The following is a 288358-nucleotide window of genomic DNA, read 5'->3' on the forward strand; positions in this document are numbered from 1 at the left end:
CTCCACAGCCAGTTCAGCATCATCATCCAGTCATCCCCCGTTTCCCAGCATGCACAGAGCTCCGGCTACAAGCTAGAAGAATCGACCATGAACTTCTCCTTCCCAGTAGAGGACCTGTCACTTCCAAGTCCTGAGTCTTTTGAAGAAGTTGGAGGGTGAGCGGTAAACAACCACCAATGGGCTTCTGGTTCCCAAATGATACAATAAGCCGTTGATATGAGGAGAGCAAGAGAGAGCTTGGTTTGCTTGCTCTAGTAATAAAAGAGTAAGGCTGATTTAAAAACCCAGATCTTGGAGATACCACATAGCAAATAGAAAAGGAGTACTTGTGGCACCTTAGAGACTGACCAATTTATTTGCTGCGGGAAGCAGTGTGGGCCGAGGGACGTACTGGCCACCCATTCCACAGCCCCCATTGGCCTGGAACGGTGAACTGCGGCCAGTGGGAGCCACGATCGGCCGAACCTGCAGACGCGGAAGGTAAACAAACCGGCCTGGCGCGCCAGGGGCTTTCCCTCAACAAGCGGTGGACCACAGTTGAGAACCACTGCACTAGGAGATATATGCACTTCTGAAAAGAAGGATTTGAATGTATATCAGTAAAGAAAGCTTTGAATTATATCCCCAGCGGCACTTCATATTAATGTGACTGCTTAATGCTGTCTCCTATTTTAGATTGACTGTCCTGCATTATATTATTTTTATATGGCACTAAAGCATGCTTGAGTAACTGTGTATGACTGCTGTCCCCTTTTCACAAAAATGAGACATGCATCTTAAGCGACAATCCCAAATGGTCAAAAAAATTTAATAAAATAAATTTCCTTTCTTCTCCTCTGAGTTAATGAGACAAGATAATGGATAAGTAAAATGTTGTTTCCATGCTATAAAATCTCACTTTTACTTGCTTTTAAAATTCTCTCTCCTCTATAAAAAGAAAAGGAGTACTTGTGGCACCTTAGAGACTAACCAATTTATTTGAGCATAAGCTTTCGTGAGCTACAGCTCACTTCATCGGATGCATACTGTGGAAAGTGTAGAAGATCTTTTATACACACAAAGCATGAAAAAATACCTCCCCCCACCCCACTCTCCTGCTGGCAATAGCTTATCTAAAGTGACCACTCTCCTTACAATGTGTATGATAATCAAGGTGGGACATTTCCAGCACAAATCCAGGGTTTAACAAGAACGTCGGAAGGGGGGGGTAGGAAAAAACAAGGGGAAATAGGTTACCTTGCATAATGTCTTAGCCACTCCCAGTCTCTATTCAAGCCTAAGTTAATTGTATCCAATTTGCAAATGAATTCCAATTCAACAGTTTCTCGCTGGAGTCTGGATTTGAAGTTTTTTTGTTGAAGAATTGCAACTTTCATGTCTGTAATCGCGTGACCAGAGAGATTGAAGTGTTCTCCGACTGGTTTATGAATGTTATAATTCTTGACATCTGATTTGTGTCCATTTATTCTTTTACGTAGAGACTGTCCAGTTTGACCAATGTACATGGCAGAGGGGCATTGCTGGCACATGATGGCATATATCACATTGGTGGATGTGCAGGTGAACGAGCCTCTGATAGTGTGGCTGATGTTATTAGGCCCTGTGATGGTGTCTCCTGAATAGATACGTGGGCACAGTTGGCAACGGGCTTTGTTGCCAGGATAGGTTCCTGGGTTAGTGGTTCTGTTGTGTGGTATGTGGTTGCTGGTGAGTATTTGCTTCAGGCTGGGGGGCTGTCTGTAGGCAAGGACTGGCCTGTCTCCCAGGATTTGTGAGAGTGTTGGGTCATCCTTCAGGATAGGTTGTAGATCCTTAATAATGCGTTGGAGGGGTTTTAGTTGGGGGCTGAAGGTGACGGCTAGTGGCGCTCTGTTATTTTCTTTGTTAGGCCTGTCCTGTAGTAGGTGACTTCTGGGAACTCTTCTGGTTCTATTAATCTGTTTCTTCACTTCCGCAGGTGGGTATTGTAGTTGTAAGAATGCTTGATAGAGATCTTGTAGGTGTTTGTCTCTGTCTGAGGGGTTGGAGCAAATGCGGTTGTATCGCAGAGCTTGGCTGTAGACGATGGATCATGTGGTGTGGTCAGGGTGAAAGCTGGAGGCATGTAGGTAGGAATAGCGGTCAGTAGGTTTCCGGTATAGGGTGGTGTTTATGTGACCATCGTTTATTAGCACTGTAGTGTCCAGGAAGTGGATCTCTTGTATGGACTGGACCAGGCTGAGGTTGATGGTGGGATGGAAATTGTTGAAATCATGGTGGAATTCCTCAAGGGCTTCTTTTCCATGGGTCCAGATGATGAAGACGTCATCAATATAGCGCAATTAGAGTAGGGGCTTTAGGCGACAAGAGCTGAGGAAGCATTGTTCTAAGTCAGCCATAAAAATGTTGGCATACTGTGGGGCCATTCGGGTACTCATAGCAGTGCCGCTGATCTGAAGGTATACATTGTCCCCAAATGTAAAATAGTTATGGGTAAGGGCAAAGTCACAAAGTTCAGGCACCAGGTTAGCCGTGACATTATCGGGGATAGTGTTCTTGACGGCTTGTAGTCCATCTTTGTGTTGAATGTTGGTGTAGAGGGCTTCTACATCCATAGTGGCCAGGATAGTGTTATCAGGAAGATCACCGATGGGCTGTAGTTTCCACAGGAAGTCAGTGGTGTCTCGAAGGTAGCTGGGAGTGCTGGTAGCGTAGGGCCTGAGGAGGGAATCTACATAGCCAGACAATCCTGTTGCAGGGTGCCAATGCCTGAGATGATGGGGCGCCCAGGATTTCCAGGTTTATGGATCTTGGGTAGTAGATAGAATATCCCAGGTCAGGGTTCCAGGGGTCTGTGCGGATTTGATCTTGTGCTTTTTCAGGGAGTTTCTTGAGCAAATGCTGTAGTTCCTTTTGGTAACTCTCAGTGGGATCAGAGGGTAATGGCTTGTAGAAAGTGGTGTTGGAGAGCTGCCGAGCAGCCTCTTGTTCATATTCCGACCTATTCATGATGACAACAGCACCTCCTTTGTCAGCCTTTTTGATTATGATGTCAGAGTTGTTTCTGAGGCTGTGGATGGTATTGTGTTCCACACGGCTGAGGTTATGGGGCAAGTGATGCTGCTTTTCCACAATTTCAGCCCGTGCACGTCGGCGGAAGCACTCTATGTAGAAGTCCAGTCTGCTGTTTCGACCTTCAGGAGGAGTCCACCTAGAATCCTTCTTTTTGTAGTCTTGGTAGGGAGGTCTCTGTGGATTAGTATGTTGTTCAGAGGTATGTTGGAAATATTCCTTGAGTCGGAGACGTCAAAAATAGGATTCTAGGTCACCACAGAACTATATCATGTTCTTGGGGGTGGAGGGGCAGAAGGAGAGGCCCCGAGATAGGACAGCTGCTTCTGCTGGGCTGAGGGTATAGTTGGATAGGTTAACAATATTGCTGGGTGGGTTGAGGGAACCATTGCTGTGCCCCTTGTGGCATTATAGTAGTTTAGAAAGTTTAGTGTCCTTTTTCTTTTGTAGAGAAGCAAAGTGTGTGTTGTAAATGGCTTGTCTAGTTTTAGTAAAAACCAACTTTCCACACAAACTTCCTCGTGGCTGGACTTTACTAAGTACTAAGAGTGTGGAATCCTGAGCTCTGCTACACCAACTGGCGTCCATCTCCACAATCCCTGGGCTGCTCAGGACTCCAGTGCTGGGGCAGCCTGGCTGCAGTTATGTGGGGTGTGGTTGTAGGCAATGTTGGTTTGCTTGCTTGCAGCAGCAAACAGGAAGTGATCAGACCTCAGCCATGTATGTGTTTTCCCTAGCCCCAACCCTTCACCACCTGTTTGGCCCAGAGATAATCAAGTGGCCTGTGGTCAAGCCCCTATTGCCTTTGGCCAGGGCTCAGTTCCCACTCTGGAATAATTCCATGTGTCAATGAGATGGAGTATGTGAATGGTGGGATTTCCTCTTTTATATAACTGGGGATCTGGGTCCAGCTCCCCTCTCTGCCAGCCCCTTAATTAATCAGAACTCCTGAGGGTAGGGCTTTCCCTTTCACACTACTGCTGCTCTGTGGAGTGACAGCTCAACAGAAGGAGTGAGCAGTGTGATATCATGTAGAATCTCCCATCAAATTCATGAGCTGCCTTGAGAAACCCCTTGGACATCCTGTTAAATGGGAAAGGGACACAGACTGGGGAGAGGGCAGCAGCAAAAAGTGTGAAAAGAAGGAATTAGGAAGAGGAGGTACAAGTAAAGCCAGGAGCAAGTGTGGGCCGAACACACAGACACATACACCTACTTCTTAATTGATGGCAATTTGCCTTATCAAGGAAGCCCAGCAGACTGTCTGCTACCTTGTTCCAGCACTGGGGTGCTCCTTCAGGAATTGACAAGACAGCCGCTGACCTTTTTCAAGGAGTTTGGCACCAGATAGGAAGCCCGGTGACACCATCTGCTAGCAGATCCAGTCCACCTAAATCCTCCAAGGAGTATTGTTCTGGGATGTTAAGCAGATTGTCTGCTCCCTACTATTCTGAAATGGTGCCAGGAAAACAGCCATATCCTATTGGCTCATTGATTTGATGAGATGTCTTAGTGTGCAATGGACTAGTCTGAAGTGCACTGTCCCAATAAGTGTAGCTTTCTTTGCAAGGAAATGAGAGAAAATTACCCATGAATGGAAACCTTTCGTTAGTGTGTTTTAAAAGGTAGTTCATCTGGTACACTTGCAAACATAAAACTTCAGTAAAAATGGGTTAAGGTTGAAAGTGTGTTTCAGGGGAGTTCATCCTATACCCATGCATTTAAAATAATCCAGTGATAATTTTTTCCCCAAGCTTCCTAGAAAAGTTTTACCTCTGGGTAGATATGAAAAGTGTAATTTCAAGGGAATTGGTTTTGTTTTGTGTAAACTTGGGTGGGTGAATTAAAAATAAATCAGAAGCTAGGCTCAACCATACTGTTAGGAAGCTACTGTTGCTTCATAATGTCCTCATATCATATAACTACAATATATGCTCATAAAGTACTTGTGTACAGACCGATGCAAGAAGGAAAGCTTTGTGATTTTAAAGAGTTGAATCCTATAAACAACCTAATCCATTGACATGAGACATTCATATTTTAATAGCATACAGAAGTTCACAGCAAATGTGAAAGAATAAAATAGTAGAGACTTATAATTGAAGAATGATAGTGGCAGACTAAAAAACACAAATTGTTCGTTTACACCCTAATTAACTACAATTTAGAGTACTGCAGTCTCCTGTCCAGGCTTCATGTACACCAAATAATCACCTCCAGACTGCTCACAATGCTGCCACCATGATCATCTTCCTTGTCACTCATTCAGAGTATATCTTGCACACCTGATCCTTTTGAATCTCTGCAGACTCCTTTGGTCAAGTGTGCCAGTGTCATACTTTTGGGACCTGATTTTCCATATTTGCACATGAGCAGAGTGTAAAGTGGGCATAATAAGCCAGCATTCCAAGTTGGTAACATTTTACACTCTGCACAGGTGTAAATAATAAGGTATTTTAGCAGTAGTGAACCAGACTCTTTTCTGGTATTGCAGTGTCTACAAACCACCCTATATTGTAGACTTGTATACAGCTTCATATTGCTCTATTAGCTGAGGTCCACAATTCAGTGAAGTTGGCAATAACAAGGCTGGAATAATTTCCTTTCATGATCTCACCTCCATTCCTTTTTATATGCAGCCTTTCACCGTGCATTGGCATCTTCCTACATTCCCCATTCCATCATGCTCTTATCAATCAAATCCCTCCTAAACCCTCATTCTGTGTCCCTCCTAAACTCTCATTCTGTGTCATATAATTTGTAATTTAAGACATTTGTTATGACACAGAATGAGGGTTTAGGAGGGATTTGATTGATAAGAGCATGATGGAATGGGTAACGTAGGAAGATGCCAATGCACGGTGAAAGGCACATATATATATACTGGGATGTGATGAGCAATGAGACTGGGATTGGAAGCTGGTGGGGGAGCATGATGTTCTTTTAATGTACATCTTTGTGCATAATATATATATGTCTTAAATTACAAATTATATAGCCATGTGACTCACCATAATCATTACCTTTTCTCAACACATCCTCCTTTGTTATTTATTAGTTTTACTTATTGTGTTATGTCTAAATTATACTGTAAATTCCTGGGGGGATGGGAGCACATTTTACTATCTCTTTTAATGTGCTTAACACATTATGGCAGAATAACATAGCTGGTTGGAAATTGTTCCCTCCCCACATATCCCCCTGCCTTGCAAGATTTCAATTAAAACTTTTCAATTAAAACTTTTCAATATAATATTTTAACGTTTTGGCAAAAAATCTATAAAACCCCAAATATTTTGGCTGAAAATCAGAATATTTGGGTGCAAATCCAAATTATTTTATTTGGAAATTCTACCATGATTCCTCATGGGAGTTCCAGTTTGAGTGCCTCATGTTTCCATTCTTGTCTAATGCCTGGGCTCCTGGTCCAGAATACATCTCCCATAATACACCACACCATTTGTCCTCTTGCTTAGCTGCTCATAGGAGTCTCACGAATCACCTGAACTACAACTCCTATGAGGCACCACCGCCTCTTTTATTAATCAAAATATTTCAGGTTTTGGTCAAAATATATTTGTTTTTCAACAACAAGTAAAATCTGTAGTTAGCAGGCAATTTTCCAGGGGAAAAATAATTTTGTCCAAATCCAATTTTCCATTGAAAAACAGTTTTAATGGAAAAATTTCAACCAACCCTTCATCGTAATAAATAATTTGCTATCAAAGTATCACTATTTTTGAGAACAACAGTCCTTTTATTCCTTCAAGGGAACAGGGTCTATACAACAACATATCCTCTTAGTGTCCTTCCTCATAGGTCAAAAATGTTCTGATTATGTACAAGTTGCTTGCTTGCTTTCTCTTAGGAAAGACTTGCAGAGAGGATTAGATAAGTCTGTATGAGGCTTGTCAATTGTTTTAAGAAGTTGTGATCAAACATTTGTACTGAGACATACATAATATGATTCCTTTCATCATGCAAATGACTGGGTAGCAAAAGAAAATAAGTTTGACCATTTTCAAAAAAAGTGACCTAAATCATTTTGACAGCACTACATGTGCTGAAAACATTTTCAGGGAAAATATCACCATAGGCTATTTCATCATTCTGCAACTGCTTGCCAACAAGCACAGCAAGACAAAAAGTTAATACACTAAGATGATAAGAAACTGAAAATTTAAGCTGAAATTAAGGTCTATGTAAAATGATATGCTTTTGTTGTGTAAGGTATTAGATATCTGTAGGATCCCCTACAAGTTATTAAAAGTAAGAGCCTTTCAATATTATATGAAGAAAGTGTTTTGAATACTTCCTGATGTGATTTATGCTGAAAATAATCTTTTTACTTTGAGGTTAATATAACGGAACATAGGGACAACAATATAAATACACTGTTATGCCCGGTAAGCAGGTGATTTGCTATTTCCCCAAAGAATAGGACAACAAACCATTCTGATTTCAATACACTATATATGATATTTTTATTTTTGTTCTATGGGAGAAATAACCAGAACTAGTATAATCTAAAAATATTGAAGTTCTTATTTTATAGGAATTCAAAAATAAATCATTTACTTAACAATAAGTCTTATTTGTTACATGTCAGCGTCATGTATTCATACACAACCAATGTTCTGCCAGTCAAGAAGCTAATAGATTTCTACACTGCTTCCAGGGATCTGCTTAGGTCAGCAAGATTACAGTTAATGAAATGTAGTTGAGTGTTTCATTAGTTTCTTATCCACTACAAAAGGTAAAATATAACTTTCCTCATTTTATAGCATTGATTTTTTTGTTGTTTCTGAATGCTGCCAGTCTATTTTATCAATGAAAAGTAGATGTATTTTCATGTTATATTCAGAGCCGAAAAGATGAATAGGCATAAACTCTAATGATACTGCAGGTAAATTCATTCAAATAAAGTTCCATCTGATAGACTTGCCAGTACCAATCCTTTCTACTCACAAGGATATTTTTGTGTCTAAGCGTCTATATTTTTAATTACCTATAGCATATATTGATATATTGCATTTCCCTGCCTTTAGAATGGAAGGTTTATTTTTTGCATAACATATTATTTACAAAATCCCATTGTTATAAGAAAAATATTCTCTTTGTTTTTTTATATACAATACTGAATTAAACATATTATTAGTCTCAATTCTGGTCATTTTATGCTGTTTAGATAATAAAATTAAAAGGTCAGAGTCTTATATCACTATGAAGGAAAGAAGATGATCCAATATATTTTTTAAAAATATATTGTATAACAGTAAAAACATATGGCCATGCTGGTTTTGTTAGGCCTTCTAGCTTGAATCAAAGTACGTGCCCTTGAATGCTTAGGACATCATACTAGTCTTTTCATCCTGACTCACCAAATATTTTTAATAGATAGAGATTCATCAGTTTAAATAAGTAATTGTAATCTATACTGAAATATATACAGAAATGACATGTTACTTTTATAGCTATCATGGTCTTAAAATATGGTACTATTAATATGCTGATATCTCAGCACAGGTGCATGAAATCATAATGTTTCGTATTAAACAGTATCTCACAGTAACACAACCCATTCAGAGATTGAATGGGAAATCACTCAAGTTTCCATGCAGTTATATCATAGAAAGGTAGGACTGGAAGGAACCTTGACAGGTCATCTAGTTCAGTCCCCTGACCTGACGCAGGACTAAGTATTACTGAGATCACCCCTGACAGGTGTTTGTCTAATCTGTTCTTAAAAACTTCCATTGATGGGGATTCCACAACCTCCCTCGGTAATGTCTTTCAGTGTTAACTGCCCTGATATTTAGGAAGTTTTTCCCCGCTAATGTCTAACCTAAATCTCCCTGGCTGCAATTTAAGCCCTTTACTTCTTGCCCTGTCTTTGTAGTTAAGAACAATTTATCAGCTTCCTCTTTATAACAACATTCTATATACCTGAGACTGTCATCATGCCCCCCACCCCTTAGTCTTCTCTTCTCCAGACTAAACAAACCCTTTTTTTTCAGTCTTTTCTTATAAGTTACATTTTCTAGACCTTTACTCATTTTAGTTGCTGTCTTCTGGATTCTCCGCAATGTGTCCGCATTTTTCCCAAAGCGTGTCAAAGTGTGGTACTCTGAACTGGATACACTACTGCAGTTGAGGCCTGATCAAGCTGAGTAAAATGAAAGAGTTACGTCTCATGTCTTGATTACAACTGCCCTTGTCAAGGCTGATTCCCCACTCTGGCACTTCTAGTGCAGAAGGTGGGGGCCCACAAGTGTTCTAAAAATTAATACTGGCCATTCCAGGCTTGTATTAAACTCCCAAGGTTACAGCTTCTTTTGGGCAGTGGATGGGTAGATGCTGCCATCACCCAAATGCAAAACCCCTTGGAACCCAGGAAGGCGCACTTGGGAATTCCTTCATGTGGGGTATCCTCAAGCCCTTTCACACACCCCCTCTTGGGAAGAGCTGAGAAAGAAAACAAAGGAAATTATCTGTTGCCCCAGCTAATTAAACAACATATGCACAAACCTCTTAGGACACAAAAAAATCAAATCCTGTTCTTAAAAAAAGGTGAATTTTATTAAAAATGAAAAGAAAGAAAATACATCTGGAAGTTAGGCTTTTGCTAGATTTTAAAAACTTAAAACAAAACAAAAATTAAACATCAAGTATAACCTTCTTGAGGCCCAGCTTAAAGGTTACAAGTAAAACAAAAAAACATTTGGGGTTATTGCAGAGGAGTCCACAAGCCAATAAGAAATAAAGAGAAATAAACCTAATCGCGTCTTTCTAGACATTTTCTAGCTTATGAGTAGGTTTTAGGTATGATCTGATGATTTCCATACCTGACAAAAAGCTTTCTGCAGATAGTGCTCTGTCCCCTCTCTCCGGAGAGCAACAACAGAACAGAAAAAGGAAAGTTTTTCCGAATTTTAAAAAGTTCTAGCCTTCCCATTGGCTCTTTTGGTCAGGTGCCCACTCCTTTCCTTTCACCTGTGGACTTTTTAACCCTTTACAGGTAAAGCAAGTAGAGAACAGCTACTAAAATGGATTTTATAGCTAACTGGCTGGCTGGGTGTCCATAAAAGGGAGCTCCCCCTCCCTTCATTTATTACAGCCCTGTTAATACATGCCTGAATGATTGCTGTTGTTTTTTGCAACATTATTTTATTTTGCCTCATATCTAATTTGTGATCCACTGTAACCCCAGATCCTTTGCTGCTGTACTCCTTCCTAGGCATCATTTCCATTTTTGTATTTGTGTAATGGATTATTCCTTCCAAGTGTAGTACTTTGCATTTTCCCTTATTGAATTTCATCCTATATATTTCAGACCATTTCTACAGTTTGTCAAGATCATTTTGAATTCTCATCCTATTCTCCAAAACTCTTGCAATCCCTCTCAGACGGATATTATCTACAAACTTTATCAGTGTATTCTCTGTGCCATTATCCAAATAATTTATGAAGATATTGAATAGAACCAGACCCAGGACAGATCGCTATGAAATCCCACTCGTTATCCCCTTACAGCTTGACTGTGAGCCATTGATAATTACGCTCTAGGTATCCTTTTCCAAACAGTTGTGTACCCACCTTTTGATATGTTTGTCTAGCTATATTTCTCTAGTTTGTTGATGAGAAGATCATGTGAGACAGTATAAAAAACTTTACTAAAGTTGAGATATATCATATCTACTGCTTCCCCTATCCACAAGGCTTGTTACCCTGTCAAAGAAGGGTATTAAGTTGGTTTGATATGTTTTTTTCTTGACAAATCCATGTTGACTGTTAATTACCACCTTATTTTCTTCAAGATGATTAAAATTTGTTTATTTGCTTCATTAACCTGCTGGGTAAAGAATTTAAGATGAAGGTCTATCATCCTGTCTTGTCCTTATTCCCCTTTTGTCAAAGATAATCACTAATGGTTCAGAGCTCTTTTCAGTGAGTTCCTTAAATATTCTAGGATATCTGTCATCAGGCCCTGATGTTCAAACTGAAACAAAACAGTATTTAACACTTTGGTCATTATTGCTTTTTCTGTTATTGTCTTTCCCTTCTCACTGAGTAATGGGCCTACCCTGTCCTCCATCTTAGCCTTGCTTCTCATGTATTTGCAAAATGTTTGCTTCTTATCCTTTATTTCCCTAGCTAGTGTAATCTCATTTTTTTCCTTGGCTTTTCTACTTTTGTCCCTCTATGTATTCATCCTTTGTAGTGTGACCTAATTTCCAAATTTTGTATGACGCTTTTTTGAATTTCAGATTGTTGAAGATCTCCTGGTTAAGCCAGACTGATCTCTTACCATACTTACTATCTTCCCTATACATTGGGATAGTTTGCTCTTGTACTCCTAATAATGTCTGTTTAAAAAACTGCCAACTCTCCTTAACTCTTTTTTCCCTCAGACTTGTTTCCCGTGGGATCTTGCCTACCAATTCTCTGAGTTTGCTAATGTCTCTGTTCTTGAATTTCTTTGTCCTTATTCTGAAGTTTTCCCTCCTACCGTGCCTTAGAATCATGAACTCTATCATTTCACTATCACTTTCACCCAAGCTTCCTTCCACCTTAAATTTGTCAACCAGATCCTACCTATTTGTCAGAATGAAATCTAGGATATCTTTTCCCCTAGTTGCTTTCTCCGCCTTCTGTCATAAAAAGTCATCTCCAATGAATTCCAAGAACTTGTTGGATAATCTGTCCCTACTGTATTATTTTCCCCACACATGTCTGGGTAGCAGAAGTGCCCCATCACCACCAAGTACTGTGTTTGGGATGATTTTGTTAGTTGTTTAAAAAAAACCTCATCCAGCTACCATGACATCATTCTTGTTCCTTACCTATTTTATCCTTACCCTGAGACTTTCAATAGGTCTGCCTCTCACTTCTATTTCAACCTCAGAGCAAGTGTATATATCTTCGATATGTGAGGCAACATATCCTCTCTGTTTTTCCTTACCTGTCCTTCCCGAACAAGCTGTACCCTTCTATTGTCGGTGATCCCTCATGGGTCGAGCATGATATCTCTCACAGGTTTTATTTTTCATGGGTCCTTTGGTAACTGAGGACCGATCCTTGAGCCACAGGCTCATTGGCATACATTAGAGGTAGTGATGGAAGACACAGTTGGGCCACGATTGCCGCGTGACAGTTGTCTTTCCTTTCTTTTCTGGCAGTTTTCTGTGACCAGGGCAAGGCCATTTTCCTCAAAAGTGGACGTTCCCTCTCTGACAAGTCTTCACCAATTATCCCTGGCCTGGGATACTGTCTCCCAGTGTGTGGTGTCAATGCCACATCTCTTTATGTTTATCTTCAGAGTGTCTTTAAAGCATGTCACTTGGCATCCCAGTTTACTTTCTCCTTTAGTGAGTTGGGCATTCAGCTCTTCTTTTGGTAAACGTACATCAGGAATGTTCACACCATGCCTGCTCCACCTCAGCTGGTGTTTGGTAATCAGGGCCTCAACACTGAAGATGTTAGACTCTGTGAGGACACTGACATTAGTGTGATGATCCTCCCACTTCATGTTGGGGATCCCCCAAAGAAAGTGCTGGTGCTGGCATTCCAGGTTTTTCAGGTGCTTTCATAGAATCATAGCACTGGAAAGGACCTTGAGAGGTCATCTTGTCCAGTCCCCTGCAATCAAGTCAGGACTAATTATCTAGAACATCCCTGACAGGTGTTTGTCCAACCTGCTCTTAAAAATCCCCAATGATGGCGATTCCACAACCTTCCTAGGCAATTTATTCCAGTGCTTAACCACTCTGACAGTTAGGATGTTTTTCCTAATGTCCAACCTCAACCTCCCTTGCTACAATTTAAGCCCATTGCTTCTTGTCCTAGACTCAGAAGTTAAGAAGAACATTTTTTCTCCCTCCTCCTTGTAACAACCTTTTATGTACTTGAAAACTGTTATCATGTCCCCTCTCAGTCTTCTCTTCTCCAGACTAAACAAACCCAATTTTTTCAATCTTCCCTCCTAGGTCATGTTTTCTAGACGTAGCATCATTTTTGTTGCTCTTCTCTGGACTTTCTCCAATTTGTCCACATCTTCCCTAAAATGTGGTTTCCAGAACTTGACACAATACTCCAGTTGAGGCCTAATCAGTGCAAAGTAGAGCAGAAGAATTACTTCTCGTGTCTTGCTTACAATACTCATGCTAATACATCCCAGAATGATGTTTGCTTTTTTTGCAACAGCGTTACACTGTTGACTCATATTTAGCTTGTGATTCATTATGACCCCCAGATCCCTTTCCGCAGTACTCCTTCCTAGGCAGTCATTTCCCATTTTGTATGTGTGCAACCGATTGTTCCTTCCTAAGTGGAGTACTTTGCATTTGTCCTTATTGAATTTCATCCTCTTTACTTCAGACTATTTCTCCAGTTTGTCCAGATCATTTTGAATTTTAATCCTATCCTCCAAAGCACTTGCAACCCCTCCCAGGTTGGTATGGTCCACAAACTTTAAATGTGTACTCTCTGTGCCATTATCTAAATCGTTCTATAGGTCACCCAAGCCTCACAGCCATAGAGGAGAGCTGGGATTACCACCACTTTATAAATTAAAAGTCCAGTATGTGTTCTGATGTTGTGATTCTTGAACACCCGATGAGACAGTCTGCCAAAGGCAAGTCTGGCACAGCAAATTCTGTGCTGAATCTCGACATCTATGTTTGACCTCTGTGAGAGATGGCTGTCAAGATAGGCAAAGTATTCTACATTTTTCAGTTCTTCTTTGTTGATGTAGATCTTCCTTGCTGGGTCTGATGATTTACCGGGGACTGGTTGGTGGAAGACTTTTGTTTTGCTGATATTCAGAGTTAACCCTACGTTTTTGTAAGCTTCAGAGAAGCAATTAAGGGCTGTTTGTAGATCCTCCTTTGAGTGTGCAACTACAGCACAATCATCTGTGTACTGGATTTTGGTTATTGCTGCTGATATTACTTTAGTTCTGGCACAGAGATGGGGAAAGTTTGAAGATGTTGCCGTCAATCTGATATTGGGTGCCAATGACCTGTGGTATATGTTCTTGGGTTAATGTTTTCATAGCTGCTAAGAAAATGGAGAAAGGGGTGGGTGCCAGTACACAACCTTGTTTTACACCAGTTCGGATGACAAATGGCTCAGAGGTAGAGCCACTGCACAGGATGGAGGCAGTCATCTGGTTATAGAGGAGTCTTACAGTGGTGATACATTTGCTTGGGCAGCCAAACTTTGACATGATTTTCCACAGAGCCTCACGGTTGACAGAGTTGAAGGCTCTGGTCAGATTGATAAAGGCCATATGCAGCTCCTGGTGGTGTTCTTCACATTTTTTCTGGTTCTGCTTGGCTGCAAACACCATGACAGTTGTGCCTCGTGATGGTCTGAACCCTCAATGGGACTCTAGAAGTACTTATTCTGCAAGAGGGGGCAGGTGGTTCAATAACATTCAAGCAAGAATTTCTCCAGCAATGGATTGGAGGGCAATGCCTCAATAGTTGCCACAGCTGGACCTGTCCCCCTTTTTGAAAATGGTGACAATGTTAACATTACATAATTCAGCAGGGATGTTTTCGGTGCACCAGACTTTGAGGAACAGCAAGTGAAGCTTGTTAGTCAGTGTTTCTCCCTGCACTCTCTGTACTTCAGCTGGTTTGCCATCAGGACCTGGTGCTTTATTTATCTTCATTTGTTTAATGGCTTTGCAGACCTCCTCAGGTATTGCTGGGTTGCCAAGAGTTTCCCAGATTGGGTGCTGATGGATAGAGTCAATGGCATCATCAGTCACAATCAGTTCTCGATTTAGAATCTTTTGGTGGTGTTCCTTCCAGCATTCTTTGATGGATTTGATATCTTTAAGAAGGGTGCTACCATCTTCAGATCTCAGAGGTGTGAGGCCACATGAGCTTGGTCCATACAGGGTCTTTGTCTCACAAAAAAAGCTCCGCATATCATGTCTGTCAGTGAATGTTTGGATTTATTTTGCTTTGTCCTCCCACCATTTGCTTTTGATTTCTCGGATCCTCCTTTGAACTTCAGTTTTGAGCTAATGGAAAGACTTCTGCTTTTGACTAGATAGTGGTTGGTTTGGCCAGTCGCAGAAAGCTTTTCTCTGCTGGTCCAAAAGGACTGTAATCTCAATGTTGTTGTTGTCAAACCAGTCCTGATGGCAGCGAGTAGCAAGGCAGATGAATTCCTTGCATACCTCATGGATGGTCTTATTTAGGACTTCCTAGACTTCTTTGACACTTGTGTTGTCATTTCCAGGTGTGCAGAAGCGTAGGCTTCTTTCACAGGAAGAACTTTTTCACCACCACTACCCATAAAAGTCCTGCAGCAATGGGTGAGTGGCGACAGGGATCAGTTAAGTGATCACCAGGAGTCACAGACTCACACGCAAGCGGTGACCGCAAGATGGTCGTCATGTGCTCCTGCACTGGGATTGGGGGGCATTTTCGGCAGCAGTGGTCATGACTGAGCAGGCCTTTTTAGGAACCCTTCTGCTCATCCCATATGGGGAAGGGACTAGAAAAGGTGCCCCAAACATAGGCTATCCCACCATACCTGGCTGGATAACCGTGTCAAGAGGGATCACTCCCAATGTGGTTGAAAAACAAAAATGTTTCTTGCAACTTGGAATGTCTGTACCTTACTAGTCGAATCAAAAAGTGAGAGACCCAAATTCAGAGCAGCAGTTGTTGCCTGAGAACTCTTGAGGTACAATATCAACATCGCTGCTTTCAGTGAAACAAGACATGCAGATGAAAGCCACTTGAGAGATGGGGGTAGCGGTTACGCTTTCTTCTGGAAAGGAAAACCAGAAAGCGACAAGTGAATACATGGTGTCAGCTTTGCAATCAAAAACCTTCTAGTCAACTGCCTGACTGAGCTCCCCATTGGCATCAATGAGCACCTTATGACCCTCCACATCCAACTGGTCAATAAGTCATTTGCCACTGTCACCAGTGCATATACACCAACTTTTGACACTGAAGAAGAACAGAAAGAATCCTTCTATACTGACCTTGATAAAATTTTCTCATCCATTGCAAAAACCGATAAGATAATCCTCTTAGGGGACTTTAATGCAAGAGTTGGCCGAGATTTTGACGTATGGAGTAGCACCATTGGGAAGGAAGGAATGGGCAAGACTAATTCCAGTGGCATCCTTCTACTCAGCAAATATGCAGACCATGACCTTGTGATCACAAACACAATCTTCAGACAAAGCAACAAGTACAAAACAACTTGGCAATACCCCTGTTCAAAACAGTGGCGCCTCCTAGACTATGTCATTGTAAGAACATAGGATCTAAGAGATGTCCAAATCACCCGTGTCATGAGAGGAGCTGATGGTTGCTGGACTGACCATTCCCTGGTGAGATCAGTCATGTCCATCAGGATTGCACAGAAACATAGAAAGCAATCCAAATCACAGAGAGAGCAACAGAATATCCAAAGACTTCAATCCTCAGTGCACCAAGAGAACTTCCAACTCCTAAATGTACCCTTTTATACGAATATTCCAGCCATGGGAATTATCCCAAGTTTCTGTGAAGTCAATTATGTTGTAATTGTGATTCTTCATTAGTATTTTTAGTTATTCCTGTTTACTCACTATCCTTTTTACATTAGTATACAGATATCTAAGATGTTCATTAGATTTCCCCTCTATATTCCCTCATCTCTCTTTTGTAGGTGTTGTAATTGCCCATGTCCCTCCCCAGATTCTGACCCTTCACCCAGGTCCCCAGGTTCTGGACTTACCTTCCCTCATCAAACCTAGTTTAAAGCCCACCTCACTAGGTTAGCCAGTCTGTATCCAAAGATACTCATCTCCTTCCTTTTAGGTGGACCCCATCTCTGCTTAGCAGTCTTTCTTGGAACAGTATCACATTGTAGAGTAAGATGAAGCCATTCTATGCAGCCATGTATTCACCACTAGGTTTTGTCTGTCTCTTCTGGCCCTTTTGCCTTGAGCAGAAGGATTGATGAGAACGCCACCTGTGCCGACAACTCTTTCACCCTCAGTTCCAGAACAGTGCAGTCACTTCTAATCTCCTCAGGGTCATAACTTGCAGAACCGTTAGTGCCCACATGGATGAGAAGCATAGGGTAGTAGTCAGAGGGCAAGATTACCCTTGGCAATCCTTCGGTAATGTCTTGGAAATGGGCCCTTGGCAGGCAGCACACCTCCTGGGATGCCACTGCAGGCTGGCAGATTGTTGCCTGTATCCCCCTTAGAAGAAAGTCACCAACCATCACCAACATCTGTTTCCTCTTTGGAGTGGTGGCCATGATCCTCCCAGTCTTTGGGGTACATGGCTTCTCCTCCTCCCCCTGTGTGGGAGGTTTTTCATCCCTTGTTGCCAGAGCAGCATACTGTTTTTTATCTCTATGGACAGTGGATTGGGAGCAGGGCAGGAGCATTGCCTGCTGCCAGAAGTAACCAGCAGCCAGCTTCCTCCCTGTGAAGGCTATATTTCCTTCTGTCATGGTGGTGTTACTGCACCATGTGTGTCATCATCACAAAATGTAATTCATTATGCTCACATTATACCACCACTGCTTTCACATTTACATATTTTCTCCTGTTTGCAGAATGCACACACGTAAAAAGTTGGCTGTGTACTTGATTGTTCAGTGGAGAACTATAAAGTTCAAAACTCACCACAAAATCTTTGTTTTTCTACATGAGTTTTTCTTCAATCTTTACATGGCTCCTACTGTGTTACTACTCCTACAATGTTACTAAATTGAGAGGCCCCTGATCCTCTGCTCAGGGTGAACTCCATGTGGTGCGTGACATTTGCACTCCCTTGATCCCCAGGGTAGCTGGGATCTGGTTCATACCCCAGCATAAGTTAGACCTATCTCAGGACTGCTCTAACTTACATTAGGTTGTTAAAGCCCTCAAGGAGCTACTATATCATCAGGTAATTGCCTAAGTACAGTGTACTCTGACCATGCCCCTTTCCCCTGAAATGCTCCACTAGCACGTTCAAAGTTTGTCTTTTCCTCCAGAGCAGCAAGGGTAACTTAAGGCTTAGTGCTACAATCTGTCAGTGTAGGTAAATGAATGTAAAATCAATCTAGGTTCATGTAGTCAAACAGAGCTTGCAAAGAACAGAGCAAGTTATGGATGGCTGTAATCTTCATGTGACATTAATGGAAATGTATGCAATGAAAATAAATAAGATAATAGCCCCGTTGTCTCTTGAACTACTTCATTTTGTTCCGGGTCATCTAGAGTGAAGTCCAAAATTTGAGTTCTGTCCTTCATTTTACCAGACTGTGCATTTTTTAAGGAAAAAAAAATCATTGAAAAGATTTAAGCTGGCTAAATTTTCCCTCACATATTTAATGTGAGGATTTAAATTAAAATTTGCTGTTTGCTTATGCAGTTTAGCCCAAAGATTTACAGTTCCTGTCGTGTTTAATGTAATATAGGACTAGTATGTGCTGCCAGTGCTTAGTGTATTTAACATTCTTAGTCTGCTATTGATTTACCTCTAAGGTGAAAATTAGATTTGGTGATATTCACAAGTAGGTAACGTCAATATGCATTCTGTTTTACAGCTCCCTAAAAGATTAATACAAAATGAGAACTGTTTCTAGGTCTGTGGGATATAACTTCCTAAACCTTTCCCATTAGATTAGTAATATGTGAAAAAGGGATTGCAAATATGGACAGACCATTTGTTTTATGATTTAGATTAAATGATGGTAGCAAAAACAAACAAACAAACCAGAACATTCAGTAGAATTTTATTAGAGACAGAGAGGTTGTTAATCTCTATTGGTTGCTTTTAAAAAGAAAGGTCTTCAGCTGCTCAAATATGTATTAAAATTTAAGAAATGACCTATGCAATGGGTGTATCTCATTGGCTTAGTCCATCTAGTCATCTCAGTAGATATAGCCAAAATTTATGTAATAAATAATAATTAAAAATTAAAAACCTGAAAAGCTCAATAGAATCACATTTTCTTTTAAATGTGCAAATACTAATTAGAATTTTCATTTCTCTGGCAGAAGTTAAACCTGGAGAATAGTATCATATAACAGGACTGACTCATTTTCTGATGCAATATTTATTTCAAATCTCAATGCAAAACATAACTTCACAGTATTTTAGTTGAATAGCATTTCTTTATTTAAGAATCCTCTTTCTATCACAATTATGTACATCCTACACAATGTCTTCTATACACATATCTTTAACATTAATTCAAATATCCCCTCCACACCCACTCCATCATCTGCTTGCCTACCTAGCCTTCTTCAGAGTTACTAGGACACAGTCATACACTTCAGATCTCTTCTGGCAAAAACAGTCTTATTTTCTCTCCCACATAATCAGATATGTACAACCAAACACTAGACTGTTCACACAATTGTGTAATACTATGGAGATATCACCTGTTCACCCCAGGGAAAGAGGAGCCATGAAGTTTATATTAGGTATAAGCCAGGATGTTTTTTTACTTGTTAGATGTATTCCTGGCCCAAGTTGGTAGAAATCCCACTGGGGCCAGGCTTTCACCCACTGTGTTCATGAGTCTAGCGTGTATATACAGAAAAGTGAATATTACATTGTAAGAAATTAATGTTATATACAGTACATTTCAGAAAGCTAAATTTCAGTTGATCAAAACTACTTTAAATGTTATTTTCAGGTCAACAGCTATACAATTCTTTTGTAAGTTCTTATTTAATTTGAATGAGATGATATTCAGTGCTATGTACTCTACATACTGATGTCAGATAATTCCTTTTTCAAATTTGTGTCATATAATTTTTGTTACTAAACTATCATTAAAAATATTGTCACTATCTTTATAGGCTATTTTGCAAAAAACAACAACAACAACAACAACAAAACAAGAAGTTTTCATTAAAAAAAATCAACTAGTTGTATGCACTGCTGTGTGGTCAAAAGAGGGAAAATATGAATGTGTAAAAGTTCATATGATACATTATACCCAGAAAGCAGGTAGACAGGGTAGATACCTGCTGGTCCTTAAAAGTAAAAATACTTTCCCTTTGCTCAGTGATAAGTTTCTTGGTAGCAGCTTCTCTTTTTCTCAAATGAAGTTTATTTTGCAAATCACGACAACTGCAAAATAAATTTCCCCAGAAACAGCACTAATCCTCTTATCTTTCAATAGTAGCACTTAAGCTTCCTGTCTGCTTTGTCACCATAAACATGTTTTCCTCCCAAACACCGGGAGGTTTTTGCTTTAATTTTAAAGGAGGATTCTGTATGAATTTGTTATGGGGAAGTGGGAGTGAGAGAGAGGGAGAATATGGAGTTAAACATTCTACCAGACATGCCAAACCTGCAAAAAAAACCCACAGAAATCGGGCTTGTTTTTGGCTTAATTGGCTTGTGAGTTGCTTGTTGACTAGTTTTTGGCTTGTCGCTTGTCGCTTGTTTGGCTTGTAGCTTGTTGCAGCTTTTTGCCTCTTTTTTATGATCGGCTTCCTGCAATCAGGGGCCAGGTGGGGAGAGAGTCAGGGGGGCACAGCGGGCCCACCACAGTCACAGACTGCACACCAGGGGGATCTAGTCACATGGAATGTTGGGGCTCTTAGGGACTGGCTTGTTTGGGCCTTGTTTTGAAATGGGATTAGCTTGATTTTTGGCTTATTGTGAAAGTCGGGGTGCTTATTTACCACGTGACAGCTGGCAACTGTGCATTCTACACAACAGTTTATTCTTTATAAAGTGATTATTCCTGCTTTGAGAAGGTAGAAAATGATTCTTTCATATTGTAGCTAAAAAGCCACATGAGCTATTGAAAAAATCCAGCATATGCCACATGTAAATATATCTGACTTCTAAAGGCTAGTCTCTTTCCTCTGGGTAAACTACCTGACCACAGTTCTCTGAAGATGGTACAAAGTAGACCAAAGAGGAATATTAGAACGACAAGGTGTGTGAGATAATATCTTGTATTGGACCAACTTCTGTTGGTGAGAGAGACAAGCTTTCAAGCTTTCACAGGGCTCCTCTTCAGGTCTGTCCCAGACCTGCAGAAGAACTCTATGGAAGCTCAAAAGTTTGTCTCTCTCACCAACAGAAGTTGGTCCAATACAAGATATTATCTCACACACCTTGTCTTTCTAATATCCTGGGAAAAACATGGCTACAACAACATTGCACACAATAGTGGAATGTAAGTGTCGCTTATGTTCCTGTTGGGTTGGAGAAACTATTTGTCCAATTCAGAATAGTTTTTAACTCAGAAATGTGCCAGGTACCGTCCAGTTCAAGTAAAGACAGGCTTCCAGTCCTGAAGACTGTAAATTGAACACAACAAGAGAGGGTTATAAACAGAAAGCAGGTGCACAGAGGTCAGAAGAAGAAGAAGGATAACAACAAAACACTGATACTCAGCGAGGTACGTACCCATTCTGATGGTTCATTTTAGCTTGTCTAAAGACACAGAGTTTTAACTTCCATACAGTCTCCCTTCACTAAACCCCCTGGAGTTTCCTTTTGCACAGGGAATGAGCAGTCTGCAACATTCCTTTAAGAGGTGCAGCACAGCCCCCTCTCCTGCCCCAAATAGAGCTGAATAGGAAAACTGAATAATGCTAATAAGTTGGCTTGTCTGCCTACCTTATCTTTTGTTTTTCTTGTCATGCATGCATACTGATTGTACCCCTTACTGAGCAGCTGCCCTAGAGAGACTAAGGGAGATCTTGCTATGTACATGTACATCACCTGTGCAGCCCTTAGGTAACTCAATGACAGGAGCTGTAAAAAGCTCTAAGAGAGGACAGATGTTTATATTTTAACAAACATAGAAGCTATAAGAAGAAACCTGGAAAGCTGGAGGGGGTGATAGGCTGAAGCCAAAAAGGCACATAAAGCTGGTCTCTAGAGCCTAGACAAGGTAGTTAAGACCAGGATTCAGTAGTCACATTCTTTGGCAAATTGCACTCCCATGGAAGCAGGTGTTTATTCATTTTAATGAAGGTCTGAACACATTGTACGTGGACAGGCAAACATGCCAGTTGATAACTATAATATTTGTCATACTATAAAGCCACTTGGAATAAACATTTGAGAGGGGGCCAGCATAGATGTAGTACAGCTAAACAAAACGGAGCCAGCCACAGCTCTTGAATTCACTGTATAGCAAAATTCAGTACTATCAGACACAAAAATGGTATCCTGTAGGTATCCACTGACAATCTGTGCAGCTGTAGTTTCAATGAAGCTGAATCCTCCTGCTGCCTGGAGAAAATGCTGGTGAGCCAAAATTCCTCGCTTTGTCTCACAAGGACATTCCCCACTCCACAGGTTTGAACTGCTGCTCTGATATGATAATGCCTTGCATTTGGATCACAGCCGTTTGCAATGCACTCAGCCACACTGTCAGTTAGGCCTAGATCCACAAAGGGAATTAAGTGCCTAAATCTCAGTTTTAGATGCTGCCTGGCTGCTGCCTAATCTGCAAGTGCCTAAACTCACTCGGTGCCTAAATTGTCTCTGTAAAAGTTCCCTAGGTACATAAGTTTCTGCCTCTGATTATGAGCATTGCTGCCTCACTGGCATCTGAACCTCTACTGCTTAAGCTCAATGTGATCCACAACCTTGGGGAAGATAGGTTTTTCTCCACCATCTTGCCTGCAAGGCCTGATCTGGTAGGCATGCTTAGAGCATGCCTAACTCCACACAGAATGGCTGGGGGTGGGGAGAGAAAGGAGGAGGAGGCCTCTCTTATAATCTTTAGCTTAGGGTACTCTATCAGGATGTGGTGGATTCTGATTCAATTCCCATGTCCCACCACCTTAGGAGGAGAAAGAATCTGAACGGAGATTCCCCACCTCTCAGATGAGTGATCCTTTATGGATCTGGGCTTTTCTTCTGCTTCCAGTGGTTTCTGTGTCTCTCTCTGTCAGGAAGGAACTTAAAATATTTTTATCTCTGGTCTCCTGTATGGTGCCGGAACATTATAGTGTTGTGCATATATTTCATTGAAGTGTCAGCTCCCAGTCAGTGACAGACAAATATCATTCTCAGCTTCCTTTTTGTACTGCTTAGAACTTACTGGTAATTATTTGGGATCCCTCTTCCCCAAAAGGCAAAGTGGTATCACAAGCAATGTCAACACAGCCACTACTGCTCATCTGACCTCCCTTCTCCCTCCTAACAAGAATAGACGTACGGAGAGTTTGGGAGGATACTATAAGATGTTCTCCTATCTGTGTCAGCTTTTAACTCCAGCTGCTGCTCCTTGAAATCTTAGCTAGCTCTATGGATTTTACGCTGGCTGCAAACTTTGTAAACAGTTGGGGGCTAGATTTGTAAAGATTTGTAAATATTTTGGTCTCAGTTTTGCTGTTGCTCTGCTCAGCATTGCAAGGCCTAAGTGACTTAGTTGACTAAATCCCAATTTCAAAAGTGACATAGGACTTAAGCATGTAAGTCTCATTGAAAGTCAATGAGACTTTGAATCCTAAGTCATTTCTGAAAATGGGACTGAGCCGTCTAAGTCACTTAGGCCTAGCAATGCTGAGCGGAGCAATGGCTAAATACCTTTGAAGAATCCATCCTTAGCTCTCTGATCTCTAGTTACTGCTCTTTGATCTTTTGCTGCTATATTTTAACACTTTCCTGTGAGCAGAATATAAGGGCATATTTAGGATTTGATTTATTTGGTATGAATAGCAGTTTATTGAACATTTATCAATTATAAGTTCCTTGCTTTTAAATTCAATTAACACCTGTATTGAAAGGGGCTATTTTTTAAAACCTGTATTTACATTTGTTCTGCTTTCCTCCACTGAAATACTATCAATGGGATATTTGTGAAAATTCATATATTAAAAGTTCCTTATAGAACCACGCTAGTAATTAGTTCAACCTGTCAACTATGTGCATGTTTACAATAAGTTATGTTATATACAAAGACTTCTTAGGACCAAAATAGTAAAATATCAGCAGTAAAGCTAGTGCTCAGTAATCCAGGACAGGCTCTGATGGATCTTGTCTTGCCCACCAGCAGGCTGGTGCTAAAGAGAAATTCCTCTAACATAGTACCTTTTGTAGAAGCCCATGACTTAAACGGTATTTCCAGTCAATACTTGGTAATAGAAATTTAGGAATCAAATGTTCAGATACAGAATTAATGAAGACTCAAATATTATTGTATTTGATCCTGTTGCCTTAGAACAGTGGTGGGCAATCTGAGGCTCACGGGCCACATGCGGCCTATCAGGGTAATCTGCTGGCAGGCCGTGAGACAGTTTGTTTACACTGACCATCCTCAGGCCCGGTTGCCTGCAGCTTCCAGTGGCTGCAGTTTACTGTTCCTGGCTAATGGCAGCTGCGGGAAGCTGCAGCCAGCACGTCCCTGCAGCCCACACCGCTTCCCATAGCTCCCATTGGCCAGGAATGGTGAACCATGGCCACTGGAAGATGGTGAAACTGAAGAGCAGAAAGCTGAAGTGATTTAAGTAAATAAAGGAAATTGATACTGAAATCAATTTGCTGTATCTTTACTAGTATCAAATATAAATAAAACATTTTACAGTCTTACAATGCAGGTATGGAGGTTACTAATAAAACTAACCTGTATTTGTCTTTGACTTTTTATCTAGTGAAAAGATGCTATTCTTAATGGAGATTCTAATATCCAACTGTGTATCTACATAATAAAATTTCAGGATTGTTTCACTCTGAAGCCTGCAATGTGTGTTGAGTCAGTGTGTAGCAATGGTTTAGAGCTCCAAGCATAGTTTAGAGCTCATTTTGTTCAGAATATCACCATATTCAATCATCACTAGGATTCATGGTGTGTTACTATCCAGTTTTTCAGTTCTCAGCCATTCTGACTCTATGAATCACACCTCTGTGGTGTACATTACAGTCAGGCATGAATCTATATCACTGTGATATCAGAGGTAACTCAGCCAGTCACTACTCTTACTCCACAACTAATTTGCGTGCAAGAATTTTATTTGTTTTATGAGGGCTACTGCACACAAACGGTGGATTATTTGGTCCAACTGACACACGTGTGACAACACAGGTTTTCAGAGAATCAGAGAATCATAGAATAGCACGGTTGGAAGTAACCTCAGGAGATGATCTAGTCCAACCCCCTGTTCAAAGCAGGACCAATCCCCAACTAACTCATCCCAGCCAGGGCTTTGTCAAGCCTGACCTTCAGCTACTTGTTGCCTAATATAAAACTTACTTTTGTTTATTTGCTTTTATATTTAACATGATGACATTCTTGACTAGATATTAATGTGATATTAATTAATTCTTTGATATTGCTTGAGAAGTTGACAAGAACAGTCCTATCCTTCCTAATGGCTATCTATGTGGAAACTTGGATAACTATATAATCATAGGTTTCAGAGTGGTAGCTGTGTTAGTCTGTATCAACAAAAACAAGGCCCCTTAGAGACTAACAAATTTAGTGGAATCGTGGAAGTCAATGAATGGCTACGCAGGTGGTGTCGGAGAGAAGGCTTTGGATTCTTTGACCATGCGATTGTGTTCCAAGAAGGAGTCCAGAGATGGGCTCCACCTAATGAAGAGAGGGAAGAGCATCTTCGCAAGCAGGCTGGCTAACCTAGTGAGGAGGGCTTTAAACTAGGTTCACCGGGGGGAAGGAGACCAAAGCCCTGAGGTAAGTGGGGAAGTGGGATACCGGGAGAAGGTACGAGCAGGAGCGCGTGAGAGGGGAGGGCTCCTGCCTCCTACTGAGAAAGAGGGTCGATCAGCAGGTTACCTCAAGTGCCTATATACAAATGCACGAAGCCTGGGAAACAAGTGGGGAGAACTGGAAGTCCTGGCACAGTCAAGGAATTATGTGATTGGAATAACAGAGACTTGGTGGGATAACTCACATGACTGGAGTACTGTCATGGATGGATATAAGCTGTTCAGGAAGGGCAGAAAAGGTGGGGGAGTTGCACTGTATGTAAGGGAGCAGTATGACTGCTCAGAGCTCAAGTATGAAACTGCAGGAAAACCTGAGAGTCTCTGGATTAAGTTTAGAAGTGTGAGCAACAAGGGTGATGTCGTGGTGGGAGTCTACTATAGACCACCAGACGAGGGGGATGAGGTGGACGTGGCTTCCTTCCGGCAACTCGCAGAAGTTACTAGATGGCAGGCCCTGGTTCTCATGGGAGACTTCCATCACCCTGATATCTGCTGAGGGAGCAATACAGCGGTGCACAGGCAATCCAGGAAGTTTTTGGAAAATGTAGGGGACAATTTCCTGGTGCAAGTGCTGGAGGAACCAACTAGGGGCAGAGCTCTTCTTGACCTGCTGCTCACAAACCGGGAAGAATTAGTAGGGGAAGCAAAAGTGGATGGGAATCTGGGAGGCAGTGACCATGAAATGGTCGAGTTCAGGATCCTAACACAGGGAAGAAAGGAGAGCAGCAGAATACAGACCCTGGACTTCAGAAAAGCAGACTTTGACTCCCTCAGGGAACTGATGGGCAAGAGCCCCTGGGAGAATAACATGAGGGGGAAAGGAGTCCAGGAGAGCTGGCTGTATTTTAAAGAATCCTTATTGAGGTTACAGGGACAAACCATCCCGATGTGTAGAAAAAATAGTAAATATGGCAGGCAACCAGCTTGGCTTAACAGTGAAATCCTTGCTGATCTTAAACACAAAAAAGAAGCTTACAAGAAGTGGAAGATTGGACAAATGACCAGGAAAGAGTATAAAAATATTGCTCGGGCATGCAGGAGTGAAATCAGGAAGGCCAAATCACACCTGGAGTTGCACCTAGCAAGGGATATGAAGGGTAACAAGAAGGGTTTCTTCAGGTATGTTAGCAACAAGAAGAAAGTCAAGGAAAGTGTGGGCCCCTTACTGAATGAGGGAGGCAACCTAGTGACAGAGGATGTGGAAAAAGATAATGTACTCAATGCTTTTTTTGCCTCTGTCTTCACGAACGAGGTCAACTCCCAGAATACTGCACTGGGCAGCAAAGCATGGGGAGAAGGTGACCAGCCCTCTGTGGAGAAAGAAGTGGTTTGGGACTATTTAGAAAAGCTGGACGAGCACAAGTCCATGGGGCCGGATGCGTTGCATCCGAGAGTGCTAAAGGAGTTGGCGGATGTGATTGCAGAGCCATTATTGGCCATTACCTTTGAAAACTCATGGTGATCGGGGAAGGTCCCAGATGACTGGAAAAAGGCTAATGTAGTGCCCATCTTTAAAAAAGGGAAGAAGGAGGATCCTGGGAACTACAGGCCAGTCAGCCTCACCTCAGTCCCTGGAAAAATCATGGAGCAGGTCCTCAAGGAATCAATTCTGAAGCACTTAGAGGAGAGGAAAGTGATCAGGAACAGTCAGCATGGATTCACCAAGAGCAAGTCATGCCTGACTAATCTAATTGCCTTCTATGACGAGATAACTGGCTCTGTGGATGAAGGGAAAGCAGTGGACATGTTGTTCCTTGACTTTAGCAAAGCTTTTGACACTGTCTCCCACAGGATTCTTGCCAACAAGTTAAAGAAGTATGGGCTGGATGAATGGACTATAAGGTGGATAGAAAGCTGGCTAGATTGTCGGGCTCAACGGGTAGTGATCAATGGCTCCATGTCTAGTTGGCAGCTGGTATCAAGCGAAGTGCCCCAAGGGTCGGTCCTGGGGCTGGTTTTGTTCAATATCTTCATAAATGATCTGGAGGATGGTGTGGATTGCACCCTCAGGAAGTTTGCAGATGACACTAAACTGGGAGGAGTGGTAGATACGCTGGAGGATAGGGATAGGATACAGAGGGACCTAGACAAATTGGAGGATTGGGCCAAAAGAAGTCTGATGAGGTTCAACAAGGACAAGTGCAGAGTCCTGCACTTAGGACGGAAGAATCCCATGCACTGCTACAGACTAGGGACCGAATGGCTCGGCAACAGTTCTGCAGAAAAGGACCTAGGGGTTACAGTGGACGAGAAGTTGGATATGAGTCAACAGTGCGCCCTTGTTGCCAAGAAGGCCAATGGCATTTTGGGATGTATAAGTAGGGGCATTGCCAGCAGATCGAGGGATGTGATCCTTTCCTTCTATTCGACACTGGTGAGGCCTCATCTGGAGTACTGTGTCCAGTTTTGGGCCCCACACTACAAGAAGGATGTGGAAAAATTGGAAAGAGTCCAGTGGAGGGCAACAAAAATGATTAGGGGACTGGAACACATGAGTTATGAGGAGAGGCTGAGGGAACTGGGGATGTTTAGTCTACGGAAGAGAAGAATGAGGGGGGATTTGATAGCTGCTTTCAACTACCTGAAAGGGAGTTCCACAGAGGATGGCTCTAGACTGTTCTCAGTGGTAGCAGATGACAGAACAAGGAGTAATGGTCTCAAGTTGCAGTCGGGGAGATTTAGGTTGGATATTAGGAAAAACTTTTTCACTAGGAGGGTGGTGAAACACTGGAATGCGTTACCTAGGGAGGTGGTGGAATCTCCTTCCCTAGAAGTTTTTAAGGTCAGGCTTGACAAAGCCCTGGCTGGGATGATTAACTCGGGGATCGGTCCTGCTTTGAGCAGGGGGTTGGACTAGATGACCTTCTGAGGTCCCTTCCAACCCTGATATTTTATGATTCTATGAAATTTATTTGGGCATAAGCTTTTGTGAGCCAAAACCCACTTCATCAGATGCATGGAGTGGAACATACAGTAGGGAGGTATAAATACACAGCATATGAAAAGATGGGAGTTGCCTTACCAAGTGGGAGGTCAGTGCTAACGAGCCAATTCAATTAAGGTAGAAGTGGGCTATTCTCAACAGTTGACAAGAAGGGGTGGAAATCGCTTTTGTAGAGCTAATGAGGCCAATGTAAACAAGGTAACCCATTTCAAACAGTTGACAAGAAGGTGTGAGTATCAGCAGGGGGAAATTAGTTTTTGTAGTGACCCATCCAATCCCAGTCTTTATTCAGGTCTAATTTGATGGTGTCCAGTTTGCAAATTAATTCCAGTTCTGCAGTTTCTCTTTGGAGTCTGTTTTTGAAGTTTTTTTGTTGAAGAATTGCCACTTTTAAGTCTGTTATTGAGTGTCCAGGGAGACTGAAATGTTCTCCTCCTGCTCTTTGAATGTCATCCAGACCACATCACACAATCTATGCTTCTGATGAAGTGGGTTTTATCCCATGACAGCTTATTCCCAAATAGATTTGTTAGTCTCTAAGGTGCCACAAGGACTCCTCATTGTTTTATATAATCATAAAGGTGATTTGGTACATTAATATCTCTTTCTTAAATATGAGGACTTTTTATTATTTAGCGTGTGTGTGACTCTTTAGTTAGGGCTTGTGTTTCAGAACCTTGCTAATTCTGAGCCTATATATGGATATCCCGTGCAGAAATACAAGCAGGTTGTCTGCAACAGAAGCCACCCTGTTGTTGTTCTTTCCACCATGGAGAGTGTAAACTTAGCCACAGAGGGTATGTCCACAAGGGCATTAAAAAAAAAACAAACAAACCAAAAAACCCATGACTGGCCCAGGTCAGCTGACTCAGGCTGGCGATGTTCAGGCTCCAAGGCTGAAAAATTGCTGTGTAGCTGTTCAGGCTCGGCTGGAGCATCTACACAGAAACTTTTAGCCTTCGGGTCTGAGCCTTGCGAGCTCATGTAAGCTGACCAGGTCCATCCTTAGCCATGCCACAAGGTTTTTATCCCTGTCTAGGTGTACTAAAGATATTGGAGCCTTTGTGTTTGAACACAGATCTCCCAAGATCTGTCCCATCCTGTGTTCTGTAAAGTGTCTCTGTAATATATTATCAGGTATTTTAGAGGTATACAGTAGATTTAAACCTGATCACTTATATTTTGAATATTACATATAGTGTGAATTGCATTAGTAAAAAAAGCAAAATGAGAGACTGTTTGGAGATGGGGAGTAAAAAGTACAATTGACAGCTGAGGCGAGAACATAAAAGTGCTAGGAACATTATAAAAAGAAATGTTTGCTGCTTATGTATTATTCAACTGAATTCTGATCAATCCTCTCTCTCTCACATACACACAAAGTAAATGTAAGTAATTTCACTTTCTAATTATTTAAAACCAGATGGAATCATTTTCATTTCAAATCACAGCCATTCCAATCTATTGTGTAAATACATAATAAAAGTGTATACTGTGCAGATTAAGAATGTGTTAAAATACCTTATGGAAAGTAATTATTTTGTCTGTAATCCACTGCCTTACACAGTGCCATCCCCAAGCCAACTATATCCAAGAGAAATCACTGAAACACTTAGGGCCAGATTCTCAGCTAATTTAAATCAGCATAGTTTCACTGAAGTCATAGGTATGCCAGTTTATGTACTTCAGTAGAACTACATTGATTTATACCAGCTGAGCATCTGGTCATTAACAGTTTGCCTACATTGGGACACTCAGAAAAGTTAAGACCATTTGTCATAAATATAAAGGAAAGGGTAACCATCTTTTTGTATACAGTGCTATAAAATCCCTCCTGGCCAGAGGCAAAACCATTTCACCTGTAAAGGGTTAAGAAGCTAAGATAACCTCGCTGCACCTGACCAAAATGACCAATGAGGAGACAAGATACTTTCAAATTGGGGGGGGGGGGGAACAAAGGGTCCTCTCTGTGTGATGCTTTTGCCAGGACCAGAGTAGGAATGCAGGCCAGAACTCCTGTAAAAAGTCAGTAAGCAATCTAGTTAGATACGCGTTAGATTCTGTTTTGTTTAAATGGCTGATAAAATAAGTTGTGCTGAGTGGAAAGTATATTTTTGTTTTTGTGTCTTTTTGTAACTTAAGGTTTTGCCTAGAGGGATTCTCTATGTTTTTAATCTCATTACCCTGTAAGGTATTTACCATCCTGATTTTACAGAGGTGATTCTTTTACTTTTTCTTTAATTAAAATTCTTCTTTTAAGAACCTGATCGCTTTTTCATTGTTCTTAAGATCCAAGGGTTTGGGTCTGTGTTCACCTATGCAAATTGGAGAGGATTTTTATCAAGCCTTCCCCAGGAAAGGGGGTGTAGGGCTTGGGGAGATATTTTGGGGGAAGATGTCTCCAAGTGGGCTCTTTCTCTGTTCTTTGTTTAAATCGCTTGGTGGTGGCAACATACTGTTCAAGGTCAAGGCAAAGTTTGTTCCTTGGGGAAGTTTTTAACCTCAGCTGGTAAGAATAAGCTTAGGGTGTCTTTCATGCAGGTCCCCACACCTGTACCCTAGAGTTCAGAGTTGGGAAGGAACCTTGACATCATTTAACTAAGGTGTTACGTTAAAGTGCATTAAACCCCTAAGTGGATGCTCTCATTCAGAAGTAAAGTGGGCATAGTTTACTTTAGCTTCAGCATCCTTGAAGAAGACAAATCCTAGATTGTAAATCTGGACAATTCAGGATTTATTCCCAGTCCCAGCAGACAGCTTTACTCACTTGGGAGGAGTTCACTGAACAAAACATGTTGTTATCATCAGCACAAGTTTTCTCAGTCTCCCACACATTGCAGAAATAGAGCTGACTCCAAGGCACAAAGTAAAGGAAGTGCTTCATATCAGTCACTGCAATGGACTCCTTTATTTTCAACCGGATGTCATAATATTTAAATGCTGCCTACTTTTGTTGCTGGGAAGCAGGGAGAAATGCCTAGATTTGTACTTTGCATGCAGAAGCTGCTCCTTGTGAGGTATGTTTTGCTCCCTTTTTACAGGTAGTAGCAAGACAACTGCACCCAGCTGAACTGAGTTTCTTATGTATTGCATGACTTTCCAGGAGTGAAGAAGAGCTCCCCAAGGCAAATAGCATGAAGAGTATAGCAGACCAAATCCAGGAGTTGCAAGGAACACATCAGATATGCTCCTTTCCCCTGTCAGTGAAGGCTCAAGTTTGTCTCAGCTTTATTAAGAACTACCATTTGACTAATACTGAGAACGAATCTAAAGTACAGTTATAGCTACAAAACTTTCTTTTAATACAATGTTGAAATTAAATGAATGAATGGAGCTCTTTACCTTCAATGTTAATTTTAACCTCTCCATATATGCTTCCTTTACTCAGGCAATAAAAGAGAACATATTTAAAATGTCTTTGTGTGGTGATATTTTGGCAGAGCTATTGCAGACATTGAGCCACCATGAGCTAATTAAAAATAAACCCTTTTCCTAGAAATATACTGGCTGTGAAATACATCTACAAAAGGGGAGTGGCTTAAAAAGGAGGGAAAGGGAGGAACTCAGCCTGTTAGAATTCTTTCAGCTGGGCAAGTAGGAGCTGCCCGTCCCTCTTCTCCTTTAGTGGGTGTAAGCAGGGTCTGGAATGAGCACTCCCTTGATATCTAGTGATGAGCTGGTGGAAAAGACTTCAGGAGCAGACCGTCTTTGCGTAGACATGCCTATTCTGTCTAAGCACACAGCTTGAGCTGCTTTGTCAAAATGGTCAATTTTGGCTGGTTTTAGGTTACAAATCACTCTATTATTTGAATACAGGGGTAAGGAATGTTGTTCTCCTTATTATACGAGTAAAGCAGAACTATGCTTAGCGTACTTTGATTGAGGGGGTCACCCTAACCTGAACCTCACTTGCTAAGCAGGGGGTAGGGATGCAAAATGAGGGAGAAGGAAGTGAATGAAGATAGTGGTTTGTGATGTGGGTACAGTCTAAAGAGTTGTAAGCACTATTTGATCTACCTGTTTTTAGCATCTAATGACAGAGTTGATTAGGCTCAGTTGAGAGTTCTTGTTTCCAATTCATGATTCCTAGAGTTGATATCACAGCTGAGCAGGTCTAAGAGCTGAGCCTTTGTGTAGGGACATAGAAAGACAGCACAGAGACTGCACTGGCTGTTAGGTTTCCTACTATGTGCTGAAATCGCTAAGAGGCGGGTTAAGTTGTGGAACCTCAGAATGTAAAATCATAGGAGCTGCAAGCAGCAGAAGTGTTAGAGAAACAGTGACCTCTGTGAGCCATTTGCAGGGGCAGCAGCAGAGGTATTCTCAGTGATACTCCTCCGCCCAGCAGGGTTTGAGATGAGCCCAGTGAATCATAGAATTATAGAAGATTAGGGTTGGAAGAGACCTCAGGAGGTCATTGAGTCCAACCCCCTGCTCAAAGCAGGACCAACACCAACTAAATCATCCCAGCCAGGGCTTTGTCCAAGTCGGGTCTTAAAATCCTCTAGGGATGGATATTCCACCACCTCCCTAGGTAACCCATTCCAGTGCTTCACCGCCCTCATAGTGAAATAGTGTTTCCTCATATCCAACCTAGACCTCTCCCGCTGCAACTTCAGACCATTGCTCCTTGTTCTGTCATCTGCCACCACTGAGAACAGCTGAGCTCCATCCTCTTTGGAACCCCCCTTCAGGTAGTTGAAGGCTACTATCAAATCTCCCATCACTCTTTTCTTCTGCAGACTAAACAAGCCCAGTTCTCTCAGCCTCTCCTTGTAAGTCATGTGCCCCAGCCCCCTGACCAATTTGTCCACATCCTTTCTGTAGTGGGGGACACAAAACTGGATGCAATACTCCAGATGTGGCCTCATCAGTACTTAATAGAGGGGAATAATCACTTCCCTTGATCTGCTGGCAATGCTCCTACTAATGCAGCCCACTATGCCGTTAGCCTTCTTGTCAAAAAGGGCACACTTCTGATTCATATCCAGCTTCTCATCCACTGTAATTCCCAGGTCCTTTTCTGCAGAACTGCTGCTAAGCCAGTCGGTCCCCAGCCTGTAGCGGTGCACGGGATTCTTCCTTCCTAAGTGTGAGACTCTGCACTTGTCCTTGTTGAACCTCATCAGATTTATTTTGGCCCAATGCTCCAATTTGTCTAGGTCACTGTGGACCCTATCTCTACTCTCCAGTGTATCTACCTCTCCCCACAGCTTAGTGTCATCTGTGAACTTGCTGAGGGTGCAACCCATCCCTTCATCCAGATCATTAATAAAGATGTTGAACAAAACTGGCCCCAGGACTGACCCCTGAGGCACTCCACTTGACACAAGCTGCCAACTAGACATCAAGCCATTGATCACTATCTGTTGAGGCCAACAATCTCGCCAGCTTTCTATCTACTTTGTAGTCCATTCTTCCAATCCATACTTTTTTAACTTGCTGGAAGGAATACTGTGGGAGACGGTATCAAAAGCTTTGCTAAAGTCAAGATATATCACGTCCACTGCTTTCCCCATATCCACAGAGCCAGTTATCTCATTCTAGAAGGCAATCAGGTTGGTCAGGCATGACGTGCCCTTGGTGAATCCATGTTGACTGCTCCTGATCATCTTCCTCACCTCCAAGTGCTTCAAAATGGTTTCCTTGAGGACCTGCTCCATGATTTTTCCAGGGACTGAGGTGAGGCTGACTGGTCTGTAGTTCCCCAGGTTCTTCTTCTTCCTCTTTCAAAGATGGGCACTATATTTGCCTTTTTCCAATCATCTGGGACCTCCCCTGACTGCCATGAGTTTTCAAAGATAATAGCCAATGGCTCTGCAATCACATCAGCCAATTCCCTCAGCACCCTCGGATGAAATAGATCTGGACCCATGGACTTGTGCATGTCCAGCTTTTCTAAATAGTCCTTAACTTGTTCTTTCACCACTGAGGGCTGCTCACCTCCTCTCCATACTGTGTTGTCCAGGACAGCAGTGTGGGAGCTGATCTTGTTTGTGAAGTCCGAAATAAAAAAAGCATTGAGTACTTCAGCTTTTTCCACATCATCTGTCACTAGGTTGCCTCCCCCTTTCATTAATAGTCCCACACTTTCCCTGACCTTTTTCTTATTGCAAACATACCTGTAGAAACTCTTCTTGTTACCCTTCACATCCCTTGCTAGCTGCAACTGCAGGTGTGTTTTGGCCTTCCTGATTACACCTCTGCATGCTCAAGCAATATTTTTATACTCTCCCTAGTCATCTGTCCAAGTTTCCACTTCTTATAAGCTTCTTTTTTTGTGTTTAAGCTCACCAAAGATTTCACTGTTAAGCCAACCTGCAATATTTGCTATTCTTTCTGCATATCAAGATGTTTTGTTCCTGCGCCCTCAATAAGGCTTCTTAAAATACAGTCAGCTCAACTGGACTCCTTTCATAGAATCATAGAATATCAGGGTTGGAAGGGACCTCAGGAGGTCATCTAGTCGAACCCCCTGCTCAAAGCAGGACCGACCTCATATTAGCCTCCCGGGGATCCTGCCCATCAGTTCCATAAGGGAGTCAAAGTCTGCTTTTCTGAAGTCCAGGGTCAGTATTTTGCTACTCTCCTTTCTTCCTTTTTTGAGGATCCTGAACTCAACCATCTCATGGTCACTTCTGCCCAGATTACTACCCACTTCTACTTCCCCTACCAATTCTTCCCTGTTCCCTGGAGCTCTGTGTCTGAGTGACATTCCAGATGGGATGAGTGACAGCAGAGGCAAAGGTGGGACTGTCACTCCTGATGAGCACACTTAGCAGGTATAGAAGTATATGGCAGTAGGAACATGATGGTATGAAAAAAATTAACTTGAGGAGAATGAACCATCCTAAAATACTCATGGCTGTATCGTGGGAATAATGAATTAGAAAAGGTCATCCTATTAAATGAAACTACTTCCAATATCCTGTTGCTCAACATCAGGCTGGACCTGAACTTTACAGTTATTTTATGCAGGCTTCAAACCTTCCACACACTTGTGAGTAATGTGACCATCATAAAGACAATAAACCCTTTTCACCACATACTTACGTTTTTCCCATATATCAAAGCTGGCTGAATAATGAAAACAATTATTCCCCAAAAAATTATTCAATAGATAAATAATTTACAACAACAACTTCAGCAAGTTCTAACAGAGTAGAGAATGTCTTTAGATTTTTAAAAAAATCATAATTCTGTAAGGACCATTGAAATCACCGGGTATCTTTCCCTTGACTTTAATCAGAGTTTGATTGTCGACACATTGCAAAGATTATCTCATGTTCAGATGTTCTGGATTTTTGCATTGGATCCTTCAGCCCATCCCAAATGTGCTTTGCACTTGTTACAGTACAAATCATTCAGCTTTCCCCCCCTGCTTTACCAAAGCTCTTTTTCACTTGTCTAATTTAAACATTTACTATAAATGTTTGAGTGTCCAAGGCAGCAGAGTGAAAGAAACTCTATGCAGTGATAATTCTGTGATTACCACTTTGCATGGAAAGACTTTGTATGTGTTGGTTCTGTCTTTGAGGAATGCAAACCAAATTTGCCTTTTTAGTTTATTGAGCCAAAAGAATAATGTGTGCCATGCTAATTTACAAGGTTTCATGACTATTGCAGCTAATTTTGGAATGAGTAACTTTTCCCCTTTATTGAGCACATGTCTCTATTTGTGAACAATATAGAACATCTGCATAGGAGGTGATTTATTTATAAGATGGATTTTAAAATGAGAAAATGGGAAATCTGAACCATGTTTGAAATTTAATTTTGTTTAAAAGAAAGCAAATATTTGATATTTCATGTGTTTATTGCCCATAAATAATATGACAATCTTGAAGTCTGAAATATTTGTCTATAATATATGGTGTTATATCCCACTAATGAATAATATGACACTTATATCACTTTATCGTATAACTCCTTAATGTTAATTTAACGGTGGTTATTCAATATTAATGATGCTCAAAATAATGAAAGCAATTTTTAGTGTTTTTTTTTTTTAAATTCTGCTTTTGTTGAAAAAACTCAGTGCTGCAATGCAGTCATCCTTGATTGCTAGTCTAGCCTAAATGCTTGAATGATAGCCATAGTCCCTATACCCCACTTACATGGGGATTAGAACATACATACTAGGATTAGTATTAAAATCAGCATACATATGAATCCTCTAATTTCTCCCCTGGCCTTCTATCCTTATCCCTCCATATATTCCAGATTATACAGAGGAAGACCTCTGAAGAATGAAGGTGTAGATGCCACTCTGTATAGCAAGTCCACTGATGGCTTCTCACCCATTTCTCTCCCACACCCTGCATATCCCTTCAGTTTTTAAATGGCACAGAGAATATTCCCTAGGGCTTCCACACGAAGGTGAATTTATGCATAGTATATGAACAAGGTTCCATATGATTACTGCATATTCTGTTCCTTTTCATTTTTAAGTGTCTTATTAGTTTTGATATGGATTTTTTGACAAGCATATTTTAAAGGGTAGTGACTCAGTATGGTTTCGCTATATTTGTTCTCAGACTTAACTAAATGACCTCAATGGCCTGGGACCAGAATATTTGCTTGGATCTCTATCTTCCACTATTCTTTTTTCTTAAATATGTTTCAAATTTAATTTTTACTAACTGCTATTCAGCAACAGAAAACAACAATAACAACATTCATATGCAGCCACAGTTGCTAAACGTTCTTCTATTCTGTCAGTGTTTTTGTGAAACCTATCACAAATTTATGCTATCTACAGTGCTAGCTATGCAACAATAATCAATTTCAAACACATTGGAAAATAACACCTCAGTGATTTTTAAAATTATGTAAGGTCCTGAAATAATTTTGCTAGCCTCTTTAAACTGTTTGTAGTTGCTTGATTTGACATTTCAGTGTTCCTTCAAAGGTATTTGTGAAGGAGTCTGTGCTCACTCTTCCCTTTTTAAAACATCTGCATATTCTTTGAAGTGTATTTGCTGAATCTACAAACCTGTCATTGCTGGAGAATATGTGAACCTCATACTTGATGAGTAAGATCAGCTTTCCCTTTTGCCAATCTGGTATAGCGATTATATGGCTTCAGATCAGGTCTGCTCAGCTACTTCTGTCATTCCAGTAATGTGTGATATGGTGTGGAAACATAGCAACTGTTAACATAGCTATAATTAACGCTAATTGAAAGAAGTCTCTACTGGGGGAAATAGTCACTCATCTTATATGCATAGCTTGTTCAAGACTATGTATACATTTTAGGGTTACAATACATCCTTGTTCCATATCAAGGTAAAAATAAAAACAGTTATACAAAACAAGTGTTAATCAGACATATCCCACTGTCCTCAAGACTGAGGTGATAGTGCTTGGAAGAGGAAAAGCACAATTAACAGGCTTCTTCACAAGAACAAACTATCCACTGCGGAAGTATGGCAAGAGACCACCCTAGCTTAACCAGGAGATCTTCAATGATCCAAAACTCAAAAAAGAGTCCTACAAAAAGTGGAAACTCAGTCAAATTAAAAAGGATGAATATAAACAAATAACACAAGTATGTAGGGACAAAATTAGAAAAGCCAAGGCACAAAATGAGATCAAACTAGCTAGGGACATAAAAGGAAACAAGAAAACATTTTCCAAATACATTAGAAAAAAGAGGAAGACCAAGGACAGGGTAGGCCCATTACTCAATAAGGGGGGAAAGACGATAACAGAAAATGTGGAAATGGCAGAGGTGCTTAATGACTTCTTTGTTTCAGTTTTCACCAAGAAGGTTGGTGGCGATTGGGCATCTAACATAGTGAATGCCAGTGAAAATGAGGTAGGATCAGAGTCTAAAATAGGGAAAGAACAAGTCAAAAATTATTTAGACAAGTTAGATATCTTCAAATCACCAGGGCCTGATGAAATGCATCCTAGAATACTGAAAGAGCTGACTGAGGAGATATCTGAGCCATTAGCAATTATCTTTGAAAAGTCATGGAAGATGGGAGACATTCCAGAAGACTGGAAAGGGGCAAATGCCCATCTATAAAAAGGGACATAAGGAAACTCGGGGAATTACAGACCAGTCAGCTTAACTTCTGTACACGGAAAGATAATGGAGCAAATAATTAAGCAATCAATTTGCAAACACCTAGCAGATAATAACTTGATAAATAACAGTCAGCATGGATTTGTCAAGAACAAATTGTGTCAAGACAACCTGATAGCTTCCTTTGACAGAGTAACAACCCTTGTGGATAGGGGAGAAGGGTAGATGTGGTATATCTTGACTTTAGTAATGCTTTTGATACTGTCTCACATGACCTCCTCATAAACAGACTAGGGAAATATAATCTAGATGGAGCTACTATAAGATGGCTGCATAACTGGTTGGAAAATTGTTCCGAGAGAGTAGTTATCAGTGGTTCAGAGTCATGCTGGAAGGGCATAATGAGTGGGGTCCCAAAGGGATCGATTCTGGGTCCAGTTCTGTTCAATATCTTTGTCAATGATTTAGATAATGGCATAGAGAGTACGCTTATAAAGTATATGGATGATACCAAGCTGGGAGAGGTTGCAAGTACTTTAGAGGATAGGATTAAAATTCAAAATGATCTGGACAAACTGGAGAAATGGTCTGAAATAAAGAGGATGAAATTCAGTAAGGACAAATGCAAAGTACTCAACTTAGGAAGGAACAATCAGTTGCACACATACAAAATGGGAAATGACTATCTCAGAAGGAGTACTGCTGAAAGGGATCTGGGGGTCATAGTGGATCACAAACTAAATATGAGTCAACAGTGTAACACTGTTGCAAAAAAAGCAAACATCATTCTGGGATGTATTAGCAGGAGTTTTGTAAGCAAGATATGAGAAGTAATTCTTCTGTTCTACTCCGTGCTGATTATGCCTCAGCTGGAGTATTGTGTCCAGTTCTGGGCTCCACATTTCAGGAAGATGTGGATAAATTGTAGAAAGTCCAGACAATAGCAACAAAAAATGATTAAAGGTCTAGAAAACATGACCTATGAAGGAAAGTTGAAAAAATTGGGTTTGTTTAGTTTGTTTAGTTAGAGAAGAGAAGACTCAGAGGGAACATCATAACAGTTTTCAAGTACATAAAAGTTTGTTACAAGGAGGAGGGAGAAAAATTGTTCTTCTTAACCTCTGAGGATAATGGGCTTAAATTGCAGCAAGGGCAGTTTAGGTTGGACATTAGGAAAAACTTCCTGTCAGACTTGCTAAGCACTGGAATAAATTGCTTAGGGAGGTTGTGGAATCTCCATCATGGGGATTTTTAAGAGCAGGTTGGACAAACACCTGTCAGGGATGGTCTCGATAATATTTAGAGTATATTTATGCTTGTATCTGTAATTTTCACTCCATGCATCTGAAGAAGTGGAATTTTTTACCCATGAAAGCTTATGCCCAAATAAATCTGTTAGTCCTTACGGTGCCACTGGACTCCTCATTCTTTTTATGGATACAGACTAATATGGCTACCCCTCTGATACTTGGTCTAGATAATATTTAATCCTGCCTTGAGTACAGAGGACTGGACTAGACGACCTCTTGAGATCCCTTCAAGTTCTGTGATTCGAAAACATTTGCCATTAGCAAGAGCATCAAACCTTCACATTAAGTCAGAGTATAGGCTTTACAATGGAATGGAAGCCCAAATAAGCCATGACAGCAAACAAATGTCCACTTTTATCTGTGACAGGGCAGAAAATTGTACACTACTTTATCAGCTACCCCCATCCTTGCTGATCCACGTATCTGTAATGTATACATTTGATTATTGCATCTTAGGATATCTGTGTATGAAACCGCTTACCTAAACAAAGCTCCAACTGGTACAGAACACAGCAGCCTATTTGTTTAGCAATACATGTGAGTGTGAACACATTGTCCCAGTACCCTACTCTGGCTCCCCATTGAATCCAGATTTCAGATCAAGGCCTCTATTCTAATTTTCAAATCTGTAAGGGACTGCGGAAGACTTTGTTACGGCCTAGCTAGGGAACTTCTGCTTTCTCAGAGCCGACAGGTCACTGTAGGACATAGAAATCCGGCTACGACCAGCTTTAGGCCGGTTTTGTCTGCCCTGCATGGCCCTTTGCCAGGTAGCGGAAAACCCCTTTTGGAAAGTACCTAATTATATATTCGTGAGCTGTTTCTGTGTACTGCTTATTATGGCTCTCTGTTTGCCCCTTCGTCGGACTCCGTCCCAGGCAGAGCTCCGGTGCGCTGGGTTCCCCGCCTCCGTGACAGCAACGCTTGGAGTCCCCGTTGCGGGTGTGTCACTTACCTTCATTAAAGCCAATAACTCACTGCTTCGCTGCGTGTAGGCCTCGTTCTTTCGGAGCACTCCTGATAGGCCTGCGGCCTAGCACAGAACAAAATCTATCCATCAGACTGGTTTTACGTTCCTGAGGGATCAACTCACTTTCTGCAACTATACATTTCCATGATAACTAGACTCTCATGAAACTGCTCATCAGCATGGGAAGGCTTGTGAGTACAAGCGACCCAGAACTTTCACAGGACCTCGCCCAGATCTAGACAATGGAACTCATTCCTGCAACCCCACCATTTAGAGAACTAAATGGAATAATTTGTGTATCTAGCATGTCTTTCCCTCAATTTATTCACACCCACAACTCCATAAGCAAAAAGCCTCTGAACAAACAAAGCTAATGAACATATTTCTATTAGCATCTGTGGGAATGCCAGAGGTAGAAAAATTCTGTTTCTTCTGTAGTACTTAGGGGTCATCCAGTACATTAAAGAGAGCATAACAGTACCGTGATGTACAGATCCTTTAGCCATTCTTTTATGTTTACAGTATTTTTGTAACTATATTAAAAGAACATCTGGAGAGAGAACATTTTGGTAAACTGTCCTACAAAAATGTTATTCTAGTTTGCAAAATAGAGAATCATTGTTTGTGTTCACATGTGAGTTACTTCGTATATTTGAGGCAAATTGGTTTCATATTTGATTATACCTTTTAAACTGGGCTTATGCTTATGCCAATGTATGACCAATCTGAACTTTCTTTGTAAGTTCATATAATACACATAATAATTCTTCATTTCTGCAAGAGAGCTGTCTGATGAATAATACAGACAGCAATGGGAAGCCACATGCTTCCAGGTGGGAGGGTGGTTGAGACCAACTCCTGCACTGCAGCAGGAGGCAATACCACATAAGGAAGGGATGGGGGTGTAATGCCTGCCAGGGAGAGAACTATCCAGTTTGTTAGCTGCCAGCAGGTTGCAGCTGAACCAGAGACAAACCCGGCTCTGGGGAGCATAGCGAAACGTGTCCCAGAGAAGAGCCCAGAGAAGGGGCAGGAGGTGGGTGAGGATTCCTGTAACTCTGTCACACAGGGAAGCAGTGTGCTTCCAAGTATGGGAGTGTCTGAGACTTACTCCTTTCCAGCAGAAGGCAACATGCCCTCAGACACAGGAGCAGGAGAGGTGTTGTCAGTGGTTAAGGAAACTGTCCCAGTAGTTAGCTGGCAGAGTTTTGCAGAAGAACAAGGGACATAACCCTTCATAGGGAGCACAGGGAAATGTGTCTTAGCAGGGGGCTCAGAGGAGGAAACCAGGGAAGGAATAGTGGGGGTACAGGAATGTCTCCTCACTAGTCACTTGGGGCAAGATGCCCAGGATACAAGGGGGATGGCTGAGTCAGCATCTGTGCACCCAGGCACTTGGCCTGTGACCCAGGTTTTGAGAAGGAACTGTGTAACTGACCTCCTGGAGGGGAGCAGTCAGACAGGTGACTTCTCGGGGACAGAAAAAAGGTTGGCAGAGGGTACCCCAATCCAGGTCCCAGTCTTTCAGGATGCTATTTCTGATAAGTTTTTGGAAAGTAACTGTGTCTCTTTTCATCAAGATGCAACTCCAACGCCTGTGACAGCAGAGGAGTTAAGAGCAGGAAATTGTCAGGTGGTAGTTTGTGAGAACACAAATGACCCATTTGACAGAGAAGGGGGTGTTTTCCACAAAAGCTGGTGAGACACAGAGAGCAGTTATCGGAAAGCTGCTGGGACAAGATGAATCTAATTGAAGGGTAAACAAACCTAGTCAAGAAGGCACAAGTCACAGCCCTCTATGGGGCAGGGAAAGACTCACTGCTGGGAGGGGGAAACACAAGATAACCCCAAAGGGGAGCTGGATTTTCTATATACATACAGTCCCGCGGTTGTGAGACTGCACCCCAAAGGGCCAGTCGATGTGCAGGATCTCCCTGAACACCTACCTTGCCAGAACCTGAGGCACCAAAATTCCAGAAACATGATTAAATTAAGAGCCCACGCAGAGAGGAACACTGAAGGGAAAGAATAGCCAGTAACTGATTACATGGGAGAGAGTCAAAGGACACCATGGGTAATGAACAAACTAACCTCAAACTAGAATATCTGAACAGAGGGCATAGTATCATAAAGATACTTGTAAATGTTTGTATTAATATTAAGTTTGGGGGATAAGAATTTTGACACGGATGTTAAACCTTATGATAATGCTACTTTTCAATTAATACCTGTAAACAGGTTTAAAGCTTATCACAGCAGAGAAACCATAAAAACCTGGTTTGCTGTTTGTGAATGGGGAAACTGAGGCACGCTGCCTCATAGCCTTAATGTCTGGATGCCAAGAGAACTACAACACAAACTGCCTTTGAGATAGTGAGTGACTAACCCTTTTGCAGTAAACTAAGCGGGGAGGTGTGACTTTCTGTACCTTGGGGGAACACCCTGCACCCCCATATTCATCCTTATAATATGATTGTGTGATATCCAATGCAAAGTTTGTCATGCCAGGTGTCTTCGGAAAGCTCATAATGCACTGAGCATTGTTATTATAGTAATGTTATAGTAATTGTTGTTACAGTAATGTTATAGTAATGTTATAGGTTGAAATTTCATGTATATAATTATGAGGCTGAAAATGTATCCTCATGGCTTAAAACAAAATCAGGCAAAAACTCTCCAAGAGCAGAGGGGCAGTACACACCTCATCAGGGCATGTATGGGACAAACCCAGCCCAGCCTCACAGAAACAAAGGACACTGCCCTAGGCAGCAACAAAAGGATCTGTTGGACTCTCAAGTGAGTCACCCTCCTTCCCTTGATCAGTTAGGGACTACAATGAGGTAATGCTCACCTGACCCTGAAGCGGGAGTGGAGGGGGAGGGGGAAGAGCCAAGAGGGAAGGAAAAACATGATAAAAGGGAGAGACATTTGCCATGCTCTTCCTCTCTCTTCCACTCCATCTATAGACATCACCAACAAGTGACTGAAGCGCTGATCAAAGGGGCGAGGCTGGCTGAAGAGCAACCAGCCAGCCTGTGGTGAGAAGCATCTAAGTTTGTAAGGGCATTGAAAGTGTTAAAATCAGCTTAGAATGCATTTCTCTTTTATTTCATTTGACTAAATCTGACTTCTTGTGCTTTGACTTATAATCACTTAAAACCTATCTTTGTAGTTAATAAATCTGTTTGTTTATTCTCCCTGAAGCAGTGTGTTTGGTTTGAAGCATGTCAGAGACTCCCCTTGGGATAACAAGCTTGGTACATATCAATTTCTTTGTTAAACTGACTAACTCATATAAGCTTGCAGCATCCAGCTGGCATAACTGGACACTGCAAGATAGAGGTTCCTAGGGTTGTGTCTGGGACCGGAGATATTGGCTAGTGTCATTTGGTTGCACAATCCAAGGAGCAGCTTATATGCTAGAGGCTGTACGTGAACAGCCCAGGAGTGAGGGTTCTCACAGCAGAGCAGGGTAAGATCTGGAGTGACCTAGCAGATCACCGGTCCGGATAACACCAGAGGAGAACATCACAGGGAGAGACTTGGACTAGTTGGGCAAGTTGAATGAGACTGTGAGTTGGTGAAAGACATCGGGGAAGGATTCAGAGCCAGTTGGAGCAGTAACAGGTTTTCATTCTGTATCAGTTATTATGTTAGCTCAAGTGACAGGGACTGAGTGGTGCACCTAAGGATTCCAAGTCTGTTCATGAATCATGTGGGTGTCAGTATGATGCCTCATGATGGAATTTCTGTTTTGTTTTGTTTTAATTTTCTTTTTTATAAACCTAGGAAACTACTCATAAAACTATGTTAAAATAACATTACTAAGTTTGCAAGCACTTAATAGTTAGGAAATGGCAGACTTTCGCTTACTTGTGCAACCTTAATTCAGCCCGTTTTTGTATATATATTAAGATGATAGTATGTGATCATTTATTAAAGACTATTTTTTCTAGAGTTTGCCTGCCTCATTCAGTGCATTTAATGAGTGCCTATTAAATATTTTGTATTTTCATTGTTCAATGTGTGGCATATATGGCACTCATCATTCTAGTATCTGAGATATTCACAAAACCCCTGTGAGATGAGTGAGTGATATTATCCCCAATTTACAGATGGGAAGCTAGGGCACAAAGTAAATTCAAAAGCATTCACTAATTTTGGATGTCCAGTTTGATATGACTATGACCTGATTTTTCTGCTTTTGTATGTTCAAAGCACATCTCCTATTGACTGAGATTGCAGCTCTTCAGCACTTCTGCAAATCAGACCCCAAGGTAGCAACTAGGGCACCCAGAAAATGAGGAACACACAATTAGTGACCACCTATGAAGAGTTTGATTCAAATGACTTGCCTAGAATCATACAGCAACTCTGTGGCAGAGGCAAGGCTAGATTCTCCAGGGCAGCATTCAGTTACCTTAAACATGAGATCATCCTTTTTTCCCTGAGCTATCCTTCCTTGTTAACTACACACATTCCAACTTCTGCAACAAATAATCCGGGATCCTACAGACAACAGCCACCTTTACTACACAACCTTGTTTCATTACCAGAGCAGGTCCATCCTGTGCACCGAGTGAGGCAGAGGTCCTACAGAAAAAATAGCATGTGATCATGTTATTAAAGACTTTATCCTCATAATACATATACTCAGGCTGGCCAAATTAAGGTTGACAGGAAACCTTAATTCTGGCATTTCCTAATTTTTGTGTGCTTGACTTTGCAACTTTAATAAGGTTCTTTTTAATTTAATGTTGTGTGTATAATAAGATATAGATCTACATTGTAGACTAGAAGAGGATGCCTTTACCTTAAATAATGGTCTAAGAGTATTTGGAGGGAATTGTGAGGAATAAATAGGTGTAATTAAATTAATTGTGTCAAGAAAAATGGAGACACTGAAAAGATTCTTTAACTCTAAGATCAGTTACATGAGTGTTATACTAAATTAGGCTAAAACATGTTTGAGACTGTAAAGAACAATAGCACACACAGCAGAATAATGGAGTGAACAACATATTAGGTCTTTTTCATCGTTTATAAACTATGGGCCTGAGCAACCCCACCTGCAGATAACTCATAGATGGGGGATTAACAGGAGGACATCTCTGACATTCTCCTCAGAGAGGATTTTTCTCAGTTGTTTCAATCAACAGCCTATGTGGATCTTCTAGGATCCATGTGAATCCAGGGCCCCCCAGGCAGTGCCCCATGACCTCCATGATGTCTTTGCAGCTTCTCTTGCCCTCTAGCAGCACAGCACCAATGAAGTTGTGCTGACAGGGTTTCCGTAGCTAGCGGATGCTCCTGAGACCCTCCAAAAAGAGGAATATCAGCTATGGCACTAAATCTAATCACTACTACTAAACATCAGATCTGGGTTATACTGTGTGTGTGAGCATTTATTTGAATAGAAAATGTGGTATTTGGTGACATTTTCAACCCCTTTTATTTTCTTCTATAGACATTTGTATAAGCAAATTTTTGTTTGCATGGAAAGAAAAAGTTTCACAATTGCTTGCACAAATACAAATGTGCATTATTTATTTAGCACCAAAGGTATCCATACAGCAATCCAGAAAGCTCTTCATAGTTTGAGAGTCACCACAGAAGAAGCGGAAACAACACTATGGATAAAATATGGCACCCTTTCACTGTGTAGCAACTTACTTGACCACTGAATTTAACAGGACTACTTGAAGGGTGAGGGACTAAGCATGAGAATGGCAGATCTGGCCATGTGTGATTTAGATGAAGAGCCACATATCAAAAGTAGCAAATTACAAACAGGAAATGCTCAAAGCTAAATAGTTAAGAACAATTCATAGGATTACATGTTTCTGTTTATCAATCATCAGATAATTTTGAATAATGCTTACAAAGTCTGTTAGTAGTGGATTCACAAAGAGAAGAGGAGGATAAATCTGTCACATTTTTTTTTTTTAATATTCGGCCCAACTCTGCAAAACATTTAGGTCCTGATTCTGATTTATGTAAAGGCTCTGTCAACTAAATGAGTAATGGAAGCCTCCTTTTAAAGTATTGTTTAATAGGCATAGACAATTTTTAAAAATTGCATAAGAACATAAGAATGGCCATACTGAGTCAGACCAAAGGTCCATCTAGCCCAGTATCCTGTCGTCTGATAGTGGCCAATGCCAGGTGCCCCAGAGGGCATGAACAGAACAGGTAATCATTAAGTGATCCATCCCCTGTCGCCCATTCCCAGCTTCTGGCAAACAGAGGCTAGGGACACCATCCCTACCCATCCTGGCTAATAGCCTTGATTGACCTATCCTCCTTGAACTTATCTAGTTCTTTCTGAACTCTGTTATAGTCTTTGCCTTCACAACATACTCTGGCAAACAGTTCCACATCTTGACTGGGTGTTGTGTGAAGAAATATTTCATTGTGTTTGTTTTAAACCTGCTGCCTATTAATTTCATTTGGTGACACCTAGTTTTCTATTATGATAAGTAGTAAATAACACTTCTTTATTTACTTTCTCAACACCAGTCATGATTTTATATCTATCATACCCCCCTTGGTCGTCTCTTTTCCAAGCTGAAAAGTCTCAATTTTATTAATCTCGCCTCAAAATTGCATTTGTAAATAATCTGGATTTGATGAATATAAGAGAATTTGTTAACTTTTGAGGAAGCTTTTACTTGAGGAAGAAGTGTATATGCTGGGAAGAATTCATTGAGAAGACAGGAAGTTGTAGAAAGAGCAGCAAAAGTTCTTCAGAATTACTGTGTATGTATGTTTCATTCCTGTCACGTAGACATTGCATTCACTATGCAAACAACCTGTGATAAGTAGATATTTCATTCACCACGATGACAACTTGTATTCAACATCCATCCATTCACACAGTGCACTTGTAACTATGGTTTATTTGTGGCCCAGTGGCCATCCTGGTGCCAGCCATACTAGGAGAAGGCAGCTTCTGGCCAGAAGGTACTGTTCTCTCACTCTCCTCCACCTTCACTCACTTTCACCAGGCTGGGACTAGGAGCTGGGATGCAGGAGTGGGTAAGGGCTCCAGCTAGGCATGTGGGCTCTGGGGTGGGACCAGAAATGAGGGGTTCAGGGTGCACAAGAGAGTTCCGGGCTAGGGCAGGGGGTTGGGGTATGGTGGGGTGAGGGCTCCAGCTGGGGGTGTGGGCTCTGGGGTGAGGCCAGGGATGAGGGGTTTGGGGTGCAGGAAGAGGCTCTGGGCTGGGACCAAGGTGTTCAGAGTGGGGGCTCTCTGGTGGGGCTGGGGATGAGGGGTTCGGGGTGCAGGAGGGGGTCAGGACTGGGGAAGGGCATTCGGGTGTGGGGGAGTGTGGGTGCAAGAGAGAGCTGGGTTGTGGGAGGCAGTACAGGGTCCTGGCAGTACTTACCGCTACTCTCAGGAAGCAGCCACCAGGTCCCTGCAGCCCCTAGGTACATGGGTGGCCAGGGAGGCTCCGCGAGCCTTCGCCGCAGCTCCCATTGGTTGCGGTTCCAAGCCAATGGGAGCTGCGAAGCCGGCACTCTGGGTGGGGGAAGCCGGCAGAACCTTCTGTGGCCACCCCTATGCCTAGTGACTGCAAGAACCTGGAGGCCATTTCCGGGAGCTGTGTGGAGCCAGGGCAGGTAGGGAAACTGCCTTCGCTCCGGGCCCCTGCTGGATCACCGACCGGACTTTTAACTGCCTGGTTGGCTGTGCCAACTAGAGCCACCAGGTTCCCTTTTGGATGAGCATGCTGGTCGAAAACCAGACGCCTGGCAACCCTGGGTAAAGGGAAAGAACAAGGAGACCAAACTGAAGGAGATGGAGGTGCTGCAAGACACCAGATCCTTTCCAGAGATATGAAAAATAGGAGTCTGAGGGCTATTCCAGAAAGGACACAATGGACTCCCCTAAGAGACTAATATTTGTCTAATTCAAGCCTCCAAATGGTTTACACATTTGTGTTATCACTGCCCTGGTGGTTAACTGAAGCTGAACTATGACTTTTGCTGGACTAATGAACTTCATCTCAAGTGTTATGTTTACAGTCTGTGTTTTAAGGTATATCTCTGAAACCCTCTCATTGAAGAGTCATGACTCTTATTTTTTTTCATAATTCCATTTCAATACTATTTCCACTCTATCAGATATGAATTATTGACAGATGAAAGATGATCCTTCAAACCACATATTGTAATATTTCAGTAACAATGATATAGTTATAAGCCTGTTGTTAGGATATAGATATTCAGGCCTGTCTGTAAAGGCCTGTACTTTAAGAATTTAGGGGTATTCTTATTACTTGGCTAGTTAGAGGTATAAAAGAATCAAAATCACTGTCTGCTGGTGTAAGGGCCTTCTCTTACTGTGACAGTTTGAGGCCCTGTTCTTAGGCTAAGGCCTTTGGCTAAGCAGCAGAGGCAGCCATAAGCCAGGAAGCGAACAGTCACATCCTCACATTCCAAACTAGCCACATTGAAAGAAGGTGCTATTGGGCTGTTAGGAATACAATCCTGTCCTGAATACAATCCTGTCCTGATAATTCCTATCACCTCCAAAGAAAGGGAAGTGCCTAGAAAATGTAAAAGGAAACTTAGTTTGATAGCATCCTGTCTGGCAAGAACTCACTTATCAATAGCTGGGATGTGAAATCCTCACTTCTGTATTGTTTTCCCACTTTGCTATTGTTTGTCTGTATAATCTCTGTCTGGTTCTGTGATTGTTCCTGTCTGCTGTATAATTAATTTTGCTGGGTGTAATCTAATTAAGGTGGTGGGATATAATTGGTTAGCTAATCATGTTACAATATGTTAGGATTGGTTAGTTAAATTTCAGTAGAATGATTGGTTAAGGTATAGCTAAGAATATTACTATATAAATTAGGGGCAAACAGGAAGTAAGTTGGGATTCGAAAATAAGGAAAAAGGAACTTGTATTTAAGCTTGCTGGAAGTTCACCCCAATAAACATCGAATTGTTTGCACCTTCGGACTTCGGGTATTGTTGCTCTCTGTTCATGCGAGAAGGACCAGGGAAGTGGGAGAGTGAAGGAATAAGCTCTCTAACATCTTGGTGCCGGGACTTGGATACATCGCATTGGATAGGTGAGTGGCAGCCTGTAAGTCCCCCTCCCCAACAGTCCGCGCAGCTGCTTGGAGGGGGTATGGCGAACTCTCGTGATGGTAGTTGCGGGTTCTGGCAAGCTGGGGTAACGGATTTTTTGAACAAATGGATAAGGAAGAATCAGGGCCCATACCAGGTGCAGGGGTTCACCTGGGATGAGATTGAGAAGGAGATGGGAGAGGTTTTGGGAGACCCCAAGGGAAAGGAGTGTAGGAAAAAGGGAATGGTATTACAAGGTTTGTGTGCTGGGATGGCATACTGGGTAAAAAGGGAAGCTGATCTCCTCCAACACATTAAGGATTTGGAGGGGATTGTGGATCAGCAACGGATTTTAACAGAAAAATCTGTGTTAGCAGTAGAGGTAGCAGATTTGAAGGCACGGGATGCTGCACGGACAGAGGAGTCTTGTGAGGCAATCCGAAGAGAGAGGGACGAACTGCTGGGGAGAGTAGGAGACTTAGAGGAGGAATTGTATCATTGTAAACATGGGGGCAATGGACTTGGGGACCCCAAACCATCCGCCCCACTAATGGAACTGAAGGAGACACCTCCACCACCCTACCCTGAAAAAACACTGTACCCACCACTGCCGGTGGATGTTGTAAGCCGGCGATCCACAGTTACAGCCCCTGCGAGAGAGGCTACCCGGGAGGAACTGCAGGAGGCAGGAATAGTGGCCCCGGTTGCGGGGTGGGGGGACCAGGCCCCACAAGTAGTAGAACAGGCAGAAATCCGCCCCTTGTCCCTGAAGGGCCGGGAGGCAGTACTGGGTCGTTTGGGAAAGGTACCCCGGAATGACTGGGATCAGTTTGTGCTGTGGCTAGTGGAGGTGGACAGGGAGATGGAGGGTCTAACTCGTGAGGACCAGGTGATCTTATGGCGTAGTCTTTTGGGACGAGGTACCTTGGGAATCGATGTGGCAGGAGTGGCACACCCATTTCTAATCCCCGGACAGGTGGCAAAACACTTGTTTGGGGTGTACTCTCGTACTGCGGGGATGAATAAGATGAAGCGAATCCCTGGGGAAACAGGGCGGGATACACTTAATCGCATACAGGCATGGGCACGGTGCTGGGTGAATCCCCTGGATGGTCCATGGGTGTTGCCACAGGCAGGGGCACCGGGACCTGGTGGGGGTGTGGAGCAGGGTAGGGGTGTGGAATTGCTGGAGAAATGGTTGGAGCTGAGCAATCCGCAGTTCGTGGGGCATTTAAGGTTGCAGCACCCTGAACTTGCTCCCAATCAGCTACCCCAGTTTCTGGAACAGGCAGATGTGTGGAGGCAGATGCATCAGGGGGAAGAGCCAGTCCATGCTATTACTGCGGGGGATCAATACAAGGTGGAAAGGAGTGGGTCAGCCTGGAGAGGAGGAGGTAGAGGGAGAGTTCGTGGCTTTGGGAGGGTAGTCAGGGACGAGCGGGCAGCTATAGAGCAACAGATCCAGAGACTGCAGGCTAAACTGACTACCCATGATCTTACCAGATCAGGGGGAAAGTGGTCCCGGAGACCAAGGGACTGGGACTGCCTGAAATGCCAGACACACAATTTTGCATGGAGACAGGAATGTGTTCGGTGCCAGGACCCCCGGTCCACCCATGAACCAGTGGGAGGGACAGAGGTGGGTGCTGCAACTTAGGGGTGCCCTGGGAGGCGTCCTGTCCATGTTCTCAGTTTAGGACGGGATGCATCTGGTCGCCCCACGCTCCAGGGGGCAATCGAAGGGAGTCCCATGAGGGATTTTTTGATAGACACTGGAGCAGCCATCAGTTTAACCACATGGGGGCAGGGGAGACCCTCAGAAGGGACTGTGACAATTGTAGGGGCAACAGGAGGGGAGACACAGTTAACCCTGAGGCGGGGACAAATCAAAGGAATCTGGGGGGAAGGGGAGATTATGTGGGGTTGTAATGATATGCTTAATCTGTTGGGGGCAGGAGATTTACACAAACTGGGACTTGTACTGGATTTAGCCAATTGGGTGTGTTTACTGGGGCAAACGCAGGACGGTCAGGGCTATACCATTCCCATGGGGATAGCCACTATGACCATTAAAGCGGCACATGCCCTCCCACCACCCCCGGCTGGGTGGGAACACATCCCTGTGTGGGCGAAGGATAACCTGGATTGTGGTAGGGGCAGCATGGAGGTACTGATGGAGGGAGGGGACCCTCCCCCACAGAAACAGTATCCTATTCCTCGGGAGGCATTGGCAGAGGTGGGGGCAACTATTGGGGAATTGGAACAGAGGGGACTGATTCGGGCAGTTGCATCCAATTGTAATGCTGCTGTGTGGCCCGTGAGGAAGCCAAATGGTACCTGGCGCCTCACTGTGGACTACAGGGCACTAAATGCTCTGGCCAATTCGCCAGCCTCAGTGGTGGCAGCGTACCCTGAAATGTTGGCCCGTATTGGACCCCAATTCCGAATTTTCACTGTTTTGGACATAGCTAATGGGTTTTGGTCTCTGCCACTAGCTACCTCATGTCAGTATAAAACTGCATTCACATGGGAGGGCAGACAATTCTGCTGGACAGTCCTACCCCAGGGATATAGGGACTCCCCTGCAATTTTTCACAGATACATGAAACAGGCTCTGGAGGGGGTGGATTCAGCAAGGTGCATACAATATGTAGACGACCTGTTGCTAATGTCAGGGACAGAGGAAGAAGACAGGGAACTAACTGAGCAGGTCCTGCAAGCTTTGGCAAGAGCAGGATTGAAGGTCAATGGGAAAAAGGCTCAGATGGGACAGACAAGAGTGACCTACTTAGGAGTGGAAGTGTCTCAGATGGGAAGGGAAATCGATAAGGGACGGGTGCAACTGATTCAGTCCCTGCCACTGCCTACGGATGTTAAAAGCTTGCAAAGTTTTCTGGGTCTAACTGGATTTTGCAGGGATTTTGTGGCCAATTATGCAGAAATAGCCCAGCCTCTATTTGACCTAACCCGAGCCTCAACTTGGGAATGGTCAGAAGAGTGTACTGAGGCAGTGAGAGTGCTAAAGGAAAACCTGGCCAGTGCTCCAGTGCTGGCCTCCCCGGATGGGGAGAAATTCTTTTATCTGTACCCTTTGGTATCAGACACTACCATTGGTTGTGCATTAACACAGGAGTATGGAGCAAAGGACCGACCTGTGGCCTTTGCCTCTCGACTTTTGAGTGCTGTGGAATTGAAGTACGGATGGTGTGAAAAGGTGCTGTTGTGCACCTACTGGGGGGTAGGGAAATTTAAATACCTTACGGGAATGCAGAAAGTAATAGTCCGATCTCATCATGACCCCCTGCGGCTGTTAAACATGCACACTATCTTACAGGGACAAGTGAGTGGGCAGCGTATTGCTAAATGGTTGCTGGCTCTACAGGCAGAAAACATTACAGCAGAGGTGTTAAAGGAACCCACAGTCTGGGTAGCTGGATTACATCTGGCTGGCACCCCACACCAATGTGAAGCCAGCCCAGGTAAAACCCAACATCAGGTGTTTCGGGCGGCTAACCCCAATCAGGTAAAAGAGGGGACACTGGTATGGTTTTTGGATGGAAGTTGTAGGTATCAAGGGGGACGGAAAACTGCAGGCTTAGCTGTTGTGGGAATCAGAGGCAATGAGACAGTCAGCACGATTGGTTTCTCACTAGAAGCAAAGTCAGCTCAGGAGGCAGAACTGGCAGCCTTGCTAACAGCTTTAAATGAAGTGGATCCCAAATTGGAGCCAGAATGTTGGGTGGTGGTAGATTCAGATTATGTATTTCGTGGTGCCACATTAATGCTGAGATGGTGGGCAGATAATCATTTCAGGGCAACAGACGGCTCCACAATCAAGCATGCTACCTGGTGGAAGCGAGTGGAGGAGCTGAGTCACTGTTTTACACGGATCAATGTGGTAAAGGTAAAGGCACACAAGAAAACAGGACCCCTAAGCAAAGGAAATAATCTGGCTGACGTAGAGGCCAGGCGGGCTGCAACAGAGGCACCCCCATGGCCCTGGGAGCCAGAAGAGAGAGTGCCTGTAGCAGTGATAACAAGAAGCGGGGTGGATACAGATCGGGGAGGGCGAATTCGAGAGTTGCAGGAATCCGACCCAGGACTGGAAGGCATCATGAAACTTGGGGACAGGCATGTGCCAAAGGTGGAACTAATGGAAGGGATTTGGTGTGTCTTAACAATTGAGGGACCGGTAATGTTGTGCCCTCAGGGAAGTCGGACGGCTTTCTTAAGCTGGGTGCATGGAAGCTTGGCAGGGGGACACCCTGGGTTTGAGGAGGCACTGGGAACTTTAAAAAGGTTGTGCTGGTGGCCAGGAATGGCAGCTGATTTAAAATCACATCTGGAACGTTGTTTGGACTGTGCCAGGCACAGCCCACCTCACAAGGTGCTAAGGGGAGAATTAATGAGACAAACCCCAAGGGGACCATGGGAAAGAATACAGATTGATTACACAGGACCCTTACCACCAGATCACAGGAAAAACCGATTCATGTTGGTGGTAGTGGATGCTTTCAGCCGGTGGGTGGAAGCTTTCCCCACAAAGTATCAAACTGCCCGGGTAACTGCTGCAATACTGGTAAATGAGGTATTCACTCGCTGCGGGGTCCCAAAGGTGATTGACTCAGACCAAGGAGCTGCTTTTCGGTCAGATCTGTTAGGGGAGCTAGCAGCCCTCACTGGAATCACACAGTTGTTCCATATTGCTTATCACCCCCAGGCTGCAGGGCAGGTGGAACGCATGAACCGCACCATTAAAAGTGAGCTAAGAAAGGGAGTGGAAATCGGAGGAAAAAACTGGTCACAGTTACTGCCCTTTGTCTTAATGAGAATAAGGGCCCGAGAATCAAAGGGCACAGGATTTTCTCCATATGAAGCTCTCATGGGAAGGCCTATGGAACGGTGGGAAAATCTACTTACCCCAGTACCTGGGGAAGTCACTACACATGGCTTAACACAAGAATGGATTTTAACTTTAATCGAACATGTAAAACAAGTACAGCAGGCGGTGGCCTGGCGAGACGAGCAAGGAGCAGCAAGAGTCAAAGCATGGTATGACCTGCCTGGGGAGCGTAATCTACCCATGGTGGGAGATCTAGTGATGTACAAGATTCCAGGTCAACACCATCCATTCCCAGCTCCTAAATGGAAGGGCCCCTATCTTGTCCTTGACCAATTAGGGCCCAGTCTGCTATTACTGGGTACAGAGAATGGAGGACGGGAGTGGGTTCACTGCACGCAAATAAAAAGGTACAAACAGGGGATTGGGAAAGGGGACGTGTAAATTTTGTTATGTGTGTATTACAGGTTAATTCAAAAAGGAGAAAAGGATGAAAATTCCCTGGCCCTGGATGGAACAATTACTAGTGCTAATCACAATTGTCACATTTACAAATTCTATTCAGATCCCACGATGTGAAGTGTCAAAAGGAGGAAACACATGGACGGCTACACATGCAACCTGTGGTAATAAAGCTAATGAAGACTATGAGAATCTCCCCATAGAAAGATGTACCACTAATACTCCAACAGGAATTTGGCAGTGTCGGTATATGGTTTATGGATTAGATGGGGGAATCCCAACCAAGTGGAGAATATCAAATTTATCAGGAAATATCGCATGGTACTCCCTGGGTGCTGCCATGATTAACGATAGTGGAAAACACAGTTACCCAGCTATGTGGTTTGTTACAGAGGGTCCAAAGAATATAACCCTCTGGTCCCCTGGAGCAAATGAACCCTCTTGGGAAAATAGGGCCCCACATTTAGGGTGTGATGTTACCATATGTAACCACAATGGTACTTCCATGGAAGATAATCCCCGAGGGTGTGATTGTTATGTACATATTACATTAGGTGTAAAATCCCCTTTGGGACGCTGGGTGTACGATGAGTTAACCATTTTACAGAATGTAACCCTACAGGTGATATGGATGCCAAGTTGGAAGAATCCAAATTTAAAGTGGCCACAGCCTGGAGCCAAGAATATTCCCCGACGAGCAAATGTCTGGGAGCCATTGTGGGAGCAGGTGCAGCCAGCACTTTTTAACGTGTCCTTTCACTCTATTACATGGGTGGTACGCCCCAAGGAATGGTGGGTGGACCAAATCCATCCTAACTGTAGTATGTACATAAGAGGATTGAAAGAACAATTCAATGCATGGGTGAAGGGACACACCTGGAATCGTCGTCGGAAAAGGGGATTGTGGGCAGCTGGGAACACTATGCTGGGTACATGGAATCTGGGGGACGAGTGGGTAACCAAACAATTAGTAAGCCAAAATGTGAAATTTCAACAACAAATTAATGAATTAATGGCACAGCATCTATCAGCAGTTGCCACAGGGTGGAGGACAGCAGTAGAGGTAAACCTGCAGTTAACTCATTGGGCAGGGGACCTGGTGACATGGGTAGAGGATGGCTTCAGAAGACTAACATGGGGAGAAGTGTGCGTAGGTATTCAAAATGCTCAGTTAATAATGTTAATGGATATTATGAGAGATGCTTGGTCAGAACAATGGCCTTCAGTATTAAATCGGGAGGCTAGCCCATATCTATCCACAATTGCAAAAACATACCCCTCTACCTGGAAAATAACATCCCCGACCTGTGGGGAGAGTTCTTGTGTAATTGTTACTATGATACCATGGGAAGGAAATGCAAATAAGGTGGTTCCCTTGACCCCTATGGGAGTAAGTAGGGAAGGGGGAGCACGTTGGGAGCCACTAGGGAATAGGTGGGGGGGATGGAATGGGGTAAACTGGACTGTCATCACATTAAGCAGTTGTATATCCAGAGGAGGAATATGGATGTGCCCCTCTCCTATGACTATGGAGGAGCAGGATCAATGGCCTATTGCAAAGGGGGGGCATTTAGGGGTAATGTATATGGGGTACGGTGTATTCTGTTGGGAATGTATCCAATCCTGCAATATAACACTAGGAGGCAAAATCCTTCCAGTGTATGACAAAATTATGAGCTTCTATACACTGCCACCTGGACTATGGTGCACCAATGGATCAGTGGACTTAATCGTTGTAAACAATCAAACCAGCACCTACTACCCCATACCGTACCAAGTAGTTGAATTGGTTTGGACAATACCAAATTTCACTGTGGATATTCAATGGACACACAATATGGACAAAAGTACACAAAGATTACAAGAGCAACTTGCTGCAAGCGCCAACAGTTGGACACACTTACAATACACACTACAGGATGGCGCTGACAAAATTTTAACCTTATCAAAGGAGGAGAAGCAGTGTTTTTGGTGGTGGCCAGGATGTTGGACCATACTGCAGTGGTCAGGACTCTCGGTGTTGCTGTGGATTATCATAGCAGCTGTTGTATTGTTAATTATATGTGTGTTACATTGCATATGGAAACGATCAAGGGGGGCACAACCCCCTAGAGAACAGCCACTAATTATAACCTATAAGTAATGTAGTAAGCCCCCCCCAAGTGTACTAGACAACCCGGACCCAACCTTCTCGGGCCCACTATACTGGGAAGTCTGGAACACTAATTGGAATAGGTGTAGTATGCCCGTACGAGAGAAGGTGCAGGGCATGGTACTACACAAGGGGCAGTGGGACAGATGGAGCATCGACACCTTCCACCTTGATGCCTGGCCCTATCAGGAAATGTGTCGCCATATGTCCTATGCTTTTCCAGGGATACCTGGGCAGGAGGATCCCAAAAGAAAAAAGAAAAAAAAAGGGGTGGAGTGTTAGGATATAGATATTCAGGCCTGTCTGTAAAGGCCTGTACTTTAAGAATTTAGGGGTATTCTTATTACTTGGCTAGTTAGAGGTATAAAAGAATCAAAATCACTGTCTGCTGGTGTAAGGGCCTTCTCTTACTGTGACAGTTTGAGGCCCTGTTCTTAGGCTAAGGCCTTTGGCTAAGCAGCAGAGGCAGCCATAAGCCAGGAAGCGAACAGTCACATCCTCACATTCCAAACTAGCCACATTGAAAGAAGGTGCTATTGCGCTGTTAGGAATACAATCCTGTCCTGAATACAATCCTGTCCTGATAATTCCTATCACCTCCAAAGAAAGGGAAGTGCCTAGAAAATGTAAAAGGAAACTTAGTTTGATAGCATCCTGTCTGGCAAGAACTCACTTATCAATAGCTGGGATGTGAAATCCTCACTTCTGTATTGTTTTCCCACTTTGCTATTGTTTGTCTGTATAATCTCTGTCTGGTTCTGTGATTGTTCCTGTCTGCTGTATAATTAATTTTGCTGGGTGTAATCTAATTAAGGTGGTGGGATATAATTGGTTAGCTAATCATGTTACAATATGTTAGGATTGGTTAGTTAAATTTCAGTAGAATGATTGGTTAAGGTATAGCTAAGAATATTACTATATAAATTAGGGGCAAACAGGAAGTAAGTTGGGATTCGAAAATAAGGAAAAAGGAACTTGTATTTAAGCTTGCTGGAAGTTCACCCCATAATTCCATTTCAATACTATTTCCACTCTATCAGATATGAATTATTGACAGATGAAAGATGATCCTTCAAACCACATATTGTAATATTTCAGTAACAATGATATAGTTATAAGCCTGTTGTTAGGATATAGATATTCAGGCCTGTCTGTAAAGGCCTGTACTTTAAGAATTTAGGGGTATTCTTATTACTTGGCTAGTTAGAGGTATAAAAGAATCAAAATCACTGTCTGCTGGTGTAAGGGCCTTCTCTCACTGTGACAGTTTGAGGCCCTGTTCTTAGGCTAAGGCCTTTGGCTAAGCAGCAGAGGCAGCCATAAGCCAGGAAGCGAACAGTCACATCCTCACATTCCAAACTAGCCACATTGAAAGAAGGTGCTATTGGGCTGTTAGGAATACAATCCTGTCCTGAATACAATCCTGTCCTGATAATTCCTATCACCTCCAAAGAAAGGGAAGTGCCTAGAAAATGTAAAAGGAAACTTAGTTTGATAGCATCCTGTCTGGCAAGAACTCACTTATCAATAGCTGGGATGTGAAATCCTCACTTCTGTATTGTTTTCCCACTTTGCTATTGTTTGTCTGTATAATCTCTGTCTGGTTCTGTGATTGTTTCTGTCTGCTGTATAATTAATTTTGCTGGGTGTAATCTAATTAAGGTGGTGGGATATAATTGGTTAGCTAATCATGTTACAATATGTTAGGATTGGTTAGTTAAATTTCAGTAGAATGATTGGTTAAGGTATAGCTAAGAATATTACTATATAAATTAGGGGCAAACAGGAAGTAAGTTGGGATTCGAAAATAAGGAAAAAGGAACTTGTATTTAAGCTTGCTGGAAGTTCACCCCAATAAACATCGAATTGTTTGCACCTTCGGACTTCGGGTATTGTTGCTCTCTGTTCATGCGAGAAGGACCAGGGAAGTGGGAGAGTGAAGGAATAAGCTCTCTAACATCTTGGTGCCGGGACTTGGATACATCGCATTGGATAGGTGAGTGGCAGCCTGTAAGTCCCCCTCCCCAACAGTCCGCGCAGCTGCTTGGAGGGGGTATGGCGAACTCTCGTGATGGTAGTTGCGGGTTCTGGCAAGCTGGGGTAACGGATTTTTTGAACAAATGGATAAGGAAGAATCAGGGCCCATACCAGGTGCAGGGGTTCACCTGGGATGAGATTGAGAAGGAGATGGAGAGGTTTTGGGAGACCCCAAGGGAAAGGAGTGTAGGAAAAAGGAATGGTATTACAAGGTTTGTGTGCTGGGATGGCATACTGGGTAAAAAGGGAAGCTGATCTCCTCCAACACATTAAGGATTTGGAGGGGATTGTGGATCAGCAACGGATTTTAAACAGAAAAATCTGTGTTAGCAGTAGAGGTAGCAGATTTGAAGGCACGGGATGCTGCACGGACAGAGGAGTCTTGTGAGGCAATCCGAAGAGAGAGGGACGAACTGCTGGGGAGAGTAGGAGACTTAGAGGAGGAATTGTATCATTGTAAACATGGGGGCAATGGACTTGGGGACCCCAAACCATCCGCCCCACTAATGGAACTGAAGGAGACACCTCCACCACCCTACCCTGAAAAAACACTGTACCCACCACTGCCGGTGGATGTTGTAAGCCGGCGATCCACAGTTACAGCCCCTGCGAGAGAGGCTACCCGGGAGGAACTGCAGGAGGCAGGAATAGTGGCCCCGGTTGCGGGGTGGGGGGACCAGGCCCCACAAGTAGTAGAACAGGCAGAAATCCGCCCCTTGTCCCTGAAGGGCCGGGAGGCAGTACTGGGTCGTTTGGGAAAGGTACCCCGGAATGACTGGGATCAGTTTGTGCTGTGGCTAGTGGAGGTGGACAGGGAGATGGAGGGTCTAACTCGTGAGGACCAGGTGATCTTATGGCGTAGTCTTTTGGGACGAGGTACCTTGGGAATCGATGTGGCAGGAGTGGCACACCCATTTCTAATCCCCGGACAGGTGGCAAAACACTTGTTTGGGGTGTACTCTCGTACTGCGGGGATGAATAAGATGAAGCGAATCCCTGGGGAAACAGGGCGGGATACACTTAATCGCATACAGGCATGGGCACGGTGCTGGGTGAATCCCCTGGATGGTCCATGGGTGTTGCCACAGGCAGGGGCACCGGGACCTGGTGGGGGTGTGGAGCAGGGTAGGGGTGTGGAATTGCTGGAGAAATGGTTGGAGCTGAGCAATCCGCAGTTCGTGGGGCATTTAAGGTTGCAGCACCCTGAACTTGCTCCCAATCAGCTACCCCAGTTTTCTGGAACAGGCAGATGTGTGGAGGCAGATGCATCAGGGGGAAGAGCCAGTCCATGCTATTACTGCGGGGGATCAATACAAGGTGGAAAGGAGTGGGTCAGCCTGGAGAGGAGGAGGTAGAGGGAGAGTTCGTGGCTTTGGGAGGGTAGTCAGGGACGAGCGGGCAGCTATAGAGCAACAGATCCAGAGACTGCAGGCTAAACTGACTACCCATGATCTTACCAGATCAGGGGGAAAGTGGTCCCGGAGACCAAGGGACTGGGACTGCCTGAAATGCCAGACACACAATTTTGCATGGAGACAGGAATGTGTTCGGTGCCAGGACCCCCGGTCCACCCATGAACCAGTGGGAGGGACAGAGGTGGGTGCTGCAACTTAGGGGTGCCCTGGGAGGCGTCCTGTCCATGTTCTCAGTTTAGGACGGGATGCATCTGGTCGCCCCACGCTCCAGGGGGCAATCGAAGGGAGTCCCATGAGGGATTTTTTGATAGACACTGGAGCAGCCATCAGTTTAACCACATGGGGGCAGGGGAGACCCTCAGAAGGGACTGTGACAATTGTAGGGGCAACAGGAGGGGAGACACAGTTAACCCTGAGGCGGGGACAAATCAAAGGAATCTGGGGGGAAGGGGAGATTATGTGGGGTTGTAATGATATGCTTAATCTGTTGGGGGCAGGAGATTTACACAAACTGGGACTTGTACTGGATTTAGCCAATTGGGTGTGTTTACTGGGGCAAACGCAGGACGGTCAGGGCTATACCATTCCCATGGGGATAGCCACTATGACCATTAAAGCGGCACATGCCCTCCCACCACCCCCGGCTGGGTGGGAACACATCCCTGTGTGGGCGAAGGATAACCTGGATTGTGGTAGGGGCAGCATGGAGGTACTGATGGAGGGAGGGGACCCTCCCCCACAGAAACAGTATCCTATTCCTCGGGAGGCATTGGCAGAGGTGGGGGCAACTATTGGGGAATTGGAACAGAGGGGACTGATTCGGGCAGTTGCATCCAATTGTAATGCTGCTGTGTGGCCCGTGAGGAAGCCAAATGGTACCTGGCGCCTCACTGTGGACTACAGGGCACTAAATGCTCTGGCCAATTCGCCAGCCTCAGTGGTGGCAGCGTACCCTGAAATGTTGGCCCGTATTGGACCCCAATTCCGAATTTTCACTGTTTTGGACATAGCTAATGGGTTTTGGTCTCTGCCACTAGCTACCTCATGTCAGTATAAAACTGCATTCACATGGGAGGGCAGACAATTCTGCTGGACAGTCCTACCCCAGGGATATAGGGACTCCCCTGCAATTTTTCACAGATACATGAAACAGGCTCTGGAGGGGGTGGATTCAGCAAGGTGCATACAATATGTAGACGACCTGTTGCTAATGTCAGGGACAGAGGAAGAAGACAGGGAACTAACTGAGCAGGTCCTGCAAGCTTTGGCAAGAGCAGGATTGAAGGTCAATGGGAAAAAGGCTCAGATGGGACAGACAAGAGTGACCTACTTAGGAGTGGAAGTGTCTCAGATGGGAAGGGAAATCGATAAGGGACGGGTGCAACTGATTCAGTCCCTGCCACTGCCTACGGATGTTAAAAGCTTGCAAAGTTTTCTGGGTCTAACTGGATTTTGCAGGGATTTTGTGGCCAATTATGCAGAAATAGCCCAGCCTCTATTTGACCTAACCCGAGCCTCAACTTGGGAATGGTCAGAAGAGTGTACTGAGGCAGTGAGAGTGCTAAAGGAAAACCTGGCCAGTGCTCCAGTGCTGGCCTCCCCGGATGGGGAGAAATTCTTTTATCTGTACCCTTTGGTATCAGACACTACCATTGGTTGTGCATTAACACAGGAGTATGGAGCAAAGGACCGACCTGTGGCCTTTGCCTCTCGACTTTTGAGTGCTGTGGAATTGAAGTACGGATGGTGTGAAAAGGTGCTGTTGTGCACCTACTGGGGGGTAGGGAAATTTAAATACCTTACGGGAATGCAGAAAGTAATAGTCCGATCTCATCATGACCCCCTGCGGCTGTTAAACATGCACACTATCTTACAGGGACAAGTGAGTGGGCAGCGTATTGCTAAATGGTTGCTGGCTCTACAGGCAGAAAACATTACAGCAGAGGTGTTAAAGGAACCCACAGTCTGGGTAGCTGGATTACATCTGGCTGGCACCCCACACCAATGTGAAGCCAGCCCAGGTAAAACCCAACATCAGGTGTTTCGGGCGGCTAACCCCAATCAGGTAAAAGAGGGGACACTGGTATGGTTTTTGGATGGAAGTTGTAGGTATCAAGGGGGACGGAAAACTGCAGGCTTAGCTGTTGTGGGAATCAGAGGCAATGAGACAGTCAGCACGATTGGTTTCTCACTAGAAGCAAAGTCAGCTCAGGAGGCAGAACTGGCAGCCTTGCTAACAGCTTTAAATGAAGTGGATCCCAAATTGGAGCCAGAATGTTGGGTGGTGGTAGATTCAGATTATGTATTTCGTGGTGCCACATTAATGCTGAGATGGTGGGCAGATAATCATTTCAGGGCAACAGACGGCTCCACAATCAAGCATGCTACCTGGTGGAAGCGAGTGGAGGAGCTGAGTCACTGTTTTACACGGATCAATGTGGTAAAGGTAAAGGCACACAAGAAAACAGGACCCCTAAGCAAAGGAAATAATCTGGCTGACGTAGAGGCCAGGCGGGCTGCAACAGAGGCACCCCCATGGCCCTGGGAGCCAGAAGAGAGAGTGCCTGTAGCAGTGATAACAAGAAGCGGGGTGGATACAGATCGGGGAGGGCGAATTCGAGAGTTGCAGGAATCCGACCCAGGACTGGAAGGCATCATGAAACTTGGGGACAGGCATGTGCCAAAGGTGGAACTAATGGAAGGGATTTGGTGTGTCTTAACAATTGAGGGACCGGTAATGTTGTGCCCTCAGGGAAGTCGGACGGCTTTCTTAAGCTGGGTGCATGGAAGCTTGGCAGGGGGACACCCTGGGTTTGAGGAGGCACTGGGAACTTTAAAAAGGTTGTGCTGGTGGCCAGGAATGGCAGCTGATTTAAAATCACATCTGGAACGTTGTTTGGACTGTGCCAGGCACAGCCCACCTCACAAGGTGCTAAGGGGAGAATTAATGAGACAAACCCCAAGGGGACCATGGGAAAGAATACAGATTGATTACACAGGACCCTTACCACCAGATCACAGGAAAAACCGATTCATGTTGGTGGTAGTGGATGCTTTCAGCCGGTGGGTGGAAGCTTTCCCCACAAAGTATCAAACTGCCCGGGTAACTGCTGCAATACTGGTAAATGAGGTATTCACTCGCTGCGGGGTCCCAAAGGTGATTGACTCAGACCAAGGAGCTGCTTTTCGGTCAGATCTGTTAGGGGAGCTAGCAGCCCTCACTGGAATCACACAGTTGTTCCATATTGCTTATCACCCCCAGGCTGCAGGGCAGGTGGAACGCATGAACCGCACCATTAAAAGTGAGCTAAGAAAGGGAGTGGAAATCGGAGGAAAAAACTGGTCACAGTTACTGCCCTTTGTCTTAATGAGAATAAGGGCCCGAGAATCAAAGGGCACAGGATTTTCTCCATATGAAGCTCTCATGGGAAGGCCTATGGAACGGTGGGAAAATCTACTTACCCCAGTACCTGGGGAAGTCACTACACATGGCTTAACACAAGAATGGATTTTAACTTTAATCGAACATGTAAAACAAGTACAGCAGGCGGTGGCCTGGCGAGACGAGCAAGGAGCAGCAAGAGTCAAAGCATGGTATGACCTGCCTGGGGAGCGTAATCTACCCATGGTGGGAGATCTAGTGATGTACAAGATTCCAGGTCAACACCATCCATTCCCAGCTCCTAAATGGAAGGGCCCCTATCTTGTCCTTGACCAATTAGGGCCCAGTCTGCTATTACTGGGTACAGAGAATGGAGGACGGGAGTGGGTTCACTGCACGCAAATAAAAAGGTACAAACAGGGGATTGGGAAAGGGGACGTGTAAATTTTGTTATGTGTGTATTACAGGTTAATTCAAAAAGGAGAAAAGGATGAAAATTCCCTGGCCCTGGATGGAACAATTACTAGTGCTAATCACAATTGTCACATTTACAAATTCTATTCAGATCCCACGATGTGAAGTGTCAAAAGGAGGAAACACATGGACGGCTACACATGCAACCTGTGGTAATAAAGCTAATGAAGACTATGAGAATCTCCCCATAGAAAGATGTACCACTAATACTCCAACAGGAATTTGGCAGTGTCGGTATATGGTTTATGGATTAGATGGGGGAATCCCAACCAAGTGGAGAATATCAAATTTATCAGGAAATATCGCATGGTACTCCCTGGGTGCTGCCATGATTAACGATAGTGGAAAACACAGTTACCCAGCTATGTGGTTTGTTACAGAGGGTCCAAAGAATATAACCCTCTGGTCCCCTGGAGCAAATGAACCCTCTTGGGAAAATAGGGCCCCACATTTAGGGTGTGATGTTACCATATGTAACCACAATGGTACTTCCATGGAAGATAATCCCCGAGGGTGTGATTGTTATGTACATATTACATTAGGTGTAAAATCCCCTTTGGGACGCTGGGTGTACGATGAGTTAACCATTTTACAGAATGTAACCCTACAGGTGATATGGATGCCAAGTTGGAAGAATCCAAATTTAAAGTGGCCACAGCCTGGAGCCAAGAATATTCCCCGACGAGCAAATGTCTGGGAGCCATTGTGGGAGCAGGTGCAGCCAGCACTTTTTAACGTGTCCTTTCACTCTATTACATGGGTGGTACGCCCCAAGGAATGGTGGGTGGACCAAATCCATCCTAACTGTAGTATGTACATAAGAGGATTGAAAGAACAATTCAATGCATGGGTGAAGGGACACACCTGGAATCGTCGTCGGAAAAGGGGATTGTGGGCAGCTGGGAACACTATGCTGGGTACATGGAATCTGGGGGACGAGTGGGTAACCAAACAATTAGTAAGCCAAAATGTGAAATTTCAACAACAAATTAATGAATTAATGGCACAGCATCTATCAGCAGTTGCCACAGGGTGGAGGACAGCAGTAGAGGTAAACCTGCAGTTAACTCATTGGGCAGGGGACCTGGTGACATGGGTAGAGGATGGCTTCAGAAGACTAACATGGGGAGAAGTGTGCGTAGGTATTCAAAATGCTCAGTTAATAATGTTAATGGATATTATGAGAGATGCTTGGTCAGAACAATGGCCTTCAGTATTAAATCGGGAGGCTAGCCCATATCTATCCACAATTGCAAAAACATACCCCTCTACCTGGAAAATAACATCCCCGACCTGTGGGGAGAGTTCTTGTGTAATTGTTACTATGATACCATGGGAAGGAAATGCAAATAAGGTGGTTCCCTTGACCCCTATGGGAGTAAGTAGGGAAGGGGGAGCACGTTGGGAGCCACTAGGGAATAGGTGGGGGGGATGGAATGGGGTAAACTGGACTGTCATCACATTAAGCAGTTGTATATCCAGAGGAGGAATATGGATGTGCCCCTCTCCTATGACTATGGAGGAGCAGGATCAATGGCCTATTGCAAAGGGGGGGCATTTAGGGGTAATGTATATGGGGTACGGTGTATTCTGTTGGGAATGTATCCAATCCTGCAATATAACACTAGGAGGCAAAATCCTTCCAGTGTATGACAAAATTATGAGCTTCTATACACTGCCACCTGGACTATGGTGCACCAATGGATCAGTGGACTTAATCGTTGTAAACAATCAAACCAGCACCTACTACCCCATACCGTACCAAGTAGTTGAATTGGTTTGGACAATACCAAATTTCACTGTGGATATTCAATGGACACACAATATGGACAAAAGTACACAAAGATTACAAGAGCAACTTGCTGCAAGCGCCAACAGTTGGACACACTTACAATACACACTACAGGATGGCGCTGACAAAATTTTAACCTTATCAAAGGAGGAGAAGCAGTGTTTTTGGTGGTGGCCAGGATGTTGGACCATACTGCAGTGGTCAGGACTCTCGGTGTTGCTGTGGATTATCATAGCAGCTGTTGTATTGTTAATTATATGTGTGTTACATTGCATATGGAAACGATCAAGGGGGGCACAACCCCCTAGAGAACAGCCACTAATTATAACCTATAAGTAATGTAGTAAGCCCCCCCCAAGTGTACTAGACAACCCGGACCCAACCTTCTCGGGCCCACTATACTGGGAAGTCTGGAACACTAATTGGAATAGGTGTAGTATGCCCGTACGAGAGAAGGTGCAGGGCATGGTACTACACAAGGGGCAGTGGGACAGATGGAGCATCGACACCTTCCACCTTGATGCCTGGCCCTATCAGGAAATGTGTCGCCATATGTCCTATGCTTTTCCAGGGATACCTGGGCAGGAGGATCCCAAAAGAAAAAAGAAAAAAAAAGGGGTGGAGTGTTAGGATATAGATATTCAGGCCTGTCTGTAAAGGCCTGTACTTTAAGAATTTAGGGGTATTCTTATTACTTGGCTAGTTAGAGGTATAAAAGAATCAAAATCACTGTCTGCTGGTGTAAGGGCCTTCTCTTACTGTGACAGTTTGAGGCCCTGTTCTTAGGCTAAGGCCTTTGGCTAAGCAGCAGAGGCAGCCATAAGCCAGGAAGCGAACAGTCACATCCTCACATTCCAAACTAGCCACATTGAAAGAAGGTGCTATTGGGCTGTTAGGAATACAATCCTGTCCTGAATACAATCCTGTCCTGATAATTCCTATCACCTCCAAAGAAAGGGAAGTGCCTAGAAAATGTAAAAGGAAACTTAGTTTGATAGCATCCTGTCTGGCAAGAACTCACTTATCAATAGCTGGGATGTGAAATCCTCACTTCTGTATTGTTTTCCCACTTTGCTATTGTTTGTCTGTATAATCTCTGTCTGGTTCTGTGATTGTTCCTGTCTGCTGTATAATTAATTTTGCTGGGTGTAATCTAATTAAGGTGGTGGGATATAATTGGTTAGCTAATCATGTTACAATATGTTAGGATTGGTTAGTTAAATTTCAGTAGAATGATTGGTTAAGGTATAGCTAAGAATATTACTATATAAATTAGGGGCAAACAGGAAGTAAGTTGGGATTCGAAAATAAGGAAAAAGGAACTTGTATTTAAGCTTGCTGGAAGTTCACCCCAATAAACATCGAATTGTTTGCACCTTCGGACTTCGGGTATTGTTGCTCTCTGTTCATGCGAGAAGGACCAGGGAAGTGGGAGAGTGAAGGAATAAGCTCTCTAACACCTGTTAGCAGATATGTGTAATATTACAATTTTTGGACCATTGCAATGTGGTATTAATAAAGATATGGACTTAATACGTAAAATGTCTCTAAGATAGAACAAACTTAGCAGCAGTTCAGTTTACACAGTAACTAGTTTTCCCTTCTATTAAAAGATTGCATCTTTTGATCAAGTTATAGCACTTTATGTTCCCAATGCTGCCTCTAAAAAAAAAAAAAAACCCTTATCATTGGATTTCTAAATTGCCTAAGAACCTTTCAGGCAATATTTCAGCATAGCAGTCAATATTTGGAAATAAATGTAGGTATCTCCCTCTCTCAGCAACTATTCTGGGTGAGGGTATGGAGAATATAAAACAAATTCAGCAGCTACTCTTCAAATTATTTTGCTTCACTCTTTGTAGATTTTAATGATTCTGGGAATCTATGTACAATTTATGAATTCTGTGTGATGTTATGAACTCTTTGTATACATTTATGTCAAAGTAGAAACTCCATTTTGATTGTAAGGCTTTTCTCCTTTTTTAAAAAAAATTAATCTTGAACGGAAATTTGAATGACACAAGGCCAACAATGGAGGTTGTTAAACCTTTAAACCAGTGATGGGCAAACTGCAGCCCACGGGCTGCACACGGCCCGTCAGGGTAATCCGCTGGCAGGCCACAATACAGGGTGTTTACATTGACCATCAGCAGGAAGGGCCACCCGCAGCTCCCAGTGGCTGTGGTTCACTGTTCCCAGCCAATGGGAGTTGCGGGAAGCAGCACAGGCCACAGGAACGTGTGGCCGCCTCTTCCTGCAGCTCCCATTGGCCAGAAACGGCAAACTGTGGCCATGGGGAGCTGCAGGCGGCTGTGCCTGCAGACGGTCAATGTAAACACACTGTATCGCGACCCTCCAGTGGATTACCCTCACGGACCGCATGCCACAGGTTGCTGACCACTGCCTTAAACCTTGATGAATCTTTATTCAAATGAAGGCACCCTAGGTCAGTGAAGCTGGCTACCATCCAGAAGAACCAGTAAACCCAGGTGGGCTGGTAACTGGGCAGCTGATCATCTGAGAGGGGAAAGAGGGTGAACAGGAGTGATCTGAAAAAGGACACTTTAAGTTATAAACAGACCAGGTCTGCTCCGAGCAGCCCCCTCTCACTGACCAAAACAGGAAAAGAAGTATGTTCTGTAGGAGCGAAGTTCAGGAGAGTAGATGCTGACCAAATCCTAAAGAATGTTTAAGTTAGGAAACTTATGCAGAGACTTGCATACAGTTGTTTCTTATTTGCATAGATCTGTATATCTCTTGTGCTGTCTTGGCTAAACAGTAATTGTTGTTAGAAGTGCTCTACAAAGTCTGTGTCTAGTTGCACTATCACAGGTGCCTCAAGGGGAAAACTATATACCAGTGTGCCCTGTGAGGTTATCTGATTAGAATATGACCACGCAAATCATTATTGCTACCATTGTTATATAATTGCAAAGAATCTAATACAAAGTGGTTCAAATAAGGTGTCAATAGAAAGGGTTAAGCAGCTCACTGGCTAAATGACCAAAAGTCAGTCTTTAGAGATATGTTAGAAAAGTATGTAAATGGTAATTAGGGTCATTCCCTGTCTAGAACAGTGGTTCCCAAACTTGTTCTGCCGCTTGTGCAGGGAAAGCCCCTGGCGGGCCGGCTGGTTTGTTTACCTGCCGTGTCCGCAGATTCGTCCGATCACGGCTCCCGGTGGCCGCGGTTCGCTGCTCCAGGCCAATGGGAGCTGCTGGAAGTGGCGGCCAGTACGTCCCTCAGCCTGCGCCTCTTCAGGCAGCTCCCATTGGCCTGGAGCAGCAAACCGCGGCCACTGGGAGCCGCAATCAGCCAAACCTGTGGACGCAGCAGGTAAACAAATCGGCCCAGCCTGCCAGGGGACCGGTCGTTTCCCAGTTTATGGCTGCCTCTGTTGCTTAGCCAAAGGCCTTAGCCTAAGAACAGGGCCTCAGTAAGAGAAGGACCTTACCCTGGCAGAAAGTGATTTTGATTCTTTCTTTTATACCTCTATAACTAGCCAAGTGATAAGAATACACCTAAATTCTTAGAGTATAGGCCTTTACAGACAGGCCTGAATATCTATATCCTAACAAACAATTTCATCAAAACCAATAGAAGGGTGAGTGCACTTGATTCTGAGTAAAGCAGGGTGTCCCGTATCCTAGGTGAGTGCTGCAACCAGTGGGTATAGAGTCACTTTCTCTATGAAGTGCAATCTGTTAACTAAGTGACACGTTGTCCCTTATTTTGTGTTTTGGGAGACATTCAGAGCTTTCAAGTTAGCCACATGAACACTTCATCTATGAATACAAATTTGTACAAGTATCCATGTCTTTTTATGTGAACATTTTTATCAAACACTTGCCATTTAAATGTTCACAGCCAGCCAGTAAAATAGTTATGAATGTCATAAATGCAAATGTCATGTTTTTATTCAAAGAAATGTTTTGTTGTTGTTGTTGTTTGGCAGTATTCCATCAGTTCTACTATTGAGTTACACAATGACCGACTGTTATTTTCACTCAGAATCAAAATCCGAGACTACCTTTCTATCTGTATTCATCTGGAGCCCTCACTAAAGTGAAGCCAGCCTAATGGAACAAGCTTTTTATATTTGAGGCAGGTATTTGACCTAGCTTCATTAAATAAATGTGACACATAAGAAATTCACAAACAACATATCAAAAGAAAAGCTCCACAGGAAATAAGCCCCCTCTAAATTCTGTCCTTAAACTATGGCAGGCAAATTAGCAATTACTGACAAACTAGCAATTATTGAGTCCAAAATGTAAAGGTCACTACCCTTTATCTTTAAATCCTTGTCTTACTATTTTGGTTATCAGATAAATGTATAGAAAGAAGCACAAACCCACGGTGCACTAAATACAGCCCATTCTATGCCTCAGCATTTAATTGATTCTGTAACCATTCAATATCACAGCGGGCTATAGAAATGGTTTATGTCTATACACAACATGCCTAACATTGGATTAGTGACTGTGATCACTAAAAGTTCTGTTTTTGGGAGCAGCATAGATTGGCACATGGTAGTTTTCTTGTCACCATGTTTTTGGCTGTGTAGTCAGTATCCCCCGACGGTACCAGTACAACCCCACTGACTGTAACAGTGTAACCAACTTGTCTCGTTCTGCTTATCTATCACCTTATATTAATGTTCTCCAGGCATTCTATCTCCTTTTGAGATGATATGGAAGAGCTAGCTGTACTTTCTTAGAATACACAACTATAAACATACCTAGGCAGTGTGGCAGGTGTGGTGGAACAAACTCAGCTGACAAGAGATACCTTGTGTTGTCAGATCTCTTGTATTGTGATTTTAAAAAAAAACTGTTTTGTGGTTACAACAACCTTGTTCACTGAAACTGGGTTATCTGAAAGGGTTAAACATGTCTTTCAGATATATGGCTTTATGTGTATTGTCAACAGGCCCTAATACCTCTTTACAAATCATGCCCTGCCTTTGGGAGTCATAGGATCTAAAATGAGAAAAGTAAGCAAGCTCCTGCTCAATCTACCACAGAAGATCCATTCTCAGAGACTCAGCAAGAAACAATTCTTTAATACCTTCAGTGATCAGTATTTACTGTGAGGGCCTCAGTCCTTTTTAACTTCCTTCCTTTCCAGGACTGTAATACCTTGAGTTTGTTAGCCTACAGGACCCACCCTTTCTCCATTCTCCATGAGGAGATGGGTGTTGTATATGCATGGATGGTGATGATATGGGACTCCAGAGGGGACTGTTATCTATGAACAACTGAACTGTTGATGGGTTATTTGATTTGATCTAGAGCAGGAGTCGGTAACCTTCGGCACATGGCCCATCAGGGTAATCTGCTGGTGGGCCGCAAGACATTTTCTTTACTTTGACAGTCCGCAGGCACGGCCCCTCGCAGCTCCCACTGGCTGTGGTTCACCATTCCCGGCCAATGGGAGCTGCGGGAAGTAGCACAGGGACGTTCTGACCACCTCTTTCCGAATCTCCCATTGGCCGGGAATGGCAAACTGGGAATTGGCCGGGAATGGCCACTAATAGCTGCGGGGGGGGGGGGGGGGGGGGCATGCCTGTGGACGGTCTATATAAGCAAAATGTGCTGCAGCCCAGCAGTGGATTACTCTGATGGGCTGCGTGCCAAAGGTTGCTGACCCCTAATCTAGCGTAACTGATGGGTCTATTTTATTACTGTATTTTTAAAAGACAGTCAGTGGTGCCAAGAGAACTGGATGCTGCTGTTTTATTGTAGTTTAATAATAATTAGTGTAGCTTAGTAACAAATCTAAATAAATTAATAAATAAAAATTAATGCATTATTACTCTGACAACAAATATCTGATACAACCCCCACTGAAATCAATGGGAACCTCTACATTTACTGTAGTAGGAGTTGGGTCAGGCCACAAGTAGATCTCCTCAAATATTAGCTACTCCCCTTCATCCTGCTTGGAGAATGAATGAGGAAGAGAGATGTATCCATTCACAATCTGAGCACACTAGAAAAAAAATCTTCTCAGTATCCATTTACTCTACTGTTACATTTATTTTGTGTTGCCATGAATGTAACAAACATTCTATCCTGAAAAAAGCTCTGAGAAAGCAAATGCCAATAACTTACAAAATTCCTTCATTAAATATTATATGCATTGTCAGTCAGAGAACAGTGGGTTGCTTGAATGCGCCAATGTGTCCTTATGGCATTTTCATTCATTCCATTTACCATAACTATTCTGCTATTATTGCTTTATTCTTGATATTTCTTATTCCATTTTTACAATATCTACTTTTCAAAATCATTACACTTATGGGCTACAAGTACTACATTATTTCTATGTGTATTTGAGAGGAGTTAGTTGTTCCTCAAATATGTGTTTTTGTTCATCAGTATGGGCATGACTGTGAGTGGGTTCAGAATTTCCTTCATCCCCCCGCATGATCTACTTGGCTGGAGGTATGAAGGAATAAGAGGTGCTATGTGTCTGCTTACTCTGCACCAGAGAAGGTGGGCAGCATGGAGCAGGGAATGAGCCAATGAGCTTATCTGGGCAAAGGAGCCATATGCAAACAAAAAATTACTTCCCATCTGGAGCAAGGGCAAGCAGGAAGGGAACTGTGAATTTCTTCCTTGCAATGGCTGTGTCCTTGGGACACAATCAAGCCCTTAATGATACAGAAGAAAAGTTTCAGATGTGTGTTCTCTACCAATGTCCTTGTATAAATTTTCCCTTCATATTGTCAGTTATTCTGAAAATGGTTTAGGTTATAATTTTATTTGTTGAATGATATTTTTTCTTGGCATTGTCCAAAATGGAACTTAAAAATAGAAAGCACTTTAATGGAATTCCATTAATCATGTACACAGCTATCCATCTGAACTCCCAAGCTAATTGACATGTCTTTTTCAGTTTGGTAGAGTTGAAACATAAAAAGGGGCCCAAAGAAAACAAGCAAGCAAAGAAGAGCTGCAAGTATAAGATATAAGTTTAATGAGTGAAGACCCCTCATTAAATGTCTAAAGTGGCAGTGGGTTCAGTTATCAAGGGATAAGAGCATTCAAACCCCTTGCAGTTCAAGTTGCAGTTTGGGTTAAAAGAAAATATGAACTTCTAAGGAAGAAACTACTCTCTCCTCCATTCTCCAGTCATCTCCTCCTTTTTGACCACATCTATCTTCAGACTCCAGAAATCCCTCTTTTTAATGCCTTCAGTAGGGTTCCAGTGGCAGACAGACATGTCTTCCCCATAATTCTACTCTTTCCCACTCTTCAGTATGTCCACTTTGGCTTTTCAGGGACCACCTGCTGTGAGCTACTGCCCCTTCAAAGGCTTAAATGGTCTTCCCATATGCAGCAAGTTATTCCTGACATGCTTCATGGATATTTGGATAAATACAAGTTATCAGTATAGTGACTTAAATATCTAGTCCTTGCCACACCTCAGAAATGCTGATATGAAATGGAAAGAAACACCTCCTTTTTGCCCTGACACCACTCCCCCCACCCCCACATCCTACATATAGCCTGCTAGAATTCACAAGTATTATTCCAGACTAAGGCAATTAAATGTCTTCTTATAGTCTTAGATGTCTTATAATGAAGATATTGAATAAAACCAGACCCAGGACTGACCCTTGGGGCACTCCGCTTGATACTGGCTGCCAGCTAGACATGGAGCCATTGATCACTACCTGTTGAGCCCAATGATCTAGCCAGCTTTCTATCCACCTAAAGTCCATTAATTCAGCCCATACTTCTTTAACTTGTTGGCAAGAATACTGTGGAAGACCGTATCAAAAGCTTTGCTAACATCCAGGAATAACATGTCCACTGCTTTCTCCTCATCCAGAGCCAGTTATCTTGTCATAGAAGGCAATTAGGTTAGTCAGGCATGAGTTGCCCTTGGTGAATCCATGCTGACTGTTCCTGATCACTTTCCTCTCCTCTAAGTGCTTCAGAATTGATTCCTTGAGGATCTGCTCCATGATTTTTCCAGAGACTGAGGTGAGGCTGACTGGCCTGTAGTTCCCAGGATCCTCCTTCTTCCCTTTTTAAAAGATGGACACTACATTAGCCTTTTTCCAGTCATCCGGGACCTCCCCCAATCACCATGAGTTTCAAAGATAATGGCCAATGGCTCTGTAATCACATCAGCAAACTCCTTTAGCACCCTCGGATGCAGCACATAACACATAACACATTATCTAATTGAAAACATTTGTCAAATACTAGGTGCCATTTCAAAAAGCTTCTTCCAAAACCATCTTCATACATTAAAATCACAGGGCTTTAAACTGTATATTCTTGAAAGAGATTTACATATTCTCAGGCTGGATGGTAATGGATAAGAAAAGCGCATGTTTGGAACACATTCCTTTTGATAAGATTTACTCCACCCAAAGATTTTTAAAAAGCAAGTGTTCATTTCCTATCGTTTTGAGCTGATGGTAATCACTAAGGGCTATATTGTACCATTAGGTTTTAAGCAGAACTCCCACTGATTTTAGAAATTGATGGCCTCCTCTGATCCTAGATTACTCAGAAGGAACTTGGTGGCTTTCTTCAGTCCATTGGTAAAAATAGGCAGTGTGTATTATCATTCTGCTATATTTCCTTTTTTGACATTTATATGCTAAATTTACCAACTAGGAATAAGAAAAGGAGTACTTGTGGCACCTTAGAGACTAACAAATTTATTTGAGCATAAGCTATCATGAGCTGCAGCTCACTTCATCGGATAAGTGCAGTGGAAAATACAGTGGGGAGATTTTATGTACACAGAGAACATGAAACAATGGGTGTTACCATACACACTGTAACAAGAGTGATCAGGTAAGCTGAGCTATTACCAGCAGGAGAGTGGGATGCGGGGGGACCTTTTGTAGTGATAATCAAGGTGGGCCATTTCCAGCAGTTGACAAGAACATGTGAGGAACAGTAGGGGGGGAAATAAACATGGGAAAATAGTTTTACTTTGTGTAATGACCCATCCACTCCCAGTCTTTATTCAAGCCTAAGTTAATTGTATCCAGTTTGCAAATTAATTCCAATTCAGCAGTCTCTCGTTGGAGTCTGTTTCTGAAGTTTTTTTTGTTGAAGAATTGCAACTTTTAGGTCTGTAATCGAGTGACCAAAGAGATTGAAGTGTTCTCCGACTGCTTTTTGAATGTTATAATTCTTGACATCTGATTTGTGTCCATTTATTCTTTTATGTAGAGACTGTCCAGTTTGGCCAATGTACGTGGCAGAGGGACATTGCTGGCAAATGATGGCATGTATCACATTGGTAGATGCTCAGGTGAACGAGCCTCTGATAGTGTGGCTGATGTTATTAGGCCCTATGATGGTGTCCCCTGAATAGATGTGTGGACACAGTTGGCACCGGGCTTTGTTGCAAGGATAGGTTCCTGGGTTAGTGTTTTTGTTGTGTGGTGTGTGGTTGTTGGTGAGTATTTGCTTCAGGTTGGGGAGCTGTCTGTAAGCAAGGACTGGCCTGTCTCCCAGGATCTGTGAGAATGATGGGTCGTCCTTCACGATAGGTTGTAGATCCTTGATTATGCGCTGGAGATGTTTTAGCTGGGGGCTGAAGGTGATGGCTAGTGGCGTTCTGTTATTTTCTTTGTTGGGCCTGTCCTGTAGTAGGTAACTTCTGGGTACTCTTCTGGCTCTGTCAATCTGTTTCTTCACTTCATGACAATAGCAATAGAAAGAAGAACAATCTGGTTTTGGACACTCAGAAGTATTAACAGCTTCCAGATTAGTGATAAATATCCCAAACTCGTGTTACATTGGAAAATAAAGGGTATTTCCCTCCACCCCCACTGAAAAACTGCAGCCAAACTATTGTTATTAACCAGGACTGTGACTGAAACATCAAAGATGAAATATCTCAAACCTGACCTAGTTTTCCAACAAATGAACAATACTGCTGTTTCCCCCTTTATTTCACCTCTACTTCTCCCCATCTCCCGCCCTGCTCCCAGCAGTGTTACATTTTTATGACTTATCTGTAAATGTTTTTTTTTTTTAAAGATTATTTTGATTGTTAAATATTGCAGGTTGTAGGGCACCAGCACATAACACTGAAGGAGAAAATAATTTTGTGGATGGTAGACAGCAGAGAAGCCTGGTAACAGAAGAGTACTCTACTTGTAAATTAGATCATGCTGAGAGTGGCATTTTGAGCAGGCTGTAAAATATGTTTAAGTGTATTCCATTTACCAAGTGCATAAGAAAATAGGTAATATATTTAGAGCACAGAAGAGGTTTTAACTGGGAGTAGAAGCAGCAAATTGCTCTGGCACTTTTTTTTAAATGATATTTGAATCTGATTTTATTTTCCCATTTTAAGAGCTACAGTGCAATGGCTCAGTGAGATGTACAGATACTTTTTATTAACAGTACCCGCACCTTGCCTGTGGATGATTGCAAAATACCTTTGCCATTTTACAAATGGTATTGCATCATTGTTATAGAGTGGCAGCGACCATTTCATAGATAGGGTTGAAGCCAGCTTCCCATTATAAGTCCAAAATTTAATACCTTCCCCATCTTAGAAGTCGTCTTGATACTTTGCATGCCACATCTCATTCTAGGAGAATACTTTTCGGGGAAGTTTGGTATTAGTAAATTCAGAAAAGGAATTACTAAGTTATGGAGCCTGATTCTCATTTACACTAAGACCTCTTTACATTGATCTGGCAGTGTAAAGGGGCCTTAGGTTGGGCAAAAAATAAGAGACTCAGGTCCATAGGTTCGGAGAAAAAGAAACTGTTGTTTTATTTTCCTTATATCTCTAAAATGGCTTGTTCTAGAATCTCCCAATGTATTTTGCTCTGTTGGCCCATGCAAATGAGTAGTAATATGTTGAGAAGGGGGGGATTAATTGAGTTTAAAGATAATAGTGTATGCAAAGTTTAAATATCTGTTTTAAACATATATAAATATTTACATTTATAAACTAACTTTCTACTGAACACAGGCTTTGCTGATGCAACTTCTGCAGTGTTGAGCCAGAAAAGGGGGGTGACAGGGACTGTGAGCTAGGAGACTCAGGAGAAATGCTTTTGGACAAGAGTTCAAGATGTAGTATGGGGAGATGTAGGGGAAGCATAACGAGGAGGGTAGGAGTCTGGAAGGACATGAATTGGAGGATCACATGGAGGGGTGGCATGATGCCATGCTCCCTGATCTTGGAATGGGGGGTTCTAGTGAGATAAAAGAAGACACTGTTGGAGCATGTAGCATGATAGGATATGCTGAGGACTTAAAAGCATAGATAACTGTATGGAACGGAAACTGGGGTGAGAGCACATGGGTGCATGGAAGTGGAGTACACATAAATGAGTGTGGAATGCAATGTGGAGGACTGTAGGAGTCTTGAATGGGACATGCAGGGGACCAGAAGCAGGCATGGAAGGGTGGGGGGAATGTACTTTGAAGCAACAGAGGGGTGCAAGGAAGTCAGTGAAGGATACTGGGGAGCAAAAAGGGAATGCAGATAATATAGACATGGGGGCAGGTGACCAGAAAACATCCCTAGGGGTCATGCACAAAGGATTGGGGGGAGACATGGAAGAGTGAAGGGAATCATGTGAGGGCATCCAAAATGGGACAAGGCAGTCTTTTGATCCATGCTTAAAACAATCTTTCCCTATCTACGGACTTGTGTTAAGTGGTATACCCAGCCAGATGGATTGAGACTCAAAATTCATACGTGAACAGGACCTTCAACAGATTTGTGGATATTAGAAAAAAAAAAGTTGTATGTATCTCTGACAAAAAGGTTGCAGGCACAAACAATATCCATGTTATTTGTGGAAGCAGGTAGGATTTCCACCTATCCAGGTTTTCCCAGGACCATCTTTTTTTTTTTTTTTTTTTTTGGGTGGGGTGCGGTAGTAGCTGTCCTGGGAAATCTGTAAAGGTTCTGAGTAAACACTGCCATGTGTCCAGTTTTTTGGTCTTAGAATCATCCCAGCTGTCCCAGTTTTTTGTACATCAGAGGTGGCAACCCTGGAAGTAGTTCAAATGCAAGTCAGGGTTGAGTTCAAATGCATTTAATGCTGGAGTTGAATGTTTTACACGTTTTTAATGACCATAACACTAAATTCAATCTTTTTTAGGTTTTGGTAGCACTCCAAAAAAAAAAATTCCTGAAAAATGTGTCATTTTTAACCACTCTTCAACAAACCCTGTAAGTGTCTGTATCCTCAGAGTGTCTGTATGCTTGGAGCACAAAAGCCTGGGAAAAGGCACACTGCTGGGCAAGACTCCAAGGAAAGACATCATGAAAGCAAGATGTGGAAGTCTGATAGCATTCTGCTTCTACCACTAGATAATGTCTCCAGTGCACTGAATAATGGGTTTTGTGAAATGCAATGTTAGTTTAGTCTCAGCAGCATTTTTAGTGACCAGAATTTGAGAGTATATCAGAATCTTTTTCCCAGCAGTTCCAGAACTTGAGGTTTCCAAGCAGGGTTTTCTGAGGGGGCAGATATGAATTCTCTGTTTCCCGATTTTATTTTACTTTATCTAGATTAGTATTTCTTGTCCAGAGTGCTGTAGTAAGCCCATGTGTGGCCATACTGAATACTCAAAGTAGTATTTGCTATGAACAGTTTGCAAATAACACTGTGTTCATAAAGTATTCGCTGAACAAATATAATGATGAAAAAAATCATTGTCTGACAATAAGCAAATTGCAAAACATACAATGAATAAATTGTTCATAAAAATAGTTCGACCAGTACTACAGGATTACAGGTAACAAAACTACACATACCATCATGCAGTAAACCCGACCCCCCCAGTAATAAAATCATATGTAAAAGTAGATGGTAAACCTGCTATGGAAATATACATTGCCCCTTATTCTGACACCAATGTCCAATGGCTGAGTGTCGCTACATTACTAAGATGTAGCAGATGTTGGGGCCTTGCAGGTCAGCTTCCAAGGAGAAATCAGTGATGTGGAATCTGGGTATATTCTCAGCATAGCTTGCTTTATTTACACATATACTCCACCCCTGGAAGAGAAGCAATAGCAAATAGCATGCAGGCAATCCCTTTTTCCAGAAATCTGAGCACACACACTACATGGCTCCTAGAAGCAAAGAGCACCTGCTATCTGCCACAGCTTCCGGAAAAGGACCATCAGATTTAAAAACAAAAAACCTCAAAAAACAACTACCTAACAAGAATACAATATTTCTTCAAAGACTCACTTTGTTCCCATATTAATAATCTGAATTTTTAAGACTATATTTAACAGTGCCATCTGATGACTCCAATCAGCCCAATATAAAACTAATGATATGGGAGCCAAGAAAAGATCTGCAGTTTGGTTTGCATCAGCATCACAAAGTCTGGAGTCTTCCCTTCCCCAATGGAGGCCCTACCTTTGCTTTTCCAACAACTCTATATCCTTGTAATGGTTTCTTGAGGAGGAAGACCAGGTGCCTGCTATTCCAGCTTGATGTCTTTGCTTTATAGCAGGCCCTCTCCCGCTTGTGGCATCTTTTGTGGGAATATCTCCTTCCTGACTTTCACACAAGCTGAGAAAACATTTCAAAATGGCTTTTGCTGACCATCCTGAGCATATGGAGTATGCACTGCAAATTCAGAAAAGAAAGTGTTGCATGTGACTTCAGCCATATGTTGAATTCCAAAGAATCCTGCACTGACTCTTTAATATTCTGATGAATATCTTTTACTCCTTTCTCGTGCTGTTACCTTAATTGTTAGTTATGCCCTTTGTTATGAGGGTCACCAGTAGATGGTGCTCAGTAATACGTAACATAGTTCTGAGAAATTGTCATAGTTGAGGCTTTTTTTTTTTATCATCATAAATGCAGTCCTGAATACATCTCTGGGAAGAGTAGATGGAGAAATTATTCAAGTTAGATATTAGCTTTGTTGTGTTATAATTCACTTGCTTTCCAAGGGGTTGTATAAGTGCAACTGATTTGGTCTCTAATGAGAAATTAACAAAAATTCTATTGATGATGCACAAAATAAAACAGAAGAGAACTCATTCTCCTTTAACTGTGTGGGTCTGTAAGTTTAAAAGGTGTAATAAAGTAGTAAAAACCTTTTTTTTTGGGGGGGGGGGAAGGGGCTAGAGGGATAGATGGAGCCTTTAGGTGTAACCCAGAGTAGGGGGCAGTGTATAGTTGCCCTGCCCCAGGGTTTGTGTAGAGAGAAATAAACTGTGATTCTTCACTGGCCCCTGGGGGAATAAGTTGATGTAATCTTTGTCAGAGCTCAGCATATTACTCCATCATACTCAGACAGTTCTCTTGTCTGGCGTGTTAAGAGGAGTAGTATCATGATTTTCTCACTCTCTTCCCATCCCTACCAATCTACTTGTAGTTTCTGGGGGTATATGGACATGGACCCTAGTTCTCCCCTTGGTCCCAGAGCAACTGGAACAAGGTGGTTATAGCCACTCAGAGGCTTACTCTCCTGTGCAAGCATGTAGAGCAGTGGTGGGCAACCTGCAGCCCGTGACCCATACGTGGCCTATCAGGTTAATCCGCTGGCAGGCCACAAGACAGTTTGTTTACATTGACCATCCGCAGGCATGGCCGCCCGCAGCTTCCAGTTCCTGGTCAATGGCAGTTCACCATTCCCAGTCAATGGGAGCTGCAGGAAATGGTGCAGGCTGCAGGGATGTGCTGGCCGCCACTTCCCACATCTCCCATTGGCCAGGAATGGTGAACCGTGGCCACTGGGAGCTGTGGAAGGCCATGCCTGCAAATGGTCAATGTAAATAAATTGTCTCGTGGCCTGCCAGCAGATTACCCTGACAGCCACATGCCAAAGGTTGCCCACCACTGACATAGTGCCACCATATAGCCCAGTATGAGGTTGGACGGTCCCATAGTTAGGCACTAGCCTGTGACAAGAAGATACAGTTTCAAAGCCTGCTCACCATTGACTTCCTCTGTGTCTCTGGGCAAATCACTTAGTCTGTCTGGGTCTCAGTTCCCCATCTATAGAATGGAGGTTGTGAGGATAAATACACTAAAAGAGTGTGATCCATTTGGATACTACAATACTGGGGCCATATAAGTATCTAAGATAGATATAGGGAGAAAAAGGTACCATTTTTATACAGTCATTTTTCAAACACAATGGTAGTTTAAGGCCTTGTAAAACTGTGCTTTCTTCAATAGATCAATCAGTTAAAGCAGCATCTTTGCACTAATTTTAATTGTTATATCTTTCTTTTGATGGAGCATACACAGTATGTTATGAATTAAATACAAACATATATTTCATATGAAGGGGGGAAATATTTTGCCATTTTGCCATTTCATTTTGCCAGTCATAGCCAGAGTGACTTGTGCCCATAGAAAGAAGCTTATGATTTTGAAAGCTTCAGTGGGTATTACTGCTTCAGTTTTATTTCTGGCTAAGCTCTGATTAATTGCTGAAGGGGAAAAAAGTTTTGTTCTGTGATTATAATGATGCTAGCCGTATTAATAGCACAGTCTGAAATAACATGAAGATAAAGAAGAGAGGAACTTATGTGATTCAGTTGATGATTTATTATCAAATTTTATTGTTCCTGATTCTGAATGAATATTAAATACATTTTAGCAGCTGCAGTAATATGCAATTAAATTTCTGTATTTAGTATGTTTTATATGCCAGAATGTGGCATTTAAGATGATTATGGAAAGTTGAATTTAATATTTGTTTGGCTTAAATAAGTTCTTGTCTCTTTTATTTACTTATTGTGAATATGTCTTTAGTGCGGGCCAATTGGAATTTTCTTGTCTTTTTTTGTTCATCTTGATATTAATGTTGAAATGATATTTTCCTCAAAAGCAAGACTTTTTAAGGCATCCAGGCATTTACAAAAACGCGCCCCCCCCCAAAAAAAAAGAACAAAAAAATGGTGTATATTGAATCTTTTGTAAATTGGCACCAACACTTTCCCAGAATATTTGACTGAGCCATAAATGTTATCATGTTTTGCAAACATTACTTTCAACCTTTAGATGGAATTCTGACATTTACACTTGTAGAAGTAAACCATCTTTTGCAATATAATAATGTTGAGTCAGTCAGAATTAATTACTGAGGGATAGATTCTGCTGCTCTTGCTCAGGCTGATAAACAAATTATATGCTGCATGTAATCCCATTAGGCTAGATTGTACCTTTAGGCACAACCCCTGGAATAGCCCTGGAAAACTGTGTGATTCAGATACTTTTGAGGCACAATTCCTTGCCTCTTATTTTGGAGGGTGAGGGAAAATTCGTAATTTGGTGTTGACACGTAGAAGCAGAAAATTACAATATCCAAATCAAGTTCAGCTGTATTGGCTACCATGTCGGAGGGAGCTGAGGCTCTGCTAGTTTTTCAGTGTTTCCCACTGGCCACTCACTTTCTCCAAAAAGTCCAGAAAGAGACCTACTGGACAGTTCCCATGCTGGCACATAGTCTAGCTCCCAGTCTATCCTTTGTTAAATAAATTTTAGAACAGCACATTTTTAATCCTTATTTCTCTAACTCTCTAGCCCTGCATCTCCAAGTGAAACATTCTCTCTAAATTAATTCTATTCCAAACCTTCAGAATGATTACATTCATTTCATCCATCAATTGCACTTTAATGAGAATTTGCCACTTACTTGTGAATTCTTACTGCTCTTCCTCTTTTATTCCTCTTCATGTCTACGATTATGCTCAGTATAGATTCACATTTTGGCTAGCCTCAATGATTTTATCTCTGTTCTCACCTGCTCACAGGGTATTCTCCTTAGTTCCTGGGGCATTACCTCTTTTTTATGTCACAAATTAATATTTTCAAGATAGTTGATGCTTTTCCCCATCCTCAGGTTCCCTGTAGGCACCACATACCAGCACTACATCAACATCCTGTTTCTTTGCTATGAGCATGACCCAAAGATCATTGACTTTAATCAGCTTTGGGAAAGGCTATAAGATTAGCTGTTTTCTCATTTGTCATGGAATCTTCAGGAAACTTTAGTTCCATTGTTCCTTCCCTCTTAGGGACCATCATCCATCATCAGAAATTCTCGCTCTCTCTTTTAGCACAAATAATTCTGTTTTATTTGAGATCAGTAAAGACAATGAGCTTGGTTCTGATTTCACTCACCCTGGTGTAAATCAGGGGTAACATTAAGGAGTTACATTGGTATGAAACAGTGTTTGAGCAGAAACAGATCCAGTACATTTCTCCTTTAATTATTTGCATACTCTTTTAAGAAGACATCAGCTAAAGGCTCTCTGACTTCACCCCAACAGTTACCCTATAAATAGAGCTAATGTGCTAATTTTGAACCAGACACAACAACCAAAGAATGCGACTCCTTTAATAACACTACCAGGAGGAAACAAACAAACAAAAAGTCAGCCTAGATTAGCCCACAGAGATCTGTGCATGTGATGGGGCCTTCCACATGCAGAGCCATCCCATTCTGTGTGGAATTGGGCGTCTCAGTTGCCCTTCTACTGTTTCTCCTTCAGGATTCATACGTAATATGGTAAGAGGAGACACAACCCAGCTTCACCAGGCCCTCCTAAGTATCCATAGGAAAGATCATGTAGGCTGAGAATCCTGACCCTGATCTCCCAGACATCCTTGGGAATCTGCCAGGTTTGGGAGCAGAGCTCATAATTCCATATAGAGGCAAATCCTATCCCCAGTGGACTTCCTTATGGTGATTACTATCCCCCAATCCCCCTCTTCCAGCTTTTACCATGGAAGTGGATGATCTCAGCCTTAGTTATGAACTGTTATGAATGAATATGTCAGAGGTCACTTGGCAGCGACTTCTGTAGCTAGGTTTACATTTCAATTTCCTGTTTTCACATTGTCATAAATATAAAGGGAAGGGTAACCACCTTTAAATCCCTCCTGGCCAGAGGCAAAACCCTTTCACCTGTAAAGGGTTAAGAAGCTAAGATAAACTTGCTGGCACCTTACCAAAATGACCAATGAGGAGACAAGATACTTTCCAAGCTGGAAGGGGGAGGAACAAAGGGTCTGTCTGTCTGTGTGATGCTTTTGCCAGGAACAGATCAGGAATGCAGCTCAGAACTCCTGTAAAAATTTAGTAAGTTATCCAGCTAGAAATGCGTTAGATTTCCTTTTGTTTAATGGTTGGTAAAATAGGCTGTGCTGAATGGAATGTATATTCCTGTTTTGTGTCTTTTTGTAACTTAAAGTTTTGCCTAGAGGGATTCTCTATGTTTTGAATCTGATTACCCTGTAAGGTATTTACCATCCTGATTTTACAGAGGTGATTCTTTTACCTTTTCTTTAATTAAAATTCTTCTTTTAAGAACCTGGTTGCTTTTTCATTGTTCTTAAGATCCAAGGGTTTGGATCTGTGTTCAAATTGTACACATTGTACAATTTGGTGAGGATTTTTATCAAGCCTTCCCCAGGAAAGGGGGTGGAGGGCTTGGGGGGAATATTTTCGGGGAAGACGTCTCCAAGTGGGCTCTTTCCCTGTTCTTTGTTTAACATGCTTGGTGGTGGCAGCATAGGGTTCAAGGACAAGGCAAAGTTTGTACCTTGAGGAAGTTTTTAACCTAAGCTGGTAAGAATAAGCTTAGGGGGTCTTTCATGCAGGTCCCCACATCTGTACCCTAGAATTTAGAGCGGGGAAGGAACCTTGACACACATGTTCAACATTTTTGAAAAGTTCTCCTTTGGGGCTGAAGTGTCCAATGCAGGCCACAGAGCAAAGGTTTTGTTTCCTTTTTGGTTAATTAGTAGGTTTAACAGTTTAACTTTGAAAAATCAAAAGTATCTATTAGTGAGAATTTCTTCAGTAGCTCCCTCTGTTGGAGCATCTTCTCTCTGACAGTGGCCCATGCCAGATACTTCAGAGGAAGGTGCAACAAGTCCCATAGTGGATGATTATGGAATAACTTGATCATAGTGGAAGTTTCTTTTTTTTTTCTCAACTCCCATCAGTTAGGGTTTTGCTTATGCCATGGAGCATGAGTATTTATGTCCCTTTTAATTTATTTTTTCATTCCATTTCTATCAGTAAGGAACCCCTCTCACAGGAGTTTCAAAACAAGTCACTATAAAATACTAAACGTATTTAACTATTGTCCATCTATACTGTTTTTAAAAAGGTTTGATTCTGCTAGGTGGGAGAGACTTGCAAACCAAAAGTATCTCAGATATTCCATGTAAGAAAAAAACATAATGATTTTAGCTAAGATCAAGGAGCCTAGGGTGTCTTCAAATTTCTCGCTAGTTAAGCTGGTCACCTTTCTGGCTCATTTTGCCTGCAACATATGTACCTATTTTCATTTGTGAGATACACAGAGATAACATTATCATATTATATAGTCATCTCTAAAATTAAAAAAAAAACAACCCTACATCTGATTTTTCTATCTCACCAATGTGAATCAAAATCTGCTGCAATCAACAGAATTAAACCTGTGCAAAACTTTATTTAGGGGGAAATCAGACCCCCTGTGCTTAATTATTTCTTTCTCTCTGGTCTCTCTTAAATCAATTTGGTATTTTAATCAGGCACAATTGACAAGTTCCACCATCTCGCTGAACTCAAAAAAAATAATGATTACTTAGTAAATCAGGAGGGTTACCCACAAGTTAACAAATCATAAACAATTACCATTAAAAAATAAACCGTACTATATTTGTTTGGAACCACCCAACAAATTCTGGAACCAGTATTTAAAAGGTTTTAAAACAAATGTGCTAGAAGACAATTAGATAATACATTCAGAAGAGAGAATAAAATTGATGGAACATCAACCAAGTAAAAGAAACATAGTGCAAACCAAAGGCAGGATGGTATTTTTTATGTCACAAATTATCTCCATCAAAAATCCACCCACTTTTAAGTTTTAAACTCCTGGTTTTGGTGTAGGTGCATTTATTACAGGGTTAAAATGCCTTTTGAACAAATACATATTAAAGGATTACTATTCTCTCTTTTCTGTGGTCATCTTTAATAGAATTTAATATCTTAAATATTTGGAGGAGCTTCCCTTCAATCCAGGCCATAAAATGGATCTTAAAAAAGAAGCAACTACCTGTTTCTCTGCCTACAATGTGCCACAGCAGCTAGAAAGTGAGGAGGGTCTCTAGTCTTTTAAAGGCGTGGAATTGAGTATTGCTGCCAGCAGACCTGTCTCCCAGTGGATTGGACTTTCTAAGCCTCAGGAAAAATCTTACCTGTAGCTAGTCGGTCTCCTAACATGAGTAAGACGCATCTGCCAGGTACAGATGCAGTTTTAACCTAAGAATAGTACAATTTTAGTACAAATATTCACTGACTGACTGCAGGCCCTGGAATCTTAGTGGAAGAAACTCTGCCACAGGCCACTTCTCTGCGTCGTAGAGGACAAAACCTGTGAGATACATCTCCACAGTGCCAGCCCAGGAAAGGGAACACCTGATTCAGCACCTGCCCTGACCTCCTTCCATGAGCAGAAGCCCTTTGCAGCTCAGAAAAGAGCATAAGGTTGGATTCTTCCAGTGGAATCTCAAAGAACATGGAGCACACCTAGGAATATGCTATGACAGCAATTGTACCTGGCTTCTGTATGGTGGTCTCAAAGGTAAAAAAGAAAAAAAAAGGTTTTTTTGCTTTGCTTTTCTACCTGCATACCCTAGCCATGTCCAGGCCTAATCTGACCCTTGGTATAAATTAAACAAATGGAATATTGGCCTGGAAGCAACACTCTGGACAGCACACCGTAAACACTTTGAAATCACTGGGTTAATTTTATTTTAATTCAGCACAAACTGTTACAAGAATCACGAATATTTCCCTTATTTATGTTTGATTTTTTTTAATCTCCATTGTATTTTTTGTCTAAGACATATGGGTCAAGGAAGAAAAGAACATATAAGTGTTTAGTAGGTGCTACAACAACATCCATCTTGTCATAACTGACTTATTAACAGAATTAGACCTATTCCCTCCCCCATTACAGTAGTCCTTTATTTAATCTCTAGCTCCATTTCACTATTTCTCTTACTCCCAATTCCATTTGTCTCATTTCCATTATTTACTTTTTTATATATATTTGCCTTGTGTCCAAGTGTAATTTTTGTATTTGTTATATGAGCTTCTCTTGTACATAAGACTCATAACCATAACATGCTTTCTCTCAATAAATCTAGTTGATGTTTGTAAAGCATATATAAGCCTAATTTGGATATTTTAAAAGTTAGCAGCAATCATTCAGTGCCAGATGAACAGCTGAATTCAAAGGGACTCTGAATTTCCATGAGCTCAACCGTCAAACAATGGTACTGGTAGAATTCAGAACTTGGATAGGAAATTCCAGAGATTTTGTTTCTTAATTGTCACTGAATTTGTCTTTTCTGCTGTGTCTGACATATGAGGCCGTCTCTCTTAAACTTATACAGTTTGGTATACATGTAGACAACAGCAACATTGATATGTAACAGAAGAGATTCTGAACATGTTATATAACAGCAATTCCAAATTCAGAAATGACCTAAAGTGTGTCCAGAAGGTAATGTAGGAATGGGTGATTTTTTTTTGTCCACCTCCAATGGTTGGTCCACATAAGAGGTTAACAGATATAGTTGGCAGCTAGAAAATTAGGGGAAAATTTACAAACGCACAAGTAGAAGTCAGGTGATTTGGGCACCTTCCCTTTGTGCCTTTGAAAATATTTCCCTTTGTTCTTCGGCTCAAGTGGTAAACAATTATGCTTTTAGTACTGAAGGACCAGAATTCAAATCCCAGAATTCAAATCAAAGTAGGAGTCAGTTAGATAAGTAGTGCGCAACATAAAACTTCAACTTGGATGCTTGGGATGGGCTTCTCCAAGTGGGGAACTATTTAATCCACACTAGAAAAATGTGAGTTTTGTTCTCCTCTTGTGGCTGATTTATGTATGAGAATGAGAGTCACATACTGGCACCAGCTGATAGAGAGAGTATTTTAGCTCCGCTGTTGGAGGCTCAAGCTTTTAGCACTAAGGGTCTGGAGTTACTCTACACATAATTTACACTCCCTAACTCTGAGGCTAGATTGTTCCCTTGTGTGGAAAAATATGGTGATGCCATATTGCCATATATGCACATGCCTGATATGAATTTTAACTATATTCAATGCAAAACACTTATGTTAAGGTAACATTTAAGTTGTATCATTCAAATCACACAAAAAAGTGGCAGGTTTCAGAGTAGCAGCCATGTTAGTCTGTATCCGCAAGAGAAAAGGAGGACTTGTGGTACGTTAGAGACTAGCAAATTTGTTTGAGCATAAGCTTTCATGAGCTACAGCTCACTTCATCAGATGCATGCAGTGGAAAATACATTAGGTGGATTTTATATACACAGAGAACATGAAGCAATGGGTGTTACCATACACACTGTAATGAGAGTGATCAGGTAAGGTGAGCTATTACAGCAGGAGAGAAAAAAAAAACCTTTTGTAGTGATAATCAAGGTGGGCCATTTCCAGCAGTTGACAAGAACATGTGAGGAACAGTGTGTGTGTGTGTGAGGGGGGGGGAATAAACATAGGGAAATAGGTTTACTTTGTGTAATGACACATCCACTCCCAGTCTTTATTCAAGCCTAAGTTAATTGTGTCCAGTTTACAAATTAATTCCAATTCAGCAGTCTCTCGTTGGAGTCTGTTTTTGAAGTTTTTTTGTTGTAATATATTCTGTTACATAGAGACTGTCCAGTTTGGCCAATGTACACGGCAGAGGGGCATTGCTGGCACATGATGGCATATATCACATTGGTAAATGTGCAGGTGAATGAGCCTCTGACAGTGTGGCTGATGTGATTAGGCCTAATGATGGTGTCCCCTGAATAGATACGTGGACACAGTTGGCAACGGGCTTTGTTGCAAGGATAAGTTCCTGGGTTAGTGTTTTTGTTGTGTGGTATGTGGTTGCTTGTGAGTATTTGCTTCAGGTTGGGGGGCTGTCTGTAAGCAAGGACTGGCCTGTCTCCAAAGATCTGTGAGAGTGATGGGTCGTCCTTCAGGATAGGTTATAGATCCTTGATGATGCGCTGGAAAGGTTTTAGTTTGGGGGCTGAAGGTGACTGCTAGTGGTGTTCTATTATCTTCTTTGTTAGGCCTGTCCTGTAGTAGGTGACTTCTGGGTACTCTTCTCGCTCTGTCAATCTGTTTCTTCACTTCAGCAGGTGGGTATTGTAGTTGTAAGAACGCTTGATAGAGATCTTGTAGGTGTTTGTCTCTGTCTGAGGGGTTGGAGCAAATGCGGTTGTATCATAGAGCTTGATGGTGGGATGGAAATTGAATGGAAACTGAAATGAAAATTTCCATTCCACCATCAACCTCAGCCTGGACCAGTCCACACAAGAGATCCAGTTCCTGGACACTACAGTGCTAATAAGCAATGGCCACATAAACACCACCCTATACCAGAAACCTACTGACCGCTATTCCTACCTACATGCCTCCAGCTTTCATGCAGACCACACCACAAGATCCATTGTCTACAGCCAAGATCTATGATACAACTGCATTTTCTCCAACCCCTCAGACAGAGACAAACACCTACAAGATCCCTATCAAGCGTTCTTACAACTACAATACCCACCTGCTGAAGTGAAGAAACAGATTGACAGAGGCTTGTTCACCTGCACATCTACCAATATGATATATGCCATCATGTGCCAGCAATGCCCCTCTGCCATGTACATTGGCCAAACTGGACAGTCTCTACATAAAAGAATAAATGGACACAAATCAGATGTCAAGAATTATAGCATTCAAAAAGCAGTCGGAGAACACTTCAAACTCTCTGGTCACTTGATTACAGACCTAAAAGTCGCAATATTACAACAAAAAAACTTCAGAAACAGACTCCAACGAGAGACTGCTGAATTGGAATTAATTTGCAAACAGGACACCATTAAATTAGGCTTGAATAAAGACTGAGAGTGGATGTGTCATTATACAAAGTAAAACTATTTCCCTATGTTTATTTTTCCCCCCTACTGTTCCTCACACGTTCTTGTCAACTGCTGGAAATGGCCCACCTTGATTATCACTACAAAAGGTTTTATTTTTCTCTCCTGCTAGTAATAGTTCACCTTACCTGATCACTCTTGTTACAGTGTGTATGGTAACATCCATTGCTTCATGTTCTCTGTGTATATAAAATCTATCTACTGTATTTTCCACTGCATGCATCTGACAAGCTTATGCTCAAATAAATTTGTTAGTCTCTAAGGTGCCACAAGTACTCCTTTTTTAAAAAAAGTGGAGTAATTTCAAATGTAAGGTTCCAACAGAAAATTTAACTCAGCCTCATTGCATATCTTACATTTTTTATAAACATGTTATGACATAAATAGTCATGATAGATTCACATAGAACTAGAGAAACAAGAGTGCAGGATACCTCATACGTTCAACACAGCTGTAGTAGATATGGCCACCATTTATCCTGAAACCCTTACTTCTACATTTTTCACTTTTTGCTATTGTTTTCACCTTAATGTTGCACTTAACATTTAATTACTATTGTACATGTAACTATATGAGCTTTGTGAGTTGTGTGTGAGTGTGTATATTTCTCCTTTAAATGCTTAGGAGTCCACCATCATCTGGAGGTGATGTCCATTTTGTATTTAACTCCTATACAGCCTAATACAGGGTGTGAACTTAATGTGATCTCTCCTATGGTTTGTTTAGACTAGTTAGAGTGTTTAAGAGTATGCTGAGATTAGCTAACATGTTTTAGCTTTCCTCAACCTGACCTTGGCCTCTTTTTACTTTGATTTATATCTCATCAGGGTCCACCTGAAGGTCCTTCCTAAAGTCAATCTTGACCATCGAATTTGAGGTAGAAGGTTCTAATCTGTATCTGAACTAAGAAAAGATCAAAGTTAGGTTAGGGTTAGCTAAAATGTGCTAACTCTGTTGTAATCTCATCCACTTTCCCTAGTCTAGACCACTCAACTGAGACCTTTGTATTTACAGTTCAGTTTTCCCTTAAAAAAAAGTCATTCAAAATGAAAGCATGTGGCTATCCTTTGCAACACACACAGATTAAATTACCCTTTAAAAGAAAACCCAAAGCAAAAAAACAACAACACATATTTAGTAAAGTTAGTCTTTAAATGATCACAATTTAAATTTAATCTCTACCGTTTTGGGGAGATTTGTTACTGTTGGAGTCCATTCTCTCCACTCTTTGAAGGAAGATAGTTTTGTGCAAGCCTGGATTAGCTTGGTTTAAATTATAGAAAAAGGGCTTGATCCTTGCTAACCCCTTGTATATGGAGCTTCTGCTGATATCAGTGAGATTTCCGCATGCATAGGGCTTGCTGTATTAGAGTCACAGACAACAACATAGTATATTTAGATTGAAATGTGCAGGTTATAGTATCAGACAGCCATAATAATACAGACCTTAAAATCAAGAATTCACAATATTACATTTGCCACAGTTTTCTTCTGTCCCTGATGTTAAGGCAATTTTGGGGAGAAATTTTGCTCCAATGAGACATTTACAATGTTCCTTTTAAAACCTGTCCCAGAGTACCTCTGGTGCATATCAAGCTGGGTATAAAGAATGAGAAATGCTTTCTCTAAGAAGGGCTGTGTTTCATAAATTTGTGAAAAATCTTAGCAGATTCTGCTGTGCATGTTCAGAAGTGATTTTTCAATCACCTATTACCATGTCCCCCAAAAGATACAACTTTCAAACTTCAGAATATTTTTTCTGTAGCCCAGTTCAAAAAAGATGATGTTAGATTGACAAAAGAACCAACATTTTACAAAGGGAAATTGTGTTTCCCCCCACTTTCCCATAAACTGAAAACATGAAAATAAAGCTATCTATGAGAACAGAACCAGTAGAGGAAGTTTAAGCTCACTGGGTGAATATTTTGGAAGCTAAATGCTTATGAAAACAGGAAGTAAATATAAAAACTATCTTGAAATCTTATTATTTCCTTTATTAAAATACAAACAGAAACTTCAACATTATCTAAATTAACATATACATTTTTAAAGTTAAACTTAAAAATGGAAAATTTGTAATTTTAAGTGCTCAGCTATTATCCTGAAATGTTACTGAAGATCTTGAAAAATACAATGAAGGCTAGGAGAAATCAATACCACATGTTGAAGTAGCCATATGGAGAAACATCAACTGGAATTAAGTTTCTGGCATCTGAAGTGAATCAGTTTGTTTACCTGCCAATGCATTAAGAATACACTGCCTCTAAGTGTGTTGCCATGATTATGCTCTTGGGGTATCAAAAGGAGTAGATGATAAGAAGAGGTTACTAGATGTCCAAATTATATCAGATAGCCAGAGAATATATGATGGTGTAGATTGCACATACTGTGTTAGAATATGAGATTTAATGTGCAATTAAAGAGAAATATTTATATGAATGTCTGGTGTTATATGTCCTCAGAAGAGTGAAAGTTGCATGAGGTATAGTCCTTTGTGCTCCCACTCATGACTGACTTTTTCCCACCATGAGTCTGGAGTCTGGGTTCTGCCAGCTTGCACTGGTGAAACTCACGGGGTGAATCAAGTCCCATCATTGGCAGAAAAGAGAGAGCAAGGAGAAATAACCTCATCGTATATGCTACCCTGCCACTGAATAAGAAAATCAACAGCAGTAGAAATGGACAGATATATAAAAGCCATTTAACCAGTTACCTGTATGAAACCTAATCTATACACAGATATTTGATTTAATAACTCTGGCAATGCTTAAATACCTTTGCATGCCAATAAAGTGATTGAAATTGGAGGAGAAAATGAAAACATGTCTTCACTCATGCAAGATGCTTTTAACTTTTCATTAAAATGTTTTAGTGTATTTCAGTCTAAAAAAAGTTACACTAGTCATCATTCTTTCTATTATGATATTTAGTAGAACATGTGTCAAATGATATGACATAGTATTTTACTGCTATATTATGAGCTAATCCACTATAATATGCAAACTGAAAAGAACACTTTTACTTTGATATAGGTTCAACCCACTACAGTTTCTGACATTCCTGCATTTTCTATGATTAAGCACAGAGATGACTCCAGCTTATCTAGCACCACCATTGTTTGCAAGCAATGAAGGTGGATTGCTAGTGAGCAGTTCATCACTTCTCTATTCCCATTTGGTTCTGTTTTCTTAGACTTCAGTTTTAAAACATGTTTTAAGGAAAATATGAGGTGATAATCCATCACTGAAATATTTTTAGCCAAACAAATGTATTTCAGTGTTTCAAAGCTCAAGGATATCTACCCTAGACATTATATAAAACATATAACAACTTTGTTTTAATATTTCTGCATAGTGCTATCCATCATAAAAATAACAGTATATGACATCTGATCAGAACTGAGAAAGGGATATTTCTTTTTTATTCCTTTAGAAAGAATATTGCTTTACTGGGGGCTCAGTAGTATCATTAGCATTCTATTAAAATACCTATAATGCGTGCAAAGTCAGAACTGGAGACCTACAGTACTGTACATCTGTAGGCAGTTATTTAACAAAATTTGGTCATTTCATTTTTCATGTTGACAGTCAAAGTACATTTATGTGTTTTGGACTAGAGGAATTATGTAGATACAGTTTAATAAAAAAACAGGAAAGAAATACTGGTCCTGGTCCACAACTCTAACAGTTGAGCAATTGGCATAACTCAGGAGGGGAATGTAAAAATGACTTTATGGCATCTTTACACTTAGTCAATCTTTGGGCTGCTCTGTGCTGGACAATTTCCCTGGTGCAAGATAAAACAGCCTGAAGCTAATTTGTGCTGTTTGGCCACAACCTCAGGCGTCAGTTGGTGAAAGTTTAATTAAGGAGATTTAATGAAAAATAATTGATTTTGAAGCTGTTAAAGCCATTTTTGCTAAAGAACAATATACATAACTTTCAGGCAATATCTAATGGATCTCTGACATCACATCAATCACAGTGGTTTTGAATAAGAGTTAAGAGTTGTCTATGATTACTTAAAAACATGCTGCCTTGTTATAAAACATTTCTTGTTGAAGAGCTCAGATTGCCAACCCATACAAATATAATTAAATACTGCTTTGCAGAGCGTAAGTGAACCTACTGTTTCTGTTCTATTCTCTTGAAATCTTATTTTGGGCTTATTTCAGTGTAAGGTTATGGAGAAAGAGGGAGCTTTGTGCAACTCTACGTGGTAACATTGATTGATATTTAAAAACTTTAATTACAAAAACCTGTCAACTCTTTGAAGATTACTTTAACATCAGCACAAAGAAAAGAACAGCAGGATGAGATCATTACAAGACTGTAATATAGATGGGGGATTTTGGATCCAAGGCTACTTATATATCTGGTTGTGCTTTATTTGCTCTGTACAGAATGGCTTATATGTAACCCTTAAGGACAATTAAATGATACTTTCACATAAGCAGAGGGAAATTTAAAGCTGGGGGAGGGCAAAAATCAGTCTGAATAAAGCTTTAATATCAATAAGTATGTGTTGAGGAAGTGGTGGGCTGAGGAAGCAATAGTCATTCCGTCAGAAAGGAAGTTATTCCTAAAAGTCCTTGCTTGACTTTGTCTTAGCATAATTTGTACATTGTGTCTCAAATGAGAGCTCACTCACACTTTGGTGCCTCCCGTGACAATGTTCTACTATATCATCCCATGTTTGATTTATCTTCAGTTTTGTTTTTATTGATTAAACATTTGATTAAACTCATTTAAATGTGCATGCCCCTGACTTTTATGAATCAATTACTTAGCACAGAATGAGCCATTTTGAATTCAGGAAAACTGTTTCTAGACTGTTAATTTGTTTTTATAGAGAGCGATTTCAAATAGGGTGCAACTATGTAAAATGATGACCTTTCCTTCTGATGGCTATAGAATGCTATTTACTATGTAGCATTACAGACACTGTAAGTCACATTGCAATGGTTTTCAGTAGAGCAAGTTGCTAATAAAATTCCTGCTGGGCAGTAATGTTATAGTTTAAGTACTGTAGGTCTTCTGATTTTCCAGTTCACTGGCTTAATGCTTATTGTCTGCCTCTCTGGTTAAATATATGAAAATATTGCTTATGCCTAGCCAACATAAAGGTGTAATGAATTATGACACTAATTACTTGTGTTCCATTGTGGAGGAATTTTAATTGCATATTGTAACTAGAAAGAGCATGGGATTCTTTTTGGGGGTGGCAGGTGATATGTTTCTGAAACATTAACTGGACCTGGACTCCTGAATTAGCTACTGTCTAATTTAAAATGTTTGTAAGCATTTGTAAATTATATTTCTCTGAGGGGAGTATATTTATTTTATGAACCAGAATCTAATGAACAATGGTCCCAAATTGTGTATAAGTGGGAAAGCAGAAAAACCCTTCACGAAAGTCTAGGCTGAAGATTAGGGCTGAATTCTAATTCCTTCACATCTGTAGGTAGAAATGTGCAGTCAGCTGGAGCCACTCATCCTTCCTTTCCTTCAAGCCCCAATGGCCCCTATTATCAGGATGCGCAAGTAGAGTCATGGGTCCTGTCTGGCACTTCCAAAAATGTAACAAAAGCTGCTCATAGAATCATTTCCATTCTAGTGAAAAGAAAGTGGAAACCACCAGAGAAATTAATATATTCCAAGGCCAAAAGGAACCACTGTGTTCATCTAGTTTGACTTCCTGTGGCCAAAGGACTTCCATTAATTGGTTCCTGCTTATGTTAACACCATATGTTTTATAAAAACAACCTATCTTGATTTAAAAATTGCAGAGTGATGAAGAATCCACCACAAACCTTGGCAAGTTGTTCCAACAGTTAATTACCCTCATTGCTAAAGGTGTACACCTTATTTTCAGTCTGAATTTGTGTTGCTTCAACTTTCAACCAGTGGCTCTTGTTACACTGTTTGCGAAATTGAAGAGCCCTCTTTGTCCTCTTCTGACTTGTGATCTCTCTCTGCTCAAGATTTATAGATTGTAAGTCTTTTCGGTAAAGATTTTAGGTCTGATTCTCTATTGCCTTTCACACATGGGTGTGCTAATTTCCACGAACTCTTTGCTAAGTAAGTTTAAGCCATTTGTTTCCATAGCACTGAAAACTTGCAATTTGGTTCTATTACGCTATATATTTTATGGAGTAGTAGACATTGAGACCCAGGCTCTCTGCCCTGGAGAGCTCACAATTTAATAATTGTTCAGGTACAAATGTACATCTATATGGTACCTTACATCAAATGATATATATTGATTTGAAAGACAATGGGAATGATTCTCCACTGCCTTGAACCTTCACCAACAGAAGTTGGTCCAATAAAGATATTAGGTCACCCACCTTGTATCTTGAGCCTTATATAGTCATTTCCCCCTATGCAAATGTAACCCAGTGGTGAGAGTGTGTTACTGGTCCCCCTGTCCATTCAACAGAGGATGTGAATCTTCTACAACCCCATGCAGAGCCCATGAGCTTAACCTATAGCAGCATGCTTTTAGTTCTGGAAGTACCCATTTCTATCACTGGTGTGTTGGCCAAGAAATGGGATGTCACAAAGTATGTGCAAGCTGCTACCAAGTTATAATTTTCCACTCATTTACATGGTTAGCAGTGTTTCATACACAACTATATATGACTACACAATGTGCAAGTCAGCTGAAAGTCAGGCCCAATGCTTTCTGTTAAATAGAGTGAGAGAATATGAATCAGGAATCCTAGGTTCTTTTCCCAGCTCTGATTTTGACTAAATGTAACTCTCAGCAGCTCATTTAACCTTTTCTGTGCCTCAGAATACTCATCTGTAAAGTGGGGCCTAATAATATTCACCTATTTAACAATACCTTTCTGAAACTTACACAATGTTTGTAAAATGCTTTGCCAAATTGTACTAGCTATTTAATATTACTTAGTGCAGAGTATTGTTTTTATGTTTCTTAGACCCTACTTTCATTTTGGAACAATCAGCTCCATGCCCTAGAGGCATTAATTCACCTGTTGTTTAAATAAGTCACATACGGTAATGAATTTACTTTAAATGAGAGTTTCAGTGAAGGGTGATGATAATATTCAAATAAAGCAGCAGGGCAGTTTCAGAAGACTCCCACAGTCAGGGAATTAAAAACAGAAGGCAGAAAAGCTCTGTGTGAGCCTTAATCTTTTGTATCTCTTTCTTCAAAACTGCTTAATTATGACCTTCAATCCTATTTCTACTAAAACAAATAAATCGGCATTCTGAGTCAAGAAATCAAATGAAAAACGGGAGTTTGGGAAGGTTTTCTTGTTCATATTCATTTATTACCAAATTCCAAAATTTTCCATACATGTTTTTAATGATTTAATTGAATCAGACACTGAAGTAAAGTGGCAACATGATCTTGTGGATAAAGGTCACTGTTTATTAAAGGCATTATTTACAAAAAACACTTTACAAAACACGAATAAGATACTATGTGCTATCTATCTCCCATTTTCTCCACTTCCTAAACAGAGATCATCACTTCACTATGTTGGGTCGCCCGCAAAGTTATATAAGTATGATAGAATTATAATTATGTAGTAGTAGAAATAAAGATAGACAAAAGAGTATATAGGTATTGTAAAAAGGTATGAACGTCAGTTCCATGCTGTTGAATTTAACTCTGTAACAAATGCAAGGTCAAAGTACTAATTATTTCAGGCCAGTACAGGACAAAGAGTCTGTGCTAGAAAGTGATAAGAACTTTGAGGAAACAATGCTGTTCTTTAAAACAACACCCTGATGCTCTTCCCCCATTGTCATGCCTATGTAAATCTTGGTACCCAAAGAGAGAAAAATAGATAGTGGGATAACACTAGTTAAATGAATCAAGAGTCATAGATTGTGTTGTTAAGTAAAAGAATGAATGATGAGTGCACGGAATTGAGAGCCTGAAGCAGGGAAATAATTGGTTAGTAAATGGTGCCAGCCTAATCCTAAGTATTTCAACCTTGATATCGATGGGCCGAAGAATATGCAAAGTGGAGATAACCAGATGACCCCTGGAGGGCGTCCAATCCGGAATCCACCCAAAAAGCATCAAGGAAGAACAAAAAGATAACACCTAGCCATCATGGAGCCGTCATGGATATACCACCTGCTGATTGAGCTGATTGATGGTCATCTCAATTGTAAATTCAGCATGATGAAGCAACTTCCATAGACTTGTATTGAACCAGAGACCTATAAAAATTGGGTCCAGGGACTGTGTTCTTTGAGTCTGGTTCTACGACCACCCTTCAGGAGCATCGGATGCGCATCTGACAACGACTCGGCTCCACTCTCGTGTCCAGGCCACCTGGCCAGTAACTTGGCATGAGCAACATCTAGACTGGTAAATATAACAAGCTTTATGTAGAACCTGTGTGTGAATGTCTGTGTGTGTGAATGGATCTATATAGAAATTGCATATAGGAATATTTTGATGTATTTACAATAAACGTGGCAATTTGCCTTGTCCCTCTTACAAGATCCTGTTGGTATCATTTTTATTAGTGTAACAACTGAACCTTACAAGAACATTAACCAAAGACGTGGCATAAATCTATGCCAGAGATGAGTTCCCCCTGCAGCAACTCAAGTAGCCCTTCCTTCTGACAGCCTTCCTGTTCTAAAGGAAAGGTCTGTCCATAAATCTTACTGGCCACATGACTGGTAACAACCCAGCATTAGGGATATACTGTCTCAGTGAGTGGAAACATGCCCACTGCTGGACCTCTTTAGTAGGTGTAGCATTATCCCAGCTGTGGGCCTAGCCAGCTCTGCTGACTAATGAATAAAGCAGCAGGACTATGGCCCAACCAACTCTGGTCCCATTAGGGTGCTCTGTAACCCAGGCAGTGCCTGGGCTGTTCCCTCTGTTTTAATAGGGATATGTGGATATTTGTCCCTTTCTAGTAGCTAGTTCTCATAGTAACGTTACTAATCTGCTGCTGCAGCTAGTTAAGGGAGTCAGGTCTTTAGCTCAAGCATTAGAGGCTTATGCTTTTAGCATTGCAGGTCCTGGGTTCAGACCTCAGTGCCAGCCCCAATGGAGTGTTGCATGTTCAAATTTAATAGCTATTTGACATTGTTGAATAACAGGCTCAAAAGGATTTAATCAACGATTATCAACCAGAGATTAATTCAACACTGTACAGAATACAGAAAGAATAGATACATTACCACCTTTATTATAATCAAAAGAGCTGGCCTCTGTGTCTCCTCTCTGTAACTGATGAGATGACAGCAATTTTCACTCCCCAACCTAGGTATCAAGCCCTTTGTCTTTTATAGGGTGTGAGACAAAGAAACCCCTTTTCTGGAGGGAAAATATTTTCCCATGATCAATTTCACCATATGCTATGTTTTAACATTTTTGTTTACCTCAGTATTTATGGATTTACTTTATGATATCTCTATGTTATATGATTGATAAGTAAAAAGGAATTTATAATCCAATCATTATTATTAATAGTTGTCAAAACTGACAGTTCTTAATGAGCTAAACACATCTTTTGATGAGTCATCCATTGCAGAAAATATCTGCCATAACAAGTATCCCTTATCAATCACCCAGTGTTGTTTATAATAGACATCAGTAGACATTTTTAGTAGTTTGGCTGGTGGGGGGTGATCTTTTCCCTGAACATCTTAATTTCCACAGACCTGCAGGTGCCAACCATGATGGATAATAGTCTAATTCTCAAACATATGAAATTCCTGAATATAGATCACTCCCAGGTTATGGACCAACACTCTGGCCTTACTATTCCAACACATTCTACAAATACATTAGAAGCAAGAGGAAGACCAAGGACAGGATAGGCCTGTTACTTAATGGGCAGGGGGGAGAGAATAATAAAAGAAAATGTAGAAATGGCAGAGGTGTTTAATGACTTCTTTGTTTTGGTTTTCACCAAGAGGTTGGTGGTGATTGGACATCTACCATAGTGAATGTCAGTGAAAATTAGATAGGATCAGAGGCTAAAATAGGAAAAGAACAAGTTAAAATGTAGTTAGACAAGTTAGAGGTCTTCAAATCACCAGGGCCTGATAAAATACATCCTAGAATACTCAAGGAGCTGACTGAGGAGATATCTGAGCCATTAGCGATTGTCTTTGAAAAGTCATGGAAGATGGGAGCGATTCCAGATGACTGGCCAGTCTATAAAAAGGGAAATAAGGACAACCTGGGGAATTACAGACCAGTCAGCTTAACTTCTGTACACAGAAAGATAATGGAGCAAATAATTAAGCAATCAATATGCAAACATCTAGAAGATAATAAGGTGATAAGTAACTGTCAGCATGGATTTGTCAAGAACAAATCATGTCAAATCAACCTGATAGCTTTCTTCTACAGGGTAACAAGCTTTTTGGATAGGGGGGAAACAGTACATGTGGTTTATCTTGACTTTAGTGAAGCTTCTGATACTGTCCCACATGACCTTCTCATAAACAAACTAGGGAAACGCAACCTAGATGGAGCTACCATAAGGTGGGTGCAAAACTGGTTGGAAAACCGTTCTCAGAGAGGTTATCAGTAGTTCACAGTCATGCTGGAAAGGCACAATGAGTGGGTCTGCAGGGATCACTTCTGGGTCCAGTTCTGTTCGATAGCTTCATAAATTATTTAGCTAATGGCATAGAGTGTACACTTATAAAGTTTGAGGACGATACAAAGCTGGGAGGGGTTGCAAATGCTTTGGAGGATGGGATTAAAATTCAAAATGATCTGGACACACTGAAATGGTCTGAAGTAAATAGGGTGGAATTCAATAAGGACAAATGCAACGTATTCCATTTAGGAAGGAACAATCAGTTGCACACGTACAAAATGGGAAATGATTGCCTAGGAAGGAGTACTGCATAAAGGGATCTGGAGGTCATAGTGGACCACAAGCTAAACATCAGTCATCAGTGTAACACCATCGGAAAAAAAAGCAAACATCATTCTGGAACGTATTAGCAGGAGTATTGTAAGTAAGACATGAGAAGTAATTCTTCCACTCTACTCTGCATTGATTAGGCCTCGACTGGAGTATTGTGTCTAGTTCTGAATGCCACATTTCAGGAAACATGTGGACAAATTGGAGAAAGTCCAGAGAAGAGCAACAAAAATTATTAAAGGTCTAGAAAACATGACCTATGAGGGAAGATTGAAAAAAAATTGGGTTTGTCAAACTCTTTAAACTTGCCTACAGTCAAGTTGCCTGTCCAGTACAAAGGCTGGTCAAGAATGTGGACTTTTGCAATCTATGATGATTATCCCATTCCCATGCTGCTGGGGGAAGACTTGTCCAACCATGTGAAGCTAGCTAAGAGGGTGAGAATGGTTACCTGCAGCCAGACAAAGCAAGCTGTCACGCCTAGCTCTGTTCCTGAGCGGTCCAACAGTGGCCCATCTGTGATACCAGAGACCCTGACAGAAGTGGTGGAACCCCATGCCAATGTCTGCAACAGCAGTAGTGGATCCAGTCACAGAGACCCAGCCAGAGCCAGTCCCAGAACTTGAACCGGTGGAGCAACCAGCACCAAAATCACTGCCAGCACTGAATCCAGCACTTGAAACCCCAACACCATAGGGCACCGCTGAGCCCACACTGGCAACAGCAGCTAAGCCTGCGCAAGAAGCTCAACCGGAACCTGAAACCCAACATAGTGCACCAGCGGAGAGCGGTTCACAGTCAACGGAAACAACCCCATCCCCAACATCGCTTCCAGAGGGACCAAGCCCGAGTCCACAATCCAATGAGAAACTGATGTCTCCAGTATCAAGGGAACAGTTCCAGGCTGAACAGGAAGCAGATGAAAGCCTCCAGAGAGCTTGTACGGCAGCACAGAGCAACCCACTGCCTCTCAGCTCTTCTAATCGATCCAGGTTTGTTGTAGAAAGAGGACTTTTATACAAGGAAACTCTTTCTGGTGGACAACAGGAAGACTGGCATCCTCAGAGACAGTTGGTAGTTCCACCACCGGGTAAATCTCTTGAGCTTAGCCCACGATCATCCTAGTGGCCATGCTGGGGTGAACAGGACCAAAGACCGTTTGGGGGGGTCATTCCACTGGGGGGAATGGGCAAGGATGTTTCTACCTATGTCCGGTCTTGTGAAGTATGCCAAAGAGTGGGAAAACCCCAAGACCATGTCAAAGCCCCTCTCCAGCCACTCCCCATCATTGAGGTTCCATTTCAGTAAGTAGCTTTGGATATTCTGGGTCTTTTTCCGAAAAAGACACCCAGAGGAAAGCAGTACATACTGACTTTCATGGATTTTGCCACCCGATGGCCGGAAGCAGTAGCTCTAAGCAACACCAGGACTAAAACTGTGTGCCAGGCATTAACAGATATTTTTGCCAAGGTAGTTTGGCCCTCCAACATCCTCACAGATTCGGGAACTAATTTCCTGGCAGGAACCATGGAAAGCCTTTGGGAAGCTCATGGGGTGAATCACTTGGTTGCAACCCTTTACCACCATCAAACAAATGGTCTGGTGGAGAAGTTTAATGGAACTTTGGGGGACATGATATGTAAATTCGTAAATGAGCACTCCAATGATTGGGACCTAGTGTTGCAGCAGTTGCTCTTTGCCTACAGAGCTGCACCTCTTCCCAGTTTAGGGTTTTCACCATTTGAACTTGTGTATGGCCGCGAGGTTAAGCGGCCATTACAGTTGGTGAAGCAGCAATGGGAGGGGTTTACGCCTTCTCCAGGAACTAACATTCTGGACTTTGTAACCAACCTACAAAAACACCCTCCGAACCTCTTTAGGCCTTGCTAGAGAAAACCTAAAGGATACTCAAAAAGAGCAAAAAGCCTGGTAAACAGAGTGACTCACCTTGGACACCAGGTGGGTCAAGGAACTATCAACCTCCTACAGGTCAAAGTGACTGCTATCCAAAAGTGGCCTGTCCCAAAGACAAACAAACATGTCCAATCCTTCTTATGTTTGGCCGGATATTACAGGTGATTTGTACCACACTACAGCCAAATTGCCACCCCTCTGACAGACCTAACTACAAAGAAGCAGCCAAAGAAGAAGACACAGTATTCTTGTCAGCAAGTTAAAGAAGTATGGGCTGGATGGATGCACTACAAGGTGGGTAGAAAGTTGCCTAGATTGTTGGGCTCAACGGGTAGTGATCAATGGCTCCATGTCTAGTTGGCAGCTGGTATCAAGTGGAGTGCCCCAAGGGTCAGTCCTGGGGCCGGGTTTGTTCAATATCTTCATTAATGATCTGGAGGATGGTGTGGATTGCACCCTCAGCAAGTTTGCGGATGACACTAAACTGGGAGGAGTGGTAGATACGCTGGAGGGTAGGGATAGGGTACAGAGGGACCTAGACAAATTAGAGGATGGAGTCAAAAGAAATCTGATGAGGTTCAACAAGGACAAGTGCAGAGTCCTGCACACAGGATGGAAGAATCCCATGCACTGCTACAGACTAGGGACCGAGGGGCTAGGCAGCAGTTCTGCAGAAAAAGACCTGGGGTTACAATGGACAAGAAGCTGGATATGAGTCAACAGTGTGCCCTTGTTGCCAAGAACGCTAACGGCATTTTGGGCTATATAAGTAGGAGCATTGCCAGCAGATGGAAGGACGTGATCATTCCCCTCTATTCGGCATTGGTGAGGCCTCATCTGGAGTACTATGTCCAGTTTTGGGCCCCACACTACAAGAAGGATGTGGAAAAATTGGAGAGAGTCCAGCGAAGGGCAACAAAAATGATTAGGGGTCTGGAATACATGACTTATGAGGAGAGGCTGAGGGAACTGGGATTATTTAGTCTACAGAAGAGAAGAATGAGGGGGGATTTGATAGCTGCTTTTAACTACCTGAAAGGTGGATCCAAAGAGGATGGATCTAGACTATTCTCAGTGATAGCAGATGACAGGACAAGGAGTAATGGTCTCAAGTTGCAGTGGGGGAGATTTAGGTTGGATATTAGGATAAAACTTTTTCACTAAGAGGGTGGTGAAACACTGGAATGCGTTACCTAGGGAGGTGGTGGAATCCCCTTCCTTAGAAGTTTTTAAGGTCAGGCTTAACAAAGCCCTGGCTGGGATGATTTAGTTGGGGATTTGTCCTGCTTTGAGCAGAGGGTTGGACTAGACCTCCAGAGGTCCCTTCCAACTCTGATATTCTATGATTCTATGATTCTATGAAATGCAGTTCAGTGGACTGAAGAGTGTCAGAAGGTCCTTAACCAGCTTAAAGCGACACTCATGTCTGACCCTGTGCTAAGGGCCCCAGACTTCGTCAAACCTTTCCTAGTAACCACAGATGCATCCAAGCATGGTGTGGGAGCAGTTTTAATGCAGGAAGGATCGGATCAAGAATTCCATCCTGTCGTGTTTCTCAGCAAAAAACTGTCTGAGAGGGAAAGCCACTGGTCAATCAGTGAAAAGGAATGTTATGCCATTGTATACACTCTGGAGAAGCTACACCCATACATTTGGGGATGGCATTTCCACCTACAAACTGACCATGCTGCGCTGAAATGGCTTCATACCGTCAAGGACAATAACAAAAAACTTCTTCGATGGAGTTTAGCTCTCCAAGATTTTGATTTTGAAATACAAAAATTTCAGGAGCTTCTAACAAAGTGGCTGATGCAGTTGCCCATGAAAGATTCCCAGAATCAACTGGTTAAAATCTTCCTTGAAATGTGGAAAATAGTGTTATTTTTTATGTTATCAGTAGTATATCTAGAGGTGTATGTGTCTTATTAATTCTGTTTTCTCCTAGAACTCCAGGAAGAAATCACAGCCAGTGTGGAACAGGTTGTCCAGCACTGTTGTCCAGCACTGTCTATGATTTTGGCGGGGGGGGGGGGGGAAGTGGGCGGTCATAAACATACAACTAAGGGTATCATAAAATCCCTTCTTACCTGTAAAGGGTTAAGAAGCTCAGGTAAACTGATTGGCACCTAACCAAAAGGCCCAATAAGGGGAGAAGATACTTTCAAATCTGTAGGGGAAGGTTTTTGCTTTGTTCTCTTTGTTGGTTCTCTCCGGGTCAGGGAGGAATCAGGACAGGAAAAATACATCTCCCAAAGCTCTACTTGAACTAAGCATCGAGATTACAAAAATTGTAAGTAAAGCAAGGAAATGCATTAGTTTATCTTTTGTTTTAGCTTGTGAATTTTCCCTGTGCTCGAGGGAGGTTTATCCCTGTTTTTTGTAACTTTTAAGTTTTGCCTACAGGGAAATCCTCTGTGTTTTGAATCTGATTGTCCTGTAAAATTACCTTCCATCCTGATTTTACAAAGGTGCTTCTTTTACTTTTTTCCCCCCCTTTATAATAAAGTTCTGTTTTTTAAGAATCTGACTGGGTTTTTAGTGTCCTGCAAACCCAAGGGTCTGGTTTGTGTTAACATTATTTATTTTTTCAAGCCTCCCCAGGAAAGGGGTTGTAGGCTTGGAGGGATATTTTTTGGGAATAGGAACTCCAAATGGTCCTTTCCCTAATGTTTTGTGTAAATCACTTGGTGGTGGCAGCATACCACAGTCCAAGGACAAATAGAGATTTGGGGAAGTTTTAACCTAACCTGGTAGAAATAAGCGTAGGGGATCTTTCATGCGGGTCCCCACATCTGTACCCTAGAGTTCTGAGTGGGGAGGGAACCCTGACAGAAGCCCCAGGGAAGAAGCACATGGAATAAAAGATCAAAGTCCTTTTCTCCAGGACCTATGGTCTGCTATCCCAAATAATGCCCAAAACATGATCTTTGTGCCTGGTCAAACTAACCTTCCAGACCTGGAGAGAGTTCACCACCTGTAGCAGACTATTCATCTTCACATATCATCCTCCTCCCCCAACCCACTCCCGTTTAAATAGGTCAAGAGTGGGGAAGAGGGAATCTTCTTAATTACATCTAGGCTGTTCTGTTTGTGAGTTCCAAGCTGACCCTTAGGGTGTCAGGTGTCTACACTGCAGTTAAAAACCTGTGTCTGGCCCATGCCAGCTACTTGGGCTTGTGGGACTTGGGCTGTGGAGCTGTTTAACTGCAATATAGACTTCTGGGTTCAGGCTCGAGCCCACGCTCTAGGTCTTTGTCAGGTGGAAGGGTCCCAACTTTGCCAGGTGGGAGCAGGTGGGAGCAGGTTGGAGGGTCCCACCCAGCACCCAGAAGTCTATACTACAATTAAACAGCTCTGCAGCCTGAGTTCCATGAGCCCAAATCAGATGGCAAGAGCGAACTGTGGGTGTTTAATTGCAATGTAAAGATACCCTTAGAGGGATAATAGACTCCACCATAGATAGGTAACACAGAAAGGAAAGAAAAGTAATGGTAAGGCCCAAGGTATTTCAGAAATATTTCAGGTGTCAGACATTTAGAAAGAAAGATGAATTCAGTACCGTTACTAGCACTCTTGAGCTCATTTAACTTTTTTGGTTTGGATTTTGCACCCTATCACATTTTGACACACAGCACTCAGCGATAGATAACTATGTTTATAGTGACAGCTAAAAGAGTCCTGTTGAGGAGGTGAAAATCTGAGATTCTGCCCACATGCAATGAGTTGTGAAGTGATGTATCCCCAAAGGTATGAATATAAAAAAATAAATGGCATTCCATAACAATCTGACAATTCCATAACAGTGGCATAAAGTCTGCATTTTTAAACTGCTTAATTGCTAAGTTTTTCCTCTCCCTTTGGCCATGTTTTTGGAGGTAACATACCAGTACCTGTATTTTGCTGAAGTTGCTTTGAAGAATTTTTTTCTGATGTACTTCTTTTATACAAAAAATATCTTAGCTTTTGTTTGTTAAAGTAACAAGTCAACATTGCCCTATATTTTTAGGAACTGGGATGTAGGCAATTAGTGGTTCAAGAAGGCATCAGCTCTAGTGGGCAGAGCAAGCATGCAGGTCAGGGAACAGAAGTGGGGGGTCAGGGTCACAGTCAACTTCCAAATACCAGAGTCAGGGGGTCAAGCCAGAGTCAGGACAAGGATTAGATGATTGGACCCAGGGTCAGATGCCAAGGGTTGAGCCAAAGTCAGAGCTAGGATTGGTAACCAATGGTCAGGAGCAAGGTGAAAGAGCAGGAACCAAATAGAGGCTAGGATCAAGCACAGAGCAACAGCAAGGTAGGAGCTAGGAGCAGGTATCAGGAACAGGGATGGACCAGAAATGCAGGAGGCAAGGAAAAGCCGAGTCCAGTGTGACCTGAATACAAAGTTTACTCAGATAGCCACCTTGACACACTTCCTGACTAAGTAGCAGTGTGAGCCAGTCAGGTGGTTGTGGGCCTTGGGTGCTCTAATGGAACTTTCTGTGGGGCCTGACCTCCCACATTTAGTGAGATGCTGCTTTGCCTAACTCTCTTGGTGACAGAAAGGAGAGTCAGGGATCCACAGCCCTGGGTTCTAGACCTGCACCCTTGGATCCACAAATAAACAGGTGTATTCAATTGCTTTTCCCCATAATATATTCTTGTCTTGCTGTATTGTTTATATGAACCTGAACCTGAACAAATTTTAAGAAGTCACACAAGTCCCCTTGTAAAACTTAATGCTGACCCAAGAAACTTTCAATTACGCAATTTGACCACATCCTGGAAAAGGGAGGAAGCATAAGTGTGATTGCAACAGCTGACAGTGGCAAAGTTCATTCAGGAGCCCTGCTAGAAGAGAGACTTGGACATGGAAGGAGGTGGATGCCATCAGAATCACACAGATGAGCCGGGACTTGACTGTGGATCTTTAGGCTCTGTTCCTTTAGGAGGACATGTCCCAGACACCTTTTATGGAGATAGCAACCCTCCCTTTTAAGGAGAATCACTCAGAATAGCCACAGTGTCAAAGCCAAAGGTATGTTTGGCTCCTATTTTTCTTGGCACTAGGATGGAACACTTAGACCTTCTCTAGGTTTGCAGCTGGGTGTAGGGTACATTTAGCCACAGTGATAGGCAGGCTGCATCCACACTCGCTGCGGTGTGTGGCTACACACAAAAGTAAAAGGCTCTGTCAGTGAGGAAGCAGCAAAAAAAGGTCCAGCAGCTCCCTGCTGCCTGCTTCTAGAGTCTTTCACTTCAACAATAAAACACTCTGGTAGGGGGAAGCTGTCAGAACCTTTCCCCACTGCAATGAAAGGCTCCACTAGCAAGGAGCTGCCAGAGCCTTTCCCTGCTGCCTCCCCCAGGCCAGAGTCTTTCCCCACTGCCAGAGTCTTTCACTGTGGTGGGAAAAGGTTCCAGTGGTGGGAAGGCAGCAGGATACTACACTGCTAAAAATAGTAGTATACACATGGGAAGCACTGTTTGGGCAAATAGAGGGACACGTAGGGTATATACCTAGGTTTCAGGCATGTAAGGCACTCTACTCTATTTTCCCAAGCAACGCTTCACTGTCTACAGTGCTATTTATACCTGTGCTAGCCGGGCATGTCTGTACTTTACACACTGCTGCATGTGTAGAGCTAGATGTAGTTTCTGTGTGTACATGATACATTTACAAACATTAAATTATCAATACACTAACTTTTTGCTGTGAAGCTCTGGTGTCCCTACACACATTAAAATACCTGATAGTTCACAAAAGCATGGGAACAAAAAGCTAAGCCATCTAACAGAATAGATCCTCTAGTTCTTCATCCGCATACATAGATTATCATTGCCGTAACTACTGTGCATCACAAACTAATCCTGGCAACCTTCAATGTATCCCCCCTTCAATACCTATCTGTCATCAGTGAATACCAACATTGCCAAGGAAATAATTCAGTCAGAACCCAGTTTCAAAGTCTTCCTCTTAAAATATATGAAAAGAAACCAAACAAAAATCAAAGGGAATAAAACCTAACATTGTGTAAAATTTCACACCAGTTGGCTCCTTACTAAGCGAAAATGTGGAGTTTATGCTCCATTTTAAGCCTACTTTACAATGTAATCCTAACTATGGAGTTGCAGCCAAGTCTCCATATTAGAGAGATGCTTGTCCTGTTTTCATGTATTTTATATAGCTTTAGATTTAAAAAAAAAAAACATAATCAAACCACTCCCCTATGACTATTTGGCTATAACTTTCCTCCTCTGTCCATTCACAGCCTCATAACAGTGGATGTGAAAGCATTCTATTCTGCAGTTCATCATATAAAACAGCCTTCCTGTATCTGTGCTCAACCCTTTATCTCATTTCAAGTACTTTTTTCCTCCCATGCCCACATCTCTTAAGGTCTCTGTTCCTCTGTTATTTAAACTTTGTGAAGTATTTTTGGATAGAGTTTCCCTGAAAGACACTATAAAGCTGTCCTGTCTTTTAAATTATTGTTTTTCAATTGTTCATGTCCTTTGTGGTTAAGTTCTGTTAACTGAATTGCAAGTTTAGAGATTTTGGTAAAAATGTGAGAGATGATTCACAAGACTGGCTGTGCCAGGCTTGTGTAATCTGGTCATACTAGTCTGGTACACAAAAGTCCAACGTATAATAGCTGTAAAACAGGAGGTAATTTTGTTCTGCACAGATTCAGTGCTTCAAAGTTCAAGGTTTGAGTAAAGTTTCTGTGTCTTGGAATGACCCCAAAGTGAATTGCTTCATGACCGATTATGTAACTGACTATTATTGAGGAGGTATAAAATAAATAAATAAATACAGGTTCTATGTTTGCAAGAGTGTCCTCTGGCTTAATACCAAACTGTCTCCCTTCACACCTGCATCAAACTCTCTATTAATTTGATAAGATATATAAATGCAGTATAGATGACAAAGTGCTTATAAAAAGGATTATGCAAGTTTATCAATTGGAAATTGATGACAATATTAACAAATGAAAACTGGATACACTTTACTTCAGGAAGATTAAAAGGGGAGAGGAAATTGCATCTGAATAATAGAATACAGTAGAACCTCAGAGTTACAAACACCTCAAGACTGGATGTTGCTTGTAACTCTGAAATGTTTGTAACTCCGGAATGTTTTGTAATTCTGAACAAAATATTTTTTTCAAAAATTTACAACTGAACATTGACTTAATTCAGCTTTGAAACTTTCGTATTCAGAAGAAAAATGCTGCTTTTAACCATCTTAATTTAAAAGAAACAAGCACAGAAACCGTTTCCTCATCTGGTCAAATCTTTTTTTTAATCTTTCTCTTTATTTTTTTGTAGTTTACATTTAACACAGTACTGTACTCTATTTGCCTTTTTTTTGTCTCTGCTGCTGCCTGATTGTGTACTTCCGGTTCCAAATGAGGTGTGTAGTTGACTGATCAGTTAGTAACTCTGGTGTTTGTAACTCTGAGGTTCTACTGTATATACTGCCAGTGAGGAAAATAACAAGCACTGAAAAATCGTAATGATCTCAGCTTAAGGGAAACTTCTAAACCTTCAGACACTAAGAACTGTGTGAACATTGGCAACTCACTTGGGCCTGGATACCCAAAGGTACTTAGACACCTACACCCCAGTTTGAGGCATCACTGTAATATACACGCACAAACCCTTTGATGCTTCCTCACCTTATAAGTGCCTAAACTCATACAGCACCTATATTTCCACTATCAAAGTTCCCTAGGCACCCAAGTTTCTACGTCTGGGCATGTGCATTGCTGCCACACTCTAGGCATCCAGATGCCTGTCTTCCACCTAAGCCCCAGTGTGAGCAACAAATCAGGGGAAGATAGCTGTGCCACTCTCTTACGCAGGGAGACCATTCTGGTAGGTCCACACAGAGACTGCCTACCAAATCAGGTCCCATTCAAAATCTGGCCACCAGAGGAAGGAGGCGAAGGAGAAACAACAGCTATAATTGTTTGCTCACTGGTTAGAGCACTCATGTGGGAGACCCAGGTTCAATTTCCCACCTCTGCTGGTGGGGAAACAGGATTTGAACTGGAGTCTCCCGCTTACAGTGATGTGTTAGCCGTTGAACGATGGGCTTCCTCAGTCTCTTCGGTTAAAGCTGTTCCACTGTGTATAAATACTGATGAGCCATTAGCACAGGGAGACTGGCTATTTAGTCACCCATCTCTAAAGAGGAGGGTGCCTAAATCACCAGACTACAGAGTCATTCTCATTCTCCGCTGTAATGACTCTAAGTATATAATCCAAATTTGTGATAGTTTCACATTAACTGCATTTGTATATGCAAATTCATTACATCTATGTGCTAATTAGTGAAACTAGTTGGAAAGTTGTTGGGTTTTTTTCCCACCCAGGTGGAAAAGATGGACTTTTCATGGAAAAACTGAACATTTTTAGCTTTCATTCAAAAACTGGAAACGTGTTTGTTTTTGATGAAAAGTTGAAAAATAAAATTCTGCAGAGGCAGATACTTTTTGTGGGGGGAAAATCATTTAGTTGAAAACTTAATTTTGATGGAGTGTACAAACCCACATACTCATCAGGAAAGCATTAACAAGCTGTTGTGAACTCAGTCAGCCCTGTTCCACTTCACCTGCAGTAGGTGTCCATCTTGAAGGAAGGGGTTAAAAGGATAGAACCCAACTCATTTTAGAGCTGGCTGTGAGGAAGCAGGCTTCTAGTTTGGTGAGAGAAGCTTGATGGAGGCCAGGACCTGACTAAAGAGTACTGCCTTCTAGAGTTTCTCTGAGGGAAGGTAGGCCTAGTTCAGGGCTGTTGTGCTGGATTTTCTATCAGTGACTAGAATTTGTTGTTGAGCTATAGACCATGCCCAGCATGAAGCGTAAAGAATGCTGGATGTAACCCTCTAGTCTTTTGCACCTGAATGAAGACCTAGCAGTAGTCTATCTCGAGTCCAGGGGTGACCTTCCATACTTATATTCTGTTAAACAGTTTCAACAGAAAATTGTTGACCCACTCTTCTAATTAGGCCACTAACTTTAATCAGTGCCTGCTTTTACTCCATCTGTGTGTACATTTTCATAAGTATATTATCTTGTGCCGCCATTCTTGAAAATTTGGCCTTAAGTATCTTAAGTGATAAGATTGTCAACATTTTACCTGTGAACATTATTTTATAGTCTAGTACATCACTGTAGTGAGATAGATATATGTAATTTTAGCCTCACAATGATTCCTGAATTCTCACTGTCTATATCTTCTGGAACTCCATTCTCTTCTTCAGTAAGGGGCTTGCTGATTCCTTCTGTCTAGAAAGGTGGCTTCCTTCATATTACACCCCTTCTTTTCCCACTGGAAATATGTTCATCCAAAAGATGTTTTTTATTGCTTTCTTACTAGAGAGGAGTCCTAGCTGAAACAACCCCCAAAATTATGGGACTCTGGATCAGACTATCACAGCTGGTTGCTGCTATTATGGGCTAACCAAAATCCTGTCTCTAAATAGCCTAACGTTTCAAAGAAGTTCTGATCTGGAGTTAAATATTGTAGCTCCTCTGCATAGGGAGAAAGTCACGCTCACTTTTAAACTAAGATTCAAACTAGGAAATATAATTAGCTTTCGGGACCTATTGCAAATTAAACCAGGATATGAATTTTAAAACGAAGTAGTAATTCTGTGTAGAGCTCTGTGAATAAGTGACTTTTGGTTCACTAGAAATTCTAAAAAAAAGTTTTGGCTTTGTTTTGGGTCATTTTTTGGCTTTTTTGGTATGTTTTTAAAGCAAAGAAAATGAAGGGCTTCATTCACAAAACCAGAAGATGTGGTGGTGATCACCCCTTATAACATCTACTCTAGAAGTTAAGACTCTCACCTGGGATGTGGGGGACCCAGGTTTCAATCCCTTCTCTGGAGGATGGACTGAAACCCAGCTTTCTCCCCTCCCATGTGAATACGCCATTGGATATTTTGTGATGGGAAAGTCTCCTGTTGAAACTATTCTACTCTGTACAAAGTATTTGAATAGTCATGTTGCCAGAGCAAGGATAATAACCTGGATCTCTTAATCCCAGGGGAGTGCCCTAACCAGTGGGCTACAGAGTAATTTCTCATTGTCTCCGGCCCAATGGCTATTCTGTAGTAGTCATTCTGAGCTATTTCCCACATATTCAAGTCTTCCGTGCCCCAAAAGTGCATATCCAAGACCACTATTTCCAAAAACAGAATTAGACCAGCCACATAATACCAAACGCCCTTCTGCCCAACACAAGAATTCTTTCAAAGGCCCAGCTTTGAAAAGAAATGAGTTCACTTATTCCTGTATGAAGTGTTGTTACCTCTCCCTCACCGCTCAACCCGCTCAGACTGTATTTTTATCCCTTAAGATCAAATATGGTGTTCTCAGGATAAGAGAGGGTAATATAATTTTCCATTGGGAGTGATTCACCATCATGTTAAGCTGCCTTTTTCAGCTGTGTCTAGATGAGCATTTGGTAGTGGTATGTATCAGTGTACACAGATGTAAATATCATCTATTAAAATACTTATTTTGTTTTTTAGACAAGTGAAGCTGAAGATTTAGATCTTGAGTCAATTTATCTGCCGATCAGGTCTGAGTTAAGAAATCCTATTTCTGTCTTACTGCACAGTAGCAAATTGTTACTTTTAAATTGGGAAAGATAATTTCTAATTTTATATGTCTTCTTTTTTTCTCTTCTGCTTTCATGATCTATTGTTATGTTCTATATGTGGTTGATTAGTTTATTGTGGGTTACTTTTTTCGCAACAGATTGCTCTTTCCCACCCCCTTCTGGGGCTGGTGTTAAAGTGGCCTGATCTAGACTACAAAACAAAGTTGTTGTTTTTTTGCAGCAACTAAATAGCTTACTTGAAACCTACCTGAAACACTGAACACTTCATATTGTAGATGGTACCTCTGGGTGTAAAATCCTTGTAACAAATTGCTTTGTACAAACATTTTCCCAGATTATGTTTATCTGGTGCAGATATTCATGAAGTTGTTCTTATTTCTCAATAAAAATAAATGGATACTATTTCTACTTAGAATTTTGTTGCCATCTGACATAAAGCTATCATGTATTGTCTGATACTGTTTGCTGGGCCCTGAGTTGCCTACTATGGGTTAAATACCTCTAAGAGGCAGAGGAGTAGGGATATCACCTAGCAGCTGTGCCTGGAGGCATTGTGATTTCTGAGGCTTTCCACATTTCTCTCTGTAGTCAGATCATTCTGCTATTAAACTTCAAAAATATAAGCTAGATTTGGAACCACCAGGAGAGGAAATGGAGGGCTTCTGTTGACTTATTGTTTCCCTGAAATATATTGGCCTACAGTACATAAAATATTCTCCCATAAAAATTTTGAAAATCACTGGTAAGCCCAAATTTAGGGCCTCATTCTCCTCCCACTTAACCAGTTTAGCTCCATTGAGTTTGCTAATGTTACTTCCCAATTCACACCAGTAATAAATCTGAGACTTCATTAAAAAAAAAAAAAAAAAAAAAGCTTTCCTCCTACAAAAGGCTCAGTGAAAGCAGATGGACCTCCACAGATTCACTAGACAGAAAGAGCTCAGTTTTGACTGGACTTTCTCTGCCCTCTGCTGATTGGCTCTTTTCTCCAACCCTTTCCTGCTCCCTGTCTCAGTCTCTTCATTTGAGTTTCACTCCACAACAACCCCTCATAGAATCATAGAAGATTAGGGTTGGAAGAGACCTCAGGAGGTAATCTAGTCCAACCCCCTGCTCAAAGCAAGACCAACACCAACCCTCTTACCTCCATGCCCTCCTCTGTCCATTTCTGATGACCAGAAAACAATTGTGGAAAAGTCATGAAACTTTTTCTCTGGGGGTGGGGTTATAGTTGCCTATATAAAACAAAGTCTGTAATATCGGGATGTCTGGTCACTCTATGTCCATCTCATGTCTCTCCCTTCCCTCGTCTTTCCGTTTAGCTCATCCCCGCCTGACTAAACTCCACCCAAAACCCTCCCAACAAAATCATGGAGCTAACATGATATTTCCTGTCATCACATAGATTGTGCAGTTTCTATATTATAATCCCTTTCCCCTGCTCTTTATCTTGTCTATTGAGACTATAATCTCTTCATAGCACAGACTATTTGTTACTCTGTAGGCTGCTTGGCATATTGGGATCTTGATATTGGCTGATATGATTAATCATATTTAATCATACTTCCCAATGAATCAGACATTTCCCTGCAAAAATTATGAAAGATGAAATTTGCGCTAATTGTAAATATTGATGATTCTTTCCACTTCGAAATACAAGCAGAGTGTGTTTACTGTGTGAAATTTTCCTCTAAAGCAAGTTAAAAAATTATCTCTAAACTTACTGGTTTCTTATAAATCTACCCAGAAGCTGAAGGAGCTGTGAGCAAATTGAAGAAAAGCAGAATAAAAGGGAAAATCCAACTTTAGCACCTGATTCTGAATAACTGTGGATAAGTAATTCGGATATAAATGTAACATTGAAGCATTGAAGCAATGGGAATCACCCAGAAGTTACCAAGTGCAAAGGAGAAGCCTGTACCAATTTTTCAAATTAGATTTTCCACTTTAGCCAGAGGATTAGGTTAGTTTAGTTAGTTTAGTTAGTTAGCTAGTTAGTCTAGTTTAATTAGATTGATTCTCAGCTGGTTTAAATTGGCATAGTTCCATTGACCTGAATGGAACTATGCTGATTTACACCTGTTGAGGATCAGGACCTACACCATCCCAAAATGTACAACTTAACAAGGCCATATAGCAGAAATATGGTCCAGTGGGTTAGGGCCTTATCTTGGGTCATGGGAGAACTGGGTCCAATTCCATCACAGATAGTCTGTGTCAGCCTGGGTGAATCACTTAATCTCTTCATGCCTCACTTCCCCAGCTGTAAAGTGAGATTAACTGTACTTCCTTACTGCACAGGAATCTTGTGAGGATAGATATATTAAAGGATTGTGAGGTACTCCAATATTATCACAACTAGGGTCAGATCAATAGCTTAGATAGCACTTGATTCACCACTGCCTTGTCCCTTTGGGTAATCCTGTAGCCTGTTCATATACATCCATGTAATATAGGAGTAAAATGATACCGTTCTGATTTGGTAGCATTTTACTCTATTTTCACTCACTTCACATATGTTTAAATGATTAAAAAAGGCTCAAGCAAGTGAAGAATCAGGCCCATATATTTGAAAAAAGCAGGCTTCTCTGCATTTTACTGAGGGATATAATACTTGAGATATGTACATTAAGGAATTAATCAATTTTGAAGGTTCCCATGTACTTTCAAATCTATAATATGTTTTAAGATATATTTAAACTGTCAAATGTCCCTGAAATGTAACTTTGTAAAACCTTCACTGAAGTTCACTACTGAGAGCTTTACTGATAGCAATTTATCTTTGTTCTTCTCCTGTATTTTGCATGTGATTCTTTCACAAATTTAGGCCCTAATCCCGAAGATTTTACTGACACCAGTAGTCCTTTTTAAATCACTAGAACTACTCATAAAAGTATGGACTGTAGGAGCAGGCTCATAATTTTAAAAGGTAGATCAAGAACTAGAGGGAAGTCAAGAAAGACCAATATAAAAACAAAAATAAAGTTGAGTCTGGTATGATTCCGCTGCTAGCTCACAATTAATGAAGGACTGTGGGTATAAACATACACTGCTGTAGCTATCATTTTTGAAGTACTCTGTACCATTTCTGCAGTACTTTATCTAGATAGATGCTCAAATACCACGACAAAGGGCACAATATATGAACTTTGACAGAATTAACCTTGTGCATATATTCAGTACATGCTTCTTATAGAAGCGTTCCCATAAATGAACAGCCTGTTAATTCCTACAGTATTTTTTAAAATACATTTACCAATTGGAGTAGAAAGCCATTTGTGTAGAGATTTGTTGGTTAAATATCCTGTGCTCAAATCCACCTGCAGGAATCATTAGCACAGACTATAAGTTCACTGAGAAATATGCATGGGAAGGAGCTAGGGGCTAGTCTGGGAAAAGTCTGAAGAAGGTTCCCTTCACAGAATTTGCTCTTTTTCCTTCCTTTCCCAGAAAAGGAATGACACATGCAGGGTAGGTTTGGATAACTTAAAATAGCTGGAAAGATTTGTGCTTTTCAAACTAGGGGAAATCTTCATTATAATATTTCATAAGAGTAGGAGGGAGGGGAAGATAGTCATTGTCATGTTAATGCCTTCTGGCTGGCAAAGCAGTAGGAATAGTGGTAAATGTTGTCCCGCAGTTTCATCAACACTGTTGATGTTGAATTTGCAGTGAAGAAAAGGAAACAAGTGTCTAGATTGATTCTGATGGACTACATTTTATGCACTTATTAAAATTTTCACTCAGTTAGATTTTTCTACTCTTCTTTTCCTGCAGTGGGTACAGCTGGAAAGAGGCACTGAGCACAAATAGGGGAGAAGGTAGGTGGCTTGAAATCACCTTTATCCGTCCTCAGTTTTGGTGGCAGGCCCTGGCACAAACTGAAGCAGCCACATAGCCACTCCAAATTGTGCAAGCTTGTAGCAACCTCCTGTGGAGTGTTATGTTTGAACAAAACAGACTTCAAGGTACTCTAGCTATACACCCTCCAATTTCCTCCTTCACCTGGTACACCCCATAACATGCCCCTTACATCAGGCACAGGGAATGTGCTCAGTATAGAGCCATTGTATTGGCTCTACAGTAGCCAGAGAACCACTTCTCCCCTTCATAATGGTCCCTTGGCTTTATAAATCTTTGGCCAAGTTATCACATCTTACGGCACAGTTAGAGGTTCATAGGTTCATCCTTTCGCCTACTCCAATTCTGAAAATGTGTAGTCATCATTGACATTTGTGTCATGGAGCCATGGCAGTATAGATCCACAAATGTTTCCCATTTCATACTCTGCTAACTTTCAGTGCTGATAGATACAAAGAACCATGAGTGGCATACAGAGGTCAACCATTCCATTAGCAGTAATTTATGCATTTTCACCATTCAGTACTCATAGAACCTGTCCAGCAGGGAGGAAGCACTGGGAGAAAGGGAATACTACCTTGCATGAATAAAATGGATATTACTGGATCAATAGTTTGCATTGACACACTGCAATCCCTCGCAGAGAGGTAACGGACATTCCTTCCTCTCAACTGTGAATATGCTGTTTGCATGAATGTTAGGCTTCAGCTGATAGTTTGGAGGCAAATTTTAGAATTAAAACGAACGTGACACTCCACTGGAAAAAATTCTTTAAACTACATCAGTGCCTTGATGGTTTTGGAATAACATGCCTGTCTATGTACAATGTAATTGATTATGAAAAATGCTAATTACACATTTACATTATAAAAATTAGCTTTTCTCCTAGGTACTGTGCATGTTATATATAGCTTTGAAAAAAATTATTTCCCTAACAACATTCATGAAGATGTGTCCATGCATTTACAATACTTGCCTAACAATTGCTTCAAAAGACTAACTGAATATAAAACTTCATGTCAGTGAAATTAATGACAAACTTTCTATTGAAAACCCAAGAAACTCAATTTACTCATTTCAGTTATTAGCACATAAAAGACAGAAAGTAGAACAATAATACACAGAAACCAGCAGGAGACTCCTAAACTGTTAACTTATCACTAACAAATTATGACCTAGATGGCATTCCTTGAGAGTTGATGAAGCTGCCACTTTGAAAGCAGTTTGTGTGGAGGAGGAAAAAATCAAAAACAGCGAGGTAATAAAAGTAAGTTAGAATACTAAGCATGCAACTCTTATTGCTTGTATAATCTTTCAATGAAAAAATGTAATAGACATAAGCTGGTGTAAAATATGGCTGAGTTATACTGACCCCTGTTAAATTCAATTTTGCCCCCCACCCCCACTGCTTCTTTAAAAAAAAAAAAAAAGCAAAATTTTTGCTACAGTTGTGAATCTGTTCACTGGTAATCAGTGTTTTCAGTGTTTAACTAAAAATATTTTGGAACTTTTAGTCTGCCTGTCCCAACAAACAAAACACACTCTTAGAATCAGTAGAAATTAAATTAGTGTGGTGTGGCAAGATAACTTCTGGGATACTGAAATCCTGAGTTCTACATGTGTAACATTAGCTAAGATATGTTGGCCAGACTTTCCAAATATAGATGTCTAAAGTTCCTCATATATGTTCATTTTCATGCCCCTAAGTGGCCTTATTGTCACAGGTGCCCAGCGCTTGGAGTTCCCACTAAGTGCTCAGTACCTCTGAATCAGCCCAATTGTTTATATGCTTAACTATGAATTGAGGTGCAGAACTTTAGGCACCAATCTTTGAACATTTGAGTCTCTTTACTAGCCTCCCTGATGCTCACATTCAACCCCTCCAGTCCATTCAAATCACAGCTTCTCAGATTGTCTTCTTTGCCTGTGGTTCAGACAACATCATAACCTTTTAAATCTTTCCCTTGGCTCCCCCTATTTCAATGCATCCAATTTAAGAAGTTTTTAGCATGTCACCTTTTGCCTACTCTAGTCCCCTAAATAAATCACGTAATTAAAACAAAAGAGAGAGATTCAATTTTCCATATTCTTTGGACTAAATCCACGAAGCGGACTTAGACTGAGCATTGCAATGCCTAACTCCTATGTCCCTGCCATGCAGTGGAATCCACAGCCCCAGATTAAATACCCTGGCTCCCTGTACAATACATGGGGAGAGTTACGCACCCAAGAATGAAGACCACAAAACAAAGCACACTAAGGGATGAGCCACCTAAGCTAGCATTAGGAACGACAAGGGAAGCATGGATTAGTGTTTATGTTGTGCTGCCTCCCAGGACAGGGAATCTAATGGTCCAATCAGTATACCAAATCTGGTGGGGAATCCTGGTCACGTCCCACCTGAAGCACATTGCTCATACGCTAAGAAGAAGGAAAGGTAAAAAAAAAGTATGCAGCCTAAGACCTACCCCGTAAAGGTAACCAATTTGCAAAAATGTAGAAGATAATAAGGTGATAAGTAATCATCAACATAGATTAGTCAGGAACAAATTGTTTTTTTTTTGGCAGGGTAACAAGCCTTGTGGATAGGGAGAAAGCCGTAGATATGGTATATCTAGACTTTACTAATGCTTTTGATACTCTCTTGCACGGCCTTCCCATAAACAAACTAGGGAAATATAGTCTAGATGGAGCTACTGTAAGGTGGGTGCATAAGTGGTTGGAAAACAGTTCCACCTGAGTAGTTATCAGTGGTTCACAGTCAAATTGGGAGGGCATATCACTTGAGGTCCCACAAGTATTGGTCCTAGGTCTGACGCTGTTCAATATCTTCATACATTATTTAGATAATGGCCAGAGAGTTTGCATATAACATTTGTGAATGATACTAAGATGGGAATGATTGCAAGTGCATTGGAGGATAGAATTAAAATTCAAAATCATCTGGACAAACTGGAGAAATGGTTTGAAGCAAATAAGATGAAATTCAATAAGGACAATGCAAAGTGTTCCTTCCTGTGTGGAGTAATAAATTGCACACATACCAAATGGGAAATGACTGCCTAGGCAGGAGAACTACAGAAAGGGTTTTGGGGTTATAGTGGATCACAAACTAAATATGAGTCAACAGTGTAACACTGTTGCAAAAAAAGCAAACATCATGCTGGGATGTATTAGCAGGAGTGTTGTAAGCAAGACACAAGAACAGGTTTCAGAGTAGCAGCTGTGTTAGTATGTATCCGCAAAAAGAAAAGGAGGACTTGTGGCACCTTAGAGACTAACAAATTTATTTGAGCATAGGCTTTCATGAGCTACAGCTCACTTCATCGGATGCATTCAGTGGAAAATACAGTGGGGAGATTTATATACACAGAGAACATGAAAGTTATAAAATGTTGAATGTTATAAAAACCAGTCGGAGAACACTTCAATCTCTTTGGTCACTCAATTACAGACCTAAGAGTGGCAATTCTCAAACAAAAAAACTTTAAAAACAGACTCCAACGAGAGACTGCTGAATTGGAATTAATTTGCAAACTGGATACAATTAACTTAAGCTTGAATAAAGACTGGGAGTGGATGAGTCATTACACAAAGTAAAACTATTTCCCCATGTTTATTCCTCCTCCTTCCCCCTCCCCCTTCCCCCTCCCCCTGCCCCCCGCTGTTCCTCAGACGTTCTTATCAACTGCTGGAAATGGCCCACCTTGATTATCACTACAAAAGGTTTTATATTTTATTCCCCCCGCTCTCCTGCTGGTAATAGCTCACCTTACCTGATCACTCTCGTTACAGTGTGTATGGTAACACCCATTGTTTCATGTTCTCTGTGTATATAAATCTCCCCACTGTATTTTCCACTGAATGCATCCGATGAAGTGAGCTGTAGCTCACGAAAGCTTATGCTCAAATAAATTTGCTAGTCTCTAAGGTGCCACAAGTCCTCCTTTTCTTTTTGAAGACACAAAAAGGCTGATAAGGCCTCAGCTTGAGTATTGTGTCCAGTTCAGAATACCACATTTCAGGAAAGATGTGGACAAAGTGGAGAAAGTCCAGAGAAGAGCAACAAAAATGATCGAAGTTCTAGAAAACATGACCTATTGGGAAAGATTTTTTAAAAAATGCTTTTGTTTAATCTGGAGAAGAGGTGACTGTTTTCAAGTATGTACATGTCTGTTACAAGGAGGAGGAAGAAAAATGTTCTCCTTAACCTCTGAGGACAGGATAAGAAGGAATGGGCTTAAATAGAAGCAAGGAAGGTTAGGTTAGACATTAGGAAAAAAAACTTCCTAATTATCAGGGTAGTTAAGCACTGGAACAAATTGAGAGCAAGGGACTGGACTAGATGACCTATTGAGGTCCCTTCCAGACCTACACTTCTATGAGTCTGATTAATTTTGCTGTGGAGTAGTTGGGAGTATGGGATAATTTCTTCTGTAAAATAAGTTCCCTTTCTTTACTGTAACGCTGCATGCATTGTCTATTGGTCTTATAATAAAAGCCCTGCTGCCTCCTCATTCCATTAGACCAGATATTTCGCTGGGTGTAAATCATCCTTGTTCCACTGACTTAGTTTACATCAGCTTAGGATCTGTCCCATTATTTTCAAAAACTTTTGCAAAATTTGAGTCAATAATGAAGTCTCTCTCATGTAGTAATCCTAATAAAGTGACATCTTACATTCTGTCAAGTTCACAAATGAACCCATAAGACATTCTCACTGTCTCAGACATACTAGTACCAAGAAATTAGTACCACTCTGTTTTAGGTTTAGTATGCTGTACCATACTGCAGCATGTATCCACATTTCCATTGCAAAACTATATAACATGGTTGCATGATTTTGCAATGGAACCACAAAACCTTGTTTGTACAAAATTCTTCTATAAAACCAACAGTCATAAGAACTGTCTTTTCCATTACAAAAAAATAGCAGCACTGATTAAATGGTTTGCGTTGAGAGCTGCAGGTTAAACCAGTTGAAATCTATTTTAATGAATACATGTTCAATCTTCACATAACAGCTGATGTAACCCTTGAAGTATGAAATTCAGATTGAGACCCATGCTGAGGAGCCATGCTGAAATATAAAAGAATCACTATTAAATATGTAACATTTGTGAAACACCCACAATTAAGCATAGCTACTCAGATATTTTTGTTCCTTTTTTCCTAAGAAGCAATCTAATAATAACCTTGTAATTGACATGTAAAAATATTATAGTGTATGGATTAGTTCTCATGCTATCAATTGGACAACATAGAGGCCACTGAACACATTATGTACTTCCTGGATGTTTTGTCCTGATCCAAATCTGGTGAATTATAGGGCAGGATGCATGTGAGGGTCAGGTGTCTGAAGCCATTCAGCTGTCATGTTTTGGTTTTCTCAGTGACCTTTTGCATCCCTCTTTCATTGGGTCAAAGATGATTCTCACAAGCCAAGTTATTATTCAGTGAAGTTGTAGCCATGTTGGTCCCAGTATATTAGAGAGACAAAGTGGGTGAGGTAATATATTTTATTGGACCAACTTTTATTGGTGAGAAAGATGAGCTTTTGAGCCACATAGAACACTTGTTCAAGCCACATTGAGCTTGTCTCTCTCAGCAATAGAAGTTGGTCCAATAAAATATATTATTACCTCACCCACTTTTTACAATGGGGATTAAGAAGTTGAGAGCCTGGAGGGGCAGCCGGGCTTTTGGCAGAGCAATTTGTACTTGGTGTCCTGTACCTGGGGCCCCATTCCTGGTGGGGAACAAGGAGCGGGAAGCCCAGGGCAGCTGCCCCATTCCTGGTGAGTAGTGGGGAATGGAGGAGGGGCAGCTGCGCTCCCTGTGGGGAGATGGGCTACCAGTGAGAGACTGTGTGCAGAGCTGAAAGCCCTGACTCTCTGTCCCCCACACTGCCCTTCTTAAGTCAGTGGAAGCGCTCCTGGTAAGGACACGCACCACGGACAAAAGAAGGGCAGCATGGACATGAAACACGGCAGTAATTACTGTGGTGGCTGTAAGTCGACTTATGTTTATAGTGTAGACATGCCCTTAGGAAGTTGGTAGGTGTTCAGAGCAGTGGAGTGTTGGGCGACCTTTGAGAGAAAGGAACCTGTTTTAGTTAGGAAATGGATCTTTTCATTTGTCTTGAATTTGTACCCTTTGATATTTTCAATCATTTGGAGATGTTTCATTAGAATGATGTCCAAATCTTGACAGAGAGGAGCCATCTTTCAGTCCCATAGGTCAAAATACTGACACTGAGGCATTAATCTTCAGCTTCATCTTTCTACTTATCAGTATGTTTTGCTTGCGAAGGATGGTTTTAATGAGGCACCCCATTACTGTTTTTTTTCAGTGCCATCCATGTCATAGTCAACAGAACTGGATCAGTTCAAATCACCAACAATCTTGGTGGGGTGTTGCTCACTAAGATGATAGAGCCCCCACCCGCTCAAAATCATTCACTGGAAGACCTTGGGTTTTATCCCAGTTAATTTTCAGGCTGACTTTTGTGTCATCTCATTTTTATGCCAATGGATTTAGAGCAGGTATGACAAATTCCTAATGTCTTTTATTAGGGCTTTACCTCGCCCATCCCTTGGTTCTTGTCACACAGACAGAAAGCAGAAGACCAGAGTCCAAAATGCAGGGAATGCCATGTTTATTCGGGTTATAATCAAGCAAGCATATCCTTAGCTCTGTATGCCATAGAGCTTTGTCCTGTGTCCCCCCAACCCTGCTCTTTCTCAGCAGGGATAATTATACCTGTAGTTCTCATCCCTGGTCCCGCCCCTAGTCCCACCCCTTATAATTTATGGTCATGTTCCATTTTGGAGAGTCCTGAGTCTGATACCAACTATTTTGTACACCATGGGAGGGGTAAAGAGTGAGGTTATATATTGGTCAGGGTCACCATTTCTCTCTTGTTTTTTAGTATTTCTTATGCCTCCCCCCAGCCCCTTTGTGCTCCTCCCCTTCTCCCCCTCCCTCCCCCAATTTATATAGCACCTAATGTACTACAAAGTGGTAAGTTTGTAAATTTATTCCAAGTTGGTGTGGTAGTGCCAAGGAGAGAGCTTCTATTTAAAACACACACACACACACACACACACACACACACACACACACACACACACACACACACAGTTTTGGTAATCAGCAATAATGAAGATTACTGAAAAGTCTATCAGTTAAACTCTGTTCTGATTTACACCCCTGCAATAACTTATACGGTAGTAACATTGAAAATTATTGAAAAATTAGGTTCTGTGAGGTTAATGGTATTTTAGTGAACATTTTAAAAGTTTCATTAAGAGTAGCAGCTATATGTGAGTAACAAGTTTGGAGCAACAAATAGTTCATAATCGCTGACATACATAGCTGAGAACTATACTTTATAAGTGTTTAAATATATTGTACAGCTGCTCTAAATAAAGAAAATATTTCTGACTCATTTCTATGATTGTCACCCCCTTTCTTTGAATCCTTCCACTGGTTCCCTCTTTCTCACTTCATCAAATATTAGCTTCTTCTAATCTTTAAGACCATTTCCAACTTATCAAGTCTTGTATTTTATCATGTTTGCCTCTCCTCACAAATCCTCTGTGCTCTGACAATTTTGCTGGACTTTATCACTCACTTGTCTGCTTCTCCCACAAGCATCTTCGTGCTTTCTTCAATGCCTCCTCTTTATGCGTGGAAAGTCCTCCTGCAATTAATCTGGAAACTGGAAAACATTTTCCACTTTTATTGCCCTTACACATAGGGCCCTACCAAATTCATGGTCCATTTTGGTCAATTTCACTGTCACAGGATTTTAAATTTTATTATTTCAGACATTTAAATCTGAAATGTCACAGTGTTGTAATTGTAGGGGTCCTGACCCAAAAAGGAGTTGTGCAGGGGGTCACAAGTTTATTATAGGGGAGGTTGTGGTACTGCTACTCTTAAATCTGGCCAGCAGCCACTGCTCTCTGGCCACCCAGCTCTGACAGCAGCACCACCGCCAGCAGCAGTAGAAGTAAGGATGTCATGGTATGGTATTGCACCCTTATTTCTGCATTGCTGCCTTCAGAGCTGGGCCCTTGGTCGGCAGCCACCATTCTGGCCGCCAGCTCTGAAGGCAGAGGCAAATTGTCACCATAATTATAAATAACAATATAATATTTAAATACTTTCAATTTTTCTGTCATTAAGAACTGTATAAACTAGAACTGGGAAATAGCTTTAGACTAGGCCAAGTTTTCTTAAACTTCATTGCACCATGACCCCCTTCTGACAACAAAAATGACTACATGACCTAGGGCAGGGAAACTGAAGCCTGAGCCTCACTGTCCCAGGCAGGGGGGGACCAAACCCAAAGTCTGAGTTCTGCTTCCCGGGGAGGGGAGGGGCTCCAGCTGAAGCTTGAGGGCTTCAGCCTTGGGTGGTGGGGCTCTGACTTTGGCTTCAGCCTCTGGCCCCAGCAAGTCTAACATCATAGAATCATAGAATCATAGAATATCAGGGTTGGAAGGGACCCCAGAAGGTCATCTAGTCCAACCCCCTGCTCAAAGCAGGACCAATCCCCAATCAAATCATCCCAGCCAGGGCTTTGTCAAGCCTGACCTTAAAAACTTCCAAGGAAGGAGATTTTACCACCTCCCTAGCTAACGCATTCCAGTGTTTCACCACCCTCCTAGTGAAAAAGTTTTTCCTAATATCCAACCTAAACCTCCCCCACTGCAACTTGAGACCATTACTCCTTGTCCTGTCCTCTTCTACCACTGAGAATAGTCTAGAACCATCCTCTCTGGAACCACCTCTCAGGTAGTTGAAAGCAGCTATCAAATCCCCCCTCATTCTTCTCTTCTGCAGACTAAACAATCCCAGTTCCCTCAGCCTCTCCTCATAAATCATGTGTTCCAGACCCCTAATCATTTTTGTTGCCTTTCGCTGGACTCTCTCCAGTTTATCCACGTCCTTCTTGTAGTGTGGGGCCCAAAACTGGACACAGTACTCCAGATGAGGCCTCACCAATGTCGAATAGAGGGGAACGATCACGTCCCTCGATCTGCTCGCTATGCTCCTACTTATACATCCCAAAATGCCATTGGCCTTCTTGGCAACAAGGGCACACTGCTGACTCATATCCAGCTTCTCGTCCACTGTAACCCCTAGGTCCTTTTCCGCAGAACTGCTGCCTAGCCATTCGGTCCCTAGCCTGTAGCTGTGCATTGGGTTCTTCCGTCCTAAGTGCAGGACCCTGCACTTATCCTTATTGAACCTCATCAGGTTTCTTTTGGCCCAATCCTCCAATTTGTCTAGGTCCCTCTGTATCCTATCCCTGCCCTCCAGCGTATCTACCGCTCCTCCCAGGTTAGTATCATCCGCAAATTTGCTGAGAGTGCAATCCACACCATCCTCCAGATCATTTATGAAGATATTGAACAAAACCGGCCCCAGGACTGACCCCTGGGGCACTCCACTTGACACCGGCTGCCAACTAGACATGGAGCCATTGATCACTACCCGTTGAGCCCGACAATCTAGCCAACCACCTTATAGTGCATTCATCCAGCCCATACTTCTTTAACTTGCTGACAAGAATACTGTGGGAGACTGTGTCAAAAGCTTTGCTAAAGTCAAGAAACAATACATCCACTGCTTTCCCTTCATCCACAGAATCAGTAATCTCATCATAGAAGGCGATTAGATTAGTCAGGCATGACCTACCCTTGGTGAATCCATGCTGACTGTTCCTGATCACTTTCCTCTTGTGTAAGTGCTTCAGGATTGATTCCTTGAGGACCCGCTCCATGATTTTTCCGGGGACTGAGGTGAGACTGACTGACCTGTAGTTCCCAGGATCCTCCTTCTTCCCTTTTTTAAAGATTGGCACTACATTAGCCTTTTTCCAGTCATCTGGGACTTCCCCCGTTCGCCACGAGTTTTCAAAGATAATGGCCAATGGCTCTGCAATCACATTCGCCAATTCCTTTAGCACTCTCGGATGCAACTCGTCCGGCCCCATGGACTTGTGCACGTCTAGCTTTTCTAAATAGTCCCTAACCACCTCTTTCTCCACAGAGGGCTGGCCATCTACTCCCCATGTTGTGATGCCCAGCACAGCAGTCTGGGAGCTGTCCTTGTTCGTGAAGACAGAGGCAAAAAAAGCATTGAGCACATTAGCTTTTTCCACATCCTCTGTCACTAGGTTGCCTCCCTCATTCAGTAAGGGGCCCACACTTTCCTTGGCTTTCTTCTTGTTGCCAACATACCTGAAGAAACCCTTCTTGTTACTCTTGACATCTCTTGCTAGCTGCAGCTCCAGCCCTGGTGACCTCATTAAAACAGGGTCACTGCCCACAGTTTGAGAACCGCTGGTCTAGGCTAATGGCTCAGGATCTAAAGCTGATTCAAGGACAAATCTCAGTTTGTGATTGGATGGTAGCTGAGGAGCTTTTGTGACAAAATTTCAGGAATGCAGGAATCTTCCACAATATTGTTGTGTGAGATCTCTGCCATCTTGAATTGTGGAAAAATCTCATAAAATCCTTTTCTTATGTGAGATTTACTCTGTAAGGGGCTGAAATCCTACAGGAATGAGTATTCTTACAGGATTTTAGTTGTAGCCAAAGAAGAACTAAAATAGGCCTCTTCTGTTTTTTGATGGCTGTTTACAGATTCTGACACTTGAATCCAAAGCCTTTGCTCTCAAAATTTTAATAGTTTGCACTGAAGTTCCAGGTTTGAGCCATATCTGTTAAACACCAAAAAAATTATACACATTTGTATTTTAATATTTTTCCTTATTAAACTGTAAGGATTATTACATCTAGTTCAAAGCCCGTCGATTACATAAATTGACTTGAAAGGGCTCCTGATAAGGTCCCTTCTACCTCAGATCTCTTTTCCTTATTTCTGTATTACCTATTGAAGCATCAGTGGAGTTTGAGGAGCAAGTGGTGTTCTCGTCCATCCTCCCCGTGGAAGGAAAAGGCCCGGGTAGAGACCGTCAAATCGTGGAAGTCAACGAATGGCTACGCAGGTGGTGTCGGAGAGAAGGCTGTGGATTCTTTGACCATGGGATGGTGTTCCAAGAAGGAGGAGTGCTAGGCAGAGACCGGCTCCACCTAACGAAGAGAGGGAAAAGCATCTTCGCAAGCAGGCTGGCTAACCTAGTGAGGAGGGCTTTAAACTAGGTTCACCAGGGGAAGGAGACCAAAGCCCTGAGGTAAGTGGGGACATGGGATACCAGGAGGAAGCACGAGCAGGAGAGCGTGAGAGGGCAGGGCTCCTGCCTCATACTAAGAAAGAAGGAAAAACAGCAAGTTATCTCAAGTGCCTATACACGAATGCAAGAAGCCTGGGAAACAAGCAGGGAGAACTGGAAGTCTTGGCACAGTCAAGGAATTATGATGTGATTGGAATAACAGAGACTTGGTGGGATAACTCACATGACTGGAGTACTGTCATGGATGGATATAAACTGTTCAGAAAGGACAGGCAGGGCAGAAAAGGTGTGGGAGTTGCATTGTATGTAAGAGAGCAGTATGACTGCTCAGAGCTCCGGTATGAAACTGCAGAAAAACCTGAGAGTCTCTGGATTAAGTTTAGAAGTGTGAGCAACAAGGGTGATGTCGTGGTGGGAGTCTGCTATAGACCACCGGACCAGGGGGATGAGGTGGACGAGGCTTTCTTCCAGCAACTCGCAGAAGTTACTAGATGGCAGGCCCTAGTTCTCATGGGAGACTTCAATCACCCTGATATCTGCTGGGAGAGCAATACAGCAGTGCACAGACAATTCAGGAAGTTTTTGGAAAGTGTAGGGGACAATTTCCTGGTGCAAGTGCTGGAGGAACCAACTAGGGGCAGAGCTCTTCTTGACCTGCTGCTCACAAACCGGGAAGAATTAGTAGGGGAAGCAAAAGTGGATGGGAACCTGGGAGGCAGTGACCATGAGTTAGTCGAGTTCAGGATCCTGACACAAGGAAGAAAGGAGAGAAGCAGAATACAGACCCTGGACTTCAGAAAAGCAGACTTTGACTCCCTCAGGGAACTAATGGGCAAGATCCCCTGGGAGAATAACATGAGGGGGAAAGAAGTCCAGGAGAGCTGGCTGTATTTTAAAGAATCCTTATTGAGGGTACAGGGACAAACCATCCCAATGTGTAGAAAGAATAGTAAATATGGCAGGCGACTAGCTTGGCTTAACAGTGAAATCCTTGCTGATCTTAAGCACAAAAAAGAAGCTTACAAGAAGTGGAAGATTGGACAAATGACCAGGGAAGAGTATAAAAATATTACTCGGGCATGCAGGAGTGAAATTAGGAAGGCCAAATCACACCTGGAGTTGCAGCTAGCAAGAGATGTTAAGAGTAACAAGAAGGGTTTCTTCAGGTATGTTAGCAACAAGAAGAAAGTCAAGAAAAGTGTGGGCCCCTTACTGAATGAGGGAGGCAACCTAGTGACAGAGGATGTGGAAAAAGCTAATGTACTCAATGATTTTTTTTGCCTCTGTCTTCACAAACAAGGTCAGCTCCCACACTACTGCACTGGGCAGCACAGCATGGGGAGGAGGTGACCAGCTCTCTGTGGAGAAAGAAAGTGGTTCAGGACTATTTAGAAAAGCTGGACGAGCACAAGTCCATGGGGCCGGATGAGTTGCATCCGAGAGTACTAAAGGAGTTGGCGGATGTGATTGCAGAGCCATTGGCCATTATCTTTGAAAACTCATGGCGATCGTTGGAGGTCCCGGACGACTGGAAAAAGGCTAATGTAGTGCCCATCTTTAAAAAAGGGAAGAAGGAGGATCCAGGGAACTACAGGCCAGTTAGCCTCACCTCAGTCCCTGGAAAAATCATGGAGCAGGTCCTCAAGGAATCAATTCTGAAGCACTTAGAGGAGAGGAAAGTGATCAGGAACAGTCAGAATGGATTCACCAAGGGCAAGTCATGCCTGACTAATCTAATTACCCTCTATGACGAGATAACCGGCTCTGTGGTTGAGGGGAAAGCAATGGACGTGTTGTTCCTTGACTTTAGCAAAGCTTTTGACACGGTCTCCCACAGGATTCTTGCCAGCAAGGTAAAGAAGTATGGGCTGAATGAATGGACTATAAGGTGGATAGAAAGCTGGCTAGATTGTCGGGCTCAACAGGTAGTGATCAATGGCTCTATGTCTAGTTGGCAGCCGGTATCAAGTGGAGTGCCCCAAGAGCCGGTCCTGGGGCCGTTTTTTTTCAATATCTTCATTAATGATCTGCAGGATGGTGTGGATTGCACCCTCAGCAAGTTTGCAGATGACACTAAACTGGGAGGAGTGGTAGATACACTGGAGGGTAGGGATAGCATACAGAGGGACGTAGGAAAATTAGAGGATTGGGCCAAAAGAAATCTTGTGAGGTTCAACAAGGACAAGTGCAGAGTCCTGCACTTAGGAGGAAGAATCCCATGCACCGCTACAGTCTAGGGACCGAATGGCTAGGCAGCAGTTCTGCAGAAAATGACCTAGGAGTTACAGTGGATGAGAAACTGGATATGAGTCAACAGTGTGCCGTTGTTGCCAAGAAGGCCAATGGCATTTTGGGATGTATAAGTATGGGCATTGCCAGTAGATCGAGGGATGTGATTGTTTCCCTCTATTCAAGATTGGTGAGGCCTCATCTGGAGTACTGTGTCCAGTTTTGGGCCCCACACTGCAAGAAGGATGTGGAAAAACTGGAAAACATCCAGCGGAGGGCAACAAAAATGATTAGGGGTCTGGAACACATGACTTATGAGGAGAGGCTGAGGGAACTGGGATTGTTTAGTCTGCAGAAGAGAAGAATGAGGGGGGATTTGATAGCTGCTTTCAACTACCTGAAAGGGGGTTCTAAAGAGGATGGATCTAGACTGTTCTCAATGGTACCAGATGACAGAACGAGGAGTAATGGTCTCAAGTTGCAATGGGGGAGGTTTAGGTTGGATATTAGGAAAAACTTTTTCACTAGGGGGGTGGTGAAACACTGGAATGTGTTACCTAGGGAGGTGGTGGAATCTCTTTCCTTAGAAGTTTTTAAGGTCAGGCTTGAGAAAGCCCTGGCTGGGATGATTTAGTTGGGATTTGGTCCTGCTTTGAGCAGGGGGTTGGACTAGATGACCTCTTGAGGTCCCTTTCAACCCTGATATTCTATGATTCTATGATTCTGTGTAAAGATGTAACTCAATATTTGTCCAGTTTTCCTTCTTGAATGATGATAAACTGTGGTAAGCTTTTTTTCTATGAGGAAAAAAAATGCACAGAAGCATAGTTGTTTGTTTAGTCATTCCCAAGTTGCATAAACAGTAATTCAGATTGCCTAGTAACTTCAACTAAAGCCAAATCTGTATGATTAGAGATCATTGCAGGATAGTGATTGCTAGCTGTATAAATCATTCAGCATATGGAAAACATGCAGTTCAGAGTTCACTAAGCTTTGTCTTTCTAGCTTTTTTCCCTTTCTTTGCTAAGAATTATGATGACCATTCTGACTGGCCAGATAACATAGTAAGATTTATGTCTTTAATACCATTCTGGTTTTGTTTACAATTTTTTTTAAGGTGTCATTTTGTATACCTTGTTTAATGAAAATTCTGTCTCTTGCTCTCCTTTTCCTTTCGGTGAATGATGACATACTAATGCACATCTTTAAAGCATCGGTCATGTAATTTATTATTTTCCATGTAATTACATTACTTTTGTATGCTGAGCCCTGCATTCTAAGGACCCAATCCTGCAACCAGTACTAGTCATGTAAGTTATCCTTGCTAACACAAGTAATGTCTATAGCTTCAGTGGTAATACCTAACTGAGAAAAATGTGCAGGATTGGTCCCTACATTTTCGATCAGTTAATTTACTTTGAGAAGGCATTGGGTGAGATTTCCAAAAATTCCTGAATGAATTTAACACAAGGGACTTTTAATGGCTCTTGAGCTCCTTAACCACTTAGGCCCCAATCCTGCACATCTTACACTGGTGCTTTACTACCATGGGTAGTCCCAGTATTTTAGGTAAAATACACATTCATACCGGCTATTTGTTTTAAAATCCTTCCCCTTCATTCCCCTGGGGCCCAAAGCTTTGTTCCCACTGCCAAGGCTGGCTCTAGGACTTTTGCCACCTCAAGCAAAAAAATGTTGGCCGCCCCCACTTTCTCTTTCGTGCCCTCCCCCCTGCCCCCGGCTCCGCCCCAACTCCGCCCCTTCCCAACCCCTTCCGCAAATCCCCGCCACCGCCTCCTCCCCAGAGCGTGTCGCATTTCCCCCCGATTTCTTCCTGCAGCTACCCCACAATCCAGCTCACATCTGCTCTGCCTGCTCCCCTGAACATACCACCGGTCCGCTTCTCTCCACTCCCTCTCAGGCGAGGGAGAGGCAGCGCGTTCAGGGGAGCAGGCGGAGCGGAGGTGAGCGAGGGTGGGGGGGGTGTAGAGGAACTGCTCCCCGCCCCAGCTCACCTCCGCTCCACCACCGCTGCCTCCCCCGACCGCGCTGCCGCTCGTCTTCTCCTCCCTCCCTCCCAGGCTTGCCGCGCACCAAACAGCTGGTTTGCACAGTAAGCCTGGGAGGGAGGAAGGAAGGGAGGGGGGAGAAGCAGAGCGGTGGCGGTGCACTCAGGGGAGCAGGCAGAGGCAGAGCAGAGGTGAGCTGGGGCGGCGGGGGCACGTTTCTAGGGGCAGCATGGCCGGCGCCGGAATGCCGCCCCTAGAAATGTGCCGCCCCAACCACCTGCTTGTTTTGCTGGTGCCTAGAGCTGGCCCCGCCCACTGCTAAATTTAAAATACTTTGGTTAAAGTTTGGTTAGTATGTCACTGGTCCACATGGGAGGAAAGTTAAGCACCTGTGTAAATGCTTTCTATGATTGGGGCCTTAGTGTGGAAAATCCAACCCCTTGTCATTAATGTTGTATATCTGAAGATTAATTCTTCTATTTTGTAATCAAAATTTAGGAACAGATTCTTTCAGAAAGAATTCTGTCTGTTTAGATAATTACTTGGACCTAACTGGAATTGAGAATTTTATTGAAAATGGATATATCAAGGTGTGGAGTAAATCTTATGGCATGAAAAAATCAGCTATAACATTTCCCGTTATCATTCAAAAATAGAGCAGGAAGCAATCACCAAAGACGGTATATCTCCTTTGCAAATACTAGGGGGAAGCAGAACATTTCCATAGAATGGATTTCCATAGATTTCTTAGGCCTGCTCCTGCATTGCCTTTTCTCCTTAGAAAAGAACAGTAGTTGGTACTGAGGAGGGGACATAGGCAGGGCCAGTGAAACCTCCATTGGGTTGAAATCTGCAGGAAAACAGAGGACTTTTTGGCACTCCATTTCAATATGGTGATCTCCTTTGCCTCCTAACTCACTCCAGATGCTTACAGCCGGTCTTTTCCGTGCTGTGTTGCCATTGGCTGACTATTTGCCAGGTAAATCCTTCTATCTGCTTGGTAGTTGCTTAAAAGTATAGCGTATAGAGTGGGAAAAGTATAGAGTGGGAATTATGCTTGGAGTTTGCAAGTTGCAAGTTGTAGATCGTGGCTGTGCAGTTGATTCTGTATATAGGCACTTTTCCTGTATTTGCATGTCTCCGACCTATTTTATTTTTTCCCCTCTCCTCTGTTCTTCTGTGTGGTCTGAACAAAAGTGAGCAAATGGGAGCAGCTGAGTATTTGTTTATTAAAGGGAAGTAAAGCAAATTACTCTAGATTGTACTTGATCAGATGATTCCAGTTTACTAAATCAGCACTCTCTGGAATTAGACCTCAGATGGTTATGGCTGGGGATCAGTGTCAGAGGGCTGATTAAGGTGACAAGGAAAAATAAAACTAATGGAAAAGGAAGAAATTCAGACATGGCATCCCAAGAGTAAACATCACATCAAAGGATCTGCCTTTTTTATACCCAAAAGAGTTTCACTGTATATTTTGAGTAGAATGTACTACTCGAGAAGTAAAGTGACCTACTTTGACTCCATCAAATCCCATGCTCCCTTTGGGCTATCCAGAGCTGGTATGGTTGTATGTTACTTTGTCAATACATTTTGTATTGTAAGTGACAGCTTTTAGTTTCCATTAAGATATCATATTTCATTTTAAAAGTATTTGACAGCCTTGATAACATGCACTGGAAAGAGGGAAGGATATGAAGCATGTGATGCCTGTTCTGTTATGGGACACTTGACTAATGATGACACATGTCACAGACAGTGTCAGATTAATAAGAAAAGATGTCTGTATCTTTAGTTGCTCTGAAGGGTTTTTTTCCCCCCTGAAGTGTTTTGGATGGATTCTAGGAGAGGATGGACAGATAATGAAGATTGTGACCACTTAAGAGGAACAATGATTTGCTCTAGTGTTTCTTATTTGAAACAATGGGAGCTATGATGTGTGTCCAAAGCAAGGTTCAAACTGAGAAGTTTCAAACAGAAACAGTATCCCCCAGATTAAAATTAGTTTAAACCTGATAGCTAGAGCTGGATGAAAATCCAAATTTTCATCCTGTAGGAAATTCCAGTATTTTGAAATTTGTTTTGATCCTGCATTGGCACAAAATGTTGAAATCTCAGAAGATGGTGTAGAACATAATGCTTAAAAAAATCACTTTGTTTCTACATTCCTGAAACAAAATATTTCATTTTGGTTTGTGGAACCAAATCAAACAATTTGTTTTGACTTTGTTTAACAAGGAACAAATGGTGCATTGTGGCAGTTCAGCCAGAGCGGAGATGGTAGTGCATCTTGAGAGATGTAATACAGTTGGGGAGTCCATAGCAGAGAATGGGGGCATGAGGAACTCAAACTACAGCTCCCATAGGGCAGCATGGCAACTCAGGTGGATGCAGATTAATGGCCAACAGATCCCGAACTAAACACTTTGATTCAATTTGACAAAAATGAAATGTTTTAATTTGGGTCAGCCTGACAAAATGAAATCTTTTGTTCCAATTTTCTCAATGAAAAACTGGAAAAAAAAAAAAGCAAGCCTGATGAAAATTTCACTTTTGTGGAAATGCATATTATATTGAAAAAAAAGCAGATGAAAAATTCCTAACCAGCTTTATTTGCAACGCAGCACATTGCACAAAGAAACGGAGGCAGAACTTTATCCCACTTTTCACCACTCAGCTAACCCAAACATCTCCAACATCTGAACTCTCTCTCTGCACCATCTTCTTGACCTTTTTAGCTCCCTTCTCCTCCCACAGTACAGGGCTGGCTCTAGGCACCAGCTAAGCAAGCTGGTGCCTAGGGTGGAGCTGCTAAAGGGGCGGCACTCCAGCAGCAGCCCGTCAGCGGCAATTTGGTGGAAGCTCCCTCCGATGTTCCTGTTCTCTCGGGCAGTAGGGTATTCAGCAGGTTTGTTTGTTTTTTCCTGCTTGGGGTGGCAAAAAATGTAGAGCCTCACCTGCCACAGTATACCTTGCAAAGTGCCTCAAAATACAACCCTCCTATTCAACCTTCATGCAGTCTTCTTCTCCCGTTTCTTTTTGACTGCAACCTGTTTGCTCCCAGACACACTCCAGCTTGCTCTGGCTCATCCCCCTTTCCTCCTTCAAGTCTCAGGGCATGTCTATGTAACCTTTCTGCCATGTGGAGTCGCAGCAACAAGGGCTGGGTTTAATGTCTAGAGGTTTCTCTTAACTATATAAACTAGAACTGGCTTGAGCCTCTACCCAGCAATCTGGTAAAATTGAACAGCACCCGGGGCTCTTCTAAGAGCAATACTTCTCCTCATGCAAGCACAAGGGGACCCAACAAAATCAAACTTTTATTAAAAGGGAAAATGGGCACCCAGCATTCTTTTGGGAAAACACCACGGCCACAATTGAAAAGCATGTGACAATAAGCAAATCCAACCTCACGTTATGTTGGGCAGTGTCCTTTGTCTCAGGTTCTCACTTTATGGTGTGAAAGTCTATCAAAAAGTGTCCCTTTACGCACCAGTCTATTTTCCCTCCACTGCACCACAGTGGTCCTTGGTTAGTGAAGAATCAGAGTTCAGAGGTGCAGGTTTCACCTTCCACCCCTTGTTGTGGCAATTCAGCAATGTGTTTGCTGCTGCTGCCTTGCAACTGACTCACAGCTGCCTCTTTCTCTCTGCCACCACTGACTCTCTACCACCGCACCATGCTACTGCTGCTGCCACTTGCTGCAAGGTCACGTTCTGAGATTCAACCATTTAACCAAGCTCCCTCTGACTTCAGTCCAGTTTCTTGTCACTGTTCTCACACAAGCACTACGTCTTGCTCAGCAGTGAGGACCGCTCTGGGAATCACAAACTGGGAGCAAGGGCTTTTAATTGATTCTAATCAGCTCTGTCACTAAACACTGGAAAGAGAAAGATCAAATGGTATCTAAGGGCTTGTCTATAATACCGCTTAAGTCAATGTAAGTTACATCACTTGGGGTATGAAAAAGCAACCCGGCTGAGTGACGTAACTTACATCGACTTAAAGCAGTGTCTACACTGTGCTATGTCAGTGGAAGACACCCTCCCACCAACATAGCTGCCACTTCTCACTAAGGTGGAGTAATTATGTTGATGGGACAGCGCTCTCCTGTCGACGTAATGCTGCATGGCACAAACCAGCATGGCACTTCTCTGTTTCTACCATCTGACAGAAGAACGGAGAACTCTTTGCTATTCTCATGAATCAACAAGTGAGATAGTATTCTGTATATATTTACAGAGGGTCTTTGTCTTCACTTCATACATCCTTCTCTGGTACTGTATATTATTTTGTTTTTGGAAACCAGTGAGACCCGCATTAAACCCAATCAGTAAATAAAATCTTCACACAACATCCATATTCTAGTCACAACACTGACCAGTTGGTTGTGTACACTTTGTGCTTTTTTTCTTCCTGGGAAAGCCTCTGAATAAATCAATACCTGTTTTTTTCAGCTCAAGTATTCTTTAGCTGCTTCAGATTGCTTAAATGTGGTGGTGGTTTTTCATAAAGTAGGTGGCTGTTGCTGAGATATGGTAAGTCACACCATCTGGAGATAAACAATACAGTGGAATCTTTTACGATAGCGTGCTATCCTGCAGGGAATGCAAGGCATAGCTTATATGAACTAATCTAGCCATAGCACAAATCTATTGTTTTGATATTGCCCTATCCCCCACTGTTTGAGCACTTCAGCTGATAGCAGGCATCGAGCTCTCTTTGCAACTCCTGTGGAGCTCAACTCCATGGGCTAGCAGTAGAATGTTGGAAGTTCAATAGTCTTCTCTGAAACTATTTGTTTCTGACAACTTTCCTTTTCCTGTCAAAAACTGTAACATTATCTCAGCCTAAATGAGTGACCAGCCCAAAGCCCTTAGAATAAAAGAGCAGACTTTAATAGAAATTACAAATGTAGCCTTTCCTTGCGTAGCTATAACTGTAGACATTATGAGGTATGACACAAAATTACATAATATGCACCATCTAACAGTTGCACAGGTTCACTTGTCAAGAAACTCCTAGTGAGAGCCATCACAATATACTGCCACTGAATTTTCACCTGCTCCTGATGTGCATGCCTGTGGCTTACTGACAGTGCATTTGGCAAAGGTGTTGAGGAATTTAAATAATCAAAGCTAGCCCTGTAATTGTGTTCTCACTTCAGAGTTTTATCAAGTTTCTGCAAAATTGAATAGGTGTCCTGAATGCCATTTGAATATTTCAGATGTTAGCATTCTAATAGATTTGATTTGTACTTAAATGCTCTAAAGGTAAAAATAAATAACATATAATACAAGACTCAGTTTAAGGAGAAGAAAAGTAAATATTTGACTTAATCTTCAACCAATTACACTTCGTAAAATAATACAGTTCAGCAGAACTATGTGAAAAGAGTTGCAGCTAACATAAAAGTTTTGGCTTTGTAATAGTTTCATTTAAAAAAAAACTTATTGGAGTTTATTAGAGGAATAGAACTGGTCAATTTCTTTTCCAGCAGAATTCCTTCTTTTTAAAGTCCTGAATAATTGAAATCAAAACATTCTCAAATATTTTGAAACAGGAAAGAAATCCCAAAATGTTTCAATTTCCCATGGAATGGAAATTCCAAGTTTTGATCTTATCTAGAGAGGAACACAGTAGGTTTGTCCTGGAGATTACACCTTAGGGAGTTTTCAGAGAGGTTATGAAGATTTCTTCACAAAGAATTCCAGGTTTAGCAAAACACTGTTGTTCCAAGATAATAGCATTAAGTTGGGCAATCCTTCTGAGATATGCCACTTTCCAGGTCCAGTCCTTTTGGGAATAATGGAAAAATAGTCTCTGGAAGTTTAGCATTCCTATCAGAAGGAAGTTTGATACATATTAGAGTATAAGGGACAGAATTTCTGTTCCTTGGGAAATTCCAGTATTATGAAACTTTTTCTCCTGGTCTGGGGAAATGTTAAAATGTTGGGGATTGTGTGTGTGTGTGTGTGTGTGTGTGCGCATGTGTGTGTGTGTGAGTGAAATGGAAACAGAAAATGTTGTGACATTTTCAAAACTTCATAATGAAATATAAAAAATAAATCCAAAATTGTATGAAATCATAATTCCAACAAGTTTTCAAAACAAAATGAGAAAGCTGAAATGAATAATTTCATCATTTTCCATCAAATGTTGTCATAATGGATACACTTCTGCAAAATACCTTGATTTTGATTGATTTTTTTCCCAATTCTTCCATTAAACCTCAGGCTCTCCTGTTCAGTAGATCAGTATGCTATTGCATTTTTTACTAAAACAGTAGAATAGTTTAGTGGTAGAAAGGAAGTTCATAACCACTGCTAAGCATTGCTAAGCCTCGCAATGCCAACGGCTGGCAATAGTTATTTTAATTTAACATATTAATCTAGTTTTCTTTCTTTCTGTCTTCCCTTCTTCTCTGTCCCTCTTTAGTAACTTCTATTCAGTTTCTCCTCTATTTTCTTTTGCTTCAATTTTCCCATGTTTTAAAACTTGAAACATACATGAACATTCTTTTTTCATCTTTCTAACTTGCCTTTTCTAATTCTTAATGTATTCAATTTCATGTTTCCAGCTTTTTGTTTCTTTCTGTATTTTCTCTCTCCTTTGTCAAATCTTCCTACCTTGTGGAGCTCCTCTTCCTCACTCCTAGGCTCAATTCTCTAATCACTGCAGACAAGCAATTGTCATTGAAGCAAATGGAAATTGCTCAGGTTCTGCTACTGGAAAATTTGGCCTCTTATTTTTTCTAAGTATTCCCTCTGATCTTTCTCTTCCTTATTCTCCCATTTCTATACTGTTTTTTTTCTCTTCCCCTATTCCTCCTTCTCTCCATGATTCTTTCTTTCGCTTGCCATATTATCTGTTTCCACCTCTTTCCCCTTATTTCAGCTCTTTCCTGAGCTCCTTTTCCATGGAAGAAGAAAATGCTTTTATTTTGCTCCCTCCACTCTTACTTGGGGAAAGGGAGTCAATGGAGAGAGAACTCTTCCTTGTCCTCCTTTTGTGGGCTCCTCCTATCACTGACTGGTGGGGTATATTGAGGAAGGGCTACATTGGGTGCTCCTGAGGGGCATAGCTCCCTCGGGTCAAGAGGACTGAGAGTAGGGAAAGTTCTCCCTCTGCTAATAACAAATAGCACTTGACCGTGCAAACATCTATTCCGACAACAACCCTGTCCAGCAGATATGATCCTATAAGAACCATTATCCCCATTTTAAAGATGAGGAAACAAACAGATAAATGATGTGCTCTTTCCTTAAACTACAGTGACTTCTGGCAGAAGAATTTGGTTTCTCTCCCATGCCATACTTCATATCCTGTTACTAAATGTTATTGCTGCTTTCAGTTAAAAGATAAAAATGCAGACTACCTACATTTCCTAACAGTGCTTTTACCTCACATTAAAACTGAGAAAACTTCCTTCATGACCTGCTTTCTCTGGCAGCTCTCATTAGAGAAGGCCATCCATTATTATTTGTTCTTGTTGTTTTGAACATCTTTAAAATCTTGTTGGAAAAGGATTCAAATCATTGCTAAGAATGGGAAAAAATTTGACTTTTAAAAAAATCTGTTCATAATAATTTATGAACCTATACAGACTATTGGGAATATGGGTTAATCTAGTCACAGATGGATTATATTTGCAATGTGCAGCAAATGTTTGTTCTCATGGATAGATTCTCATTGTTTTATTATCTACCAGACACCACAGTACAGTTTTGTACAGAGCTTAGACTGAATGAAAGGGATGTGGAGCTGACTTTCATCCGACCTGGAACACAGAACAAAGAAACCCTCTTTGGTCCAGAGAGGCTGCAGCAGTGTGTCTGTTTTATCACACTGGACATGGACTTGGAAGTAACCCTGGAACTCCCACTAAAGGGGCTGGCAGACATCAGAAATAAGGAGGTAACATACTTGCTTTTCTGGGGGCGAATGGAGGGGGAGTGGAGAAATGAGTCCTTATCGCTTGCCTACTCAGCATCCCCTCAATCTATGAAGAAGTATTTTTGGGATCTTCAATAGAAATTATGCTTCTGGATGAAGTGAAAATGATAAGGCAAAAGTTAGCAACAAAAGTGATGGAGCTGAGGAGAAAATGGAAGAAAAGCATCTTCCCACCCCCCATGAAGTGGAGACAAGATCCATTCTGAAATGGCTGGACAGGGGATGAGAGACAAAATCAGGAAGTTCCAGGATTTTTTAAAAGAGAAAGGTGAATGAGGTAATATCTTTTATTGGACCAAATTCTGTTGGTGAGAGAAACAAGCTTCTGAGCTTTCACAGAGCTCTTTTTAAACTGCCAAAAAATAAAAAGCTATTACCATGGTAAAACCTACATTCCTAATTCTACCCTGAGATACAGGGCAAAGCTACCTACTCATCCTGAAATCAGTTGGAGCCCCTTAACAAATTTTGCTCTAAATATCATCAATTAAATCAATCAGTCAAATCAATGAGTCAAAGTGAATGAGTGTATTATCCTTAGATATGTGGGGAGGACTGTTGTGTGACTATTTTGTCATGTTCCTTTCTGCTATTAAAAAGCTGTATGGGAAGGTGTAAGATTCAGCTAGACGTATGTAACTTGTGAAGAACTTTGAGATGCTTTAGATTTAAAGCCACTAGTGTAGACATACAACTAGGTTATTTTTACTCCCTTTTATTTTGATCATATTGTATTGCTCAGGCCATATAAAGTAACTGAACTCTGGTCTTAACTGGCCAACTGAGAATTTGCCTATCATAGGGGAGATGTCGGTTGGCTTAAAAGTAGCATATGTAGCTATTATCCCAACTGTCCAGTTTCTCCATCTCTCTCTTTATGAAGTTCTATGGTTCTCTAAAAACTGTTCTGAGAAATTTAATTGACACACAGCATTGCATCCTGATTTCATTATCCAGATCAGCAACTGTCATGCAAGTGTAGTTTGCATAACTATTGGCCAGTGTCTTGCCTTGCTCTTGTCTTGTTTGCCTGAAATCAAATGTTTCATATACCACTTTTCTCAGAGACAGAGAAGAGAGGTCAATTGGAACATTAATGGCTTTTCACAAGGTGATCTTTATGGCTGCCAGGTGTGTGGTTGGGCAGTGAATCACAAATATCATTTATTCCCTCTGCTTACTCCGCTAAGTATAGTAGAAGTGCAACTTCTTAGCTTTAGACTTTGATTTTCAAGAACATTTAATGGGTTTGAATGTTCTTGTGCTTCTCCAGTTCTGTCATAATTGAGCAACTGTGCAGTTGTCATGGGTATTAGAAGCTTTGAAAGCAGTTGAAAAGGCAATAAAAATGCCAGATACTCCCCCTCCCCAAAACAAACGAGCTTTGTTTGTTTTAAAGCTGTTTCAGGTTGTGCCTTTCTATTTTGTGTTCTTTCAAACTGTTTAAGCCCTGCTGGCTCTTCTATGTGCCTTTCCATTGTAGATTCAGTGAACTATGACCCATTCAGATATTTTCAGTAGCTTAAGATATGGGCTGTTGTAAAACTCCAACATGGCTACCACGATTTCCTATTAGGATCATATGCCTCCATCGAAGATGGTTCTTGCACTTTCAGATTTGTAGCTGGAGGAAGTTCCAGTAAGCAATCTCACTTCAATTTAATGAGTGTAAGAGCTTTATTTTCATTTACTACTGATTCTTGTTTCTCAGCAGAGGTTCAGTAACCTTGACCCTAAAATGTTATTTAGATATATCAAGGTATAGGTTTAATGAACTATTTAATGAACACATCTGTTAACCCTACTTTTTCAAAGAACTCTTCTTATTTTCACCAGTAACTTGCACACCCTCTCTCTCTCCTGAAATATTGTCCCATGTTTTGTCATGACTTAGACAAGACAAAGACCAAATCCTGAGAGCCACTGAGCATTTGCTAAACCATGTTAATTTCCAGTTGACTTCAGATTCTGTCTTAAATCAAAACGGATGTGAGTTCTCTTACTTTTGTGTATCTATATTGTCCAGTCTTTTTTTTTAAAGGAATACAATTTAGGTGACCTCAGTAGGAAATGGTGTACTCAGCACTTCCAAGGAATTGTCCCGAAAGTTCTAAACAAAGAAGAAGTCATTTGTTACAGCCCTTTATTAAGTATAATGCGCTCATTCTCTACTCTCCCACCTCCATGAACTGTCTTGAAACAGTATAGAGGTAGAAAGCCAACCCTCTGACCATTCCTTACACACCTGATCAAGATAGAGAGTATCGGTCATCCAAGACATGTTTTCCTCTCTTTGTCCAGACAGCAGGTCTATGGAGTCCTGGTTCTCTCCTCTTCTCTTCCCATCCCCATCCCCACCACATCACACAGTCTCAACTTTCAAGAGTGCATACATTTCTGAAAATTGTATCTCTTGCTGAAATTGGAGTTGGCTTGATTGTGTGAGCACAAACACAGTAGGAGAAAGGGACTTCTGAAACCACTCTCCTCCTCCCAAAAAACTGCACTGAGTTATAAATAAATAAAGCACCTACACTTTGATATCTGAAAGTTGAAAACCTGTCATGGATGTAGTCCTAACTGAATAAAAGTGCACAGCCTTAATCTAGAGGAAATTGGCTATATATGATTCTCTAAGCATTTGACAATTCAGATTCTGAACATGCAAAGTGGACAGACAGCTGCAGAGGCACAGGAGCCAGCAAACAGACCTGTAAACAGGGGGGGTTGAGTGAGAGTTTGCAAGGGGAGTTTGTGGGGGAAGACTAGGAGAACCAGGCAGAGGAACAGACAGGCTAGTGAAGAGAGTGTGTGGTGTTCTGGCAGTGTTTTCGTGCTCGTTGGGGGGGTTGTTTTGCTATGGGTGGGTGTTTTGGTTTGGTTTGTGTTTCCCAGACTATCAGGATTGAGGTGGGAAGGTTATGACAGACACAGAGGCAGCAGTGGGAGTGACTCAAGTAGTGGAAGACACAATGAAGATGACTCGATGTAGAAGCTGTGGCATGTACATGATCCCGGAGGGGGTACCTGAAAAGAATTTTGTCTGCATAAAGTGCCACCTGATAGAGCTGATGGAAGAGAAGAATCTAGGATTGGAGATTGTCATAAATATAAAGGGAAGGATAAACACCTTTAAATCCCTCCTGGTCAGAGGCAAAAACCCTTTCACCTGTAAAGGGTTAAGAAGCTAAGACAACCTCGCTGGCACCTGACCAAAATGACCAATGAGGAGACAAGATACTTTCAAAGCTGGAGGGGTGGGGGGCAAAGGGTTCTCTCTGTCTGTGTGTGTGTTGGTTTTTGCCGGGACCAGAGCAGGAATGCAGGTCAGAACTCCTGTAAACAGTCAGTAAGCAATCTAGTTAGATATGCGTTAGATTCTGTTTTATTTAAATGGCTGATCAAATAAATTGTGCTGAATGGAATGTATGTATGGGTGGGGGAGATGGGAACAGGGAAAGGGGGTAAGGAAATTGGAATCATGTTTTGCTAAAGGGGGAAATGGGAACACGGAATGGAGGTAAGGAAATTGGAATCATGTTTTGCTAAGGGCAGGAATGGGAAGAGGGACACAGGTATAAGGCTCTGTGGTGTCAGAGCTGGGAAGGATAGGAGGATACTAAGGAAGGAAACTGGAATCATGCTTGCTGGAAGTTCACCCCAATAAACATCAAATTGTTTGCATCTTTGGACTTTGGGTATTGTTGCTTTCTGTTCATGCGAGAAGGACCAGGGAAGTAAGTGGGTGAAGGAATAAGCTCCCTAACATCGTATGTTCCTGTTTTTATGTCTTTTTGTAACTTAAGGTTTAGCCTAGAGGGATTCTCTATGTTTTAATCTGATTACCCTGTAAGGTATTTACCATCCTGATTTTACAGAGGTGATTCTTTTAATTTTTCTTTAATTAAAATTCTTCTTTTAAGAACCTGATTGCTTTTTCATTGTTCTTAAGATCCAAGGCTTTGGGTCTGTGTTCACCTATGGAAATTGGTGAGGATGGTTGTTATTTCTTTGTAGTACAGTGAGTCACAGACTAGAACTTACTACTTACCAGTAAAGTGAATCAAGTGACCCATATTCTTCTTGGAAGGGATAGTAAGTACTGATTAACTTAATACGGTACATTTTGATTATTTCTTTTTTTCTTAAATCTTACCCTGAACATATACTTGGTTACTGATATCCACAAGCAATTGGTAGTTTCACTGATCATTAAGTGCATTAAAACAATTTTAGTTAGTACTTAAGCTAAATGACAAGTAATTACAGTAGCCTATATGAAGTAAATGACATCTCCAAATACTGCACTTATTTATATGTTGTATATGTGAATAAGTTATGGTGATACTTATACTTCATTATGCATTTACTCTCATTTAACTATATTAATCATGGACTTTGTCAAGGATCCATCCCCACTCTGAACTCTCAGGTACAGATGTGCGGACCTGCATGAAAGACCCCCTAAACTTATTCTTATCAGCTTAGGTTAAAAACTTCCCCAAGGTACAAACTTTGCTTTGTCCTTGAACCCTACACAGCCACCACCAAGCGTGTTAAACAAAGAACAGGGAAAGAGCCCACTTGGAGATGTCTTCCCCCCAAAATATCCCTCCAAGCCTTACACCCCCTTTCCTGGGGAAGGCTTGATAAAAATCCTCACCAATTTGCATAGGTGAACACAGACCCAAACCCTTGGATCTTAAGAACAAGGAAAAAGCAATCAGGTTCTTAAAAGAAGAATTTTAATTGAAGAAAAAGTAAAAGAATCACCTCTGTAAAATCAGGATTCAAAACATAGAGAATCCCTCTAGGCAAAACCTTAAGTTACAAAAAGACACACAAACAGGAATATACGTTCCATTCAGCACAGCTTATTTACCAGCCACTTAACCAGAAGAAAATCTAACGCATTTCTAGCTAGATTGCTTACTAACATTTTACAGGAGCATCTCTGAAGAGCATTCCTGATCTGTTCCTGGCAAAAGCATCACACAGACAGACAGACCCTTTGTCTCTCCCCCCTCCCTCCACCACCCTCCCTCCCCCCCAGCTCCAGGTTTGAAAGTATCTTGTCTCCTATTTGGTCATTTTGGTCAGGTGCCAGCGAGGTTATCTTAGCTTCTTAACCCTTTACAGGTGAAGGGGTTTTGCCTCTGGCCAGGAGGGATTTTATAGTTTTGTATACAGAAAGGTGGTTACCCTTCCCTTTATATTTATGACAGACTTACATTGAAATTTAACTGGAAAATGAAATACTTCATTATTCTTTACATTATTCATATCCTATTATATTTGAACTCTAGTGGCTTAAAGCAGTACACAGTGAATTATACAATGTATCATATTAGTTCTGGTACTAAGCTACATTGTATATTAGTAGGAGGTGACTCATAATATCATAGAGGATCCAGAATTTAGTGAGATTTTATCATTACTTTACAATACTTAGCAAAGAGTTACATTAGTCTTTGTTGTAAATGGCTTCAAAAAGTTTTTTTTAAATCGGTTGAGACAAACACTTATGTATGTTAAGTTGTATTTCTTTTAAAACAGCAGTCAGCTCTTTTTAGAATATTACTACTCTTGCTCTCTGGTGGTCTGTGCTGTATTCACAAGAGTCTGGATTTGGTTTAGCAGTGATGTTTTCAGACTCTGTAACATAAGGGCCAAATATAATAAGCAGCTGTACCTATATTGCCTTAAACAGAGTCTGAACACCTTAGAGAGAAAAGTGAGGGGAAGTGTAAAGATGATAGACCCCCCCACCATTGTTGGTAGGTGGGAATTTAGGACCTCTGGAGCTAAATCCACGAGCCTCTACTGCATAAGCTAAAAACCATGTAGCTCTTTATTAAGGCTGTAGCAGATTCATTATTTTCTATGTGGTCTAGGTGCCACTAGAGGAGGATGGAGCACCACACCCAACAGGCATGAAGTTACAGAAGTACAATATAATGTTGGTATGAAAGATAAAATGCAGAAAGGAACTATGTGCTAATGCATGAGAATAAGAGCCCTCCTCTGCCCCCCCTCACATTACTACAACTGTGTATGGGAAAAATGGATCTTGGTTCTGGGCTCTCAAGAGTAAGCAGGTGCTGTAATACCCACTACATCTCCATGCCCTGGAACAAATGGAAGGATGGGGAGTGGACACCCCACCAGCTGCAAATTGACCCCCATCCTTTGAATAAAAAAGCATCGGGGACAGAAATGACCATCATTGAGATGTCTGTAGGTATGTCTACACTGCCCCTATAAGGTGAAATATCCAGCTCTTGCAGACCCCCTGCACACACCCACACACACACACACAGGAAAAAAACAACAACAACAACTTCTGAGATAGTACACGAAAAACAGAATTGCAGCCATGGTGGCATCAGTGTCTAGCATCCCCCAGCAGGATTCCAGCTGAAATCCAAGGCATGTACTTTGGTGGCTAGCCCCTCTCATCACTTAATCTCTTTGATAACAAATAGATTGAGCTCCTCACGTCAGACAGTACAATGATGCTTTTTCAATCTTTTCATCATTCTCTTGGCTCTTCTCTGATCCCCCTCCAGTTTTCCAACATCCTTCTTTAAGTGCTGACCCTAGAACTATTATAGTCATGGTTGTGCTGGTGCTGAATACAGAAGTAATGTATCCTCCATATTCCTGCTTTATATTATCCTGTTTATACATCCAAGAACCTCATTACATTTGCCCTTTTAGCTAATCTGCTTTCCCAATATAACAATAATGGGACACATTTTTAAAACCAGTCTCATTTTTTGTACATAACCAACTTGTGTATGCAAAATCTATATCTGCAGACAACTTGGTGCTTTAAAATATACAATACATACCAACAGGCATAAGTTCAGGGCACAGACACACACTGTTGCCTCAGAAAATGGTTTGTAATCAGCGATGTGGATGACATTTAGTCTAAAAAATTTGGGCTCTTTCTCACATTGCCTACTCCAACATGCTAGGAAGTAACTCTTTGGCTTACAAATTAATATATGTATGTTGGCCACCACTGAAAAAGTAATCTAACTTGGAGTTTACATCTTACAGTTACACAAAATTATATATTTATATCATGGCATGGTAAATCTGTTCACTTTTCAGTGACACTCCCTGTGTTATACAATGTTACCAGGCTGCCACCTCTCAGCAATAAGTCAATCTTGGTATCATGAAGCTTAAAATAATAGTGAGAAAAGAATTAACAGAAATGACTGAATTACAATCTAACATCACACAAAGATACTGTAAAGTGTAGAGTGTGGCGCTAGAAGAATGCCATAGAATATAACTCCAAAAGCAACAAAAATTCACGACGGTCTCTGTGCATTGATGCCTGTTAAGAGGCCTATTTCTGATGCTGAGGTTTTAGGTCTTGCTGTGAGCCAGCCCATTCAAGAGGTCATCAGCTGGAACTCCATTTACTGCAAGCTTAGATGCCAGCTGGAGAATAAATGAGTCCTGACTGTCTCCTTCTTTGATGGTCTTAATGTAACCCCTTCTGACTCTGTCACTGTGGACTCTGATTCAAATATTCAAGCTGTTTGAGGAGTTAACCTGGAAGACACTTGGCTTTGACTTTTGTCAGGCAGACTTGTTGGCTTTGATTTTTGTTGCCTTTGGAACCTACAATGAGAGATGTGTTATAAATTAAAGTAGATGGGAAAAATCTGACCAAGACAGCACCTTTTCAGTGACCTCTCCTGTCTTCAGGCTAACACTTTGTCTAAATACAGAAGTTCAGATCCCAGTATCATTGCAATTAAGGTACTATGCCCTATAATATGCTCATAGAATTGAGGAAACCAAATACAAACTAACTTTAAAATCTGGCTTCTATTAAACTGTCTTTTTTGTGCTGTACCCTTTGTGCTATACCTTGCACTGCTGAGGATATTTACTTTTATCACAGGTGCAGATTACTCCTAGACAATGCAGAGAGGTCAGTGATTTTAAATACAATGTTATCATACTTGGATTTAAGTATTTATACGGCGACTCTCACATATCTATGCATGATAATTAAGTGCTATCTTCAATAATGTAGGTACCTATACCTTTACTTCCTAATACCTATTTTACTGATATTAAAATGTTCTTCAACACATTGAACTTGTATTACACTTAAACCTTAAAGCTTGCCTAACATGAGGCTTTTTAGCTAGTTATCCAACAAATAGATATATTCTGTAGTGTCATTTTCAAAAAGTGTTTTTTAAAGTAATACTGCAATGAATGACATGTACTTATTACCAGTGTATACATTTAACCATATCAATTGGCTTCAACCTTACAAAATGATTGACACAGGCATAAGAATCTATTAATATGGTCTCTTTGCAGGATTGTGACCATAATGATTATTTTCATATCTTGTTAACTGGTGTCTGAATGATTTCTCCCTCCTCACTGTACACACACAAATCGATTTAACCTCTCTAGATTCCATTGCAACTTCTGCAGCCTACCAGAAAATGCAGAGTTTTGTAACTCTCTAATTGGGAATCACATCTGCTTCTTCAGTGCTTAAATATATTCTAAAATGATTGCTTCCTTCTTTTAAGGAATAGACAGGAAATTAAACCAAGTTGCTTAGAATTAGTATAACTTTGGGGAACAAAGCAAAGGGGGAACAAGTGATACTATTATGATATAGAAGCATACATAAAAAAGATAGCAGGCAATATCATCAAATAATTAACACAAAAGAGCCCAGAGGCTGTGCACACACGCACAAAATATAAATAAAAAAAGGGGAGGGGAGTTATTTAGTTAACATATCAGAAGGGAAAAACTGAGAATCATTAGCTTTCTTTTTAGGCTGGAAGTGGTGTTCTATATTGAGTAAAAGTGAAAGATTATTGGATGATGAAAACAGACTCTGTAAGTCTTTCTTTCAAAAGGAAATGACAAGAACCTTGGGGCCTAAGTCATCACTGTTGGGACTCTCAAGTCCATGGAATGACAGATACCAGGGATGAATTTGGCTCTCATTGTTTGAACACTTAAGTTTCATGCTACTGCTTTAAATATTAGAAAAGAAATAAAAGCCAGATCAAAATAAGATGTTGCTGGAGTCAGGATAGATAATGTAGTCTCAGCTAATATTTTTTAAAAAGTCTTATTTTAAAACCTCTGTATAATGACATACTTCATATTAAGGACACTACTTGGTGATACAGAGATGCCTTGGCTCTTTGGACAAGGAGTTAATTGGTTTCCCTCATCGTGTACCTTTTGGAAATATAAGTTAATCATTCTTCATATTTTACAAATCATGTTAATGCAAAGATGCATAAACATCACAATGATGCAGCTGTTAAGGTCACGTACTATTTGGAGCTATAGTGAGAGCAATCATGTACTAGGCAATAGCAAGCCAAGTAAAGGTTTAGATCTTACTGTAGGCAACTGGTCTGTGTATCTGGTAGGGGAAGTTTGGGGGGAAAGCAGGTGCAAGATGGGAGGAGGAGGAGGAGAAGAATGTCAAGTGCATCAACTTTTTTTAGTCATTTGATTTATTATTGCTTGGGAGGGAGTTATAAAATACATACAAAATGCTTGATTCTTCTCTCACATATGCCAAAATAAATCTGGAATAATTGTGCTGACTTCAGTGGAGTTCCAATGGATACCACCGGTGTGAGGAGAATCAGCTCTATTAAATGGTGACAAAATAAACAAAACTCTATTTCACCTATGTAACCTGTGTCTATTTATGCATTGAGAGACCCCCAAATTAACGATTAGAGAAAAAAATGTAGTCACCTTTTCAGACATGGTATTAGTTTAAAGACTTATTGATGATAGTTAGAGGTGGGTGAGGTGATATCTTTTATTGAACCAACTTCAGTTTGTGAGGGAGACAAGCTTTTGAGTTTACACAGCGCTCTTCTTCAGGAACGTGCCCCAGCGCTGAAAAGGAGCTCTGTGTAACCTTGAAAGCTTGTCTCTCTCACTAACCGAAGTTGGTCCAATAAAAGTTGTTACCTCACCCACCTTGTCTCTTTTATATCCTGTGATCAACTCGACTACACCAACATGATGATATTTAATCACTCTTAATAAACTGTTGGGTTTTAGACTGCTTTGTGCTCCTTCTACCCAGAAAATGTATGTGTGCAGAAAATCAAACTTAGAACTAGACCTACAACACTATTTAGAGTGATGTTTGCATAATACGTTTTATGAATCTATTTTTGTAAAATTGGGTTAAATTCCATTTCACTTTTCTTGCTGTGGCAAGCGCTTGCAAAATCATGTAAAATGGTAATCAAAGTAACATGAAGATGTATTGTTTTGCTTCTATCAAGAAATTAGTTGTGCCATCTTAATCAATACATGTGATACAGCAGCTGTAGCATAAAAGGCATCAGGGCTTTCATTTACTTTTTTTTCCAGCAAGGAGTTGCCCCAGCATATTATTTCAAAATGAAGGTATTTTTAAAAATGGTGAAATTCTGGCAAATGGAGGACATTATTGCACAATGCTTCTGCCCATGTATAGGCTTATCTTGTTTTCACAAAGCTACCTCTGGAGAGCAAGTAAAGTGCCCATTTGAGCATTAGGCACATTGAAAAACAATGAAAATATACTTTATAACTGTTTTTAATGTTTTAAAAGACATCTAAGTAATTATCCTAAAAAAAACCAAATACCTTACCACTGAAAATGTTTTAGGAATAGCTGCATCATTATTCCAATTGTCTAAGGCCAAGAACCAAAACTGCAGTTTCCATTTTTTTTTTAACTCTGGGCACCTTCAAAGGGTGAAAACATGAGTGAAGAAAATAACTATTATCATATAAAAAGAAAACATGACAGTCTGGTGCTATCCTATAAACATATATATAGTATAAATGAAGGATAGTCACATTATAATTTTACCCGCCTCTTCCCCCCATTTTACACAAGGAAGCAAGATCATATGGAAAACAAAGATCTTCATTGAGACTTTGGGAGGGGCTGGACCTAACTGGAAGGTGTTTCAGTTAGCATGAACTGCTGTGAAGTTTTGGGTGAGAGAAATCCTCTTGCTTTTAGAATTATTAGCATAGTAAAGTTTAGGATTTAGATTGTGGTTTTGCTATTTTATTTTCTTTTGTAACTAGTTCTAATTTTCTAAGCCAATATCACTTAATCACTTAAAATCTATCTTTTTCTAGTTAATAAACTTGTTTTGATTTTTAATCTAAACTAGTGAGTTTGTCACAAGTGCTTGGGGGCTCTGCTCGGATCACAGAGGCTGGGGCATATCCACTACCCTTTGAAGGAGTGGCGAGCTAATTAATGAGCTTCCATTGATCAAAAAGTTCTTGAGCAATGTAAGATGCCCATTTCTGGGGTGCAAAGCTAGGACTAGGGGGATTTGCTGGTGTCTCCCTATATACTATTCATGAATGGCTTGGGAGAGCCTTCATGCAGTTTAGCTGGGTGTGCCTCCTCACACTGATGGCTGAGTGAACAGAACCTGGAGGGGTTTGCAAGGTGTGGTCCCAGGAGGGTAGTGGTTGGGTCCCAGGAACACTGAGGTGGGGTAGGATTTATGCAGGCTCTGTTGTTGTTTGTTAATAAGTTTAACAAAGCTTCCATTAAAAACAATATCTCAGGACTGGGATTGGAACACAGACAGGAATTGGAGGCAAAAGAAACCACAGGTACTTACTGTCACAGTTCAAGGCAACTGCAATTGTATCCCCTTTTATGGTCCAGCAAGAGCACCCACTCCTGGACATCACATCCCTTGGGTAGAGACCCACGCCTTTTTCCCTTCTAACCAGGGTATTTCCAGGTTGAACAGTTCCCTGCCTATGCTGTGCCATTCCTCAGCAAAGCAGCCTACCTCAACAGGCCAGTGGCTGTACATTGCTTTCTCTTCAGAGGATATGGACAGTTGGGATTGCCTGGCATTTTACCATACAGTTCTTCTATGCAACCAGATTTATTTTTAAAGTGAAAGCATTACAAAAAACACATTAAAACAATAAAATAACATGCATGCTCATAAGTTTGACTAGGTGTGTGAGGTAAGACATTTTATTGGACCTAAAAATGTTACCTCACCTGCCCTATCTCTAATATCCTGGGACTAACATGCTTATAACTACATTGCATTGCATACCACTATGCTAATAAGCTTATCAAAGATCATGCTCTCCCCCCAGCAAGGGCTCTGGATGGCGATTAAATCCACCAGACTACACATAGGGATTTTATTGTGGTCACAAGTACAAAAATGTTTTCACTCAGACCTATCTCAAGGGGCCAAGTCCTTCCAATGCTTCCCAGGCAGGATTTGCTCCCCCACCCGCTCTGACCTTGGACAGAAGGGCTTGTCTGTTTGTTGGATCATAAAGAAGGAGCTCAGTCAATTTAAACTCAGGCTATTTAACCAACAATCCTTTCTTTGTTGGTCTCTGAAGAATTCAGTTTGAACCAAAATATGTGAACATCTCTCAAGGTGACAGTCATTCTCTGGAAGTGTTACAATCTGAATGAATTTGCATCACCACCACCTGCTGTTCCTTGTTCCTGGAGAGCTATGGTTCCCCTCCTACATGGAGTTACTTGCAATCCCACAAGAGTACATAATCATTTACATTTTTAATAGAATGAAGTCCTATAATACTTAAATTTAATACAATGAGATTTGTCCAGGAGATTGCTGTATCTGTCACACTTATAACAAGAATCTTGACACCCAGATAAAACAGTACTAGCTCCAATTGTATTTCTCTCTTGTGAAGAGGTCCTGAAGTGGTAGGGTTACCATAACTCTTTTTTTTCCTTGTTGCTTTACTCATTCTGCCTCTCTTAGAACTACAGTTTGCAAAGTAGCTCTGAGAGTCCAGGGCAAGTGAGTGTTCTCCAACCAAAATTCCATAATTAACCAAAATTCTGGTCTGCTCACACCTGCTGCCTTCATCTCCTGCATGCTCCCCTTTTCTCATAGACAAAACTACCCTTTTTTATGTAAGAACTACCCTTTTTTATGTAAATGGGCTCAAAAGCATACTCTCCAGCTTCTGGAAGAGGGACTTGGGTTTGGGAGATGAGGTGAGAAGGAAAATATGGGACTGAGGATCTGAGGGTATGGGAAAAGGGCAATGTGTGCTGATGGAATACTTAAGGTGATGAGAAAAGGGTCTAGTGCTGAGGGGAGTAAATGTGTTGCAGGGAAGGGAGGCTGGATCTTTAGTTCTTGATGTTCAGAGAGGACAGGAAGCTGAGGCCTATGGTGAAGGAGAAAGTTTTTGCAGGTATCTCGAGTTTGGGGGAAGATGGGGGTAAGGGACAAAGAGGGGAAGTTAGAAAGTCCAGGACTAACTGATTGACTGAACAACATCAGAATAGTCAATACCCTGGTGGTTAGGGCCCTAATTTGGGATGTGGAAGACCTAGGTGAGTGTCCTACCAACCAGACTATTGATAACCTGGTGTCTGCATATATCTCTCCTGCAAAATTTTTTTGAAAGTTCTCTGTTTTGTCCTGATACAGAATGGAAAATTTTTGAAATAATTAACATTTGTATAGGACAGGAAAACTCTTTTCTGTCCAGCTCTACTGTCTCCGGAGTTCAAACCAGAGCCCTTTCTACTGGCTCAAACAGCTTCTCAGTGGAAAGAGGTGAGGAAACAAAGATGGTGAATGTAGGAAGGAGAGCAAGATGGAAGATGAAAATGAGAGAGAGGTGAATGAGAAGAGGAAGGGCGAGGCCCTTTGCCCCTTGCATACTCACTGCGGCTTAGTGTGGTCTTTCTAGAGGCCTCAGTTTCTCCTAAATGGCTCTCCATAGTTTGTTCTGAATCAGATCAGTTCTTGGACCCTCTCCTCTAATTAAGTGTATCAGTCCTTCAAATTTAGGGTTTGCAGTCTCTCAGCAGTATTCTTAGAGGAAGCCTGGTGCACGGCTATCAGCCCTTTTCTATCTCATGCCTTTCTGCTTCCTTTTCCTTCTCTGTGTTCTCCTTTTTTTGAGGTCTTGTTTTCTCTGTTGGTGATAGCTGTAGGTGCCAGTCTCCATAATTGGCAGTTCTGGCAGCTATGGGAGGGTGTGATCAATCTGTTTCTTTATAAACAAAATATACTCTCTCCCTACTCTGTCTGTGCTCAGTATGGTGTTTGTAAAGCACATAACACACACCTAATACTAAATCTTTCCATTAAGATGAACACTATGGAAATTATGAGCAATACAGCTAGTACTTTTTTAGGACTTGCACCATGTAGAAGTGTAGAAGAGGGTGAGCAGAAAACAGTGTAGTGCTATGAGGCGGACTCCTGAATATGCTGCCTTATTACACATGAACCAATCAGGTAAATGAAGCTTAGGGGAGTGGATGGCATAGGATGGCATAGTAGTAAGGACACTGGATAAAACCGTCAAAGGCACCTAAGTGACTTAGCTGCCCGGGTCCTAGGTCTCAAAATATATCATGAAGCATTGCATTACTGGCTGTGAGAAATGGTTCATGGAAATTTCTTGGAGAAATTTTTCCACCGGTGGTTGTCCCTCATGATTGCTCCTGTTCTCACTTTCTTCTAGGGGCATTTCTCAAACGTATTTGAGGGAGCTGCTTTTCTAGGTTAGCAGTAGGAGTCAAGAAGATCCTTTTAAAAAAGAGGGGAGAGTTCTCTGCAGATCATTTCTATTTGCTGGATTGCATTTTAATGTGTGCCCTGTCCCTGCCATCCACTCTGTCAGTAGTTGATTGTTTTCCTTAATCGGTTAAGAATCATTCAGCCATGTGCACAGTAGTATTCCAGCACAACCAAGGTAATTATGGCCTCTGCTGTGCAACAGCAAATCAGAGCCTTTATTGAACTCTCAGGAGAGCTTTTAATATATTATGACGGCTTCCTTTCCTGTTCTTCCAAGGCATCAGTAAAGTAGGCCATGCAAATAGAAAATATTAAGAAACAATGACATTTAACATTAATCAGCAAACAAATAATGGAGAGATAATCTCATTTGTACACACTAGAAAAAAAGGTCTCATTGTGTAGTTCAGGGAGTTAGTGCTTCACAGAATGAAAGCTCTTTTTTCATTTCCCTCTCCTCTCATTCATCCGTTTTCTCTCTTGTGTTTGTTCCCAATAGGGTAACCATTGTTTGATTGTATTAGTGTCTGCACAGCAGTGTCTTATGGATAAATGTCTGGCTATTTAGGAAGGCATCCCATCTGAGGACAGCTCTTATGCACAAGCTTAACTTTCATTAAATTGCCCTGGAGTCGATGGTCTTAAGTACATACTTTAAAAAGTTAAGCAACTGCTTATATGCAGTCTGGAATAATAGTGTATTTAACTGGTTTATATGCTTTCTTGAATTCAGGCCAAATGAATATTTATATATAAAAACTTGTAGAAAAATCTAAGAAAATTAGTATCTCAAAGCAAAATATTTGAAGAGAAGCAGCCCCTGCTAAACATCACCTGGCTCAGATAGGATAACCTCATAATGGAAAAGCTCATGGATGCTATGAGGCAAGAGGGTAGTAGTTTCTTACATATCTGACTAACATTTCAGTATGCATCCCCTATTCTAGTAACATATGGAATTAACATAATTGCTGGATGTTAAACTTCTCAGCTCTTACTCCAGACATTGCCTCATTGTTCTGTTGTAATTTTGAAATGTAAAAATGACTTTTCTTGAATCAGTTTTGAAGTCTACTTTTAAAGTAGGTCCTTAGGTTTTGCTTAATAAATATGATAAATCTTGAGCACTTATTTTATATTGTGTCTCCTTCAGCCTAAACTATTTAGAACAGATTTTGTGGAAGTTCTTCTCTGTCAAGGAACTAACTGTGTAGTGGTTAGAACATATGACTTGGAACTGGGAAAATTTGTCTAAATTTCTCAGAAATGGGCACCTTAAAGTTAGGTTTTTAAATTCAAATTTAGACACATAAATGAAGTGCCTAATTTATAAATTTGAGTGCCTAATGTTTCAGCTGGTCAAAATGTTTTGTCAGAACTATTTTTGATGGAAAATTAGACAATTAAACATTCTATCAAAACAAGTGATCACTTTCTGTGAAAAAATTGCAAATACAAAAACTGAAATATTTTGCTGAAAATTAAAATAGCCATATTCAAAATGACACAACAGTACTATATGATAATTTTATTTCAGGTGGCTTATGCGCCCGTTCTCTTCTTTAGGCTGGGCTCACTGGCTGTGTTATCCCAAACGCAGATATGAGTCCCCCTAAAACAGACCACTTATTGTCCCCTCCCATGTTTACCAAGTGTTCCCTCAAAAACAGCCCACCTGTTAGACAACACCTGTCTCTTCTCCTGGGGTATGGGCCTTCAGGCTAAGAAGTATCTCGGTCTTGCCAGGGGTTCCTTGTTTCAGAAACTCCCCAGAAAACCTCGGACGCATTACCCCCAGAGGACATGGATACAGTCTTCCAATAAATGATTGACAAAAGCAATCTTTGCACACTTTGTCTCTGTCTCGTCTCCCTCTGTGTCTCAGTCTGTCTCCTCTCAGATCTGTGCTTCTTCTGCTCCTCTAGTGATAGGACAGGACACCTGCTGCTGCTGCTGCTGTTGCCGCTGCCTTCCTGACAACTGCCTGCCTGTCTGTAAGTCTACTGACAGACTGACCTTTATACCATTTTGTTAGAATTTTCTAGACACTTCTGCTAATATCTTTCTGTCACATCTTTCTTGGATGCATACTAACTGCCAACATTCCTTGGATGCATGTCAACATATTCCAAATGATCAGTTTTATTTTAGCCTTCTTGCTAACTGCCACCATATTTTTCCTCAGTGTTATGATCTACTGTTACCATCCTTTTTCCCACTAATTTGCTTTTCTGCTAAGTTTACGTAACTTGCAGCTTCCATCTAATGGTGGAGTGACTCTTGCTTATATAAAATAGAATCCTGGGATCTTAAGATGGAGTTTATCTGTTATCAGTTGGACTACATCTCCCAGCATGTACCACTTTCTCACTTCTTGATGCGGAGAGAGGGTGTTTCACAGGACTCCCTTGCCACAGTTGATCATGGGAGATATAGTGCATCTAGAGAGCATGGCTCATAGATGTGAATGGGAGCAAAAAGCATCCAAACTACAACTCTCATGGGACACTGTAGTGCCATTTTTAATGTAAACAATTTGGGTTTTGACCGAAATATTTTTTTTTTTTTTTATATTTTCCCAAAAAGTTGAGTTTTTTGAATGAAAATTTGTACAAAAACAAACAAAAAAAACCCACTTCATTTTTTGTCAAAGATTTTTATGGAGAAAAATAACTATTTTAAAACAAACTCTATTAAATGTGTAGTTATGAGCCTTGTTTTAGACACCCCACTTTGAAATTATTGTCCCATGTCTTCCTATTTCTGCAAACAAAAATGTAACAAAAACAGTAACAACAAATTAACAATAAATTATTCAGACAAAAGTCCCACTGATTTAAAATGTCTTAATTTCAGTGAGAGTTTAGCCTAAATAAGGAGTATTTAAACAACAGCAATATAGAATTAAAAGAGATACCATTGTTCCCATGGAGCTTTTCACAGACACATACATTAATGGCAATAAAAATCTGCTTTGAAACAGATTTCAAAATGTGTTCTGTTTGTTTAAATAAGGCTCTCTACAATTTTAATGTGGATTATTTTTCCTTCCTCAAGCTGTTTGTGCACAATTTTAGAGATAACAGTAGAGATGCAATAGACTTTCCAAGAAGGGGATCAAAGTACCACAAGTCAATTCAGTCTCAGGAGATCTTCAGATACATTACATTTTTATTTTTAAAACAGTGAAAGCCAATGAAAAGATATTGTGATATTGTTGATCTGTGTAAAATAAGATTATGGTATAGCAAATATGTGTTGTGGACATTTAGTTGCCTATATACATTTGTGCAACCAAAGCTAAATAAATGCTGTTTCTTAGCCATAAACAGTGAAAGCATAATCATAGAACCATAGGACTGGAAGGGACCTCAAGAGATCTTCTAGTCCTGTTCCCTGCAATCAGCCTAGGACTAAGTATTATTTAGACCATCCCTGACATGTGTTTGTCTAACTTTCTGTTAAAAATATCCAATGATGGAGATTCTACAACTTCCACAGACAATTTATTCCAGTGCTAAATCACCCTGACAGTTAGGAATTTTTTCCTAATGTCCAACCTAAACTCCCCTTGCTGAAATTTAAGCCCATCATCTGAGGTTAAAGAGAACACTTTTTTCTCTCCTCTTCCTTGTAACATCCTTTTATGTACTTGAAAACTGTTATCATGTCCCGTCTCAGTCTTCTCCTCTCCAGACTAAACAAACCCATTTTTTTCAATCTTTCCTCAAAAGACATCATTTAATCATTTTGTAGCTCTTCTCTGGACTTTCTCCAATTTGTGCACATCTTTCCTGAAATGTGTTGCCCATAACTGGACACAATACTCCAGTTTAGGCCTAATTAGAATGGAGTAGTTTGGAAGAATAACTTCTTGTGTCTTGCTTACAATACTCCTGCTAATACATCCCAGAATTATAGCTGTTTTTTTTTTTTGCAACAGTGTTAAACTGTTGACTCATATTTAGCTTGTGATCCACTATGACCCCCTCCCCCTTCCCTTTCCAGGTACTCTTTTCTAGGCACTCATTTCCCATTTTGTATATGTGCAACTGATTATTCCCAAGTGGTGTACTTTGCATTTGTCCTTACTGAATTTCATCCTATTTACTTCAGACCATTTCTCCAGTTTGTCCAGATAATTTTAAATTTTAATTCTATCCTCCAGAGAACTTGCAACCCCTCCCAGCTTGGTATCATCCACAAACTTTATAAGTGTCCAGTGTGCCATTATCTAAATCATTGATGAATATATTGAATAGAACCGGACCGGAACTGTTCCCTGCAGGACTCCACTAGATATATCCTTCCAGCTTGACTATGAACCACTGATAACTACTCTCTGGGAATGATTTTCCAAACAGTTATGCACCCACCTTATAGTAGCTCCATCTAGGTTGAATTTCACTAGTTTGTTTATTAAAAGGTCATGTGAAACAGTATCAAAAGCCTTAATAATGTGAAGATATACCACATCTACTACTTCCTTCCATCCACAAGGCTTGTTACCCTGTCAAAAAAAGTGATTATGTTGGTTTAACAAGATTTGTTCTTGACAAATCCATGCTGACTGTTACTTATCACCTTATAATCTTCTAGGTTTCTGCAAATTGATTGCTTAATTATTTGCTCCATTCACTTTCCAGTTACTGAAGTTAAGATGACTGCTCAGTAATTCCTCGGTTTGTCCATTCCCCTTTTTATAGATTGACACTATAATTTGCCCTTTTCCAGTCCTCTGGAATCTTATCCGGCACTTTTCAAAGATAATCACTAATGTCTCAGATATCTCCTCAGCTCCTTGAGTATTCTAGGATGTATTTCATCAAGTCCTGCTGATTTGGAAACATCTAACTTGTCAAAGTAATAGTTAACTTGTTCTTTCCCTATTTTAGCATCTGATCTTACCTCATTTTCACAAGCATTCATTGTTAGATGTCTAATTGCTACTAAACTTTTTGATGAAAACTGAAACAAAAAAGTAATTTAAAAATGTCTGCTATTTCAACATTTTCTGTTATTCCCCCCCTCCCCCCATTGAGTAATAGAAAGAGCAAAGCACAAAACAAGATAAAACTAGCTAGCGACATAAAGGGTAACAAGAAAACATTCTACAAATATATTAGAAGCAACAGGAAGACCAAGGACAGGAGAAGCCTAATTTTGTCCCTACATGTACATAATCCAGGTTGTTGCCATACACTAGAGTAATTTTAGGAAGTGGAACAACACAAATTATGAAAATGTTAACAAAAAGGAAATCCTATAATAAGCAGGAGGGAAAAGAAGGTCATAATGGCTCAATGAATTATCCAGGACATTCAAGAGTATAATCATTGGATCAAAGTTGTAAGAGGTTATCGTAGTAGTGGAAAACCTTAGAACAACAAATATTTTTAGTTATATTAAAAGAAAACAGCAGCTGAATGAATGAGCCTTGGAAGTGTAGCGATTGATGTGAAGATATGGTTGAAGCTATATAATGTTTCAAAGATATATTTAGAAGGGGATGGTGACAATTTTAGAATTAATATCCTGCGAAAGTACACATAGCTAGTGAACAAAGATGATAAAGTAATGACTTGGTCTTGCATAACCAAGAAACCTTTTTTCCAATGAATCACTGGGATTGACAAATTGTGCTCCAGAATACTATCTACAAAAATATCAATATAGAAATCACACCTTTTCATGCAGTACATCTGCTCCCTGTGTGTATTTAGAGCCACATCTGCTTCCTTTCATGGGGGAGGGGAAGAAGGAAGCTTTTATTTCTTGTTACTCTTGTCTTTTCTGAAGAATCAAAGCTCTGGGGGGACCGAAACTCTTTATTTTCTGGTTCAAGCACCACCTGCAACATTTTGAATTAAGTTCCAAGTGGAGAGCCATATTGTAACTCTTTTATCTTCAAATGTTCTTCTAATCTGTTCAACACTACTGAAGGCAATATGAATGCACAGGTGTAATTGAGGGCACAGTTGGAAGGCAGTGATGTTGCATAGGTGTAACAAGGCAGTATTTGGCCTAGAGAATCTTTTACTACTGATGAGTGCAAGGCAGAAAAAGCACATCTTGACTTTCAGATCCCAGAGTGAATCTATAGGTCTGGCAGTAGGAAAACAATTCCTTTTAATCTGAAAACTGAATACATTTGATATGGAAGTCACTGAAAAACAACAAGTGTGGTTTATCACCATGCTATTTTTACAAAGTCACTTTTCAGACTACAGCTACACTTCAAGGAAGCTCTCTGAGGATCCACTAACAAAGATAGCATATGTAACCAATTTGTCACTAGGATCAAGAGTGATAGCAGTGTACTGAAATGAGAATAAATTTCAGCCAGGAAACTATAAATCACTTAATCTAACTTCATTCCCAAATACAATTGGTGAAGACATTGAGAAAGAAACTGTTTGATGGAAGAATCTGGAAATACAAGGATTTTAAATGGTTATCATGGTTTTCCCAAAATACATCCTGCTAGAGGAACCTCTAATCTCTTTTTGATTCTATTCATTTTAAAGATTGGAGTATTTACAATATGTGGGTTAGATTTTTGAACACACCCAAGAGCTGAGTGTTTGGATCATGTTGTTGTTGTTGTTGTTGAGGTCAGTCTCTACATTTTAATAAATCTTTCAACAATATACAACCTGATTCTTTGACTGCCAAACCTGGTTATGGAACACAGATTCAGAAAACATAGTCGATAGCAAATTAATGTCCAGAAGAAAAAAAATCTTAAACTGTAACTGGCACTGGGTTGTTGGTAGGGAGAAATGGGGTGCAATTAATAAGTCACCCTCTGTCAATTTTTCTCTTTGTGCAGAATAAGAAATATCTATGATAACTGTGTTGCAGGTGGCCATGTCTGGACACTCCCTTGCTTCTCAGTGGCGGAGGGGGGGTTGCATTTAATTTAATACTTGCCCCTTTAAAAAAAATCTGTCTTACCCAGCCCTCTTTTTAACTGATATAAAAGGTTACTGTGTTAAAATTTTGTTATATCACTTTAAACTTAGCCAATTCATACAATGAAGATGAGATCACTTTACAATCTAAATTCTCATCACACTGTGTTGCCATCATTCATAGATGTCAGATCCTGAAACTGACTAAGGAATTAGGGTATTGAGATGATACTAGAGTCAGTGACAGTAGATGAATTTCTCAGGAGATATCAATTTCTACAGAGCCAATGCAACAAAATTGAATTAAATACGGGATTTTTTTTTCAAATAGATACTGCTGCACAATTTAACACTGTTTTGAATTACATAAAACACAAAGTTCCACTGCGACCTCATAAAGCATTCCCTCGGGATGCTACTCTTAATGGAAGGAAAGATTTTTTTTAAATAAAAGAAACAAATTTTCTTTGAGTCAAAAATATCACTAGCACAATATTACTTTTCTTTCCTCTAATATTTATGTGGATTCTGGAGATAAGAAACTGGTCTTCATATTTTTTTATTATTTTAGACATAGTTTGGATCTCAATAAGTTTTAAAGTAGATGGCCATTAGCAGCACTAACTGGTAAATCAAGCTTGAGTAGAGGTTGCAGAGCTAAAAAGGTGTGGTTTATATCTAAATGTCTTTAAAAAATCTACAATCAGTGAAACCATTAAAGTTCATTTGAAAACGTGGAAAAGATCTGTATATTTCAGTTTTCAAATTAGATTCAGTCAGTTAGCCATGCTCTGCCTGCACTACCATACTAATACTTGTGTTGAGATAGAAAATAGATGCCAAAAACAGCAAAAAAGACTGGAAGTTAGAGAGCTGCTAGAAGACTTGTTTCACACTGTCTTTATGGGAAAGTCATATACTAATGCCACTGGCAAAAGCACTTTTTGAATCAGCAGGGTAAAAAGACATCAAAATGTATCTACTTTCAAGAATCCATGGGAAATAAACTGGAGCTGGTATCAAAAGGATATAACTAAACATTCTAGTGAGATCTCTGTATGCAGAGAAGTACATTACAAGGGCTTGTTAAGTGCACACAGATTGTCATCAGTCCACACAGTATCTTTGATATCCAGATTCTTTTGAACTACTACTTGCAATTTTCACATAGCAGAGGAAAGGGAACAGCTTTAAGAAAATGAATGTAAATAAATGTGAATTAGTTCTTTCATAAAAGCCTCTTTGGGAAAACATGTCATCCAACTTCTGCTGCTTAAATGTCCTTAGCGTAAAGGCAATTTTATGCAAATAGAGTCTTTGGAAGTATAGATGTTTTTTTATGAGATACTATATCAGCCTCATGGGCAAATGAGATTACATAACTCCTTCAATGACATAACATGCCGTGATGAAATGGGAGGGAGGTGGGGAAGTAGGCTGAAAATATAGCCAGAGTGCATTGTATGCTTTAATATAACTCAGTTCTAGTGCACCTCTATTGTTTAACTTGTCACACCTTATGTGCCTGAAAAATGTGTTCAGCAGGACTCCTCATTTTTCTTAATTGAAATATATTTAATTGCTCTATAATTGACACAAATGAGCTTTCATTTTTAGCGTTTCTTTTGTCTTTTTGTCCATAGTTATCCGTGCAAAGTGCACAAATTATTTGCTAATTAAATGAAGATTTATTGTGGCTGCAATGCAAAACACGAGTAATTACCTATCTTTTTTGACTGATATGAAATGCATTTGTAGAGTTTTCCCTATTACACATTTACTGACAACAGTTTACTCTTGAAAGAGAATGACGAAGCTAGTCAGAAGACTGAAAGGCACGGAATGCAGTGGTTTGTTTTGAGTCACCAGCTCTTTTGCTAATACTATAAATAAAGTTTCAACTAAGGAGCTGATTCAAAGCCCTCTAAAGTCAATGGGAGTCTTTCCATTTACTTTAATTGGCTTTGAATCAGTCCCAGAGGCTTGCCTCTAACTATAAAGTACAGGGATCTCTTTCTTGCCATGGCCCCTTTTAGATTGTCAGTGCATTCATATGTGAAGTCAGTTGAATTTCTAGTTACAGATGTAGCCATTTTCTAGTGCCAGATACTTCGCAAATCAATGCTAGTTTTCTTAAAATGTATTTTTGTTCATAAATATTTGTCAAATAGTTTGACTAAGAAATTTCTGCTTATAGATTGTTCATGAACTATTAACTTTAACTATTTGCATTTCATTATGAGTAATATCTGGTTGGATAACAAAGTTTAATGGTACAGTTTCTTTTCACTGGCTGGATGACCAAGTCCATGTCTACACTACAGGGAATCTAGAGACATAATGAAGTTGCTTTGGTTATGCTGGCATAGTGTAGACACAGCATACAGCAATGGAAGAGTTTTTTCTGTTGCTGTAAGAACCCCACCTCCCTGAGCAATGGTAGCTGGGTGGATGGAAGAATTCTTCAGTTGAACTATCCGCACGTATGCCAGGGGTCAGGTTAGCATGGCTATGGGGCTCAGGGATGTGGATTTTCACACCCCTGAGCGCAGCAGCTATGTTGACCTAAATTTTCAGTGTACAGCAGGCCTGAAACTTTTTAAGGTTAAAAAGGTTTTAACTTTAGAAGGAGGAATACAGAATGGCAAACAATGCATAACAATCACATAATTATGAATTTTCAAACAAAATTATTCGTGCAAAAACTCAAACTCTTGGAATTTGCAAGCATTCCCTATTTATATTACAGTATGTTAGGATATAGATATTCAGGCCTGTCTGTAAAGGCCTGTACTTTAAGAATTTAGGGGTATTCTTATTACTTGGCTAGTTCTAGAGGTATAAAAGAAAGAATCAAAATCACTGTCTGCTGGTGTAAGGGCCTTCTCTTACTGTGACAGTTTGAGGCCCTGTTCTTAGGCTAAGGCCTTTGGCTAAGCAGCAGAGGCAGCCATAAGCCAGGAAGCGAACAGTCACATCCTCACATTCCAAACTAGCCACATTGAAAGAAGGTGCTATTGGGCTGTTAGGAATACAATCCTGTCCTGAATACAATCCTGTCCTGATAATTCCTATCACCTCCAAAGAAAGGGAAGTGCCTAGAAAATGTAAAAGGAAACTTAGTTTGATAGCATCCTGTCTGGCAAGAACTCACTTATCAATAGCTGGGATGTGAAATCCTCACTTCTGTATTGTTTTCCCACTTTGCTATTGTTTGTCTGTATAATCTCTGTCTGGTCCTGTGATTGTTTCTGTCTGCTGTATAATTAATTTTGCTGGGTGTAATCTAATTAAGGTGGTGGGATATAATTGGTTAGCTAATCATGTTACAATATGTTAGGATTGGTTAGTTAAATTTCAGTAGAATGATTGGTTAAGGTATAGCTAAGAATATTACTATATAAATTAGGGGCAAACAGGAAGCAAGTTGGGATTCGAAAATAAGGAAAAAGGAACTTGTATTTAAGCTTGCTGGAAGTTCACCCCAATAAACATCGAATTGTTTGCACCTTCGGACTTCGGGTATTGTTGCTCTCTGTTCATGCGAGAAGGACCAGGGAAGTGGGAGAGTGAAGGAATAAGCTCTCTAACATCTTGGTGCCGTGACTCGGATACATCGCATTGGATAGGTGAGTGGCAGCCTGTAAGTCCCCCTCCCCAACAGTCCGCGCAGCTGCTTGGAGGGGGTATGGCGAACTCTCGTGATGGTAGTTGCGGGTTCTGGCAAGCTGGGGTAACGGATTTTTTGAACAAATGGATAAGGAAGAATCAGGGCCCATACCAGGTGCAGGGGTTCACCTGGGATGAGATTGAGAAGGAGATGGGAGAGGTTTTGGGAGACCCCAAGGGAAAGGAGTGTAGGAAAAAGGGAGTGGTATTACAAGGTTTGTGTGCTGGGATGGCATACTGGGTAAAAAGGGAAGCTGATCTCCTCCAACACATTAAGGATTTGGAGGGGATTGTGGATCAGCAACGGATTTTAACAGAAAAATCTGTGTTAGCAGTAGAGGTAGCAGATTTGAAGGCACGGGATGCTGCACGGACAGAGGAGTCTTGTGAGGCAATCCGAAGAGAGAGGGACGAACTGCTGGGGAGAGTAGGAGACTTAGAGGAGGAATTGTATCATTGTAAACATGGGGGCAATGGACTTGGGGACCCCAAACCATCCGCCCCACTAATGGAACTGAAGGAGACACCTCCACCACCCTACCCTGAAAAAACACTGTACCCACCACTGCCAGTGGACGTTGTAAGCCGGCGATCCACAGTTACAGCCCCTGCGAGAGAGGCTACCCGGGAGGAACTGCAGGAGGCAGGAATAGTGGCCCCGGTTGCGGGGTGGGGGGACCAGGCCCCACAAGTAGTAGAACAGGCAGAAATCCGCCCCTTGTCCCTGAAGGACCGGGAGGCAGTACTGGGTCGTTTGGGAAAGGTACCCCGGAATGACTGGGATCAGTTTGTGCTGTGGCTAGTGGAGGTGGACAGGGAGATGGAGGGTCTAACTCGTGAGGACCAGGTGATCTTATGGCGTAGTCTTTTGGGACGAGGTACCTTGGGAATCGATGTGGCAGGAGTGGCACACCCATTTCTAATCCCCGGACAGGTGGCAAAACACTTGTTTGGGGTGTACTCTCGTACTGCGGGGATGAATAAGATGAAGCGAATCCCTGGGGAAACAGGGCGGGATACACTTAATCGCATACAGGCATGGGCACGGTGCTGGGTGAATCCCCTGGATGGTCCATGGGTGTTGCCACAGGCAGGGGCACCGGGACCTGGTGGGGGTGTGGAGCAGGGTAGGGGTGTGGAATTGCTGGAGAAATGGTTGGAGCTGAGCAATCCGCAGTTCGTGGGGCATTTAAGGTTGCAGCACCCTGAACTTGCTCCCAATCAGCTACCCCAGTTTCTGGAACAGGCAGATGTGTGGAGGCAGATGCATCAGGGGGAAGAGCCAGTCCATGCTATTACTGCGGGGGATCAATACAAGGTGGAAAGGAGTGGGTCAGCCTGGAGAGGAGGAGGTAGAGGGAGAGTTCGTGGCTTTGGGAGGGTAGTCAGGGACGAGCGGGCAGCTATAGAGCAACAGATCCAGAGACTGCAGGCTAAACTGACTACCCATGATCTTACCAGATCAGGGGGAAAGTGGTCCCGGAGACCAAGGGACTGGGACTGCCTGAAATGCCAGACACACAATTTTGCATGGAGACAGGAATGTGTTCGGTGCCAGGACCCCCGGTCCACCCATGAACCAGTGGGAGGGACAGAGGTGGGTGCTGCAACTTAGGGGTGCCCTGGGAGGCGTCCTGTCCATGTTCTCAGTTTAGGACGGGATGCATCTGGTCGCCCCACGCTCCAGGGGGCAATCGAAGGGAGTCCCATGAGGGATTTTTTGATAGACACTGGAGCAGCCATCAGTTTAACCACATGGGGGCAGGGGAGACCCTCAGAAGGGACTGTGACAATTGTAGGGGCAACAGGAGGGGAGACACAGTTAACCCTGAGGCGGGGACAAATCAAAGGAATCTGGGGGGAAGGGGAGATTATGTGGGGTTGTAATGATATGCTTAATCTGTTGGGGGCAGGAGATTTACACAAACTGGGACTTGTACTGGATTTAGCCAATTGGGTGTGTTTACTGGGGCAAACGCAGGACGGTCAGGGCTATACCATTCCCATGGGGATAGCCACTATGACCATTAAAGCAGCACATGCCCTCCCACCACCCCCGGCTGGGTGGGAACACATCCCTGTGTGGGCGAAGGATAACCTGGATTGTGGTAGGGGCAGCATGGAGATACTGATGGAGGGAGGGGACCCTCCCCCACAGAAACAGTATCCTATTCCTCGGGAGGCATTGGCAGAGGTGGGGGCAACTATTGGGGAATTGGAACAGAGGGGACTGATTCGGGCAGTTGCATCCCCTTGTAATGCTGCTGTGTGGCCCGTGAGGAAGCCAAATGGTACCTGGCGCCTCACTGTGGATTACAGGGCACTAAATGCTCTGGCCAATTCGCCAGCCTCAGTGGTGGCAGCGTACCCTGAAATGTTGGCCCGTATTGGACCCCAATTCCGAATTTTCACTGTTTTGGACATAGCTAATGGGTTTTGGTCTCTGCCACTAGCTACCTCATGTCAGTATAAAACTGCATTCACATGGGAGGGCAGACAATTCTGCTGGACAGTCCTACCCCAGAGATATAGGGACTCCCCTGCAATTTTTCACAGATACATGAGCAGGCTCTGGAGGGGGTGGATTCAGCAAGGTGCATACAATATGTAGACGACCTGTTGCTAATGTCAGGGACAGAGGAAGAAGACAGGGAACTAACTGAGCAGGTCCTGCAAGCTTTGGCAAGAGCAGGATTGAAGGTCAATGGGAAAAAGGCTCAGATGGGACAGACAAGAGTGACCTACTTAGGAGTGGAAGTGTCTCAGATGGGAAGGGAAATCGATAAGGGACGGGTGCAACTGATTCAGTCCCTGCCACTGCCTACGGATGTTAAAAGCTTGCAAAGTTTTCTGGGTCTAACTGGATTTTGCAGGGATTTTGTGGCCAATTATGCAGAAATAGCCCAGCCTCTATTTGATCTAACCCGAGCCTCAACTTGGGAATGGTCAGAAGAGTGTACTGAGGCAGTGAGAGTGCTGAAGGAAAACCTGGCCAGTGCTCCAGTGCTGGCCTCCCCGGATGGGGAGAAATTCTTTTATCTGTACCCTTTGGTATCAGACACTACCATTGGTTGTGCATTAACACAGGAGTATGGAGCAAAGGACCGACCTGTGGCCTTTGCCTCTCGACTTTTGAGTGCTGTGGAATTGAAGTACGGATGGTGTGAAAAGGTGCTGTTGTGCACCTACTGGGGGGTAGGGAAATTTAAATACCTTACGGGAATGCAGAAAGTAATAGTCCGATCTCATCATGACCCCCTGCGGCTGTTAAACATGCACACTATCTTACAGGGACAAGTGAGTGGGCAGCGTATTGCTAAATGGTTGCTGGCTCTACAGGCAGAAAACATTACAGCAGAGGTGTTAAAGGAACCCACAGTCTGGGTAGCTGGATTACATCTGGCTGGCACCCCACACCAATGTGAAGCCAGCCCAGGTAAAACCCAACATCAGGTGTTTCGGGCGGCTAACCCCAATCAGGTAAAAGAGGGGACACTGGTATGGTTTTTGGATGGAAGTTGTAGGTATCAAGGGGGACGGAAAACTGCAGGCTTAGCTGTTGTGGGAATCAGAGGCAATGAGACAGTCAGCACGATTGGTTTCTCACTAGAAGCAAAGTCAGCTCAGGAGGCAGAACTGGCAGCCTTGCTAACAGCTTTAAATGAAGTGGATCCCAAATTGGAGCCAGAATGTTGGGTGGTGGTAGATTCAGATTATGTATTTCGTGGTGCCACATTAATGCTGAGATGGTGGGCAGATAATCATTTCAGGGCAACAGACGGCTCCACAATCAAGCATGCTACCTGGTGGAAGCGAGTGGAGGAGCTGAGTCACTGTTTTACACGGATCAATGTGGTAAAGGTAAAGGCACACAAGAAAACAGGACCCCTAAGCAAAGGAAATAATCTGGCTGACGTAGAGGCCAGGCGGGCTGCAACAGAGGCACCCCCATGGCCCTGGGAGCCAGAAGAGAGAGTGCCTGTAGCAGTGATAACAAGAAGCGGGGTGGATACAGATCGGGGAGGGCGAATTCGAGAGTTGCAGGAATCCGACCCAGGACTGGAAGGCATCATGAAACTTGGGGACAGGCATGTGCCAAAGGTGGAACTAATGGAAGGGATTTGGTGTGTCTTAACAATTGAGGGACCGGTAATGTTGTGCCCTCAGGGAAGTCGGACGGCTTTCTTAAGCTGGGTGCATGGAAGCTTGGCAGGGGGACACCCTGGGTTTGAGGAGGCACTGGGAACTTTAAAAAGGTTGTGCTGGTGGCCAGGAATGGCAGCTGATTTAAAATCACATCTGGAACGTTGTTTGGACTGTGCCAGGCACAGCCCACCTCACAAGGTGCTAAGGGGAGAATTAATGAGACAAACCCCAAGGGGACCATGGGAAAGAATACAGATTGATTACACAGGACCCTTACCACCAGATCACAGGAAAAACCGATTCATGTTGGTGGTAGTGGATGCTTTCAGCCGGTGGGTGGAAGCTTTCCCCACAAAGTATCAAACTGCCCGGGTAACTGCTGCAATACTGGTAAATGAGGTATTCACTCGCTGCGGGGTCCCAAAGGTGATTGACTCAGACCAAGGAGCTGCTTTTCGGTCAGATCTGTTAGGGGAGCTAGCAGCCCTCACTGGAATCACACAGTTGTTCCATATTGCTTATCACCCCCAGGCTGCGGGGCAGGTGGAACGCATGAACCGCACCATTAAAAGTGAGCTAAGAAAGGGAGTGGAAATCGGAGGAAAAAACTGGTCACAGTTACTGCCCTTTGTCTTAATGAGAATAAGGGCCCGAGAATCAAAGGGCACAGGATTTTCTCCATATGAAGCTCTCATGGGAAGGCCTATGGAACGGTGGGAAAATCTACTTACCCCAGTACCTGGGGAAGTCACTACACATGGCTTAACACAAGAATGGATTTTAACTTTAATTGAACATGTAAAACAAGTACAGCAGGCGGTGGCCTGGCGAGACGAGCAAGGAGCAGCAAGAGTCAAAGCATGGTATGACCTGCCTGGGGAGCGTAATCTACCCATGGTGGGAGATCTAGTGATGTACAAGATTCCAAGTCAACACCATCCATTCCCAGCTCCTAAATGGAAGGGCCCCTATCTTGTCCTTGACCAATTAGGGCCCAGTCTGCTATTACTGGGTACAGAGAATGGAGGACGGGAGTGGGTTCACTGCACGCAAATAAAAAGGTACAAACAGGGGATTGGGAAAGGGGACGTGTAAATTTTGTTATGTGCGTATTACAGGTTAATTCAAAAAGGAGAAAAGGATGAAAATTCCCTGGCCCTGGATGGAACAATTACTAGTGCTAATCACAATTGTCACATTTACAAATTCTATTCAGATCCCACGATGTGAAGTGTCAAAAGGAGGAAACACATGGACGGCTACACATGCAACCTGTGGTAATAAAGCTAATGAAGACTATGAGAATCTCCCCATAGAAAGATGTACCACTAATACTCCAACAGGAATTTGGCAGTGTCGGTATATGGTTTATGGATTAGATGGGGGAATCCCAACCAAGTGGAGAATATCAAATTTATCAGGAAATATCGCATGGTACTCCCTGGGTGCTGCCATGATTAACGATAGTGGAAAACACAGTTACCCAGCTATGTGGTTTGTTACAGAGGGTCCAAAGAATATAACCCTCTGGTCCCCTGGAGCAAATGAACCCTCTTGGGAAAATAGGGCCCCACATTTAGGGTGTGATGTTACCATATGTAACCACAATGGTACTTCCATGGAAGATAATCCCCGAGGGTGTGATTGTTATGTACATATTACATTAGGTGTAAAATCCCCTTTGGGACGCTGGGTGTACGATGAGTTAACCATTTTACAGAATGTAACCCTACAGGTGATATGGATGCCAAGTTGGAAGAATCCAAATTTAAAGTGGCCACAGCCTGGAGCCAAGAATATTCCCCGACGAGCAAATGTCTGGGAGCCATTGTGGGAGCAGGTGCAGCCTGCACTTTTTAACGTGTCCTTTCACTCTATTACATGGGTGGTACGCCCCAAGGAATGGTGGGTGGACCAAATCCATCCTAATTATAGTATGTACATAAAAGGATTGAAACAACAATTCAATGCATGGGTGAGGGGACACACCTGGAATCGTCGTCGGAAAAGGGGATTGTGGGCAGCTGGGAACACTATGCTGGGTACATGGAATCTGGGGGACGAGTGGGTAACCAAACAATTAGTAAGCCAAAATGTGAAATTTCAACAACAAATTAATGAATTAATGGCACAGCATCTATCAGCAGTTGCCACAGGGTGGAGGACAGCAGTAGAGGTAAACCTGCAGTTAACTCATTGGGCAGGGGACCTGGTGACATGGGTAGAGGATGGCTTCAGAAGACTAACATGGGGAGAAGTGTGCGTAGGTATTCAAAATGCTCAGTTAATAATGTTAATGGATATTATGAGAGATGCTTGGTCAGAGCAATGGCCTTCAGTATTAAATCGGGAGGCTAGCCCATACCTATCCACAATTGCAAAAACATACCCATCTACCTGGAAAATAACATCCCCGACCTGTGGGGAGAGTTCTTGTGTAATTGTTACTATGATACCATGGGAAGGAAATGCAAATAAGGTGGTTCCCTTGACCCCTATGGGAGTAAGTAGGGAAGGGGGAGCACGTTGGGAGCCACTAGGGAATAGGTGGGGGGGATGGAATGGGGTAAACTGGACTGTCATCACATTAAGCAGTTGTATATCCAGAGGAGGAATATGGATGTGCCCCTCTCCTATGACTATGGAGGAGCAGGATCAATGGCCTATTGCAAAGGGGGGGCATTTAGGGGTAATGTATATGGGGTACGGTGTATTCTGTTGGGAATGTATCCAATCCTGCAATATAACACTAGGAGGCAAAATCCTTCCAATGTATGACAAAATTATGAGCTTCTATACACTGCCACCTGGACTATGGTGCACCAATGGATCAGTGGACTTAATCGTTGTAAACAATCAAACCAGCACCTACTACCCCATATGGTACCAAGTAGTTGAATTGGTTTGGACAATACCAAATTTCACTGTGGATATTCAATGGACACACAATATGGACAAAAGTACACAAAGATTACAAGAGCAACTTGCTGCAAGCGCCAACAGTTGGACACACTTACAATCCACACTACAGGATGGCGCTGACAAAATTTTAACCTTATCAAAGGAGGAAAAGCAGTGTTTTTGGTGGTGGCCAGGATGTTGGACCATACTGCAGTGGTCAGGACTCTCGGTGTTGCTGTGGATTATCATAGCAGCTGTTGTATTGTTAATTATATGTGTGTTACATTGCATATGGAAACGATCAAGGGGGGCACAACCCCCTAGAGAACAGCCACTAATTATAACCTATAAGTAATGTAGTAAGCCCCCCCCAAGTGTACTAGACAACCCGGACCCAACCTTCTCGGGCCCACTATACTGGGAAGTCTGGAACACTAATTGGAATAGGTGTAGTATGCCCGTACGAGAGAAGGTGCAGGGCATGGTACTACACAAGGGGCAGTGGGACAGATGGAGCATCGACACCTTCCACCTTGATGCCTGGCCCTATCAGGAAATGTGTCGCCATATGTCCTGTGCTTTTCCAGGGATACCTGGGCAGGAGGATCCCAAAAGAAAAGAAAAAAAAAAGGGGTGGAGTGTTAGGATATAGATATTCAGGCCTGTCTGTAAAGGCCTGTACTTTAAGAATTTAGGGGTATTCTTATTACTTGGCTAGTTCTAGAGGTATAAAAGAAAGAATCAAAATCACTGTCTGCTGGTGTAAGGGCCTTCTCTTACTGTGACAGTTTGAGGCCCTGTTCTTAGGCTAAGGCCTTTGGCTAAGCAGCAGAGGCAGCCATAAGCCAGGAAGCGAACAGTCACATCCTCACATTCCAAACTAGCCACATTGAAAGAAGGTGCTATTGGGCTGTTAGGAATACAATCCTGTCCTGAATACAATCCTGTCCTGATAATTCCTATCACCTCCAAAGAAAGGGAAGTGCCTAGAAAATGTAAAAGGAAACTTAGTTTGATAGCATCCTGTCTGGCAAGAACTCACTTATCAATAGCTGGGATGTGAAATCCTCACTTCTGTATTGTTTTCCCACTTTGCTATTGTTTGTCTGTATAATCTCTGTCTGGTCCTGTGATTGTTTCTGTCTGCTGTATAATTAATTTTGCTGGGTGTAATCTAATTAAGGTGGTGGGATATAATTGGTTAGCTAATCATGTTACAATATGTTAGGATTGGTTAGTTAAATTTCAGTAGAATGATTGGTTAAGGTATAGCTAAGAATATTACTATATAAATTAGGGGCAAACAGGAAGTAAGTTGGGATTCGAAAATAAGGAAAAAGGAACTTGTATTTAAGCTTGCTGGAAGTTCACCCCAATAAACATTGAATTGTTTGCACCTTCGGACTTCGGGTATTGTTGCTCTCTGTTCATGCGAGAAGGACCAGGGAAGTGGGAGAGTGAAGGAATAAGCTCTCTAACACAGTAGTATCAAACTATAACTGGAAACGAATAGTATTACTGTCAGTGTGCGGGAAAATCATGTGCAATATCATCCTGGAACAGATCAAGACACAATTTCAACTTTGGTAGGAACAAGCAGGTTTTAGAACACCAAGAAAATGTGACAACAGTAGTGTTGTTCTCAGACATATTACTGAACAAAGTGTGGAGTTTTAAGGACCTCTTGTGATAAATGCTATAGATTTCCAGAAGGCTTTTGACAGTGTACATAAAGACAGTCTTTGGAAAATTATGGCATACTATGGAGTACCAGCAAAAATAATTAGAATAACCATGGATCTATATGATAATGTTGAATGTGCAGTCAGAGATGGTGAGAACATCAACCAATGGTTTGCAGTGACACCTGGAGTAAGACAAAGGTGTATGATGTCCCCACTGCTGTTTTCAGTTGTCATTGACTATCTACTAAGGAAAGTAACTGCAGAAGATGACTGGGGAATTTTATGGACAACTGATAAAGCACAATTGGCTGACCTTGTTTTTTGCTGATGACATTGTCCTGCCTACTACAATATATTGCTTAATGAAATAAAAGACAGCATATTGCAGCTACAGCAGAACAATCTGATTTGTCTATCACCAAGGGGAAGATAAACTATATGGCTATCAGTGTCGCAAACGCAACCATTAGAGTGTACAAAGAAACTCTAGAAGAGGTCAATCATTTTACCTATCTAGGCAGTTAGATGTACAGTGATGATGATGACACCATGGTAGATGTCAAGCAATAAATATCAAAAGCAGAAAACAACTGGCTGATGAATCTTGCCCATATGCTCGGGGTCTAGCTGATTGCCATATTTGGGGTCGAGAAGGAATTTTCCTCCAGGGCAGATTGGAAGAGGCCCTAGAGGTTTTTCGCCTTCCTCTGTAGCATGGGGCATGGGTCACTTGCTGGAGGATTCTCTGCTCCTTGAAGTCTTTAAACTACGATTTGAGGACTTCAATAGCACAGATATAGGTGTGAGGTTTTTTGCAGGAGTGGTGGGTGAAATTCTGTGGCCTGCATTGTGCAGGAGGTCAGACTAGATGATCATAACGGTCCCTTCTGACCTAAATATCTATGAATCTATGAACTTTCATAATCTTGAAAAGATTTTGAAAAGTAGCACAATTGGCCTTAATACAAAAATACATTGTTTTTAATTCTGGCATCATGTCTGTTTATGGAGCATTTATCTATTTATCATTTATGGAGCAAGGTTGAAGAAATCTGTACCAGAAATTGATAAGTTCATCTTATTTCTAAAGTACATGCCTGTGGAAGATCTTCAGAGTCCATGGGAAAGAGTTTCTTGCAACATCAGAAATCCTAAGTAGAACAAAACAATCTACATCAAATATGGTAAGAAAATGATGGTGACCATATTTAGGACGCGCTTAAGGATGTCATCAACACAACTTCCATGAAAAATAATAATGTGGACATCACCTGGAAAAAGTGAAAGAAGATCATTGAGAGAAATGTTACACAAAATAATAGAGAAAGAAGCCAAATCCATGATCATGCAACTCAGAAGGCTGAACAGGCCATCATAAGCTCTGAATGTATAGTGGAAGCTGGCCGATGCCCTATGCACCCGATGGTGTGGGATGATAAAAAAAAAAGAAAAACAGGAGGTGTCAAAATGTGCTAAGGGATGTACAGGTATATTGGAGAGACAATCACTGCCTGAAGATCTTACACTCTTTAAAGACAATGTACAGATGAATGGTTAACATATATAACAGAGAAGAAAACAGTCATGGTTATTGGCATTATCTCTGGTCAGGAAAGTTCCTCGATAATTTGAGTTTAAAAAAAAAATCAGGTCAAATTGAAGTTTTCATCTTTTTAGGTGGGCAATCTAGCCCAAACCCTGCCTGTGTTCCACTGGAAGATCTGTCAAAAGCAATACATGCCTGTGGATTGTGCCACTTTCAATGGATTGAGATTTTCTGACAGAAAAGCGTTCTGTTTTGAAAATGTTTTACCAGTGCTACATGGAGTGCTATGGTACTTAGCATAAAACTATATCCCTGTTATAGAATTTCATAGGATGATTTCTAAAAAATTTGAATCGCGTGCACTATTCTCTCTTCTACAGGTCAGCCTATATATATTTTTCCCCCATTTTTCCTTTTCCCCCCTCCATTCTTCCTTTGATCAGAATGGCTACTTTACGGGTCTGTTTAAATGAGATGACTGATATCTTCCATTACCAGAAAAGAGCTAGTGTCTGCCACCCTGACACGTGCTGTGTAGTACCTTATTCTGATAGTAGCCTCAGTATCAAGCAATGAGACATTGGAATGGTGGTGTCCGAGATAATGAATTTAGTGAAAAATGTTTGTATTGAGCATGATGGTTACAAACTAAGGCACTCCAGCTCAGCAGGGCACTCGTGTTCATAACACAGTGTGTTCTTTTTGACTTGATTGTAAGTTTGGCAAGATTCACTCCCTTTCCCACATACACACTCAATCAATGGCAATAGCATGTGCTTTGCCTGCTTACATAAGATGATATCTTTACCTCTTTGGTGTTATATACCAGTTTATCATAAAAAAGGGAGCTTTCCCATTTAAAACATTACTAATTTTCACACCATAGCCCTGCTAGAGATTTATCATGACTGCCCCGAGGTCAGGAAACAGTATAACACTGGTAATTCACATGTAAATTCACAAAGGGGAAGTGCCAAGAGAAAGGAAGAGTGCTGAACACAGGCACTGGAATTGAGGGAACAAGAGGCCATGGCCCCTCACTTTTAAAAGTGGTAGCAGCCAGCCACAGAGAGAGGGAGGAGGGCCATTGGCATTGCCCCCTCCCCCACTTCTACAAAAGTTCTGGTGCCCTTGGTCCTGAACGTAGCTTTAATCAGTACAGTGTATATTATTCATGGTAGCAATAGCCAGTGCTGTGATGAATAGCATGGAAATTGATATTAAGTCTATAGATGGCAAGTAATATGTCTGAGTACCAGAAAACAAGATTCAGGTTTAATCAAGTAATTAAATCTACCTTATTCCCATACAATGTGAATTAGGATTTCAGAATCCAAAATTATCAATACCTGCTGCTTTAGGGTCTTCATCTGGGTCCTAGTTTACCTCAATCCTGGCAGGCCAAACTGACCTGGTCAGGGTGCATCCTTCAATCCTATTACTGTTGGCCCTCCCCTGTTGGGGTATAGTGCCCCCGGTACGGATATGGGCCCTGAATCCCCCTCACTTCCCTGCCACTTAATTATTCCTGATGCTTTCTGCCCTGCTGCCTTTTTTAAGGCCTCTTCATTAGAGTCCCTGCCACTAGTTCTTTATTTTAAAGAAGTAGAATGTACTTTGCAGTCTGTTAGATTGAGTGCCATGCTCTGACTCAGGAACTTAAGATCTATTACCGGCTCTGCCACTTGCCAGCTATGTGACCTTGGGAAAGTCACTGGACCACTGTGCACCAGTTTCCCTGTTATGTAAAGTGCTCTGAGATCTGCAGCTGAAAAGCACTGTGTAAGAAGTAGGTATCTATTATGAGCATAGAGAAGAGGAGGACATATGATTACATAGGAAGGAAATTCAATAAAAAATCTCCATAGGGTCCCTAATATGTAGACTTGACAGAATTCAATTTTTATTGCATTATATTTTTGGATGGATAATATAATGATATATTTTAAAGCATATCCTGCAACTGTGAAAATTTTAAAAAATGATAAAAATTATGTGAGATCAAACATGGGGAGATAATAATTGATGCTGAGATTCAAAAAGTTAAAGTTTTATTAAATTAAAATTAAAATTGTCAATGCCAGATGTCATAATCTACCAATTAAATACCTTTATATCAAAGTCTAATAAGTTCTCAAGCAGCATTTTGTTACTTTGCCTATGTGTAAATTTTGATTATCATCAATGGTAATCTTTTTTGTCTGTATCTGCATGGTGAAATCAACATTTACTGATAAAAATATCATCTTTCCAAGCCTACTACTGCTGCCTTCAGTGGTGCTGTTTGTAATCTTTTTAAGATTCTTCCACTCTTTGTGTTTCACTGTAAACATTTCTTGAAATTTTGGTAGCACTTCCACAACCATAAAACCTATTCTGCTTTGGAAAGCTGAATTATTAATTATTATTTTATTTTTATTTATTAATTATTTTATTATTAACTAAACAACCAAACTTAAGATAAATTAGGGAATACATCCATAATGGAGTGATATTAGAGATGAATTTTGCTCACTGTGCCAAATGTAAACCACATGCCCAGGGCCAAGAAACTACAGTTAATTATATTTAAAAAAATGTTAATGTCTGTGATGCTCTTTGAAGCCCAATGGTATTTAACTTTAGGTTTAAAATACCTCAGCAGGATCAAGGAATAAATTCCTTCAAGAAACTCTCCTGCTTCTGTTTTCTCTCTAGGCTATACATCCTGTTTCTCTTTTGTTTCCATACCGCCAGCACACACACACACACACAATCTGTAATCCACTATGTCTAACTTATTTATCAGTGGAATACTAATCATGCCCTTAAGCCTGATTCTCCACTGCATTATACCTAATGTAGTCATTTCTACTTGTGCTGATGGAGCACACGGTGGCATAAAAAGCTACTAAAACAGACCATTACCCTTCCATATCCCCTATGCACAGGTGTAAATTGCTACAAAGTATGCAGTGGAAGATGAGCCCATAGTATTAATGCATATCATACCCAAACATATTACACAGTTTACTGTAAAGCAAACTTTTTAAAACTATTTGCTCTGGAGCCATTCCTGGTGAAAGAGCATTAAACAGCAACTTTCAATTTACAAAACACAGTACCTTATCTCAACAAGACATTAAAAGGTTCTTTACAAGACATATACAGTAATTGAATTATACAATTCGTGGTGCCAAATAATGATGGAAAGCAAAGGGAAAAACAAGCACATTTTCAGTTTTGATTGAAAGAGCTGTAACATCCTTGATGTGTTTGGGCCAGGAATTCCAGGTAAAAGACTGAAGCAACAGCAACACACGTAGACAGATACTGGTGGAAGAGGTACTGTACCTAGCACAGCCTCAGATATGATCTGTTAGTGGAGTGGGTAAAGGCTGAAGCAATCAGAGATGTGTGTGTGTGTGTGTGTGTGTATGTGTGCAGTCTTCTCTCTCTCTCACACACTCACTCACACACTCTAAATGGATCTTTAGGTCAAGATAACTTTGAGTTAATACAGTTTCTTATTGGCACCCAGTACAACTGTCACCATGCCTCAGTGGGTCACAGCTGAGAGTCAATACAAACTGCTGAGAAATAGGGCAGACTCACCCCCAGACTGGTGGTCATTGTATCATTAGATGTACCACACCAGTGACAAAAGTAAACTTCTGTCTCAACCACTGTTTAACAAGAAGTCAAAAATACAGTCTCCTTAGGCATTCCAGCCCTTGCTTCACCACCCAGACACTAGACTCTATGATCAGTGGTCACTGAAAAACAATGTCATCATGTATAGGGTCCTTTAATCCAAAGAGATCAGCCACATCGCAGATCAATATATAACTCAGATCTTATCCAAAAGTCACACTGTTGCTAATCCTTTAATATCTAAAGGATTATTTTTAAGAAAAAAAAAAGAGTAGAGTTAAAATGGTCAAAGAAATCATATACATACAATCATTGTAAAGTTCTTGGATCAGGTTTGTAGCAGTGATGTTACAGACTGCTAGCTCTGGTAACTTCCAAAAGATTGAAAAGTTCTCAGTCCATAGTCAATATGCTTCTTTTAGTGTAGGTCCATAGTCCAGATATCAGAGCAGGAAAGATGCAAAATGGTCTGGGTCCTTTATAACTTCTCCTATGTGGAGGGAATGTGCTCAATCTAATCAGTCTTAATTACAGGCACAAGATGGATTCCTATGTCAAACGAGCAAGTCACATGCACTTACATGGCTTGATGACTCATAGGAGCTAACATTACCCATATTCTGGCTAAAGTGTCCCCAGGAAACTCACTGGGTGGTAAAAGCTTCTTCTATCGTTCTCTGTGGGACCTAAGTGTTCTTTAATAGGACATCAACTTGAATGGACCATTCACAATGTGCTGGCTAGACTGGATGTAAACTACCTTGTGGGTATTACCCCAAGAACAAACACATTTGAAATACAGATATATAGCCAATATTCATAACTTCAGATACAGTGACGATATGTGGATTGAAACAGGATAATCATATTTGATAGATTGTACCTTTTTCATTGATACCTTACATCACACACTTTGTAAAAGATTTGTTGCAATTGTCTAACAGTGGCACTATTAATGACATAAATGGTCATGTTTCAATTGTACACAGTCACAGCAACTAAGCCAGAACTCGATCTATGCCTTCAGTTTATATGGTGCTAGTTAGAATTCTAACAGTACCTTTTTTTTTTCTTGTAGGACTAGTGGTGTCTGTTATGTGTGTGTAGAGAGAGAGTAGGGACAAGTGAATGGTGCAAGAGGAATTTTGAACCTACTTTAATGAGCTGCATCTGAGTGAGCTAAACTGAACCTGAACTGTGTGAGTTTGGCAATGCTGCCAGCTTTAACAAAATGCAAACTGCAAGAACAGGATAGCCATAGGGGGAAGGGGCAAGTTAGTAATTGCATGTGTAACTTTCCAGGCTATCCTTATATTAGAGAATGTTAGCCTGAGCCATATCCTTAGGAGGCAGCGAATAATCCTGTTAAAAAGGGAAACCCACATCCAAGAAGATCTCCAGCACTGCTATTTCCTAGGATGGTACCCCTCATCTGGTGCAAGAGTGGAAGGGAAACACTCCCTCTATGGACAGCCAAAGATGGCTGCATTGCTGTGCAATGTGTGTGCCAAAAAGGGAACACTATTGTTGCCCAGGGTTTTCAGCCTACAATTCTCCAAATTTTAATTCCAGCAATATAGTTTAACTACCTCAGCATTCAGGTGTAAGAGACCAGTAGTTCCCAGTGTTTGAATTGCCTCTTCTCTGTTTTTGGTTGGCCCCAGAGTCTACTTTCCTCAGTGTACTTCAGCTGGCCTTTGAGAATTAAACCAAGGCAATATAGCCCCTATCTTTCCTGGCCAATTGTTGTTAAGGCAACAAAACTGATACCCAGGTGGCAAGACTATCTGATGGTCACCTGATTCCTAAAAGAAATTGAGAAAGGAACTCAGACAAAAAAATGCTGAAGCATAGATAGATGTAAAGCAGAAGGAAGAAAAGACAAAATGACCTTTCATACTCTATCTGCATCACATTCACTCACTTAATCATACCACATACAACATAATGAGATTTATAGACTATAGAAGCATCCTGTGCTGTTTACATCCCACAAAGCACAAGATCACAGGGGTTAACAATGCTGGGAATCCGAAAGTAAATAATCATGTCCTTCTGTAACTTTTGTGTAGTCCCAAATGCCTTGTAATCTGTGTGCATTAAGAAAAGTGTCTATGGACAAGTTTGAGCAATTTGCTTCATATTCCAGTTCATGTTTGTAAATATAAAGGTAGTAAAAAGGTTGGGGGTTGACACATGATTGAGATTTTTGATATTTCAGGGAAATAAACCTTTAGATTTCTGGAGCTCATGCCATTTTGAGCATGCTAGGGAGATGAGGAGAGGAATAAAAGCCAAAGAAGGCAGAGAGGCACATCTGTCCAGTCACATCCATCCAGCACCCAGAAAAAAGTTGTTTAAAGGTTTTAAGTTTTTAAAACTTTTTAAAGTTAAAGTTAAAGTTAAAGTTTTTAAAGTTAAAGTTTTTAAGGTCAGGCTTGACAAAGCCCTGGCTGGGATGATTTGATTGGGGATTGGTCCTGCTTTGAGCAGGGGGTTAGACTAGATGACCTCCTGAGGTCCCTTCCAACCCTGATATTCTATGATTCTACGATTCTATGATTCTAAATCCCACTGTACAGTTAGTATCTGAGCAGTTTATTATAATACAGCATATAATATTTACTGGTTGAAGTCCCCTCTTCCAACTGGCTCTTTGCCTGAGTTTTACCATCTTTGGTACCATCTCTGCCTGGATCTCTGGTTCAAAGCTAGGTAGATCGAAGAGATCTTGGTTATCCAGAGGACTCCTCCTCAATGGAGTCTGTGGTGGGCTGGGAGCCTTCCAAACTGTTCACAACAAAGAGGGGTTCTGGGGAGGCCTCCCTAGCAAAAATTTTCTCCAGCTCCTCATAGTATGCATGTGCACAGGGAGCATTATGGAAGATCTTGTTTTTGTCCTTGGCATTTTTATAATTCCACAGGAGCTCTTTGGCTTTGGCACAACACTGGACCATGCCCCATGATTCACTCTGCTCCTGCACTTTGTTATGCTAGAAACCTGTAGATCTTTGCATTACAGTGACTCCTGTTAAGATGGGACTAGAAGCGCTCTCCTACACAGAAGGAAAGGAAGTACAGGGCCTCCACATAGGTCTGTGCAGAAGCATGGGACCTGGCTGTAATAATGGACTCCATGTGTGTGAACTTTGACACAATCTGGAATCATGGAACAGTGCATCTGGTTGTGTTCCAGCATTAAAACAGGGAGGTGACATCTGATCAAAATGAACCCAGAGTCATGGAAGACACACAGGTAAATTGTCAGGCTTGTCTAACTAACAGGCAATGCATTGTGGGAAAGCAGTGGAAGGATAGGCTGAAGCAGTATAGTTAAAATTTTAAAATATAGTTTAAAAAGTGTCTACATGAGCCTTATGCAAATTTAATACAATGTGATAGAGTTATGTTGCCTCTGGAGTGGATTAATTATAGAAGATAAATTAATACCAGATAATTTTTTTAAAAAGAGTCCTTGTGGATACAAGAGGGTTTGTTTGGAAAGAAAACTAAGGTTATACTAAAAAAATCCCCCACACAAAAACCTTTGTCATGTAGATGAGGCCTTAGTATTGAACAAGGTTTGGGCTGGAGCTATACAGACACATTCTAAGCCCTGGTCTACACTACGAGTTTCGGTCGAATTTAGCAGCATTAGATTGATGTAACCCTGCACCCGTCCACACAATGAAGCCATTTCTGTTGACTTAATGGGCTCTTAAAATCAACTTCTGTACTCCTCTCCAACGAGGGGATTAGTGCTGAAATCGACATCGCCTGGTCAAATTTGGGGTAGTGCGGTTGCAATTCGACGGTATTGGCCTCCGGGAGCTATCCCACAGTGCTCTATTGTGACCGCTCTGGACAGCACTCTGAACTTGGATGCACTGGCCAGGTAGACAGGAAAAGCCCCGCGAACTTTTGAATTTAATTTCCTTTTTGGCCAGTGTGGCGAGCTCATCAGCAAAGATGACCATGGAGTCCCAGAATCGCAAAAGAGCTCCAGCATGGACTGAACGGGAGGTACTGGATCTGATTTCTGTATGGGGAGATGAATCTGTACTATCAGAACTCCGTTCCAAAAGACGAAATGCCAAAATATTTGAAAAAATCTCCAAAGGCATGAAGGACAGAGGCTATCACAGGGACCCACAGCAGTGCCATGTGAAACTTAAGGAGCTTAGGTAAACCTACCAAAAAACCCAAGAAGCAAACGCCCACTCAGGGTCAGAGCCCCAGGCATGCTGCTTCTATGATAAGCTGCATGCAATTCTAGGGGGTGCCCCTACCACTGCCCTACCCCTGTATGTGGACTCCTGCAAGGGGAGAGTCTCACACAACAGGGATGAGGATTTTGGGGATGAGGAAGATGATGAGAAGGGGGAAGTTGAAGATAACGCACACCAGGCAAGCGGAGAAACTGTTTTCCCCGACAGCCAGGAACTGTTTATCACCCTGGAGCCAATATCCTCTCAACCCTACCAACCCTGGCTCCTGGACCTTGAAGGCGGAGAAGGCAGCTCTGGTGAGTGTACCTTTGTAAATATAATACATGGTTTAAAAGCAAGTGTGTTTAATTATTAATTTGCCCTGAAGACTTTGGATGCATTCATGGCCAGTACAGCTACTGGGAAAGTCTGTAAACATGTCTGGAGATAGGGCACACATCCTCCAGGGACATCTCAATGAAGCTGTCCTGGAGGTACTCCCAAAACCTTTGCAAAAGGTTTCTGGGGAGGGCAGCCTTATTGCGTCCTCCATGGTAGGACACTTTACCACAGCAGGCCAGTAGCACGTAGTCTGGAATAATTGCATAAGAAAGCATGGCAGTGTGTGGTCCCGGTGTTTGCTGGCATTCAAGCAACATCCTTTTTTTATCTCTCTGTGTTATCCTCAGGAGAGTGTTATCATTCATGGTCACCTGGTTGAAATAGGGGAATTTTATTAAGGGGACATCAGAGGTGGCCGTTCCTGCTGGGCTGTTTGCCTGTGGCTGAAAAGAAATCATCCCCGCTGTTAGCCACGTGGTGGGGGGAGGGGTGAAGTGATCATCCCAGAGAATTGGGTGTGGGGGGCGGGGTTTAGTTGGTTTGTGCTGCATGTTAACCCGAAAACATTAACCCCTCCTTTTAAATGGCCAGTGTGTCTTTTTCAATTTTAATCTCCCTTTTTTTCCTCCCAAAACTGCAAATGTTTCAACACTGCGACTACCATCTCCGTCCCAGAGGCTAGCGCAGATAAGAAGGCGAAGAAAACACAGTCACGATGAAATGTTCTCTGAGCTCATGCAGTCCACCCAAACTGAAAGAGCCCAGCAGAATGTGTGGAGGCAGACAATGGCAGAGTCCAGGAAAGCACAAAATGAACGTGAGGAAAGGAGGGATGCATGAGAAGATAGATGGCTGGAGTAACAGGAGAGGTGGTGGGATCAAGAGGAAAGGTGGCAGCAGCATGATAAGAGGAAGCAGGATGCAATGCTGAGGCTCCTGGAGGATAAAAATGATATGCTCCGGCATATGGTTGAGGTACAAGAAAGGCACAGACCGCCACTGCAGTCCCTGTGTAACCAACTGCCCTCCTCCCCAAGTCCCATAGCCTCCTCACCCAAGAACGCTGGCGGGGAGGCAGCACCGGGCACCCAACCACTCCACGCCAGAGGACTGCCCAAGCAACAGAAGGCTGGCATTCAACAAGTTTTGAAGTGCAGTGTGGCCTTGTCCTTCCCTCCTCCCCTCATCCACCACCCCACCCGGTGCTTCCCTCCTCCTCCACCCCTCCCTGGCTACCTTGGCAGTTATCCCCCTATTTGTGTGATGAATTAACAAAGAATGCATGAATTTGAAACAACAATGACTTTATTGCCTCTGCAAGTGGTGATCAAAGGGGGGAGGGGAGGACAGTTGGCTTACAGGGAAGTAGAGTCAGCCAAGGGGGCGGGTTTTCATCAAGGAGGAACAAACAGAACTGTCACACCATAGCCTGGTCAGCCATGAAACTGGTTTTCAAAGCTTCTCTGATGCATAGGGCACCCTGCTGTGCTCTTCTAACTGCCCTGGTGTCTGGCTGCGTGTAATCAGCCGCCAGGTGATTTGTCTCAACTTCCCACCCCACCATAAACGTCTCACCCTTACTCTCACAGATATTGTGGAGCACCCAGCAAGCAGTAATAACAATGGGAATATTGGTTTTGCTGAGGTCTAACCAAGTCAGTAAACTGCACCAGAGCTCTTTTAAACATCCAAATGCACATTCTACCACCATTCTGCACTTGCTCAGCCTATAGTTGAACAGCTCCTGACTACTGTCCAGGCTGCCTGTGTACGGCTTCATGAGCCAGAGTATTAAGGGGTAGGCTGGGTCCCCAAGGATAACTATAGGCATTTCAACATCCCCAACTGTTATTTTCTAGTCTGGAAAGTAAGTCCCTTGCTGCAGTCGTTCATACAGACCAGAGTTCCTGAAGATGCGAGCATCATGTACCTTTCCCGGCCATCCCATGTTGATGTTGGTGAAATGTCCCTTGTGATCCATCAGTGCTTGCAGCACCACTGAAAAGTACCCCTTTCAGTTTATGTACTGGCTGCCTTGGTGGTCCGGTGCCAAGATAGGGATATGTGTTCCATCTATCGCCCAACCATAGTTAGGGAAACCCATTGCAGCAAAGCCATCCACTATGACCTGCACATTTCCCAGAGTCACTACCCTTGATAGCAGCAGCTCAGTGATTGTGTTGGCTACTTGGATCACAGCAGCCCCCACAGTAGATTTGCCCACTCCAAATTGATTCCCAACTGACCGGTAGCTGTCTGGCGTGGCAAGCTTCCAGAGGGCTATCACCACTCGTTTGTGAACTGTGAGGGCTGCTCTCATCTTGGTATTCTTGCGCTTCAGGGCAGGTGAAAGCAGGTCACAAAGTTCCATGAAAGTGCCCTTACACATGCAAAAGTTTTTCAGCCACTGGGAATCATCCCAGACCTGCAACACTATGTGGTCCCACCCATCTGTGCTTGTTTCACGGGCCCAGAATCGGCATTCCACGGCATGAGCCTGCCTTTGCCACCAGGATGGCCTAATACTGTAGGTCAATTGTTAACATTTCAAAAGACCATCTAGGCAAAGTTGGCCAGATAACTGGAGCTATGGTACAATGCAGCTGTACAATAAATATCAGAAATGTACTACTGAAACAAGAAAATGAGCTACCTTCTCTAAATTGATTTCTTGTTACTTTTAGATTAATATCATCTCATCTGTATACAACTCAGGCACATAATTTTATTTATTTAACACAAAAGCAGGTCGGCATGCAATGTCCAAGGGAAAACAAAACCAAAACCCAAATGACTTACAAATTTCAAATCCAGAAAAAGAACAGATATTAAAGATGGATTTCTAAGTTGATTGGGATAGTGATCAATAGACTAGATTTAACTTTGCTCCGCTGGTTTTTTATTTCTATTAATCACTAATTAGAGTGTAGAAGACAAAAATACCAGTATTGATAAAGTGGTCAAAGTATTGCAAGCACTTATTTCCAGACTTGTGGGTGAGCTCTGTATTAGCAACTATGTACAATTGACAGGTTTCAGAGTAACAGCCGTGTTAGTCTGTATTCGTAAAAAGAAAAGGAGTACTTGTGGCACCTTAGAGACTAACCAGTTTATTTGAGCATGAGCTTTCGTGAGCTACAGCTCACTTCATCGGATGCATAGCATATCGTGGAAACTGCAGAAGACATTATATACACACAGAGACCATGAAACAAAACTTCCTCCCACCCCACTCCCCCGCTGGCAACAGCTTATCTAAAGTGATCATCAAGTAGAGCCATTTCCAGCACAAATCCAGGTTTTCTCACCCTTCCCCCCCCCCACACACATACAAACTCACTCTCCTGCTGGCAACAGCCCATCCCCCTTTGAAACCCCTCTTTATAATGCGCATGATAATCAAGGTGGGTCATTTCCAGCACTAATCCAGGTTTTCTCACCCCCCCCACACCCCCCCCTCCAAAAACCACACACACAAACTCATTTGGATTTCCAGGTTTATGGATCTTGGGTAGTAGATAGAATATCCCAGGTCGGGGTTCCAGGGGTGTGTCTGTGCGGATTTGATCTTGTGCTTTTTCAGGAAGTTTCTTGAGCAAATGCTGTAGATGCTTTTGGTAACTCTCAGTGGGATCAGAGGGTAATGGCTTGTAGAAAGTGGTGTTGGAGAGCTGCCGAGCAGAACAGAACGCCACTAGCCGTCACCTTCAGCCCCCAACTAAAACCCCTCCAACGCATTATTAAGGATCTACAACCTATCCTGAAGGATGACCCAACACTCTCACAAATCTTGGGAGAAAGGCCAGTCCTTGCCTACAGACAGCCCCCCAACCTGAAGCGAATACTCACCAACAACCACATACCACACAACAGAACCACTAGCCCAGGAACCTATCCTTGCAACAAAGCCCGTTGCCAACTGTGCCCACATATCTATTCAGGGGCCTAACAACAACAGGGGCCTAACAAGGGCCTAACAACATCAGCCACACTATCAGAGGCTCGTTCACCTGCACATCCACCAATGTGATATATGCCATCATGTGCCAGCAATGCCCCTCTGCCATGTACATTGGTCAAACTGGACAGTCTCTACGTAAAAGAATAAATGGACACAAATCAGATGTCAAGAATTATAACATTCATAAACCAGTCGGAGAACACTTCAATCTCTCTGGTCACGCAATCACAGACATGAGGGTCGCTATCTTAAAGCAAAAAAACTTCAAATCCAGACTCCAGCGAGAAACTGCTGAATTGGAATTCATTTGCAAATTGGATACTATTAATTTGGGCTTGAATAGAGACTGGGAGTGGCTAAGTCATTATGCAAGGTAGCCTGTCTCCCCTTGTTTTTTTCCTGCAACCCCCCCCCCCCCCCCCCAAGACGTTCTGGTTAAACTTGGATTATTGCTGTGCACATTGTAAGATGAGCTGTTGCCAGCAGGAGAATGAGTTTGTGTGTGTGGTTTTTGGAGGGGGGGTGTGCGGGGGGGTGAGAAAACCTGGATTAGTGCTGGAGGTGACCCACCTTGATTATCATGCGCATTATAAAGAGGGGTTTCAAAGGGGGATGGGCTGTTGCCAGCAGGAGAGTGAGTTTGTATGTGTGTGTGTGTGGGGGGGGGGAAGGGTGAGAAAACCTGGATTTGTGCTGGAAATGGCTCTACTTGATGATCACTTTAGATAAGCTGTTGCCAGCGGGGGAGTGGGGTGGGAGGAAGTTTTGTTTCATGGTCTCTGTGTGTATATAATGTCTTCTGCAGTTTCCACGATATGCTATGCATCCGATGAAGTGAGCTGTAGCTCACGAAAGCTCATGCTCAAATAAACTGGTTAGTCTCTAAGGTGCCACAAGTACTCCTTTTCTTTTTATGTACAATTGAGTAGCACATCCACACATATAAAATAGGTTTCAGAGTAGCAGCCGTGTTAATCTGTGTCCGCAAAAAGAAAAGGAGTACTTGTGGCACCTTAGAGACTAACAAATTTATTTGAGCATAAGCTTTAGTGGCATCTGATGAAGTGAGCTGTAGCTCATGAAAGCTTATGCTCAAATAAATTTGTTAGTCTCTAAGGTGCCATAAGTACTCCTTTTCTTTTTACATATAAAATAGGTCTTTGAGAAATCTTAAGATGAACAACATATACCACCATCAGAATGTGCCCTTTTTGGATAAAATTACTTAAGGAGATAAGGAGTTAGTGTGGGGCTGCACTAATAAAATCTCTAATTGGCATGTTTTGTTTTATTTGTATAATTACACAATTGGGTAAAAACCATAGGGAAAATAATCAGAAACAGTGAAACACAAAGTTTAGGGGAATGCTCAGAATGTTAAAAGTGGCCTGAAATGTACCAGTTGACAGGAAATTAAATCAGAGTTTGCTATGTAGTATAACAGGTAAAAATGGGTTTTGAGCTGGAGATGTAGAGGGATGAAGTCATGGAACAAGATGCTGATAGTCTGTAAAATGCTGGTGAAATTACTTGCAATATAACACATTGAGTTATGGGCTTTTTAATTCCAGAAATATATTGACAAAGTAGAAGGTTTTCAAAGAAGAGAAACAAAAGTAAGTAGGGATTGGCTTATGAGGAAAGATTAAAGACCACATTTTTGCAGTCCTTCAAGGGAGTGCTTCTTTTTCACACTCAATAGGAGATAGGTGCCTGACAATTCTGTCCCTCCCCTTCACTCCAGCCAGATGTGGGAAGAATTCCTCCTGATGAATCTCACGTTCAGCATGTCCTCTATATCCCATGGGCTGTGTGACATTCCCCTCTGGTGTTATCTGGACTGGTGATCTGCTAGGTCACCCAATACTTGACTCTGGGAGCCAGCCTTACCCTGCTCTGCTGTGAGAACTCCCACTCCTGGGCTGTTCAAGCACAGCCTCTGGCATGTAAGCTGCTCCCAGCTACTTGCAACCGAATGATACTAGCCAATATCTCCGGTCCCAGACACAACCCTAGGAACCTCCATCTTGCAGTGTCCAGTTATGCCCACTGGACATTGCAAGCTTATATGAGTTAGTCAATTTAACAAAGAAATTTATATGTACCAGGCTTGTGATCCCAAGGGGAGCCTCTGACACACTTCAAACTAAACACACTGCTTCAGGTAGAATAAACAAACAGATTTATTAACTATAAAGATAGATTTTAAGTGATTATAAGTCAAAACATGACAAGTCAGATTTGGTCAAATGAAATAAAAGCAAAACGCATTCTAAGCTGATCTTAACACTTTCAATGTCCTCACAAACTTAGATGTTTCTCACCACAGGCTGGTTGGTTGCTCTTCAGCCAGGCTCTCCCCTTTGATCAGTGCTTCAGTCGCTTGGTGTGGTGTCTGTAGATGTAGGTGGAAGAGAGAGAGAGCATGGCAAATGTCTCTCCCTTTTATCATGTCCTTTCTTCCTTCTTGGCTTTGCCCCTCCCCCCCCACTTCAGAGGCTGGTGGGCATTACCTCATTGCAGTTCCAAACTGCCTAAAGGAAGGGTGGGGGGTGACTCCCTTGAGATTCTGAAAGATTATTTTGTTGCTGCCTAGGCCAGTGTCCTTTGTTCCCGTGAGATTGGGCTGGGTTTTTCCCATCCACACCCTGATGAGGTGTGAATTGCCCCTCTGCTTCAGGAGAGTTTTTGTTTAGGCTTCCTTTAAGCCATGAGGATACATTTTCAGCCTCATAACTATATACATGAAATTATAACCTTTAACATCACTATAACATCACTATAACAACAATGCTCAGTACATCATGAGCCTTCCAAAGACACCCGACATGACAAACTTTGCATTGGATACCACACAATCATTTTATAAAGATGAACATGGAGGTGTATGTTGTACAGAGAGTACAGAGAGTCAGAGACTGCCACCTCTGATATGCAAAACCAAGACATCAGGGATGATCCTGACAATAGAAAACTGGATGGTTGGTAGTGTGTATTGAGCACCCTTTACAGATCTCCCAGGACAACTACCTCACAAAAGGAATGATACTGGGAAAATCCATGTTCCACGATTGTTCAAGATACCCAAATCTCCCCCTAGACTGCAAAACTATTGAGACTATCACAGAGGGAAATAATGCTGCTTCAAACAGCGTTAATACTGCACATTTGTAAATCTTCTGAAGGTGTTGTGCAAGAGAAGAAGAAGAAAGTAAGTTTCTAAGTGTCCCACTCCAATTTTTCAGAAGGCTAAATGGCTGTGTCAATTTTTCATAAAGTGGATAGAGAGAATGGAACAGCAGTTACTTTTTCAGTCCACACAGACCTATTGTGTCTTTCCATTCAATTTTGTTTCCTGCTGAATCACATACTGCAGTGAGAGAAGAAAATATGGATCCACATATTTAGCTTGTAAATACAGAGGGACTTATTATATTATTTTCAATATAGTTAGTGGCACATTCTCAAACCTTGGAAATGTTTTGCGGCCAGATTTTTAAAAGTGTGTAGGAGTTGCTGTGGTCAGTGTTGCAGTGTCTAACTGATTCAAGAGCCTAAGTCATTTTCAAAAGGAATTTAGGCACTTAGGAGCCAAAATCCCATCTACTTCCAATGGGATTTTGGCTCACAGTGCCTAACTCATTTTTGAAAAATGAGATTTAGGTTCCTACGTCTGGTAGGTGTTGCAATGCTGAGGAGAACACCACTTAGATACTTTTAAAAATCTGGCCCTAGGTCTGATTTGCATTGTTTTGGTCAAAGGTTTATGTAGGTTCTTATTTTACCTTAAGAGCTTCACTCATCCTAAAAGCAGCTTCCTTTGTTTTATTTTTAATTACTTAAATAACAGCAGAATATTAAAAAGAACCAACCAAAAAGCATCAAATACAGTAACAATCTTATGTTACTCATTGCCAAGGGCAATTCTGGTTAATTCCACTCTAAATTCTTTCAGCAAACACATTCATAATTCAAAATAGCTGCAGTGGTACAAATGATTGGTCTAGTGAAGGCAAGAGCTGCTGATGGTAGATTTGGAATTAGAACTCACATGGCTGTGTGCCCAGAGTTAAGCTAGTCCCATAATGGGAATTTTTGGCTTTCAGCATATACTAGAAGGAGAATATGTATAGTTGGCATCAAGTATACATCTCATGTATATCATCCACTTCTGCTGTTGTCAGGCACATATTTTCTGTACATGCCCACTACTTTGTCTATCTCTTCTTCTTTTTTAAACCAGTTAACTATTAATTTGTTTCAGTTTCATCCGGTTCCTTTCTTCTTCCTTTGCTTTGAACAAGCTGATTTTTGTGACTACTACAATTTCTTCTGTTGTTAAATTCTAATTTGCCAAAGGGGAGGTTTCTGGCTCTAGCTTTTTCCATACCTAGAGTGCTTTTAACTGTTGTTACATTCATCGCTGTATCTATTAATAACTGGAAATATTTGGCCCTTTTAGAAGTTTTTAAAATTATTGCAGTTCTTACTGCATACACATTAAGCATAGAAATATTCTTGCCCTCTAAACAGTCACTTTGCACAGCAGCCAGTAAAATAAAGGAAAAAAAAGACAACATTTGCAGACCACTGCATTCTTTTGCATGTGCTGTAGTGTTCTCCTGCCAAAGAAGCATAGCCTACATGTAATTGTAGACTGCCAGCTCAAAGATCAGTGGTGCTGGAAGGGTGATAATCTACTGGCTTACAATCACTGGCACAACTGTGGTTTTCTGATATACATTAGACTCATCACAGTATAAGGGCCAACCATTCTGGATGTATGCATATTATTTTGGCTTTAATTGTTTTGTAAAACAAAACAGTCAGTATCCATTACCCTGGTTATAATGTAAGGATGTCAGAAATTGATTTTGACACCATATTCAATGTTTCTAGCCTCCAATTGTGTATAAATATCTCCATCCCATCTGGATTTTAATAAATTACATAGCATGCTCTCAGTTTTGCTGAGTATTTCATGCTGAATTTCCTAGGTTCTACCCTTAAACCTTTACAGAATAACTGTTTCCAATATACAGTCCTCCATGCAGCACTTTCTTCGGAAGATCCTCAACATAAAGAGGGAGGATCATCGCATTAATGTCAGTGTCTGCACAAAGACCAACATCTTCAGTGTTGAGGCCCTGATTATTCAGCACCAGCTGAAGTGGAGCGGGCACGGTGTGCGCATGCATGATGTACACTTACCAAAACAACTGCTGTTTGCCCAACTCACCAAAGGAGAAAGGAAACAGGGAGGCCAAATGAAATGCTTTCAAGACACCCTGAAGATAAACATCAAGGGATGTGGCATTGACATCTCACACTGGGAGACAGCAGCTCAGGATAGGGATAACTGGTGAAGACTTGTCAGAGAGGGAACGTCCACTTTTGAGGAAAATCGCCTTTCCCTGGTCTCAGAAAAATGCCAGAAAAGAAAGGAAAGACAATGGTCACACAGCAAGCGTGGCCCAACCCTGTCTTCCAACACCACCTGCAATGTCTGCCAACAAGCCTGTGGCTCAAGAATTGGACTCTTCAGTCACCGGAGGACCCATGGAAAATAAAACCTGTGAAAGAGATCATCCTGACCTTGAGGCATCAGCAACAAGATATGATCTGTACTAGATGTATCACTTTGCATTTGACAGTTTTAAAACACATTTTGTTTGAACAGGAGTAATTTACCACACAACCCAGATTGCTCATCATTACTTTACCATTCTGCCAATCTTTATGTTATCTGAAAACTGGCTTAGAAGGGATTAGAGGGTCTTAAAAAATTAATTGTGATTAATCGTGCAATTAATCATGCTGTTAAACAACAATAGAATACTATTTATTTTAAATATTTTTGGATGTTTACTACATTTTCAAATACATTAATTTCAATTACAACACAGAATACAAAGTGTACAGTGCTCACTTTATATTTATTTTTGATTACAAATATTCGCAGTGTAAAAAACAAAAAAAAATTAAATTCACCTCATACAAGTACTGTACTGCACTTTCTTTATCATGAAAGTTGAACTTACAAATGTAGAATTATGTAGAAAAAGAACTGCATTCAAAAGCAAAACAATGTAAAACTTTAGAGCCTACAAGTCCACTGAGTCCTACTTTTTGGTCAGCCAATCACTCAGACAAACAAGGTTGGTTACAATTTGCAGGAGATAATGCAACCTGCTTCTTGTTTACAATGTCACCTGAAAATGAGAACAGGTGTTAGCATGGCACTGTTCTAGCTGGCATTGCAAAATATTTACATGCCAGATGCGCTAAAGAGTCATATGTCCCTTCATGCTTCAACCACCATTCCAGAGGACATAAAATAGGTATTTTTCACATACCTATTAACTGTATCACCTTTATTGTACCTGTTAGGAAACTACCTTTGACAGTATTAAACGAGAGGGTTACCTCTGCATTGCTTCTGTAGACCGAGTCTGACGTAGTGCTAAGAAAATAATCCCAATGGCTGCACTTCACTTCAGCAGCATTTCAATAGCAGTAACACTAGCAATCAGTAAAGAGGTTGTAGTGGTGCCTGGGATGTGTCAGGAGTTGGGGAGGGGTAACAAGGATTAGAAGGGAGAGACAGTGAGGGGGACTGGTGGGAGAGGGGGTAGTGTACAACACACAAACACACACCAGCCCCTGTACTCAAAATTGCTTTGTCTTTTACCTTCCATTTATTCATTAACCTGCCTCATATCCCTATACCATTTGACCCCAGAAGTTCATACCTAGACAAACAGAGAAATGCCATGCATTTGATCATAACACCTCACTTTTGTGTGGCCAATTACAGTAGAAACTCAGACTTATAAATGTCTTAGAGAACACCCAAAACTTTTGTAAATCAAGGGATTGCAAAACTGGGAGAATAAACATTAACTTACTGCCAGACTGAGGGCACAGTCACTTCGGGTTAAACAGTGATAAAATTGGATTCCAAAAGTCAGGGTTTGCCTGTCCTAGCCAAAGGCCCCACATACAGATTCACATATTGAACACTTTATCTACCCTTTCAAAACTTATCCAGGCCTCTCTATATTCAATGTGGAAATTCCTTTCAGAAAACTGTTGTTCACTAGTGTGAACTTATTTGTGTTCAGTGGCTAAACTCATGAGATTGTCTTTGCACTCTGACATTCGCTCCAATGCAAGGCATTCTTTTCTGACATGTCAAGATCTAGAAATTCACTGATAAAATAATTTAAAATTTGTGCTTTAGCAAGCTTTCTGGTAAATGAATTATGGCCTGGAGTGTAGTGAGTTCAAGTGCTAATCACCAGGGAATATTCCCCTGACCTAGTCACATTCTTTGGTTCAATAGACCTGCTGATAGAATGAAACACAATACATACAATTAAACCCATACCAACTAGAACAGTTTTATATGTCTGTAAATTGATAATGTTTAAGTGTGAATATTCATAACTCTACAAGAACTAGCACTATGAATTTACAGAGCTTTGAAATTGAGCTGACACAATTCTGAATGATTTTTACTTTTATGTAGATTGAGTCTTGCTTTTCATTAGTGTCATTTGATCAAGATTTCCATTTGCTCTAAAAGTTAGTTTTAATCAAGACTTCCACCAGCTTTTCTTGCTTTAGGCACCACCAAGATCTCTTTACTTATAATTGTTACTAATTTTACTGCTCTTGACATGCTGCTGAAGTGAAGTGTAGCCATTGGCATTATTTTCTTAGCTCGATGTCACAATGCTGAACAGTAGTTGCAAACCAATTTGTATTGTAATTATGCAACTTGAGAATGACCTTGCCAGGCTGGGATCTTGCCAGGATTCACAAGTGTTCAGGTAGAGAATTTATTACACCAAGACATGGAATCTGCAGATTCAAAAAAGAAAATTATTTGTAAGCACATTGTGCCAAATTCATCTCCAGCATAATTCCATCGTAGACACTGAAAAATTATGGGGAGGAATTTGTCTCATTATGTATAAATGAAGACAAACAATAAATGGCAGAATTATATTTTATAGTGAATTAGTAGCAATGTGTAGTAATTCTGACTGGGGTGAACTCCCTTCTTTTACCAAAAACGTCACTATTCCCCATTGAAGCCCTCCTTTCTTTGCCTGTTTCAAGAAACTCCAACATGGGAACCCTCTTCCTCCATTCTTCCTCTAGATCCCTGAGGAGTGCAACTACTGGGGGTGAGAAGGACAATTTCCTAGTGTTGTCTCTTTTCTCTCAGACTTGGGGTTGCTGCCATTCCTGCTGTTCAGATAGTAAGGAGTGGATGGGTCTTCTCTTCCTTTTTGCTTTATACACACAACTGTCTGAGGCTCCTCCCCAGTCACAGAACAATCAAGGTTCCCGTCGCTCTCAAAATCAGGGTGTCTGTAAGCACAACCTTATTTGATCCCAAAGGCTGATCATAATGGAGTTTCACCTCTACTGAGGGGTTTATATTTGGAAGGATCTGTCCATGAAAAAAGAAAAGGAGTACTTGTGGCACCTTAGAGACTAACCAATTTATTTGAGCATAAGCTTTCGTGAGCTACAGCTCACTTCACCCTCCATGCTGTAGCTCACGAAAACTTATTCTCAAATAAATTGGTTAGTCTCTAAGGTGCCACAAGTACTCCTTTTCTTTTTGCGAATACAGACTAACATGGCTGTTACTCTGAAACCTGTCCATGAAAAGGGGCTAGAAACCTTTCTGTGTTAAAAAAAGAAAGCTGACAATAGCACTGACACATTACTGGTTAACAAATCAGGGGTTCCAAAAGGCTGGCTTTGTAAATGGAAACAAACTTTTAGCTATCTTATTTCTTACATTTTCCAAGATAGGGCACCATGTCAATTATCAAAATAATGGGCCAATAGTGCTATGCCAATCCATGCTAGTTAAAGATTCTACCAAATATTTTAAAACTATACTCAAATATAAAAGTCTCACCCTCGCTTTCACCAACCTAATTACTTTTTATGGGATGACCCCTAAAAGCCTTTCCAGTCCCAATTCTCTCAAAATCTATCTATCTAGAGTTTTTAAATACCAGTCAGGCAGAGCTTTTCCCCTCTGATTTGTCACCTCTGAAGGTGTGAAAACAGCCCCCAGTTATCACTTCCCTTTGGGACATACATTCTACATAGTCTGCACACTGCAGACTGGCTTGGGGTAAAAATAAACAAAACATTTCCTTAATAGAAAAATCACAAAGATGAAACAGCAAGGGAAGCAAACACATACATGTTACACAGAAAATAAACATAAAGATGCAACATCAGGCTTTACACTTCTATATTTGATGAATACCCTTTTCTAATACATTACCGATTGCCTCTGAACAGTTTCCCAGAGTACTCCCAGCCATAGAGGGGATCGAGTATTTCACAGACAGTTTCCCCCTTAGAGGCTGCCCCTTAATTTCTGTATACCTTTCACTTCGAACCCCTACCCTTTTAACAGGGCTTTCAGGATTTTTTTCTTTCTCTCAGACTGGAGCCCTAGGCAATGCAAACCAAAGGCTGTGAACCAGACTAGGCCTTGCCCTGGCAGAATAGTAACACACTAGGTGTCATCTAACCAAGTAAGCACATTCTTGACTGGAGAGGAAGGTACAAAAACACTCAGATCTCTCAAGTAACAACATAAACAAACTCCTAAAAGATAGTAAAAGAACACTCTGACTCCTCACAAAGATAAGGAGGGGATGACAGGAAAATGGACAAGGATGTTTTGTTTGAACTAGCAAGTACAATATCAAAGGGTGGTAACTAACAACACCTGGAGTGTAATATGTAACTTGTGTGTATCAATGTATAAAAGGAGAAATCATAGGAGGAGCATCTTTGTGCTAACCTAGGGGACAGCATTGAGTTGGTACTTTGTTGTGGGTATACATGTGTTACTGTACCTATAGCTCTATGGAGTACTAGTACCATGCTTTGTCAACAATATACCTGGCCAAGCACCCTCGCCACAAAATCTAATCTGTGATATTTCTTTATGAATAATCTCGAGGTGTGTTGAATCAGCATGCTGCACTCTCTGCTTGTGCAGCTAACACTGGAGCTCCAAAAACAGTAGCACTAACAATTGTACATCAGTAGCCGCAGTCTGCAGCACCAACAGCATATGATAATTCATGGTTATTCGGGGTGTGGGAGGGGGAATTCCTCTTGACTTGATAGGTGGGGCATCTCAGTGTCTTCCCGTTAACTGTAATGGTCTATCATTTTTTCTTTTACATGGATTATTATTTGTGTCTGGTTTTGCATAAACACCTGGATTGAGGGGAGCCCCTCTGTGCTGTGAGGTGTATTTGAAATTGTAGTACAGGTCAGGAGTATAGTATTTTATATACACAAATATATTGTTTCATAACATAGGCTCCATACATATCTTCTAATGACCATCAATTTTGGAATATTACAAGCTTTCATAAAAGACCTAACTAGACACAGTTTTACACACAATAACATTGTATAAACCAGTTGATTCAATTGCTTATTCTTTGGCGTTCAGACCACTATTATCCCCTTTTGGTGTCTGCACCCTGATTGTCACAATCAGATCCTTTTCATGTGCCATATATTTCATCAGTATAGATGATGCTGTTCCAAAGCATCTGAGAGACGAGATAAAACATGTTTATCTGAAATTGAACTCCTAGGCAGAATTTTGCAGTAATGAATTCAACCAGTGTGTCCATAGTAACACATAGACATCACTCTCTTATTGGTACATATTCATATTGCATTTTATTATATTCCCCATCTCCCTATTTGGATATTTTTAATGTCTAATTTGATATTATAACATCTTGCTTCAACTAGAAATACCACCAGTGGATTTATAATATCGCAAGCACACGAATTAAGATGACTGCATATTTGAAATTAGTCATAATGTTCCCTGCTAAGGATGAAAAACACAGCACAGAGATTATAAATTGGTCATCTTGGAAAACAACAGCTATCCAGGTGGCAAACATTATTTCCTGTTTTGCAGCTCCAAAACCTTGGTCTATGCCAAATGTCATGCTTGTATCACACTGTGAACAACTGTAATACAACTTGGCATTTATCTGCATTTATAGCACAAATTTATAATTTTTTGTATGTTAACTGGTAATTTCCTCAGACATCTTATAAGTGCTACATTATGCTTAATGCATTCCTTTCCCATATGGATTCAGGCTATGATAGCCTTTATTCTCCTTACATTGAAAACTATTCTGGCCCAATCTGACAATGATCAGTATGTCCTGCCATGCTAAAATAAGTGTTGCCCTCTTTGGTTCCTCAAATCCTTAGTGATAACCCTCTTCTAATACAGTGATAGCCTATAATATAATATTAGCTTATAACATTTTAAATTCACTCCTACTCAGCCCTTTTATCATGAGTTTTATGAAAACAAGAAATCTGTCTGACGAATGTTAGATTTCATATCCACTAAAATCACAGCAATCCTCACTCATCAGCCACTTGTTCCTACAATATTCATTCAAAGCCATAACACAAGCTATAATACAGTTACAGAAGTGCAGTTACACCAGAGAACAACACTTTATCACTGATCGGTCGGTTGACAGCACTTGGCCTCAAGCCTTCTATTCACAATACACCCAGGATACATGGATATATGTAGCATCCTCTACTGTGCAACCCAAAATCTTGTGTTATTGCTTATACAAAGAATAAGTTGCTTTATTTTATCTTCTTTCCTTACACTTTTTTGTTTCCATTATTTTATGGTAGAATGACCCTGAAGCTATGAAACAACAAGTGAAATCCTGCCTCATTGAAGTCAATGGGAGTCCTGCCATTGACTTAAATGGGCCAGGAGTTCACCCAATTTTTCACTGCGGCAGTCTCCTTTGTTACTTAACTGTATAGATGTATCACAGTGGGGTCTTGATCCCTGTTTAATGATCCTAAGTGCTACCGTAATACAAACAATGATGTTTGGCGCTGTCAAATGTAGTCTGTTTTGAATAATGCCTTAGGTTTCTGCATAATCAAAACCCAGTTTACTCTCTTGTTTACTCTGTCTCTTTGTTGGGATAGATCTTTGTGCTACTAGATTACTCAGTGGTATTTCACAAAACTTCAGTCCAGGGCCATCTGTTGTAGAATCCTTCTAAATTCACTGGTTAACTTTTTTTGGTCAGTTATTAATGTAAATTTTATTTAAAAGTCATCTGATATCAGGAAACCTCATTACAACTGAAAATGCCTCTCTCCTATTAGGATTTTATGAAAAGCTCAGCCACGGTAAAGGCCCATTTGTAAGACTCAGCTATTGCTGCTGTCACATAACTCAGTTTTTATATCAAATCAAGCCTATACTGAATATAAGCAACCTAATTTATCTTTTTGATCAAGGACACTTGTTAAGGACTATGATGTAGTTTATGAGTATTACTGAATATAGCTTTTGATCTGTCCAGTAATAGATATCTTCTCAGTGGAATATGTGGGAATAATATATCATTAATTTTCTTAAAAATCCTGAACACTTTTGAGGGGGATAAATCATATAACTTTCAAAATATATTCTCCAAAAATTAGAATTGATACTAATATAACTATTTCATTTAGATTTTGATTAAAGGGAGAGTTGGGAAGAAATGTGATGCTAGCTAATTCAGTGTGATGATGCATAATTCAAGGACTTTTTTAAAAGACATTTTGGTTTTAATGTGCATACTCATTTTCTTTTCTTATCCAGTCTGGAGCTAGGCACTGGCAAACTTATACAATATCATTTTCTAAACATGGTCCTAATCCTGGAATAATCGGTGTCCAGGGAGAGAAGGGCCCACTGACCTGGAACTTCCTGCAGGATCAGGGCCTGAATATGTTTTCAAAAACTTTTCAAATAGCTGTTACAATGTTCAGACTTTGGCAAGAGCTCTGTATAATGTTCTGCATTCAAGAGCTGTCTCATGGCTAAATCTCAGAACCTCTCTCTAGCCTTCTTATCTTGGAATTCTCTGTGGCTTTTGACCCTCCTTTGCTAAATCTTGTTTTCCTTTTGGCTTCTAATGATACTATCCTCCCTTGTCTCACTGGCAATTACTTCAGTGTTTCTCTTGGTGGGTTGTCCTCCTCCCATCCCGTGTTCACCCCTGGGTTTCCACAGGTCTGCCTCTCTGCTACTCCCTGACTTTTTGTGTGACTTTGGGCAAGTCAGTTAGGGCTTGTCTATATGAACACTGTTCACCCACCCTGTTAAGTCTTATACATTCATTTCACAATAACATGAGAACAACTGTCCAATTTGATGGGTCCACTTCAGATAGCTTTGAGATGAAAAGTTGGTGAAGCAATGATTTGTTCTTGCCCCTACATAATTTGGAATCTGATTCTCAGTACTCTTGAACTGTGCATTTAAGGACATGAAAGATGGCGTGTATCTCCACACAAGATCAGATGGGAAACTGTTCAACTTGTCCCGACTTAAGTCAAAACACATGGACAGCCTTTCAAGTGCCTGTCAGGCATTTGCTGTCACCATAAGCATCAAGAAAATGGTTGTATTAGGACAGGGGTTCCACAAGATCCTTCAATTACCTTAAATGCAAACCAACTAGAAGTAGTCCAAAAGTTCAGCTATTTAGGTTCTAGAGTGACCACCAACCTCTCACTGGATGAAGAACTAAATGTTTGCATTGGAAAGGCTTCGACCGCCTTTAGCAGTCTAACTAAAGGAGCCTGGAACAACTCAAAGCTTACCATCACAATGCTAGTGTACCAAGCCTGCATCCTCAGCACTCTCATGTATGGGAAACATGGACAACTTATGCTCATCAGGAGAAAAGTTTAAACAGTTTCCACCTATGTTGTTTATGCCACATACTCGACACCAAATGACAAGATAAAGTCACCAACGCAGAGGTTCTTCAAAGGGCAAATTTACCAAGTGTGACAGCCCTGCTCAAGCAAAGATGACTGCATTGGCTGGGCCATCTGAGTAGGTTGTAAGACAGTCGCATACCCAAGGACATGCTATACGGGGAGCTATCAGCGGGAACAAGAACAACAGGATGTCCCAAGCTTTGCTATAAAGACCCATGCAAGTGAGATATGAAGGAATTTGGCATTGATCCTGACCAATGGGAAATCTTGACAAGTGATTGTAACAAGTGGCGCCATCGTCTCCATCAGGGTATTAAAGTCTGTGACAGAAGCTGGCTCCTACAGCTTGAAGAGAAAAGAGCCTGTTATGAAGTAAGTAGCTCCCAACCAAGATACATACATTTGCAGTAACTGCCAAAGATCATGCAATCTCGGATTGGACTATTCAGTCACATGAGACATTGCAAACCATCTGCATCATAGGCTGCAATTCCTACCGTCTCTCGCAGATGAAAGGATTCCAACACATACCATTTTTACAAATTTGACTGCCATCACACCTTAAACTATATAACATGGAAATTCTCCTTCTGAAAATGTTTCTCTCTTAAGACTGGAGTTAAAAGAGACACTGATAGCACTTAGGAGGGAAAATAGCTATCTTCAGGATTGCAATAGTCATGCTCGCCTATCTGTGGTTATGTAAAAAGCATTTATACTTTAATGTCTTGCACCACTGATTTTGATGGCTTGCAGAAAGCAAGAATAACTGTGAAGTAGGATTGTATATACAATGTGAAAAACATTGGGCGGATTGTGAATGTTTCAAATACCTAAATTGGTATACATTGTATTTGACCTTTGTGTGTTCTATATCATATTTTCCATGAAGCCCAAAGGAGAAAGAGAGATTCATATTGAGCTTTTTTCCCAACAGACTTTCAACAGAAATAAATGTATTCTTCACTGAAGCAGAACATTCAGTAACACTACTGACAAGATTCTCAGATGGTGTAATTTGGCATAGTCCACTGAAGTCAATGCAGCTTCATCAGTTTGCACCAACTGAAGATCTGGCCCTTTGTTCTTCCTCATTTAAGGAACTACACTCTGATAACTTAAGAAATAGGCAAAATATTTGAAAGATGCAAGTTGAATAACTGAACTGGAGACTCAGCCACTGACAGATATAGCTTGATATTAAAACCTTTTAAAAAATTACTATTGCTCTGCTATAAAAAAACATGCATTGGCCTTTTGTAAACTTTGTGAGTTTTCAGGGGAAAATTGAAGCCAAGCTCAGAGCTCTATTTCTTTCTAGAAATAACACAAGAAAATGGTTTCTTATGTTGTATTGTGCTTTCTCAAAGAAAGATAAAGAAGTTGTTTGACCCTGAGGCAGTTTTTAAATGTGCATGATCCAGTTTCAGTTGTTTTACAGGGATGCACAGGGACAATTTTTTCTGTAATGGGACAGGTTCCAAAAGAATTTATAAGCCCCTAAATAGAAATGCTATTGAATCAGATGCTGTCCTGGACCTGTGCTTCATTACCTGAGTAATATTTGTATTTAGGTCAAATATTGATTTGACTACGATTCTTTTTAACTAATTTGAGCCTTCATTCCTATTTGTTCTTGTAGGCAACATATTGAGAGAAATATTAAGATACCTAATTAGGCACAAACAAATACAAAACTAAAATAAAGAAACTATAGAACTAAGAAAATATATATATTATGTATATATTATGTGTATATATATAATGTGTATATATATAATATGTATATAAAGATGAGGCCATATCAAGCCATCAATTTTTATGCACAGTCCCCTATGGAGAGTATAGGGTTTATTCAGTTTCTCACCTTGTTGTTTTGATCAATTATAGTGGAGCTATTTAGAGTAGCTTAAAAAAACAAAAGCACATAGTACATGACCTTGTGTGATTTTACTTGTATAGTGAAGTGATGTGGCCGGCAATTTGCACATACAATGCATCAAAAATTGTAACACTTCACTTCTCAGTAAGACAAACTGACAATAGATGCATATAGGTAAAAAATAAAATAGGTTGCACAGGTAGCATGATAAAATAGGTAACTCTGGACTAAGTTGTGAGCTTTATTACATGTCTATGCAAGGCAGTAATGATGAATAAGAGGACTATCTACTCACCTGCTGCCAAACCACTAATGGTAAAATCTGGTTATATTCAAATACTATTCTGTCTACCTGCTAGAATATTAACCTGAATAAAAAATGATGTAGCTGAGAAGCTTATATAATTAACCTAACTGAAAAAAACATAACCCTGACATTTCCTTTAAAATATACTGTATTTGTGTATATTCAATTGCATGGAGAAGGAACTTGTTGATATTCACAGACTGCTAGAGTTTAAGACCGGAAGGAATCATTAGATAAGAAAATAAGAACCTAGGAATGGCCATACTGGGTCAGACCAAAGGTCCATCTAGCCCAGTATCCTGCCTTCTGACAGTGGCCAATGCCACATGCTCCAGAGGGAATGAACCGAACAGGTAATCATCAAGTAATCCATCCCATCACCCGTTCCCAGCTTCTGGCAAACAGAGGCTAGGGACACCATCCCTCTCCATCCTGGCTAATAGCCATTGATGGACCTATCCTCCATGAAATTATCTAGATCAGTGGTGGGCAACGTGTGGCCCATCAGGGTAATCCACTGGTGGGCCACCAGACAGTTTGTTTACATTTGCATAGCCACCTGCACCTTCCAGTGACCATGGTTCGCCATTACTGGCCAATGGGAGCTGTGGGAAGTGGCGGCCAGCATCTCCCTCTGGCCCAGGCCACTTCCCGCAGCTCCCATTGGCTGGGAACGGCGAACTGCAGCCACTGGGAGCTGCGAGCAGCTGTACAAATGTAAACAAACTGCCTCGTGGCCTGCAAGCGGATTACCCTGATGGGCAGCATGTGGCCCGCCAGTTGCAGGTTGCCCACCACTCATCTAGATCATCTAGTCTGACCTTCTATGTATCACAAGCCATTAAATTTCACCCAGTTATCCATGCTCTGAGACCAATAGTTTAGCTGCATTGTAGACTGTAACTTTCTTCAGTACATCTACTACTTATAATTGTGTGGGCTAGAATCTTGTAATACTTGATCAGTGGTTACCAATTAGGAGTAACAATGGTGGTAGTTAAGCCCAAATGACCTTATTTCCATAATTGGGCATGCCACAAGCTACCCACTGAATACCATTTTGCTGGCTTTTATTTACATTTGCTAGCTCCCAAATAAAAGATTTTCATGTGGAAACACATTGTGGTATCTGTTGAAGTGTGTTGACTTCCACACCATACTCCTAACCCCCCTTTCCGCTTGTCCTGCAGCCTTGATTCCTAGTTGCCCAATGGGGTACTCCTTCACATGTACTGGACTGTCCCAGATACACGTTTCTTTGCATCAGTTTCTCGAATATTTGAAAGTGGAGCAGTGCACGAACCATTGGAATAGGTTTTGTACATTTCATGGCAGGCATATGTGACAAAGATTTTTCATCAGTGGGCTAGGCACAACTGAGTTAGAGATGGAGTAATCTCTTTATCTCTGAATTATTCACCAAACTAGATGAATAGGAAACCAAAACTTCAGTGGAATCAGATATTTTTTTGAGAGAAAGTTTAACTTCATGACTCATGAGCTATGTGAGCCAGTAATCATCAAACTACTTACGCTGTCATATGTCTTGCTGAAAGTGGAACATATTCAGTATAATTTGTAGTAAATTTATAGTTTCTCTTCCTGCTGCTCTGTTTAATTTTAGTAGTGCTACTTTTGTGAAACAGAAGCATTCAGTATATTACCTTGTGTCACTTTTCTTTTACCTGACAACTCTGAAGGACGCTTTTATAATTCAGTGGCAGAAGAGAAGGAAAAAAAAAGATATTATTAAATGTCATGAAATTAGCATATCTATTTCAGAGGACCTCATCCATTTGAGATTCTACAGACATTTATAGTGACCATCTGCCCAGGCTTAGCTGGAACATCTTGTTGCTTAATATAGTGTTCCAGTGTGCCAGCCAACTGTAAAGGCAATTCAGGTTCAGGATTTTGATACAGCTGGGCCAGTTTTTTTTTTCATATTCTGATGAATTCAAAACGCTTTCCTTGTTCCTCTTTCATCTGACAGGCGAACAATCTAACTCTGTGGGATATCAAACCTAGTGATTAAGCGAGTGAAGAGGTGAACCAGTAATGGTGACGATTCTTTAAATTATTTAATATAGCCTCATGTGTGACAGAATAAATCTCCCAGGCTCGGCACCCTTAGGGTTCAAATCTTATGTTCCTGGAAGTTTCTGTGAAATTGGACTAGTCCAACTCGTTATGCTGCCAGCTGGGAAACTCCAGTTTGCTGTGAAGATAGAAAATTGAGGCTGGCACAGTAACGAGGATGTACCACTATGCTATGTGTTGTGCTGCATGGTACAACCTTCATGTCAATTGTACAAGTAGTTGTTAACCAGTCTTCTTAGCAGTGCATGAGAAGCTATAGACCTGCTCTCTTAGTATTGAGATAGATAACATTTTAATTCAGGTAGTGGAATACGAACATGAAACAAATTTATCACTGGTGTAGGTAAGCATACAATTCACAACTGTTAGGGAAATTAATGCGGTTACTCATTACTGAATATTTTTACATGATTATTTATAGTTTGTCTCCCTAGTTTAAAGCTAGACCAAGGCTCTAGCAGAAGGCATGTGTAAGGTAGGTATACTGTGGAGGGAAGTAACTGTGTCTCAGAAAAAGACAATTCCCTAACTGCTCTTCAGTTGCTCCAAGGAGTTCTTAATGTGCTGCAGATCCACAAAAATGAAAATTTATAATTGCTCCCATCCTTGTGCTGATCAGTGAATTGGTGGTAATGTTAAAAGGGTTACAGCCTTAAGAGGGTGATTTCAATAGGAAGCTAACATTTGACCCCCAAACCTCTTCCCTCCCAATACAGATTTGCCCCCTCCCCCATTTCCAGATCTATAACTGGGGGTGACAGTGACCCTTAAAATACAAGGAGGCAAATATAAATGTGTAAACAAAACAAGACTTATTAACAAGGGATCCCACAACCAATAATAGTGAACAACAATAAAGCACTCGGAAGTTATCACACACCGAGGCTGGAAGCCAAGGACCCCAAACAATACAGTTGGTTGGTAAGTATGCAATCAAGCAAGAAAACTAATACATCACCATGTCACTGGTGAACAAGGGGATAGAACAGGACTATGCCGAGACCCAGGAACATGATGCAGGAGACAGGAACACAGGAACAGTGCAGGGAATCAGGAACAATCAGGATCAGCAGACAAGTAGATCTTCTGATCTTTTGGTTGTGACTCAACGTCTTAATCGGATCACAGACTAGGTAGTGGTCTGCCACTAGGACAGACAACGTGGAGTACTGTGCACTCAGTCCCTATATAACTTCCTGTCTCTAGCCAGATTACACTTGTTACATGATCAGTTCCCACTTTAGTTTGAAAAAGGGTACCAATTTAACAAACAACATGGAGGCAAAACAACAACCCAACTATCTAAATGGTGATTTAGAAATTGGCCCTACAGTGAGGATCTAAGGTTCCATCCACTTCCTGCTTTTTTCCTTCCCACTTATTCAGAGGTGCATGAAGTAGCCATTTATACCCAGATGCCGAGATGCAAGGTCCAAATAGCTCATGCAAAGGTGAAAATTGACACTTCTTTTTCCTCTTTAGGCTCTTTAACAGGTCATTGTTCAAGAGACAATCCAAGCTCTTGGTGTTTTATTCTCTTAACATTCTGCTTTTATTGCACAGATTTATCAGGCAAGAGACCACTGTTTCCAAATTCTGAAGAAAAATTTGGCACAGGACACTAATGAATACTCAGCCGGTGTGGACTCCATCCCATTCAAGGAACAGTTGTTATCTTGTCTGAGACTAGAAAGGCTGTCACCGGACCACAGGGACAAATTACAGACCTACAATAGTTAGTGGCAAAAGAATATCTCCACTACCCAGAATTAATTTAAATAATCACTATGAACAATACAGTGATGTTAATATGGTAATAAAATGGTGATAAATTGAACCATTTCTGAGTTTTAAGTTTTAACTCACAATGGTCATTACTTTAACACTTCAGATTGTATGTCCCTGTAGAAAAATAATATACCTTCAATTACTTTGCCCTTCAAAAGCATGAAAAAATGTTTTAATAATGTTAACAGATTATCAGTGGCTCTGACATGACACTGCTTGGATTGCAGGGAAAGCTGTATCTCTGTACCAGTTCTATTGAGAGTGGAATCCACTTTTAGTCAACAGGAGGTAGATGGACTTCTCAGGATTTGGTCCATTGTATACTCCAATGCCTAGTGAAACTTCCTTTGTAGTGAGGTGAAGTATCTGTCCCAAATTACATCAGTTCATTTTAATAGACTTTCTTTAATACAGACTAACATCCTGAGACCCTTACATGTTTTTTACTTAGTCCTTATTCAGGCACATTACCATTGATTGTTACAGGATTTGTTACACAGTGGAGCTTCATTTTGGCAAGTTTTGTCCCCTTTCATAATCATGGAAGGACCAGGGGAAGGTGGATCCAGTTTCATTCTGCTCAAATAAAGAGGAAGGATTTCATGTCTCCCCATGCTGTAAAACCATCCTTTACCACGCTATGTGTACAGTGAGATAAAAAAACCAAAGTATCGAGCCCCGCAAGCCTGAGTCAGCTCTCCCAGATCAGCCGTGGTCATGCCGTAGGTCTTTCATCACAGTGTAGCCACAAAATATCTTAAGATTCTCATGCTGTAACTAGATACAAAAGATGCCACTGCTATCGTATTGTGATTGAAAACTAGAACACTGAAATGCAATTTGCATAGTAAGAGATAGTAAAACTCTTTGTTTCACAAGTTCTAAGCCTGCTTCAGCTATTGATCTGGGCCCCATTCCAGCAAAGCACTTAATTTTTTCATGCTTAATTTTAAGCATGTGATGTCAATGCTTGTTGTAATGGGGTCTTGGTGTAGAACTTTGGGAAAGTCGCTTAGTTCTCTGCATTGTTTTCCCCATCTGTAAAGTGAAGATAATGATATCTCTTTACCTTAGCCACAGTGGTGGATTGAGGAATCAGTCATTGGTATTTGTAAGCCCTCTGAAGATCCCAAGTTCTCAGATTAGATGCTAAATATTATTATTACTTCGGACTTTCATTCTACTTATTTATATTTTTTGTTATTTTTGTTATACATTGCACTCATCTTACATTCACTGTAGTTTCACATCGGAGTGCACTATATAAGTGGATTGCACTGGATATAATTATTTTTTAACTTGCACTTATCTTTTTTGGGTTAAAAGAAATCTTCTGTATCTTACTGCATTTTTATCTAAATTAGGTACCTGAATAACAACTTCCTGTGTTCTATCATATAAAATTCAACACATCATTCTTCTTTCAGGCATGAAATTCATTCAAATGAATGTCAAAGATACAACCTTTGATGTCAGTTATAATACTAGTAACATGTATAAAATTGATATTTAACATTTTATTTTATGTTGTAAGGTACCCAATATGACACAAAGGTACTGTAGGGAATGAAATAAATCTATGCCTCCTAATCACATTGAACCCTGGACCAGCTTACTGTCTGTGCAAATTTATTAGAGAAAAGCAATTACACTAAAGATAGATTAAATCCCATTTTATACTCTAGATATTTCTTTGCTACATTTAAACAAACGGACCTCTGCTTCTTTAAGACTATAAAACTGAAAGTGAAATGGTTTATCTTTTTTTTCTTCTTAAGAAGAGATTTTTTCTCCAGAATACATGTATTTTTTAAAAACTAATTTAAAATATATGCCTGCACTGGGGACATGGGCACACTGTAGTGGTCATATTTGTACCCAGAGCTGTGACTTTTTTTTTTTTAATAGCACATATCCATGAAAAAAGAAAGCAAACTTTGGTAGGAAAATTTGAGCAGAATATCAGGAAAATCTTCTTGATGTTAAGATCTACTAGACTATGAAATAGTTAATATTTCTAACTGTGCCAGATCAATGCCAATCATTCATATTTGATAGAGAGTGGAATGCAGTTGAAGACATTATTATTTTTTAATGCAAAGACCTCTCTTTAAAAGGCAGATACTGAACTAGATTCAGGTTGCCACCTGCATCCACAGCAATTAACATGCACAAATACTGAAAGCTCGTTGGGCTAGATATGTGTGTTGTTAGGATCTATTTTTTGTTGTTGTTGTGTTATTGATTTATTTTTTAAATGGACTTGGTTTGTCCATTTAGGTCCCAGTTCCATAATTAACATTGTGTGGCCATTCCCTGCACCTACATGGCGTTCCACTGACTTTGCAGAGAGTTCATGAGAGTGCAAACTATTCAGGGCAGAGAGCATTACTTTGTTTTACAAACCTAGTATATCAGAAACTACTACTCATAATTAAACAGGGTTTTTTTATGTTAAAATAACATGAATGTTGCAAAGTAAAGGACTAGAAAATAAGGAAATGCCAGAATTAATGTTGCTCTTGCAACTTTTACACAGCTTCCTTGTGCTTATGCATTATGATACAGTTTTTATTTACATTAGGACATACTGTCTTATCACAGTCTCATTCAGTCTCATTTGTATTGTCCTTACTCAATGTGTAGCCCGTGCCTCATCTAACATACACCATAAAAACTCTGCACGAAATACAAAGTTTTTTAATATCCTTATGTGTGCTTACCTGGTGCTCTCACAACAGTAACTGAGTGTTTTACCAACATTAATGAATATAGATGATACTATTATCCCCACTTTACCGCCGGGAATTGAGGACTAGAGAGATTAAGGCCAAAACTGTTAAAGGTGTCCAATAATTCTGGGTCACCAACTTGAGCAATCTGAGGCCTGACTTTTTTTTTCAGAGTTCTTAGCATTTTCATAGCACTTCATATATTCTAAGCACAGCTCCTGATGATGTCAGTTGGAGTTATGCAACTTCAACACTTCTGCAAATATGGGCCCAGGTTTCTCATTATGGACATCAACAAAATTAGGAACACAAAGTTGGTGGTCAACTTTGGAAACTTTAGTTTCAGTGAGTGGCCTATTGTTAGGATATAGATATTCAGGCCTGTCTGTAAAGGCCTGTACTCTAAGAATTTAGGTGTATTCTTATCACTTAGCTAGTTATAGAGGTATAAAAGAAAGAATCAAAATCACTGTCTGCCAGCGTAAGGGCCTTCTCTTACTGTGACAGTCTGAGGCCTTGTTCTTAGGCAATGATCTTTTTTCTAAACAGCAGAGGCAGCCATAAGCTGGGAAGCGAACGGTCACATCCTCACATTCCAAACTCGTCACATTGAAAGAAGGTGCTATTGGGCTGTTAGGAATACAGTCCTGTCCTGATAATGCCTATCACCTCCAGAGAAAGGGAAGTGACTAGAAGATGTAAAAGGAAACTTAGTTTGATAGCATCCTGTCTGGCAAGAACTCACTTATCAATAGCTGGGATGTGAAATCCTCATTTCTGTGTTGTTCTATCATTATAGTCCCCATTTCCCTATTGTTTGTCTGCATAATCTCTGTCTGGTTCTGTGATTGTTTCTGTCTGCTATATAATTAACTTTGCTGGGTGTAAACTAATTAAGGTGGTGGGATATAATTGGTTACATAATCATGTTACAATATGTTAGGATTGGTTAGTTAAATTTCAGGAAAATGATTGGTTAAGGTATAGCTAAGCAGAACTTAAGTTTTACTATATAGTCTGCAGTCAATCAGGAAGTAAAGGCGGGGGGAATGGGAACAGGGAATGGGGGTGGGGAAATTGGAATCGTGTTTTGCTAAGGGGGGGAATGGGAATAGGGACACAGGTGTAAGGCTTTGTGATGTCAGAACTGGGAAGGGGGACACTAAGGAAGGAAACTGGAATCATGCTTGCTGGAAGTTCACCCCAATAAACACTGAATTGTTTGCACCTTTGGACTTTGGGTATTGTTGCTCTCTGTTCATGCGAGAAGGACCAGGGAAGTAAGTGGGTGAAGGAATAAGCCCCCTAACATATATCACACAGAAACTCTAAGACAGAGGCATGGATAGAATCTTATTGTCCAGTATGGCTATTCAACCTAACTATGAGACCATCCTTTCTCTTCCTGCAATCTCATGCTTCGTTCATGACACATCTTTTAATTTCTGCAACAAATGAGGCATTAGTCTTATAAACAGCAGCCTACTTCTGATTCATTCCCATAGCACTGTTCATTCCCATAGCACTGTGCACTGAATGAGGCAGGGTTCTGTGGAAAAAAAGCAGTATGTGACCATGTAATTAGATTTGTGTCATAATGCATAAACCCAAAGGGTTCAAATAAATGTTGTTCACAACCTTAAGTTTGGCGTTTTCTTAGCTTTTGAGCTCTTGAATCTGAACATGGTGTTTTGGATGTAATTTTCTAAAACAAACAAAGAAACAAAGAAACAAAGAAACAAACAAACAAGTTGAAAATTCTATCAAATGGAACTATATTGACCCCCTTCCCCCAGCTTGGTTCATTAGCAAGGCTTAAACATTTAGATCTCCATCACAGACCTCTACAACTTGTGCTAACAGAGTAACTCGTAGGACTAATAGACTGTTATTGTCTGTGGTCCAGGCTCTAACCAGGAATGATATATATGTTGCCAGTGGTTTTCACTGCTATTTTTAATAACAGAGGAATGTAGAAATTCAGGATTCCTGGGTTCAATTCCAGGTTCTGGAAAAGAGTGTGCTCAGAATTTATAGTCAACCTAAGGAGTTATCCCCTATAAACTGTCTGTCTTCCAGAGCTGTGGTACTCTGGATGCGTGAGTTATGTCAAATGCCCATGGATGAAAACCAAGTTTAACACATGTAAGGTGACACTAATCTCTCCAAATTCCTTCCCCCCTAACCCCGTACTCACTGCTTGTAACAACACTTTCCATTCTTTGGACATCTGCAAATGTAACTAAAGTGCTATTTATCAGAGAAGGAACTTATATTGCTGATATTAGTATCTGAGTACCTCACAGTCTTTAATATGTTTATCCTTACAACACCCATGTGCGGTAGGGAAGAGTTTTTATCCCCATTTTACAGTTGGATAATTAAGGTAGAGAGAGACTAAATTACTTGCCCCAGATGACACAAGAAATTGGTTGTATAGGAATTGAACGTGGGTCTTACAGGTCCAAGGCTAATGCCCTAACCACAGCATCATCATTCCTGTTTTATGAAGTTGTTATATAAAGGCAGGAACAAACAGCATTCCCTGTGGCACAACACATTGTCGGCTATTGCTCAATTGAGAATGATGTCTGTCGGAGGGAAAGTCATTGGTGAGACACGGCTGAGGAGTCAAAATTGTGCTTCACAGGTTTTTCCACATATGTGACAGATGGTTGCTTGGAAAGAGCACAACTGCTAGTCAAGATGCTATGTTCTTTCCTTCCTCCCCTCAGCAAGGCAATTCTCTTCAAAATGGGCTGAGGCTTGATGTATGATGAGACACCATTGCAGTCTATTGCCAGTCAGCTCTTCCCAATTTGTGGGATCAATGCCTCCCCACTTAAGATATAATTTATGGGTGTCCTTGTAGCATTTCCTCTGTCCTCACATGTTCTCTTACCATAAATAAATTAAGAAAAAAGACTTACTTTTGAAGCTGAGTATCAACCATCCACACCAGCCCAGCTAAATTGTTGTTTCATAATCTTCACCTCAACAATGGTAATGTTAGTTGCAGAGAGATTGCTGGCATTGATGCAAAAGACTTAGACCCTCTAAATTGATGGCAGAGTGCTCTCCGGTCGACCCCAGTACTCCAGCTCTCTGAGAACAGTAAGGTAAGGCAAGGGCAATGAAAATGATTAGGGGGCTGTGGCACATGAGTTATGAGGAGAGGCTGAGGAAAGTGGGGTTATTTAGTCTGCAGAAGAGAAGAGTGAGGGGGGATTTGATAGCAGCCTTCAACTGCCTGACGCGGGGTTCCAAAAAGGATGGAGCTAGGCTGTTCTCAATGGTGGCAGATGACAAAACAAGAAGCAATGTTCTCAAGTTGAAGTGCGGGGGGTCTAGGTTGAATATTAGGAAACACTATTTCACTAGGAGAGTGGTGAAGCACTGGAATGGGTTACCTAGGGATGTGGTGGAATCTCCATCCTTAGGGATTTTTAATGCCCGGCTTGGCAAAGCCCTGGCTGGGATGATTTATTTGGTGTTGTTGTTGGTACTGCTTTCAGCAGGGGATTGGACTGGATGACCTCCTGAGGACTCTTCCAACCCTAATATTCTATGATTCTATGAGTCTATGATTCTAAGTCAACGGGAGAGCATCTCCTGTAGATGCAGCACAGTGAAGACACCACAGTAAGTAGACATAAGCTATGTCAACTCCAGCTACTTTATTCACATAGCTGGAGTAGCATAACTTAGGTCTACTTACCCCAGTAGTAAAAAAAATCCCTAAGAAACAAGATTACGGAAAGATAGATGGAAAAAAAGAGTTGGTGCAATTACACAACCCTGCTTAACACCAATGCGTATGGTGAACGGGTCCATCTCCAACCCATTACACTGGACGGTGGTGGTCATCCCATCATGAAATAGCCTGAGAATATCAATGAATTTCAATGGATAACCGAACCTAGACAGTACTTTCCATAATGCTTTACAACTGATGGAATCAAAAGTCAATAAATGCCATAAACAGTGGTTGATGTTTCTCTCTGGGCTTCTCTTGAATCTGTTGTGCAAGAAAAAATCATGTTGGCAGTGCCCCGAGACAGTCTGAAACCACACTGGGATTCCGGAAGGACAACTTCAACAAGAGGGAGGAGACAGTTCAAAAAGATGTGAGCAAGGATCCTCCCGGAAATGGAAAGGAGGGCAATACCTCAGTAATTTCCACACTCTGACTTGTCACATTTCTTAAAAATGGTCATAATACTGGCATTCTTTAGGTTGGGTGGGATTTCCTCATTAACCCAAATTCTAACAAGAAGTTGATGAAGTTTTTCCATGAGTGCTATTCTACCAGCTTTGAAGACTTTCACTGGGATGCCATCTGGGCCTGGCACCTTGTGGTTTCTAGTCTAAGTGTTGGCTCACCAAACTTCCCCAGAAGACGTGGGGGTCAACAAAAGGTTCTATTACTGGATGCTAAGATTGGACTCAGTGGTGGCCACTGAGACTTCAGATTCACGGTTCTATAGTGTCTCTAATTGCTCCTTCCAATGTTGCTTGAGGGCCACATTATCCTTAAGGATGGTGGAGTTTTCCTGGGGGATTGTGACACTTAAACTTGGCCCGGAGATGGCTTTTGCTGCTTGAAAAAAGCTCCTCATGTCATGTTGATCATGACATGGCGGAGGACATACTATATCCTTCAATTAGATAGTAATTTATATTATCAGCACTTTTTATTGACAGTACTTCAGTTCATATGTCAATGCTTCTGTCCAAGCCAATTTTAATTAATTTTAAAAGAAAGAATATACAAAACTCTGTACCACAACTGAGCTATATTAAATCTACTATAATTAGAGTCCTCATATCTCAGATATATCTTCTCACTTGCTCTGTAAATAGCACATTTCTGGGTGCTGCAAAACAAATACAATATGGAATAATATAATATAAAGTATATAATTATATAAAATTGATATTATATAAAATATAACAAACATTCCCATGGTCCATTAATTTTGTAATTAGAAAAAAAACACACACTTTCATACAGTAATTAGAAATGTTTTTCTCTTAGTATTTATTCTGTTATTTTTCTAGAAAATTAAGTTACACATACCAGAAGCTAATTCCTAGAAATTCACACACATATACACACAATTTTTTAAAGGTTTGCTGAAGCATTATAGAGAATACCCAGGTAGTGTGGGGTTTAACCGAGACTTTAGGCATAGCTTTGAGCATGGAGTGATACATAAGCTACATCAGCCAATCAGTAGGCCTGAGAGACACTCTACCTCATTCACAGATATGAATTACATTTCCAACTCTATTTTTGTCTCTGCTTCTGGAGTGGTACTAAACTTTGATTGGTATGAAACTGCCTCCTCTAGCTCAGCTGTGCTGACCAGCAGTGAAGTCAGGTGATATATGGAGTAACACCACCCACTCCCCACTGCTCCCCATCCCACAAACCTGTGCCAATTGGAATAATCTGATATACAAGGACCTGTTTGCTTCTCCATGCCTTGACACAAGTTCTGAATAACCTGTGCATGGTACCACAGGCATGGAGTCCAAATCGCTATCTAGCCCATAGTGATGGAATTTTGAGAAATCCATGTAACAATAATTATCTTTATAATCAGTTACTAATAAAGATTAGCAAAACAACTTCTGTTTTTGCCAACCTTCTGGTCTTTTCTCCAGTTCTTCATGACTTTTCAGAATTAATTGCCAGTGGCTCAATAATTTCAATAGCTAATTCTCTTAAAACAATGGAATGCAGTTTAGTTGGACCTACTGATTTGTACACACTCACTTCTAAGAGTACCATATTCCCTCACCAGCTTTCTACCATCATCTATACTGATAAAACCTTTATTACTTTGTAACTGTACGTACCCCTTATCTTTATTTGTGTGTGTGTGTGTGTGTGTGTGTGTGTGTGTGTGTGTGTGTTACATACTGATTTAAGTAAGCTGTTCAGTAGCTCAGCCATTTTAAAATCATCACTGATTTTATTTCCTTCCTCATTTACTTCTGGGCTTGCTTTCTCTCTAGCATTTATTTTTCCCTTGATAAATTTGTAAAAGCCCTCTTATTTCCTTTAACCTGATTGGCTAATGTTAACTTTACCTGTGGGGATTTTTGCTTCCCTTTATATTTTCTCTCCAAGTCATAATGGATTTGGTATATTCTTGTGTGATTACCTTCTGCCTTCTTTATTGCTAGTGCAATTTATTGTACTGAACTGTCTTTTGAAACTGTAGACCACATTATGTTCTCAGTATTTTTCTATTTCAGTAGTAAAGAAGTGGGATGAAGAAGGAGAGAGGCGGTATATGGTGCAGGAGCAGATGTACAACTATGGAAACTAACTTTTGTAACTAAATTATCACCATGTTGCATAGAAGTTTATAAAACTACTTTTCACTTATAAAGAACTTTTTTATCCAAGGCTCTCAAAGAGAGTTTACATAACCAAATAACTATGATTATATTAGTATTTGTGCTATCAATTATTACAAGTAATTGTGATTGTTATTATATAAATATTAGCGTATGGATGAATAACTGCAGCACACTTTAAATGACACACATTCAGGCTAGATTTAAGAATAACAAGTTAATCACCTAATTAAAGCTCTCTGGGGAGAGAGTTCCACTGGAGAGGAGTAAGTAGAGCTATTCTGCATCATTGAACTGTCTAATCCAGACTGCATTGTGTGATTGAGACATCAGACCAAAGCTTCATCCCCTGTGAAGAGCTTTTATGCTACTTTGCAGAAAAAGTCAGCCACACCCAAATGGCACTTGCTCAAGTAGTAAATTTGAATTCAGAGTGGTCAGAATCAATCACCCCATCTAACAGAGTTTGTCCCCCCTCATATACAATGAAACACCACGGGCCTTCAGGAATATTTGAACCACCAGTTGAAAACAGATCACTAGAGGAGGGTGGAGCATGGGAAACTAGTGAAGAATTATGTCTATTACTATTGCAAATAATCAACATCTCCTTCAGAGATGTTGGCAACATCCCTAAAAAAGGCACAGTTCACTCATTCCTCCAAAAGGAACAACACTCCATGCTAATAACCCCTGCAAGTACTATCTTGTTGGAACTTCCCATTTTGAGGGGAAAAAGTTTACTAAGCTCCAACATTAATTTGATCTAACATGTTCCCCCCCCCCCCCCATGACTTTTTCCTTATCTATATGAAACCAGATGTCCTTACTGTTCTGTCAAAACTATACAGATTAAGCCCATTGAAAATATCTAATTTTCCATAGACACAAATGCCACCATGACAAGGATGTCACAATGCCTAGGGGAGATGGTTTTGTTTCATGGATTACAAACAGAGAAGATAGATAAAACATAAAATGCTCATGGTGAAAAGATGCAACATGACACTACTATATTTTTTTAGGCCATGTCTACACAACAAAAGTACTCTGATTTTACAGAAGTCAATTTTTGGGAACAGATTGTATAAAGTCGAGTGCATGTGTCCACACTAAACACATTAATTTGGTGTTGTGTGTCCACACTACCATGGCAAGCATCAACATTCTGAGTGGTGCACTGTGGGTAGCTATCCCACAGTTCCCGCAGTCCCTGCTGTCCATTGGAATTTTGGGCTGAGCTCCCAATGCCTGATGGGGCCAAAAATTCGTCGTGGGTGGTTATGGGTAAATGTTGTCAGTCAACCCTCCCTCCCTCCGTGAAAGCAACAGCAGACAATCATTTCATGCCCTTTTCCCTGGATTGCCCAAGCAGACGCTGTCATAAATATAAAGGAAAGGGTAAACACTTTTAAATCCATCCTGGCCAAAGGAAAAACCCTTTCACCTGTAAAGGGTTCAGAAGCTAAGACAACCTCACTGGCACCTGACCAAAATGACCAATGAGGAGACAAGATACTTTCAAACCTGGAGTGGGGGGAAACAAAGGGTTCTCTCTGTCTGTGTGTTGCTTTTGACGGGACCGGATCAGGAATGCAGGTCAGAACTCCTGTAAAAAGTCAGTAAACAATCTAGTTAGATATGCGTTAGATTCTGTTTTGTTTAAATGGCTGATAAAATAAGTTGTGCTGAATGGAATGTATATTCCTGTTTTTGTGTCTTTTTGTAACTTAAGGTTTTGCCTAAAGGTATTCTCTATGTTTTGAATCTGATTACCCTGTAAGGTATTTACCATCCTGATTTTACAGAGGTGATTCTTTTACTTTTTCTTTAATTAAAATTCTTCTTTTAAGAACCTGATTGCTTTTTCCTTGTTCTTAAGATCCAAGGGTTTGGGTCTGTGTTCACCTATGCAAATTGGTGAGGATTTTTATCAAGCCTTCCCCAGGAAAGGGGGTGTAGGGCTTGGGGGGATTTTTGGGGGAAAGACGTTTCCAAGTGGGCTCTTTCCCTGTTATATTTGTTAGATGCTTGGTGGTGGCAGCAAAAAAGTCCAGGGACAAAAGGTAAAATAGTTTGTACCTTGGGGAAGTTTTAACCTAAGCTGGTAAAAATAAGCTTATGGGGTTTTTCATGCAGGTCCCCACATCTGTACCCTAGAGTTCAGAGTGGGGAAGGAACCTTGACAGACGCCATAGCACTTCAAGCATGGAGGCCATTCAGCTCACCGCAGCAGTTATGACCATTGTAAACACCTCGCGCATTATCGTGCAGTTTATGCAGAACCAGCACCTGAAAAACCAGGCGAGGAGGCGACAGAAGCACAGTGATGAGAACATGAACACAGATTTCTCTAAAATTGCGGTCCCCAGCAATTTGGAGATCATGGTGTTACTGGGGCAGGCTCACGCCATGGAACGCCTATTCTGGGCCCGGGAAACAAGCACAGAGTGGTGGGACTGCATAGTGTTGCAGGTTTGGGATGATGCCCAGTGGCTCGGAAACTTTCGCATGCGCAAGGGCACTTTCATGGAACTTTGTGACTTGCTTTCCCCTGCCCTGAAGTGCAAGAGTACCAAGGTGAGAGCAGCCCTCACAGTTCACAAGCCAGTGGCAATAGCCCTGTGGAAGCTTGCAACGCCAGACAGCTGCTGGTCAGTCAGGAATCAATTTGGAGTGGGCAAATCTACTGTGGGGGTTGCTGTGATGCAATTAGCCAACACAATCATTGAGCTGCTGCTATCAAAGGTAGTGACTCTTGGAAATGTTCAGGTCATACTAGATGGCTTTGCTGCAATGGGATTCCCTAACTGTGGTGGGGCTATAGACGGAACGCATATCCCTATCTTGGGACCGGACCACCAGGGCAGTCAGTACATAAACCACAAGGGGTACTTTTCAATGGTGCTGCAAGCACTGGTGGATCACAAGGGACGTTTCACCAACATCAGTGTGGGATGGCCGGGAAAGGTTCATGATGCTCGCGTCTTCAGAAACTCTGGTCTGTTTAAATGGCTTCAGGAAGGGATTTACTTCCCAGACCAGAAAATAACCACTGGGGATGTTGAAATGCCTATAGTTATCCTTGGGGACCCAGCCTACCGCTTAATGCCCTGGCTCATGAAGCCATACATAGGCACCCTGGACAGTAGTCAGGAGCTGTTCAACTATAAGCTGAGCAAGTGCAGAATGGTGGTAGAGTGTGCATTAGGATGTTTAAAGGGTCGTTGGAGCAGTTTACTGAATCGCTCAGACCTCAGCAAAACCAATATTCCCATTGTTATTGCTGCTTGCTGTGTGCTCCAGAATCTCTGTGAAAGTAAGGGGGAGACATTTATGGCAGGGTGGGAGGTTGATGCAAATCACCTGGCCACTGAATACAAGCAGCCAGACACCAGGGCGGTTAGAAGAGCACAGCAGGAAGCATTGCACATCAGAGAAGCTTTGAAAACCAGTTTCATGACTGGCCAGGGTGCTGTGTGACACTTCTGTTTGTTTCTTCTTGATGAAAACCTGCCCTCTTGGTTGCCTCTAAATTCCCTGTAAGCCACCCGCCCTCCCTGCTTCGATCACAGCTTGCTTGCAAAGGAAATAAAGTCACTATCATTTAAAAAACATGTATTTTTTATTAATTGATTATAAAAACAGAGAGAGATCTCACAAGGTAGCCTGGGTGGGGTGTGGGAGGAGGGTAGGAGGGAAGAAAAAGGCCACTTTAAAACTTCTTGAATGAGAGTCTTCTGTTGCTTGGGCTGTCCACTGGGGTGGAGTGGTTGGGTGCCCGGAGCCTCCCTCCTGCCCCCACGTTCTTGGGCGTCTGGGAGAGGAGGCTATGGAACTTGGGGAGGAGGGAGGGCGGTTAAACAGGGGCTGCAGCGGCATTCTGTGATCCTGTTGCTGCTCATGAACCTCCACCAGACGCCGGAGCATGTCCGTTGGATCCCGCAGTAGCCCCAGAGTTGTCTCATGCCTCCTCTGATCTTCCTGCCGCCACCTCTTCTCACGTTCATCAGCCACTTTCCTGTACTCTGCTATTGTGTCCCTCCACACATTCTGCTGAGCTCTGTCAGTGCCAGATGACTGCATGAGCTCAGAGAACATTTCATTGCGCGTGCAGTTTTTTCGCCGCCTTATCTGAGATAGCCTTTGGGATGGGAGAGGAAGGCTTGAAACATTTGCAGCTGCTGGAGGAAAAAAAGGGAGTGAAGAATTTTAAAAGATACATTTTACAGAACAATGGCTATACTCTTTCACGGTGAACAACACTATTCACATTACATAGCACGTGTGATTTTGGTAGAAGGTAGCATTTTGCATCTTATATTGAGTGCCTGCGGCTTTGGTGTTACAGATCACACACGCAGTGCCAGGCAACAGAATTCAGCTTGCAGATGGCCATGGTAAGCCATAGTCTTTTGGCTTCTGCAACCTTCATAACAGCAGCACCCTCCTCTCCCATACCAAGCAAAGCATGCTGAGTTGGCCATTTAGTGCTGTAGTTTTCCTGTTAACGTGCAGAAACCAAACTAACCCCCCGCCACACACACACACCTCCAATTCTCTGGGATGATCGCTTTACCCCTCCCCCCACCACATGGCTGGTATCAGGGAAGATCCCTGCTAGCCAAACACGAACAGCTCAGGGCCAATGACCCCCTTCCTTCCCTGCCCCCCCCCCCCCCCCCCCCCCCCACCGCATGGCTAACTGCGGGGAGGATTTATTTTCAGCCACAGGCAAAAAGCCCAGTAGGAACGGCCACCTCTGAATATCCCCTTAATTAAATTCCCCTATTTCAACCAGGTTACCATGAACAATATCACTCTCCTGAGGATAACACAGAGAGCTAAAGAACGGATTTTGCTTGAATGCCAGCAAACAACAGGACCATACGCTGCCAGGCTTTGTCATGCAATGATACCAGATTACTTGCTACTAGCATGGCGTGGTACAGTGTCCTACCATGGAGGACGGAATAAGGCTTCTCTCCCCAGAAACCTTCTGCAAAGGCTTTTAGAGTATCTCCAGGAGAGCCTCATGGAGATGTCCCTGGAGGATTTCCGCTCCATCCCCAGACACGTTAACAGACTTTTCCAGTAGCTGTACTGGCCACGAATGCATCCCAAGTCCTCAGGGCTACTTAATCATTAAAAATGCTTGCTTTTATAACATGTATTATATTTAAAAAGGTACACTCACCAGAGGTCCCTTCTCGGGCTTCGTTGGGTTGGGAGGGTATTTCAGTCAGGGTGATAAAAACATCCTGGCTGTCGGGGAGACCAGTGTGCTCTCCTCAAGCTCCTCCTCCTCCTCCTCATCTTCCCCATCTGCAAAATCCTCAGGCCTGGCGGAGAGTACCCCATCATCGGAGTCCATGGACAGGGGTGGGGTAGTGGTAGCGGCCCCCCCTAGAATTGCATGCAGCTCAGCGTAGAAGTGGCATGTCTGGGGCTCTGTTCCGGAGCATCTGATTCTTTGGTTTTCTGGTACGCTTGTCTGAACTCCTTGAGTTTCATGCGGCACTGTGTTGTGTACCTGCTGTCACCTCTGTCCCTCATGGCCTCAGAGATTTTTTGAAATGTTTTGGCATTTCCTCTTTTGGAATGTAGTTCTGATAGCACGGATTCCTCTCCCCATACAGTGATCAGATCCAGTACCTCCCGTTCGGTCCATGCTGGAGCTCTTTTTCAATTCTAGGACTGCATGGTCACCTCTGCTGATGAGCTCGCTTGGCCAAATAGGAAATGAGATTCAAAAGTTCCCAGGGCTTTTCCTGTACACCTGGCCAGTGCATCCGAGTTCAGAGTGCTGTCCAGAGTGGTCACAATGGTGCATTGTGGGATAGCTCCTGGAGGCCAATACCTTCAAATTGGATCCACACTAACCCTAATTCGAAACGGCGATGTCGATTTCAGCGCTAATCCCCTCATTGGGGAGGAGTACAGAAATTGGTTTTAAGAGCCCTTTATGTCGAAAAAAATGGCTTTGTTGTGTGGACGGGTGCAGGGTTCATTCGATTTAATACTGCTAAATCTGACATAAACTCGTAGCGTAGACCAGGCCTTAGAATTCAGAGTGATAATACACAATGACCCAAAACAGAGAGGCAAAGCAGGCTGCTCCCTAAAACAGAGTGACACAACTCAGCCCATTTTCCAGTAGGCTGGCTGGCTGCAGATTGACTCTGATTTCACACTTCACTACCCCTACTATGCAAGTAGGACCAGAACCCTGAGTATTTAAAGCAGCACTTCACAATCTTAACACAGTTTTTAATAATCACAGAGGTCAATAGGTAGATGAAGAGCAGCTGATGGAAAGTCACTCAAGCAAGTCAGAAATGATGTTTATCAGCAGGAAACATCCTGAAGAGCTAAATGGGTCACTGTGCTCTCTTTACATTAAAGGGCTCTGCCCACTCTTTGTCAAAGTGGCGTGAAATCTCAGGATCCTGTTTAACTCAGCATCTGGCCAAGATGATCAAGTAGTATCTGAGATGAAAAATACCTTCTTCCATCTTCAGCTTGCTAAGAAGCTTCATCTCGTCTTCCTAAAGTAGGATATGGCCAGACTGTTCCTTCACCTTCAGACTTGATTACTGTATCTGGATTTAAAGGTGGCAACACTTTGGAGCAGTGGTGGGCAATCTGTGGCCCACGGGCTGCACATGGCCCATCAAGGTAATCCACTGGCAGGCTGCCGGACAGTTTGTTTATATTTGCGTGTCTGCCCGCAGCTCCCAGTGGTCACGATTTGCTGTTCCCAGCCAATTGGAGCTGCGGGAAGCAGTGCGGACAGTAGGGACGTGTTGGCTGCTGCTTCCCACAGCTCCTATTGGCCAGGAATGCGAACCGCGGCCACTGGGAGCTACAGGAAGCCGTGCAAATGTAAACAAACCATCTGGTGGCCCGCTAGCGGATTACCCTGATGGACTGTGTGAGACTCACTGGCCGCAGGTTGCCCACCACTGCTTTGGAGGCTCCAGCTCATGCAGGATGCAGAAGCTAGAGCTGGTTGATATATATATAATATTGTATTTCAATTTAAAATATGGATATTTAAATTAATATTTGTTTGACCAGGTGCAGCTTGCATCCTGCCTCTTCAATGGGAGGAGCCAAGAAGAGCACATCACCACTGTTTTCCAGTCCCTTCTCTGTCTCCCACCTCTATTCTATTTCCAGTTCAAAGCCCTGGTCCCTGAAGGCTTTCAATGCATCAGGGCCCTTCTGTGTCAGTTACCTCATATCTGCCCATAAACCAAGAATATAGCCACAGTCTTCTGGGAAAATTCAATCTGCAAAATCCCAGTAGAAAGCACGAGAGCCAGAGACAAATTTTACTTGGTGAAGGGTGTTCAATAGCTTAAGAAGCTTCTGAAGGCAATCAGATAACTCCATACTCTCACCACTTTCAGGGGAATGTGTCAAAAACCCTCCTTTTTGACAAAGCTTTATTATCATAAACAAGCAGATTTGTGAGGAGAAGAAGAAAAGGAAAACATAATATTATATGTAAACTCTCATAATCTCAAGATATGCCTCCTCTACCAGGGAATGGAGAAGAGCAGACATTTTTTGAAGTTCCACTAGTGATCTTGTCATGCATATCTAATTTTCCTGGGAAACACCGGGATACAATGGTGAGGGGTCAACAGAAAACCACAAGACAGACAAGTATTAACATATGTGCTATTGGCAGCTATTTATTCACCATCTACCACTGCTAACAAGAACAGAGAGAAAAAAGAGTGATGTAGAAAGGAAGGGAAGTGTTCAGACAAAATTAGCAGAGGTAGGAGAAAATATATGAAGATGGCAGCCTTACATAAAGCATCTGCTGAATTAATAATGATTAGGAAAGAGAAGAGTCATGCAAAATGACCCCATCTCTTGAGGGATTGTTTTATGTGTGTATTGTCTTTTTTTTTAGCTTCATTAGCCATCCGGAGGAGAAGACAAACTAGAATTGTCAAGCAGAGTGTTTATACCCTTAGTAATGCCTGTGGACATGACACTTGGGGAAATGATTCAATGCTGTTTTTATTTGAAAAGGATGGCCCTCTTAGATATGTGCGAGTTATATATTGGAACTGTAGGGCATGAGTTCACTCTTGCTATTCTCTGCCATGTATGGCCCTGTATTTCTTAGCCAACAGATGCTTTCAGATGGGAATGGCAATCTAAGTGGCATGATGAATCAGACTCTCAAATGTCACACACAATATCTAAAGGTCTATTCATTTCCACATGTCTTATAACTATTAAATGTAAAATGTTATTCACTCAATGTGAGTCGAGCAGTGTGGTTCAGTGAAGAGACTATACTGGGTATCAGCAAAGCTGAGGTTAGCTTCAGTTAACATTGTTACTGGAACAGTAGCTTCTGAGTTTTCTCGCCTTTTCTCATTTCAACGCTACCATCTTACTATTGCATTAACACGAGCTTGTTCTCCCTAATTGAACTGGAGTCTGTAGAGGCAAAAAAATAAATTGAAATGAACAATGAAAGGAAATTACATAAAGAAAAACCGTTATCCAACAGGAGTTCATGTGGGTGCACTGGTTGACTTCCTTGCAGTCACCCACAGAATCAGGAAACAAAATGTCCTAAATTGTTTTATATTTTGTAAATTTATATGGTGTATATGCTTAGCATATTATCAGGCTATATTATTGTGAAACAGGAAATAGATGGCTTATTTAAAAAAAACCATCAGCTTCCTATGGGGTGGTCTGCATATCAGAGTACATGCCTCGGGACACTGGATTCAGCACTGCACCCACCAGCAGTAGCACAGAAGCAAAGATGGCAATACCATGGCACACTGCTTCTGGCGGCAGTGCTGCCTTCAGAGCTGGGTGCTCAGCCAGCAGCTGCCATTCTCCGGTGGCCCAGGTGTCCCCTACCCTCAGGATGGTGATTCTCTACCCTTGCCCCCCGTCAGTCGAGGGGCTCTGTCTCCATACACAAGTCACTCCAACTGCAGAAGAGGGGAGTCCAAGCCCCTTGCTCCAGATGTCCCGTCCCCAGCCTGTCTTACCATAGTGCCAAACATTGGGGTATCAGAGGCTGATCTGGGTCCCACGTGTACTAGTCCCCTTAACCCAGCAAGCCCCATTCCCATTGGTTCTGCTGCAGCCATTTGAACATTGCACAGCCAGGGTCACTAGGTGACCACAACTGGGGACTTTATGTATGAACCAGGTTGGGGGCTGATTTTGGGATCTGCCCCCATCCCCATCCCCACAAGGGGGAACCCCCCTTTCCCCCTCCATTATTACTGTGGAAATGATTCCCCACCCCAGTCTGCACACAGCCTGGAGTCCTGCTACCCCCTACACCCTGACCAGCCATACAATAGGGGAGGAACTCTCACCACAGCAGCCAATGCGGAGGCAGAAGATCCCCCTGCGTTAGCCAAGGAGGGGGACCTGTGTGTACCCCCTTACATTAGCACCTGCCTCCCCACCCCTTCACTATCCACCTCACCCATCCTCATGGTGTCAGATCTACAATGTGTTTTTTGACTTATTTAGTGCTGTTTTTTGACTGGTTAGATTGCAAGGTAAACTGAGATTGTAGGCCTGACAGCAGTGCTGGATAGTAGACTTTCCTTTCCTTTGTGCCAACAGCTTCTCAAGCTGCATTTCAGATTGCACACAAAACATCTTGGCTTGGAAAGGAGGACCAAGTTCCGCAAAAGAACCCAGGTGGAGCTGACCGGGGTTATAGAACAGAACAGCTTCTCGATTGCTTTAGTTTGGAATTTCTGATCCCCATATGGAGATTAGAAATAATAAAACATTTCAGAATGTCTAGAAAGTTCTGATTTGAGATTGGGTCTAAAAATAGATGAAGGTTCCTGAGGAAGAGGAATTCTTCTTTTATCCAAACCAGTTCTCCCAGCCCAATCTCACACCCAGCAAACTGCAAAGGACTTCACAGATGTCATAAGCACAGAGACAGAATGAAATAACATATAACATCTCTGAATGTAGCTAGGGCATAAAACAGTCATGGAGTGCATTCCTGCTCCCAGGTCCTTACACAGAGAGACCAAAGAAATTCTTTTCGACAGAATAATGTAGGTGCCATGGAATGGCCAGGCAACGAGACTCTGTTGTCTGCACTTCTGACGGCACAAAGGGTTGTTTGATAGCAGGGCAGAGTTAGATAGCGAAGAGATGGACGCGTGGCCTTTGGGCCTGGGGTCAATGCTCCATTTGTGTTGTGGCTTGCCAGGCCTGAGCCCCGGCACTGCTTTCGTTACAAATTAAACACAGGAGCCCAGGTCAATTGCCTCTGGCTGCAGGGATAAAAATAGCGGTATAGATGTTTCCACTTGGTCTGGAGCCTCCCACTTCACCAGATTTCAGAACCTGAGCTCCAGTCCGAGGAGGCGCATCTGCACTGCTATTTTTAGCCACACAGACTGAGCCCCATGAACCCAAGTCAATTGACCCAGGCTCTGAGACTTGGGGCTGTGGGTTTTTGTTTGCAGTGTACACATACCCTAAGTGGCACATTCACACAGTGCTGGCCCTTTGAAAAAGAGTGACTTTCACCCAAATTTGCTCATCTATGAAACTGAGCTTTATGATTTTGGTGAATAGATGTATCTGACTTGGCACATGTGTGTCTGAGCTGCATGTATAAAGTTTGGAGACTGAATGTTGAATATGACATCAGATAATTCACAAATAATCCATAGAGTGTTAATTGTTTGCTTGTGATATTCTTAGAATACTTGCAAAGAACAGTATGTTCACTAATAATTAGACTGGTTTGTGAATGCTTCACAAAGACATAAAATGACAATAATTCACCTAATTAGATTCAATACAACTGACTCAAGCTTGCATATAATTCCTATGCAGTTTTGTTCTTTGCTATTTAACATTCTTGTTACTTGCAACATCTGTGTACAAATACAGTTTTGGAGATAGGTTGCTTATTTTTTTTGTTAATCTTTTAAAGAAAATCCAATAGGAAAATTAGGACTTCTTGCAAAAACAATATCTGGCATACTTCTGCTGGGAGGAGCTAACTAGCCTGTAGGAGGAGTTAAACTCTGATGAGAAAGGTGCATTTAGAGATTATATGAGAAATGCGTAGCAGCTGATGGGGTAAATCAGCTAAAATCAGCTAAAGGAAGGAAGTTTTGGAGCTGATTATTTCTCCTTATTTCAGTAGGATCTGAGATGTGTTTTATTTCTTTTATATATTTTGGTTCCTGAGGTAAAAGTAAAAGCAGAAATTACAGATGGAAATATTCATATCCATTTAAAGTAGTTAGACATGTCTCCCAATAAAATTAAAATGTGGCTAAATCCCCCAGACAACTTTCAATTTTTATTTATTTATTATTGAGCCTTGTCAATGTGCACTCCATGGTGTGTCCATGTAAAAGAAAATACCCTAGAAGAAGATGCAAACCCAGCTCCAAGGAGTTTACAATCTTAAATTACACAAGCAATATTGTTCAGGCATAAAACTATAGGGGTTAAATGCCTTCTCCACTGGAGCCAATAGCAAAACTTTCATTGACTCAGTGGGGCCAAGATTTCACCTCTAGACTTAAATACAAATGAATAATTTAGCACATCAGTAGATCTTTGGGTCATGGCCACCAAGCTTCTGTTTGATTGCACTTTGGCTAGTTTGACCCTCCACAAGGCCTCCACAATGCCTGCCCAAGGCTTATGTTCCTGATTTCTTAGGAATATACTGAAAATAATACTTCTCCTAAGTGCACCCAGAACTGTCTCTCTGCCTCAGTAGATGAGAGGTTTGCTGGAGCTTAGACCATGAGACAGCTGCCTACCACACCACTCTGTTCTACCTTAACAGCAAACTCCTTGAGACTTTGCCAGTCTAATCTTGCCTTGCAGGTAGCAATCAGTCAGATCCAGTTCCTGAGAGAGGCTTCTCTGCTGTGTCCAGTCCCTCTCACTGGACACACATAAATTATGATGTTTGCTGCCTCCAAAGAGGCAGCAGTCTTTTAGTTTAGCTGAGGTCATGAGATTGGCTTAAAAATCGTGATTAAAAAAAGGGTTGTTTTTATTTACCTTCTGGTTTCTGAGCCTTTAGGATGAACTTGAGTCATTTTTGATGTGTTCTAGACTGCAACCAAGAGGGCTAGAAACTTACCTGGTTTTGATTTTAGTTTAATTAAAGCTGAGATTCTACCTAATTAATTTATTCTGGAACTGGGGCTTCAAGAAAAAAAAACTAGTATCACAAGTCCTGAAATGGTAAAATATTGAAAGTGGGCAACATTGCATTCAGTGCAAATCAAGAACTGGAAGAGTTCTGTATGAAGTGGAGACCTGCCCATGGACCCGGAAAAGTTATCATGACTGTTTGTTTGTCTTATTGCAATAAAGTTCTGCTCAGCTTGTCAAGTGAGTGATTCTGAGCCTGATTCTAACGCACCTGTCTGCCTAGAGTGCAATGTTTAGCTCTAGGAAAATTAAAAGAGAGGCTGTGAAGGCATCTGTACCCAAGACAAAAAGTCAAGAGAAGTAGTTCTGGTAGGCACAAGGTATAGTGTTGAATTTTACTTTTCTTCTCTTACTTTTCTTCTCTTACTTGCCATGTGTGCCTATAAATTAGCACATAAATTTTGCATAAGGATATTTTTTATTCAATAATGAGTTTATGCTTCCATCTGCTGCACAGTGGGAAGCAAAAGTATATTAAATCCTCAACTTGCATCCATTTTTACATGAGAAAGGGAACAGTATAAGGCTGAGTTACAAAATAAATATTGCCAAAGGAAACAATACTTATATTGCAGTTTTAGGGATATAGATTTTATTTGCATGCTTTACAAAAGCAGACAAGTGCTATTTTCTTTTTACCCTTGGAGTAACAAACTGTAGATACTCACAGCCAGGTTGTGTACCATATACCCAAGTAGGGCCAAGCAACACCACCCCAGGGAGAGCCTGGAGAGGGACTGTGCTTTTGTACAAATTGAGTCCCTCCCTTAACTCCACAGTGCACATTGGAGTGTGTAGACTGCACCACCTGACCTGGTGCGGTGAAGAAAACATGGTCCCATTTGTTCCTTTCCACTCATCACCTCCTTTAGGGAAATGTGTGCCTTTAGGAGTGGTCCCTGTGCTCCCCTTTATCTCAGGCACTACAGCCGTGACTGGCCTTAGTGTAGGGTACATGAGGGATGGAGGTGGTTCCCAATAAAATGACTAGACAATCTGGACCTCAGTGTGCACTAATATGGTGGAAAAGAGGGAGAAAAAATAATAAAAATCACAGACACACCTTACAGTCAGAAAATCATATAAACACTGTATAAATAGTATCTTAATGTCAAGCTTATATGCAGAAGAAAACTCCCCAGTGTTTTGTGTCCCCAGCCATTCTCAAAGGAGTGACCATCTGATTGCTCTGTGGTGATAAGGCATGACTTTGTGGTTCTATCTCCAGTTAAGAGGAATTGCCTTGATTCCATATGTGTATCTGTGTAATTTGTGGACAGTGTAATTTATCTCTTGCCATAAATATATGTAGTATATTCCAAACACCTATAAAGACACATTCCACTTTCACATTTACTGTATACAAGGATTATTATTACTCATTGATATAACCATTAAATGAACAAATAAGGAGAGAAACACACTCCTACATGAGCCCACCATCAAGGAAATCAACAGGAGTTTTGCCTATTTAAGAAAGGCAGGCTAAGGTCCTGATCCACCTGTGTGGATGCCTGAGCACTACTGATGTCAATGGTTGGATGCAGGATTAAGTCCACATATATCAGTTTGCATATCAGGGCCTTTGCAGAATGCACAGAACAAGACAGAGTAACCACTGAAGCCCCACTTAAACCCTCCAAATAGGCCATAACTGGGACTTAAATGTTGTATAGGCCTTCTGCTGATCCAGTACAAGGGGGAATTTCAAATTACGTGAATATTGCTAATAGATGCTGCTTAGATATTTTTAATTATTTTATGAATTTGTTCAGAGGATTCCTGTAGGTCTTTTCTCTCTGTAGGTTTCTCTGAGAAATTGTTTTGCCTCTCTATTAGTGATACTTTATGAAAGTTTTCTCTCCTGGGATTTTTTTTTAACATATTGATTTGCAATTTATCAGCTGAAAACGAAACATACAAACATGTCATTGTACTATGGTTTATTTATTTATTTTATATTAGCACTTTATTTTATTAGCCTAGTATAAAATATTAAAAAGCTTTTTTTTCCAAAAACTAAAGACAATTTTATAATCTTAATGTCATTTGCTTTGTTTGTTTTTTTCCCTTCACAACTGGTGATTATTTTATCAATATCCACTTTTTTACCTCAGTGAGGGAGACACATAATATGACTAGAGAGTTACTATGGTGATAGGTGGCCCTGGAAAACATAGAAATGCTTTAAATTGATCTGATTTGATAATTCACATTTATGGTCTTGTTGCTGTGTCTGGCTTTTGTCCCCCAATCTGCCTTTCCTTTTCTCAATCCTTCTACTGCCCCCAGTCTTCTCCATTTTCTTGCCAGAATCCTAGTGGGAGGAAAAGTAGAGAAAGTACGGCCCCGTGGTGGTATCTGATGAATGGGAAAGATTTTCCAAAAATTTTTCTCATCAAGTTTCTTTTTTTTAAAGAGATACACATTGTACTTTTGACCCTCAAATCCCCAATCCTTTTGATACTATAGAACTAGCATCCAGAAAATTAAAGAAGACATTCTGAACACGCTATTATTCATGTTTGTGCCGCCGTCCTGCCAGGACTTCTGCATATGAATACTCCTACTCAGTTCAACCAGATGACTCACATGTATAAAGTAATTCATGTCCTTAAACTCTTGCAGGATCATGGGCACAAGCTAATTTAAAATAAATGATTACTAAAATTAAGGAAATTAAAATTAAAACATAGTAAAAGGTTAAAAAAAACCCAGAAGATAAATCAAAAGCAATAATTTAGATGTTGTATATAGGGATTAGACGTTGGTTTTTAAATATATTTTGACTGAATCAATAAAGTTTTTTCTCCAAATCCAGTACTTATATATAAATTGATTTCATATTAAGTCATATTCTGTCTTCTGTTCTTTCGTTTAGTGTTTTTGTTAAACATCTATTGATTCCAAAGCTTTCTGGCCATTTGTATGTCTATTAGTTTGAGAAAATTACCAGCACTTAAAAAATTAAAAATGAAAGAAGATGGCCATGTGCTGATTCCCATTACACCTGGTGGCATCTTACTTTAAAATTACTGAAGATCAATTGATTTCAATTAGATTAATTAGAGGAATCAGTATTATTAAGGGTGTCGGAATCTGAACCAGATGAAATTAGTGAATTAATATAAGACTGAAAGCTTTTGTTTACTACCCACCTAGCTATCAATTGATGTATCAACCCATGTGATTTGTTCATTCAAACATCACTATTATTTCAATGTGACATATGAAATTGTGACCTAAAACTGACATATTAGAGTCTAGTAACCATATCCAATAATGTTTGCAGAAATGGGCCCTTAGCAGTTATGTTTTGTCTGTTTGAAAAAGGACACGATTGACATATTTTATTTTCATTGCAATTATATTCAATGGTTTAAATTGTGTCTTCTAGAGAATTGAATAATTTGCTAATAAGTTCAATTTCTGAGAGAAAGCAAAAGAAAAAAAATAAGGTTTTTGTTAAAATGAATAGAAATAGAAATAAATATACAACCATATAACCATTAGCATAAGTGGTACCACATTTTGCACCATTGTTGAGCTATATGGTAGAAAATGCTTTGGAAAAGCAGTTCATGGCAGAGTTGATAGAGGTAGAGTGAAATTTCAGCAGTGGTATCACAATAATATGAAAGGTGAAAGGTGAAAATGGCTAGCTTCCTACTGAAGTGATACACCTTCAGTTACTGCTAGCAACCTGTTACACCTATATTCTTGTGCACTGTGCACAAATCCTGATTTAAAAAAATTATTAAATGTACACTATGAACTCAAACTGTTTTTTTTTAGACTTTATTGCCTCTTTCTCTCTAAATTCCTAATGTTGCAAATAAAAGCTATGTGGACATCTGTCCTCAAATATCTTGTTATAAGTGTTTTTCTCCCCCAGAACAGCTCACATTTGAAAACTTGGAGTTGTCACAGTGTTTTACTGTAATTTGATACTGAAAAGATGCTGAAAACATTTTTTGTGACAAGTGGTCACTCAATGTGCCTTCTGGGAGCTTGTGATTATGCTTGGCTGGAGCTGAAGGATACAAAGTGTTTACAGATTCTCTTCATGTAATTCATATCTTGTCTGAACTTCCATTTAAACAGAAGTCAAAAGTCAAAAAAAGCCTCTGCTCACATATAGTGTCATGACACAAAGAATTTTACATTGTTGGCTCCTGTCTTCTTAGCATTTAACTCTGGAATTTGAGCAAGATTTTTTTTAAGGTCTTCACAATTTCTGTGATTGCATGCACAAATTGGGTGCTTGTGCATTCAAATGCAATACTTGTACTTGCTTTCTTAATAGCTACAGTGGGCACAGTGAAATGGTTAGAGGTATTGATCAGATTCTCAGTAACACTAGCATAGCTTTACTTCATTCTGGATGGGCAAGGGTGGCTTAATTGGGTGTAAATTACATTTTATATTCATCAGCTTTAAGGCATTTGTATACAGCCAGAATGGTATAAACTGACTTAATTTTAACTGAGAAGCTATTTCCCGTGCTTAAAATGGAGAATACCTAGACCTAGTAACATTGCTAGAAAAACAGACTGACTTTTTCCACTGATCTCATTGTATGCATACAAGCACATCATTTTGCATGAGCCTGTGGCCTCCTTATTAAAATGTGGTCCAGTTCATTTCCCTCTTTTCTCTTTTTAGCATCATACCATCTTCATTCATCTATCAACATTATACAGGTTGCAGGAAGACAGATTGACCAAGTGTGTGTGTGCGTGTGTGAGAAAGAGAGAGCGAGAGAGAGAGCGAGAGAGAGAGAGAGAGACTGTTAGAAAATAGGGTTGGAGGGGGAGTATTTATTGTATATTTCACACTCCCTCTATCCGCTGTCACTGTGGATGATAATAATTTGTTTATTCCAACCAGGTTCTGGAAGCATTTTGATTCAATAGAGCTATACTCTAAAGCTTATCCAGATATAGTATAATCTCAGTTTCCCTTAGATGTTATTAACATGTCTATGAAACATACAAAAATGCAATTGTTTCTTATTTGAAAAATAAAGCTACTGAAAAAACACCTGATATAAATCTCGTCACAATTTTTCAAATTTAAATGTTTCTTTTAAATTTTGATTGACACAAGAACTATTTAAAGTCGACTAAATTTTCACTATTTGGGAAGAAGGAGGGGTTGATCCAACCAGTTTTAGAGTTGGGCCGTTTAAAAAAAATCAAAATATTTTGGTAAATTTTAAAAAAGCATTGTGATTTTTTTAATTGTGAATTTGTTCAAGTTTTTTGCCGTTTTTTTTTTTTTGGAACCAAGTGTAGGGTGATCCAAAAAGCTTATTTCCAGAATGTCTGGAAATTACTATAATTGAAGAGGACAAAAAGCGCTGGAAAAGATTAGGGTATAATGCTTTCTATAAGGGGGTAAAGCTTCTCTCTTTCTACTAAAAGCTACACCTTTCTTTGATAATAAGATATAACTTTAGGGTTAGCAAAGAATGAAAAGGAAATCCTAATAAGAAAATGTTCTATCTTACCAAGCTACTGTTTTGATACTTTTGGAGTGAAGACGTTTAAGTTAATCATCATGATTTTCTGCTAATATTTGTTGTTGGTTTTGACATTTGGCTCAGCAACAGGCTGAAAAGAAAGGCAATTGCTATGGTGCAAGTCCCCGGAGGTGCAGGGAGTCTCTTACAACCAAACAACAGGTGATGTAACATTTAGGAGATCCTCAAATTTAGGCCAATATTAGGCTTGGTTAATGGCCCTGGTGATAGTGATGGAAACAAGTAGCAAGAGATATTTAGGCCTGATTTAGCAGGAAAGTGCCTAATTTCAAGCACATGAGTTGTACCACTGAAGTCAATGAGACTATTAAGATGCTTAAGGTTCAACAACCCCTAAGTAACCAACAGATATTGAAGGGAAAGGAAGGTCCTCCTGAAATAATGGGATTGGGCATAGGAAACCCTGATATTTGTTGCTGCTTCAGAAAAAAGTAAGACCCTGAAGAATATTTTATTTCATTTTGTTGCTGGCACAGAGTGCCCAAGGCAAGCAACAGTAGGGGTTTGCTATCATTATTTTGCATTGTTTTTTTCTTTTTTCCCCTCTCTCAGGCTATAAGTTTGGTTTGCAGTTTTTAAGATTTGTGTTATAGTCATGCCTATTAAGTTTTTTTTTTTTTTGCAACTTTTTTTTAATATTGGGGGCTGCCCCTTTTATAATTGCTTTGGTTTGCAGATTATTAGGGTCTGCATTGGTATTTTGCCGGATCGTGTCCCGAATACGCTGTAGAAAGGCAACTGGACTCTCCTTTGGTTTTTGTATTACTTTATATGGTTTGGCCCAATTGTTGTGTCGGACAGCTGAGTGTCAGAGTCTATGCAAAAGTAACTCCTTATAGGAGGTGAGACTGGCCATGTCCTTGGTATTATTAGGGTTTTATTTGGGGTCTGCCAGGGGGACCATTTGGGCGATACTGGGTCCCCCGGCGTTCTTTTTTAGCTTCACCTATGCCCCCTCACTTGCGTTAGCTATAACCTGATTTTGTTTTACCTCAGACAATAGGGTCCTCAGGAGGATATTACAGTTGTCCCAGTCTGGCTAGTGGCTAGTGAGGCACCCTTCAAAGACTGAAATAAATTGGCTTGGGTTTGTTGAGAATTCCCCAGCCTGTGCTTTAAAAGCTGCCAAGTTTACTGGATTAAAAGGCACATGGGTGTAAACTTGCATAATAGTGGCCTGGTGTCTGTCTGCTCCTGGGCAGGCCACAATAGTCTTGGTAATTAAAGGATAGAGTCCCTCCGAGGGGGCAATCTCCGGAGCCCGGGGCGTCCTATCTTTATAAGGTGGGGGTGTTAGGACCTAAGGGAACACCGGATCTGCCATTACAATTGCAGGAGGGGTCTGGGGACTAACACTGATTACTCCCAATCCTGTCGGAGTCAAATTACACCTCTGTAAAATATTTATTTTATTTTTTAAAGCCATAAACAATTGCACATACAGATGTTTATTTTATTTATTTGTTTTCTGACAAAACAGGAATAATTGGAGGATTGTACTATAATTGATTGACCCTCCCAGTGGCCACCATTCTTAGTCCTCTACCTGATATTGAGGCCAGTCGACTGTACAGAATGTTTTTAGTTTGCTTTTAATTATTGGCTTTGACCCAAACTCTTTCTAGTTTGCTAGAATGCATTCTAGGGGCGTACACTGCACCCTGCCTGTGGTACTCTGTTTCTGTCCCATACCTACAGGAAAACACTGGGCGTCCCCAGGTCTTAACAGAGAAAGTCCAGACCACTGGACTGTTTCTACCTTATCTACGGGATCGGTTCCCCACCATCACCCGCAGTTGCTTCTCTATTATAAGGGGTGCGTTGTGCCCTCCGGGGTCGATCGAATCATGTCTCCTCCGAGGCCCCCGATGAACTCACTGGTGTGCACTGAGGCGTTGGTTTTCACCGCAATCCTTGACCGCCAGGGGGGGTCTGGGCAAGGCTAAATAGCAGCCTCGTGGCCCACCCAGGGACGCCAAAAGCTGTTGTTGGCACAGAGTGCCCAAGGCAAGCAACAGTAGGGGTTCGTTGCCCGGTGTGCGTCACCCAATAATCACAATGGGGTGGAGAAGCAGAGAGTTTATTTGCAGCTGCAAACAGGCCCAGGGAGACACAGCTGCCTCAAATCCTGCAGCCCCGACTGCAGATTACATAGTACAATTTATGCCTTTTTTCCCAATTTAGCTACAGAAGCATATACAACCAATTACCTATTGCCCTGTACAATAATACAGCCAAAGCGGCCAATTAGATGTTTCCTCATTAGCATTATGTAAGCCCTGCCTTATTTGGTTGTATCCGTTCCTGTGTTGCAGAAAGCTAGTGCAAAACATTCCTTTCTTATCTATACGCTTACCCTGGCCGGAGCTGTCTGAAGGCTGTCTCTGAGAGCAGGCTCTAAACTGTTTTTGCAGCTTTCTGTCTCTGCTTTTATACTAGCTTCCTCATAGTCTGGCAGGATTACAGAAAGTTCACGGAATGGAGAGGCTTTGGTTTGTCTGGGCCTAGCGCGGGGGGGGTGTGGGGGGGTGGGGGGCTTCCTCGGCACTCGTGGCCTTCCACCCTCCCGAGTTACCTAGTATGATGCCCAGTTTAATTAAAAATGTCTTGATAAAAGGACATTGATTTAATCAGTTATGAAGATGGGAGCATTAGAGAGGTTAGACTAATAGATATTATGGAAAGCTTTGGCCACAACTTCAAAAGAAAAAAAAAGTTGCAATGCTTCATTTTGTCAGGGCAATAGCCAGAATGCCTACACAATCTGACTTTCCATTTTCAGGTTTCATTTTTGGTCTCATGTCTGTACTTCAGTTGTTTCAATTATAAGTGTTTCTTAGCCTTATTCAGTACTCATCACAAATGTGCTATGGTAATTAATGGTGATTATAATGTTTTATTTTTTGTGAGTTCTCTGTTATGGCCAACATTTTCCATGAGCTTTATTACTGCTAACATTGAAGTAGCCAGAAAAATGGAATCAGTCTGTTCTGAGTATCATTCTGGCAAATGGTAATTTTTTACAGTAATATAATGTAGAAACTGAGCCTATGTCTACACTGCCCTGCAGTTTGGACTACCGGGGTATAAATAGAAATGCACACCAAAGTGCTGCACTTTAACTCCCCCATGTGGACACTGCAGGCATGAACTGTAAGGTTCCTAGTTTGCATTAATGTAGTCTTGTTTGAACAGGATTACGGTAACGCAAACTAGGAACTTTTTAGTTCATGTCCACAGCATCTTCACTGCTATTCACACCCCCTTAGTCTGAACTGTGGGGCAGTGTAGACAAGTCTTGAGTAATTCAATGAAGGTTAAACGTTTCCTTTAAACAAATTGAATATTACATAAAAGTTCTGAAAGAAAAGCATTAGATTCAAGAGATTTGCACCAGTGTGCACAATGTATTTACAATGTTTATGATCATTTTTGCCAGGCTGTTTTAAATCTTTGAAATGTCAAATCTTCTCTTTTTAAAGTTCTTGTGACTTTGTTGGATTTTACTAAGAACTGTGAAGACAATGAGTAGAGCTGTTCAAAAATGTTTTAATGATTTTTTTTTTAGCAGAAAATGCTGATTCCAAGAAATCAAAGCATTGCGTGGGGATGCATCAGTTTTGTTAAAAATTTTGACAAATTATCTATGCTTCATTTCAATATGGTCAGTGTTTCATTTCAATGTATCATATTATATAGTGTATATAATTTATTAGACATGATTTATTTTGAGTAAGAGATGCAAATGATCCAGACCTCAATTCATCAATGTATTTAATTGTGTCTGAACTTTAAGCATGTGACTAGTCAATGGGATTACCTATGTATTTTAAGTTTAACATATGCTTCAATGCTTTCCTGGATCAGAGCCTCAAATAAGTTACGGTGAGACAAATACAGAGGATGTTAGTTTTTTAAATAATTTCTCTGTGAACATTTACCTGTACTGCACATACAACTGAACAGGACATGTATGTAACTAAATTGTTGCATCCTCATGTTCATATTTTATATGTGCAAATTAAGCATCTGTTTTGTTGTTTAAAATGGGCCCTTAATATTATCATGATGTAGCTGACATTCATTTATTTCTGTTTATTAAAAACCAAGGGTTTTCACTGAGAATAAATATTCATGCTCTTTTTAGTACTGCACACAGCCCCTACTTCTACAATTTTCGACTCTCAAAGTTCCTCCAAGACTCCCATTTTACACAATAATGGTGCTTCATCTTTAGAAACAGCAACATGACATAGGACCACAAAAGGGTGTGCTTACAAGATATTATTTTAAGTTTGCATGTCCTGCTAATATTTTGTAATACTTTAAGAAAATGGCTTATTTATTAAGTAGATAAATATCCCCATTTTACAGATAGATATAACTTTGCTACTAAGGCCTTTATTATATGTCAAAGGGAGGCATTGACAGTAGAGCCAGTCAAAAAATGAAAAATTAGTTTCACAAAATTTTGAAATTCCAAAGTTGCTTGTGGAAGGGGAGGAAGGGAGGAGGCATATTCATGTGTTCAGTGGCTGCAGTTCTGCACTCGTATCCAGAATCAGAGTAGCTTGTACAAGTAAATCCGTGGATTCTTATACCCCATCTCTCCCTTTTGTGGGTATGTAGACAGAGTTACCATCTAGACATATGGAAGCATTCTGCCATTCAGTTAGTCAGTCACCTATAGTATGTTTGTGTGGACAGTGATGATGACATAAAGTAACAGTGAGAATTTGCAAGAGTACAGCTTTGACTGTTCCATGCTAGATTCTTTTCCAGAAAGCTGGAGTTTGAAATTCAGGTCTGAACTTTAATTCCTTGGGGGGAATGAATGCACAGTGAACACATGCTGAGTTGCATGATACCGGCCCAGCAAAAAAATACCCATACCTTTGCAAGATCAAAGCCCAGTGCCAGTCAGCTTTCTCCATTTTTCTTTATTTCCTTCATCTCCTTTGCAAATGATCTTGACAATATTTTCAGTTAAGACAAAATTATATTATATTGGATGGTCTTGCTAGTTCTTGCAAGAGCACTCCCTCTAGACTGGAACAAAAAGAAAAAGCAACACTGCCTTAAACAAGGACAGCTTTCACTCTACTGGCAGTCTGCTACCATTTCTCATGTAAGTGACGTTTGTGGGATTGCCTGAAATTTTGTAAAGTCTTTGTTCCCCTGTCTCTCAGAAATAAACATACATTTTAGCCCTAAACTACTTGCTAACATCCCTTTTAATACAAAAAGGTGCTAATTCAGTTGCTCACGTTTTTTTCCCTAACTGCAGTGGGTTAGTTTTAATTACAGTAATATGGCTACATTTCTATGCAATATTTTGCATATTTACCCCCAATGTATTAATCCAAGGTTTTGGAGCAGAGCCCGGAGCTGGAGCGCGGAGCAGCTCCGGAGCGGTGGAGCTGCAGGTTTTTGCCTGGAGCTGGAGTGGAACCGGAGCACATCTCCAAAGCCCTGTATTAATCTACCAGAAGTAGGTGGTAATTCCTTCATAACAAAATAATATTTTTTTATCTTAAAAACCATTCAGAAGAGTATTATGCATTTTTTTGTTCATAGACTGTATGTCTATGTTTATGAGCTCCACCCTGACATCTGGTGTTGAGGTGTGGCAAGTTGTGGAAAAGAACTTCAGGGGCCGATATCATTTGCATAGGCACACCCACCCCGCCTAGAATGAGGCCATAGCTGCCCAAAATGGTCACTTTGGCTGTTGTGGGATCCCCAGTGTCTCTGTTATTGGGGCAGGAAGAATAAATTGTTATTACCCTGATTATGGGAACTGTGCTTGGAACTGTACTTGGCCTTTTGTTATGATGGAGGGACTCACCGTCAACTAAGTAGCACTCGCTAGGCAAGGGACATGGGTTCCAAACTCTGTGAATTGAGAGAGGCTTGAGAGAGGAATTAGTACCTGGTGGTGTGGGCCCCTTTGTGAGGGCCTGAAACACCAATTGCACCTCTGTCTCTCTCCACTGTGGAATGTCAGAGCTAATTTTGGGTCTATTAAGAATCTTGCTACAGGTACTGTGCTGAATTCACTTTGGCCTTATAGTGCACGAGCACTAAGGCTCCCACTACTATGAGCTGATATCACTGAGAGCTGAAATCACTGAGCACTGTGTCAAGTAGTGGGGAGCTGGAAGATCTAGAGTGCAGTGGTGCTGTTTGTGGATAGGCTGGTGGAGCGTTCGTGAGACGCTGAGCTGTGCAGAGCAGAGCCGTTCGTGAGAGAGCAGAGCGGAGCCCTGTGGGGCAGTCAGCTTCAGGTCACGTAAGGTGCCCCTTACCTCTTTCCCCCACACACAGGCACATTTTTAGCCAGACTGGGGAGTAACACTCTGCAGATGAACTTTTGAACTCTGGGGCTGGACTTTTTGGACTTTGGGTGATTTGTGGATTGCTGGACTAAAGAGAGGGTTCTGGGACTCAAGAACCCGAGGGAAAGGATGTGGACCAATTTGCTGGGGTGGGTCTTTGCTCACGGTTTGGTTAATGAACACTAGTTGTGGTGTTTCCCCAATTTAATGCTGATGTCGTTTACCTCATGTTATTAAAGATTCTCTGCTACACTGAGACCCTGTGCTTGCGAGAGGGGAAATATTGCCTCTTTGAGGCGCCCAGGGGGTGTGTCAGATTTTCCCAGGTCACTGGGTGGGGGCTCGAGCCAGTTTTGCATTTGCTTTGATGAGAGGGAACCCCTGTGTACTGAACCCGGCCCTTGCTGCTATCAACTTGGCCTGGCAGAAGGGTTACATATGTTTAACACATTTCAATAGTAATTAGATATATTTATCCTTAACAACTGTAATCCGAATCTCCTAAAGTTTAGATCCAATTTAAAATTTCAAAATGCACACTGAGCATTTTGTTTTAGTTTTTCCTGCCAAAATGCCCAAATATATGCAAGCTACAGCATGCTATTATGATCCTATTCCAGCCAAAACCATCTTTTACATTGTTCTATTGATCTGTTAATATTTTTTGGATCAAGATGACAATGATCGTTGATTTTTGGGTTGGTGCTTTTTTCAGTAATACAATGGCTCTAGCTAAAAAAAAAATCTGATTTTAACACTGGTACATTTCTATTTGTGTTGCTTTTTTTCTCCTTAATTTTTTTTTCTTCAACATTACAAGAGGACATTGTTGTCTTTCAGTGCAGAAAAATAAAGATCATATTAAAAGATAAAACTATTGTAGTCTGGTAGTAAGAGCAAGTATAATAATCAGTAGATCTGTGGAAAGACTGTGGTACACATTTGCTTTAATTAAAAAATCACATTAGGAAATGGCATTTGTATTTGTCAGCACCTCTAGGGCTATCTTGGTATGATACCACAGATGGACTCTCATGAGATTTGTTTGCTAACTGCATCAGTGTCTCACCACTAATATTTCCTACTTGCCCATTGAATACATAACTATTGTTTTTGTACCATAAAAGTAGCATTATCTCTTTTTAAGTTCACAATGAGTGGCACCATCACAAGTATTTTATATAAGTTTAAATATCTGATTTTATTAAACTTATAAAATATACTGTTTTTTTTTTCTCTGTGGAGTGATTCCCTCTCTTGCATCCTGGCTTAACTCTGCTCTTCCCGTCACACCTATAAGGAGATATGAATGTCATTCCGGTAGTATCTGAAATCTCAAGAGATGACTTACATTTCTCAGCAGCTTTTCCAGTTGGTCTGAGAAGAATTGTGCTGCTTCATCATCCCTTCAAAGTGAATGTAAAGTGATGTTCATTTAATCAACCCTTCATTTTGAAATGGGCCCGACCCACCATGCTCAAGATTCTCAAGTTGACACTGGTAGCTCTTTGCCAGTCTGTTGGTGCGAAATACACCAGAAAGCTCTCTTAATTAGCTTCTCAAGCATCTCCTTGCTTAAGGGAATCTCTGGGTATTGTAGAGCTGATATATTGCCTTTGTGTCATGTCCAATTTCTGTTCCCTGGCATAGGAGATATACCAGTGAAAGAGGGTCTGGCTCCGGAAATATCCCCTTGCAGTGTGAACATACCTTAGAGAAGCCCTAGGAACAAAGGACAAAAACTGTCACGAATTGGCTCCAAAACTGAGGGGAAATACAAAAGTGATTTAAAACTACTTTTCCCTTCCTCTCTCTTTATTTTCTCCAAGCGTATCTCTGTTGCAGGTCAGAATTGAACCCGGATTGGGCTAACCTTCCCTCTGTTAAAATAAAAAAGCTAGAAAGAAGGTAGGCAGGGGGTGGGGAGGAGTAGACATAAGGACAAAGAACTAGAGAGAGAAATGGTGGCATGAAATCCAAGAAGAGGATTTCCTCTAATTTCATGTTCATTTAATGTTGCCTTTATCACCATTTAGTACACACTCAACAGTTCGAACAAGACCAGCCATACAACCAAAACGTTCAGCCTTTACTTTGAAATTAGATATTAATTTTGGTGCTTATTGTATATAATATAAATCTTACTTTAACATTGCTCTGAAATGTTTCTTTTTTTTTCACTTTAGTTTGCTTTCCTGAATACTACAAAATATTGTTGCTCCATTTTATACCTCATTTTGAAGCCAAACTCTGCCTATATTTAATTAACCTCAGTCTTTATAGTCCCGTCCCCGCCCTTATTGTTCAGAATGTGAGGGGGAGCTATTTGAAAACTACTGTGCAAGTACATAAGAAATGTAAAATAAAATTAGACATTGTCATGGAAATCTAATATTTTTATTCCAATGGCAAGCACTGACAGTCATCTGTCTTCCCTGTTCCTAAAACAATATGTAATTGAAGTGCAAGGAATTCAGGGATGACATTTTAACACAAGGGACACCTGGATTTAATAATAATAGTGAGATAAACAGCTATTTATATGGGTATGTTTTGATTTACATTTCAAGTGTTCTTCTAGGGTGGCTTAGCTGAATACTGAGCTCATACATATGGAGATCTATGTTAGTGTCCAGTATAAACCCATGAAATTAGTAAAACCAACATGCAGTTTGACTTGAACTTTGTACGGTAACCTCTTTTGAAAATTAAATGCCTGTCTTGCTAGTACATTCACTCTCTTGGAAATACCAGTCACACTCCTGATCAAAGATGCAACTTTTACTGTGTCCTTACCTCATGTAGCTAAGAGTTTGAAAAAGTAGGGCTTAAGGATTCTATTCATTTACAGACTCACTCTGCAGCTACTGTTCCATGAGCTTATGAGGAGTAGTAGACATGGACCCTGCTTCCTCTTCTGAAAGGTCACTTCTCCCTTTCACAAGAAAAACGAAGATGAACTTTAGATGGTTTAGAAACTTTAGAACATCCTGTAGACCAGTGCCCCTCACAGAAGCAAAGAAGGCAGTGGGTTGGAGGGTGATTCTTCTCTCTCTTGCTCTGATTTTACACCATTGACTTCAGTAGGGTTTGTCTTGCTTTACACTGGTGAAAGTCACATGAGAATGCCTCCACAAGAAGTCCTTCAATGTGGACTTTTTCCTGGGATTCACCATTACATCTGGGGTGAGAATGGACCCTACTAAGTTCCTACTGAGTGGAGAAATGCCTAATTGCCTGAAAAAACATACTTGTTTATGTAAGTTACCTCAAAATTTAACTATCACTATGTTAAACTATCGCTAGCGCCTAACTAGGGAGAACAAACAAAAAAATGGCGAATGAGTTGAAAGTTAAGGGAGCAGATAAAGGTCTGATTTCCTGCTTTGGTAGCTGGAAGGAACTGGTAGTGAATGGGAGAAGGGTGAGGGCTTATGGAGATATGACTGAAGAATCTTCGTTGCAGTGTGCTTTCAAAGACTGGGGATCTGTACTAACAATGTTCAAAGGAGAATCTCTTTTACCCATCCACCGAAACTTTTCTCCTTTCTACTAGCTAACTTGGATGAGTGCTTGCCTAGCTGAGGCAGGCTACGGAGCTCCAGGTAAGTATTCCAACTGTCAGTTCTTCAGTAGGATTCAACCAGAGGAAAACCAGACAGATTTTTCCTGTACACAATTACAAATTGAGGGAGAAAAAAATAAGTCATCCCTAAAACAGAAGATCTATCCAGACATACCCCTAGGGACCCAACCAGGTGTATTCTATCTGCTACCCAAGATCAAAAAACCTGGAAATCCTGGACGTCCCATCGTCTCAGGCATTGGCACTCTTACAGCAGGATTATCTTGCTATTTGGACTCTCTCCTCAGACCCTATGCTACCAGCACTCCTAACTATCTTTGAGACACCACCGACTTCCTGAGGAAACTACAATGCATTGGTGATCTCCTGAAAACAACATCCTGGCCATCATGGATGTAGAAGCTCTTTACATCAATATTCCACACAAGGATGGAATACAAGCTGCCAGGAACAGTATCCCTGATGAGGCCACGGCACACCTGGTGGCTGAGCTTTGTAATTTTGTCCTCACACACAACCATTTCAGATTTGGGGACAACTTATACCTTCAAGTCAGCAACACTGCTATGGGTACCCGTATGGCCCCACAGTATGCCAACATCTTTATGGTAGACTTAGAACAATGCTTCCTCAGCTCTCATCCCCTAGCGCCCCTCCTCTACTTGCACTACATTGATGACATCTACATCATATGGACCCATGGCAACGGTCCCACCTGGATTTCAACAATTTCCACCCCACCATCTACCTCAGTGTGGACCAATCCACACAAGAAATAAACATTAACACCACCCCATACCGGAAACCTACTGACAGCTATTCTTACATACATGCCTCCAGCTTCCATCCAGGACATATCACATGATCCATTGTCTACAGCCAAGCCCTAAGATACAACCTCATTTGCTCCAATCCCTCAGCTAGAGATAAACACCTACAAGATCTTTATCAAGCATTCTTAAAACTACAGTACCCACCTGGGGAAGTGAGGAAACAGACTGACAGAGTGAGACAGGTACCCAGAAGTCACCTACTACAGGACAGGCCCAACAAGGAAAATAACAGAACACCACTGGCCATCATGTACAGCCCCCAGCTAAAACGTCTCCAGCACACCATTAACAATCTACAGCCTATCCTGAAAAACGATCCCTCACTTTCCCAGACCTTGGGAGGTTGGCCAGTCCTCGCTTTCAGATAGCCCCCCAACCTGAAGCAAATACTCACATGCAACTACACACCACACTACAGAAACACGAACCCAGGAACCAATCCCTGTAACAAACCCTATTGCCTACTCTGTCCCCATATCTACTCTAGCGATGCTATCATAGGACCCAACCACATCAGCTACACCATCAGGTGCTCATTCACCTGCACATTTACTAATGCGATATATGCCATCATATGCCAGCAATGCCCCTCTATCATGTATATTGGCCAAACCAGATAGTCTCTACATAAAAGAATAAATGGACACAAATCAGACATCAGGAATGGCAACATACAAAAGCCAGTAGGAGAACAAGTCAATCTCCCTGGACATTCCATAATAGATTTAAAAGTAGCCATCCTTCAATAAAAGAACTTCAAAAACAGACTTTAAAGAGAAACTGCAGAGCTACAATTCATTTGCAAACTTAACACCATTAATTTGGGCTTGCATAGAGACTGGGAGTGTCTGACTCACTACAAAAGGAATTTTCCCTCTATTGGTATTGACACATCCTCATCAATTATTGGGAGTGGGCCACATCCACCCTGATTGAATTGTCCTTGTTATCACTGTTTCTCCACTTGTAAGATAACTCCCTCCTCTTCATGTGCCAGCATATGCCTGTATCTGTAATTTTCACTCCATGAATCTGAAGAAGTGTTTTATTATCCACAAAAGCTTATGACCAAATAAATCTGTTAGTCTTTCAGGTGCCACCGGACTCCTTGTTGTTTTTGTGGATACAGACTGACACGGCTACCCCTCTGATCAGGACTGGCATTACCATGAGGTGAGCTGAGGTGGCCACCTCAGGTGCCAGACTGTGTGTGTGTGTGTGGGGGGGGTGCCACTAGGACCCAGAGTGTAGAAAATTGTGTCTGCTGCTGGTTCATATGTAGTCTCTCTGCTCTAGGTGCACAGAGATGGAGGAGTGCTGTGCTGGAGGAAGGAGGACACAAGAGATATAACAGGCAGGCAGGAGAAAAGGTGAGAGGGAATAACAGAAAGCAGCAGGAGCTGCAGGGACACAGAGGAGGAGGAGCCTCTTATGTACCTCTCTAGCACCCCCAGGAGCCTGGACTGATTAACACCAGCTTCTCAGGGAGCTTCCTGTTTCATGCTGCTTCCCTGAACCCACTTGAGGAGAACAGGCAGTCAACTGAAGTAGTAGGAGCCATTTAGGCCCTTAAGACGCCGACATCTTCCCTCACTCAGGCCCTGCTACCAGCCTGCTTATTTGTCCTCTTCAATGGAGTGTTGAGAGCCACTATAGCTGGCACAGAATAGCAGTCATGAATGAAAGAAGAAAACACTCCTCTGGGGCAGCATTCAGAAAAAGAAAGCAAGCAAAGGAAGCTTTTCAATCTAAGCAGGAAGGAGCTCTCCTGAGATACATAGACACAAATGTTCACAGTGAGCCTTCCAGCCCCAGTGAGAGTGTGAGTGGTGAAGAGATGCCTGATCTTCCAGTTAGTCAGAGTGCAGGTGACCTGGCAGCTACTGCAGCATCCATATCTCCATCTCAAATGGATGTAACCATGCACATTCCTGAAGAAAAGTGTAGATCAGAGAAGAGTGTGATGGAGGCACAAGAAACAGCTGCTTCTGAGTTTAGTTCCTTAAGTCTTGATGATCCAGGACTGTGGGCCCACTTGAGCAGTAGCTGACGGAATTCCTTGTACTACATGGGCCACAGAAAGTGAAAAACTTCATGTTCCCCAAAGAAAATGAAAATAGAAGTTTTCATCCAACACATTACTGGCGTGAAATGGTGACGAAGTGGAGAGGCCATGGCTTATGTACTCAAAAACCCAGAATGCTGCATACTTTTTTTGTTGCAAACTCTTCCAGTCTAATATTCCAGCCACATTGGGTTTTACAGGACTTGAAAAATCTGACTAGAAATCTGGCATGCCGTGAGAAGGCAATGAATCACCAGAGAGCATTCCATAGCTGGAAAGAGTTTGAGATAAGACTAAGGTTAAAGGCCACCACAGATGATCAGCATCAAGAGAAGATTGCATCAGAGTCTCTTTACTGGCAAAATGTTCTGAAAAGGCTCATTGTCTACTGTGAGAATGCTTGCTACCCAAAACCTAGCACTGTGTGGCACTTCAGATCAGCTGTATGTGCCAAACAATGGAAACATCCTTAAAATTGTGAAGCTGATGGCTTAGTTTGATGCTGTACTCCAGGAGCATCTAAGAAGAGTTACCACCCAAGAAATGTACACACGCCACTACCTTGGAAAAACAATTCAAAATGAGATCATACAGTGACTGGCAACAAAAGTCAAACAGAAGATTGTGGCAGATCTGAAGTCAGCAAGATATTACTCTGTTATTCTGGACTGCACACCTGACATCAGCCATACGGAACAAATTACTTTAATGGTGCATTTTGAAACAACAACAGAACCTAGTGAAAATGTCCCTGCAATGTGAGTATCAGAGAGTATTTCTAGAATGTTGTCAAGGTTCCTCCCCCACTCTGAACTCTAGGGTACAGATGTAGGGACCTGCATGAAAACCTCCTAAGCTTACTTTCACCAGCTTAGGTTAAAACTTCCCCAAGGTACAAATTAATTTTGTCCTTTGACCCTGGATTTCCACTGCCAACAACAAACTTTAACTGGGTTTACTGGGAAACGTAGTTTGGACATGTCTTTCCCCCCAAAATCCTCCCAACCCTTGCACCCCACTTCCTGGGAAAGGTTTGGTAAAAATCCTCACCAATTTGCATAGGTGACCACAGACCCAAACCCTTGGATCTGAGAACAATGAAAAAGCATTCAGTTTTCTTACAAGAAGACTTTTAATATAAGTAAAGGAATCCCCTCTGTAAAATCAGGATGGTAGATACCTTACAGGGTAATTAGATTCAAAACATAGAGATTCCCTCTAGGCAAAACCTTAAGTTACAAAAAAGGTACACAGACAGGAATAGTCATTCTTGATATATCTGGAGCAATGGAACAACTGGACAAAGAAAAGTCATACTTACAGTCTTACCGGTCAGATGAGAATTTCAAAACGTTCTGAAGAGTGCACAGAAGTTGGCAGAGGAAATTCACACTGAAGCTATTTTCCCACCCATTCAAGAATACAAGAGTCACCGAAGAAGAAGACATTTTGATTATGAGGCATGGGATAATCCCATAAGAAACCCCAAACAACAATTCAAAGTTGAATTCTTTAACCAGGTGCTAGATTGTGCAATACAGTCAGTTGAAGAACATTTCATGCAGCTCAGGGAACACAGCAGTATATTTGAGATGTTGTCTGATATTCCAAAACTCCTCACTCTACCTGAAGAAGACCTACACCAGCAATGCAGAGCACTAGAGACAGTGTTGACACATGATGACATGCACAGTATTGATGCAAGTGATTTAGGTGATGAACTGAAAGCCCTTTCAAGATACATTTCAGCAGGATCAACTCCAAAGGCTGTTCTGGAATATATGTGCACAAATAAGATGACCACCCTCTTTCAAAATGCTTTTGTTGCTCTGCTCATACTTCTAACACTTCCTGTAACAGTTGCCAGAGGAGAACGCAGCTTCTCCAAGCTGAAGTTAATAAAAACACATCTACTCTCCACAATGACACAGGAGAGGCTGTCGGCCTTGCAACCATCTCAATAGAGTATGAGCTGGTGCAGACCTTAGACCTTCAGGAAGCAGTTCAAATCTTTGCAACCAAGAAGGCATGAAAAGCACCACTTTGATTATTCAAACAGATAAAAATGCCAGTGTTTACTATGCAGACAAGAAAAGCTATATTTGCTGTTCAGGCATTTGAAAGTTAAGTGTTACTTAAAATTTTTGAACAAGGCATTTTAAGTTGTTAGTTCTCCTTTATTGGGGTAGATAGCAGAGCAGAACCATGAGAGGTGTAGAACAGGAAGAAGGCAGAATTGAGACCTTTCAAAGTTTTGGCCCAAGCGAGTGGTCATGGGGCATCATTTGAGCTCCCCGCCTCAGGTGTCAAAATGTTGTGGGCCAGCCCTGCCTCTGATACCTGCAACAATAGTAATCATAGTTAGAGCTTACTCTCTAACCGCCGTCAGTAAGTGATTTGGTACCCAAGCTCACCTAACTCCCAACCAGCATATCAAATGTGGAAAAACACCCTAAACTAGACAAGTCCTCCACCCTTTTTCAGCCACGACAGTGAAAAAGGAATGGGAGCAGGACATCTCCCCCCAGTCAGTATGCACACTGCTGACAAAGACAGTAAAAAATAAAGAACTTGCTTTTTTTTAACCAAATGGGGTGGATCAGGCATGCCACTCACCTAACTACCTCACCCTCCCTCTCTTTCCTTCTTTTCCTTCCTCTACTGACACAGAACTGTAGAATTGCAGAATGCTGGTGTGTCCCCAGTTGGGGAGAGGGAGGCATGAATCTCTGGGCTGCTCTAGCTGTGTACATGAGTTCCATGGCCCCTCCCCAGTTCTGAAATTCCAAACCACAGAAAGAAACGTTCTGTGTCTTTACTTTGATACAGTCCCATTCCCAGAATAGTCATAATCAGTTCAGTGTATATCAAGGATAAATGGCTCCCTGGGGCTTAAAAAACAAATACTCCATATATAGGGCGCTATATATTTGCACTCATATTAGGACTATTAAAATCAACATAATAAGTAACAAAGTAAATTTGAGAGCTATTCATGAGAACTATTTATCTACAGAAATGTATCATAGACAACGTAGTCTTTTGTTTTGAGGCATTTCTTCAAAAGAGCCTGATTAAGCAAAAAATAATCTATGCTGTGGAGGCCCTAATAATCAGTCTGTATGGCCTTATGTTGTGCAAAAACCAGATGTAATTTTTTTGGCAAAATCAGGGCCCATAGTGCAGGAAATTATAACATGAAGCAAACATCATTACTTAAATGATTCTGAAGAAGCCCTTTAAAGATTAATTACAGACAATTGCCACTGGATTCATTTTTTAATGGTCGTAATCAGTACCTAAAACTATGTTTCTGCTGTTCTATTGGCAGTTGTACCAATTATCAGGGGCCAGTGGAAGGGGGAAATTCCCCTCCATCCCCAAGGTTTTAGCACTTGCTCAAAGCTCCAGAGGCTGCGGAGCCAGGGGGAACAGCAGCGGTCCCATATTAAATAAACACAGCTGCTGCTGGAGTGATCCGCAGCATTGCTCTTGCTGCATGGTTGCAATGACACTCAAATTTGACCCAGCTGCCCATATAAATGTAGGGGTGGTTGGGTCAAATTTCAGTAAGTGGTTTTGTGACCTGGTGCACGGGGTCACAATGCCAGTAATATTTAAGCCAGTCATTCCTCTGTCCAGACAGAGGTGCAGCCAAGCCAAGTGGCATTATGACTTGGCAAATAGGGAGTGGGAGTCTGTTCCTGTATGACAGAGAACAGGAGAGTCTACTGAGAACTCAGTGCCTGGCTGCACTGGGCTCATGCACTGTGTGTGGGTAAAAAAGCGGGGACTTCTTGGCTGAGGGAAACCCTGGGCTCCTGGGAGAAAAAGGGAGATGAATGAACAAGGACTGCAACTGTCCTTGCTGGGGGAGGGGGACCAGAATTTGATCCTACCAAGATATATCTAAATTGATGCCGCTTCCTACTGGTGCAGATGTAGCATGCAAACTTAACACCTGACCCAGATTTCTGACATTTTCTTTATGATTTATATATTTTGCTACTTTGCTATGGATTTTTCCCCTTGAGGTATATTATGGGGGGGGGGGTAGAATTTGCATATTTGCTGACAAATTTTGGACAAATTTTGAAAAATTGCCTCCAGTTTGGTAGATTTAATTTTGCACCTGCACATAAAGGAAAAAAATGGAAAGCACAACTAAAATTCTTTAAACATTGATTTTTCCATCACAGCCAGGAGGGTAGTTGCATGACTAAATATTATAATTGATTCTGCCCCTACAATTGGCACTCAAAATTAAGTACCAAATTTGGCCTTAAATGTGTAAACCAAGGGTCAATTAAAAAGTCTTCAGGTGGTAGAATATTTTTTTTTTAAATAATTTAGAAAAACGAGTCTCATGTTAGTAAAGATATGAATGTACATGTCTGCAGGATCAAGGTCATAGCCAATAGTACATAGTAGACAAAGCACAAATTCATAATATAGCAGTGAATTACAGTATACAAAAGAATCAGCTATTATTTTTCAAATATATCTACTAGATAAATAGATTTTTCCAAGTAGTGTGTCCTTAAAGCTGGACTTTGCCTTATATCCATTGAATTTAATGATTCATTCATCATCGAAGCATGTAGGCCCCTAATGCACAAATTAATATATCATCAAGTTAATCTGAAAGGACCAATTCTTTTGGTTTTACTTTTAATTTCTTTCCTTTATGCTACCCACAAAAAGAAGTTGAACAGTAAGATTGACTTTATGTAGCTTATTCATAGAAGTAAGAGTGCCTTAATTAGTGAAGCGTAATCTGATATGAATCAACTTGCTCTAAACAAGGACTTGATACCTTTCTGCTTTTATTGTTTCAATTTCTTCTGCCTTTTAAGCTGACTGTATTAGATTAGCTTGATTTCATTTATTTATCTTACTAGTGACAGATCAATAATGTTGTATTACTGGTTTGAAGTAACTGTTCTTGAGCTTGGCTTTAACAAGTGACTTTTTTATTGCAGACTTAGTAACACATGGTGTATGGGTGCCAGTTTCCAATATTACTGATTTTCCACAGTCCTTTGCAGAACTTATCTTTAAGCTATTCCCCCTCCCCCCCACCCCCCGCGTTCAATGCTTTAGACAATAACATAACACAACAAGGACTGGAGCTTTTTTGTTTTTTGTTTAAATATCATCTTTCAAAGAAGAGCTTGAAATCATGCAAATGGTTCAAAAGGTTAGGGATGCCATCAAGCTAGAAATACCATAGGTCTAGATTGTGCAATCCTTATTTGTATTGATGAGCACTTACTTGCATAAGCAGTCCCATTATCTTCAATGGGGCTACTCGCTGCTCACTGCAACTGTATGAGGTGGGTCCTTTGTCTGGCTAGCCAGAAGAAATGGCGTTGTTACCCACATAAAAGGTCCCTCTGTAATGGGTGGCGGGGGGGAGAGGGAGAGAGAGGAAGGTTTATCTGGATGGGATGAGCAGGAATGGAAATGGCCAGACCAGGTAAGGTGGCACTGCCCTTCCAGATGACTAAGGGAGGGGAGGTGTTTATAACCTGAGTTGTTCCAGAGAAGCCATCTCTCACTGGGTTTGGGCTGGCAACATCCACCCTCCAACCCATGGAATTGGAGTAGAACCACCTGCAATTACTATAGCTTTAGGAAAAGGTTTGGAGGACAAATCAGGCACCACTCACACACATCCAGGAACAGGGACTGGAGGTCGTTGAACTGGAAATGAGGATGGAGGATTTGGCAGTGGGGGAACTGGAAAAATCTCTAGTCACTGATTAAACTTGAAGTGTTAAGGGTATTCCTTTAGAATTATAACAAGGCACATAAGGAGTATATTTATGGGAGGGGTTTACATCAGGATATAAGCCTCCATTAACAGGGGTAAGAAGTCATATCATATCCAAATATTTGAAGTTCATAATTAGGTGGGGTCACATTGTAAAGAAAAAGATCACCCAGGAAATAATGGAGTTGCAGGACCATTTAAGCATTTATAAAGAACCTACAGGTTTCCCCCTGGGGTTGGTTTCTAAAAAGGCAGCTGGCGAGAATCACTTGATTCACTACCTGTCATACACATGGAGAAGTTCTGTGATAGACCCAGAAATGATGTGATAGACCCTGAATTATGTTCAGTATGCTATTCCTCCTTTGATGAGGTAGTGAGCATGGTTAGGACTTTTTGCCCAGGAGCATGGTTGGAGAAATATGCAAGTTGGCTTTTCGATTGCTGCCAGTGCATCTTTCCAATTTGAACCGTTTGAGTTTCTATTTTGAGGTTCAGCTGTATTTTGAAAAGTCCCTGCCAATGGGATATTCCATTTTATTCTTTGCTTTTGAAAAACTCAACACAATGCTGGAATGGGCAGTGGCACAGTCATTTGGCTCAGAGAGGGTGGTACGCTACTTAGATATGTTCTTGTTTGCAGGCAGGGCATATTCTGAGGAGTGTGCTAAACTGCTGGCTACATTCCAGGCCCTGCCTGCTAAGCTGGGGGTACCTTTGGCAGATTTAAAAACAGAAGGGCCCTCTGTTAAGCAGACCTACCTGGGGATCAAGTTACATATGAATGCTGGTATATCTAGACTCCCCCAGGATAAGCTGAAGGAACTTTTGGGAGTGGTTATCAAGGCTAGAGCATCCAGGAAGATCACACTGTGGGAGCTGCATTCTATCATTGGGCATTTTAACTTTTCATGCGGAGTTCTGGCCTCTGGGTGGAGTTTTTCATCTGTCAGCTGTCAATGTGGACATCTGTCCAACCCTTTTGTAAGAGTTAATAAAGAGATGAAGGAGGATTTGGGGATGTGGGAACAGTTTCAAAATCATTTTAACAAGTCTCTTTGGAGGGAGGAGTGGATGATAGAGGCAGATTTAAAGATTCACTCAGATGTATTGGGAGGGATAGGTTTTAGAGTCTTTTACCAACCCAGATGGCATGCCCTAAAAGTGTCTTTGTGATTGGATACAAAAAGGCATAATAAAGGATATAACATTCCTGAATTTGTTTTTTACCCATTTTAGTGGCAGTGACTATTTGGGTAGCTGATTTTTCAAACAGAAGAGTGAGTTTCTGGAGTGACAATATGGTCGTGGTACATGTTATCAATTGCCAGAACTCCAGATCACTCAGGGTTATTGTCAAGGTTCCTCCCCCACTCTGAACTCTAGGGTACAGATGTGGGGACCTGCATGAAAACCTCCTAAGCTTACTTTTACCAGCTTAGGTTAAAACTTCCCCGAGGTACAAATTAATTTTATCCTTTGTCCTTGGAATATACACTGCCACCACCAAACTCTAACTGGGTTTACTGGGAAACACAGTTTGGACATGTCTTTCCCCCCAAAATCCTCCCAACCCTTGCACCCCACTTCCTGGGAAAGGTTTGGTAAAAAATCCTCACCAATTTGCATAGGTGACCACAGACCCAAACCCTTGGATCTGAGAACAATGAAAAAGCATTCAGTTTTCTTACAAGAAGACTTTTAATAGAAATAGAAGTAAATGGGAGTAAAGGAATCACCCCTGTAAAATCAGGATGGTAGATACCTTACAGGGTAATTAGATTCAAAACATAGAGAATCCCTCTAGGCAAAACCTTAAGTTACAAAAAAGACATAAGACAGAAATAGTCATTCTATTCAGCACAATTCTTTTCTCAGCCATTTAAAGAAATCATAATCTAACACATACCTAGCTAGATTACTTACTAAAAGTTCTAAGACTCCATTCCTGGTCTATCCCCGGCAAAAGCAGCATACAGACAGACACAGACCCTTTGTTTCTCTCCCTCCTCCCAGCTTTTGAAAGTATCTTGTCTCCTCATTGGTCATTTTGGTCAGGTGCCAGCGAGGTTACCTTTAGCTTCTTAACCCTTTACAGGTGAGAGGATTTTTCCTCTGGCCAGGAGGGATTTTAAAGGGGTTTACCCTTCCCTTTATATTTATGACAGTTATGAAGTTGGTAAGAGCATTTGTACTACAGAGTTTTAACTTTAACATGTTTTTTCTGCCAGACAAATGCTTGGCATTGATAAGGCTGTAGCTGATGCATTGTCTTAGTTTCAGGTGGTCAGATTTTGGGACCGAGTACAACAAGGAACCTGAACAGATGCCAGTGGCCCTCTGGAACCTTGGAATTGATGGCTCTGAAAGTAATACAGAGATTGGTAGCACCATGAACATTCAGGGCTTATAACAGGAGTTTTTTCATGATTTTGTGCAATTTCAGAAGAGGGATGGCCTGCCTGTGCTATGGTCTATTTCAGAGGACCAGATATTTCACTACATGGTATCTCTGGCAATCCATGGGTCGGCATCATCTACTATCGCTGGTCACCCATCAGGCCTTACATTTGCCAGTAGTATGGGAGGTTCTTATTTTGGAAGGTTGTGGGTCCCAGCAATGGGCTAGCTGGGATCAAGTTGGGAAGGGGGGAGGAATCTCCCTATATAGGTGGAAATACGTAAGGATATAACAATGACCTGCACGGTATAAGGTATTTCTGGGTATTCTAAGATATTTTAGGAGAATAACGTTGCAGCCTAGTTAAACAACATCCAGACCATTGGCTGCTGTCTTTCTTCCAGCTTGCTCAGACAATGAGTGCTCCCCAATGTGAGTAACTGAACCTTCCCTGTATCAGAGATGTGCACATATGGTGTGTTACAGGTGTGCAGTTAGGTTGTAAAATGCTGCTGAAAATATCTCATTTCTCTATTTTAAACAAAATCTGAGAGAAAAACTGTGACATCAGGTATGTGTTTTAAAAAAGGGTATAGGTAATAGCTGCTCTTTTAACAGTGCTGAAGCAAAATCCTCTTCTTATTCATTAGGCTAGTAGAGTTGCACTTTGAAGGAGCTTCAGATTTCCTTTAGTTCCTATAAAATTGGACATAATGCAAACAGTAGGTGTGAGTAATTTTGTATCATTGAGAAATTTTGCCACCGTTCACTCCTTTTTTCAGATCATTTATGAATATGTTGAACAACACAGATCCCAGTACAGATGCAGGAGACCCTACTATTTACCTCTATCCACTGTGAAAACTGACCATTTATGCTTACCCTTTGCTTCCTATATTTTAACCAGTTATTGATCCATGAAAGGACCTTCCCACTCATCCCTTGACTGCTTAGTATGCTTAACAGTATGTGGGGAGGGACCTTGCCAAAGACTTTCTGAAAGTCCAAGTACACTATATCCACTGGAACACCCTTGTCCACATGTTTGTTGACACCCTCAAAGAATTCTAATATATTGGTGAGGAAAATTTCCCTTTACAAAAGCCATGCTGACTCTTCTCCAATATATTGTGTTTATCTATGTGTCAGATAATTTTGTTCTTTATTGTAATTTCAACCAATTTGCCTGGTATTGAAGTCTGTTTCTAACATACCTATAACTAGGGTTTGAAGGATCTGATTTTTAATGATAAATATCACTAAGTATTCACCATACACAAACAAGCCAACAAAATAATATTTCCATCATAATAACTGATATTTAGAGATAAGCAAAGTAAGACAACTGCTACTTGAGAACTTATAAAAGTTTGATTTAAGGATATTTATTTTGTATATTTTGATATGAGAAGTGGACAATTTGTGGTTTTAATGGTTATAACTAAGGCCCTATCTTGTGATATTGTGGAAATTGCAGATCCCATAATATTAGGCTTCCACCGCAATTTTGATTTTAATTAGTTTATTTTGCACAGTCCTCAGTTTTGCATACATTTTGAAGTTTGCAACACACACTTTTTTCCCATTAGTACAGTAGAACCCCATTTATCTGAGCTGACAGAGGCATGGGGTTCATGGCAGGGCTCCTGGTGTCAGCCACCGTATATGGCGGGGCTCCTACTGTCAGCTCCCACTTTAATTACTGTAATATAGTTGCAGTTGTTAGGCAAGTGTTAAAATTTAGCTAACAGCTAAGACAGAAACTGCGGGTCAAGCAAGAATGCTTCAGTAGCGTTCAGTAGCAAGGACACTGACAACTGTAAACAATTGATAGACTTATATGGTCAATGCCCACCCAGTAACTCAGCTCTTAGAGCAGAACAAACCCTCCCTTCACAGCCCACCAGATATCTGTAAGCACTCATCCCTACTCCGCCCCCACCCTGCCTCTTTCCCCTGTAAGGTAGCCATAAACATTTGATGCAATTAGGATGGCTTCTATACGTGCATACTGTTCCTATTTTTATCTTTGTTCAGGGTTCTCTCTTGACTTGTAAGAATGTCTGTCTACAGATAAAGGCAAATGAATGTATAAGAGAATGTAGATAACTGGCCACGGTGGCATCATATTTTTGAAGCTGCTTGTCAGAGTTCCCGGTACCGTGAATAAACCCCCTTCAGTATTGTCTATGCCTGCCTGATTCTTGGGGAAAATAATATTTTTGCCTAACACAGCACAATGTCTGGTTATCAAAATTTTTTTGCAGGCATAACCTAATAGTTCAGTGTTTATATTGTTCCAGCAAATTTTTCCTAAACAAATCAGTTTTCTCTGATTTTTCCAAATTACCACAATTAATAAAGGTCCATTATTATTTTTCTTTGATTTTCCATGTCTTGTCCGCAACTCAGCTGCAATTATTTGACAATCATGTCACAATTCAATTGCGACCTTAGTTATAAAGCCATAACTTTGAATCTCAGCATCTACTGTCATTAATTAACTATTGCCTGACCTTTCCCTATTACACGACATCCCCAGATAATTTCCCAAAACTGTGAAAATTTAAATTGATAAAAATTGCTTAAAACCCATAATTTTGCACAACTGTGAAAATGTAAATGAATACAAAGACAAAATGCTTAACATTTCTTAAAATGCTTTAAAATTGCTTAAAAATACTTAAAATGCTTTTAAAAATTGAATTCTTCCAAGTTTGCCTATAACAATGATGTCAGAGCACAGAGAAGACACTCTCTGTCATGCTTTCCCCATCTAAGTTTTACAGGAGTGCCAATTCCATCTCAATTTGTCTAACTACAAGTGAGGCAGATGGCGAAAATGACATATTTTTGTGATCTCTTGAGATAACCAGCACACTACTTACTTTTTTGGCATTTACTTTATGATACTAGTGGCTTGTTAGTGGGAATAACATTGCCTGAAATTAGTTTAAATTGCAACCCTTTGAACTGTAGTTTGAAGTTTAGCTTTCCTTCTGATTATTTTTTTCTTCTTCTTCCGAATAGCTTGTATACTGCAGTTCTAAACTAGATTATTAATATACAACTTATTTTAAAATGGCTGTATGTCTGAGCATATTATTAAGTTACACCTTGCCCCTTCCAGTAAACAAAGAAGTGGTTTATTAAAGAGTCATTTTAATGTGCTTTATAACATTCATTGTAAATGAGATGTGAATATAATGGTGAAATCATGTCTATATAAAGTTAGTATGAAGAAGAAAAGTGAATAGATAAGCATGAGTGAGTGCGATATTTGTAGTGGTTTTCAGAAGAAAATAAAATTAAAGCTAACAAAATACACTTTATACTGAAAATAGGTGAAACTACACATATTCAGAGTTTATATAGGAACATGATTTGGAGTAGGACAATGCAATACCAAAAGCTGATTGTAGTTCAGTAATTCAGGTTTAAATTGATCATAAATAATTACCACTCTCATAAATGGGATGCAAACATTTCTCATTCTCTGGACATCATTAATGAAGTTTAACTTTAGAAAAATATCATCTACTGTGCATATGAGAGGCCCACATGATACTGAGAGATCAATTTTCTTTAATTTTTGTTCGAAACATTTTTATCTACAGTACAATACTTGTATGTAGAGACAGTAGGACACCATTGATCAAGTGACTTCTGGGTAAATAGCTTTTGATAGTGAAATATTGAAAAGTAATTTGTGGGGGAACCAGTTATAGGAACAAAGTGAATGTTGTGCCTAAGTGAAACATCATGGTACAGTAGAGCTGAGTTCATTTTTGAACTTTATGGACTATAAGGCAGTGATCATATTTTCTGAGAAGGCATTTTTATTATTACCTTCCTGTAATCCTGTCTAAGAAGTGAGAAGGATGGTGAAAATGACTTATTTTTGTGATCTATTGAGAAAACTGGCACACGACCAATTTCTTTGTCATTATACATTATACACCTTACAGTGTTTTGTTTTTTTTCAACCTAAAACTACAAACTCTGAAAGCAGAGCAAATTACAAGGTGTCAAGGTTCCTCCGCCACTCTGAACTCTAGGGTACAGATGTGGGGACCTGCATGAAAACCTCCTAAGCTTACTTTCACCAGCTTACGTTAAAACTTCCCCAAGATACAAATTAATTTTTATCCTTTGACCCTGGATTTCCACTGCCACCACCAAACTTTAACTGGGTTTACTGGGAAACGTAGTTTGGACACGTCTTTCCCCCCAAAATCCTCCCAACCCTTGCACCCCACTTCCTGGGAAAGGTTTGGTAAAAATCCTCACCAATTTGCATAGGTGACCACAGACCCAAACCCTTGGATCTGAGAACAATGAAAAAGCATTCAGTTTTCTTACAAGAAGACTTTTAATAGAGGTAAAGAAATCCCCTCTGTAAAATCAGGATGGTAGATACCTTACAGGGTAATTAGATTCAAAACATAGAGAATCCCTCTAGGCAAAACCTTAAGTTACAAAAAAGACACACAGACAGAAATAGTCATTCTATTCGGCACAGTTCTTTTCTCAGCCATTTAAAGAAATCGTAATCTAACACATACCTAGCTAGATTACTTACTAAAAGTTCTAAGACTGCATTCCTGGTCTATCACCGGCAAAAGCAGCATACAGACAGACACAGACCCTTTGTTTCTCTTCCTCCTCCCAGCTTTTGAAAGTATCTTGTCTCCTCATTGGTCATTTTGGTCAGGTGCCAGCGAGGTTACCTTTAGCTTCTTAACCCTTTACAGGTGAGAGGATTTTTCCTCTGGCCAGGAGGGATTTTAAAGGGGTTTACCCTTCCCTTTATATTTATGACACAAGGCACAGCAGCATTCCAAGTCATGGAAACATGTATAAAGAGGAAATGTGTTCTGTGTATAGTTTATACATCTTGAGGCTCATTTTTAAAAAGAGTGAGGCTCTTTGGGGGAGGGGTTAATATGCAATGTCAAATTTTATACCTGAAAAGTTTGAGGGGTCACAAATCGGGTTACTGAGCCTTTAACTATCCAATTCAACTATTGGTATAAAATGTGGAAGCAAATTGGATAAGGAAAAGGAAGGCCACTCTTTTGAAAGTTTGGTTCTACCAGTAAGCATGTTTTAATTATGAGATTCTCCTTACAAATACATATTACAAATTAATTCATCATGTGCTGAAACTTTTAGCATGTTTAAATTCGCAAGAATAGCTTAAAACTCATGGGAAGTTACAGAGTGAAAGGCTTTTTCATGGATATTCCACTTCCTTTTGCTCCTTTTTCCCATTCCATGAAACATAGAACATACAGGTAATGAAATACCTACTTCCAGTTTTTGTCCATGGAGGGTACTTCAAATTTGCTTGGAAGGAATCTGCCTCAGTAAGATGTAACTTGCATATGGACTGTACTGCCTGTATCTCTAATCAGAAGAATAAGTAGCTCCTTAAATAATGGGTAGACTGAGTAACACAATTATACTCGTGCCATGAGTAAGATATACATAACATTTTGTTCAAACAGAGCTATTCACTGGGCCTTTTGAGCATTAAGAGAATCTATGAAAAATACTGCATAGCACTATGTTTCTAGGATGTTTTATACATACATCTGTTTCCTAAAAAGGAACCAGGGAACTAATTCTACTTTAATCCATACAGTAGCTTCTGTGACTCCACTAACAAGATGGTATTTTAATAAGATTACAATTTGTTCCCAGAATATACTGGATGGAGTTTGAACTTCTGACTGTCTTCAAAGAGACAAGGGATACATAAAAGATAACTTAACATAGAGAAGATTATTTTTTTCAGTTTTTTGTTAGGGATGCTAAGGTTGAGAGACATAAATGTTTTCCATAGTAACTAAGACTCTTCAGACATCATAAATTAGATGCAATACATTTTATTCTCCAGCTCTTTTTTTTTAATCACTGTCCTCAGCAAATTTATGAAAGATGAACCACTTTTCCTTAAAAAGAAGAAATTGTAAGAAGTGGAGATGTACAAATAAAGTATCACTGAATTACAGTGCTAGCTTAAGTTATATTTGCCTGAATGCCTAGCTTGCTATTATTTAATTCAAGATGCATATCACCTAACCAAGCAATGCAAAGAGCGAATGTTGTTGCAATGATTCCATACATGAGCATATTTTATGTAGTTTATTGATTTGTTGCGGTGAAGATTAAGAAATATTCTCTGTTTAGTCTGTAATAGAACAGAATATTTCCACGCTATTTATTAAATTAGATGTACTTTTGCTACAGTAAGACAACAAATGTAATTGATGGCATAAGAATTTTTAAGTTGTTTTTGATGTGCTAAAATGTAAAGAGTGAACAATAGACATTTCCCCTGTCATTTGGATGGCAGTATTGTGAACTTGTGTTTCACAAATACTCAAAAGATAATGCAACCATCACTTTTATTAAAACACAGAGGTTTCCCTCTGTTGCAGTCTATAAACTATGATTTGTCCCTTGTCATGTCTACAGACTTATTATATCTATAAATAAGGTGTAGGCAGGAAACACTGGGAAAAAAATATGGCCATATATGGAATACTTTCAATAGGAATCACAATCCTTTCCCAGAGTTCTCTAGTTGCACCTTATTTGTGGTCACAGAAAAGAGAGAGTACACACCTGCTTTCTCCTGAGGTAAAATACTTCCTGGGACTTCTCATGTGGTGATACTCTTCTACACTTCCCCCACATGAACCTCTATGGCTCTGGCATAATCTTTTCCCCTTTTTTTCTTTCTTTTTTTGTTTTCTTTGATAACAGAGGATCAATTTTTGCCTTGCTTTATACCTTGGGCCACACATTGACTTAACCAGCTCTTACAGTTATACATCAAGACAGAATTTGGCCAGTAGTTTATATATACTAGCATTCGACTTTAATGCCAGAGTAAGAGGAAACAAGTAAAAATGCCAGTAAGCTCTCCTTATTTTCTAAGTGCAGAAATTCAGCATAGTCCTTACAAATAAACATAATTGACCATTATTATCTGACTTTATGACTAAAAATAGGGATAATCAATTGTACAAATGTTTGGAAAAGACTGTTGTAGTTTTTAAATTAAATTATTAGCACCATAAGTCTTATAAACTGAAAAAGACCAAGTCTGCGTTTTGTTTACTCAAATAGCCAGTTTTCACGGGACAATTCAGGTAAATGTAAATCTATCAATTATTTATAGGAAATATTTTAAGAATGTACTTTATTACTTTTGAGAAATTCTTCCTTGTAATATGAAAAGGGGGAAATATAGAAAAATATGCTTGGATGGCTGTAATTTACACAGGATTTTACATCAAAGTTTCCAAAGCTCAAAATAGTATTTACAATTTGATTACACACTAGATATACATAGATCACTTCATTAGTCACTGGAATCCAGTTATGAAGTGAAAGGCAGCAGCCATTAAACAATGCATTAAAACATTTATACATTTTTGAGGACAGAAAGTGGAGAATACCCATAGCCAGTTGATGGATACCATGGTCAGAGGATGGCCATCTTAAAACCAGGAACTTTTATTGGTTCTTCCATTTCTATTCACTTCCAGGCAAACTTACAAATTGTATAGTTTGGATGCATAGACATTATTTTGATCCCACAGATACTAGCCCCCTCCTAAGGTTTTCTTGTCATTCAAAAGATTGAATCTATTATAATACATTCAGCCCTCATTCTGTGCTGTGACAAAAGCTTAGCACTGACTCAGAGATAAGAATGCCAACTATTCAACATCCACTATTCAGTCTTCCTTCAGCAGATTTGTTTCTTTTGGAGAGCTATCATCCTAGTTGTGTTTCAGTCCAGCCTTGCTTAACATGTGAAAATTTGGTATTTGAAGTAATACAGTTGAAGACAAAGTAGTATATTGTCTATTACTGGTTGAACCCGTGGGAAGCCACCTGATGTGCTGAGATACCACTGAGTCTACCTGTTCTTCCAGCCTGGGCCCCCTTTAACCTGTCTTTCTGAGCCAGGCTCTTAACCTCATTTAACACAGCCACAGGCAGGGCCACACCCAGCTGCAGAACAGCTCTGGGAAGCCTCAGTTTAAGGGACTTGCTCAGAACTCAGATGTCTACCTCCCTTGGGGTGCAGACCCAAAGATATAGTATGAAATTTGCCCCATTCCTCAATGTGGAGAGAGGTGTGCATGCTTCTTGCCCCTGCACTCCAGTTAGAAATTACAGAAACTTGGTTTAATAATAAACAGAACAAATTTTATTAACTATAAAAGGCAGATTTTAACGGGTAAAAGGGGTAACAAAGAATAAAGCAGATTACTAAGCAAATGAAATCAAACACACAAACTAAGCTAGTTTCACTAAAGAAATTGGTTACAAATAATATTTCTCATCCTAGATATTATTGCAGGCAGTTCACAAAGTTTCTGTGGTTCAGAGTTCAAGTTATATTCCTTTTCAGACTAGACCCCTGTCTCAGTCTGGACTCCCCTCTTGCCTTCCCTTTTGCAGTCTTTCTTCTTGGGCAGACAGGCCATGGAGAGGAGGAGTCCTGTTTGCCTTCCTCCCCACCCTTAAATAGGATTTACACAAGGCGGGAATCCTTGTTTCCCAAACTTGACCCCCCACTTCTCTTACAGTGGAAAGTTACAAGAAGTCACAGGTAATGTTTTAGTATTAGGTGACAAGACCACCTGACTCTGTAGTATCATAGCTTCCATGAGTTAGTGACAGTATGGACCATCCACAGGAAGGTCAAGCTTTTCACAGTCTATTATCCTTGCTGATGGGCCATCCGCCCAGTCTTTTTTTACCTGAAGTTTTAGCAGTGGGTGTCACCCAAAGTAGCATAGTTGAAATGCAGATACATATTCAATATTCCTAACTTCAGAAAAAGAAATGATACAGGCATACAAATTGGATAATAACATTCAGTAAATCGTAACCTTCCCAATGATATGTAACATGAGCCATCTTGCATAAAGTATATCTCAGTTATGTCATATTTATATCAAAGAATATGGAATGACGTGTCACGATGTGTATTCCTGAAAGAGGAAAAAAAAATAAGAATGGGGTTGAGGAGCGTCTAGGAAAATGCTATAAAAGCCAATATGAAAAAAACCAACTGCAGCACCATTTATTTTAACCCTGCAGTATTTATTGGAGTTGATTCTTAATGAAAATGGAATTAATCCCTATTGCATTAAGAAGTCAACGTTGTACAATGTACCTGAGTCTAGTTTCAGGGCTTGGACCCAAGAACTAGTCAGATGGAATTATTAGACACTGGGAACTTTTTTGGGAAAGACAGGCATTAACGTGAGTTGGTGAAACTCACCAATTTCATAATAAAAACAATGAGGAGTCCTTGTGGCACCTTAGAGACTAACAAATTTATTTGGGCATAAGGTTTTGTGGGCTAAAACCCACTTTATCAGAAGCATGGAGTGGAAAATACAGTAGCAGGTATATATGAACGGTACATGAAAAGATGGGAGTTGCCTTACCAAGTGGGCGGTCAGTGCTAACGAGGCAATTCAATTAACAGTAGAATACCAAGGGAGGAAAAATCACTTTTGTTGTGGTAATGAAGGCGGCCCTTTCAAACAGCTGACAAGAAGGTGTGAGTAACAATAGGGGGAAATTAGTACGGGGAAATTAGTTTTTATAATGACCCATGTTAGGATATAGATATTCAGGCTGTCTGTAAAGGCCTGTACTCTAAGAATTTAGGTGTATTCTTATCACTTGGCTAGTTACAGAGGTATAAAAGAAAGAATCAAAATCACTGTCTGCCAGTGTAAGATCCTTCTCTTACTGTGACAGTCTGAGGCCCTGTTCTTAGGCTAAGGTCTTTGGCTAAACAGCAGAGGCAGCCATAAGCTGGGAAGCGAACGGTCACATCCTTACATTCCAAACTTCTCACATTGAAAGAAGGTGCTATTGGGCTGTTAGGAATACAAGCCTGTCCTGATAATGCCTATAACCTCCAGAGAAAGGGAAGTGCCTAGAAAACGTAAAAGGAAACATAGTTTGATAGCATCGTGTCTGGCAAGAACTCACTTATTAATAGCTGGGATGTGAAATCTTCACTTCTGTATTGTTTTGTCATTATAGCTCCCACTTTGCTATTGTTTGTCTGTATAATCTCTGTCTGGTTCTGTGATTGTTCCTGTCTGCTGTATAATTAATTTTGTTGGGTGTAAACTAATTAAGATGGTGGGATATAATTGGTTAGCTAATCATGTTACAATATGTTAGGATCGGTTAGTTAAATTTCAGGAAAATGATTGGTTAAGGTATAGCTAAGCAGAACTCAAGTTTTACTATATAGTCTGCAGTCAATCAGGAAGTGTGTGTGTGTGGGGAGGGGAACGGGAACAGGGAATGGGGGTGGGGAAATTGGAATCATGTTTTGCTGGGGGGAGAAATGGAACAGGGAATGGGGGTGGGGAAATTGGAATCCTGTTTCGCTAAGGGCAGGAATGGGAACAGGGACATAGGTGTAAGGCTGTGGTTTCAGAGCTGGGAAGGGGGATACTAAGGAAGGAAACTGGAATCATGCTTGCTGAAATTTCACCCCAATAAACATTGAATTGTTTGCACCTATGGACTTTGGGTATTGTTGCTCTCTGTTCTTGCAAGAAGGACCAGGGAAGTAAGTGGGTGAAGGAATAAGCCCCCTAACAACCCATCCACTCTCAGTCTTTATTCAGGCCTAATTTGATGGTGTCCGATTTGAAAATTAATTTCAGTTCTGCAATTTCTCATTTTGTTTGTTGTTTCTCATTGAGTCTGTTTCTGAAGTTTTTTTGTTGAAGAATTACCACTTTTAAGTCTGTTATTGAGTCACCAGGGAGTTTGAAGTGTTCTCCTACTGGTTTTTGAATGTTATAATTCCTGATGTCAGATTTGTGTCCATTTATTCTTTTGCATAGAGATTTTCTGGTTTGACCAATGTACATGACAGAGCAAAGCTTATGCCCACATAAATGTGTTAGTCTCTAAGGTGCCACAAGGACTCCTCGTTGTTTTTGCTGATACAGACTAACATGGCTACCACTCTGAAACCAATTTCATAATGATACTAGTACATTTTGCCAATGCTCATATGAGCCTCTCTTGAAGAGTTTCGGACTGTGTGAATCAAAAACTACAGTGAATCTTGGAAGGGTTGCCAAGCCCCTCCGAGTCAAAAAAGATCTTTTTAGGTTTGCCAAACCCATGTGCACCAAAATCAGGACATTTCAAGTCTTAAATATGCCACACTGCAAATGTATGAGCTAATATATTGCATGAATTATGATCATAAAGAAAAAAAAGTGTAGAATTTCCTAGTTGTGATTCTGTTTGAATTTGTTTGTATCATAGCATTATTTGACTACATTCTTATATGGGTATTTTAGAGCAATATCTTCAACAAGTGGGTGCTGAGGATCAGAAACTCAGCTTATGTAAATTAGGCCAATTTCATTGGAACTACACAAATTTACCTCAGCTGAAGGTCTGGCCCTGAATTTTCAATGCCATTACTCAGCAACACAATTATCTTCTGCTACCTGACTGGTCTTTGAAAACAAACATCACACAAACATGCAGTGATTAATACTTCAAGGTCTGACTAGCACTATTCTGAACTTCTGATCCTTTCCAACACACAGGCAGCCAGAAGATGTGATGCACAGGCCTCTGTGCACCACAGAAAAGGATATATATAACTGCAAATGGTGAGTGCTATGCACTATATTTTGCTCCTTGAAATGCTGGTACATAGTGAAAATCAGCAATAGTTTTTTTTTTCTTTTTCTTCTTCAGATACAGATCTTGCCCTTGTCTCTTTTATTGTATATAGGCAGCTTAAACTGCAGCTATATTATTTTATTAGAAGGTCTCTGTCTCTCATGTATTTATTTTGTCTGGATACAATTGTGTATGCATAGTTACAAACATAATTACTGAAAACCAACTGAATTATAGAATGGTTTGGGGTTTTTTTTGTTTTTCTGTTGTTGTTGTTGTTGCCAGTGTGGATGGAAACAGGCTTCTTTTTTTCTATCAGTCCTTTTTGGAGGAATTGGATATGAAATTAGGGCATAAGAAAAGCATTCTAGGTCAGACTAACTGTACTGGCTTTTGAAGTGAAGCAGTTTTGTTAAACTATTCTAGTACATATTGTGCACTGTGCATAGTTACAGTAGAAGAACGATAAATTTAACAGAAAAATAACACAAAAACTGATGTGAAACAGAAGAAGATAAATTAAGGATAAATAAATAAAGGGACAGACCTTACACACCTTACTGTGAAAAATCTTTCATTGTTATTAAATGTAAGGACTGCAGAACTTGGGCATATGTGAATAGCAAAATAATAGTTGAAAGTAAGTGTAACAGACCCATATAAAGAGATTTGTACTGTTGTGAATAAATATGCAGTCACTCCCAACTTACCCAAAAGGAATATATACTCTCAGAAGAGCTAAAGAGAATGTCCTGGAGTTTTATTGTCTTTCATTCATGAGAGAATTTGGACTGCTTAGAGAAGAGGACTATGAAACGGGGCAGATGGTGTGAATTGACATAGCTCCAGTGCCTTCAATGGAGCTATACTGATTTATACCATCCATGATCTGGTGCCAGGAATCTTGGGTTCTTTAAGGATTATAATTTTATTGTTTAGATTGTGGTAATGCCCACAATGTGCTAGGCACTATCTAAAGACATAAGAAGATACGGTACGAAGAAGCTTACAATATGAACCCGTGGGGAGGGGCATTGGGGTAAGTGGGGGTGCAACATACAGGTAACACCATGATTATGGCTGCTACACGTACTGCCAATTCTATTTTATTTATTAACTCTTCTGGATGATGCTGATCATCCCGCATTTGCCTTCTTCCCTATAAACATCAAATGAAATCTAAGCACATTATATTCCCTAAAAAAAAAACTCTACCAAAAAATCTAAAAAAATCTTAGAATTTTAGAATTTGGATGATTTCTTAAAATATTTCTAGGAGAAAGCAGTTTGATTCAGATGGTACAGGGCTTGGCTACACAGTGGGGTAATGCACTCTGTGGGGGTTTGATTTCTAAAGAACACTAATTTGTTGTGCCCATGTAGACCCTGGTGATATGCACTAATGGTTTTCTAGTGCACTTTATGTAGCACTGTTTCAAACACTCCTATAATAAAGTGCACCAGCAGGGTCTACACAAATCAGTTTAAAGGGCAACATATTAGTACTCCTTAGAAATTACAACCCCATACACTGCATTACCTCACTCTATAGACAAGCCCCAGAGAAACTACCTGATAGAGATAAATATTTCCAGTTAATAGAAAATATTACATAAACTCTGGATATTAAAGAATGTCATAAGAAAATTTCCACACACTAGTTTCAAATGAAATATACTAACAGAGCATATATCTTCCCTATTATTAAGGCACTTAATTAATTGTGGTCTTAGTGTTGTTTCATGCTGGAAAGAAATAAAAATAAAACTTTCAGTTGTTTTTACCATAAGCTGTGTGAAGTACAGAAAGACTGGGGGCTTAGTTCTCCTGTCACTTATACCAGTTTAACAGAAGTATAACTCTGTTGACTGGAATTCAAGTTGTTTATGATTGCCATTAGTGTAGAGGGCAATCACTCCTTCTATTTATACATTGACAAATATACAGTTCAGTCCCCAATGCAGAAGCTTCTGTCTCTCATCTCCCAACAAGAGTGCTTCTGACTTTAAAATTTCAGAGGATAGACAGATTGAGCATAACCTGAAAACCAATTATTATTTCTGTCACAACTTTATATATATATTCAGTCCTTTTGGTTAGGGCTTCATTTGCTTAGGTAAATATTGGTTGCTTGCTTGCTTGTTTAAGTAGATGAATACCCAATAATAATCATGTTAAAACCAATTTACAGGATTTTGTTCTTCATTTATGATTCTGCATGTGTGGCTACCTGTTTTTCCTTTTGCCACCTTCTTTGATTCATTCTGACAAGGAGAATCCTCTAATTGTCTTAGAAATAAGTACCATCTCCAGGATTCACCTTCTTCGACACCCTTTTTTGAAGGTCATAGGCTTTCTGGAGACAATTTGGATAAGTAGGATTCCACAGATCTCAACAGACTCCAAAATTAAGAACAAAACAAAAAAACCCAAAACAACAGTGTTTCTTCAGGACTTGATTTAAAGTTCACTGAAGTCAGAGGGAGTATCTCCATAATATCTAACCCTTCAAAAAGGATCATGATATAATCTATGTGTTCCCTTTATAATAATTTATTAGATGATTCATATTTCACAAGCAAACAAAGAAAAATCGTGAAGTGTATCTAGCTACGCTGAAGTGGGTGCACAAAAAGTTATCTAGTGTAAAACTGGAGAATAATATTAGTAAGAAAAATAGACTTTAGAATCACATATGGAACCAACAATGTATATTTCAAATTTATCTGTTGCAGCTAGATTCTGAGCAATGGAATACAACATATTATATTATAAAATCTTGTTGAGGTTTATCTGTTTATCAGTTTTGAAGATATATAGTAGAACTGCACTGGGCTCGTGCATGACCTACCTGTCTAATGGCTGACTTCACTATTTGCTGAGAAAGAGAGCAGATTTTCAATATATTGAAAGCAAAACTTGATAACAGGGATTTTGAAGCATAGCTGGATTAGATTCTATCTTTGATTTACTTTTATATGGCCCTATATCCAGGGCAAAAAAAAAAAAAGAAAATAAAAGGAAAGACAGATTAAAAATCACTGCTTTGGTGACTATAGAAGGCCTTGATCCAAATTGCATGTAAATCTGAGAAATGTGGATACATTTTTAACACACATATTAATTAAAATATTACTAATGTTTATTTACTGAATAGCATATAATGAGATTGACTATTTATTCCAATCATTTTCCTTTTCTATGTAAAATCTTCCCTTCTGGGAAAGTTAAAGTTTGTGGTTCGGAAGAATGCCTCTCCTGTGATGGAAAGCTTAAATTGCATTATAACGTTTCGTCACTAGATGGTACTGTGTGAAGAATATTGCAAAACGTCTTTAGGGAATGATGGAGACATTCTTCTTTTACAATAAAGTTGTTGTTGTGAATAGTGTCCATTTTGCCTCTTTCTCTGTGTGGCCTGGTGTCTGAAGAACAAAATAGAAACTGCAGAATTTTATCAAAAAGTCAGTTTCCTGTATAGAGAAAAACTGGAGATAATATTTTGTATCACTTCTGTTCATGGGTGGCGGGTATCATAGGCTGGGGAAGGCTGAGTCTCCCCAAACTGACTGGCGTGGTTCCACCCCCAGGAGTGCCTGTGAATTCCTGCTCTTTTGCGGCCCAGGTTAGGACTGGGCTGGGGCCGGATGGCCTACCGCTTGGACTCGGGGAGGCTAGGGCTGGGGCTTGCCTGGCGCTCCAGTTGGGGGTGCTGTGGTGGTGCTGCCCACCCAGTGCTCTGGTGCTGGGGTTGGGGGCACTGCCGCGGCCCCCCCTCCCCGCACTCTGGGGCTGAGATTGGGGGTGCTATGGCGGTGCTGTCTGCCCTGCGCTCCGGGGCCGGGGGAGAGGGACCGGGGGTGCTGGCCTGGGGCGAGGGGGGACAGCAGCTGCAGTGGGGCTCTGCCACTCTGGGCTCCAGCAGGGGAGGGGGCAATAAGGGAGGGAGAGGTGCAGGGCCTCAGGCAGAAGGGGAGGGGTAGGGGGCTAGTCTCCCCCAATTGCCCTTTCACCCGCCACCCATGCTTCTGTTGGTGAGAGAGACAAGCTTTTGAGCCCCACAGAGCTCTTCTTCAGGTCTGGAAAAAGTCCTTCCAGTGTCAGAGCAATATTCAAGATAGAACAGATTGTTTAGCGTATGTATTATAGTAATATATGTAATATAGTAGATGGTAGAAAATAGCAAATGTAGATAATTTAAAACAAACAAAAACATATTCAGGCAATGTGTCCATCTATTATATAACCTGATTGACCTTATCTGTCATTTCTTCTACATCTGCCCTAACTATTAAGAAAATGCAATAAGGTATATTTAGGCACATGCAAACCATGCAATACTAATCTTGTCACTACATTATGTTATCTATTTGATGCACTGTCCTGTTTTTATATGAAGGTTGGGATATTAAATGGCTATCGTTTTGAATAGTTAAGCTACAATAACGTCAGCCTGAACTAAACCAAAAATTCCAATTTTCTGTCATTATGATGGTGCTAGTGGTAGAAGTCTCTATTTTGTGCTGTCATGTTTGTTAGTGAAAGTAACAAGATCCTGTTTACAGTGAATTCAATGATGATGAAAAATACGGCAACTATTAGAAAGGTGATAACACTTTTTTTTAGTATACTAATTGACTTTTTCAAAGGGCCTCCACAATTGCTTTACTAAGACTAACCCAACACCATCAAAGCTTATACACCCCAACTCCATGTAGCTTGTGGCATAATTCAAAACCTTTACTCCATCATACTCTCCCCTTGAAAAAAAAAATAGTCTGTGTGGAGGGTGAAATCCTGATACCATTGAAGTGAGTGGGAGCTTTTCAATTGACTTCAGTGGGGGCATGCTTTCACCTGAAGTGCATATTCTCTTTCTGTATTTCCTGTAGACGGAAGTGATAGCCTGATGGAGTTTCAGTGTGTATAATGTGTAAGCAGCAAGGAATACAAGGGAGATTCCGCTTAACCTAGCATTTCAGTGCTATCAAAGTTTTGGGTGGTTGAGTTGTGGTAACTTCCTTGGTTTTAATACATGATTGGTGCTGGGGAGAGGTGATATTTGACATGCTCAGAAAGGAAAGAAGGGTTGAACACAAGTTGGAGGGGGTTTGCGGGCAGTTGAGGGTGGGTGGAATGGGATATTCTGGTGATCCCCCATAACCTTCTTCCTCTATAGTCAAGGTGTCTTCATGTTACAGCCCTCTGCAAGTTCATAGAATCATAGAATAGAATCATAGAATATCAGGGTTGGAAGGGACCTCAGGAGGTCATCTAGTCCAACCCCCTGCTCAAAGCAGGACCGATCCCCAGTTAAATCATCCCAGCCAGGGCTTTGTCAAGCCTGACCTTAAAAACTTCTAAGGAAGGAGATTCCACCACCTCCCTAGGTAACGCATTCCAGTGTTTCACCACCCTCCTAGTGAAAAAGTTTTTCCTAATATCCAACCTAAATCTCCTCCACTGCAACTTGAGACCATTACTCCTTGTTCTGTCATCTGCTACCACTGAGAACAGTCTAGAGCAATCCTCTTTGGAACCCCTTTCAGGTAGTTGAAAGCAGCTATCAAATCCCCCCTCATTCTTCTCTTCCGTAGACTAAACATCCCCAGTTCCCTCAGCCTCTCCTCATAAGTCATGTGTTTCAGTCCCCTAATCATTTTTGTTGCCCTCCACTGGACTCTTTCCAATTTTTCCACATCCTTCTTGTAGTGTGGGGCCCAAACCTGGACACAGTACTCCAGATGAGGCCTCACCAGTGTCGAATAGAGGGGAACGATCACGTCCCTCGATCTGCTGGCAATGCCCCTACTTATACGTCCCAAAATGCCTTTGGCCTTCTTGGCTACAAGGGCACACTGTTGACTCATATCCAGCTTCTCGTCCACTGTAACCCCTAGGTCCTTTTCTGCAGAACAGCTGCCGAACCATTCGGTCCCTAGTCTGTAGCGGTGCATTGGATTCTTCCGTCCTAAGTGCAGGACTCTGCACTTGTCCCTGTTGAACTTCATCAGATTTATTTTGGCCCAATCCTCCAATTTGTCTAGGTCCCTCTGTATCCTATCCCTACCCTCCAGTCTACCTACCTCTCCTCTCAGTTTAGTGTCATCTGCAAAATTGCTGAGGGTGCAATCCACACCATCCTCCAGATCATTTATGAAGATATTGAACAAAACCGGCCCCAGGACCGACCCTTGGGGCACTCCACTTGATACCAGCTGCCAACTAGACATGGAGCCATTGATCACTACCCGTTGAGTCCGACAATCTAGCCAGCTTTCTATCCACCTTATAGTCCATTCATCCAGCCCATACTTCTTTAACTTGCTGGCAAGAATACTGTGGGAGACCATGTCAAAAGCTTTGCTAAAGTCAAGGAACAACACGTCCACCGCTTTCCCTTCATCCACAGAGCCAGTTATCTCGTCATAGAAGGCAATTAGATTAGTCAGGCATGACTTGCCCTTGGTGAATCCATGCTGACTGTTCCTGATCACTTTCCTCTCCTCTAAGTACTTCAGAATTGATTCCTTGAGGACCTGCTCCATGTTTTTTCCAGGGACTGAGGTGAGGCTGACTGGTCTGTAGTTCCCAGGATCCTCCTTCTTCCCTTTTTTAAAGATGGGCACTATATTAGCCTTTTTCCAGTCATCCGGGACCTCCCCCGATCGCCATGAGTTTTCAAAGATAATGGCCAATGGCTCTGCAATCACATCCGCCAATTCCTTTAGCACTCTCGGACGCAACACATCCGGCCCCGTGGACTTGTGCACGTCCAGCTTTTCTAAATAGTCCTGAACCACTTCTTTCTCCACAGAAGGCTGGTCACCTCCTCCCCATGCTGTGCTGCCCAGTGCAGTAGTCTGGGAGCTGACCTTGTTCGTGAAGACAGAGGCAAAAAAGCACTGAGTACATTAGCTTTTTCCACATCCTCTGTCACTAGGTTGCCTCCCTCATTCAGTAAGGGGCCCAAACTTTCCTTGACTTTCTTCTGGTTGCTAACATACCTGAAGAAACCCTTCTTGGTACTCTTAACATCTCTTGCTAGCTGCAACTCCAGGTGTGATTTGACCTTCCTGATTTCACTCCTGCGTGCCCGAGCAATATTTTTATACTCATCCCTGGTCATTTGTCCAATCTCCACTTCTTGTAAGCTTCTTTTTTGTATTTAAGGTCAGCAAGGATTTCACTGTTAAGCCAAGCCGGTCGCATGCCATATTTACTATTCTTTCTACACATCGGGATGGTTTGTCCCTGTAACCTCAATAAGGATTCTTTAAAATACAGCCAGCTCACCTGGACTCCTTTCCCCTTCATATTATTCTCCTAGGGGATCTTGCCCATCAGCTCCCTGAGGGAGTCAAAGTCTGCTTTTCTGAAGTCCAGGGTCCGTATTCTGCTGCTTTCCTTTCTTCCTTGTGTCAGGATCCTGAACTTGACCATCTCATGGTCACTGCCTCCCAGGTTCCCATCCACTTTTGCTTCCCCTACTAATTCTTCCCGGTTTGTGAGCAGCAGGTCAAGAAGAGCTCTGCCCCTAGTTGGTTCCTCCAGTACTTGCACCAGGAAATTGTCCCCTACATTTTCCAAAAACTTCCTGGATTGTCTGTGCACTGCTGTATTGCTCTCTCAGCAGATATCAGGTTGATTGAAGTCTCCCATGAGAACCAGGATGTGCAATCTAGTAACTTCTGCAAGTTGCCGGAAGAAAGCCTCTTCCACCTCATCCCCCTGGTCCGGTGGTCTATAGTAGACTCCCACCACGACATCACCCTTGTTGCTCACAAAAGTTAGTTATCCCTGTTTCCACTTATATCCTGCGCTCAAGTATATACAAAAGAGGTGTCTCCCATTCAGTGAGTGGACTATCTGTGTTAAACAAACTGTGAAAATTACTCATCAAATAACTTTTCCACCTTCAAGAAGTAAGATATGCTCTTTGTTACTTCAGTGGTATTTCCAGAAGAGTAAGCATATCTGTGAGCTCTTTAGGATAGGAACAATTTCTTACTCTGTGTTTTACAAAGTATCAGTACATTTATGGTACTCTGAAGCTACTTATTTTTTTGAGCATGGATCCTTCAATAGGATGTCCAAATGTCAAATTTCAGATTGAATTAGTTATTAATGTGGCATTTTCAAAAGTGCCTAGGGTCCAGATATTTAAAGGTATTTCAGTACTGCTGCACTCAGAGTTGCAACACCTAAATAACTTTATAATTGTAGACCTACATGACTTTGAGTCCATTAGCTTTCAGTAACTTGTGCTCCAAATTCAATTCAATACTTTTGAAAAACTCCACTTCTTAGACATTTACATGGACATATAATGTGTGCCAAAATGCCTATCTGCACAGTTTAGATAGCCTATTTAAAGCACCAGCTGTCAGGAATCAGAGCCTGCAGCAGAGCCAGTCTCTGGGCAACCTAATGAGCGCAGCTGGCCTGTAGTAGGCTGTCTGGCTGGCTATGTTGCCTGATTGGTGCAGTTGGGCTCTTGAGCCCAGCAGCAGCAGTTCAGTGGCTGTTTAAAGCATTTGTCCATGGCTGTGATCGTAGTGTCTACTTCTGCCATGCCTCATTCCAGATAATCTGGTCCTGACCCTTGATTCCAATTACATTTTTCTTACTTTGGCTCTGGCCCTTGGCTCTGGCACCGGGCCTCTAACTCTGGGCTGTGATTCCTGGCTACTGATTCCCGCTCCAATCACTGGGCTGACCACACACATTCCAGTCACTGACACCAGCAGTTGCAATTTAGCATGAAATCTGTTTTTATTTTATTATACTGTTATCAGATCATATGACAATAAGCTAGATTATGCAGAGGTGTTGTGAATTAGCTGTGCTGCAATCAGAGTCCTTAGACATTTTGCTTTCTTCGGGGAAACCAGTAGCATGCAACTCCTTATAGCATTTTTGAGTGGATAGAAGTTATCCCAAGGACCTCCTCAGATACAATTTTCTTGAGAACAGCTAACTGGCATCTACCTTCCTCACCTATGTCCAGGATTGAACCCTTATGATTCTTCCTTCCAAAGGCCTCCCAATTTGCTTTGTTGTGCGAGGCATAATTATGGTACCTCCCAGAAGATGATTCGTAGCAATCAGACAGAATTATCTCTGTGGTGTAAGTTTGTCTCAAAGCCCACACAGGGGGTGGCTGCAGTGGAAGTAGACTCTTTGTCTGACAGAGTAGGAGCAACAACAACAGTGCCAACCTGAAGTCACTTCGAGGGAGATATACTGAAAGTTCTGAGTCTTTTTTCTCAAAAAGAACAAAAATACTTTACGTAGAAGATGATAGGTCTGTGGGTGGAGACTATGTAAGTTTGGATTCCAGGGTCTGATGGTGAGGAAAGCTGGGGAATTCTGGCCTCAGTTTTTCTGAACTCAGAAATGGACAAAACTACTGAGATGCATTTGAATTTTAAAACTTTTATCTAGACTGTCAAAGTTTGGACTGATTCAGATTAAACCTTCGTATAAGAGCTGAAAGCCATCCTAGACAATTCATAGAACAGATTTTTTCTGTTCTAATTTTTGTAGGATTACATTTCTTAAGCCTTTCTATATTTGTGACTCCTTTTTTCTCCTTGTCCTCCAACTGTGTCACCAGATGTTTTGCTTCATTTATTTCCAGAACATTTGATTGCAGATTCAGCTAACTCTTATCAACACGTTCTGTGAAGGAGTTTATTTGAACATTTTACTTGATTCTATTTCTCCTTCAAGTACTTTGTTTCTGCAATAAACTAAGAAATCTAGCAAAGGGGTATATTAAATGACCTAAGAGGTCTTTTTCACTTCTATTACCCATTGAGTCAATGATTTACGTTTATTTATTCTACCTGCATATGTCTTCTAAACCTTTTTGTGGTTAATTAGCAGAAGCTTTGTGAAAAAATATATCAAGCCAGTTCTAAATATAAGGGTGGGACTGGGTGTCTCAACACACCAAGTGGCATTCTGAAGGCTTAGAATAAATAAAAAGCTGAGAATCCTGAAATGTAGTATGTATAACCCTACTGCCAACTTATTGTAGAGACTAACTTGCTTTCTGTTGTTACATAAAAGCTACTGAATAGGTTAAAACTGTGACTTTCCGCTTGTTACAGGCTATCCTGCTTTTCATAACACTATTCATAGACTTATTTAATCAACATTAAATTACATTTTATTAAACATTTATAATCTGTAGTATCTATTATAGGTGTCCAACATAGAAATAGAAAATTCACTTTTGGCTGTCTGCAGATAGGCCATTAATATCACACATCCCATGGATGAGTGTGCCCATAGGAGGTATATTAAATACTGTTAGGTTGAAAATGGCAACTGTCTTATTTAGTAGAGATGGACCTGAACCAAAACTCTATGCTCTATGTCCAGATATTGTAGAATTTTGGAAGGCTTTAAAATCCATCTCCATCTATCGTCATGGTAGCATTCTCTGAAATGCTTCCGGTTCCATGTTCAGAGCCAGATAGACAGGCACAACTGCAATTCTTAATATGTGGATGAATTGCTGGTATAGGGAGGAAGGTTTTAGATTTATTAGGAACTAGGGAAACTTTGGGGAAGGAGGAGCCTATATAAGAAGGCTGGCCTCCACCTAAACCAAAACAGAACCATATTGCTGCCATGTAAAATTAAAAAAAGATCGTAGAGGAGTTTTTAAACTAAGGACTGAGTGGAAGCTAACAGGTGTGGAGGAACACATGGCTCAGACAGAGAAATTCTGTTGTTATGAAAGAATTTCTGTTATTATGAGAGAATTTCTTTATGGAAATCCTCTATATCTTAGTAAAGAGGAGAGGATAGAAGTTGATAAGGTACAGGTGGGAGCTGAAGAGAAACAGTGGAATGAAAAACAGTCCCATCAATTACATCACATGAAGGCAGACAACTAAATATTGACAAATTTTATTAGTGCTTATATACAAATGCAAGAAGTCTAAACACTAACATGGGAGGACATGAGTTCCAGGTATTAAATGAGGATATTGGTATAATAGGCATCACAGAAACTTGGTGGAATGATGACAATCAATGAGATATGGTAATAATTGGGTACAAAATATATAGGAATGACAAAATAGGTCGGTCTGGTGGGAGAGTGGCACTACTTGTGAAATAAAGCATAGAGTCAAATATAGTGAAAATCTTAAATGAATCAAACTGTACCATATAATATCTATGGATAGAAATTCCATGCTTGAATAATAAGAGTATCGCAGTAGGAACGTACTACCAACAACCTGACCAAGATGACGATGGTGATTGTAAAATGCTCAGGGAGATTAGAGATGCTATGAAAACAAAAAACTCAACAATAATGGAGGATTTCAACTGTTCCCATTGACTGGGTACATGTCATCTCAGGACAGGATGCAGAGATAACATTCTAGGCACCATTAATGAATCCTTCTTGGAGCAGCTAGTCCAGGAACCAACAAGGGGAGAGACAGTTCTTGATTTCGACCGAAGTGGAGCACAGGATTTGATCCAAGAGGTGAATATAGATGAACTGCTTGGTAATAACAACCATAATAAAACTAAATTTAACATCCTTGTTGGAGTGTGGCGGGGGAAGCGGGGAGGAGTCAGGGAAATACCTAAGAAGCACAACACAGTAGCATTTAACTTCAAAAAGGGGAATTACACAAAAGTGAAGAAGCTATTTAAATAGAAATTAAAGGAACAGCCACAAAACTGAAATGCCTGCAAGGTGCATGGAAATGTTTTAAAAACACCGTAATATAGGCTCAAATGAAATGTATACCCCGATATTTTTTTTTTTAAAGTAAGAAGACCAAAAAATGCCACTATGGCTAAATAACAGAGTAAAAGAGGTGGTTAGAGGAAAAAAGGCATCCTTTAAAAATAGAAAGGAGCATAAACTCTGAAAAATCAAGTGTAAAAATATAATTAGGCAGGCCAAAAGAGAATTTGAAGAGCAACTAGCAAAAGTCACAAAAACTAGGAGCATTTTTTTTTAAATATCAGAAGCAGGAAGATTGTCAAATAATCAGTGGGGCCACTGGGTGATTGACATGCTAACGGAGCACTCAAGGAAGACAAGGCCATTGCAGAGAAGTTAAATGAATTATTTCCATTGGTCTTCACTGCAGAGAATGTGAGGGAGATTTCCACAGAGGAGCCATTCTTTTTACACAACAAACCCGAGGAACTGTCCCAGATTGAGGTGTCATTCGAGGAGGTTTTGGAACAAACTGGAAAATTAATCAATAATAAGTCACCAGAACCAGATATTATTCATTCAAGAGTTCTGAAGGAACTCAAACATGTGGTGTGTAACCTATCACTTAATTCAACTTCTGTACTAGATTAATGAAGAATAGCTAATGTGATGCCAATTTTTGGAAAAGGCTGTAGAGGTGAGCCTCACAATGATAGGCCCATAAGCCTAACTTCAGTACCAGGCAAATCAGTTACATCTATAGCAAAGAACAGAATTATCAGACACATAGATGAACGTGATTTGTTGGGGAAGAGTCAACATGGCTTTTGTAAGGCTTTTCATGCCGTATCAACCTGTTAGAATTCACACATATGTGGACAAGGGAGATCCACTTGATATAGTATGCTTGGACTTTCAGAAAGCCTATAACAAGGTCCCTCACCAAAGGGTCTTAAGCAAAGTAAACAGTCATGGGATAAGAAGGAAGGTCATCTCATGGATCACTAACTGGTTAAAAGACAGAAAACAAAGGGTAGGAATAAATGGTCAATTTTCACAGAGGAGAAAGGTAAATTGTGTGGTTCCCTAGGGATCTGTGCTGGGACCAGTGCTTTTCAACATATGCAAAAATTATCTGGAAAAAGTTGAGGTACAAAAAGGTGGGAAAAGGTGGCAAAATGCGCAGACAATACAAAATTGCTTGAGTTAGTTAACTCCTTGTAGTATGCTTTGGACTTACAGAGGGATCTCACAAAACTGGGTGACTGGGCAACAAAATGGCAGATGAAATTCAGTGTTGATAAATGCAAAGTAATGCACATTTGAAAACAGATTTCTAACTATACATACAATATTATGGGGTATAAATTAACTGTTACCACTCAAAAAGGAGACCTTGGAATCACTGAGTATAATTCTCTGAAAACATCTGCTCAATGTGCAGCAGCAGTCAAAAAAGCTAACAAAAGGTAAGAACCATTAGGACAGGGATTCATAGCTATTTAGGTCAGAAGGGACCATTATGATCATCTAGTCTGACCTCCTGCACAACGCAGGCCACAGAATTTCACCCACCACTCCTGCAAAAAACCTCTCACCTATGTCTGTGCTATTGAAGTCCCTGAGCATATGGGCAAGATTCATCAGCCAGATACTACAGAAAATTCTTTCCTGGGTAACTCAGATCCCACCTCATCTAATATCCCATCACAGGCCATTGGGCCTATTTACCATGAATATTTAATTACCAAAACCATGTTATCCCATCATACCATCTCCTCCATAAACTTATCGAGTTTAATCTTAAAGCCGGATAGATCTTTTGCCCCCACTGCTTCCCTTGGAAGGCTGTTCCAAAACTTCACTCCTCTGATGGTTAGAAACCTTTGTCTAATATCTAGTCTAAATTTCCTGGTGGTCAGTTTGTATCCATTTGTTCTTGTGTCCACATTGGTACTAAGCTTAAATAATTCCTCTCCCTCTCCGGTATTTATCCCTCTGATATATTTATAGAGAGCAATCATATCTCCCCTCAACCTTCTTTTAGTTACGCAAAACAGGCCAAGCTCCTTGAGTCTCCTTTCATAAGACAAGTTTTCATTCCTCGAATCATCCTAGTAGCCATTCTCTGTACCTGTTCCAGTTTGAATTCATCCTTCTTAAACATGGGAGACCAGAACTGCAAACAGTATTCCAGGTGAGGTCTCACCAGTGCCTTGTATAACGGTACTAAAACCTCCTTATCCCTACTGGAAATACCTCTCCTGATGCATCCGAAGACCGCATTAGCTTTTTTCACGGCCATATCACATTGGCGGCTCATAGTCATCCTATGATCAACCAATACTCCAAGGTCCTTCTCCTCCTCCATTACTTCTAATTGATGCGTTCCCAACTTATAACTAAAATTCTTGTTATTAATCCCTAAATGCATGACCTTACACTTCTCACTATTAAATTTCATCCTATTACTATTACTCCAGTTTACAAGGTCATCCAGATCCTCCTGTAGGATATCCCTGTCCTTCTCTAAATTGGCAATACCTCCCAGCTTTGTATCATCCGCAAACTTTATTAGCACACTCCCACTTTTTGTGCCGAGGTCAGTAATAAAAAGATTAAATAAGATTGGTCCCAAAACCGATCCTTGAGGAACTCCACTGGTAACCTCCCTCCAGCCTGACAGTTCACCTTTCAGTAGGACCCGTTGTAGTCTCCCCTTTAACCAATTCCTTATCCACCTTTCGATTTTCCTATTGATCCCCATCTTATCCAATTTAACTAATCATTCCCCATGTGGCACGGTATCAAACACCTTACTGAAATCTAGGTAAATTAGATCCACTGCGTTTCCTTTGTCTAAAAAATCTGTTACTTTCTCAAAGAAGGAGATCAGGTTGGTTTGACACGATCTACCTTTTGTAAAACCATGTGGTATTTTGTCCCATTTACCATTGACTTCAATGTCCTTAACTACCTTCTCCTTCAAATTTTTTTCCAAGACCTTGCATACTACAAATGTCAAACTAACGGGCCTACAATTACCCGGATCACTTTTTTTCCCTTTCTTAAAAATAGGAACTATGTTAGCAATTCTCCAGTCATACGGTACAACCCCTGAGTTTACAGATTCATTAAAAATTCTTGCTAATGGGCTTGCAATTTCATGTGCCAATTCCTTTAATATTCTTGGATGAAGATTATCTGGGCCCCCTGATTTAGCCCCATTAAGCTGTTTGAGTTTCGTTTCTACCTCAGATATGATAATATCTACCTCCATATCCTCATTCCCATTTGTCATCCTACCATTATCCCTAAGATCCTCTTTAGTCTTATTAAAGACTGAGGCAAAGTATTTGTTTAGATATTGGGCCATCCCTAGATTATCCTTGACCTCCACTCCATCCTCAGTGTTTAGCGGTCCCACTTCTTTCTTTGTTTTCTTCTTATTTATATGGCTATAGAACCTTTTACTATTGGTTTTAATTCCCTTTGCAAGGTCCAACTCTACTTGACTTTTAGACTGTCTCACTTTATCCCTACATGTTCTGACCTCAATAAGGTAGCTTTCCTTGCGGATCCCTCCCTTCTTCCACTCCCTGTATGCTTTCTGCTTTTTCTTAATCACCTCTCCAAGATGCTTGCTCATCCAGCTCATCCAACTCCTGCCTATCAATTTTTTCTCCTTTCTTGGGATGCAGGCTTCTGATAGCTTCTGCAGCTTTGATTTAAAATAATCCCAGGCCTCCTCTACCTTTAGATCCATGAATTCTTCAGTCCAATCCACTTCCCTAACTAATTTCCTTAATTTTTGAAAGTCAGCCCTTTTGAAATCAATAACCCTAGTTGCAGATTTATTCTTGTTCATCCTTCCATTCAGTTTGAACTGAATTAGCTCATGATCACTTGAACGAAGATTAGAACCATTTCTTCTATGAGGTCCTCACTACTCACCAAAACCAAATCTAAAATGGCATCCCCTCTAGTTGGTTCAGCAACTACTTGATGAAGGAATCCATCAGCTATCGCATCTAGGAAAATCTGAGCCCTATTATTATTACTAGCACTCGTCCTCCAGTCTATATCTGGGAAATTAAAGTCTCACATGATCACACAGTTTCCATTAGTATTTACTTTATTAAAAACATTAAAAGGGACTCTATCCATATCCAAATTAGATTCCGGCGGTCTATAGCACACCCCAAGCACTATCCCAGGGGAGGCTCTAATAGTTTTCTTCCCCAATATAATTTTTGCCCAGACGGACTCTGTCTTATCCATTTCATCGCTTCTTATTTCTTTACATTCTACCTCATCATTGATATACAATGCTACTCCACCATCTTTACCTTTATTTCCATCTTTCCTAAATAGCACATACCCTTCAATACCTGTAGTCCAATCATGACTACTATTCCACCATGATTCTGTTATCCCTATAATATCTGGTTTCACTTCCTGCACCAGTAGCTCTAGTTCCTCCATTTTGTTACCTTGGCTCCTCGCATTGGTGTACAAACATCTTATTTTTTGCTGTTTGGCCTCACTCACATTCTGTACTCTATTAGGCATGGTCATTCTACAGCCAGTATAACCTATTAGACTGGTATCTACACTGCCCTTCCTCCTATCCACAGCTGTATCCTCTCTTACTTCGTTTTCTTTTCTCTCAATGCTAAAATCCGGCGTGGAGATTACCTGGACATCTCCCCCAAATTCCTAGTTTAAAGCTCTCTTAATCAGTTGTGCCAGCCTCCATCCTAGAAGTCTATTTCCTTCCCTACTCAGATGAAGTCCATCCCGAGAGAACTGTCCTCTGTCCATGAATGCCTCCCAGTGGCCATACCCTCCTTATAGCACCACTACCTAAGCCATCTGTTGATAGTCATAATCTTGTCACACCTTTGTTGCCCTTCTCTAGGAACAGGCAGAATCCCATTAAAGATCACCTGAGCCTCAATTTCCTTAAGCATCTTTCCCAGCCTAGCATAGTCTCCCTTAATACTTTCCAGCGAGAATCTAGCTGTATCATTTGTTCCTACATGAAGGATTAGGGGATTCTTTCCTGCTCCCTTTAGAATCGTTTCAACCTCAGATCTACATCCCATATCTTAGCACCTGGAAGACAGCATACCCTCCTATTCTCTGGATCAGCTCTGGTTACAGGCCTGTCTATTCTTCTCAGTAAAGAATCCCCAATCACATAGACCTGCCTTTTCCTGGTGATGGTGCTATTCTCCAGTCTTTCCCCTGTTCCCTCTGGCTGCAAGTTCTTTCCATTCCTATTCTCCCTTGTAATCCTCTTCAACCCATCCTGTATCCTCCTGGGGCTCATATTTGGTATAGTCTCCATTAACTCTTCCCCTTTTCCTATAGGACTAGCCGCTCTTAGATAATAAGACAGTAAATATCATAATGCCACTGTGTACATCTTGAACATTGCGTGTAGTTCTGTTCTCTCTATCTTAAAAAAAAGATATATTAGAAATGGAAAAGGAACAAAGAAGGTCACAAAAATTATTAGGGGTATGGAACAGCTTCCCTATGAAGAGAGATTAAAAAGACTGGGACTGTTCAGCTTAGAAAAGAGATGACAAAAGGGCATATGATAGAGGTCTAGATGGCATGGAACAAGTGAAAAAGGAAGTGTTTTTTATCCCTTACATAACACAAGAACCACGGGGCACCCACTGAAATTAATAGGCAGCAGGTTTAAAACAAACAAAAGGAAGTACTACTTCGCAGAATACACAGTCAATCTGTGGAAGTGGTTGCCTGGGGATGTTGTAAAGACCAAAAGTATAACTGAGTTCAAAAAAGAATTACATAAGTTAATGGAGGATAGATCCATCATTGTCTATTAGCCAAGATGGTCAGGGATATGACCTCATGCTCTATGTGTCCCTAAGCCTCTGAATGCCAGTTACTGGGACTTAACAAAAGGGGATGGACCTCTTGAAAATTGCTCTGTTCTGGTCATTCCCTCTTAAGGATCTGGCATTGGCGACGGTTGGAATAGAGGATACTGGGATAGAAGGATCATTGGTCTAACCCACTATGGCCAATCTTATGCTCTTATGATGGAGGTCATATGATGGTAGATCATTGTCTATCCTAAAATTCTATCCTGTCTATCCTGTACCCCATCCAGGAGCCAGACATTATCCTTGTTCTTTCAGTGAGGAAGCCTAAAGGCTGCTACAAACATTGGTGTTATAAGTCCTAAAATAGGAAGGATGGGGCAAGGGTCCATGTCCCAGGCACCTTTCAATTCCTGCATTCTTCAGGTTTATTGAAACCTCAATCTCAGTGAAACTTGTAGGTTCACAACCCTCATATGAACTGAAACCATTTCTGTGAATGCACATCTCCACTGCTGACACTATTCCTAGTACAAGGGTAACATTAATTTCTGTAATTTGATGCAAAGACAAACACAACCCTCTGTTGACGAAATAACATTACTTAACTATTTCACTGATATAGCATAGTCAGGCCAGCCTACTTCAACTCTATATTCCTGCTGTAAAGAAATGGTGATTTTTAAAAGAAAAAGTGACTGAGATGGCATAAATTGACAAAGCTCAATTGAAATAAATGGAACTTTGCCAAATTACACCAGCTGATGATCTAGCCCATTGTTATATGCATTTTTTTTAACTAGTGGAAAAAAGTTTGAATCTGTGAGTAACTTTGTCATTGATTTATACCTGTATGCAAAGATATTACAGGTAAGATGCATTTTCATATGGATGATGACGATAGTACTTCATTATGAACAGTGACATTTTGACCTTACTTTGCACAGGTACATGTGATTCCAGCATGTTTAAGCCATTTCTTTCATTGTTCAGGACATTATTTCAGATGTGTTTTGGAGAGTTGTTTTGCCCTTTCTTTCAAATTCTATCTATTTCAATTATTTAAACCCCCCATTCCCCGCAAAAAACCTTCATGTTTGTAAAAAAAAAGTATTAAGTAAATCAGTAAATAAGTAGCCCCCAAAGGAAATATATATACATATAACTTTAGTCCTTTGGTTCAAAAGAGGAAGAGCATTAACAACTACTTAAAAATACTAGCTCTAGATTTAACATGGAAGCACCAGAGTCACCCAAGAAAAACTGGCATGCAACCAATAATACTAGCTTGTGTTTAGAGAGACATTAGTCCTTTTAGACACTGAAAATGACAAAGATGGTTAACAGATTTGAGGTCTGAACATTTTTTCTTAAGGGGTTGGTTTTAACTTTTACATTTAGTTCTAATTAAAGAATAATCATGAATTGCAATACCGGAAGGAGGGTTTCTTATAGGCAATTAAAGGAAAATCCGAGACATTTAACAAAGAAAGCAGCACTTTAGGAGATAGCAATGATTTGATCAAAATTGCCAAATCCATTTAACACCATTAAAGAGGACTCAAATGGATGTAGCCATATTTGATCAATTCTAAACATGAATTTGCACTTATATGATCAATGGAAATGGTGTAACTAATGTGAATTTTGGTGACTGGAGTGAAATAAATCATGAGTGGATTGGCTGCATTGTATTATGCAGCAGTAAAAACATTTGTGTATAGTGATGGACTCACATTCAACTACCTGTAGTTAGTCTATCAGCGTAAGTGCGGGAGGGAGGAGATTTTAATTTTTAGCTGTGTTACAGGAAATATTTGGCTCATGTTAGAAATTATGGGTCTGATTCTCATATACACTAAGGCGTCTTTACACAGCTCTAGCATTGTAAAAAGTCTTCAAAGTGGGTGTAAACTATATGTTATACCCATCTGGAGCCCCCCTAAAACTGTCATACTTGTGTAAAGGGGCCTAGTGTAAATGAGAATCAAACCCTCAGTCTCTCATTCCAGGGACTGGGAAGAGTGGAGAACCACCATTTAAATTCCAAGAGCTGATAAACATGGATTAGAAAAAAAGTGTATTAACAGGAGTGGAAGACATTGATAATCCTTTGAAGTCTTCTGAATGGCATAGAAGAAGGTCTTTGAGGCTCTGTTTAAATAAGGTTATTTGAGGCTAATGGCATCCCAGTAGTTGCATACGAGATATTGCAGAGGGATAACACGGAACAGAAAAATGCATGGGGATAACACAACGTACCAGGAAATAGTGGAGGAAACAGAAGGTAAAACAGGACTCCAGGTCATAGGTTTGTTGGAATGCTACTCTATGGGTATAAAGTGCCCCCCAGAAGTACG

The sequence above is a fragment of the Chelonia mydas genome, chromosome 1 (genome assembly GCF_015237465.2).
Source record: "Chelonia mydas isolate rCheMyd1 chromosome 1, rCheMyd1.pri.v2, whole genome shotgun sequence".
Taxonomy (NCBI): Eukaryota; Metazoa; Chordata; order Testudines; family Cheloniidae; genus Chelonia; species Chelonia mydas.